Source organism: Diadema antillarum, unplaced genomic scaffold (assembly GCF_040938485.1).
Source record: "Diadema antillarum isolate AM-2024a unplaced genomic scaffold, OU_Dant_1.0 scf00000026, whole genome shotgun sequence".
In the NCBI taxonomy this organism is placed as follows: Eukaryota; Metazoa; Echinodermata; class Echinoidea; order Diadematoida; family Diadematidae; genus Diadema; species Diadema antillarum.
The window spans coordinates 565,364-853,721 of record NW_027270915.1 but is presented as its reverse complement, the minus strand read 5'-3'; the positions used below and the strand labels follow the sequence as shown (position 1 = coordinate 853,721).

The following is a 288,358-nucleotide window of genomic DNA, read 5'->3' as shown; positions in this document are numbered from 1 at the left end:
ATTTGCTCAGTTCTAACGTATTCCATAAAACGGGACCAGTATGACGTAACGAATATTTATATTTATCGGTTAAAAAACGCCATCGATTAAAATGATGTAAGGTAAGGGCATTAACAGCAAATGTTCACTCTGTGTAAAATTTGGTTCTTCTGTTAGGAATAACAAATGAATCTTTGCTTTTGAAATAAGGTTCCTCTCTGGTTTGTAGATTTGAAGTAGCTTTCTTAAAATAGTGTGGAGCAAAGATATAGAAACATATTCAAATGTTAGTAGCAATATCTTATATTGAATCTGATTTTTGACTGGAAGCCAGGGTAAGCTTCTTCTGTTGAAATTTGTTACAGTGTAATAGAATAAGACTTTGTCACATACAAGTGTGTATGCCTCTATGAAGTGAATTAATGGTAACCCTTGATTGTACACACCAAATTACAATGAATTGTTTGGAGGCTATCTCAATATATTTTGTGGTCCTGCAAATACTAACAAAATGCTACAGTAAACTTTGTGTGAGCTGAAGTCCTTGGATCTGGAGAAAGTGTTTTTGACTCATATGACATTCAATATCTTGTTCATGCCATAATTAGATAAATATGTACGTGTGTGTCACTGTTTTGAATGCATGCTTCCATTTCGTTTTCCTGATGCTTTAATTTTGTCAATATATTTTCTACACCTGCATTGGATGCATTGATCGGTCATTTTATAGAAATACTACAGTTTTATCTATAAACAGCATGTAATTGCATCATGGCACCCATACACACAAACACAAACACAAACACAAACACAAACACAAACACGCACACACACACAGTGGCTCCGTTAGCTTCAAATTGGAACTAACTGGTCACACATAGTTGGCACAGATACACCAGGTATGTTATATAATGTGTAGAAATCAATGAGTATTGTTGGAGTTGTGCGCTCAACGTAGTGTGACGTATGTTTGCATCGTGCTATTTTGCGAAAAGCCTGGCCACTTGATTCATACAGTCAAGTTCTTATGTACTTCAAGAGAAAGTTTACGATACTGGACTTTTCTTTTAACTCAGCAACTTCAAAGAAATTTTGTGCATGAATTCATGAGATATGAATCTCATATTCTATGCAACTTCCTCAATAAATATTCCAGAGACTCGTACAGTGAACAAAATTGCTGTAAATCATTCCTTTCCAAACATCATCAACAAGCTTTGGAGTTCATGATCCCCCTCATATAGCGATTGCATCATCCAGGCTATTGTTTTATTTTCATCTATTTTTACATCTACTGGTATTTCAGTAATGCTCGATGATATTTTACAGTGTCATTTCTGTTATGTCCTGTGTAAGTTAATCATGTGTGATGTGTTGTAATTCATGTGTAAAATACTTTGTACGCTTTGAAAAAGGTGTTATAATACAAAAGCCATAATAATGAAATGTACTAAGAACAAAAATAAGTACTTTTTTCTTCCTTCCAGCATAGTAATTTAGGGGTCATGAACTTTGACCCCTGCAGAGTTTACTGTAGTCTATATGTGGTGATTTTTAAAGACCTACTGAAGAAAATTAAAGAGCATTGAAGAGATTCTAATCAAGACTGCCAAATTCAAAGGACAACTCATTTTCTATACATGTCTATCAGAATATTTTCAGATTAAAAAAATATATATATATTATAGTATATAAGTGATGTATGATTCTGTATTGAAAGGTCAGCAGACCTACTTTATACCCTTTTATATATCAAGGGACTAATTTCATCTTGCCAATTTTTTTTTTTCATAAGCATGCATTTTGAATCCATCTTAACTTTACTATATGTTACAAAATCAGCAAAAAGGCCATCAGAAGAAAAATTGCAGCTGCAAAAGTAGTTCTTATTCCTTGAATGTCATTATGTGATATGAATTGAAACAGAGTGATATAATTGAGAAATATTTATTGATTGACTGCATTCAACTTGACATTTGTGACAGCCACGATGCCAAATATATGATCTGATGAATAGATTCATCTGCTCTATTTGTATATGAAATAAAGGAATAAAGAATATTATAATCATCATTTCCGTTACAATTGTTGTATATAATACATGTATGTAGTGCAATGTCAGTTTTGAAAATGATGCACTGTGTAACATAATGGCATTCAAATACACATTCAGGCGTATTATATATACCCTGTATATATATATATATATATATATATATGTATATATGCGTAATAGACACATACATGTGCAGAAAGAGAGAGAGAATGATAACAGAAGAAGAGATAGAAATAAGCCTACAAACACATGCATACTTTGATGAATATACATGTAGATGGATCTTAATACAATATATACAAAAATACATCTATGATTGATTGGCAATGCTTAAGTGAACTATGTTTGCTGTCTTCGATATAACCTAATCTAATTATTAGCATATTTTTTTTAAATGACAATGATAATGTGAATAACAAATGAACTTAACCAGTGGCAGATCCAGAAGAGGGCTTACGGATCTGTGCCCCCCCCCCCCCATTTTCGTTAAAACAAAAGAAATAAAAAGAAAAATGAAGGAGGCAGCGTGCACCCCCTTTTTATTTATTGGTAAAGGTGCCCCTCCCCCCCCCCCCCCCCCCATGGAATTCCCGGATCAGCCCCTGACTATGAGAACCTAAGCGTATCAGGAAGGTGGGTTCTCTTTCCACCTCCTTAAAAGTTTTTTTTTTCTGTTTTTTTTTTTTTCTGTTAAAATGCGGGTCGAGGGAGCCGAGATGCACCTCTTTCCACAACACGAACTCAAAAACCTCAGCGGGTTTAGTTCGTGAAAATCGCACCACTTCGAATGATCATGCCACCCTGAAGATCGCGATATGACCCCTCCCAGGTACCCTGGGGTTCTGCGCATGCAGCTGCAGCAGGCTATGCTGGGGATCTGATTGCGCCGACTCATATCTGTACGTACGTACGCTCCTAATCCTCCACTCGCGCACAGCGCAGTTCAGGTGCGGGCGCTCTAGCTAGCTACAGGTGTATCTATCTAACGTTAGTGTTCGCTGGTACATCTTTCGGCTACGTATCACTCAAATTTGACATTTTACGTTTTCAAATACATTGCAAGTAATTTAGGATCACCAACATTCTCAAAAGATGGGCTGGAAAACACCTATTGTCATTTTAATCCTGGCGGTCGTGTGCGGCTATTTGATTTCATTTGTGCTCTTTCCAAGCCTGCTCACTGAACCCCCCGATGTTGGCAGCGGGTGGTGGGGTCGTGGTCTGCCCGAAGTGGCGGGGAAGGAACAAGACACGTCCGTTCGTCCGTTTCGTATCAACGTGTCTGATGAAGTATTGGCAGATCTGAAGGAGCGACTGGAAAAAACACGATTTGTCGATCGGCTTGAGGACTCGGCCTTCCATTATGGCTTCAATTCAGACTTCATGAAGCAGGTGCAGAGATATTGGCTCGAGAAATACAGGTGAGAAGCATTGTGGTCGGTGGGCGTGGCCCATTCCCCAGAGTCCAGACGATCTGCTATAGCTAGGTGGGGAGCAAACCTTTTAACATTAATAACAATTCCTTTCACATGGTCCCATTCTCACTTCAAAGTCTGATCCATGGCCCCTGACAATGCTGTGCTGTTGATTACCTAATGACAATAAGAAGTCAGATATAAGATAAGAACATCCCCTCATGCTCAGGCTCAGGTAAATCTTTAAAATGAAAGAAAAAAAATGCACTTGCACACACACATGAAAGAGTGTGGATGAAACTTTGCTTGTTTTCTTTAAGGTGCTTCTCATCAAGCTTGAATTGTTTATGGGTCTGAGAACAAAAATATGAGGACTTGTTGATAATATGAATATATAATGTGAATGAAGAATCCTAACCCTACCATAGTAATATAAGTAATTTTGATAATTCATCTAACAAGTGAAATACAGAGATGCATGTTAAAATTATATACACTTTTGCTTTATAATAATGATATTGAAAACAGATTGTTGATGCTATTGAATTAGGACCTACATATGGCAATTTTAATACAACTTCTCAGTGGTTCTAATGACATTTTGAAAATCAATTATCCAGCATCCCATCAAAACAAGCAAAGAACATGATGTGCATGCCATTATGATGTTGTCTGCCAGTTGATAGAGTATTTCAGTTGTGATACCATCTAAAGAAATGTAAAACAAAACAAGCAACCTAACAAATACTCCTCTCACATCCACTGAAAAGGTTCTGTGCCAGCACTAGCATTCTGTCTTGTTGCAGAATAAATGTCAGAAGTTCTGCCTGCGGGATGGTGCAGTGTCAACGACTCAATGATTTTCAAGTGTAACATACAATTACAATACATCTATTGATTTTAGTTGTATGTTTGTTTTTTAGATGTGCACACCTTATACTTAGTTCTTTTTATACTAGGGATTAATCATTTTGTGATATGTTGAAACAGATAAGAATCTTCATCAGGTTAAGAAAGTCTTTCATGTAAATTCACTAAACATTTTTGAATTTTTGATTCTTATTTTTGACTCTTCCCTTAGCTGGCGAGATGCTGAGAGAACGTTAAATCAGTATGACCAGTTCTTGACCAACATAGAGGGCATCGATGTACACTTCCTCCATGTGAAGCCTAAACTGAAGCCTGGACAGAAGGCTAAACCCCTCATCATTGTCCATGGCTGGCCTGGATCAGTCTACGAGTTCTACAAGGTAAAATCTTTGAAGGCTTCCGTGGCAGTTGAACATTGGTGGTAGAAGGCTTAACGGTGCACCGCATTTTCTTTCTTGGGTTTACATATGTGGCCCTGAAAAGGCCACATACATACCCACAAAGTATCCTACTTAACCGTCCACTTTCATTAGCTCACATTGTTGCCTTTGGGAGTAATATGAAGTATATGCATACAATATTGAAAAACCAGAAATTTTGGTGGGCATGAAACTTCCGCAAATTTTGCAAGGAGCCAAGATTCACAAAATGCACACAAAAGTGTTTCTCTGCGCCCAATATGCATTGAATGGCAGTGGCAATTTGCAAAAGTTTCCTATCGCGAAAAAGGCCGTTGGCTCCATTTCATAAAGGTTTCATGCCCCGAATGTATCTGTATAGTTTTACATTATCCGTGAAATGTGTTTGAATTGTGAGTAATGTATTGTTTTCTTGTGAATGGATTGCATTCAAGGCTGGATATCAGCATTTGTGATGTATGTTTTGATGATTTGTTAATTAACAATAATGTTCTTTATTTTCTGACATTTGATTTGACATACAGTACACATTTTGTGCAACCATCCCATTTTTGTCAAAGATATGACTTTTGCCTTCCAAATTTCTTTACCCTGCACATCAGTATTTTTCCCTTTTACTTTTTTCACTGCAGATGTTGACTGCCCTGAGTTATCATACCTACATCCCTACTTCCTTTTTGTTTTTCAGATTCTACCTATGCTGACGGACCCCCTGAGCCATGGTGGGACGGCTGATGACATCTTTGAGGTTATCTGCCCAAGCATCCCTGGATACGGTTTCTCTGAAGCCCCCCACAAACAAGGTGTGGTCTATTGCTCAGGGATACCAACTTCTGTCCAATCAGATTGAAGCTACAGCTGGCACCAAATCAGAAGCAGTGGAAGAGCCACTCAGCCTTATGACTGTGCCTATCAGATCCAGACAGCTTGAATGATGATAGTGAAGATGGTGGAAAAGTTATAAATAGTGATAGGATATTGTTTGTGATGATGATGATGATGATGATAATAATGATAATAAAAATAATAATAATGATAATAACAGCAACAATAGTGCTACTACTTCTACTACTACTACTAATGATAATAATTATAATAAAAATGATAACAATGGTTATGGTGATGATAATAAACTAAGATAATCAATAATTATAATGATGATTAATGATAATCTCATAATTCCATCCAAAGAACAATAAATTGAGATTTCATTGTAAACATCATTTTTCATGGAGGATATTTTCCAGCAGTTACTCTTTTTCACCTCTAATTTTTTCAGGCATATTTGGCCTTGACTGTTGTCTTTTTCTAAGGGTAAGGATGAAGGGTTTTACTTCTTCTTTTTTTCAGTCAGTGTATGTGTCTCTGTAAAGACTCCATTACTGTAAAACCAAACAATTTTGTGTGCATTTCAATTTTTTGAAAGCCAAGTTTCGCAAAATTAAAGGCAGGGGAATGTTCTAGCCTCCACTACATGCATTTAATGCCAGTGGCAGTTCAAGAAAATTTCATGCCAAAAAAAAAAAAGACCAGTGGCTCTAATTTGTGAAACTTTCATACCACATTTTTTTTCTTTCCAGTAACCCTTTCTGTGTCAGAGTCTTTGGAGAGTGTGTATAATGCACTTAGGTTTTCTGTGCTAGTCGGCACTTCAGTCATACAAAAGATGAAGATTGGACAATGGGGCGGTGAGTTGGCTCAGTCGGTAGCGCGTCTGCCTCACGATCACTCGGCCCGGGTTCGAACCCGAGTCTGGACTGAGCAATGTTGTGTGTAAACATACCGTCCCCTCTAGCGAGAGGCAAAACACTCTGTCCCTCGGATAGGACATAAAATGGAGGTCCCGTGTATGAGAGAGTCACAGCTCATGCACGTAAAAGATCCCGCTTCATTCATTCATCGCAAAGAGCAGGGTGTCTAACCCGGTGAAGTGGTCCCACCCCACATCCAACTGGACCCCATGGAAGACCAGCTTAGTGTAGCTGAATATGGGCTATCCAGCCATCTTCACAGATGGAAAATGAACAACAACAACAACAACAACAATTAGAATCCAGAAAATCTCGCTGTAATTTTCAAAATGTACTGTAAAATTAGATATATTTGTGACATGGTTTTTTTCTCAAATTGGAGCCGCCAGCCTTTTTCATGGCATGATATTTTTGTGCATTGCCAGTGGCATTCAATGCATATAATATAAATAAGAACTTTTGAGTGTATTTTAATTTTGCAAATCTTGGTTCTCGCAAAATGCACGAAATCAATGCACACAAAAAATTCTGGTTTCACAGCAGATAGTAAAACTTTAAATCATAAAGATTACCTAGAATAAACCCGACAGCGTCACAATGAAATTGATGGACACATTTTGTTTTATCCTTCTGACAGGTTTTACGGTGTCCCAGGCAGCACGGGTCTTCCACAAGCTCATGACGCGTCTCGGTTTTGAGAAGTACTACGTCCAAGGCGGAGACTGGGGAGCAGCGATTACATATAACATGGCCCTCATATTCCCTGGGTTGGTTTTCTTCAGCATAATTATCAATCTATCCTTTTTGATTGTGTTCAATTATACCTAACAGCAGAGGTACTTCAACTGGCCAGAAAACAACCATGAAAATTGACGTACTGTGCAAGTGAATATTTTTGTGCAAGTAATTCTATGCACTGGGCTAGTTAAGACAAATTTTGCATGGTTATAATTACACGGAATTAAGACATTTCATATGGTTACGTATAACTAGCAAATGTATGCACATGCTTTTTTTTTTTTTCGTGGTAGCGTCAGGTTGCAAGAAATGCATCAAAATATCAACGCCATGAAAATTTCCATTTTTACTTAAAGTACCCTTAAAAGAAAAATACCGGATATGTTCATATGTAAGCAGAAATTTATGTGCATTTTACACGATCTAAACCTAGGACAAAAACTAATTTATCTTACATGTTGTATGACATATTAATTGTATAGATTTGATTTTGAGGTAGTTACATTGTATGGGTATAACTGCTACATGTTATGTGTAGATTTCTTCATGTTCGCTATACCTGTAGCATGCATAAATTTGCACAAGTAATATGGACCCCTTACCTTTTACCATAGTATGTACTGCCAAGGCCCTTAATTGTCGTGGCAGAGGTGAGCTCTATGAAATGCTCTCCCAATTTTTGTAGCTTTTCACAAAATTATAAAGATATGAATCGTATATTCATCTATTGAGCATGAAAAATCCCTCTTACAAAATAAGCAGTTTGATATTCCGTATATTAAGACTGATATTTTGATAATCCGAACAAGAATGTTTGTTTTGATTTGATAGATATGTAAGCTTGTAGCTGCTCAATTTAATGTGTGATAACATAATTGTACAATGAACTCCCATTATAGCCAAGCCCTCAGGACCAGCAGTTCTCTTTTGATATAACAAAGTATAACCGAACAAATAAGAGCGAATAATGTTGTGGCCTGAATTTTTACTTCTTTATAACCGGAATTTTGTTATAACTGTGTTCGTTATAACAGGAGTACACTGTACACTGAGTCCTCTGTCTGTAAATCTCTTGTTGTGTATTAAATAGAAATGTGAAAGGGATCCACACCAACATGGCAGTCACGATGAGCATGAAGAGTGTGGTCTATCCGTTTATCGCCGGCTACTTTCCGTCTCTTCTGATGCCCAATAAAGAGGAACAGGACCGCTTTTTGCCTGCCAGTCAAATGTGGTTGTTTCTACTACAGGAGACGGGATACATGCACATCCAGGCCACTAAACCAGACACTGTTGGTTGGTAGTAAAAAATAAAAAAGAAATAGAAAAAAAAAAGAAGTAGGAAAACCTATAATAATTATGGTACTAACAATAACAATAAGGATAATAATAATGATAATGATGATGAAAGTAATGATTATAATAATAATTATAATAATAATAGTAATGATAATGATAATGATGATGATGGTAATAATAATAATAATAATGATAATGATAATGATTATAACAATTATAATGATGATAATGATAATACTACTAATGATAATAATGACAATGATATTAATAATGATAATAATAATGATAATGATAATAATAATAATAATAATAATAATAATAATAATAATAATAATAATAATGATAATTGTATTCAGTCCTTCCATGACATCATAATTTTGACCTCCAGAATTTCGCCGTCAGATCAGGTTCTTGCGGTCAGAAAAGGGTCTCAAAGCACCATCTGTCCATCGTTCCAGAGATATGTTCATGTTCTGAAACTTCATTATTCATATTTCCAGAAACTTGAGCTTTCGCAAATTGTATAATTCACTTAATTTATGAAAATTAAGCTTTTTTTCGCATGATGACTCCTTTAAAGGAGACTTCTGGATGATTTTCAAATTCTTAAATTTGAACAACTATAAATTAGTTGTACTGAGGACAAAGTGTCCGAATTTATGATAATTGGGGTGCAGACTAAGAATATTTTCAAAATTTATAACAAATTGCAATGAACAAGGATGATGACATGGCAGGTTCACCATAAGAATGTATGAGGCAGAACAAAAGAAGAAGGCATGCTTAGATTATACATAGGTGAACTCGCAAGCAAGCGGTATTGTAATGGAATTACACTGAGATTACATTTTGAAATATGTGAGCCTGCTATGTCATCATCCTTGTTCAGTGTAAGTTGTTTAGGGTTTTTCAAAGTATTGTTTCAATAAATTCCATAAATCCATACATGGAGCTGTTGATTTATGTGCTACATGATGTGAAATTATGAAAATCGTCTGGAATGTCCCTTTAAGCTTTGAGAATGTTGTTGCTTTCCGCATGTAATGATTCTGCCGTTTGTATTAGAGCTATCTTGAAAAGCAGGTTGAAATTTCTGTTGTAACATTCCAGCACTGTAAGTCCTCTTCATCAGTGTAAAGGTGTCAAGACAAGATCATTAAAAGTGTTTGTTGATTGTTCAAGTTTTTTTCTTTTCATAGCCCAAGGAATGATATGATAGGACCTTAAGAGCTAAGTGGTCTCTCAAACTACACTTGTAGAGTGATGAAAGTTTAGTTTTCTCTCAAACTCACTTGTAATGTTTTGATTGACTACAATATTTGATATATATGACAATATTTCTTCCACTCAATATTTCTGTCAATTTCACGGTTACTGCCCACAGGTCAAGGTGTTACTGATTCTCCCGTCGGTCTAGCTGCATACATCATGGAAAAATTCTCAACTTGGACGGACCCAGCGTGGCGAGACCTGCCGGACGGCGGACTGACCAAGGTCTGGACGCTGGATGAGCTCTTGACCAACGTGATGATCTACTGGGTCAATGGGAACATTGCATCCTCCATGCGCCTCTACAAAGAGGAAATCGGCGGCAACTCGAAGCAGTACGAACTCACGTGAGTACATTTGTGTTGCAAGGGTCAAAGTTAAACCATGGACATTGCCTGCAATGCCTACCGTGGCGCTTGGTTCACAGAAGTGGTCTTCTGTGCTTGCATTTTTTTCTTTTCAAATTCATTAGTTAAACTCATTGGCACAAATGAGTGATGAAGTTTCTGAGTGCACCTACTATTAAGTTGTCTAGTTTTGGCACTGAAAGTCCCCATGGACTTTCAAACCTTCCAACAATGTCTATTTTTTTACGCTCACACTGCAGTTTCTTTTTTTTCCCCTCCCTCTTTTTTTTTTTTTTTTGAGGGGGGCGGAGTCAAATTCCTTCCTCATTCCATGCATGTTTCAAATGTTTCCACCATCACATTTCCTTGTGTGAAGTGTGATATATCATCTTTCCTATCTCTTTTCTAAATGTGTGTAGCATTGATTGTACTTGTTTATATCATATAATAAGGTATATTGAGATTGTCCAATGTTGCATAAAGCCATAGCTTTATTTAAAAAATCTCTCTACAGTAAGAAACCCGACAACAAGATAAGCACATTTGTGAGAGAAAGTTGGCCTTTAAGCTGCATACCATAGAGACCTTACCTGGACAACATCAGGACAATGTCTGGAGAACAAAATTTTTCATCTTGGGCAATAAAACTGTAGGAAAGAGGGAGGGGTACCATCTTAACCCATTGAGGACGGTTTGATTTTGCTACAACACGCATTTCCCATAGACGCTTGCCCGAGTATACTCGGGACTTGTCCTCAACGGGTTAACAGACACACATACCAAAAACCTTTGAACTCTGGGTAGGTTTCCATAACAGTACACCAATCATGTGTGAAGGGGGTGTGTCCACTCTTGACAAACCCTGGATGGGATATTATACTGGCCAAGCCCAGTGTGTGTGTGTGTGTTCCTTATCCCGACCCCGTAGATCATTGGCTACGATCCAAACGCTTGAAAGGAGCAGTGTCAAGTATGTCATTTTGTCTGGACTATTGGGAATGCGTGTTCCGCGTATCAGTACAATGTTAACAGAAGGATTGTCAGGACATTGTCACGGTAGCATCAGGGTAATGTTGGGGTAAGTACCCTGGCTGGTTTGTGTAGAATTTGTCAAAAGTTACCGTGACAATGTCTGAGAAACTTTTTGCATGGAAAGCCTTAACAGGTAGGGTATATAAGATTTGTCGCAGTAACAGTGGTTTAAAAGGCTCTGTTCAAATGAGGCTTTGGAGAGAGTCAAAAATGAAGTTCATTAATTCAATAACATAAAAAAGTAAAAGAAGAGGAATATCTCTTGATTTTCCAAACTGTCCATTTTTCATATGTGTTTGTTTGTGTAGTTGGGTGTGAGTGTTTTGTGTATTTAGGTGTATGTAGTTGTGTGCATATGTATGTAATATGCTTTATAGACCGACACTTAACGCTGCCCATCCATTGTCTTCCTCTGGTGTTTATCTATAGGCATGCCAACATGGTTCCCTTTGGCCATGCTGTTTTCCCCCACGACCTCGGCATGGCTCCTGAGTGGTCCTTACGGGAGTACAACCCCAACCTCATCAGCTACACCTTGATGCCGCGGGGAGGCCACTTCGCTGCCTTCGAGGAGCCGCGGATGCTCGCTGACGATGTCCGACAGTTTGTGCGAAAGGTTGAGGCACTCTGAAAGAATTAAGACAGCCCATTCCCAAAGTAGTGGGGAATTGGAGTAGTTGATTATGAGATGTTTGATCGCAAGAAACTTTCTGAGACCTGTAGGGTTTAACGTGTGGGGATCAGCACATTCCCAAAGTAGTGGGGAACTGAAGTAATTATCATGAGATGTTTGATCGCCAGAAACTTTCTGGGACCTGTAGGTTTAATGTGTGTGGGATCAGGTGTAGTTTGCTAATTTTTTCTCCCTTTTTTCTTTTAATATTTAGAAAAGAACGACTATTCACAGACAGATATAGCTCTAATCTTTGACTTACCCATTGAGGAGGAGTCCCGAGTATACTAGGGCAGGTGTCTAAGGGAAATGCGTGTTGTAGCAAAATCAAACCATCCTCAACGAGTTAAAAAGGTCTTCCTAAACTAGTTGTCTTTTCAAAGACATTGCTGTTCATGTTGCCAGTCTTATTTTCAGATGGTAGAATATCTCATTCATAATTGTGTCCATCACACATAATTATACTTTTATCATCATGTTTACAGCACTATTAGATAAACTGTTGAGCTTCTCTATACTGACCGTAAACAGGAAATTACATTCCAGACAACACCTGTGATTCAAATTATTGACCTGCCAAATCAAATGGCCAGCTCTCAATCCGTGCAAGAGATAGGCTGAGATATCCAAAAACAAAGTAAAACAAAGTGATCCTAATAAAAGGTGGATACCATCTTTTATTGGGAATGCTTTGTTTTGGAGATCTCAGCAATTTCAAAACCAATTTTCATCAAATAAACTTTGAATGCCTTTAGAGAAGTATGGTCTTTAACATTTCACAGCGTGGTTTGCAGGTATCTCACAAAAAGTTAAAAGGTGAATCCTCACCTCAACCTATAAGATACCATCCCTTTAATCTCCATCCGGAAATGAAAATGCTATCAAATCACATCATTGCCATTACTAGTATTCTCATCACTTATCATCATCATCATCATCATTATCATCATCATCATCATCGTCGTCGTCGTCATCATTATCATTGTCATCATTTCAATCACCTAATGGTAATAGTGTCAGCAGTGGCATCACTGGAATGAAATCCATTTTGTAAAGTGTGATTTTGTCTTAAATTGTTGAATCTGCCGAATATATATTTTTGGTGGAAAATTGAGTAAATAGATTATATCCATTTCTGGTTGATTTCCTTTTGTTTACATTTGAATATATTTTTGAATACATTCTCATGTATATGTAGGTTTGTGATTTGAATCATAAAGTGCAATCTGTAATTGATTTAAACTGCCAGTTCTGCCGTAGTGTTATACATTTAGGTGTAGTATGATAGAGGTTTTAGCAAATATTCACAATTGCAGAAATGCTTTAAAAGTTGCTCTTCTCTCTCTCTCTCTCTCTCTCTCTCTCTCTCTCAGCAAAATTCAAATACATGTACATTGTATTTTCAATCTTTTTGTTTGACTTGTTGTCTCATACGTGATTGTGTATGATTTGAATATCTTAGAGTATTTTCAGTCTTTAAAGTCTACAGTACGTAACAATCCAAGAAGAAAAGAATACAGTATTTGTGATTGACAATACAACCTTTCAAGCTTCAATGTGTGATAAAATTTGATCTAATTGCATTTACTAAAACAGCTGGCAGTTTTCACAGCTTGTTATGTTGACATCAGTGGTACTAAATTTAGATGTACAGTCTTCTTTATTGCAAGATTTATATATATTCATCACAATTCTTTTTTTTTTTTTATTGATAAACGAGGTAAAATGTATGTAATACAGAACCATGACATATTGATTGATCAAAAGCTTTGCGGTATGACTTATCATTGCTTTCAATTCAATTCAATTCAATTCAATTCAAATGATTGCTTTAATAGCAAAGTAAAAATTGTTTAATGTTTGATTTAAAACAATATCATCTGTTAGCTTTTCTTGAAAAGAAAAATTAATTGTATTTGTTATTGCATGGTTAATGGTTTGTTGATACCAGTGAGCCTTCCAAGAAGTTATATCATCATCCGAACTATGAGATTTTGTATATACATGTAATTGCATAGATATGAAATATGATTGGTGTACTAGCATTTACTAGCCAGCAGGGTAAATTTTGATCAATAGAAACAAATTGTGTCTTCCAAATAATGAGACTTTGCATCTCAGTGGAGGAAACATTGTTTTGCCCCGATGTTGTCAAAGTTTTAAAAGGTTTGTTCCGTAAGTTCTGAACATGCAGTCAGAGTTTGATTTGGTTTGAAGAGCAGTCTAAAAGGAAAGTTCTTGTACACATTTCATCACTGTGTCATGTTTATACAAGGAAAATTAATGCTTTGTAAGTCAAAGAGAATAAGTTGTGGCTTATGCAATATTTGACTCGTGTGATGTAACAAACACACACTTTCCATTTCAAAGTCCAAAAATTTCTTTCACCTTATTCAGAATTGTGGCCTTTGACATTTTGGAGAATTGACTGATACATGTAAACATGCCACTGAATAATGGAATTGACACCTTTGCTTTATAATTATCAAGGAGAGATAATGCATTTTCTTTTGTGTGAATATTCTTCCATTACATCAAATTTGCTTTATAGGTGAAATACAGGAAATATATTTCAATGTTTTGGTACAGTCTAACCTGTCTATAATGGTTGCCAAAGGGAGACGAAAAACTGGTCATTACAGACAGGTGGCTGCTGTAGACAGGTTTATTAATCATTAACAATCTTTTTCTCTCAGAGGAAATTGTTTTTAGTGATCATATATGGCAGGTGGCTGCTGTAGACAGGTGGTCGCTAAGACAGGTTTGACTTCTTCTTCTCCCGGTAAAGTTCTGCCCTCAAATGGTCGAGGGTGAACACACTGTATCAGTATAGTGAGAAATGTTGTGGAAATGTACTTATTTGTAGATGTTTGATTAAAGAATCCCATATTAAGTTTAGTTAGTTGCATCTCTTGCTGTAAGTCTGTTTGTTACCCTTTCCATGCCAGGGACTTTGGACAGTATATACAATACTTTAAGATTTTTTGTGCCAATCATTACTCACAGGACACAAAGGGTTAAGGGGCCAATTTACAATGTACAATTTTCCTGTTGAGAATCATGTAACCGTGTAATTTGTCTCACAGTACAGAGAAATTTGTTTAAGTGCCTGATTATTGGAATTGATGTTCTTCTTACCAAATAAATGTTAATTTTTCAATAAGTTTTACACCTCTCATTGTGTGTGTGCTTGTGAATAGAAATAACTTGATAGCGAGATACGTAAGAAAGGATTTCAAGATTGGTAATTGTAAATATTAAAAATCTCATTTGGAATGCATTTAAAGACCAAATTTAGAAATGAAATCTTCGGACAATATTGTGTGCTGAGTAAATACAAGCATACACGAGGGCAAGATGAAATTGCTGTGTCATTATTTGTGCTCAAGGTACAGCGAAAAGCAAACAGAGCCTTCAACCAAATACACAAAATCTATTCTTAAATATCTTTGACATAATCTTTTTGTGAAAGAACTGGAGTCCTGCAGCCATATTTGGAAATGCCACTGAGCTTTATTCATTTCGTGTGTTTTTCCAGCGCTCTAAAGATGCATGATATGCAATGATAGCCATGCTTGCCTCATACAGTTGTACTAACAATCTTGGACCAAAAATACAGATTGTAAAAGTGAGCTCAAAGCATTGTGGAGATTTGTGGGGAGGCTGTTCAAAGCAGAAAGTAATCATGTTAGATGCAGTGACTGCCGATGCACATCCTGGGTCCCATTTCATGAAACTTAATTGTTATCAGTAAAGGGGGGGGGGGGGGGGGGGGGGGAGTGGGGCGAGCGGATTAACAACTTTGATTTGTAGTTGTTGTTTTTTCCAATCACCAAGGTCTTGATCACCATGTGAACCAAATCAAGATCAAGACCTTTCATTCATAATAATATTGCACCTTGCTCAAGGAACTTTTTTTTTCTTTTGGATTCATGTAAATGTACTCCTGGTCATAATCTGTCATAGTAAATTGTTGGCTGTAAGCTTATATATCGTTTTGCTGATGAGCAGTTGTTTCCTGTGAACCACACTGCAATTACCAATGACTCATTAAATGCCATCATTACTGTAAATGATGGCCTATGCCTTGAGCAAGGATTGGAATAATGAAATGCAAGATAACGAAATAAGAAAATGATAACCTAATCACAAATTATTTTGACCTGCACATATTACCATAAGCGTTTAGGAAAAAAGAAAAAAGATTGTAGAATCTAGGTGTAGAGGTCACAATCAGACTCGTACGTGCAGACAATGTGGGACAAGTTCATATCTCACCAACAGCAAACAAAAGAAAGGTTGCACAACCTTTTTGTGTGTATTTCTCAGTGCATTTCATATGAAACGATTGCACGTTCATTCAGTCGCAGTCACATCGCAAGCAGACAATGGAACACAAACAGGAGGCTAGTCCTCCATTCGACCTTTGACCACGTTATTCACACAAAGCTAGCGCACAAATTTATTCTTTGGTCCTTTATAGGAAAACGACAAGCTGTTTACACTGTCAGCAAGAAGTGGGTAGACACGTGTAAAATTTGTTCGTCTTTCAAAGGAGACACACAGCCAAAGAAAAGGAATGCAAATAGCCAAACGTTTGTTGTTCTTTTATCAAGAGTAAATGATCATCTTTTATTTCATTGGTATCTCACTGGGTCAGATTTCATACACCACGTACACCCTGTACACCATCACATTTCAAAGTTAAAGAACTGTAATGGTTTGCATTGCATAGTCATAGAACTGACTCATATTGATCATTCTAAATTGTCGAATACAGACATTATTTTTTTCAAAGAGGTTTCCAGTTTAACAAGACATATCCACGCTGCAGAGTCAGAAATCTTGATCATATATAAAACCTAAAGTTTACCCCTTGTCATCTGCAGTGACATATAGTTATTACGATAAGCTCATAGCAACATCCAGTCAATGATGATAATTATGTCATTCTGACATTTTATTCGTACATAGACCTATCTTGATAGTGCCAACAAAATATTCAAGCCTGCTGTATAATTGGGTGTTGGTATTTTTTCATATATTTGGACATGATACCTTATACAGCTCAGTCAAAAAAGTTTAAAAGTGCGTGCCCCCTCTTTATTTTTTTTTTTTGTTGTTTTTTTAAATGGGGATGGGGGGGGGGGGGGGCTCGTGCATACGCCTCCTTTGACTTTGTAAAGGCTTCTCCCCTTAACGGAATTCCTGGATCCGCCCCCGTAGCGTCTTCTTCAAGTAGGGTTCATGTGTTTCTGCATACACTGCATGCATATTGCGTGCATAAAGGTGGTAGATTTTTTATGTATCAATGAATGTAAAATAGTATGCAGTAAAGGCGTTGTACATGATGTATGTTTGTGTGTCTGTGTGTGTGTGCGTTTAGTGTGCAAAAGTGTGGGTAGGTGCATGCGTTCATGGATGTGTGTCAAAACAACGTGCTGTACTTGCTAACTATGAATACATCTCCAAGAAGTTATACTGTTCATTCCTCTAAAAGCAAAAAAAAAAAAATGCATTTATATTTCAAAATCACGCAAGAATATCACATTCAGGGTAAAATAACAACAACATTTCAGTTTGCCGACAAGAGTATAAATCAATTTCAGGTAGTACGCGAGAAAACTACAGTGGCAGTAAAATTTAGTCTCTAACCTCTCTCACTTTCTGAGACACTAAAATCATATCAAAAGGAGGCATTTATGATAGCATAAGTCAATAATGATAATAATAATGATAGTAGTAATAATAATAATAATAATAATTATTATTATTATTATTATCGTTATTATTACTATCATTAATATCAATTATTATTATCAATATTATTATTGTTGTTATCATTATTATTACTATTATCATTCTTATTATTAATATTATTATTATCATATTGTTATTAATGATAATATCATTATTATCATTATTGTTATTATTATTATCATTATTATTACTATTATCATTATTATCATTATTAATATTATTATTATCATATCATCATTGTTATTAATGATAATATCATTATTATCATATTAAGGTGTTAAGCCTACATCAAAGCGTATAATGAGCTTCTCTATGCGCTGCAAAATTAAGATACAAAATTTAAAAAACAAATGACAAACAAGTATAACAATCAACATAATAATAGATACAATATTCAACAAAGGGACATTAAATCTTTATCTTAATCCAGGAAGACGGAACAGGTGGGTTTTACGAATGGATTTGTAATTTGCAAAATGGGGTGCACGTCGAATGTTTTGTGGGACGTTATTCCGATCATAGGTCCAAATGGTGGAAGTAGTCATCAGAGAGAGGATAGGTTTCCACATCAGTCTATAGATACCCGTTCTTGCGCAAAGGGGATGTGGTTATAGTCCTATGCAAGTGATTGGCGAGCGGTACGTGTATCATTCTGTTTAGACTATTGGTCATGCGTGTTGAAAAGGAATGTCACCGCGAGAGCGTCTTAGAACTGTTGTCGGGGTAATATCGGGGTAGTGTCGGGTATAACGTCAGGATAATGTCCGGGTATTAAAATACCGTAGCTGGCTAGGGTAAAAATTGGGGGAAAGAATTAACGCGACAACGTCCGGCAAACTGTTTACGGGGATCATTGAAAAAAAAAAAAAGATTGCCCGGACGCTGTCGAGGTAACTCTTGTTTGAAAGGCTATAATAAACAAGGGGCTTTAGACAAAAAACAAAAAATCACGTGTAAAGCGTTGCATTATCTCAAGCCAGATATTCATGTGTACAAATGAAATTGGTCAGAAATTGGTAAGAACTATAATAGACGGATTGCTACTCATAATCATCCATTCCTTAATCAAAGTTAGAGGGCTTCCACCTTCCGGACGAATTCCCGGACATCCTTCGCAAGCAGGTCGGGCACCTGGAAGGCGGGAAAGTGGCCCCCTTTGGGTAGGTAGGTGAAGTGAATGAGTCCTCGGTGGAATGGCTTCATCAGCCATGCAGCCGACCCAAAGAAATCCTGTGGAGTGACAGTTTGCCCGTAAGGGACACGAGTAGAATGCCTGCGACGGGGAGACAAATTAAGCGATAAGAGGGTGGGGTCAATCTCTGCTCGTACCTGAGAATCTCATGGTGTCAAGACTTTATACACTGTAAAAACATCGGTGTTAGATTTAACACCATGGGTGTTAAATTCAACACCGATCAAGTGTTAATAGAGGACCACACCCAGAGGTGTAGAAAATGCACTGTGGTGGTGTTGAAAAGTGTTCACCTGACACTTCGTGGTGTTAATTTGACACTGTACCTGGTGGTATTTTGACACTGTACTGGTGTTAATTCAAAAATGACACCACATGGTGTTGATTTGATATTTGTTGGTGTTAATATCAATGGTTTAACACCCGTCCAGCTTCAATAAGAGACCACACCAGCTGGTGTTACTGTGGTGTAAATTTATATTCACATTTTTTCAAAAATCTAGTATTTTAATGTAAAATTCTTGATCGTCTTGTTTAAATTAAAAATCAACAAGAAGTGCAGTTACTAAGAAACTCTTCAAAAAACAGTTTTATATTGGAAATGACACAAGGAGGTGTTAATTTAACACCATAAATGAGCACCGAAAACTTAACACCAGCTCGGTGTTCACTATTGAACACCGGACTTTTTGCAGTGTATCTTATTTGTCAGACTATTCACATGGTATTACGAGGACTACACATATCTGCTTTTATCAGTCTCCTATCCAACAACAAGCCTTCTTTCAAAAAGTAGAACACTCTTTTCCATCGGTGGGATTTTTCTTCTTTTTTGTTGCCATGACAATTAGTGTGCACTGTTTCCTTCTTTTTTGTTTTTGCTGTAATATCATTCGTGCACACATTACATTGTATTCAATTGTCCTCATCAGTTGAATGAAAGTCAAATCGACACATGTGCCGCTTTGAATCATTTTTTTTGGGGGGGTGTTGTTTATGGAAATACACTATTGAATTGAATTGAATGGAATAGAATTGAACCCAAAAATTGGAAAAGTTTAGATGTCAAAATTATGATTTTGGTTAGGTCCTTATGTACGCAGCAAAGTCAAAACACAGTATTAAAGTATGCGGAAACAAAATATGAATGTATAAAAAGAAACGAGGATACATATGCTTGCAAATCAAATATTGATACTAAAAAGGGCCTAATGCAGACAAATATGCGTAGGGCAAAATTTTATCAAAGAGATTTATCATAATCCATTACAACAAAAAGACATGTCTGTAAAAAAAAATGCAGACTTACGTATTTATGTAGTTAGTGTTGAATTGTGATATGTCTTCTTTGAACATTCGCAGCGTATACCCAATACTGTTGTTGACCCAATAGATCATCACATTGGTCAAGAGTTCGTCCAGCGTCCAGTCCTTGGTCAGTCCGCCATCAGGCAGGTCGCGCCAATTTCTGTTGGTCCAGCCGGAGAATTTTTCCAGGAGGTGCGACGCCATACCCAGCGGAGAATCTTGGAGAGCCGCAGCTGCAGGGATGAAGAAAGTCCGTCACAGGATCAAGAATGAAATTCACAATGATGATAACGGTAGATGATAGGAATATCATATGTCACTTACAATCACAATAACTTACAACAGTCAGTTTGTTTGTTTGTTTGTTTGTTGGTTGGTTTGTGTTTTTGTGTTTTTGTTTCATTTTCCATCTAAGATGATGGCTGGAGAGCCGACATTCATCTACCATCTGCGCTATGATGATGATATGATGTATGTTATTTTGTAAGCACTGTGAATCAACTTGTAGTTTGTACGAGGGTTTTAAAATGTAATTTCTGTGTTCTACTCGTGTCTATTCTATTCTATATATTCTCTTCTATTCTATACAATAACTATCTTATTCTATTCTATTTTATTCTATTCTATTCTTTTCTATTCAATTCCATTTCGCTCCACTCTATTCCATTCCATTCTATTCTATTCTATTCCATTCTATTCCACTTTTTTCCATTCCATTCCGTTCCGTTTCATTTCATTCCATCCCATACTATTCTATTCTATTCCATTGCATTCCATTCTATTTTATTCCATTCCATTCCATTCTATTCTATTCCATTCCATTCTATTCTATTCCATTCCATTCTAATCTATTCTATTCTATTCTATTCCATTCCATTCCATTCCATTCAATTCAATTCTATTCCATTCCATTCTATTCTATTCCATTCCATTCCATTCTATTCTATTCCATTCTATTCCATGCCGTTCCGTTTCATGCCATTCTATTCTATTCTATTCCATTCCATTCCATTCCATTCTATTCCATTCCATTCAACTCAATTCTATTCCATTCCATTCTATTCCATTCTATTTAATATTGTGCTATATATGTGTGATCTCCTACAAAGAACTCTGGCAAGACAAAAGTTTCTTATTGGGTGAGGATGGCTTAAAAGTGGACGTGGCCTCACCGCTGGAGTCTGGTTTTGTTGCATGCTGGTAGAGGAAGCCCGCCTCCTCGAGGAAGAAGAGAAGACGTTCTCCGGGAGGAAGGAGCGACTTCTGCTCCCTCTCATCGGGGAGGAAGAAAGACGGCCAGAGATTGGCTACAAATGGGTAGACCAACGCCATCCCACTCACCTGGAGGACATCGTTGCTATGGAGACCTTTGACATGGCTGCAAATAGGACACAGAGGGCGTGAATCTTGCGGTGATGGTGCTTAGAATAATCTCGCTCAGTGATATACATATTTTTTTTGCTATCTGAAGTATTATGAAGATATAAAGATGAGTGAAGCATGAATATAGTTTTTAATCTTAGACTCTAACATCAACTGCAAATTTGAATAGGATATACGAGTATGTTATAGGCCTATTACATGATATATGATGTATATGTATGTATATATATATATATATATATATATTGTAACGAAATTCGGTGGAACCGATTCGATTTAACCGTTTCGATTATAATTTGTTATGATCGATTGTGCCTATAGCATAGAAAGGGGGCACGATTGGAACGTTTGGCAAATGCTGTAATGTGGTAGTGCATTATTATGAGTTTTAATATTTATTATTAGATATGTGGTTACTTGTTTATCATGGACAAGTTTGGATTATCTTAATACCAACTCCGGTTTAGACCGATGATACATGCCGAATTGTAGTAACCATGTACAAGAGATACTGTTAAAACGTATAGTCATTGTACGAATTTTGTAACCACGCCAACATTTTAAATAATTTGAACGACTACTGCAGGTATTTTCCGAGTCGCTTACGGCCGTGCGGGATTGCCTCCGTACTCCGCGATAGGAGGAGAGGCATATAAAGTGGTCGTTGTGTGACATAGTCCGCAACAAGTAGCCCGTGTATGATACATTTCCAATGTGTTGTTCATGTTCACTTCATTACGTAATAAACTGTACATGCGCTCCTGAATTGGTGACTGCACTGTGTCTTCTTGAAAGTTCTACCACAATACAACAATTTGGAGAGTGGTGGTACATGTTCCAGATGTTCCTGAGAAGACCAACTAGTAAGCCGTTGGATTTCGGGTATATCGGTAATGTGACTTGTCGCATAGTCCGTACCCAATCCAAGTTCCAGCCGTCGCCGTTGGATTTCGGGTATATTGGTAATGTGACTTGTCGCATAGTCCGTGCCCAATCCAAGTTCCAGTCGTCGCCGATGGACTTCGGGAATAGTGGTAATGTGACTTGTCGCATATGCCCTGTGCCCAATCCAAGTTCCAGTCGTCGCCTGAGGAAGTTGGTAACGGTGCTATAATATAGCACTTTACCCCGTGCCATCAACGATACCTGTGCCACCATATGGTTGTGAAAGGTGTTCCACGTTAGCGTGACTGAATTGGTAGCAACACTTGGTAGCAGAACTTGGTAGCAAGAGTTGGTAGTAAAAGTTGGTAACAAAATAAGTGTACCAATTTGACATCCGCTACAAAGTGACGCTTTGGAGTGACATAACTTTAAGTGATGCTGAACTTGTATGTGTGCCGCTTGTGTTGGTGAGCTGCTTCTGACACAACATAATACATGGTAGCATAAAGACTAGTAGTTTTAATAATTTAAAGGGATCGTTGTAAACTGCAACAAAACGAACCCCGCCTACTCGGCCATCCTGACACGGCTCGCGGAGACATTTGTACAAACAGTCAAATACACTCACGACGAGAAGGCGGGTTCGTCACAATATATATATATAGAAATATATATCGCTCATATGAAGATTTTCCAATAGTTGGTTTTTAAAACATGCAAAATCCACATTATGCTCTAGACAATATCTTATGCGTAATATTGAACAGCTTAATTGACCTCTGACTTTTTTTTTAATTATATATCTGAACCTCCGTTATGGTATATACTTATATAACTATATTGCCCAGCAATACATTGTATTAAGGAATATCACATTTTATTCGGTCGAACCATGATCAAAAAGCAACTTCAGTGATGGACAATCAAGAAAATGCCAACCCTGTGTCTCTGGAATATGTGACTGAGAGTACAAAAACAACAAACAAAAGCAAAACTGTAAGGAATCAGTTACCTTGGAAACATAACTGCCATATTAATAGCAACAACTGCTCCCCAGTCGCCTCCTTGGAGGTAATATTCCTTGAACCCAAGACGCATCATCAACTTGTCAAACATGCGAGCTGCATCTACAGATGTAAATCCTGTCGAAAGAGAAATCAATGATGTAATCGCATCATAAATTACAGTCTCTTAAAATGTCAAAGATATTTGATTTTTGAAGTTGTCAAATGCGTTACAGTGATATTTCACGCATCGACGTTAACAACAGTATATAGCGCATTGAAAACGTTGTCCAGCTTTAGGCCTTTATGTTTCTCACTTCATTAACATATCCTTATCTCAAGAGTAAAAACAGTCGTATTAAGACACCGCAGGACAACAGTCGGGTATAACTGTTTTTACTCTTGATATCTATTTATTACACACCGATGCAGAACTTTCATAATTTGATAATATGTATGTATATATATATATATATATATATATATATATATATATATACATGTATATGTATATATACGATTGTATGCCTCTGGGGTAAATACACATGTAATATGACCTTTCCAGATAAGACAACAAGGCTTATAAAACATTATGTAAAAACTGTTGGTACATTAGGTTTTCTATTAGAGAGAGAGAGATATCAAAAGTTGGTTTTGATGATTGAATATACACAGTTGCTGTGTGTAAAGAAGGTTCATAACAGACCCGCAGAGATATATCACGACATTCATAAATATTTCACACATGTTTGAATATGATATACAAACATAATACACATAACTGTTGCAAAACAAGTGAAACGAACAAACACATACCCTTCTTATGCGGAGGTTCTGAGAATCCAAATCCAGGAATACTAGGACATATGACTTCAAATATGTCATCAGCTGAACCTCCGTGGTTGAGTGGGTCTGACATCATTGGAATCATCTATATATGATTGTACCAATGAATAGATTATGATAGATACGTAAGAATATGTAAAGACGCGTGTTAACATAATAATCAAATGTTTCTATATCAGGTACATATTGGAATACCACATTTATAGAGATAGTAGATACACAAAAACATAAACACAAAGTGCATGCGTATTATGTTTATATACAATTATGTATTATCTTATACATGTACATAAATATATATATATATATATATATATATATATATATACATATATATATATACATATATATACATAAATACATATATATATACATATATATATATATATATATGTGTGTGTTATATAATGTTATACAGGCCTATATATACATACTGTATGTGTGTGTGTCCAAAGTATATTTGTATGTATATTGCAAGTATATACAGATATGAACGTGCATACAATAAAAGTAATTCCTATTTAACTCTGTGTTGTTGGGTTTCTTCCCCCCCCCCCCCACCTCTCTCTCTCTCTCTCTCTTACTCTTTGAATTTTTCCTATCACTGTGTCCAATCCAGACAAACTGCATTTGTTTGCCCCGAGGCCTCGGACTCATTGAACTCAACTTTGCCAATTATCTGGGTCTTTGAGTGTTTTCAGAAAGACAAAAAGGTAACCTTGACTTTATCAATACAAAGTTTGAAGGTCTCATACCAGTAATCTATACTCTCCCCCCCCCCCCCCCCACCACCACCACCCTTAAAGGGGATGGCTCGTAACTGATCAGTGGGAATTATGCTGGGGGTGATTGTTCCAATCCTTGTGGGATTCGTATAAGAGTACATTATATATTTATTGTGTGAAAATTATTTGCTTCAGAATGGTTTCATATTCAAGTAATGTGCAGTTTAATGTTTCCAGGTTAGCATGTCTGTACAGTGACGGGGCATTAAACTGCACATTACTTGAATATGAAACCATTCTGAAGCGAACAATTTTCACACAACAATATTTACTGTATAGGCCTACTGTACTCTTAAATGAATCCCACAATGATTGGAACAATCATCCCCTAGCATTCTCACTGATTCCCATTGATCAGTATACTAGCCATCCCCTTTAAGAAAAAGAAAAAGAAAAAGAAATTTTATGGGGATACAAACTATGGGTTTTGCCAAAGGTGCTGTAAAAAACTGGGGACGGATCATAGAGCTGTTGTGGTTGATGAAAATATCTTGAAAAAATCATTCCCCCCCCCCCCTCCCCGACACACACACACACACACACACACACACACCACGGAATAGATCTTGGTAAATACTTTCCTTCAAATATCATAGGATTATGTTTAGAATTAAAATAAGTGCATTAGACAAAATGTATTCAATTCCATTTAACTCAATCCAATTCTATTATTTGTCTTTCCATCAATGAAAAGAAATGCCTACATTATACATGGTGATACAGTTAAAAAGGTATAAACAAACTTCGATTAGTTAAAGAAAAATAAAGATATAAAAGAAAAGGAGATAAAGTTACCTTGTTAAATTCGTAGAAGGAACCCGGCCATCCGTGGATCATCATCATAGGCTTAGCCTTCTGTCCAGGCGCTAGCTTGGGCTTAGAGTGGATGAAATGTACATCAATGCCTTCGATGTTTGTCAGGAAGTGGTCAAACTTATTTAGTTTTTTCTCGGCATCTCCCCAGCTGAGAAAGAAAGAGCAAACAAACACAATTCATAAAAAGTGAAGCATATGAAATATGAAAGAGCCCAACTTTCCTCACATATTCATTTTCAAATTGCATGCACACACCTACATCACCTCCCTGCACACACACACACACACAAATACAACAGGGTCTATAATCACACATAACATTATAAAAGGTATATGTTTTATATGTATTAAAACAATCATAATTATCAAATATAGACATGACAGACAAATACATGGAATGCATTTATTTTGTTCATTAGTATCACAGCTATTACCTATCAGATCACTAAAAGTATGAAATATAGTAGCACAAAAGTAGTAGTAGTAGTAGTAGTCGTCGTCGTCGTAATTATTTAGTACTTCTGCTTCCGTTTCTCATGCTACTTATCAAAATCACATTTAATATTATAGATGAGATACAATACTTACACCTGTTTTGCTAACTCGATAATTAAATGCGCCAGGACACATTCTTTTTGGAATTAGCTGTAGGTTTATTTTCCATTGTTTGAAGGTTAGACAATTAAAGGGGAAGGCTAGTAACTGATCAGTGAGAATCAGTGGAAATGCTGGGAGATGATTGTTCCAACCCTTATGGGATTCATTCTAGAGTTCATTGTATATCTATTGTTGTGTGAAGATGATTTGCTTCAGAACGGTCTCATATTCAAGTAATGTGCAGATTAATGCTCCGTCACTGACCAGGGACGCTAACCTGGAAGCATTAAACTGCACATTACTTGAATATGAGACCATTCTGAAGCAAATCATTTTCACACAACAATAGATATACAATGAACTATTGAATGAATCCCATAAGGATTGGAACAATCATCTCCCAGCATTTCCACTGATTCTCACTGATCAGTTACTAGCCTTCCCCTTTAAAATTAACGAAATGAGAATGAATTACTATCGACATAAAGATATATAAGGTGAGATATAAGGAGTGACTTTCAGTGAAGAATACAAAATACTGATACAAGAATAAAAATACCAAATTAAGTGTGCGAAGCTATATTCTTTGCTGAGGTATGTTTGTGTGTGTGCATAATTACCTGTACTTTTTGAGCCAATGCTGCCGCACTTGTTTCATGTAAGCCGGGTTAGAACCATAGCGAAACGTCGTTTCATATTTGGCGTCAATAAATCTTGTATTCTCCAATCGCCTATTCAGATCTGAGAGAATTTCATCAGACACGTTCAGGCGGAACGGACGCACGGACGTGTCCTGCTTGCTCCCGGAGACTTCGGGGCCAGGACCCCACCACCCGTTCCCAGCATCGGGGGTTTCGCTGATCAAATTCGGGATCAACATACGAGAGATTCCGTACCACATAAGGATGGCGAACAGGAGGATGACTGCTGGCGTTTTCCAACCCATTTTGAACTAGAAATGGACAAGTTCACCGCGAAAACAAAACAGAAGACTTATAAGCTAACGTGACAACTAACTGTGTAGTTTTGTTATGCTATTGATAAGCTACTGCGCCTGATTCACGTAGCAACAGCAGCAGCACGACTCTCTTGAATTATATATTGTAATCAGGTGGAAGGTAGGCGGGGCTTATTCTGCAACATGTGCCTTTTCTACTAACAATGTATACGAGGCGGGGCTAAAAGACTGCGTTGACTGGTTTACGCTATGATGAAAGAGTGACCGCAATATTGACCAGACGGAGTGACTCAGAAAAATAAGAACCATCTATTGGTTTATCAGCAGTGACCTTTTAGAAATTCCATTGACCAATGAGAAATATTTTGTGACCATGATGTCATATCATTCTAGTATTGCGTCTAAATGTAATACTCTTAATAGCAGCGTCTTGAAAAAAGAACAGATTTATAAAGAATGAATGGACGAACGAATGGAAACAAAGTCAGATAAATGAGCATGAATGAAAGATAAATGACCTGATGAATTAATGAATGAAAACAAAACAGTGAATACTCAAATGGATTAGTATAAATAAGCAAATAAATGAATAGATCAATCTATCAATACAATGCATGAGAAAGAGAAAGAAAAATATTCAACAGTAATTATGACTGTAAAGGTTTTTGTTTGGGGATCAAGTCTGAGTGCAAATGACAAATCATCTGATTGTCATTGTTATCATTAACCTTTTTCGCTCCACTTTACCTGGGCCTCTTTCTCTATTGTAAAACGTGTTTATGTCTATTTTTGACACCCTTTGCGACTGGTCAGAATGATTATGAACGTGCAATATGTATAAAACTTGCAACACTTTGTACCTTAACAGGTTATCTTGCCCCTATCTAACAAGTAAACGCGGCATTTCAGCTTCCTAATTTGAAGTTTTGTTTAGGACCTGTTAGATTTACATTAATTGGTTCGTTAAACATTAAAGGGTGTGTACAGTTCTGGTCGTGGTGAGGATTTAGCTTTTAACGTTTTGCGAGGTGTTCAGAAACCACTCTATGAGATGTCAAAGAGCATGCAGTTCTAAGGGGTATCAAAAGTTTATTCGATAAAAATCGGTTTTGAAATGGCTGAGATATCCAAAAACAAGGTGAAAGAAAGAGATCCTAATAAAGTTGTGGCATGTCGCCTTTTGTTATTAGCACTTTTTTGGATATCTCATCCATTTGAAAATCAATTTTCATCAAATAAACGTTGAATCCTTCATAAAATTACATGCTCTTTCATATTTCATAAGAGGCTTTTCATTATCTCACTTTGGAATGTTCAAAACATGAATCCCCACCTCAACCAGTACTGCTACAGTCCCTTTAAACTCATTTCCATCGCTTTATTTACTTCTTAATGTCATTTTCTGCAAGGTATGCGTTGTTTGTTTTATAATAATTATACTTTCATTCTTACAAACATTTGTACTTTACTTTAATAGCTTTAAATCATGATCATCACAGGCACAACTGCACCTGGGAAAGTTAAGCATCAGGATGAATAGGTATACTTACCCATAGCTAGTGAACTTACGGCCTTGAGAATCCTTTGTTTCTGCATAATGCGTGTGAGTTATGTGAAAGTGATATGTCTTTTAGTGTGCGTCAATGTCTTATGTCTTGACATTGGACACGATGTGTGTGTGTGTGTGTGTGTGTGTGTGTGTGTGTCAAAACAACTTCATAACTTTGTCAATTATGTAGGAAGCACTGGTTAGTCCTCTAAAAGGTGAAAGCATTCATACTATAGCACGCACACACACATGAACACTATGCACACACACACACACACACACACACACACACATACAAACTTATGAACAGGATCATAATATTCAAAATGACAAATATTTCAGCTTCTGAGAAAAGAAAAATCCATTCCAGATAGCACATGTATACATTACAGTGGCAGTCAAAACTAGTCCGCACGCGTTCTCTCACTTTCTATATAGACAAAAACTTCATTATTTTCAAAAGGAGGCAATTTTTATATCAGTAACAGTTATATCCTCTGATGAACTCTGAATACTTTCCGAATACTTCTCAATTTCATTCATTCATTCATTCATTCGTTCGTTCATTCATTCCCTAAGTCAGTCAGTCATTCATTCATTTATTTTATTTACATTCCAAGGCATAATGACACTTATAAAATTCCAATTTAAGTATAATCATGAATAGTACAATTCAGAGTGAAATTATCATAAAAGGCTCCAGGAAGAATGTTGTTACAAAAATTGAACATAAATATTACACTCTCAAGAGAAATAAATTCTCGAACTGGTAGAGTTTCATCTCAAAAGATAAAGGTTTGGTGGGGGCTAGAATTCGTTATCAGACGACTACATAAAGGTGAACCCGCAGTTGAGTTACAAGCTATGCTTTTGCGGTTCCTCGATTTTTCACATCTTATTGAAAAAAGTTTTTTTATCTAGATCTTGTATGCTGACACACTTTCTAGTCATGATCCACCGTACCATTATTATTTTTTGTATCTTGTTTGTTTGTCCTCTCTGTAGTCATCATTGTATTACATCACTATAAAATGAAATATGAAAATAGATGTATTTTAACTCGCTCCACTGAGTCTCGAGGGTACAATGTATTAAGACCGGTGCAGCTTCAGTAATTCAATAATAAAAAAAGATACTACGTTTCTGTAATTTTCGTTGCAGAGAAGCCCCAAACAACATTGAAAATTCTACACTGCAATATAGTTCGTGAGGTGAAACAAAGGAACAAGGACAACAATTTTAGGCAATAAGGGCTTCGTGTACAACTATATAGCATTCCCGAACCAGTGTAATGTTAAGGAAAATCGGTGCAGCAGACAATGATTGCAATATTTGTTCATGTTAGCCACCAAATAACCATGATATTATAACGTAACGACAGATGCTTCATCTTGCTGATGTGCTATATTACCAATAATTCATACATCGCCAATACCAAAACGGGCGCGCATATAGATAGGCAAATTGCATAATATGTTTATTGTTGTTGTTGTTGTTGTTGTTCTGTTGTTCATAAAACATCATAAAACAAAGTTCAAAATAATAAATTAACAATATACTGAGAATTAACATAGTGTATATCGAGACAGCAGATAAAGCATTTACATATGCTCAGTAAAGAAAAGTGCCTTCTTTCCTTGAATACTAAATCCAGGAATTAAGAAGAAATATGGGAAAAATAACAAAAGACAAAATTAGCAGAACATGGTATTACTAAAAAAGAAAGAAAGGACAGACTAATTTCTACTCTTGATTGCCCATTCAGGCCCGTAGCCAGGGGGGGGGGGGGGGGGGGGTGCGTCGGGTGCGTACGCACCCCCCAAAATTCTGAAAGGTCCACTTTTTCATAATAACGGTTTTTAGCAATTCTCAAGATAACAATCCAAATAAATATAAAGACACATTATATGCTACGTAAATGTGGAAGAGTACGTTTAACAATGTTAAAAATAATTGTACGAAACCCTTTTGTTGTATGAACCATCGGATCGCCCCCATGCACACAAACACAAATATTATGTATCAATTTGTGCGAGCTATTACATATTGAAAACTTTCGGTCATCTGCGAAGCCGCGCTTCCGCGCGAACGCTACAACACGTAAAACGGGTCAAAAATCGACGCATTTTTCCACAAAATCTGCCATAACTTTTGAACTGTTTAAGAAGCAAACTTGGGGCGCCCGGATTCTGAAAGTGGACACTTAAGGATTATTTATGTGTGTATATCTTTATTGTAACATTTGTAGCAGTGACGCAAATTAGATCAGAAAAGTACCTTATGAGTAGAATTGTCTATGGCGAACAGTCCAAATTTGACGAATTTGAGCTATTTTGCCGTCTTGCAATTCTTCCAGACGGGATATCTCGAGAACGGAAGATCGCACAAACTTGGGGCGCACGGTTTCAGAAAGTAGAGGTTCTGCCCATTTTTGTGACATAAGAATCTTGTCCATTGGTTGAGCAGTCCTGACGCAAATTTGCCGTAAAGCTAGACCAAGGAGGTACCCTCCTTGGCTAGACTACCCATTCACAATTGCTGTCATAGGGAACGTGTACAATCCATACAGAACTATCACGTGGCGAGACTACCAACGAAAATTTGAGCCGTTGACCTTCACTGTCTGCCGTTGTCAGCAGTGTGAATTCCTGTGATTTCAAGCTTTTGTTTCTCGCCAAATATCATTTTCAACGCAATATCCAGATACAGTTGTATGTGAGACATTATCTAGATACGTAGCAGCCTTATTGACAACATAACTGTTAAGTTTGGGAGCAAAAACGACCAAATACATTCCACATTCCAATTCTCATTTTTCGATGATGGCTGTAGTCGGACTGGTGCATTTCCTTCGGAGGTGGTTAGTTGCAACGGTCACCTTGCCACCTGCTGTCTGCAATCGGGCGCTTATATACACGTGTTGTACACAGGTAATCAACTGAAATAATGTTGTAAAGGAATGATAAGGTCATAGACTATATCATTTCAACTGTAGATTTAACCCGATTGCACTCATGCATATCCATTACAACTTTGACGTTGATAACGAGAGGGTGGTGAAATTGTTCGCCAGAAAGCATCCCAGAAGACTGGAACTTCAAACAATGCTTAAAGACTAGAAAAAGACTAAGCGAAGATCACACTGCACAAGTGCACATTCAAAGGACCTGCAAATGCTCCCCTCTAACTCCTGTTATGTAATCATCATTTTCTATTTTGGATGATTACTTGCCTGTCTCAATATATTGTTGATTATTAGTTAGGTATACATTTTCTCATGTTGTGACAGTTCGATTGGTTCTCATTTTGAAGTGAGCCAAAACCTAAGAACATTCTCACTTATAATTTCCAAAGAGTATTATGCAGGCACGCAAACTCAATTTAGTTGTATTTCATCTAAATGTAATGGGTAAGAGGGTATGAGAGAGAATGCTGAGCTATGAAGTAAAATGGTAAAGTAAAAAGTTTGTCAGATAGTATTACAAAAGCCTGAATATTGCAAGAGCTCCGGAGTAAAAACAGTCAGGGAAAAACCCTATGTATGATAACATTGTGAGATCGTTAGACTGCATTGTGACGCGTCGTTATTTAATCTACATTCTTTATTCATATTTTTCATAAAAAACACAGGTAATGAGCCGGATTGGGTTAAAATTCTCACTTACAGCTTTGCAGAAGTCTGAGTCAACAGTATCACACAGTACTTCAAGACGTATTAGTACAAACGATTTCTTGAGCCTGCACCGTTTCAGGATCTGTTCTGGATACGGCGGTAGAAACTCATTCTTTTTTGTTGTTTATTTTATCATTATTTACTAATCTCTTTTCTAACTTACAGGTAGCGGATTTCTTTGCAGGCCAAATTCGGAAATGTAGTGTTGATTATTACTTATACATTTCTACATTTCATACAGTTCTATTGGTTCTCATTTTAAAGTGAGCCAAAACCTAAGAACATTTTCACTTATAATTTCCAAAGAGTATTATGCAGGCACGCAAACTCATTTTAGTTGTATTTCATTTAAATGTAATGGGTAAGAGGGTATGAGAGAGAATGGAAAGTGCTGAGCTATGAAGTAAAATGGTAAAGTAAAAAGTTTGTCAGATAGTATTACAAAAGAAACTCATTCTTTTTTGTTTGTTTATTTTATCATTATTTACTTATCTCTCTTCTAACTTAAAGGTAGTGGATCTCTTTGCAGCCCAAATTCGAAAATGCCTACAGACAGCTAGTAACCAAATATGCTACTATAATTTAATAAATAAGAAATAACCATTCCAGTATGTATCTTAGTGTGCACAGTAAGACAGATCAAATCAAATAGGAAAACATCTGAGCACTAAGCCTGAGGTCTAAATTTGCACTCAACTTCTTCCAATGGCTAACGGATGTTTAATTTTTGAATTTCACTGACCTCCAAATTTCAAAAAGAAAACCTTCTTAGCATGATGGTTAATATGACATTTGACTGATATTGGAGATGTTTGCGAATCGGATCTACTACCTTTGATATTATTAAATCTAAAATGATTATTTGAAAGTTCGGAAATGCTGGAAATATCCTACCACAAGGAGGCAAAATATAAATGGTTCACATTTACAATTCATTTTGTTTTAAAAATTTTCTTATTTATTTTCGTTTTTGACAAACTCGCATACCAACGGCTGATATACTGTATAGTAAAGTGAATGTTTCATCTTCCAAACAGCATCCAATGGGATGGAAAACTCCGACTGAAAGGTGGACACCGTGACCATACTCGCTAAAGAAAACGCGTAATAGGGGTCGTTTTTTCTCACGGATTAGATGGAAGTGTGATGTACGAGCGTATATAATCAAAGGGTATCAAAAAGGCCGAAATTTGGGAAAATGGTATATTGTTCAATCATGATGAAGTACTTCTTTAGGGTGCAGGAAACATTTAAGGAATACTTGTTTTTAAGGCCCGAAAAAATCATATGATCATTACTCGTTTAGGGGCCATTTTGAAAGTCCATGTATGAGCATGGTGTCCACCTTTTAATTGTCGCTACCCCTCCCGGGACAGTATCAAAGGACCGTTTTGTTAATTAACGCAATCCCCCCTTCCTTTAAAAATCCTGGCTTCAGGCCTGCTAACGCGGGTATACAATAGAAAAAATAAAAGTTAAAACAACACCAGGAAAATCACTATTCTCAATTTTGCGGCGCGCTACGCGCGCAGAGTCTCGAACACAATTAAACTTTGCAACTTCCTGGCAAAATGAGTTTTTACTATTTCCTAGATGAAATACCGTAACGCGATTGCATGCAACAGACAAAAATACAAATTTCCTCGAGACTTTAAAACGTCATTAAAACAGTCAAAATTCACAATTTGCGGCGCGCTTCGCGCGCAAATTCTTATACAACTTTTGTAGTTCGGTCGTCCAAAGAATATATATATATATATATATATATATATATATATATAATTGTGTGTGTGTGTGTGTGTGTGTGTGTGTGTGTGTCATCATTGGTATTGGTACCGAAGGTCCGTTTTTTTAGTGACCGCACCCCCCCTTGAAAAATCCTGGCTACGGGCCTGCCATTGCCCTCTTGCCCGCCACAGGGGTTGCGGGAGAGGGGGCAAGGAATAGATGTACCCCCCCCCCCCTCACCCCTATCTTTCCCTCATTCAGATCTAGAGGGCTTCCACCTTCCGAACGAACTCCCGCACATCCTTCGCCAGCAGCTCGGGCACCTGGAAGGCGGGAAAGTGGCCCCCTTTGGGCAGGTAGGTGAAATGAATGAGTCCAGGGTGGAACGGCTTCATCAGCCATTCAGCCGACCCGAGGAAGTCCTCGGGCGCAACGGTATGCCCGTATGGAACGCTAGTGGAATGCCTGTGACGGGATGGCCAAGTCATAATTCAATTCAATTCATTGGTTTATACATCTCATTTTCTGATAAAACAATACAACTGTATTGAATTTTACGATACAGAACAAAAAGATAATCAATCATTTTGCATAAATATCTGTGAAAATGAAAAAAAAAAGAGAACTCGAATAAAGCCAAAAAATGCCTTGTAAAGTAAGCCCCCTTATGTACGAGTATTCACAAAATAATTGATTTTTAAGGTACAAAGTGTAGACATGGACAGAAAACCAACAAAAAAAGAAACATAACAAAACAAAACAAAACAAAACAAAAACATAAGACAAATTATATGATATATTGACTATGTGTGATTTGCTAGAAGGTGTTGTCAATCAAGGATGTGGGCCCACTAACAAATCTTTGGAATAACGTACCGTCGGAATATCGAACTGTATTAAACCGCCTGTTAATACAGTTCGATGTTCCGACGGTTCGTTATTCCAAAGGTTTGTTAAGCCTAAAATGAAATGAGGTTCATTATTCCGTCGATTTATTAACCCGAAAATGAAATAACGTCCGTTCATACGACGATTCGTTAATCCGAAAATGAAATAGGGTTCGTAATTCCGAAGATTCGTTGGTGGATATACGAGACTTATTTTATTTTCTATTTGATAAACTTCAAAATAACGAACCTTCGGAATGACGCCACAAATACTAAACAAACAATCTTTTGTTTTCGGCTTAACGCACATGTCGTAGGCTATATCAGGGAATTTGTAATTCTCGAATAGAACGAACCTTTAGAATAACGAAGCTTGTTTGATTTTCGGATAAACAAACATCTTTTGTACTTTATTTTCTCATAAGCATACAGAATTTAATGGTGTAAGATGCATTTTGTGCTCTTCTCGCTTCGGTTCTGCATATCAATGCATACTTTTCAAAAAGGGCAATATTTGCATTTTTTCTGAATATCTTCATGCTATTATCCAAATTCCCCCAAACGATAATCTGCATTTCTCCTTTACATGGTTGGAAAGAGCTTGCTTCCAAAAGGCGCTATATCCATCATTTTTCAATGGATTTAGCGCCTTTTGGTTGCAAGCTCTTCAATTATTCTGATCACATATATTTTGATACTCCTAGCCATCTAAGAATAGACAGGAAACAGAATACTTACGTATTTATGTAGTTACTACTGAATTGTAACACGTCCTCTTTCAACATTCGCAGCGTATTTCCAATACTGTTGTTGACCCAGTAGATCATCACATTGGTCAAGAGTTCGTCCAGTGTCCATTCCTTGGTCAGTCCGCCATCGGGCAGGTCCCGCCAATTTCTGTTGGACCATCCGGAATATTTTTCCAGGATGTACGACGCCAGCCCCATGGGAGAATCTTGGAGAGCCGCAGCTGTAGGGAATGAGGAATAAACTCACAGGAATGAAACCAGCAATAAGTGATAACCTCTGGGGGGCGTTTCATCAACGAGTTCGTCGGAGGTTTTCACCGACAAATTTGCAATCAGCCAATCAGACGCAAGGATTTCAGTAGCTTTTCAAATTTGTCGGTGAAAACCTCCGACGAACTCGTTGATGAAACACCCCCCTGATCTATCTCCAGTGGTGTTACTGCTGATTTTTTTTTTTTAATTCACTGTTCCAGGATTATCTTTGGCTACAGGACGGTCACATGGTTTAAAAGACGAGATTCCAATGACGTCATCAAGCCATGCGCGAGGGCAAGCGCGTATGAAAGCGTTCAATCTCACGTTTATGATAGGCAGGTGGGTATCCGGTGGTATGCGGTATACGCGTATCGCGCGCTATGTAATGAGCAATGCGCTTGATAGGCCCTACACAAGTGTTAGTTTTGCTCCTCAAACAACGCGTCATTTGACGTCACGGAACCTCGTCATTAAGGCTTGAAAGTGAAGAGGACTCACCGACGGAGTCCGGTTTTGTTGCATGCTGGTAGAAGACGCCGGACTCCTCAAGGACGAAGAGGAGGCGTTCTCCCGGAGGAAGTAAGGCCTTCTGCTCCCTCTCGTCGGGGAGGAAGAAAGACGGCCAGATATTGGCTACAAATGGGTAGACCAACGCCATCCCACTCACCTGGAGGACATCGTTGTTATGGAGACCTTTGACATGGCTGTAAATATGACACAGAGGGCGTGAATCACGTAACATTTGTGATGATCTTTACAGAAAAATCGAGCTTCTTGATTTACTTTGATATTCAATACGGTATGGATACACGTATCTGTATGTATGAATGACCTTGTATATGACCTTTAACCTGTTAACCTTAACTCTGACCATGCTGCAATCAATATACATAATTATATACAGGCCCTATACTGTATGTATGTATGATTACTTTATTATGGAGACGCACGACCTTTGGGAGGCAATTTGTGTCTCCATAACGTTTTCAACGACTTCATATCCCACTCAATCGCATGCTTCACTACTGAAGCTGCTTATCTACAAAGTTTCTCCCTAACGCTTGATCCAGTATACTCATAGCATGGTCACTAGAAAATTTCCAACAGTTTTGCAAAATATTTAAGGAAAAGTAAGTAAAATCAATATCACATATCGAAAAACATTTACAGCTGTCTTAGAAAGACGACCCCTGACCTTTGATAACTGTAGAACTGGTCTACCTCAATATGGAATATTATAACTTCATTGAAATGCCATGTCATACTTTTTGTGTAGTGATAAAATGATAAATAGATGATTGCAATAAAGTAACGTCACTTCGATGATGGGTAATCAAGCAAATGTTAATCTTGGCTCTCTGGGATATGACATGTGACCACGAAGGCAAAACGGAGAAAAAAGAGAAAAAATTCAGAAACCGTGTAAAATTAGTTACCTAGGAAACATAACGGCCATGTTGATACCAATCATCATTCCCATGTCGCCTCCCTGGAGATAATACTCCTTGAACCCAAGACGCATCATCAACTTGTCAAAGATGCGAGCTGCATCTACAGATGTAAATCCTGTCAAAAAAAAAAAAAAATTCATCAGAAATTAGGCGGTCTGAGGCACAGTAACTATTTCATCTATTCTAAGAAGCTGTCCAACTCGTCACCATAGTATATTTCATGGATACCTATTGAAAGAAAGATGCAATTCATCAGAAATAAAGCAGAGGGAGGCAGAGTATAAATATTTCATATATCCTAAGTGTCCAACTCGTCACCATGATATATTTCATTGATATAACCTTGGAATTATACAGCAGTACACGGGTCTATATTAAACACTTGGCAGAAGAATGTTTCACATTTCACTGATATCCTATCAATATATAAAGAAGAACATTATTGAATGACCTGCGCAGATATAAAGTTTTTGGACTTATTGGTTATCCCACAAGAGAGAGAGAGAGAGAGAGAGAGAGAGAGAGATATTGTCACGGATTTGTTTTCATCGTTCAAAGAAAAAATCCAGTCAAAATATAAGTTAGTCTGATAAGAGTAAAATATTACGAGTTCAACGGTATCATTTTGATCGAAATCCCCTTTAATACTTAGTATATACAGTACTATTCAAACATTCATGCCATTCACAAACATCACACATTCGTTATACAAGTCATGTTTACAAAATGTACATATTATGAAGATATACACCTCTGGAGATATCTACATGTATTATGTTTGTGCGCATAATAGACCTATTGTTTCATAGTATGAATGTGTATACAGGCCTATTCATATAACATGCAAAGTTCTTTTTCCCAGTAGAATTATACATGCAACCCGTTCAGCATACTCAGCTATTATAATATGAAATACGCATAGATATTCGTAATGTGTATATTTCTGTATGTATAGATAGACAGAAAGAGATAACACAACGTTTACAAACAGAGGGACAAAGGGATTGAGCAAAAACAAACAGAGAAACAAACCAACAAAAAACAAAAAACCGAAATGACTCAATACCAAAAGATAGAAATCTTACGAATGTGATCATGCAGGCAAACTCACTGCTATAATAATGGATTATATATAGATTATTTGGAGTCATGTAAATATATACAAACTACACTTTGATAGTTAAGTTTATGTCCAATCCTTATGCCCATATCTCATCTACAAACAAATACTATTCGTAATTTGTGCTTGCAATAGCTCATGAAGTGCCACTTTTTGCAGTAAATTTATCTTCTTCTTTTTTTCAATTTTGTCCAAAAAAAAGAGAAAAAACGGGAATAATAGTTATTCAGAATTTAAATCTCTTCATTCAAAATTGATTGAAAATACCTTGCTTATGCGGCGGTTCCGAGAAACCATACCCTGGAATACTGGGACATATGACTTCAAATACGTCCTCAGCCGAGCCTCCGTGGTTGAGTGGGTCTGACAACATAGGGATAATCTGTGAATATATAGGAAATAAGAAAAAGAAAAAAAACTGAAATGAATATTATATACATACATTTTATGGAGAGTAAAAAGAAATATCATGTAACCATATGTATATAATAATCCACATGTTTGCCAAGAGGAAAGCAGATGATAAATTTGTTGCTGATTAATCATTTTCACTTTATTTTGGGCGAAAAGAAAAACATTTACTGCTGTTCTCTTGACAATAAATGTGTAAACACCAGTACGTGGATTCTCCCCCCCCTCTCTCTCTCTAAAAAAAAAAAGATAATAAAAAATCATATGAATATATATATATATATACATATATAAATATATATGTATATATATACACATATATAATTATATATATATATATATATATATATATCGAGTGAAAATGTTTAATTTCACTCATATTCGAGTGACCTCAGGGATCACTCCAAACAATGTTCATTTTCACTGACATGACTGATTTTCGAGTGACATCAGAGATCATTCCAAAATCTTCGAGTGATCCCTTAAGTCACTCCAAATTAGAACGAAAATAAAACCTTTCCAGAGAAAGCTCAATATTTTGGTGCCTGACAATAAATATTCTTAAAGTTATGATTGAGATATCCTTTACTTTCTTATTTTCTTCTTGTAGTCTCTCACCTAGTTTAATCTCAGATATCTCTCTTTTTTCAATGATCCGTTACTATATTCTACTTTGCTAGCCATACATACTTTATTGCCATGCAAGGCATTCCAATGTATTCCACAATATTTTCTTGACCTTTAATCGCAAATATCTCTATTTGACAAATATGGACTTATCGGTTTTTGCAAACAAACTCTTCATATATATATATATATATATAAAGAGTTTTATCGTAAAACGAGTTAACTCCTTGTTGAGACATTTGTGATTAAAGCTGCTAATAAACAAAGAAAATACAGAATATTTTTAATCTTTACTAGAATAGTCCTTGTTAAGCTACATGTGAGATATTACTGGAAAGGTTGAATTTTGCTCTATCTGATAAATGGACTTGGGCCGACTTTGCAATGTTTTGAAATGACGAATAGCTCATTTTGCAATAAAAATCTTCATGTTTAAACATTCATACGAGTCAATAAGTGTATCATGCTTAACCACGTATATAATTATGTACACATACATTTTGCATGTATCTTACATTTGACATTTTCTTATCGCTGAGTCTAGCCCAGACAAACAACAAAATGTTTACCTATAGAGTCATTAGACTCACTGAACTCGATCTTTGCTCACTATAGAGATCTTGAGTATTTCCAAACATTAAAACGAAACAAAGCACACACAAAAATTAAAAGCTTTAACTACAGACAATTTTTATATCATGACGGTTCCAGTATAAAAGAAATGTTAGGGGTTGTTTGCACAGTTGTAAAATGTTTAAGTTAATAAAGAAACAAAGGGCAAAAGTAATCAAAGCTTTGAAAACTATTTTGTGTAATATCTTCTACCATTTTACTCAACAAGGCAGATAGCGTACAAAAGCAAAAGGTGCGTGAAACTTCACATAATCATGCTTGACATGAAACTGTAATTGACAACATACACACAACGCTTATGAAAGAAGATTATACATGTGTAATCATAATATTCAAATTTATGAAATTCTTCCGTCGAGGTGTTTTCATTGCAACTGATTGACAAATTGCTCTACATCGACATAAATAAGCATAGAATTGATCAGTGTTTTAGCAAGAGCCATAATAAACAAATCATGGATGTACTTACTCGAGCAGGATGTAGGGCATTTTGTCAATCAGTTGCTATAATCATATAATATACATGAAATATACACCTGTCGGGTTCTATTCAACTTTGAGACATGTTTGCCCCCCCCCCCACAAAAAAAAGAATGAAGATTTTGCAACGTATGTCAGTGATTTTTATGAAATGTGTACGTGACAAAGCATTATATATATATATATATATATATATATATATATATATATATATGGTGTGTATGTGTGTGTGTGTTTGTGTGTGTGTGTGCGTAAGATATAGTCTCTAGTGGACTCGTTGTTTAAAGAAATGGCATATCGTTTTGGTTGAGAAGGGAATCGAGGTTTTAAATTTTTGTGAGCTAAATAGAAACCACTTAGGTGAATAGCTTACACTTCAACGAGGAATCCAAAGTTTATTTGATGAAAATCGGTTTTGAAATGGTCAAGCTATCCATAGGTAGGACCCACCTTTGGATCATGACCATTTTGCTTTGCTTTGTCTTTGGATATCTCGGCTATTACAAAACCGCTATCTCTCAAATATACTTTGAATTCATGTTTGAATTGTACGCTTTTTAATATTTCATTATGGTTTCTAGTTCTCTAGTTAAAACATGAATCTCCATCTCAGCCAAAGCAAAACTAGTTATGGTACGATGTGGATAAAGAGTTCTCTAGACACATCGAAAAGTTGTATTTGATAGTTTCGACGACGGGCTGTCATCTTTCTCAAACGATGGCTAATTATCTCATGTAAATTCAACTTTAGGATGTGTGTATTATAGCGAACTCTGTATCTATATTTATCAACCATCCTTGTGACCTTATTTCGCAATATGGTATGATCCCCTTTAAACGAAAGGGGTGTGTCACATTTCAACCGATACACTGAAAGCATTGCAAGGTCTGGATTCGCAGAGATAACACATTGTAGATAATGTTTCTTCTTACTAAGATTATGGAAACCGATCGAGTCAAGTGCGAGACATTGCCCTATACGAATCGTACGTGTATTCAACACCAAATGAATTGACTTAAAAATCACCTTGTTAAAATCATAGAAGGAGCTCGGCCATCCGTGGATCATCATGATAGGTTTAGCCTTCTGTCCAGGCGCTAGTTTGGGCTTGGAGTGGATGAAATGTACATCAATGCCTTCGATGTTGGTCAGGAAGTGGTCAAACTTGTTTAGTTTCTTCTCGGCATCTCGCCAGCTGAGGAGTGACAAAAATACCAACACCCACACAACACACACACACAAGACGAAATATCAGAAAGCAGTGCAACACATTAAGACATGTTCAACATTACTTACATAATTTGTCTTCAAAATGCACATATAGCAAGTATACACACACACTATTATAAACCCTATAATGATATTTTTCTTTATCCGGTCCTGTATGTAGTTTTTTCATACACATGTATATTCATGTGCTTAATATCCTTATACAGAGGTATAATTGGTTTTATCAATTTCATTCTAATGAATTATCATCGTCACTACCATGGTCATAATCATAAATACAAATATCTCTTTTGCTAACCTACCAACTTTCCTCTAAATATGTCCTATACTTTTGTACGAGATGTCAATTAAAAAAGAATAATAATAAAACATGTTTTCCTGTATTCATTGTTTATAGTTTCTATTCCTTCTTTTAAAGCCATGTTGCTCACACAAGTGAGGCTATATTATGTTTCGTATTTATGTTTCAAGAAAATGGTATTCCAGATTGGCATGCTTTTTATTCATAGAACATCTTTACAAGAGAATCATATCATAGCAAAATTGCGTTATGTTAGTTAGGACCCTATATTCGTTGTTGGTATAATCTTTGTGCTTAGTTACCTGTACTTTTTGAGCCAATACTGTTGAACTTCCTTCATATAGGCCGGATTAGAACCATAGCGGAACGTCGTTTCATATTTGGCGTCAATAAACCGTGTATTCTTCAATCGCCTATTCAGATCTGAGAGAATATCATTAGACACGGTAAGGCGGAACGGACGTACGGACGTGTCCTGCTTGCTCCCGGGGACTTCGGGGCCAGGACCCCACCATCCGCTCCCAGCATCGGGGGTTTCGCTGATCAAATTCGGGTTTAATAAACAAGAGATTCCATACCAGACGAGGATCGCGACTAGGAGAATGACGGCTGGTGTTTTCCAACCCATTTTCAACAAGAAGAATAGTCAAGTTCACTTTGATTAACGCACGAAAGAAGGCTTTCAAGCTCACACGACAGCTACAATAACTTTGCGCTTCTGTTTTCCTAATGCAGCGTACTGTACAAGCACCTCACTGGCACAAGGTCATAGAGGTAACAACTATCATATTACTGCCGGAATATTTATTTCATGTATATTATCGTTCTCGTGCTGATGGGTAGGCGGGGCTTATTATTTGACAAGCCTATCCAGAATCGAGAGGCATGCCTTGACAAAAGATGGCGTAAGTCAAATTCCGTCTTATCTATCCTAATCTGGAGAAAGCGTATCAATGATCATGATATTATATGCGTATTTCTTGATACTAATGAGTGCTCAACATGCGGGAAAACTTAATTCAAGAAAAGTCTATGTGATTAGATTTTATGATTTTTTTTTCTTGTATACGGAATATATTACAACCTTGCAGTCGCCAATATGCATCATACTAGGCTTCCTGCCATTGTTTTTATAATTTTCATCGTTATATTTTTACTGGCGTTACATGATTTACACAATGGTAAGAACCTGAAATCTAAAAAATAAAAAAAAGCAAAAAAAAACACAACACCCTGAATTTATTATACGAATGATCTAGCAGTGACCCTTGTCATCTGTTTGAAGTTTCCTTTGACCAGGAGGACTGATTGGTATATGACACCTCCCTGATTTGTCCAATGAGGTCACTGGAGGTGTGTATAGCAGTGGTCACTATTATGCAATATTAAATGGGTTAGTCAAATACCGGTTAGTGATTGGCTAAACGCAGTCTCGTGATGGAGGCATATTGGTTATGTTCGCCCATGGGCAGAATGTTTTTGTAATGTTCTCCCATTGGAAGACATTTTCACGTAACAAATGACAAACGATACCAAACGATTGAACAATCATATTTTTCACGCAATCGATAGGATAAATTTGCCAATTCCATACAATGTGAAAAAAACAAAAACAAAACAGAGATGGTTAACTTTATGTTTTTGGCAAAACAAAAAGGGTAAAAAAAAAATGGTGGGCGCGTGCGCCCCTTTTAAAGGACAAGTTCACCTTCATAGACATGTGGGTTGAGTGAATGCAGCAATATTTGTAGAACACATCAATGAGAGTTTGAGGAAAATCGAACAATCCGTTCAAAAGTTATGAATTTTTGAAGTTTCTGCTCAGTCACAGCTGGATGAGAAGACTACTATAGCTTGTGATGTCATATGAGTACAACTACATAAAGAAAGTATAAAGAAAATTCAAGATATTCTCACTTTTCTCACATAGTAAAAGAAAACTCGACTTCTCCCTTTCAGAAGTCAGGGGAAATAATATTACCCCTAACATAATTCAGTAACATGTCGAAGATATGAAGAGTTTGTTTGCAAAAACCGATAAGTCTATATTTGCCAAATGGAGATACACGTACTGTATTTGCGATTAAAGGTCCAGAAAAAATAAAGAGAATAATAACAAAATTTTTGCTTCTTTTGACCATAACTTCAAAAATATACCTCTATGATATAGTGACCAATATCATTTAAAAGGTATTATTTTGTACTATATGACAGAGATCGTACTTCAAAATCTTCAAAAATGGACTTATCGGTTTTTGCAAACAAACCCTTCACATGTGCACTTTATTCAAAAAGTCAAGTTTTGTGAAATTCTCGTTTTATTTTCCTTATATTGTTATTCCTGTGAATTTAAGACTTAATTTTGCGATTAAGTTGTAGACAAGAAAATAACACAACGTATATACCTGTACTATATGTAATTTTTTTTCACGTTATTTTTCTTGTTATGTGAGGTATCACTGGAAATGTTTTATTTTATTCATTTTTTTGAATGGTGGTTGCCCGTTTTGCGATTAGAGTCTTCGATGGAAAAGTAATTATTTTAGAATATGGTCGATAAAAGGATTAAACACAATCTAGTGGAGGGTGTTACACATCAACACTGAACTTAATAAGGCAGGCTTCATTGTTCTTTATCACTTGTAATTATTGAAATGTACACTTGTCTATCGAGAGATGTACGTATGTAACACAAGGTTTCCATTGCGGTTTCCATTCGCTTGATTAATTTTGAGGAACCTTCCGACACAATGGCTGGATCAAGTCATTTTATCGTCTTATTTGGCATTATAGGACTTGCCCATGCGGCATATTCGGCGGCTCAACGTAAGGAATACGTCGCTTTATGGTTGATTTTGACAGAATATTATGTTCTGATAGCTCAGTTATCGAAATTTCCTACCAGTTCTAAATCTGTGGCGGACGTTTGCCTGTAGTCCGTCGTATAGAGATTTATGTTGTGTGCGCAATGCATTACAGTCAGCAGTATGACATTGACAACATCATTGTAATTTGTATGAAAATGAGTTTGTGCATGTTTGGAGGTCATTTGACAAACAGGTGCGAAAGTACAGTACACTAGCCGTATGCCGTATGAATGAAATCATTGACTGTTGTACTGTATTGTATATCCGGCGGGGATTACCGATTAGATCTAGACTCTAGACGCTCTAGACCCTCAATGGCCTCATTAATAATGTTGCATTTTTACAAGAATTGTGCCTTTTTATAAAAGTGAACAAGTTTACAACAAGCAAGCATGCATGCATGACCGTATGACCAAGGTCATGTCAGGGAATACAAAAGATTGTCTATAGTTATTAATATTACTATTATTGCTTGCACTTTGCCGTGAATATGTTGATTTAGTATTCTGAATCTGATTGTGCATCTATATGCTGGACAGTGACAGTGGTTTCGTAATTGAACAAGCCAAAAGCAAAACATTTTCTACTGTTTCTAGAACTGTCATTATTAATAGATCTATAGTGATTAGTAATTTATGGCTTCGAAATATACACATGCTGGTGGATGCATACAAATGTGTACAATACAAAAGATAGTTTTGTAATAACACAATTTCGGTTTGGTAAGAGAAATATTAGCAAAAAAAATGTTCACCAGAAGTCCACAATCTCAGGCCTTTTTACCACTGAATACCAGGTCATGAATGATACTACGATGTACAATATGCCACATAAATTTTCATTGGTAATTTTTTATACACCTAATTTCTAAACACTTTTGATCTGTTGATCTCAAAATATTCCAAAAACAATTCATCATCCCAGCAAATTGCATCAGCAAGGTTGGTTAATCTCTTGATGGACACTTTGATGTAGTGCAAGCAAATTCCAAAGATATCTGTAAAAGATTAATTTATAGCCCTTCTTCTATATTTTGGCTTTAATCCGTTAAAGACAGACTGATTTTGCTGCAACACACATTTCCCATAGACTCCTGCCTGAGTATACTCGGGACTCGTCCCCTGATCAACGGGTTAAGCATCTTCCCGACAGCAAGATTGATGTAGGCCTACGTACAGGGAATTTACTTTGAATTAAATGAGATGATGTACATGTAGTTGCTAGAAGAGTAGACAGTCATATATGGCATTACCAGTTTTGCATTTCTTTTCTTCAGATCGATCCTACCTGCGACTGACGGAACAAGAATTTACCAGGTTGCCAACAGATGTAAGTTTAAAGGCACAATTTACCATTTGCAGAAGAAACCAAAAACCCAGCATTGGTGCTTTAAAATAGTTCTCAAATGTGAGTTCGGGATAGAAACAACCACTGTGAAAATATGAATAGGTATAATCAATGTTAAGTATTGTTAGACACACAAAATGTGAACAATAGTTGAAATAAAAATGTTTCCACACTAAACTGTCTACAGTTATGGTTTGAGGAGAAAAATAGTGATATAATCTTCTTATATATAGTGATATAATCTTCTTATGTTTTAGGCTGAATCTTCTTATATTTTAGGCTTTTATATGGTAGGATGTTTTGTGATACAACAGACCTACAAATACGATATGCATCAAATGTGATATCTTAAACATTTTTTAAATCACTGCTCCCAGAGGTAAATTTGACCTTTAAGCTGTCACATTGGTGAACCAAATTATAAAGGTTGTCTAGCAGAGGTTGAATAGCAATTTAGAGTCTGGAACTAGCACTGTGGAGATAATGCTAGAAGTCTGGTCCGCTGTTGTTAGTTTAATGTACACATACTCTGGAAAGTGCATTTGTCCTATTTTCGAAAAGTCAAGACAATCCTGAAAATATATACCGGTACTGTAAAACATGATATATTCGCGGCATAGAATTTTCGTGAATTGGAGCCGACGGCCTCTTTGTGGCATGAAATTTTCGCAAATTGCCACAGACATGCAACTCATACAGTGTAGACAAGAACTTTCGCATGCATTTTATTTTCGAGAATCTTGGCGCTCGCGAAATTCGTGAAATTAAATGCATGCGAACATTCCTCGTTTTACAGTACATTTCTCTTTAGTAGCAGTACTTAATAATACACTGTAGTTGATGAAACTTGATTAGTGCTAATTGGTTCGAACATTTTTTGTATCTCTGTATGCCCTGTAGGTGCTCAAACATGTATCTTTTTTTTAATGATTTTCCTTGAGAAAGAAGCAGAACACAAGGCAGATGATTCAAATTAAGATCACGGGAACTTTGATACAAAAAAATGAGTACGTAATTATCAATACATCAACGTTAGTAATACACGCGTAATGTACATTTTGGTTACAGGAAACATCTGATTTTTAACACTCCTCCCCCTCTCTTGCAGATTTTTGTCCAGTGTATTGTTAGTCTGCTCATCACTTGCTACGGAGTCATCAACGTTGCAGGAAAGTTTAGAGAAATACGAGCCACAGTGGAATTAGAAACAAAGTGAGTAGAAACTTGTCATTTACCAGACATGGTCCTTTTTATGTTGTATGTCATAACTCATTTTTGTAACATGTAGGTGCTACAGGGCTGTACACTAACCCATTTTTTCTACTGGTCATATATAATGTATTTCTGTGTGTAAATGATATATTTCCAATTTCATATTCTCATGACAATGTTTTAATGTTTTTTTACTTCCATATTCTTAAATAGCGAATTTGTATCATTCACTTGTCTGACTTTTACAAAAAGTCACGATGAATACCCACTCGAAAGATACAAGGTTATATAAATGTGTTCCACATTTCTTTCGTAGGTATTTGATGTTTTGATACAGTAGAAGGTTGAGATCCATTTTTAAGATGTATCTGTTTTTCTGCCTCCTGATTCATCCAGGTCCATGGACACACTGGGAAACCGGCCATCCTTTTTCACCTTCTCACACCGTGGACAGGTCTTGCATCGAAGTCCGGCGGGCAACCAGCATGGCTGACCGCCACAGTCCCTTTGCCATTTCTCATTGACCCATATGAAACAGGACTCTCCAATGTGAGATCCTCCACAGATGATAAACTTTTCACTCCAGCCCCAATAAAAGACTTTACGGGCTACCCAACAAATCAGTGGAGGATTGCTACCCAAGTTTGTCTATTGATACATTGTATGTCATAACCAAATTTGTGCAGACCCGTGCATGTGCTGGAGGTACATTGTACAGTGAATGTATTTTGTGTATTGAAACCAGTGCCAGGGAGACAAATGGTACTGTTACATAACTGTAAATGAATGTGAATAAATGCCAAGGGGGGTGGGGGGGGGGGGGGGGGGGGGGGCAATTGCCCTGATACTGTGTGTCCATCGAGGTGACTAAAATGCAAGGGGCTGATGGGGATTTCCCATTATCTCCTTCGTTAGAGATAGGATAGATTTCATGATGGAATTGAGTGAAATAAGAGACACCTTTGTGGTTTGGAAAGCACACAACACGCCATCCAGTGCTTCAGATTATTGTGAGCCCATTTTTTTTTTCTTTTAGCCGAGGTTGACAAAGTGCATCAGTGGCGGATCCAGAGGGGGTGCACTGGTTGCGCGCCCCCTCTTTATTATTTTTTTTAAACAAGAGAAATAAAGGAATTCCTGAATCCCCCCCCCCCCCCTTTTGTGAGGTGGGCACAAAAAGTACTGTACTGGCTTAAGATCTGTGTTTTGGGCTTGTTTTCTCACACTTTTGGATTGGGCGGAATGTACTAGTCATTTGTGATCCATGGTACACATGTATGTATTTGTGGGTGTTAAAAAAGGGATGAAGAATTTATAGCAAGTTGTCATTCATACACCTAGGTATTCTTTACAGGTTTGCCTCATAGCTGTCAAGCGTAGTCAACTAGCCAAACACAAGTTTTCTGCTGGGTTCTCAGTTTCATGTGAGTGGGTAGGTTTAATTGGTTGTTTATTTCTGTCTTTGTTTTTGCTTTTTTAGGGGAGGGGGAAGTGTGTACATGTCAGGTTGTCATCAGAACTGTAGAAACTGTTATTTTTAGGTACAGATATTTTCTTGGATGGGGAGGTCACAGACATTTTTGCAAACTGTTTTTGCGATTTTACGCCTAGGCTGTCGTAAGTGCACAAAGATACTACGTGTAGTATGGGTACATAGCCTAGCGTGTGGCGATATTTTTGCATGTTGGTAAATTCGCGGCCCATCAGTGATTCCTGAAATTTGCGAAAATTAAACCCTCATGAAAATAACAGCTTTTACAGTGTTATGATTAAAGTTTTTGTCTCCTTTTTTTTCCCTTTTCAGTTTTTCAGAACAGTTCAGCGTAGCTGGATTTGTTCAGACTTGAATGTTAAAAAGAGTTCAGCTAAAGTGCAATTTCAAAGTTCAGTTGGAGCTAGCAGAGCTTCATCTCAATCAAATATTGAATTGTATGTCACTCAAAGTCAGCTCAAATAAAGTTGACCTGCTTGTGTACTGTAGAAATAAATTTTTGATGGATACCACACAGTCATTATGTCTTTATCATTCATTATCGTTTAGTTATCATTTTAATTTTCATTGACAGAGAGCAAGACTAAAGTGTAAGGGGACATTGAATGAGACAATGTTCTAGTGTGTGGCAATGGAGTTCAGTGAGTCTTCTGAAATGTGGCTTGTTAGCGCACGATCACTAAATACATGTAGTTTGTCGGAAGAAAGCTAGGGTTCTTCATGTCACTAAGCAACAAAGTCATCATCAGCATCATCATCACCATCACCATCACTGTCATAATTGTCATCATCGTCATCATCATCATCTTAGTTGTCATCATCGTCATCATCATCATCTTTGTTGTCATCATCATCGTCGTGTCTTCAGGAAGGCTGCTTCATAGGGAAGGCCCAAAATGTGCAAAAGGCGCTTTGTTTCCATGTTTTTATACATGTAGTCTTTAGAATGACAAGGGTACAAAAATATGATGACTATACAATGTAATTCTCTGGCAGGTACAGGAGTATAATAAGCTGCAATTGAAATTTCGTGCATCTACTACAGATAACAACCTCGTCTTTTCCAAAGGCGGCTTGCAATGGACTCGCATACTAATGCACGGCGGGCGGTGGACTCGCGCGCACACAACGACCGGATGAGAGAGAGTTACTCTCGCAGGCTCGCCGGTCGCGTGCTGTGTGTGTATGTGCTGAAATTAAAGGGAGCTGCCTTTGCAAAAGGCTAATAACAACCAAGTGTGGGTAACACTGCAACTCCATTGGTAGACCTTGACATATTGTAATGCTAATGCAGTCACCTCTGCATATCTAAAGACTATTAAATACGTACTATGCTGTTTTATAATCAATTGGCCTAGTCTGAATTTCCAGTAAAAGTCTCAACAATTGGATTCTCAGAATCAGTTATCAAGACTGACAAGATTTCATTATCATGGACAAAGACCATGAAGGAAACAGAGATAGTTTTACCCCCAAAAAAGTCATCCCATACTTGCTAAACTTTGTTGTATCAACATTTGTTGTACAATGTGTATAATGTATTGGAGTTGCAACTGATTGACAAATTGCCCTACATCGACGTAAATAAGCACTGAATTAATCAGTGTTTTAGTAGTAGCCATGATAAAAAATCATGGGCGTACATACTCGAGCAGGATTCGAACCCACGACCTCCTGATCACCGTATTGGAGTTTTGGAGTATTGGAGTATTGGAGTTCTTCTGTACAGCTGTACATAATTATTTTATCAGCCACAACATTTTGGTGGCAGACTTGGGGCCAGTTAAATCGGCATGTGACACAGATCGCGATATAAACTGATGTCTGTATGAATGTGTGTGTGTGTGTAGGTATGTACATAATATGTATACAAGTGTAGATATGTGTTTGAATTGCATATATGCAGTTGTTTTGTGTACTGAAAGACTGCACATATCTGCTCAGAATTGATGGTGGTACTTATTCTTGTAAAGAGACTGTTTCGAAGGGGATAAAACAAGCACATCATGGTATCTTGCTCACACAAGCCACATCAAAAGCAGCTCTGATATCATACACGAGATTAAAGACAAGGCAGAACAAGCACACAGCTAAAAACGTTCATCTTCATTTCATGTAAAATACTTTATTACACCAAATGTGCTATTGCCAATGACATCAACACTACCACTTCTAAAACATCATTTAAATAGGCTAACAAAAAGCATTTTTAAAGCAAAAGGTTGTTCATCTTAATTTCATCTTCATAACAATAGTCATTCAACAGTGTAATACTTCTTTTTTTCTCCTTTTACAGTAAAACCATCAAAACATCCAAGAATGTGGTGCCATCAGTATTTGTCATGATCAGGGTGTACCTTCATAATAACATCAAAAAATGGTGAAGCATTGACAAGAGACTAGTGATACTATTTACACAATGAAAAAAAAAAAAAAAAAAAAAAAAAAAGATTTCAAAAAAGTTCTGACATTTTGCAGGCTGGCAAATTCAAGGATCTCCAGCATGTGTATCAAAGTTTTATGTACATGGAAAAAGCTTGATGTATCTAGAAGAGAAAAGATGAGTCTACAAGTATGGCCTGCTGTCGAAGTGGTGTAAAAATTATGACTTCTAAAGTTTGTTTTAATTTGCTCTCGACACTTTTGACCAAGAATGATTTCACCACACAAGCTGGCATTAGAGGTAACACAAGCTTATTACAATATTCATTGAAAACAAACAAACAACTTGGTTGGCAGAGAATGCAAAAAGGGTCCGGCTGGACAGTGTTTGATCAATGCACAGATTTAAAAGAGAAAAACCAAATAAAACCACTGAGAATGTCTGTGTAAGTTTTCACATTTGGGACCACATCTGACTTTTGAGTTCCAAGAAAATGCATTTTATCATACATAAATTTTCATCAAATGCTTTAATAGGAATTAAAAAAAAAAAGATTGGGCAGGATTATGGTGGTGAAATTCTGAGAAGCATGAATGATGTGGGGGTAAAAGATTACTCGAACATGCGCTTTTCTAGCTGAGCACAAGTGACAGTACCTATTACGTTTCTGGTCCACCACAATGCACAGAACAACATTTGATTTTGAAAATACAGCAGTGAACTATGTGTATGCAATGGGAGATTTATGCCACATACTTTTGAGGACAAACCTGGAAAGTCTGTACCCCTATCCCATGAACAAACAAATATAAACATAAAATCTATTGAAACCAGAAAACTTCTGTAGGTCACACCTAATCCCACCAACAGCTTGTGCTGTATAAAAGTAGTGCAGAACATGGAAGTCCTGATCCATCTCTGCGATGAAGAAAGGCTTCCAGTTTCTTGGCTGAATTCCCTTTTACATAAAATACGAAAAACCCAGAGTCTACCTGTACACTGTTCCAGTCGTAGCTGGCTGGTGGATATGACGACCTTCCATTCGTGCTTGGAGTGACCAGACCCTTTAATACCTAGATATGTATCGTGCTAGTCAGATGACAAAAAAATCTATGCACACACCTCATACCCGATGTGTGAAAATGTTTATGTATCATCTGACGTGGATAATTCTTGTTTTGCATTTAGGATTGGAAACAGCACAAAACATGAGGAATGGAAATTAAGAAGAAAAAAAAAATGACAGGATTTTATTTTCCTATGAAATCTTTATCAATTACCAACACATTTCATGGAGAGTGATCATAATCACATATATAAAACTGAGATGAATACATGCCCTTATTAGGTTTGCAAAACCACCAGTTACACAAATATTCAAATAAGAAAATGATTAATGAAATTCTCAATTCTAATAACACTTCGAATCTTCTTTACAAGCCAGCGCAGCAAAATAGTGGGTGGGCTTTTCCCAGTTTGTAATCACCACACCTTACTTCTACAAAATAAGCCTAGATTTCTACCTGGTTTTTTTTTCATGCGAGTCTCTCACAACGGGAAAGAAATGTTGAGCTTTTGAGGATAGATTAGATGGTTGCTTTGGACACATTCACTCAGAACAGAAAGCAGGAATGGCTCGATTGGTGCCAAAGAAATCAGATGTCTCCACCGAGAAGAGACACAGGGCTACCAACATTCACAGATCAAAGTTTAGGAGGCTCCCAAGGAGCCAGCAGGAAAAAACAACAACAACAACAACTTATGTGTCACATGCATCTCAAGAGGCCAAATCTCAAATCAGGGACGTTCTATCTCAAGTCGGGTCAGTAAGATAGACCAAATTATTCAAGGAGTTTCCTACAGAATCAGGAACACTTTGAGGTTTGGGGGATGGGGGAGGGTGATTTAAAACAGATGAGGCACATTTTCTCTCAAAGCCAATGGTGCTGCCTGAATGTACAAAGTATACTAAACTATATATACATACTGTATACGCTGCTATTTTTGCATACATTATTTTTTTTTTTTTCAGATGAGGTCATAGACATTTTCGCAAGATGTTTTTTTCACGAATTGACGCCGACCTTTACGTTCATGTTCTATTAACAAAGTGTATGAGGACATTTCCGTGTGCTGTTAAATTCGCGATCCAACTACGATTCACAAAAAATGAAACCCTCGCTACAATAACAGCTTTATATACAGTACTTTATTCTTGCTTCTAGGGTTGGGAAATAGTGATGAAGTACCATGACTCAATATGCCTTGCTCTGCACAAGGATGGACAAAAGTAAAAAGAAGGAAAGTTTGCCTCGTCATGTCTCACCAAAACCACGTTCATTATATCCACACATCTTCAACAAGAAAAAAGTCAGCTTTAGTCTGGGATGATCACGGAAACATAGAAGGAATCAAAATTACTTGAAGCAATGCCTACATGTAATATTCTAAAAATGTTGCACGATTATAAAACCATGGACATTGTGAGTCTTGCATAATTCATCGCACACATGCTGCCTTGCTGTTTGCAAATAAATCATTGTCAGAAATTTCATATTTTCAAATGGTTATCCTGCTAAAGAATGGGCCACCAATAGGACATCCATTAATAATATTTTTAAACAAATAAAAAGCTGTAAAGTTAAAAAAAAAATCACACCCTTGCCACTCACAAACGAAGCCCAGCTACATTTGCCGAACTCACAAGGTAAAATATATACAACTGGACTTTTTCTTTTATGGTAACAATGCATTACCGTATATAGGCACAAGGTCCCAACAAAGAAAGCCACCCTCAAACCATATCTCAACGATAACAATTGCTGCCAAAAAAAAGAACAATTTCACAAATATTGAAACTTTACCATATCATCATTTTGTGCGTGTGTGTACGTGCGGAAAGTCTTGAGCGACTCTGTCGCAATGTTTCTGCCTAAATTTTTGAAGTATACACGATCCGCAATTTTGTCAAAATAGGACAGTTATGAGTATAAACGCACGCAACAAATGCTAATCAAAATATATTCGCATCTATATCACTTTACCGGAGCTTTAATTAAATTTTCTTTCCTCCTCTGCATGCTTCACTTAGGCTCAGCTATGATTGGTTTTGACCACACGGCACATTTTTTGGACTACTCAGGAAAGTCTCATCCCGGCTTATTTTGCCTCATTGAAGCATAAAAGCCACCATAGGGAAACACTCTTATTGCATGCTGTAGGAAGAGTCTGTCATTAAAGAGGAGTAATTGACCACATACTTGGACTTTTAAAAAAATTGCTTACTTCGGATCCTTACAGTAAGTTCATAAATGAACATTCAACTGGAGCCAGCATTCCTTATATCGACAGCTGTGGATGTGTTACCTGACACGATGAAGCTTCTGTGATACAGCACAATAAATTTGGCAGGTGCTTTGGAGTTGACTTGTCTATAAACGTTGAGGACAAGCTACAACATACCAACCTAACCTTTAAATATTCCAAGATGCATTTCTATTTGGATTGGTTGTCAAAAACAAAGAGAGAGAGGAAAAGAAAAAGGGGGGAAAAACTCCAAAATTTGCTAGACAACTGTGCAAACTATCCACACCAACAGTAGAGTGTTAAGAGACACAACAAAGAAGCAATGTCTGGCAAATTTTTACACTTCATTTGAAGCCAGTACAAGCTTTCTCCTGCCAGATGTTTTAGTTAGTTCCACGACAGAAACACACAGTATACCTGTACACCAAAGATGACGCTTAATCACGCAGCAGCATGTGCCACGCACCTGCCGAAAAAAAACAAATTCTCCCTTAAGCTGTTATAAGTCAAGATGTTCTTCATAATTTCTACAAAAACTGTAGGCATCGAAACTGCGCAAGTCATCTGATAAACTGAAATTATCATCCAAAAATATGTTTATTATACAGACATATATAGATCATACATGTGATGAATTTAGTGAATAACGTCTTCGTTCTAGACCCATGATAAATCTGGTTCAATTTAATGCATTTGTGATAAGATTCGCTACCCTCAAAGAAAACACTCTCAAGTAGTAGAGCTGATACTCGCGGCAGATTTTAGATAAGACATTTTGAAGCAGCCATTCTTAATGTGATAGAGTGAACATAGATATATCACGCGGACATAGAATGATCTCTTTTGGTAAAACGAGCGGTGTTTGAAGAACCCTACTCCTCCCTAGAGACGACCTTAATCTGCCGTCTGCTCAATGCCGTTGTGATCATGGTCTCCCTTGTCTCCGGGGGAGCGGGAGCGGGAGCGGGAACGGTTGTAGCGGGGGCTCCTCGAGCGGGAACGGTCGCGGGAACGGTCACGGTCCCGGGAGTGGGAGCGGGAGTGGGAACGTGAGCGGCTCCTGTGAATCAAACAGATTTCGAGGACCATGTCAATCATCTCGTTCTAATCTCTGCTACGAACCACGGATTATGTATTCAATAAAACTGTGGTAGGCGTTAATCATTGGCTTGTTTTATCTCAAAATATCACACGAGCCTATATTAATGCAACTGCGACGGCAACATCAGACCTTCCCAACCTTACTGACTGACAAATATGCATGATTTGGCTAAAAATAAAGAAAGAAAGAGCAGTTCCCCTTGCCGTGTGCTGTAAAATTATCAAGACAATTAGGGAACTCCTATTGAAACAAGAGCGGGTATGGTCGAAATTCGAAACGGTTGGGAGGTCTGGAAACTAGAACTTGAAGAACTTGGATTTTCAAATAACTATTGGTTGCTTTTCAGGAAGTAATGTACCTTTCAGCACCTGAAATTGAGTATCACTGCCACATTTATTAAAGGGACATTCCAGACAATTTTCATAATTTCACATCATGAGATATAAATTGACAACCCCATGTATAGATTTGTGGAATTTATTGTGGTCCTTGAGCAGAGAAACAATACTTTGAAAAACCTTAAACAAATTACACTGAACAAGGATGATGACATATGAGGTTCACATATTTCAGAAATGTAGCAGTGTAATTTCATTACAATACCGCTTGCTTGCGAGTTCATCTGTGTATAATCTATGCATGCCTTCTTCTTTTGTTCTGCTTCCTTGAGCCCCAACTCATGCATTCTTATGGTGACTCTGCCCTGTCATCATCCTAGTTCATTGCAATTTGTTCTAAATTGTGAAAATATTCTTATTCTTCATCCCAATTATCACAAATTCTGAAACTCTGTCCTCAGTATAACTAATTTATAGTTGTTCAAATGTAAAAAAATCTGAAAATCATCCGGAGGTCTCCTTTAAAACCCTTCTTCAGGATGTGTGTGTGTGTGTGTGTGCATGTCAGATTTGGTTAGAAACTGAAATTAGTGGCATGTTGATGTGAAGGTAATAATCCTTGAAGTATATAAATAAAAATCACACATTAACGTTCTTGTTCACAAAGATTTGACGTTTATGACGTGTGAATTATTTCATTCTTGTTGTCAAAGTGACCACTGGTATGTTGACAAGAATATATGTGACCCGCTATAACAAAGGGATCCTGAAGTTGCTGACGGGCGAGCCAAGTATGGCCCAGAAAAATGCTATTTTCAGGCCTTTCCTTTGATCATTTAGCTTCGAAATTTCGGCAGATGATAGAAGATACATTAGACTACAAAATTATGTTAAAAACAGAAATCCGAACGTTTTGACAGATTCTGGTGATCTGACTTCAAACTTGATTTTCTCGGCTCACCCATCAGTGACTTTAGGATCCTTTTGTTGTAATGGGTCAAATATATTATCAAAACTGTGTTTGAGGCAGTGTGTGAAAATGTGTGTCTTGGCTTGGTTCATATCATCTCTGTATTACTTTTCTCTGCCATTTAAATTTAACAAATGGATGATCACATTTGTCCAACCACATGCAAAATTGTTTGATAACCACTGCTTCCTTTTATTGCCTAAAAATGAATATAGTACTGCTGGAGACACCAAGGCCCATAATTTTAACTACACTGTAGAAACTTCAGGAATTTGGCAGAGTACATTTGTTTTGACCAAAAATAAAAGAAAAAGAAGAGGAGAAATGAGGCTAGTAGTCATGTGGTGGATTTGATGCTGTGGAAGGATCCTAAAGTGACCATACAAAGCAGAGTGTCATGATGTCACAGTTGAGTCATTGTTGGCATTTTGAGCATTATTTCTTTTCTTGACTGACGATGGACTTTGAAGTGATGATACACACCTGTACCGTCGGGGAGCTGGTGATCGACGACGAGGCGACCTGCTACGGGATCGATAGCGCTTCGGTGACCTGGGAAGGGTGGAAACAAGTACAGAGGGCAAAATAAGAACAGAGGGCAACAAACTATTCATGGCAAAGAGAGCGGACCTTTCAACACCTTTCATATCGATTGAAATTTCCAGTTAATACAACAGTGAATGAATAACTACCAGTAATGCATAAATTGAGGAGTAAAATAAAAGTGCAATGGCAAATGCTATACTCATGATGACATGAAGAAATGCCACCAGAAAGACTTCAGTATTAAAATGCATGTCAGCTAAAAATATTGTTTTGTCCATGAGGAAAGAATGGGTCTGGGCAACCCTGCAAAAAGAAGACTACATGTCCATAAAGTGAGACCACTTCAGTTCCAAGTTTAGCTGATTGATATGGCAATGAAGAAATCAACCACATTCATGTGAACACTCCCTCCTCAAATACTAGTATACCCTGTTTTAAAATTGCCATGTGTGAAGCGGGTTGTGAAAATGCCTTTGTAGACATACCTGCTTCTACTTCGGCTATAGCTGTACCTACAGAAGTGAAATGAGAACAGAGGGAAAAATGTTAATGTTGCGGATCTCAACATTCTACCAAAAGTTCTCTACATGCCCATGAATGTGTGTATGCAGCGACAAAACACAGAACGTCTGTTGAGCACGCACACAGTCAAATTGAGTGGGCATTATAATCAGGTGTAACTCAAGTTGGACAAAGTCCTAGACTCATGCATGCCACAAGTACTGTACGGACAACCGTGGGGTTTCCTATACTGTATACGCCGTTATTTTCGCGAGGGTTTTATTTTCGCTAATTTCGCGAGCTTCGGGCTGATCGCGAAATTAAAGACACGCGAAAATATTACCCCGTCATACATTATGTGCAAATTGATGACAAAATGCATCCAACGCTGGCTGGACCAGAACGCGACTGTTACATCGGCCAGTACGTACACATACTATATAGAAGTACGTACGCTACGGTGCGACCGATTGTGGAAGTGCAGTACGATGCTACATGTGCATTAAAATCTCTGTGCTACGTTACCCTACGCGAAAGAACACCGGCTCGACGTGGTTGGGTACACGGATGAGGCCTAGGGATGCATGTAGCCCGACCAGACGCCGTGTGCGCAGGGCCGTGCAGACGCCATGCGCAGCAGTGTAGCTAGCGCGACACTTGTGTACAGCGACAGGGCCGTGTATATAGGATGCATGTAAAACTTTCGCTAGCGCTTGCGCAGCTCTGAAACTTTGTCGTCTATTTGTTGCAACATTTGGTAGGTACTAGCTTAGTACTTGTGAATGCCGTAATTGTTTCATTTTTAAAATCTCCTACTGTGTCTTTCCTATTTTCATGTTTGGGAGTCACAATGCAAATGGAAAAACGTTACGAGTACGTTGGCAAGTGTTTGAACGTGTTTCTCGGGCTTGGCAGTAGACCCTACTATCAATCGCGAATTTAACAACACGCGAAAATGCCACTGATACCATGATTCGCGAAAATATCTGTACGCGAAAATATTGGCGTATACAGTATTTTGGAGGCTGACTACAGGTGAATACTTTGATGATTAAATCATCAATATTTAGATTACAGACATGCACAATAGCCTCTATTTAACGTATGATGTATCAAATGTGTAGGCGCACGATAGAGTATACAAAATGTACGTTGTAGTTCACTGTGTAAAATCAGACACGAAAATACAGTGGTAGCACGATCTTTCCTTATTGCACTTTATGAAAGATGATTTGCACAAATAATCTTTTTGCCAGTCAAGCAGTTATCCTGAGCAATTAATTCCAATTATTATTAAAGTTAAAGACAATTACAAGCCAAGTCCCCATTGTGGTTATATTGAAGTGAACATTAACATTATCACCACTGTCTTTATTAAATAACAAGGATTATGATAATTACTCAACACATTGTCAAATATTTCATAAATCAGTCATCTTTTTGAGACTTTAAAGAAACATTTTCGACATAATAATCAACTGACTATATTTAAGTAAGTTTGCAGTTTTTTGTTACAAAGTTTACTAGCAAGCAAGCAACTTGGCTATACTTTCTGTCCAGAAAAAGAGAAAAGAAACAACATCAAACAACCAACATTCATTGCATGAACTGCAAAAAACTGCAAAACTGTATCATCGTTTTTATTAAAAAAACTGTGTACTAGACATTATTGAACAAGCACTGTCTGCTATTAAAAAGCAACCTTTCTGCCTTTGGAAGCTGGGAGAAGAAAGGAGCCAACAGGTGTTGGGCTGGGATGAGAGAGTTGCTTAAAGCCGATTGGTTGGGGCTTGTTGATTCTGAGAGCTGATTGGCTGGGGACTGGCTGATAGTGAATGCTGATTGGCTGAGACAGATGGTGGTGTAGATTCCCCCAAGGGGATGGTTGGGGCGCTGGAGAAGCCTGAAGGCTGAGTCAAGCTGTTGAGACTTTGAGCTCGACTAGATTGGGGGGAGGGTGAGTTGACTTTTGGGGATGGATTTTTGTCTGTTGTAGAAGTTGTTGTTGGTGGTGGAGGTGTTGGTGTAGGGAGCAAGAGCCTCCATCAAAGACTTTAGAAGGCAGAGAGGCTAGGTTGTGTTGGTTGTGAGCCAGAGGACCCAGAGCTCTGATTGGGCGGATGGGATCATGTGATCGGTGGTGAAGAATCGTGGTGATGGTGTAGGTTGATGATGGTGGTGAGTAGGCTTTTGCAAAGTCTCCTGAAACAATGGCAGCAGAAACACTGTGATCAAGACGGTACACTTTACGACACACTCCTCCCTCCTCCGTGCTTTCACATCACTTTCCACATATAAAAACAAATTATGATCATACACTGTTTTCACTCTCACATATACACACTGAAAAACAAAGACCTCTTTCCTCATTGTTCTCACAAATATTGTCATCTATAGAATCAATGCGAGAACATCTAAAAGTTGCATCAAAAGCCCCAAAACGCAGATGACCAACTTAAAACAATTCAGACCTTTCTCAGTGTAAAGAGTGTCTTAATTGGTTTGAGGTTAATTGTGAAAACATTTGCACAAGAACTGCATGGCTTTACATCAGAGTGCTGTCAATCTTATTCATGGGACAATTTAATTGCATTTTAGAGTAAAAAGCTCATCAGTATTGGAAATTCAACTGAATTTGGTGTTAAACTTTTTATCTCAATACAAGAATATTTTACCTCCGCTACGAAGACTGTACAACGTGTAGCATTGAAAGCTGAAAATTCCGGAGGTAAATATCTTGTATTGAGATTTAAAAAAAAACACCAATTAACACCAATTAACACCATTTTCAGTTGAATAATTGCATTTGGTAATAATAAATTAGAAAAAATGACATCTAATGAGAATGAAATCCAATGTAATATCCTGCTTTCCACAAGCTTGGGACAGGGAGAAAAAATGAAATATTGATTTATAACAACACAGAGCAAACAAAAGGTGTTATAATAAAGTTAATCATTTTCCCACTGGCTTGTTAAACAAATAAAACCAATCACATAAAAAAAACCAATCATACCATGTCTGTAACAATCTAGCCCTACATCACCTTCACTCACAGTCATCATGGCTAGTCTACTACTACAACTTTACGTGATACTGTACGTGATATCTTTTGTCTTATTTTCATGAAACTTCTTGGAACCATTCTACTTGTCTGACTTCAATCTATTCAATGAAAGTTGACTTTAATGCCCCATCATATCACTTCAAATCTGGGCAATATTTAGCAAGCCGTGCTGCCATACGGGTATCAAATCCTTACAGCATTCTGTACTGAGAGCGGGGAACATGTATATTACATCCTGGCGGAAAGATATTACATCTAATAACTTGTATGTATTCAACAGCTGTTCGCAGCTTAATTTTTCACTTATTAACAGGCTTATGGATATTTGAGTAGGTGCTGTAGGGTACAGTACAAGCAGTGTACGTGTAGGTGTTATGATAGGGTAGATTTCAGGAAATTAATATCTGTTACGGAAATATAAGCTCTGTTATGTAGCTCTATGGGCACCATACAGGATAACAGCCAGGTTTGTTTTCACAGGAAAACATTGAGGTACAATGTACATCCTATGTACATCATTTTAAAACTGTCATGCTGCATAGACATGAAACATGGGACAAAAGTCCAGGGCATATTGAGGCCTTCTTGAAAAAAGAAACATCCAAACCTGGTGACAAACCTTTGTATCTCAAATGTTGGTACAAATCACTTTTTTTTTCTTTTTTCTTTTTTTTTTTTTGGGGGGGGGGGGGGGGGGAGGGATTTAATTATCAGATAATCAGTCAAGTGATGTCCTGTCTAAATCCTAGCTAAATTTGTATCTTTCATGTACTCCCAAATGAAGCCATCAGGGCATGTCGGAGGAAATGTGATCCCATTTGTTATAATGCCAGGGCTGCCATGTCTTTTTGGCTCTCCTGAACAAGTCATTTTTTAGATATGACGTTTTGCCGCTTCAACAGCAGTTTATCAATGCACACTTGTGAATACAAAGGCAAGGTACAATTTTACTAGTACAAAGTACAAAGTTCTACGTGTACATGTCTATATGGTCAGTTTTACAGTAAAGGGTGTAACTTTGATGTGGCAAGGGTCAAAAATTAAAGTTGTGTTTCCATTTTTATTTTTGCCTTTATTTTATATAGGAATGTCTATATTTTCAATATTTTGTCATTCCAGAGCTTAATTCTTAGGCTAAATATGAAAAATGAAGTGACTATTATGGAATTTTAGATAAATTTAGGTAAAAACAACAAGAATGTTTTGGTCACCCACAGCAACCAAATGGAGATAAATGGTGGATGTAATGCAACTTTTCATTTGCTGTGAACATATATTTGAAATATCAAAACACTTTTCCCCCAACAGATATTCGCTCTTGCAATTATTTGGATGTGAACTTCAAATTCCAAGGTAAAAATGGTACCTGACAAACTATTTTTAAGTTAAAAGAATGTTCTAGAAGCAAGAGCCACTCTAAACATAGGCCTAAATTATCTCTTGGTAGCAAACATTTATCAACCCAAATCCCAAAGAAATTCGATTATTTTTGACAAAGTTGAAATTTTCAGACTTGTGAGTTTCGGAGGCTTCAGTTAACAAACTAGTGTGTTTCGGAGGCTTCAAAACTGCTAACACAAAGTTCTAGTCCTGTATTCACTTAAAATAATAAAACTATAGTAAGCAACTATCACTACATGCTAGAATAACAACAGGGCATCAATAAAATGTGAATAACAGTATACAGATGTACATTTTATAGCAGTGCATAATGTTTACCCTTCATACAAATTGTACTTAATATTATAAGGAAATTGGCTTCCACAAAAGTGAATAACAAACTGTGTTCACTTTGAGCAATGCTCAGTTCGAATTTATGACACTACATGAGGCAATATGATTCTAAAGGAAACTGCAACAGTAGCAATAAAAGTACACTGATTAGGAACATCATTTTTTTTTTTTTTTTTTTTGCGGCTTAAAGTTAGCAGCAACGCATGTTTCGGAGGCTTCATCATGACTGTTAACATGCAAAAATAGTCCATTTTAAGGTGATATGAAGTACATTAATGCAGCTGATTGTTTCCAAATAACTAACAGTGTTGTAACATGTAAAATAGTATTTATTTGTATGCAGAAAAAAGACTTTCCAACATATATGTTAAGAGACAAAGAAAATTATTTTAAATCTTTATGCTCAATAGTATACATACACTGTATTTGCATATCCATGACTTTGGCAATGCAGAACATGATTAGGCTACACACATGTACAGCTGTATGCATTTGTCAAACTTTTCATCATAATGCAGTAAGAATTACTTTCAATGAGTTAGAACTGTAGCTATAGACTTAATGCAAAGATTATGTTTGCTTGCTTTATAAGTGCAGTTTGTGGGATGTATATTGACATAAACCACCCATCATAATAGTTTTATATACATGTGAAATCAATTTCAACTGTTGATGAGAAAGGGATAGAAAATAGACTATGTGATGGCATGACGGTTAGATTACAACATAGCATTGTAAAATATAGAAAGGGGGAAAAAAGGCTTATAAACATTCTTTTGCATATGGACCATGCCTGATATCCCCTACTATAGCTATCAAATGCAGTGATCATGGTCATAGAACAGCAATCTTAAACACCGATCAGCCATTCCATGTAAGGGTCATCATCAAACTGTCATCATCAAAATGGAGTTGGAATTATAATCAATATATTGGTGATATTATCATGGAGCTCAATAGAAATTGAAATGGTCAAGATCCCATTCATCTTTTTGAATCGCCTGTTGAAAAGATAAATGTACCCCTACCCTACCCATGACTGTGTATGAATTTGAATTAAAAAAAAAATGTTGACCAAATGTATAGTTCCCTATAATATATGATAGTTAGAATTTTACTTTCTTTTTCTGTGGTATACAAGTCACCCCTGTTTCATATCATTTTGTTTTGTTTTTTTTATTCTTCAAAGGCTTCTTTTTTTATAGTTATTTTATAAAATTCCAGTTTGTGTGACTCCTGTGACAGCTAGGAGGCCTGCTTTTGAAGGTACGCATTGAGAAATTGCTAACAGAACTTTTACTGTTTCTAAAAATGACAACCTTTTTAGCAAAAAATTAAAAAGCAGCAAATGTGTTTAAATATTTAAGTTTGTTAGAAACCCACAAGTTTGTTTTAAATAGTATATAAACCCACAGACTACAGTTTTAACCCTTTGAATTTCAAAATAGTTAGGGGCTTGTAACTTTTTCCAGAAAAGCCAGGACTAAACAGATTACTGTATACGCTATATATTTCGCGGGGGTTTTATTTTCGCGAATTTCGCGAGTCGGGAGCTATTCGCGAAATTAACAACACGCGAAATTAACAACACGCGAAAATATTACCTTCCAAAATGAATCCCTTGCCTTGATGATACGAACATTTCAGTACTAGTATACCATCTCACGGCTTACCGAACAGAGGCATACTGGCTAAGCTTGTTGACGTACATGGCATGTCCACATCTACTTACGAATATTGTAGAGAGCCAATCCATTATCGCAAGGGGACTTGTCAGGAACCTAGCGCGATGGACTTAGCCACTTCAAAAATGTTGAATTCTAACTTACTAGTTCGCAGAGTTTGGTAAGTTTTTTTCATGCAGTGTATAACTAGTATTATTCTTATTTGCTAGTAAGTCAAAAATTCACACTTTCTTTGCCACTTCATATTTTCTCTAGTCCCCCAATCGCGAATTTAACCACTCGCGAAAATGTGTGACAGCGGCAATTCGCGAAAATTATAGCGTATGCAGTATAAAGATTTCAATCATTTCAATATTGTTCTTCATGAACATAACTTCTCCAGTCACCCACCCATGTAAACTACATGTACCCCATGGCAACAGGCTATTTATAAGTAGAGGTATGTCATTTATAAACAATCCTATCCCAACCATTACTGTCCATGTACTGCACTGAGAACTACATCCGCAAACATGTCATAGAGTCTCACACATGTATGCGAAGAGATGTTTCGTAACACAAGTTACATTCTGTTTAATCAAAAATAGTCAAGTGGTCACTGCCAGCATGATAAAGTATGGAAAATAGGGTATAGTATCAAGATTGTGTTGCACCTAGCATGCATCAAATCTGACATACAGATTGACATGAAAACCTGTCTGAATGAAGTAATCAAATGTCAAAATTCCAAAACAGTACCCTGTGATCCAAGTCACACCACAGAAATGATAATCTGCAAGATGTTACATGTAGCTATTTTCAAATCCAATCACAAATTTATTGATTAATTACTTTCCTCCAAATAAGTATTGGAAATGAAAGCCAAAGAACTTGTTAAGAAATGGAAAGCTGAAAAAGTCAAGATTTTAGTATGGCAAAAACAAATGCCATGTGAGTAACAATGGAATGGATTTGTCAATGGGTTATAAATGGACATGTAAAAGATTGTGTTTCGAAACTATTACACTCAGATGATAGTGAGTCGAAAGTGTAAAAATCCAAAAAGTATTTCCCACCATTTGCTCTTGATCATGCATAAAAGATACAACCTTAAATTCAAAAGTAATATATTTCTTTGTGCAAATAGTTAAGTGTATGCTTCCCTCTTGAATAACCATCTATTAAAGTCCTTGAATCTTCAGGACAGGAATAGTGTTCAGTTCTTTAAAAAATAGTGTATTTAACACTAAATAATCAAGTAATTGTTTGGTCTTCATTAACAAAGTCTAACCAGTCAAAAGAGTGATGCAAATATGGTCACAACACTTCAACTTCTCTCAAGAGTAAAAATGAGTTATCCAACTTACGAACATTGATGTATCCACAACTACTTGCTTTGTTGCACTACTGTTGCATGATGTGGGCATGCACGCAAGCTGGAAGTCACTTTCATTACTCACAATATCTAGCCTGTTCCATTGTTTCAAAAGGAAACCTACAATATAAATGCTTTTCATACATTTAAACAACTATCTACACCTTGCTTGAGGAATCATTAAGTCTCATTCAGTCCAAACAGTTGTTTGATTGACTTAGAATTACAAAATTGTAATCAAAACATTCCATTTACATGCTGTTAACATGAAATGAAGCCTCCGAAACATCTGGAAAATTAATTTGGTATGCCGTATGTTTTTATGAAAATCATGTATGTTATGTAGAAAGTGATGGGTAAATTGTGTCTTTTTTGGTTGAGATACACTGTTTAAACATATTTGTGGGGCAACATCCTCATCTGCTAATATCTTATTGCTGAGTGAAAAGGTGAGTTATGTGTGACACGTCTGCACTGTTTAAGAAAAATAGGTAAATTGTATAGTAAATCTATATTGGTGAGTGAACAAAGCAGCCAGAAAACTGAATGTGATTAAATATCTTTAGATATGTCATAACCGATCATTGGGTGGGTGAACAATAAATCTAATTTGATTTTGTCCAGAGAAAATCACAAAAATGCAGTGTTAACATCCTTTTGAAGCCTCCGAAACCACTTTTTCTCTATAAAGTGTATTAGCTCAAAAAATTATTGCAGTATCATAATGTTTTTATTATTTTTGTTGTCTGTCCATCTCTGTTGATGATTTCATGGCATAATTTGGGGCAGACACTCAAAGAATTTATCAGAAATGTCAAATTAGATTTTTTGCTGTTTCGGAGGCTTCAATGCGTCTCGGAGGCTTCACGTGTTAACGGAAAATTTGTATTGTCTCCTATTTTCAGAGAGTTTGGCGGATCTTAACTATTTTTGGTCTATTAGGTTAGGGCCCTTTATCCTACATTTTGACATATAGATTAGGTTGCTTCTGTTATCTATATTCATATTATTTGACTAAACACTTTGTTTCGGAGGCTTCAAAACTGCTAACGGAAATTTCACTTGATGGAATAAAATTATCGCAAAATTTCAAATAGCCCTAGAATCAAGTAAACTTTGATGTAAGTCTAAAGTTTAGCTGTGCCTTACTATTTTCAGCATAAAAGAAAGTAACCAAAACACATCCACTGATCATCACTGTCCATCAAAGTTTGTAAACAATTGTTAACGGAAAATGAAGCCTCCGAAACCTCAAATTTGAAGTCATAGTATTCTAAAATAAAGGGCCAGATACAAACCAAACTAATTTGGTCATTTCAATTGACCATACAACTATGCTTTTAACATAAAAAAATAGATCTCTGCAGTTGCTGTAGAAAATTATTAACATTTCAAAAATGTTATATAAATTTCAATGCAACAAAATAGTCATTTTTAGGGTACATATATGACTGTCAAAACAAAACGCATCAATACCTGGACCTGATTATGCTACCCAAGGTGGCTACTCATAAGGTGACTCACATGGGAAAAAATCTTTGAGATCTGTAAATCTATGCGTTCAGGGTGGGCCAAAAGGCTAAAAATTGAAAGTTACACCCTTTACCGTAAAACTGACCATATATGCTGTGTATAATGACATTGTCCCACCGATGCATCGCGGTGGGCCTCACCATACGCGCATAATAAGCGAGGTCATGATATTTTGATTGATTGTCAGACATATTGGATTCTTGGCGCTCTACCACGGCTGAGTCAGATCAATTTAGGGAACTAATAATCATGCAGGAAGAGGTTCATCAATATGACAAAGGAGAGAACCTCCAATATTTTATCATACAGCATCTACATTGTACACTGCATGCACAAAGAAATCACTGTGATAGTCACTAAAGGGATTGTATAGTTTTGGTTCAGACCTACATTGTAAATTCTATGTTTCTAGGATTGTTTTGGTAAGATACATGTAATACAATTGTATGAAACCTCTTCGAATATGAAATATGAAAAACAATTCATTTCAAGAGGGATTTGACATTACATTGATTTGATGAAAATTGGTTTTGTAATGGCTGAGATATCCAAAACAGAGCAATCCTTATAAAAAAGGGGGGACCCACCGCTTATTACGATTGCTTTGTTTTACTGTTTTTGGATGTCTCAGCCATTCCAAAACCGATTTTCATCTAATAAACTTTAAATTTGTCTCAGAATGGTATGTTCTGTATAATTTCATAAGTGGTTTCTTGGTATCTCACAAAAAGTTAACTTTATGCATAATTCTCATCTCCACCAACACTACATTGTATACCATCCCTTTAAAGTACATGAATGAAGTGTACATTCATGTGCCTAATCAAATTGTTGGCACAGAGTGACATGCCAGAATGTATTGCATGTATGCCCTAATAAAGTGACAATTCAAATTTATTTTTGCCACAAATAATGATGGCAATAGATGATATCAATCCCTATTTTCATTCTGTAAAATACCCCAGGACAGACAATATAAAGTATTAAAAAAAGAAATAATTTCTACTGCAAAACATGCACATACACAATAGCCCCAACCCAAAAACATAAAAACAAAACTTGTAAGACTGGATTTCCCCTTTAATAGATTTTAATCCAAATATCTCCTTCCTATTGTGGCAGGATCTCCCTTTCTGAACACCAAATGCACTCATATTTCCTTTCACTGCTGAGCCAGGGCTGTAAAAAACACTGCGTTGTTCAAATAATAGATTTCGTCACAGACTCAACCTGGCTCCACTAAAATTCAATTTCTATAATCACTTGTGTGATCAAGATTCCAGTTCAGCTCTGCAGTGAGTAACTTGCATGACACTATAAAAAGAAGAACAAGCCGTGGAATATGTTCCTTCTGCAAGTTACAATGCCATTTCTTTCCCTTTAAAAAAAAAAAATTGTTGACCTTTACATTGTACATGTGAGAGTGTCAGGATGTTTTTTGTTGTTTGCCTTTTTTTTTTTTTTTTTTGGGGGGGGGGGGGGGGGGGGGGGGGGCAACAGCAATTAAAAAACAAAGAATCTTTTTTCAAGGACAATCTTCTACATGACTAGGCCTGCATGTTGTATACAGCACACCCAATCCAGCACAGGCTTACAACCACACTAAAGATGCAGTCTACATGTACATGTAGCATGACATTCAAAGATTATTTTGACCTTCAAAGTTCATGGCATTGACAAGCTTATTTCAATTTTTTCCACTGTACAAGCTTCTTTTGATTGATTTCCAATGTGAGCATTTGTATTCAACTGCATACAACATGTGTACCCCACAGTGGGCATGCCTACATGTACCTACAGTGCAGTTCTGTAGGTCCACCAGGTTTTACACAAGTTTTGATAAAGAAAAATTTGATTTGCTACAATGTATCATGATTCTGCATCGTTGTGGGTGGTGAGAGAGTCTGGGTAACAGCTGACAATGGGCAGCATGCCACTGCCCAATGCACTGCATGTACAAACAAAAACCAAATTGGCCAGACTCTTTCGGATATAGGCCTACACCACTGGTTTTGGTCAAAAACCCTAATTGGGAAGTTTGCAGAAAATTTGATAATATTCTAAGGTCACATTTTTCTTTTATGAGGTCACAACTATTTGATCAAGCTTCACTATAGATCATATTTAGGAGTAGCGATCCCAGACCAATTTCACATTTTAACATGACAAACTCTCATCTTCTTAATTTCTCTCCTTTAGGCACTTAATAGGAACTGAAGTATCGGTTTCCTATACATGATGGTCTGACACTTGAAACACAGCCAGCATTTTCAATCTGAAAAATGGAGTGCAATACTGTACAGGTACATCTACTACAGTACAACACAGCTTTACTGTACAGCCTCAGTAAAGACATAAGTTCCAGTCGGGTAAAATGTACTGCATCTGCTAGATACACTGTATGAGGAGTTCTTCGTGAAAAAAAAAAAAAAAAAAAAAAAAAAACAGTACAGTTAGATACACATACAATGTACAGTGTACACAGAAGTACATACATGTAAACACACAGAGGTACACACGAGTGTACGTGGTCAAACACACACACAAACATAGAAAATTATGATACAAATGTACATAAACACACACACACATATCTGTAATACGAATAATGACACATACTCTCACACACAAAATGTACATTGAACACTATGCAAACAATACTGTAAAAGTGGATATTTTCGCACGACTAATTTTTCGCGCTTGGCCGGGCAAGAAGAGTTTCGCATGTTTTTGATTCCGCGCAATCAAGACATCACGCACAGGAACATATGGCAAGCAAAAATATTCGCGTGCTTTTATTTTCGCACTAGTTTCTGATTGCGCGAAATCTGCGAAAATTTCAACACCGTGAAAATTTCCACTTTTACAGTACATGATAAATGTAAATGGATGCAAATTTGTGTACTGTAATCTAAATCATGGATCAGCATATCAAGTTGTACACAGCCCCCACACAAACCCAGGCCCATCATCAGTTGGTAGCCAAAGCATTCTATCCATGTAAATTTACACATGTACACATGAGTGTCAGCTACATTGTTTGTATGACTGTAACACACAAAACTGGGGGGTAGGGGGATCCGGTATAAACAAAGAAAGGAATACGAAGGTGTCATCACTTTGGGCCCCCTACTTGTTTTAACCCGAAAGGTACATTGTGAGCTGAAGAAACACGGAAGTGGAAGGAGAGAGATATTAAAAAGCTGGAAACCTTTTTTTTTTCTACCTTGTTTAAAATAGCTCATGAAACCCGGATGTGCTACCCCCCCCCCCCCCCCCACTTTTGAAAACACTCCGCCAGCCCCGTAACATACACATGATGGTACAGTATGTAACACACACACATTACATTGTATACACACACATTGTACAACTGTCCAGTACAGCTTGTATATGTGCAGAGACTCCAACTCTCCTGCTTTCGACGGGAGATCTCCCGCCGGAAGCCCATTTTTGTAAAATCTCCCGTTCTCCCGTTTGAGATTTAATTTGTCCCGCTCTGGCTGTGTGTCTCCCGTTGGAAAGGATTTGCTCCTTTAATATGGCCATCATGTGTATGTTGAAAAATAAGCCTCAGATAGCATGAGAGAGCATCTAAAATCCCTAGAGCTGAACCCCGGCCGCGAGGAACTTCGCGCTTCGGGCACATCAACTTGGAGTCTCCCGTTTGCTAGGGGTTTCAGGCGGGAGAATCTCCAGATCAGAAGGTGCTTGAGGGTGGAGTCTCTGTATGTGTATAAACTCATCATTCTCTTTTTAGCTCTCTCTCCTCTCTTTTTTCTTTCACTTCTGTCAAGGATCTTTCTTTGCTCAATTCATGGCACACTGCAAAATTGCAAATGCAATAAGAATAGAACAAGAAGATGCCCTGGTATCCATGTGTTGACAGTATGTACATGTACATCACCTCACGTCACATCTTTTTCTAGACATTACTGCAGGGTCCTGACCCATCTCCTCCCCCTCCCCCCCCCCCCCCCCCCTTAAAAAACAGACAGGAATAATACTAGAAAAATAGATTTAAGACACACTTAATGGTGCATAGTCCCGGTGGGTGAGAGGGCACTGTTGGATGATACTGCCAATCACCGCTAGCATTGATGCAAAGATTGCCGAAGTTGAGTTGCTCACCAAGAGTTAAGCGCGCAGGTGTTGCTAGGTAACATCGCCTTTGTTGTCTTCTCTGCGCGCCACGCAGTCTTTAGTAATGCCAGGAAGCGTGCGTATGTGCTTCTTAGTACTTTGACATCACAAAAGAAGTTTGCTAAAGCTGCCATCCCCCTCAGCCGAATCATGAGCAGAACTGTGATCGGACCACTGACTACAGTGAATCGGACTTCTTCGGACTCGGGGAAATAGGCCAAAGCGTATTATTAGCGCTAAAGAGGAGTCGATAGCGTAGGTCTCTATACAACAGGAAACTTGCGCCATGTGCCCGCGTACGCATTTGACTAAACCACCGGGACCATGTGCCTTTAACATACACGACACTGTAGTAACATCCTTCAAATCTTGTCTTACAGTGCAGAATTTCAGGATTTTTACAACAACAGTTTATGATATCAAACACAGATCATGTAAAAAAGCATACTGTGTGCCTCAAACATTCCAACGCATAGTACAGCACGTTCAACCATGTATTAGAGCATTTTATGTCTTTCTAAAAAATGCATAATCTATACATTTTTAATGTTCTCTTTAATCATCATTAGTCATTTGTATTGAAAGTTGGGCTGGGGATAATCAAAATTAAGTACAAGACTGAAAATGAAAAGGGATACTAACACCTTCTCTTGTCTGGCTCGAATATTACAAATATCAGGCAATTTCACAACATTATTTCATATCATAAATTCTTTAGATTATTATTTTTTTTTTGGGGGGGGGAGGGGGTCCTACATGTAGCTGATTTTTCAAACATAAAATTACTCAAATAAAATTTAAAAAATAATCTAAATTTATATGTAGGTCCTATAAAACTCAAAACAATTTGATCCTTGCAAAACAAACTCGCTTTTCATTGATACACTGTAGCTCTAATTGAATACAGTATATCCGTATTTACCCAGACATACGGTAGGTATGCTGCAAATGATCCCTTCCAAGCAAGATTTTTATTATAATGATGGTGACTCTCTTATAAATAAAGACACGTTTTGAATCATTATTTAGGAGTATCAATGTGATAAAGCTGAAAGCCTGTCAATGGCTGCATATGGTAGTCAAGTTTGCTAGACAAAACAGTCACTGTGTTTCATAACTCCCTGGCCCCATTTCACAAAAGATGTTAGGATAGCAACTCTTGCTAGAATGGCAACTTCCCGTTATTGGCGTAGTAACAGCCATTCAGGAAGCTGGATTATTGTCTTTTTTTTTAATCATTATCATTATTATCGTTGTTACCATAGCTCAGCACAAGTTTCCATCATAGCAACTCTGCATGAAATGGGGCCCTGGTGTGTCATAACTACTTCTTGAGAGTCTGGCACAGCATATTTTTAGCATCAATCTCCTTTCATGATCCTACTTTATGTTTAAACACTGAATTGCAATAATTCTGATTGCTACAGTGGCAGCAAAAAGAGTGTTTATAGTGCTCATATCAACGGCTTTTTGCCACGGAGAGGCAATATATTCTTGGATGGCTCAGTGTTGATCTTTTTTTTTAATATATTACACAAATGACCAAAGGAGTAATCAAGAGGTAGCAACGTTATCAGTCTAGTGTGGAAGACTGTGGGGAAACAATGTTTGATTCGTTCCATACCTCGATCGTCCGTATCTTCCACCGCTGTATCGCGGCGCGACGTCGCGATCTCGTTCACGTCCACGGCTCGGCCGTCTGGACTTCCCGCTGGACATCTCTACTCGGACACGCCGGCCGCAAAGATACCTGAAGGAAAGCATTTGACTCTCAAAGTTTACTTTGGCACATACAATGTACAATCATATATAACCTTATACTGACATAACAAAAATGGGGTGAATGCTTTGTCCTGCGGTACAAATACAATGAGGTGGGTCTCAGGACCTTCAAACTTTATTGTATGCCATACTTTAAAACATGCACAAGATCCTATACCTCATCTCTTGAGTACAATGTACAACCATGTAGTGTAACTTGGAAATGCTTTATAAAGGATTCTTGGTGGGGTATACTTGTATACAATGGAGTTGAGGCCAAGTTACAGATGTATTAAACATTGTTCTTCTTTTTAATGCTACATGTACAAGTTGTACATGTACAGTACTAGCATAAAATTATAAAACGAAGACAGTTACTTTGTATTTGTGTAATGGCACATGGATTATGACTTTATCCACCTTCAGGAATATCATCAGTCTGAATGTCGTGTTCTCCTAGAGTCAGTACTTATCTATGAACAGAACAGATACTGTATGTCCCACTATGAAGCAAGCACAAGTAATATGCTGCCACACTGCAAGATGATCCATAATGGCCCTTTGAGAGGGCTAGAACAGCACCTAAAATTGCTCAATTTCCGAGTACATGTGTAGGTCAAATGGCATATCAAAGAGCAATGCACTATAAAAGAACGCTGCAGACCACAAATTTGGAATGCGATCCAAAAGCATTCACTGGCCTGTTGCCAATTTAACGATTACTAAGATGCATAATTGCCCCTTCCGCTAAGCCAGGCCGACTCTTGTACATGATAAAACATAATTTGGTATTTCCTAATTGCCGTCATACATTGTACATTGTATGTCTGTAGTTCTGCGGTATAACAAGTCATTGTACACATGCAGTAGCCATGGCAAATGATGACAAACACAACATAAACTTGTTACTGTTTTGAGGTCTCACAGGGGAGAAATCTGCTTAAATCTAATGTTTTTCTGTTTCGGTAATTTCTTGAAAGATCAGATTACTTCACATGCTTCTAAAAATGGATTACGACTGAACAATGCCTCTGGCGGCACCTCGTGGCTGAGGTATAAAAATGCCCAAGCAGCTAAATGTCGATCCAGTGAAATTGCCAAGGCATCTTTTTGAATATCTACAAGATGAATATAATTATGTTCCCATAACAAACCATATCCTAAATGCAGAGACTCCAACTCTCCCGTTTTCGACGGGAGATCTCCTGCCAAAAACCCATTTTTGCAAGATCTCCCGTTCTCCCGTTTGAGATTTAATTTCTCCCGCCCTGGCTCTTTGTCTCCCGTTGGAAAGGATTTCTTATATATTTCTATCAAATGTTGAAAAAATAAGCCTTAGATAGCACCAGAGAGCATCTAGGACCCTGGGAATTTCCCGCTTCGCACACATCAACTTTGAGTCTCCCGTTTGCTAGGGGTTTCAGGCGGGAGAATCTCCAGATCAGAAGGTACAGTCTGTACTTTGGGTTGGAGTCTCTGTAAATGGAATTTCTATGCTTGACTTTACTTTTTAAACTTCTTAAAGTTTACAGGGCTCGACACTAACTTTTTTTTCCTCTGGTGGCCATTAAAATCTTTGAATTTTAAATTTTGAAGGCCTGAAATGAAGGAAAATTATCTTTTTTAAAAAATAATTTTGAATATTAGCTGCCCAATCAGGCCACCAAATGATAGCCTTTTTTTTTCAGTTTGGAGGCCTGACATCAGATTTTAGTTGCCCTGTGGTCAATAAAGGAGAAGAAAGGCTGGGTGCAAATATTTTTAGGAAATATCAAAACATGTACAGAAGGACATGTACACCTCATTTGCATATAAAAGATGTATCAAAAGCTGTCGAAATTGGTCAAACACAAAAAAAATAATCACATCAATGGGTCCACATTGATAAAAATACAATTTTGCATTATTTGTACGCGCCAGATCTCAATTTCTGTACAGTAAAGGCAAAAAACAAAAACAAAAACAAACACACACACACACACACACACAAACAAACAAACACAAAAATGTTTCACTGTGAACCTCTGCAGACAGAATTCAAGATGAACGCCCACTGTGAAATTGTATACAGTGGACTCAGAAGTCCTGGGGACCTTTATTTCGTTATATCAAAATTTTGTGTAATCAAACAAATCAACAATTAAAAAAAAAATACAGCTGGTAATGCTACGGCCTAAATTTTGATTTCGTTGTAACTGGAATTTCGTTATAACCGGGTTTGTTACAACGGGAGTGCACTGTACTGACACCGATTGTACCAAAAAAGAAGAAAGAGAGAGAGAGAGAGAGACAGAGACGAGAATTAGTCTCCTCCATATAAATTCTTTGTTACTCACTTTCCATCGAGTCCTCTGACCGAATCATGTGCATCGCGGCTATCGACAAACTCCACAAAGGCGAAGCCCGGCGGGTTCCGCGCTATCCAGACGTTGCTGATCTGGCCGTAGTAGCTGAACGCCCTCTCAATCTCGTGTTTGGCAGCGCCGCTTCCCAGGTCGCCGACGTAGACCTTGCAGTCGAGGGGGCCATGATCTCGATAGTGGGAGGACATCTTGCCCTTTTCGCCCCGGGTACCAAAGTTGTATCCGTCCAGTTTTCGGATGAAATGAGACACACGCCTCCTTACGATTCTGTGAAGCTGTTGGCGACACAACAAGAACTAGTGACATGAATGGCTGTCTCAGAATCTTTTATCGATAATGAGGGAAAAGTCTCCTGTGTATTTTGCTGTAACATGAAGAAGTGCCTGTGGGGCCAACTAATAATTTTGGCAGTAGTCCAGGAATAGAGGACCTTTTTTTTTTTTTTTTTTTGTCTAGACTTCCTGTACACCCCCTTCAACAAACTATTTGTACATGTACTACAATTTGTACAACATCTCTGGCACATGTAGTGGCAATTCAAAAAAAAAAAAAAGTACACACACACACACACACACACAAACATGCTGGTAATACAACTCTAACTTGGCACGTATGTAGTTTCAATCATAACTGTATCAAACCAATACAATTTACAATATGAAGTCATACACTAGGACAATGCCAAAAATGACATGACATTGACATTTCTAATTAAACATCATTTATTAGCAAATACCTACTGTAATCTACAACACATTCAAAACACCGACAAAGTTATTCATATCAAATACTTAATTGAAATCTACGTAGTAGTCAATCACATATCAAAAGGGAAAAAAATGTTTTTTTCTATTTTTTTTTTAACCTGATTTTGTATGAAGATCTTTTTTAAAGAAGGAGGGAGTTGTTTTTAATGTGTGTGTTCATATCGGATACGGGTAAACAATTTTAGACAACATTAGATTAGAGTAACTGTAGAATTGTATCCCAAAACCCAACTGTGCACTACATATTGTGTAGTCACATTTTCTTCTGGATCTGGATCAGAACGCTGCCGGACCAGGGCCAGGGCCCTGTTTTATGAAGAGATAAAATTGATTATGTAGTTGACTTCAACTATAAGTCTACATACATGGCAGCCTGCGTGGTAACGAAATGTAAAATTGATGTTATCTTTTGATAAAACGGGGCCCAGGAGGTACATGTATAGTGCAGCGGGGAGAGAGCGCACGAGACTAATAAGTTGTAGGGAAGGTGTTTTTTGTGTGTGTTTTGTTTTGTTTTGTTTTTTACTGCTGGAGATGGGCTGTCAATTACTCATGCTGGGAGGTTCTTGTCATTTTTTGTGCTTGGCTGGGTATTGAAGATAAAGTTCACATGTTTTATTGATTCCATGGAATCAAAACATGAACTTCTGTTCTGAACGTACGTGTAGCAAGCAAAAGTATTCCCATGCTCTTACTTTAAAATAGGTTCAAGAATGTAGCCAATATTTACACTAGCAGTGTGCACTCAATCAGTTGTTACAAGTGCGTCGCCCGCTACTACATACGCGCTGTCAATCCTGTAAACAACTTCTTGTTCGGGCTGCCAGCCGGCCTTTCTTGTGCATAACATGTGGCGTACGTACAGACTGTATACTCTACGTACTTACTAGTATACACTGTATGTGCGGGATTTCCGAGTGCGACATGCGTACATGTTTGGGACGAACATCTTCCGACATCTTGACTTTTGAGCGAGTGCTACATGTAGCTGACTGGTATTGACCCACGAAGGTACATGAAAAATGCTGTTAGTTTTCGACCCATTTTACAAATCAAATAAAACACCTTAAGCTCGTGATGTTTAATAGTGGAGATGCAGCTCACTCTCGGGTATTTACAATGTAGTGCAACATGCACGAGGCGAAGCTGAGTGCATGTTTCACAATTGTAAATACCCTCGAGTGCGCTACATCTCCACTAACGCACTCTCACCTGTGTATTATTTGTATATTATCGCACTGGTTTCTGGTTCCGCAAAATGCGCAAAAATTTCAACACCATGAAAATTGTCACTTGCACTTGCAGCACACCAAAGCCATCACTTCAAATTGCAAAAGAATCTACAATTTGTACACTGCACTTTGCTTTGCGCGAAGTTTGCGGTCACTAAATCTACTCACCTTGCAATTGCGAAAAGAAACAAAAAAAGTAAATTTATGATAAAGATGCTGAATGGTTAATTTCATCAGGGGGTGTTTCATCAATTTCCAACAGTCAGTCTCTGACAATTTCAGTAAAATCCTTGGTTTTGATTGGATGAGATGCTCTTGTCACCGACTGTTTCTATGCTTTAAATTTCATCACAAGTGTGCCAATAGTATGGTACAACTTTATTTTCGCACTGGTTTCTGGTTCCGCTAAATGTGAATAAAATTTCAACTGCATGAAAATTTTCACTTTTATACAAAATCTGTAACGGTAGTATTCAATGGTAAACCCAGGCCATAGATCCATACACTTGTACCTTCAATTGCAAAAGAAGCTACATGTACATGTACTACATTGTACATGTGTACACTGCACTTGGGCATCATCGCGAAATAGGTCCACACTCCATTCACTGCCGTTCATATCATCATAGCTGGGGACTTCTTTCATTCAACCTCCATACCATGGACTTTGCACTAGTGCTAGTGGAGACGCACATGCAGAACGAGAGGGGACCGATATCACGATTTGGCCGCACTTCACTTGGCTTTGCTGTCACTAATGTAAATTTTTATATCTACTCACCTCGCAATTGCAAAAAGAGCAAAAAAGTAAATTTATGATTAAGATGCTGAACAGCTAATTTCATCAGAAGTGTGCCAAAGCAATGGTACAACTTTACAGTAGGTCAAGGATGACCCCCCTCCCCCCCCCCCCCCAGAAAGATTTCCGAGTCTCTTTCTGAAGTGAAAGCAACGAACGAGAACCTAAAAATTCAAACAAATGAAGCAGATCAGTGACTAAAGTCTGGAGTGCAAGCTGTTGAAAGCAAGGTGAATATCCAAGCTTTTTTTTGATCTTTTTTTACAGAGAAATCAATTTTATTCTTTTAATCTAGAACCTATTCTACCTGGACAGACAAGAAGATGGCAGTAGCACTGCAGCAGCAGCAGCAGCGCCGCGTTCGACGTGCATGCAGACTGTACATGTACAGTGTATGAAGCACGTCACACATTCTCACACACACAGCGACCTTCACGACTGGCTATCTCGTACCACGCAGACACACACGCCATATATCAACGACTGAATGCTGCCTCGATCACTCAACACAAATGCGCAAGTTATTTCAAATTACGTGCATCTAAACAGATATCAGATACACAAAGTGATGTAAATAGCTCTAGATATTGATATCGCTATATCAATCACTCGAAGGCTTGGAGGAATATTGATAAAAACGTCTGAACTTACATTGTTTCTGGGACTTCGTGCCAATCTTTAGGCAACGGACGCTCGATTGATCGATCGATCGGCGGATAAAGAAAAATGCCCCGCAAGGACGCCCTCTCCGACTATACGGTCGTGTGTTATGGCATGCATGCTGCAGCTGCCAGTGGTAGGGTGTTCAAAAAAGGGTTCCCTCAAAAAAGTAGTAGAAGAAGAAGGAAAAAAAAAAGGAACCGAACTTTATGTTTCAGTTGAATGGTTATGAAGAGTAGACTTATTAGTGTAAATCCAGAAAAAAAAAAGAATCAGATACTGTAGTAGAAAATTCAACAAAATAGGACATGCGTCATAAACATCTTCACGGAACAGTGAAAATGATTTCAAAATCAGAAATCAGTGAGCATGGTGAGGTGCTATACTGAAGATTTCCTTGCAAAAACCGATAAGTCCAGTTTTGAAGATTTTGAAGTACGGTCTCTGTCATAAAGTACAATATAATACCTTTTAAATGATATTTTGGTCACTACATGTAAAGGTACATTTTTGAATTTATGGTCAAAAGAAGCAAAACATGTTTTATTATTCTCTTTATTTTTCTTGACCTTTAATCGCAAATATCTCCATTTTGCAAATATTATGGACTTATCGGTTTTTGCCAACAAACTCTTCATTTGTAAGATTCCATTCTGGTAAACCATGAAATCAGACGGTTATGTTCAGTAGGGTTAATATAGTAAATCTTTATCTGCATCAATGAAAAAATCAGAATGTAGTCATATGACGCGATGATAGTGATAATCGCCTCATTTAGTTTCCACAGATATAAGGGCTTTTTACACTTGTAAATTTTTGCTTAGCCCCGGACCAACGGTGGGGCTAAGGGGGGGGGGGGGGGGGGCCCTTAGCCCCACCGTTGGTACGGGACTATCCTTAGCCCACTTTCTGTTTACACTCGTTTTTGCCAAAGTGGGCTAGCCCCACCGATAGTACGGTACGATCTGGCCCTGCAAAATAGCAGGGGTTAGCACCGCAATTGCGGTGCCAAGCAAGTGAGTGTAAACAGAACGAAAAAATAATCCTGGGCTAAGCGACGGAGACGAAGTCCGACCCTCACTGACCAATCAGAAACGAGGTAATCAAGTGCTGCCGGTGCGTGCGTGTACGTGTACAGTACACAGCGTAATTATGAATATTCATGTGGTTTGGAAAGTCTGGGGCTAAGAAATACGAGAGTAAAAAGGTCAGTTTTCTCCTTAGCCCCGGACAAGAGATAGTACGGGACTAATTGGCGAGTGTAAAAAGCTGAAAAAAAATTGGTACGGGACTAACGATAGCAGGCCCGTAGCCAGGATTTTTCAAGGGGGGGGGGGGGTGCGGTCACTAAAAAAACGGACCTTCGGTACCAATATGACGTTTTAAAGTCTCGAGGAAATTTGGTCTGTTGCATGCAATCGCGTTACGGTATTTCATCTAGGAAATAGTAAAAACTCATTTTGCCAGGAAGTTGCAAAGTTTAATTGTGTGAGAATAGTGATTTTCCTGGTGTTGTTTTAACTTTTATTCTTTCTATTGTATACCCGCGTTAGCAGGCCTGAAGCCAGGATTTTTAAAGGAAGGGGGGATTGCGTTAATTAAAAACGGTCCTTTGATACTGTCCCGGAGGGGTAGCGACAATTAAAAGGTGGACACCATGCTCATACATGGACTTTCAAAATGGCCCCTAAACGAGTAATGATCATATGATTTTTCGGGCCTTAAAAACAAGTATTCCTTAAATGTTTCCTGCACCCTAAAGAAGTACTTCATCATGATTGAACAATATACCATTTTCCCAAATTTCGGCCTTTTTGATACCCTTTGATTAAATACGCTCGTACATCACACTTTCCATCTAATCCGTGAGAAAAAACGACCCCTATTACGCGTTTTCTTTAGCGAGTATAGTCACGGTGTCCACCTTTCAGTTGGAGTTTTCCATCCCATTGGATGCTGTTTGGAAGATGAAACATTCACTTTACTATACAGTATATCAGCCGTTGGTATGCGAGTTTGTCAAAAACGAAAATAAATAAGAAAATTTTTAAAACAAAATGAATTGTAAATGTGAACCATTCATATTTTGCCTCCTTGTGGTAGGATATTTCCAGCATTTCCGAACTTTCAAATAATCATTTTAGATTTAATAATATTAAAGGTAGTAGATCCGATTCGCAAACATCTCCAATATCAGTCAAATGTCATATTAACCATCATGCTAAGAAGGTTTTCTTTGTGAAATTTGGAGGTCAGTGATATTCAAAATTAAACATCCGTTAGCCATTGGAAGAAGTTGAGTGCAAATTCAGACCTCAGGCTTAGTGCTCAGATGTTTTCCTATTTGATTTGATCTGTCTTACTGTGCACACTAAGATACATACTGGAATGGTTATTTCTTATTTATTAAATTATAGTAGCATATTTGGTTACTAGCTGTCTCTAGGCATTTTCGAATTTGGGCTGCAAAGAGATCCACTACCTTTAAGTTAGAAGAGAGATAAGTAAATAATGATAAAATAAACAAACAAAAAAGAATGAGTTTCTTTTGTAATACTATCTGACAAACTTTTTACTTTACCATTTTACTTCATAGCTCAGCACTTTCCATTCTCTCTCATACCCTCTTAGCCATTACATTTAAATGAAATACAACTAAAATGAGTTTGCGTGCCTGCATAATACTCTTTGGCAATTATAAGTGAGAATGTTCTTAGGTTTTGGCTCACTTTAAAATGAGAACCAATAGAACTGTCACAACATGAGAAAATGTATAAGTAATAATCAACAGTACATTTCCGAATTTGGCCTGCAAAGAAATCCGCTACCTGTAAGTTAGAAAAGAGATTAGTAAATAATGATAAAATAAACAACAAAAAAGAATGAGATTCTACCGCCGTATCCAGAACAGAGCCTGAAACGGTGCAGGCTCAAGAAATCGTTTGTATACTAATTAAATATGCTCAAATTCGTCAAATTTGGACTGTTCGCCATAGACAATTCTACTCATAAGGTACTTTTCTGATCTAATTTGCGTCACTGCTACAAATGTTACAATAAAGATATATACACATAAATAATCCCTAAAGTGTCCACTTTCAGAATCCGGGCGCCCCAAGTTTGCTTCTTAAACAGTTTAAAAGTTATGGCAGATTTTGTGGAAAAATGCGTCAATTTTTGACCCGTTTTACGTGTTGTAGCGTTCGCGCGGAAGCGCGGCTTCGCAGATGACCGAAAGTTTTCAATATGTAATAGCTCGCACAAATTGTATATAACGTTTGTGTTTGTGTGCATGGGGACGATCCGATGGTTCATACAACAAAAGCGTTTCGTACAATTATTTTTAACATTGTTAAACGTACTCTTCCACATTTACGTAGCATATAATGTGTCTTTATATTTATTTGGATTGTTATCTTGAGAATTGCTAAAAACTGTTATTATGAAAAAGTGGACCTTTCAGAATTTGGGGGGGGGGGGGGGGGGGTGCGTACGCACCCGACGCACGCACCCCCCCCCCCCCCCCCCCCCCCTGACGGGCCTGGATAGTCCTGGGTCAGAGAAAGTCCGGGGTTAAGAAACACAAGTGTAAAAAGCCCTATAGTCGGGACTGCACGCATATTACTGAAAACATGTAAAATGATTGATCAATTGACTTTATTCATTTTATCGTCTCGAAGTCAGCATGGGAGTCCTCCATTCGCTCTATGTTCTCCGCCGGAGTTCTGGCATGTTCCTTTCGTTGAGCACCGTTCTTAATCCGTATAGCTTATGATTGAACCGCGCGCGTGAAATATTCTGTATAAAACTCGTGGATTATCAAGAGCGCACAACGCACACGTCCTCACAGATCGATTTCCATTTGTAATGAAATTCAAACCCCTTATCCCAGGCCTGTATGCATCTCTGATTATTTGACGGGTTTGTTCGCAAAAACCGATAAGTCCCTATTTGCCAAATGGAGATATTTGCGATTGAAGGTCAAGAAAAATAAAGAGAATAACAAAAGAATTTTTGCTTCTTTTGACCATAACTTAAAAAATGTACCTTTATATAGTGACCAATATATAATTTAAAAGGTATTATTTTGTACTTTACGACAGAGACCGTACTTCAAAATCTTCAAAAATGGACTTATCGGTTTTTGCAAACAAACTCTTCATTTTTATCTACCCCTTTATTACTGCCAACTTGAACACAGAGCAAACTTTTATTTCATTTTCACTGCAAATGCCCCACCGCCAATATGTTGGATGTTCTTATACTCTTTTCAAGTTTTGGTAACCGTGCTGAGAAGCCGGTAGACATTTGAGTAGGTTTTATAACTAAGTATGGGGAAGGAAAAACGAGGTATATATTCCCATATGTCAGGCCTATACAGAGCATGAAATCTATGTCGGGTACAATGACATTGTCGTCATGATGCATCTCTGCATGCAGCTTAAGGGATAGTGCAGTATATATTGGTGGAGATGAAAATTTGGCTTTGCTTATTTTCATTTGAGTTTTTGAAGAGATTGTTAAGTTTTCTACTCAGGACTGGCAGGCCTATACCTCCTCGTATTGGACCCTTTTTACAGAGAAACGATGAATTATCATAAATCAGCGGTGAATCCGGCCAGCGGAATTTCCATGCTTTTTTTTTCTTTCATTTCACTAGCCACTCCTGGGTTTCATCAGCTGACAAGAAAAAAAAAATAAAAAATAAGGTTTCAGCACAGTTTTCTGGTGCCATTTTTACTTTATTTTCTTGGCCTGATTTGATCTCATTTCAGTTGCTATTAGTTCCTTTGATTTTAGTGTTTTACATCTGTTTGTAGCTTCATCAATATTCATTATCCGTTCTCTTATGTAATTTCTGAGGGCCCCATAATGTACAAGCTTTACTTTTCAGTCGGACCCTCCATTTCCATTCCCATCATCTTATTTACTTCGTATACTATGCATTGAAATCTATGATGTTATACTTAAAAAAAAACCGCAAACAGAAAGAAACTGAACAGAAATGAGGAGCATTGAGAATTACCGTAAGGGTTCAACGAATTTCTTGGACAAACACTATACTAAGTTTTTCTGTAGCTCAGTCGGCAGAGCACCAGGCTAGCAATCAGGAGATTTTGGGTTCGAATCCCGGTGGAATCCCACTTTCTTTGCTCATTTTTCCACTAATGTGAAAAATACAGTTACTCTCTAAAAAAAATCGAGTGAAAATTTTCACTCTAAAAAGAGTGAATATAAAAAAAGAGTGAATTTCGAGTGAAATTGAAGTGAATTTTGAGTGAAAATGCTCATTTTCACTCATTTTGGAGTGACGTCAGGGATCACTCCAAAATCTTCGAGTGATCCCTGACGTCACTCCAAAATGAGTGAAATGAGCATTTTCACTCAAAATTCACTCCAATTTCACTCGAAATTCACTCTTTTTTGTATTCACTCTTTTTAGAGTGAAAATTTTCACTCGATTTTTTTTAGAAAGTATGTTTTTCTTCATTAATTTTGTTACTCACAATCATATGTATTTTGTTAAATTTACGTTTTTGCAATGATTAGGAATAGTGATAGCTAGTTCTACTTATACATTGTACTGCATTGTAGGGTATATAACTTTTCTCTGTTTAATTCAATATTTCTATATAAATACAACGACTTGAGAGTAGGGAAAATGTGCCGAAATGCCTCACTATTGGTGCCGAGTTTGCTATGGTGGAGTCTGAATGTCTGGGGGTTGACTTGTTTGGTCCCTACAATTCAATCGAAAGAAACGCGCGCAATGCTAGCGCTATGCATATGTATATGCGCGCGAATTTTCGTTTCAGAAAATGGTCGCCGTTGTAGTAGAAGTGGCAAAGATAAAATACAGACTGGCAGCGGAACTGTGACTAAAAAGGTACTTTCTCATCACAAATTTATCTTGAATCTTGCTGTATCAGATGTGAGTGTTATTCTTAAGTATTTTAGAATAAATTCAGTATCTTTTAAGGCGTTTTAGTAGTGGCAAATGTCTTCGAATTTGATATTGCGAATTAACGTCGTTGGTCGTTGCACAGCACACAACACACAGTTCGAGTTCGTTGGTAGATGAAGTGTACGATACCCACCCGGAACTTTCGGCGTGCGGGTGCGGGTACGGTAGCCATACTACTGGGTGCACTGCCCGCGATCTAACACGCTAGAACAGGTAACGTTAGACCTGTACCTGTCTACGTGCAGATTCAAGTAGATTCAAATTCAAATAGATCTAGACCACACATTTAAGACGTCTAGACCTATTCCATTCAGATCAGATCAGTGGCCCAAACGGGTTTGTATGACTATGATGTGCACAATTTTGTAATTTTGATAAATGTCCTTTTTTCTTTCTTTCTTTGATATCCAGACCAGCCAAGAACGCGCAAGATGGAAGCGGAGAGGTTCTCCAGCTTGCTCCAACCCATTCGGGATCTAACCAAGAACTGGGAGGTTGATATTGCCTCACATCTTGTGGATTATATGTCTGAGGTGAGGCATCCTACCCCTCCCCCCCCCCCCCCATTTCTCTTCCTATTTGCATTAATTAGAAATGAAGATTGATCACATTTTCACTCAATATATTATCATCATTGACATCAATATAAACAATTGATTCGGATCATGGGCCAAGTCCCCATCATTTTGCAAACTGTTGAATACTGAAGAAAACTTCACAACTCTTGATGTCTTCTTTCCATATAGAGTTTGCTATAAAAATCCCCTGACGTAGGATTCAGATGCATGTAACGTAAAATTACACATTCAGGTATCCCTGATCACACTTTGGGATTGATCTCCCAAATTTTGACAGATGAATGATCCTGCCAGCCCTGCCTTGCAGCATATCACTTTCTCTGTCAAAATATTGTACCAAGTATGCTTAGCTCTCTTTTGTATCGTCATGTAGGGTAGCCATTTTGTTTTGTTTCCATTTTCATAATGCGTCTTCCTATCTTGTTAACTCTACTATCTTTGGTTAAAAGCATTGTAAGTCTTGACCTTTGGCTTCTTTTATGTTCCTTCCCCGTCAGATGGAGAGTATCGTCATCAGCTTTGATGGTGGCAACACCACGATGAACTTTGCGGAAGCCGCCCTCCTCATTCAGGGCTCGGCCTGTGTCTACAGTAAGAAGGTGGAGTACCTCTATGCCCTGGTTTACCAGACCTTAGATCTTCTTGCCAGCAACAAGTAAGTAGAGTCTCCTACTCTTGCTCTCATCTGAAGATACGACAGTCAAACCTGTCTGTGGCAGCCACCCGAGGGAGACGAAAAAAGCGGCCCTGTCTGTAGCGGCCAGCTGTCTACAGCGGCTGGAGACAGCTCTAGGCATTACATGGCTTTTGGGGAGAATTGTGTGTAGTGCTTGCATTTTTGTAGGTGGTCACTATAGACCGTGGTCGCTAAAGACAGGTTTGACTGTACGTCTTCATCTGTTTTCATAACTGTAAATACAGACATTTTTGCGGTGCTTTAATGTTTGCATATTTCGCGCTACTATTGTCTAACATGACTTCTAATTAAACCCAAGAAAATATCTTGACAATCTTCTCTGCATATTGTGAATGGATTGACAATTGCGCAGCGCGAATTCAACAACCTGCGAATACGTTTTTTGAACCGCTCAGCACGAAAATTTAATCACACGAAAATATAGATGTTTACAGTATTTTAGCCATTTCCAACCCCCCTCCTACTCCTGCTTTCCATCCCCTCTGTGCTCTCATCATATTTTACTTCTTGTTTCTCTCTTTCTCCTTCATGTCCTCCTCCATTTCCTTCATCTTCTCCATTTCCTGTCTCGTCTTGTTATACCCCCGCCAAACGAAGTTTGAAGGGGGTACTGTAAAATGAGAAATTTTCGCGTGCATTTTAATTTCGCGAATTTCGCGAGCGCCAAAATTCGCGAAATTAAAATGTACGCGAAAGTTTTTGTCTGCACTACATGCATTGAACGCCAGTGGCAATTCGCGAAAATTTCATGCCGCGAAAAAGGCTGTCAGCTCCAATTCGCGAAAATTTCATGCCACGAATATATCATGTTTTACAGTATATAGGAATCAGCGGACGGTTGGGCGGTCGGGCGGTCGGTCGGGCGGTTGGTCGGGCGGTCGGGCGGTCGGTCGGTCGGGCGGTCGGTCCGTTGCAAATCTTGCGTCGCGAACTTCTTCCTCAGTTTTCAACCGATTCCCATAAAACTTGGCACAGATGTGTGCCTTGGGTTGTAGATGTGCAAGACGTATTTTTTGACAGTACCCAAAAGTACGTTGCCATGGTAACGGCATATTATGGGCAAAAATGGATACAAATCTTGCATCGCGAACTCTTCCCACAGTTTTTGATCAATTTTTATGAAATTAGGTACAGATGTTCATCTGAATATGTTAATGTGCAAGACACATATTTCCGCAGTGGCAAAAAGTGCGTTGCCATGGTAACGGCATGTTATTGGTAAAATATAGGGCAAAATGCTTCATGGCAAAACTGCTTCATCAGTGTTCTTCCAATTCTCATGGAATTCATATTGAATGTTTGTCTTAGGATATAGGTCAGCATGACACATTTCTTGACAGTGACAAAAAGTATGTTGCCATGGTAACAGCTCACATATTATGAGCCAAAATGATGGAAAATTTTGTGTTGCAAACTACTTCCTCAGTTTTTGCCCAATTTCCATGAAACTTGGTACAGATGTGTGCCTTTGGTTGTAGATGTGCAAGACGCATTTTTTGACAGTACCCGAAAGTACGTTGCCATGGTAACGGCATATTAATGGCAGAAGATCAAGGAAAGATCTTGCGGATTTAACTACTTCCTCAGTTTTTTGACCAAAGCTTATGAAATGTGGCACACACCTTGATCTTGGTGGGAAGATGTGGAAGACATATTTTTCGGACGTGTCGGAAGCTGCGTTGCCATGGTAACGGCATATAAATGGCAGAAGATCAAGGAAAGATCTTGCGGATTGAACTACTTCCTCTGTATTCGACTGAAGCTCATGAAATGTGGCGCACACATTGGTCTTGGTGGGAAGATGTGCAAGACATATTTTTTGGACGTGTCGGAAGCTGCGTTGCCATGGTAACGGCATATTAATGGCGGAAGATCAAGGAAAGATCTTGTGGATTGAACTACTTCCTCAGTTTTTGACAAAAGCTTATGAAATGTGGCACACACAATAGTCTTGGTGGGAAGATGTGCAAGACATATTTTTCGGACGTGTCGGAAGCTGCATTGCCATGGTAACGGCATTTAAATGGCAGAAGATCAAGGAAAGATCATTCCTTGGGTAAGACTGTCGTCACGGGGCGGGGGTATTAATCACCTTCAGTGATATTTCTAGTTTCATTTCATTTCTACTTTCACCTCTTCATCTCATCTTCTCTCCTCTTCTGTATGTCGCCTTTCCCCCTCCTCCTCCTTCACCTCTTACTCCCTTATCATCATCATCTTTTACTCTTTTTCACCTCAGTTCAATCCATTTTATACTTCTGGGTCAATCCATGTCAAATCATCCAGTGCTTGTCACCCGACCCCCTCCGATTTTCTTTAAAATCGCACCAAATGTTCCCCAAAGTGTCTGACGGAAAATCCCAAAATATTTTGCCCGAAGGTCAATTGGTTGCTAAGATACAGCCTCACATAGCAACCAATGCACGTTCCAAAATACTAGTTAAAAGAAAATTATGCTTTTTTGATTGATTGTGGTAGCATAGATATTTATGTAAAAGTGTTCATTATCTGGAAATTGAGAGAACTTTATAGTCTTTGCAAGAAAAAGTGACTGTGACGCGAAATTGACTTTTCGTTAACGTGCACGAGGTCACCGAAAATGGTGTTAAATGTTAATTTTGAAAATTTCAATGCATATTTAGAGGCTAATATCTTCCACATTTCATCACCTCAGGTTCTAAGATATTATGCTGTTGAAGGCTTTGACTTGCTCAGTAATTTTGAAAAAAATCTGCGGATTTGTGCTCTCCGTCTTTACGGAGAGTGCCCTCAAAGTTGACAAAAATGTAAAATGAGTCAAATTCAAGGTCACGGATCACCCTTCGTCCCACCTAGGAATGGCATCAATTTTTGTGTATTGATAGACATTTACCTATATTATCTTGGGTTACCAAAGAAATTTTGCTACCGAAATGTTAAATGGTAAATTTACCCCACTGAAAATGGTCGTAAACGGCCAAATTTCCATGTAATATCACATATTGGGTTTAGAGGACATTTCAAATGTCCATGCTTTCAAGATGAAAAGTCGTAGCCCTGTGATATTTGCTGTAGGGGTAGTCTGTAATACATATTTTAGTAATATATACCACAAAACACTTTTATTACATAATAATGACCTTGAAATTTAATCCAAAATTTGATAAAAACAATAAGTCGCTCTATTTTCCTCATTGCACTGCATGTAATATGTGTTTTGAATGACTTTTCACAAAGCAATATTTCAAGAATTATGAAAGATGACACCCTACCATATTAAGGTTCTAAACTATTTGTGCTCTTCTTTCAGATTTAGTGTCAATTTGATCATGAATGTTATATCCTTGACCTTGAAGTGCTTCTAAAAATAGCTGTAAATTTGTTAACTACAAATTACACGCACAACAGGTGTTTTATGGCATAACATACTAGTAATTCTTTCACAAACACAAAAGCTTTTTATAGTGTAAATGTTATATACTGGAATTAATCTATACGTGCTTGCAAAATATGTTACAATTAATTACTTTGTTGTGACAATGACCCTCAATTTCAATCACAAAATGGGACAGTAATATTCAGAGATTTCGTGTGCATTTAGTATGGAAAACAGTGCTTTGTGGTAAAAGTCATAAAAACTTTGCCATTTTTACTATCTATCACTTTGATTGATTAATTCTATTCAAATTAAGGTAGAAAAAGTGGGCTGTGACAATTTCAAATTTTAAAAAAAAATGCTGTAGAAAAGTAAAAAAAAACAAAGAAATACATAACAAATTTACCAAAAACAAGAAAATATATAGGAATGGAAATGATGTTTGAATTGTCATAAGTTACAGAACAAATCCCCCCAAAAAGACGACTCTCAGTGCTTTTAATTTGCTTTTCACAGGCTAGAATAAGAATCTTATGTGTTGGGCGCAATGTCCATAATATCAACTATTATTATGTACTTACAGTGTAATACAGGTCTTTATGGGCAGGAATAGACATTTCTCCTGATTTTGAAGGTCATAAATTCAGGGTCATTGTCAGAACAAAGTAATTAATCGAACATATCTTGCAAGAACCTATACATTTATTCCAGTATATAACATTTACACCATAAAAACTTTTGTGTTTGTGAAAGAATCACTAGTATGTTATACCATAAAACACCTGTTGTGCGTGTAATTTGTAGTTAACAAATTTACAGCTTTTTTTTAGAAGCACTTCAAGGTCAAGGGTATAACATTCATGATCAAATTGACACTAAATCTAAAAGAAGAGGACAAATAGTTTAGAACCTTAATATGGTAGGCTGTCATCTTTCATAATTCTTGAAATATTGCTCTGTGAAAAGTCATTCAAAACACATATTACATGCAGTGCAATGAGGAAAATAGAGCGACTTATTGTTTTTATCAAATTTTGGATTAAATTTCAAGGTCATAATTATGTAATAAAAGTGTTTTGTGGTATATATTACTAAAATATGTATTACAGACTACCCCTACAGCAAATATCACAGGGCTACGGCTTTCCATCTTGAAAGCATTGACATTTGAAATGTCCTCTAAACCCAATATGTGATCTTACATGGAAATTTGGCTGTTTACGACCATTTTCAGTGGGGTAAATTTACCATTTAACATTTCGGTAGCAAAATTTCTTTGTTACCCAAGATAATATAGGTAAATGTCTATCAATACACAAAAATTGATGCTTTTCCTAGGTGGGACGAAGGGTGATCCGTGACCTTGAATTTGACACATTTTTCATTTTTGTCAACTTTGAGAGCACTCTCCGTAAAAATGGAGAGCACGAATCCGCTGATTTTTTTCAAAATTACTGAGCAAGTCAAAGCCTTCAACAGCATAATATCTTAGAACCTGAGGTGATGAAATGTGGAAGATATTAGCCGCTAAATATGCATTGAAATTTTCAAAATTAACATTTAACACCATTTTCGGTGACCTCGTGCACGTTAACAAAAAGTCATTTTCGCATCACAGTCACTTTTTTCTTGCAAAGACTAAAAAGTTCTCTCAATTTCCAGATAATGAACACTTTTGCATAAATATCTATGATACCACAATCAATCAAAAATGCATAATTTTCTTTTAACTAATATTTTGGAATGCGCATTGGTTGCTACAATGTATGTGAGGCTGTATCTTAGCAACCAATTGACCTTGGGGCAAAATATTTTGGGATTTTCCGTCAGACACTTTGGGGAACATTTGGTGCGATTTTAAAGAAAATCGAAGGGGGTCGGGTGACAACTTTTCTGAAAATTGGATGATTTGACGTGGATTGACCCTTCTCCCTTTAATCAGAATTGTTCTCTCCATTTCTGTTTATATACTTTTAATGATACGATTTGTAAGGTGTTTGTTGACTGCTTTGTCAAATCTAAAGTTTTCTATTAAGATGTTTCCCTATTTCAATGAGTGCACATATGCAGTAGAGCCAGTGATGTATCTTGAAAGATGTACAATACTGTAAAACGAGGAATTTTCGCGTGCATTTTAATTTCGCGAATTTCGCGAGCGCCAAAATTCGCGAAATCAAAATGCACGCGAAAGCTTTTGTCTACACTACATGCATTGAATGCCAGTAGCAATTCGTGAAAATTTCATGCCACGAAAAAGGCTGTCGGCTCCAATTCGCGAAAATTTCATGCTGCGAATATATGCATGTTTTACAGTAGTCATAGTGTATCGTTTGATGATATTATCTGAATTCTTCTCTGCATTTCTGTTCTCATATTTCCTTTTTACGATAGAGTTTGTTTGGTGTTTCTCCACTGCTTCGTTCAAATCTAAAGTTTACTGCAGGTGTCTGTTAAGATGTTCCCCTATTTCAATGAGTGGGACTGTGCAGTAGACCTGTCATATCTTTCATATCTTACAAGATGTATCATTGGATTAAAAAACCTCACTCAGATTTTTTCCTTCCGCTTTTCACTGTCAAACAGGAAGATGCAGCAGGCCTGCTCGGTTGACGCCGAAGGAAGAGACCATGATGCATCACAAGCTTACAAGAAAAATGAGATTGAGGTAAGGGGAAAGAAAGATGTGTGGACTGTCATGTCTACCGTATGCCGAACCTAGCATTTTTTTTTTTTTTCATATTGGGACTTGTACAACAATTTTGAATGTGGTTGAATTTTTGATTGAGAATCACAAAGTTTCACTTCTCGAGAGTAAAAATTAGTAATTTTCCACCTTAGATTATGCAACTTACTGTACTTGTTTTAAAAGGGAAGCAATATGTTCGTGAGTGGTTAACTTTGGAATATCCCAGGGAAATGTATCTGTCCAGACGCCCAAGCCGACCAGACAGATGCCGGGCGGGCCATGCGATCCGCTTCGACTTCCGTACAGCTGCGACAGGGTCTACTGTTTTTGAGTGTTAACTGTGTGTTAATGTAATTCTTGAATCTTGGGACATGTCCTCATCAGATCTCTTGGAAGCTATCGTATTCCATATAAATGTATCTTTGTAACTGACAGATCTGATCAGAATGGAATAGACGTCTAAATGTGTTGTCTAGATCTGTTTGAATTTGAATTTACTTGAATTTGCGCGTAGACAGATCTTCCTGTCTATGTGCAACACAGAAGGTAGTTTGTGTAGCAGTGGTGTCAAATGCGTAGCAGAGTGCGATGCCATTCCGGGAAACATGACAATCATTCCCTGTATCAGGTGGCTAGCAGAATTCACAGAAATAAAAAGCATTCCATGGTATACCAAACGTACCTCATTTCAACATTGCGTAATCCATATGACCACTAACAATATTTGCTTGATGCTGCACCCAAATGTCCATTTTATCAACAGTTCCTTTCCCTGGATGACCTGCCCATTGCTAAGAACATTGACCTCAAGGAGGAGAATGACCACAACCACAATCTTACCGGTCATCTCCTGGCCCAGACGCCGCTCTCCCTGCTGAAAGTTGAGGGCGCCGACCGCGGAATACCCCTGACAAAGTAAGCCGAGTACAGATATGCATAGCATGCAGTCACACTGATTCATACTCCAGCTCCATGCATGTACTGTACAGGCGAGCTGTTTCTTTTCATCCCTACTGTACTGGAAGTGATGTATATCTGTGTGATCATGAGAATGTTGTCAGTTATAAAGGGGGATTAACTATTAAAGTGGGAATGCAAAAGCTTGCTAAGTTCAAGCCAGGTGCCTGGGGGCTTAAAGGGTAAATCAACCCATTGAAGATGCCTCAAATATGTGACCTGCTATAATAACAGGATCCGAAAGTTGAGGGAGGTTGATTTTCTGAAAATGACATCGACATTATTCCCTTACTCTTCTGCTTTTATTTCATCGTATATATAACAGGACTCATAAAAGTACTCGGCTGCGAAGATATTAATGATTTTATAAAACCATGTTGAGTGGTCTAGGAAATCAGCGATTCAAGAAAACAGCCTTCAAAGTTTTCTTTCCAACTCAGTCACGGGGAGGTAAGACAGTTTTCACCTCTCGACAATAGAAGGTTGGCGCTCATAGCAACGTTTAATTCTGTTTTAAAAAAAATTGGTGGAGATGACAGGGATATGATTGATTTGTATCCTTTACATGTCTATGCAGCCGTAAGGGGGAGACGATTGGCTTCAAGGGTGACTTCCGCATCAACAGTTCCATGTTTCACTCATCGAGGGCGCTGCTCATCGACCCGTCTCACCTGTCCCTGCTGGAGGAGTCGTTGATGCGTCACCCAACCTCCACTCCAGCCAACCTCCTCCTCCAGAAAGGTGAGTCGGCCAGTTGACCCACCAAATCATGGAGGAATATTTTCTACATAAATTAAATGAATTATTAATTAATCAAATCATTGAATTGGCAACTCTGAAATTCTCTCCATACCTTGAAGATGAATATAAGGAACTGGTAAAATCCACAAAAATGTTCCTTATAGAAAAGGAAATATGTGACCCTGCACCTCAAAACAAACAAAAAGTCGCCAGACATGAATTTTTAGTTAAGACCATATTCTGAAAGAGCAGACTTTAAGCTTTAAAATGATGTATAACTCAAATCAAATGGACTCTCCTAACCTATCTTAATATTGGAAAGAAAGCACAAACTCAGGAAAAGTGTGAACTGAGAAAAGAGGCTCTGAAGTACAGTGTCTATTCAAGCGCTTAATCCTTACCAAACCGTGCTGGCTGTGTGATGAATGGGACAAAAAACAGGAAGTAAACCACCAGAGTAACAACTATGAAGGGATTATCAGATTAAACTGAAATTAGGCATGCCTCATTAACACATTCTGTCCATACTCAATGCCAACTTTCAAAGCAGTAGCACTATCCCTTCAAAAGTTATTATAGAGTTGAAAGTGAAGAGTGTGGACAAGGTTTTTCAGAAATGAAAAAGGGATTCTAAAGACACACCTAATCACACTATTCTACCAAAAATGTTTGAGATAAACTGCTAAAAAAACACACTTTCCTGCCCGTTTTATGATACCAAATTTTAGCATAATGTAAAAGAAGACCCGCTCTTTCAGGAAATATGAAAAAGTCAAGTTCGGCTAGGTTGACCCATTTCACTTATTTTCAGTCCTCACGCAAAATCAGTGTGTGCGACTTTATGTTCGTTTTGAGGTGCACGGTCACATATACAAACATTTTCCTCTTAGACAGCCAAAGTCTTTTTTATCAAAGCGAATTGCCAATTTAAGAATCACTTATAGATTTAGCTGTCACTATGCTTTTAAAAATTCTTTAGTAAAACAGAAACAGTTTTATATAAACAACAGAGACTCAAGTGAAGGGTGTATATTATTTTGCCTGAAAGCAAGTAATTAATGGCCATCCCAAAATTTCATGTTTTTCCCAGGTGCACAAGACCCACCCGATGATAATCTGATCCCAGATATTCCAGATGATGTGCACAACAGTCCCCCAAGACATGATGTCAGTGGTAAGTCACAGACACTGAGGAGTATGCTGTAATGACAATTACAAAATGGGCTTTAGAATCTCTGCAATCTGATTGGTCAATTGTCATGCATTGATTTTTACTGATCCATACTGAGCCATGCGTCCGGTAAAATCCGAACACATAGCCATGCGTAACGTAAAATCAGAACGCATGACTTGAGTCTTATACAGTGTAGTAGGTATACCGGATGCATGATGGGGAAAATGATTGTATTTCACGAATTTACGCGCCCATTTTATAACACATATGATGCACAGGTCTATTTCGTGGATGAGTGAGAATTGGATGCTCTTGTTTAACTTTTGAACAGTCTAAAACCCACTGGCTGTGTTCGTGGGTATAAACAGTTCCAAAGTATAAAACTTGTGCATTCAATACTCACTGATCCATTCTGTCCTCTGCATCATTTGTATAATATCCAGTTTAAAAAGGTCGTAACTAATGAACCCATTCATTCCTGCGGTAGTTTTATAGATTATTATTCTCTTGCAGGCAATGACATTGAAATGGATGTTCCCCTGGATGAAACGTTTGAGGAGCAGCAGCCGATGAAGGTAATGAGTTCTGTTCATCATTTGCAGCAAATGTAGCCAAGAAGATTAAGGGGAAAGGTTGAAAGGGATGAAAGTCAAACTGGCCTTGTGCTTCAGATCTCTGTGGATTACAGAGATGTCAACTGTAACTTTTTTGTTCAATATTATTAACCATATTTTTCCCCAAAAAATACTGCAGGTCTCATGGAAATTGCTGTTTTTCCAGAATTATTATTATTATACCTTTTTGTTGCAGGAAAGTTAAAAATGCTGTTTTCTGCCAAAATTTTATTTTTTTTTCTCAAGTCTATACACATTTTGCTTTTTCCATGTATCAAAATCACCTGAAAATTTTGGTTTCTGATTTTTTCAACAAACCTCTGCAGGGTGTCTCTAAAAAAAGTAAACCCAACTTCAACGGCAAATTTTCAGAAAACTATAAAATATTTACACATTATTTTTTCATGGTTACATAGTCCAATAAGTCCTCTGTCCAATGATACCACGTAGGTTATGTAACTCTCATGCATGACTGAGCATGATTCAACTTAGTGAATGGGTGTGAAATCATCACTGTGGCAAGTTCCGTGATCAGCATACTTTCTCACATTGTACCAGATGGCTCTTTGTGTTGGAGGCTGCCTGTCGGGGAACTGCACCCGAAAAGCCTCTTGAACTTCCATGCAACTTCTTGTTTCCTGGTATCGAGTTGCCAGGAATACTCTCTGCTCAATTGTCAACTGTACCATGTTTGGAAAGCATGTGAAGTGTGCCTGTGTCAGGAACAACCTTTGCTGACAAAAATTTAACTTCAAATATGCCCTGAATGCATGACAATAGCAAGAAATAACTTGCCACAGTGATGATTTCACACCCATTCACTAAGTTGAATCATGCTCAGTCATGCATGAGAGTTACATAACCTATGTGGTATCATTAGATAGAAGACTTATTGAACTATCTAACCATGAAAAAATAATGTGCTAATATTTTATAGTTTTCTGAAAATTTGCTGTTGAAGTTGGGTTTACTTTTTTTAGAGACACACTGTATAGGATCATCCCTGAGTGCTGTGTATGATGGTAGCATCCTGGGGATTTACTTTTTATGCCTCCGCCACGAAGTGGTGCCGGAGGCATTATGTTTTCGGGTTGTCCGTCCGTCCGTCCGTCCGTCCTTCCGTCCGTCCATCTTTCCGTCCGTCCGTAATGAATTTTGTGGACAAGGTAACTATCAAAACCTGTTGGGGTATCCTAATGAAACTTGGCATGTATGTGTATTAGGGGGTGAAGTTTTGCCTATCAACTTTTGGGTGCACGTGCTCAAGGTCAAAGGTCAAAAGGTCAAGGTCAAATACATAAAATTTCACTATTTCCACCATATCTATGCAATGCCTCAAGATATTTTCTTGAAACTTAGTGTATACATGTATTACCCAATTTAGATTCTTTGGTGAAAGTTTGGGTCGTGAGGTCAAAGGTCAAAAGGTCGAGTAAAAGTATTAAAACTTCTTTTTTTTCTCTGTAAATTGGAAAATTGTTCAAGGTATCTTCATGGAACATAGTATATACATGTACTGACTGGCAGTGATTATCTAGAGAATGTAGGGTTCATGGGGTCAAAGGTCAGGGGTCAAAGGTCAAGTGCAACACTTCAAAATTTTACTATTTCCCTCATGTTCATGCAATGCCAGCAGGATTATTTTTTTTTTTACACTTGGTGTATGCATGTGTAACCTAATAGAAATTCTCTGGAGAGTTTTTTTTTCTTTTTCTTTTTTTTTGCCTCAAAGGTCAAAGGGTCAAAGATCAAGTGAAAGTGCTGAACTAACTTTTTCCTCCATATCTCGGAAGTGGCTCAATTTATCGTGAACCTTACTGCATATTTATGCATGTTCTACCTGAAAGTGATTATCTTATGAATTTTAGGGTCAAAGGCCAGATGACCATGGTAACAATTTACTATTTAGTACAGAAATTGCACTTTTTCTCCATACCGGTACCATGAAAATTACTCGATGCATAAATGTATGAATGGGTCAAAGTCAAGTTACAGTCCTTAAATCCCCAAATACATGCTCTCCTATTCATCCAATGAAACCAAGGTCAAGGAAGGTGAACATTCCACACATTTGTGACAAACTTGTCATTTCAATATTTTGCCAGTTTTGTGAAAATGTAATCACACATTGTCCACATGTACTATCTAGACCTATTAGGAGAATCATGCATTATGGCGGAGGCATACCAGTCGCCATAGCGACATTTCTAGTTTTTTTTTACCTTGAGCACTTTATTCTCTTATAGATTTAAAGAAACAGTGCAATTATGAAATTACCATGTTGGGGGCGGAAGTGCAATTATGGCCAATCTCCCCATCTCAATCGCTTGAGCTTGACAATTTGAACACAAGTACCCCTTCCTTGCTCTTATCAAAAATGACTCCCTCCACCAAAAAGAAGAAGAAAAAGAAGAAGAAGAAACAAATTAAAACAAAGACTTAACAGCAAGAATCAAAACATGATTTTCACATGCAGATTCACCACCCAGTTGGCAGCCCCAGAGTATTTTGTATGCTGTTTGATAGAAAGTTGGCTGTCATGGCTTATGATATTCAAACTGCACTCTGTTCTCTCTCTCTCTTTTTTTTATGTAAAGACATCATGGGTAGATAAACATTGTTATTATCCTTGTTATCTCATACAAACAGTGCTGTATCTGGTCAATGCTATATTAATCACATCTTTCTATGCACAAACTCTTCTCACAAATTTTTACTCCACAAATTTTCAGACTGAAGAACGTCGGGAGCTGAGACCGCGACTGGGCGTTCCCGCCAAACCTCCAAAGAAGTTTGTTGACCCCTGGGAGCCCCTGGACCCACATGACGCCAAGGGACCTGCTCCCAAGCCGTATAAGAAAGGTGAGATGAGGGCGGGGCACAACAAGTCTGTAATGTGCTTGCCTGCCCAGGGCAAGCTATTCTTGAAGTTGAACAAATAGCCATCAACATTTTCTCTTATTTCCTTTTATTCTGACAACTAAAAAGACTACAGGTTAGAAATTTAAATTTCACAAGGGCTTGCTTTATCATTTGAGAAATCCCTGAATTATCCAACACTTTTGCAATGATAAATTTGAATAATTTGTTACCTGCTAAAACGACAAAACAATAACCCCACACAAAACAGCAACATAACTACTCTTTCTCTGGAGAGTGTGACCAATTCGAATTGTGACAATTACTGTAGTAAAGGATAAATGATACATTGCTATGAGCATGCCATCTAGAGGGTACAGTTGAATATTTAGTTATTATAAGGCAACAAGCAAGCCCTAAATGGATTATTCATTGTTACAAATAAAGAGCTGTAATGGTGTGTAAAATGCCCCCGATGTGATGTGAAATGTACCTCCAACAGGCAAGTGCTTCAAGCTGCCTCCATCGTTGGAGAAGAATGCTGGGAAGGGTCGCAAGCGGAAGAAGCAGCCCGTCCCGCAGAAAGCCGACCTGACGCCTCTCATCCAGTTTATCAACAAAGCATGTGAGTTTTGTTTCTCAATTCGAATGAGATCATCGTCAGTAACCCTTTTCTGAACTCTCAATGATTTAAACAATTTTTAAGCAAGACTTTCTTTAAAGGGATCGTATAGTCTTGGTTGAGACCTAATTTCAGGTTTCTAACATTTTTTGGTGAGATGATAGGAAACCTCTTATGAAGTATGAAAGAGCATGTACTTCTATGAGGAATTCAACATTTATTTGATGAAAATTGGTTTTGAAATGGCTGAGGTATCCAAAAAAAGAGCAATTCTAATATAGTGTGGGACCCACACTTTATTATGATCGCTTTGTTTTACTTTGCTTTTGGATGTTTCAGTCATTCCAAACCCGATTTTCATAAATAAACTTTGAATTCCTCTTAAATTGGGATGCTCTGTACTATAACATAAGTTTTTTTCTTGGTATCTCACAAAAAGTTAAAAGCCCAATTCTCATCTCCACCAATACAGTACCATCCCTTTAAAGTAGTGTAATTGATTCAGATCTAAATACTTAAAAAAACAATCTGTCCCTGTGACATACCTCCGTGAATTCTGCTTTATGTATTTATTTCACACTCTTGACTTTCTTGCGACGTATTGACAAATTGCTCTTCATCAGCGTAAATAAGCACTTGGCTTCCACCCAGAACCCACTGCACTGGCTGATTGTGTGGAAGCACGATAGTCTAGTGGATATGACGCCTGTCAAGCAAGGAGATCATGGGTTCAAGTACCATACAAATATGAATTCCTGTGATTTTTATCGTGACTATTATTCTGAACAGTGAATAATTGGTGCTTTTTATGTTGATTCAGAGCAATTTGTCAATTAGTTGCAATAAACACAACTCGATGCAGAAATTATTAATTTGAATAGACATGGCTTATTGCTAAGTCCAGGCAAGCCATCACCCAAGCATTAGCAACCTCGTCAAAGAAAAATATCAGACTAATTTGTTTCCCTGTTAATAATCCTCTGTGATGTAATTGTAATATTATTGATGGAGACTTCCTGTAATGGAAGAAAAATTTGAGTAAAGAAAATGATTCGCTGGTATAACACTTGCAACCTTTCACACCACGAATGCCTCAAGTGGAGAGTGTGTTTCTTTCTATTGACAGACTTCTCGCATACCTCCAAGTTGCCTAGCAACCCGCTGAAGCTTCCCTACCACCCAGAGTTTGAGCACATGTATTACAATGAGTACAAGAGGCAGCTGGATGTGAGCAGACGAGAAAAGAAACAGCTGGTAAGTTTGCTTCTTTTTGTTTGATTTGTTCTTCCACCTGAGAAGATGGAATATGAGCCCATATTTCAACTGCATAGTTGGTTTTCGATAGGGTCCAGGGCCCCATTTCATAAAAGGTTGATACGATGTCAGCTCTTGCTGGAATGGCAATTGTCATGGTAACGACAAGAATCCAGCTTCCTGATTGGCTGTTACAACTGGAAGTTGCCATTCCAGCAAGAGTTGCCATCCTAACATCTTTTATGAAATGGGGCCCAGTTGGATGTACAGTTGAACCTCTCGTATCCGGACAAGTCGGGACCGGGGCTCATCCGGATAAGGGATTTGGCCGGATATGGGAGACTCAATGCTTTATACATGTACATATACATACACATGTACTGATGTAGCCCATTGTAGTACCACATGTAGTAATGTGTATACTGCAGCCTTTTCATTGTTACACTCAGTAACAGACCTCAAAATAGAGGTTCGTGTTTGCAAGAATGCAATCATTTTCTGTTATAAATTCTTGGGATGATTTATCTAAATAATTATTAAGAATTGTATCAAGTATATGTAATTCATGTATGTTTGTGTAGGAGAACTCAAGGAGTTGGGAATCTTCCTTCCTCCCGTAATTATTAAAAAAAAAAAAGAAAATCACGGCGAGATTGCGTCCGTATAATAGAGAGATCCGGATGAAGGGAGGCCGGATATTAGAGGTTCAACTGTATATACCAAGGGCGATGCACATCACCGGTTTATGCACCTTGCTCTTTACTCTGAATGAATGAAATGGGATGTTTTACGTGCATGAGTTGTGACTCTCTCACATACAGACCTCTATTCTATGTCTTATCCAAGGGACAGATTGTTTTACCTCTTACTAGAGGAGACAACAGGATTTCAAACAACATGGCTAAGCTAGACTCAAGAATCGAACCCAGGTTCTGCGAATCTGAAGCCAGACACACTTCCGCCCGAGCCATTTTTTGTTTTGATATTAATCCTTCCTCAATAAAAAAGGCACTCCCTTTGTGCAGAACAATTACATCAAACCTACTTTGATGAACTTTTAGGATGATCTACGTGTAGGTACACTGAGTTTGCAGCACTGCATGGACTATGGTTTCATCTTAATCCAGCCTTTCCCTAAAATGTATTCACCAGAGCAATAATAAAAAAAAAAAAAGATTAGCTGTTGGATGTCAGTATTTGTGATGAGGAGTTTCTCGTAAAACTTAATTGATTCTCAGTTTGAATTACTTATGGCTGAAATATATCCATAGGAGAAAAGTTGGCAATAAAATGTAAAATGGGAAGAGCATAAAAGCAGTTCAGTTCTGTCATTTCTCAGGCTCAGCTATCAATATAACAGAATGTGATCTGGCGCCCTCATTTGTTTTGACAACTGCCATTCCATATGATGGCAAAATACGAAAAAAAAAGAAAGAAACAAGGCATTTGAGCTGTTGGCTTGGTGACTTCAATGTAGCCATTAATTATGCACACCTCCTTGTGCAACCGGTCCCAGGTATGACTACAAACGAGATCTCGATGGTAGATAGCTTATCCAGTCTGGTCAACCAGACTAAATGCAAAACGTGAAGAGAGACTTGTTTCACAGCTCATACAAGTCACTCTTCCAACTCTGAACGGGATCTGGGTAACAAGTGTACGATAACATGCTTACAGTGGCACAAGATGGCTACTGTAAAAGTGAATATTTTCGCGCGACTAATTTTTCGTGCTTGGCCATGTAAGAAGAGTTTCGCGTGTTTTTAAGTCCATGGAATCGAGACAGCAACAACTGGAACATATGGCATGCAAAAATATTTGTGTGCTTTTGTTTTTGCGCTAGCTTGCGGTTGCGCGAAATGTGCAAAAATTTTAGCACCGCGAAAATTTCCACTTTCACAGTACTGCCTCCCCACGGAAGAAAGCAGTAACTGCATATCCGCTGAGCCGAGATAAATGCGATTTTGTGTTTTTTGCAGATTCTTTAAAAACACAGAAACATTCGAAAATGATTTTGTGGTATGATGATGCACCATACCTAGTTGTCTAACAAAACCTAGGAAAAACTTGTGTTTCCGTTATTTTCTAAATGTTATTTAGGAAAATGTAGTTACTGCGGTGACTCACCCTTGATTCTGGGTAGTTTCCCCACGGAAAAAAGCAGTAACTGCACTCGGTCTACAGATGGCCAGGAGTCTGCTGTTTTCCCCATGGAAAAAAGCAGTAACTGCACATGTCACATGCCCATAGTGAGGAATTGTTACCACCACCAGCTTATAAAGTTCTTCTACTTTCTGGTTAGTCTAGATCTATCAGATCTAGGACCTAATGTTAGACCTACATGTAGACTCAGTCTTGTTGCTTCTACTCTATCTAGGAATAAATGGTATTTTGTGTAACACAACAGTAAGGTAATTGAAGTGAATGGTCGGGTACGCGGTAGACCTAGCGTTAGATGATCTAGACTAGACCTCTAGTGTATTAATACTAGGTCTAGTGCTCATCTCCATTCAAAATTTCTACTCATATTTTCAGCTCACCTTGATTTTCTGGTTCCTCTGCAATTCATGATAGATTTGCAGGCATGCCTGGACTGCAGAAAATTTTCAGTCACTGTGTGACTGCATGGTTGGCACTGTCACTCAGACTATACTGTACTGAGTGCAAGTGTGATGACTAGACTGTGATGTGATGAATTCTGCAGTTACTGCTGCAGTGTGACATGTTGTAGGCGTGCTGCAAAATTTATGCGCGCATGCAATACGCGTATTCTGCACTCTGAGTGCGCTCAGTATGTTAGCTTTGCTAGTCTCCTGAAAGAAACTTTTTTTCTACAACTTGTCATAATGATTCCCTGCGGGCAGAGTCAAGTTACTGGTGAAACAATCTTTTTATATCTACTCCCCTAAATTAATGAAGAAACTGCTGTTTATGTTGTTTTAGAAAATTGATAGAATTTGAAAAAAAAAAAAAGTATTAGGAAAAAAATGTACAGGCAGGACTACAGAGTCTGAATTATTAGACTATCATTGTTAGTTACTGCTTTCTTCCGTAGGTTTTGTTGGTTACTGCTTTCTTACGTGGGGAAACTTGAAAAGTTGAATCGACTGGATGCAATTACTGCTTTTTGCAAAAGTGAAAAATTGCATTTTTGGTCAATCTTATTTTTTTTTTCAAAACTGACTTATTCACATTTAAGAGCATTGGGTAAACTATTAATTTTTCCAAAAAAGTACAAATTCATAAAAATGTCAGTTACTGCTTTTTTTCGTGGGGGGCAGAGTATCCTTAAAGGCACATGGTCCCGGTGGTTTAGTCAAATGCGTACGCGGGCGCACGGCGCAAGTTTCCTATAGAAACCTACGCTATCGACTCCTCTGTATAGCGCTTACGCTGTGACCCATTTCCCCAAGTCCGAAGAAGTCCGATCCACTCTAGTCAGTGGTCCGATCACAGTTCGGCTCATGATTCGGCTGAGGGGGATATGACGGCTTTAGCAAACTTCTTTTGTGATGTCATAATAAGAAGCACATATGCACGCACCCTGGCATTACTGCAGACTGCGTGATGCGCAGAGAAGACAACAAAGGCAACGTTACTTAGCAATACCTATGCGCTTTACTCTTGATGACAGCTCAACTTCGGCAATCTTTGTATCAATGCTAGCGGTGATCGGCAGTATCATCAACAGCACCCTCTACACTACCGGGACTATGCACCTTTAAGTGATTGCGACCAGTAAAACTCAACACACGTCTCTCGTCCAAGGAGATTACAGAGATTTCTGAACCCATTATGTAAAGAAGAATGATTCGAAATTATAACTCTTCATTGATGATGTGATGCTGTTGTTGCTTTCTTCTCTCCAGGCGCAGCAAGGTAGGTTTGAGGAGCTGGCCCGGAAAGAGAAGGAGGATGAGGAGGCTGCAGCGCTGGAGGACGCGGAAGGCATTGCCGACGACTTCGGCCTCGGGGACGGAATCGGGGGCGACTTCGACGATGATGTAGGCTACGATCCCATGGATGGAGGGCCCATTGCTGAAGGTATGTGAGTTAGTGAAGGTTTGGATATATGCCATAAAGAGTTTGGGAGTATGATAGTTAGATGACGAGTGGATATGCTATTAAAGAATAGTTTGCAAGTATGTGAGTTAGGAGAGGGGTAGATCATCCTAAGAAGAGTTCGTAACAGCATGCAGCAACAAATGATTGATTGTGAAGAAAAAAAGGAAGAAAAGAGCTATGAAAAATGTTTTAACCCTAATCAGGCTGGGGGGGGGGGGTTAATTCACATAAAAATTCTTATCTTCACTTAGAATGGCCGAAATTAATTTATTTTAGCATAATTATGCTTCGAAAAATGTCTGTGACAAATTTTGGCCAAAAAACAAACAAAAACAAAAGCTCAAAAAACAAGGAAATACATAAGAAATTCAAAAAACAATAAAATACATAAGAAATTAATTTCGATACAGATTTTTTTTTATCCTATGTCTCAGAAGAATGATACAAGAAACATTTTTAAAAAGAAATTAGCTTAATTGGAGCATTAATAAGTGATTTAGAGCCCAAAACTAATTGTATGCATAAATTACAATAATTAATTAATATAAAATATAAGAATAATTTTTCGGAGAAAGCAACCATACATTTTGATAGAATATATCGCGGGCGTTGCGTGTGCTGATTTTCGGCGCGATCGCACATTCCATAGGCGAGATCTGAAGGGGGGCGGAATCCCCCCCCCCCCCCAGATATAGCATAGCCAAAAAAGCCCAGCCTGATTAGGGTGAATGCAAATGAAATTACAAAGAAGATATGCCTTGAGGTACTACTCACAACCCACCACACACTACATGATGAGAATGGTCGCATACCTGGAGAGGCGAGCTGGGTGATACGACCAGTCGCATGGCCCAACATTGCACACAATATGATCAGACTACACAGCTGGGCTTACAACCTTTCTGGCTTCACCACACTATACTCTAGTGTAGTGTGATTGGCTGCAAGTCCATGACCGGTCGTGAAAGTTTGACCTGTCAAATCTCTACAACTGAGGGGTGTTTCATAAAGCTGTTCGTAAAGTTACGAATGACTTACGAGCGACTGGTAATCAGTTCTTGTAAGCACTGAATTATGGAAATTTTAAGTATAGCACATCAAAGCTGATCACCAGTCGCACGTTTCGCGCAATATCTTCGCAACGCGATAAGCTCCCGCCGCGTTGTTTCATGACTTTTTTCTTTCAAGTATCGCGCAACTTTTGAGACCCAAATTGTTGTGCCCGCGCGTACCGTTTTGACGCGATGCCCGTTCGAAAAAAAATTTGTCAACCCCAAAATTGCTCCAAAACGTGATTTTGTGTACAAATCCAATGCAAATTGTGTTTTTTCAATTAATTCACATAAAAATTCTTATCTTCACTTAGAATGGCCGAAATTAATTTATTTTAGCATAATTATGCTTCGAAAAATGTCTGTGACAAATTTTGGCCAAAAAACAAACAAAAACAAAAGCTCAAAAAACAATGAAATACATAAGAAATTCAAAAAACAATAAAATACATAAATTAATTTCGATACAGATTTTTTTTTATCCTATGTCTCAGAAGAATGATACAAGAAACATTTTTAAAAAGAAATTAGCTTAATTGGAGCATTAATAAGTGATTTAGAGCCCAAAACTAATTGTATGCATAAATTACAATAATTAATTAATATAAAATATAAGAATAATTTTTCGGAGAAAGCAACCATACATTTTGATAGAATACATCGCGGGCGTTGCGTGTGCCGATTTTCGGCGCGATCGCACATTCCATAGGCGAGATCTGAAGGGGGGCGGAATCCCCCCCCCCCCCCCCCCCCCAGATATAGCATAGCCAAAAAAGCCCAGCCTGATTAGGGTGAATGCAAATGAAATTACAAAGAAGATATGCCTTGAGGTACTACTCACAACCCACCACACACTACATGATGAGAACGGTCGCATACCTGGAGAGGCGAGCTGGGTGATACGACCAGTCGCATGGCCCAACATTGCACACAATATGATCAGACTACACAGCTGGGCTTACAACCTTTCTGGCTTCACCACACTATAATCTAGTGTAGTGTGATTGGCTGCAAGTCCATGACCGGTCGTGAAAGTTTGACCTGTCAAATCTCTACAACTGAGGGGTGTTTCATAAAGCTGTTCGTAAAGTTACGAATGACTTACGAGCGACTGGTAATCAGTTCTTGTAAGCACTGAATTATGGAAATTTTAAGTATAGCACATCAAAGCTGATCACCAGTCGCACGTAAGTCGTTTGTAACTTTACAAACAGCTTTATGAAACAGCCCCCCCCCCCCCCCCCCCCCCGGGTCTTCAGGTCGTATGATTAGTGAATTGTGGCAAAGTTGTGTAGTGTTTGGTGGCCTTTAGGGAATTTTAGAAGATCTAGTGTGGCTTAGTGGATAGGACTATAGATCTTTAATTGCAGCAGTATCGTTGCGAATGTGTCAATATTTTGCATACTGTTGGAAAGGCCATTCTTTTTCCAATAGAATAACACCAAGCTCTTTAATTGCAGTTAATGCGTTACGATTTTAGGCCCATTTTTGTCAACCCTTGCAACCTAATGACAATGACACCGTCCGCCCCACATTCCGCACATTGCGAACGCTACTGGTTCTACGGTAAGCCAAATTCTCACTGGTTTCGGTATCTCTGAGAGTGCAAAATGATCACATTTTGAAAATTGCAAGGGTTGACAAAAATGGTCCTAAAACCATAATGCATTAACCAAAATTAAAGAACTTGGTGTTTTTCTTTTGGAAAAAGAATGGCCTTTCCAATAGTATACAAAATAATGACATATTACAAACAATATTGCTAAAATTAAAAATCTTAGGTGTTCCGTTCTTTTTGGGCCACCCTGTATAGCAAGCAAATTCCAAAAGTAACATGAGTTTTGACCCATTCCCAGAACTATGTTTTGCCTTCATATTTTCAAGTGACAAAAACTTTTGATCTTTTCAGACCGATTTCTTGGTGGTAGTCAAGATGAAGTCGTGACCAGTTACGAGGAGTTGGTCAGAAAACATGTGGTAAGGGTCTTTTTTTATCACCTTTTATGTCATGCACTTCTACAGGAAAGGTGGTAGTCAGTTTGAAAAGAAGGAATAAAACTTTCCTAGCACAACAGTAAAAATTTGATCCAAACTGGTTGAAAAATAAGGAACTTATGACAGAAGTTTTGCTAATAAACAGTTCTTGAACAGTCAATATGAATATACAAATGGTGAAGTGATGATATTCCCTCACAACTTTCCATTTTACAGTTAAACTTGCCTAAGTCGACCTTGCATAAAGTCAAATAATTGCCTCTTAAAGTCGAAGGTCTTTTCAATCAATTTTAATCCCTCATAAGTCAAATTTTCTCTAAGTCAAGGCTAGTTCTTCAGTCCAAATAGATTGGACTTTGGCGAGGTTGGCTGTAGTTTGTACATAAAAGTGTGAAATTTCCAGTTTTTCATCCATACGCAATTAAGCTCCAATCTCAAATCCTGACAGATCAATTTGATCGAATTTTCACTGTTGTACTCTTTTTGATTTTAATCGTTCCTATTAGACTGACATATAACTGGACTGAAATTCCCCTTTAATAGCTTAAAGATGCTCTCAGCATCAAATGTGATTGTTGCATCTTGTTTTGAGACATACATATGATAGTATTATGTTACCTGACTGATATTTTTATAACAGGAAATATATCTTGTATCATTTATCTGTTGCTTTCTGTGGTAACAAGGCAGATGTCTGACCGTGTTAGTGGTATCTGTGGTATAGATGTCATGTAGAAGACAGGATCAAATGATTGCTAGCTGGTTGTGAAACTAATAAATCAACAAGAGACAATGGAAATTAAATCGTCGGCCCTTGTTCGCATTTAGTTCTGGAATATCATACTTCACTCAAGTCGATCTCATTAATTCTGTTGTATGGCCATGCTTAGGGCTGTATACTCTTCCCAAGTTGTTTAATTTTGTCGGCATTAAGTCATTCCTCTGCCTGCCCCTCCAAAAAACAAAAGAAACTATGGTAAGGTTAGATTGACCAGCCACTTGGGCACAAGACTGCGGTCTCAGACAAGGGTCAATCGTATACCGTAGCTTAGGGACAAGGAGGCATGTTTGATGTATGTTTTGAGCAGTTTGAGGACATCTCTGCTAATTGGGGATGCAAGCCTGCAGCATTTATGTGCCAATCACTAAACATTGCTTGGTTAAAGAGATAGTATAGTTTTGGTTAAGATGTGGCTTTGGGTTGCCAGCATTTTTGAGAGAGATAATAAAGAAAGATTTTTATGAAATATATTTATATTGTAAATTAAAAATATGAAAGAGCATAATTTTCAATCTATTTCAAAACCGATTTTCATAAAATAAAATTTTAATTCCTCTTAAAATTGTGTGCCCTTTGACATTTCATGATGTGGTTTCCAAGTAGCTTGCAAAAAATTTAAAGCTGAATCCTCATCTCAACCAATACTATGCCATCCCTTTAAGGTTGAATTACAAACTGTTTCCCCTCCACATTAGCCTTTGTGAGAGCCTTAGATCAAAACAGTGAATCAAAATCCCAAATTTTTGTCGCATCCAAATTTTGAAAATTTCACATATTTTTTTTTGTAAGGATCTGCAAAAAATACCTTACTTTCAAATTCATCACATTCTTCTGTCGAGTTTTTATTGCAACAGATTGACAAATTGCCCTATATCAAGTTTACGTCGATGTGGGGCAATTTGTCAATCAGTCTCAATAAATGTTCTTTGTTGTAGAAAAGATCAGTGTGGCACTTTGACAATCTTAAAGTGGGGTGCAGGCTACTGTAAGAATGGAAATTTGCGCATTAGGAATTTCGCGCTTGGTCGGGTAAGATAAATTTCACATTTTTTTGTTTCCATTGAGTAAAAACATATGAATACATACTGTACAGCAAGCAAAACAGTTTGCTTGCTTATATTTTGCTGCTAGTTTTGTATCTTGCAACGTATGCAAAAAAGTCCACTATTTTTGACTAATCATTCCTCACATCACAGGAGGCATACCTGGCCAGTGCATCAGAGTACGCCCAGATGACAGAGTTGTCCAAGCGTGTCCAGCAATGGGAGGACCGGATAGCACCCATACTCACCAGAGAGGTATCAGAAACGTCTCACAAATGTCTGGCATCAATTTTCATACTTTTTTGTTATACCCCCGCCAAACGAAGTTTGAAGGGGGTATATAGGAATCAGCGGACGGTCGGGCGGTCGGGCGGTCGGGCGGTCGGGCGGTCGGGCGGTCGGGCGGTCGGTCCGTTGCAAATCTTGCGTCGCGAACTACTTCCTCAGTTTTCAACCGATTCCCATAAAACTTGGCACAGATGTGTGCCTTGGGTTGTAGATGTGCAAGACGTATTTTTTGACAGTACCCAAAAGTACGTTGCCATGGTAACGGCATATTATGGGCAAAAATGGGTACAAATCTTGCGTCGCGAACTCCTCCCACAGTTTTTGATCAATTTTTATGAAATTAGGTACAGATGTTCATCTGAATATGTTAATGTGCAAGACACATATTTCCGCAGTGGCAAAAAGTGCGTTGCCATGGTAACGGCATGTTATTGGTAAAATAAAGGGCAAAATGCTTCATGGCAAAACTGCTTCATCAGTGTTCTTCCAATTCTCATGGAATTCATATTGAATGTTTGTCTTAGGATATAGGTCAGCATGACACATTTCTTGACAGTGACAAAAAGTATGTTGCCATGGTAACAGCTCACATATTATGAGCCAAAATGATGGAAAATTTTGTGTTGCAAACTACTTCCTCAGTTTTTGCCCAATTTCCATGAAACTTGGTACAGATGTGTGCCTTTGGTTGTAGATGTGCAAGACGCATTTTTTGACAGTACCCGAAAGTACGTTGCCATGGTAACGGCATATTAATGGCAGAAGATCAAGGAAAGATCTTGCGGATTGAACTACTTCCTCAGTTTTTTGACCAAAGCTTATGAAATGTGGCACACACCTTGATCTTGGTGGGAAGATGTGGAAGACATATTTTTCGGACGTGTCGGAAGCTGCGTTGCCATGGTAATGGCATATAAATGGCAGAAGATCAAGGAAAGATCTTGCGGATTGAACTACTTCCTCTGTATTCGACTGAAGCTCATGAAATGTGGCACACACATTGGTCTTGGTGGGAAGATGTGCAAGACATATTTTTTGGACGTGTCGGAAGCTGCGTTGCCATGGTAACGGCATATTAATGGCGGAAGATCAAGGAAAGATCTTGTGGATTGAACTACTTCCTCAGTTTTTGACAAAAGCTTATGAAATGTGGCACACACAATAGTCTTGGTGGGAAGATGTGCAAGACATATTTTTTGGACGTGTCGGAAGCTGCGTTGCCATGGTAACGGCATTTAAATGGCAGAAGATCAAGGAAAGATCATTCCTTGGGTAAGACTGTCGTCACGGGGCGGGGGTATTAATCACCTTCAGTGATATTTCTAGTTTTGTTGGTAATAATGCTCTGTTTGTGACATTCACAGAGAAAAGTGTTAACGTGTGTTCTTTGAAAAAAAAAATGCAATGAGTTTTATGGCTTGCTGAAATTCAAAGGTTCTGAAGTTGTCTAATTTTGAGGTAAAATAATTCTTGAATCCGCAAATTTTCATGAAGTTTACATAATGAAGGGCACGGCACACTGCAGCACAGAAGATATTCAAACAGGGCACAAAAGGGGACATAGAAAAATGTCATATTTGTCGTTATTTCTGAAAGATTAAGAAACAGTTCCATTTTAAAGGCACTTGTTGATGTTGTGCAAGTTTATATCCAAGATACAAATTTTATTTTGGTTTAATAGGCTCTTGTTATGCTACTTATAGAAGTGTGTAGGTATATGCAGGGCTCGACACTAACGGTGGCCCGGTGGCCCGGGGCCACCAAAAATGAAAGTCGGACCACCAAATTTCCAAAAAGGGCAAATTTGGTGGCCCGCCTCGGGCCATCAAAATTTTTTGAAAAGTATGTCAATAAATTCGTAACTTTTTGCGCCGGAAATTAGCAGTTAAATTTGTTTAAAGGATGGATGAAAAGGACTGAATGAGTGCCTGAGAGTGAGTGTTGCAAGTTTGTTGAAGTTTATTTATGAGTAGATAATTATGTCCAACTTCTAATTCTTACTATGATAAAACTTAAATATTTGACTCATTTAAAAAAAAAAGACTTTTAATGTTTTTTATTGTTGTTTTTTTCGGGACACCAAATTTTTCTCTCGGGCCACCAAAAATTTGAAATTTAGGATTTTGGTGGCCCCATCAGACCACGAAAACAAAAAAGTTAGTGTCGAGCCATGGTACAGTGTATATGGGATACATATATTTGTGTTGTAGTGGTATATTGAAATGCTCATCACTTCTGCCAATGACCTGTTACAACTGTTTGTGTGAAATATAGAATCTGGGGGGTGTTTCATAAAGCTGTTCTTAAAGTTACAAACGACTTAAGAATGACTGGTGATCAGTTCTTGTGTTGAATTATTGAATTTCTGATATTTAACCCTAACTAGGCCGGGGGGGCCTCCGAGGCCCCCCCCTCGACGTTCCGCGCGATGCATCGCTAACGCGAAAAGCTATCGCCACGACGTTTCATGACTTTTTTCTTTTGAGTCTCCCGCATCTTTTGACACCAAATTTGCGATACCCGGGTGTGCGGTTCCAAAGTTGCGCATAAATATGTACGTGCATGTCAGACCAAAAATTGCTCAAAAACGTGAATTTGTGTACAATTTCAATGCAAAATGAGCTTACAGGCAAATTTCATAAAAGCATGATTATTTGGGGGTTCATTGATTAAAATCAATTAATAGCATATTTTCTTGTTCAGAACAATGTCGCGGACAAGTTTCATCGAAAAAACAATGAAAACAAAAAGTCGAAAAAACAAAGAAATACATAAGAAATTCAAAAAACAATAAAATACTTAAGAAATTTTTTCTGATGCCGCAATTTTTTTCTCTTATATTTGCTCAGGACACTAAAAAGAATATTTACACAAAAAATGTGCCCATTTTGAGCTTTACTTAGTGATTTATACCAAATTGTCTGATTTCATGCATCGTTATGCAGAAATTAGCATAATTTAGCATTGATGATAATTTTTTTAAAATTTAACTTCGTGGTACAGTAGATTACGTCATAGGCAATATGTGTGCCAATTTTCGTCGCGATCGCGCGGTCGACGGTCGAGACCCCCCCCCCCCCCCCCCCCCCCCCCCCCCCCGGCTCTATGATCTACCTAAATACCCCGGCCTAGTTAGGGTTAAGTATAGCACTTCAGAACTGATCACCAGTCATTCTTAAGTTGTTCGTAACATTTAAAACAGCTTTATGAAACACCTCCAACCTCAAATTCAATTTCACTGCAGCCAGACCAGCCTACTACTATCCCCATTATAGCCTTCAAACTTCAGGTACTTCTTCTGACCTATTGACCTCTCCCACCCTCTTGACCCTTCTGACCTTTGACCTCTCCCACCCTTTTGACCCTTCTGGGCCCCGTCTTATAAAGCCTTCAAATCAATCACAAGTCCCCAAATCAATCGCAACTTGCATTGCAGCTCTCACAAAACTAGTGATTGATTTCTATCACAAGTCTTTATAAGACAGACTCTTGACCCTTTTGACTGTATTGACTCTTCTGATACCCTTCTTACCTTTAATTTTGACCCTTGTGTCAAATCTGACCCTTCTCACCCCCTCAACCCTTCTGATCTTCTTGATCCATCTCACCCTCTTAATCCTTTGACCCTTTTGACCCATCTGAACCTACCCTCTTGACCCTTCTACAATCTTTTTGACTCAACTGACCACTGCTCTCTCCTTGGTATCCATTGCACATTGTTTTTAATGTTCATATTACAAAGTATACTGTTAAAATAAGAAATAAAAATGTTTTGAGATTGCAGCCACCTAGTAATTATGAACAGTCATGGATGTGCAGTAGATTGTAAGGAACTTAGAAAATCAAGATCTTGCAATCAAGATATAGAGGTTTTTTTCACTCTCCCAAACTATGTCCCTGGACTTCGTAGGAAAAGTTTGCCTTCTTCGACATCAATGAGTATGGTGGCTTTGTCCTTGACAAACTGAGCCAGCTGGAGAAGAAGCAGGGAAAGACGAAGCCCAAAGAGCAGCTGACGCCCTTTGCTCGCGTGGTGGAAGACAAACAGATCCATGAAGTCAGCCGGTACTTCCTGGCGACCCTGCAACTGGTGAGTATGGTAGCTGTAAAGTCACAACATTCGGCAATGTGTATCTTTGTTCAGCAAAGAACCTTGCCTTTCCTATCACCGTGTTGTCATAGGGAATATGCTGTTACCTCATCCATATACAGGGAATCACGTTATCACGAGGATCATACGGTCCGCCCAATTTACCTCGTCATATCCGGTCCAACTTCTGTGAGAGAGCATGGTATGTGAAACCAAATTTAGCTTCCAAATACAGGGGAGTCCCAGTGTCCCAATTGCCAGTTTACTCTTTATGCCATAGATTTTAGCGAGTCATTTAAAAAAAAAAAACAATTCAGGGTTTCCCAACAATTTCTAAAATATGTACTACTGCTATCACACCTCCTTCTTTCATGTACTGTATAGCGTTACATGTATGCGTACAAGTCACATTTATGTTTGGGTCAGTGTTAATATTTTTGTATGTTGTTGACTTCTACCCAATTAACACATTTCTTTCGATAAATTCATTTACTGGTGTAATAACCTTTAACATTTGCACTGCTTCCTCTGTCACCTCTACAGGCCAACAATTACAACGTGGAGGTGACAAGCAAAGGAACAGGGGACGTCGGAATGGACACCATGTCACTCAAACTTCTCAGCATGAAACAGCACCACGAAAACATGGCTGAGTATAGAGCGCCCTCTGTTGAGAACAAGGCTCATTGAAGCTCTCCTTGTGAGCCGGAAGTGACGTTCTGGTTTATACTAGCCTCCTACGTGTGGTCTTGGTAAAATATAAAAACTCAAAGTGACAGCTGGAGGCAACAGCGCCCTCTAGTGACGGACAGAGTGTATTGCCTAGAACTTTCGATGCTCATTGAATTGAAAGTCTCGTCGTTGATTAGAAATGTGACTTTGTGGATCCAGCTCCTTGCATATGTGACCCGCTACAACAAAATGATCCTAAAGTCGGGCGAGGTCGATTATTTGAAAATTGCATGACACAATTCCCTAATCTTTCTGCTTTAAAATGATATATAACACGTCTCATAAAAATATCGGCTGCGGAGATATCAATGTTTAAAAGAGAGCATGTCAAGACGTCTGGGAAATCACTGTTTCGAGAAAAGCGCCCTAAAAGTTCTCCTTGCGACGCAATTACAATCAAGAGACACGCAAGTCAGTATTCACCTCCGGACAATAGAAGTTAAGCCCTAGCAACCCCCGAAATGCTCATTCAAACACAGCGTCGGCGGTTTCCTCACCGACCAATCAGTGACCAGGATGTCAGGAGAAGCGGCTAGGCATAGCGCAACCCGCCCGCACGCACCAGTCGACTGGGCAGTGTGCGAGCTTCACGCTTCGGTTAGCGGCAAGCAGCAAACTGACCAATGGGATCACTCTGATCGTTGTTAGGGGCGGAGCCTATGTGTGGTGCTCAATCCAAATGTTTGAACCAGTTTCTGCTTCGTTGAAACGCCAAAAAACATGGCCCAGAAAAACGCTATTTTTATGCCTCCGCAACGAAGTGGCCGGAGGCATTATGTTTTCGGGTCGTCCGTCCGTCCGTCCGTCCGTCCGTCCGTACGTCCGTACGTCCGTACGTCCGTACGTCCGTCCGTACGTCCGTCCGTACGTCCGTCCGTCCCGTTTTGTTTTTGTCGATATCTCAAGAACCGTGTGGTGGTTTTACATCAAACTTGGTATGAGGGTATATCCTTGGGGGATAATACTTTGTGTGGATTTTAGGGTCACAGGGTCAAAGGTCAAAGGTCACAGGTTATTTTGTGAAAAAAAAATTGAAATTTCATGTTTTTCTCCATATCTCGCAAATGGTTCAAGGTATCTTCATGGAACTTAGTATATATGCTTGTACTGATGGGCAGTGATTATCTAGGGAAGTTGGGGTCGTGGGTCAAAGGTCAGGGGGTCAAAGGTCAAGGTCAACTCCTCAAAATATCACTACTTTCCTTAGAATGCAATATGCCTGAAGGTTTTTTTTTAAAACTTGATGTATGGCATGTATTACCCAATATATATTTTATGGGAAGTTTCTTGCCAAAAGGTCAAAGGTCAAAAGGTCAAAGGTCAAGTGAAAGTGCTAAATTGCACTTTTTCCTCCATATCTCGAAAGTAACTCCAGGTATCATCATGAAACTTACATATTTATGCATGTTCAACCTAACAGTGATTCTCTTTGGAACTGTGAGGTCAAAGGTCAAAGGCCAGGTTTAGATAATGCTATTTTCCCATTTGATACTGAAATTATACTTTTCCTCAATACCTTGAAAATTACTCAATGCATAAACTTATAAAAGGGTCAAAAGTCAAGTAAAAATCATCAGTTCCCCAAATACCTGCACTCTGACATTTTAATCATTCATCCAATTGAACCTAGTTCTAGGAAAGTGAACATTCAGCACATTTGTGTCAAACCTGTCCTTTTAATATTTTGCCAATTGTGTGAAACTGTCATCACACATTGTCAAGACATTGTACTATAGACCTATTAGGAGAACCATGCATTATGGCGGAGGCATATCAGTAGCCGTAGCGATATATCTAGTTTGGTCTTTCCTTTCATCATTTTGCTTCAAAATTTCGAAAGATGATAGAAGACATGTCAGACTCTAATAATATGTCAAATTCAGAAAATCGTAAGTTTTGACCAATTTTGATGCTCTAACTTCAAACTCGATTTTCACGGCTTCGACCGTGCGCGACTTTAGGACCATTTTGTTGTAGCGGGTCACATATTATCGTGACCAGTTTTATATCAAATTTGCTCAGGGTTATGCAACGTCAAAGAAAGAAGCAATGTGCACAGAGTCCCCAGGGCAAAACAAAATCCACTGAAATGCTGGTCGTAAATGTGGGAACCAATACACTTGTGCCAGCTCATGGAATTATTCTTAGGCAGTTCACCGCACATTGCAATCTATTGCAGTTTCAGTGTTAAATTCCTATGATGCCCCACTAACTTTAAGGTATTACTTTGACCTGGTTAGCAGAAAACAGCTGTTGCAAAACAACGCATAGTGACGTTGATGCATATTAATGTTTTTGTTGGAAAGAGAAGGAATACCTTTCATGCAGACGATTCAAAGCCTATCCGATTACCCTATAAAGAGAGTTCAGCTGTATTTTGGTGCCCACATGTTTATTCCAGGACTCTTGTTATTGCTTTACCCTCAATCAATTGCATTCAGAGACTCCAACTCTCCCGCTTTCGACGGGAGATCTCCCGCCGAAAGCCCACTTTTGCAACATCTCCCGTTCTCCCGCTTGAAATGTAATTTCTCCCACCCTGGCTCTGTGTCTCCCGTTTGAAATGATTTCTTACTTTTTGTCTTCGTATGTTGAAAAACAAGCCTTAGATAGCACGAGAGAGCATCAAAAACCGTAATTATTAGAGCTTCCAGGGCCCAAGCGGGCCCTGGACCCCGGCCACAAGGAACTTTGCGCTTGTGATATGCGCTCTTCGCACATCAAATTGGAGTCTCCTGTCTGCTAGGGGTTTCAGGTGGGAGAATCTCCAGATCAGAAGGTGCTTAGGGTTGGAGTCTCTGTGCTTTCTGCAGGGAAGGTTACACATATCTCAACAGAAACAGTGAAATGAAGCTGTAGTGCAGGGAATAATTTTCCGGGTATCGCATCGCAATAAGCTATGCATTTTTCCACCACTGCTACACAAACTAACTTTTGTGTAGCAGTTTTCTTCCATAGAAGTGTACAGGATATCATTGAAGATATTTTTCATCAGCTGAAATTGCTAATCAAATTTGAGTTTGAAAATTATTCCCTGTAGTGGCATTTAAATCATCTACCACAAACTTAATTTTTAAGATGTCTTTGTGGATGAACCAGTGGGAGAGGTGTCCGTTCATGACATCACTACATGACTTTTATTTGCACATGCTGTTGCGACCAGTGTTGCTTCTCTGAAGATACATAACATGTTCAAATTTCACAAGTGTCTTATTTTGTGTTGAAACTTCCACAATTCTGTTCATAGCAGTCCACCAGATATTAAAGGCACCTTGATATTGGTGGGGAAAATGTATTTAAAGTCTTTAAAAATCACCAAAGGAGGTCACCTATGCACTAAGGTAGGGCTCCACACTAACTTTTATTTTTGGTGGCCCAAAGGCAAATATCCGACCTTTTTTGGTGGCCCGATCAGGCCACCAAATTCTTCATTTCTGAAATTTTGGTAGCCCGACGTGCGTTTTTGGTGGCCCCGGGCCACCAGGCCACTGTTGGTGTCGAGCCCTGACTATGGGAAGTGTTATTGATTGTATCTATGTGGTCTTCCAACCCTGTACATAGATGTATAATAGAGAACTATCACCAACATGTTTTTTTTTTCTTTCTTTTTTACATTGTAAATATTGCATACAATGTGCATTTGGGATGTGCTGTGGTTAAGTTGTAATTGTCCGAGTCTGCCTTTTGTATCTCTCATAGAGTGGAAGCAAAAAGGAAGCCAGGGGCCCGTTGCATAAAAGTTGCTATTATGTTTACTTTGCCATCCAATGGTAACGTCCATGGAATTCTTGATTTTGATTGGCTGTTGAGTATTGTTACCATGGTAGTTACCATTGGATGGCAAAATTACCATAATTGTAACTTTTATGCAACAGGCCCCAGAAGTTAAAGATGCGAACAGTCTGAACATATCTAGGGATGGACTTGTTTCGGTCATTATGCCTCCGCCACGAAGTGGTGTCGGAGGCATTATTTGTATTCTAGAATGAGTAATCCTGATGTTTATGCAATACATGATGCAGCAGCCTTGCTTCGGTCGAATCCAAAGGAATTGTAGGAAATCATTCACCTACAACAATTCGTCTGTTGAGAATGAGAAGGGCGTTAAGTTGTCTCAAACACTATGGGTTTTGTTAGAACTTAACGCCCTTATCATTCTCAACCGACGAATTATTTACTAACACAATAGAATCAACACATCTTCATATTCATCCAGTGGTAAAATCTTTTGGCTTGTGCGAGGTCGACTTAAGTGAGGTTGACTGTATTGGAGAGGAGATATTCCAGAGTATCAAGAGGGTTTTAAAGTGTTTCCATGGCATTTCAGTAGCAAGTGGCAAAATGGGTGCTGACATTTCTGGACAGTTTTGTAACTCCCACTGAAACTGAAACATGTACTGTATACACTGTTATTGTCGCGTACAGATATTTTCGCGAATGACAAGGCCATAGGCATTTTCGCAAGATGTTGTTTTTGCCAATTGACGCCGACGCTTAAGTTAATGCACTATTAACAGGGCGCATGGAGACATTTTCGCGTATTGCTAAATTCGCGATCCAACTGTGATTCGCGAAATTCATGAAAATTAAACCCTCGTGAAAATAACAGCTTATACAGTATTCTGTATAGTAAATTATCATAATTACATGTAGGGATATTTCCGTATATGAATGTAGACTATACATTCAAAATATAATGTATATACCAGAAATGACAGTGCAGGAATGGCGAGTTATAACGAGGCTGCTTATAACGAGGCTCCTCTTTTAACAAGGTGACTTTGTATGGCCTACCCGATTTCCCATTATTGTACAGTGGAAATTCGATATAACGAGATGGTCGGGACCGAGTCATTTTCCTCGTTATAGCCGATATCTCGTTATATCGGTAGGCATAAAAGAAGGCATAACATAAAGACATTAATTTGCACATGCGGGACTACCCATCATATTTCAATCAGTACTGATAACTTGATATTGTGTGTGAGGGAATTACTCACCTTTATGGGTAAAAAGATGTTTTTCGCCAAGGAAATCCAATATCAAGAATGTGTTTCTTATTAATTGTAGATGTTTGAATTTGTAAATTTATATAGCTTGCGATTGTATCAAGATCGTCTGTGGATTGGTATGTGGTTATCGTATAGGTGTGTGTTGTGTGGAAAGCTTGAATATGGTCTGCACAATGCTGTGTGTGTATGTGACATAATATTATTCTGTATGTACATTATGACTGTGTGTGTATGAAGATGGGGAATTCCCTACGTAGAAGGCCAATCACAGCATCAGATTGCCTCACACCTGCTAAACGTCATGATGATGTCATGTATACATATGGCCGTCCCACCACATTTTCTGCATGTATCAGTGTGCGCGCACACACACACTTACACGTACCACATGCAGTGCTAGCTGGAGTGCACTGAAGAAAATGATTATGTGTGTACAAGACAGTTTTTGGCGCATCAAGCTTTACAATCTCGGAAGATGATAGCACAGGCGAAGTAAAGCTTTACCGAAGGCATTTTGCTTTACCTCGCTATAGCAGGTTTGATTGACTATGTTTTTCTTTGTTTGGAAGTCACAAAATGTATCTCGTTATAGCAGTTATTTCGTTATAGCCGATCTCGCTATAAGAGTAGCATTTTACATAGACTTGTGTGGAAGGAAATTTGGGACCGGGAAAATTTCCTCGTTATAACCGATATCTCGTTATAGCAGTGTTCGTTATACCGAGTTTCCCCTGTATTTAGTTGGTCTCTTATGATATGTTTACAATAAGGAAAAATTGGTCATCCCCTCACCATCATAATACAGTGCTCACTGCTTAATTGGAAGGAGTTGGAGACAAGTTTTTTTTCCCGTTTAAGCGATGCTCCCGCTTAAGCGGTGGAAATAGCGTGAAAAATTTGTTACCTCAAGTTTTGTTGCATTTAAGTGGGGTTCAAGCTAAAGCGGTTCCCGAATAACGGGTGAGCACTGTAACAGGGCTCCCTGTGTTGCAGTTTGATCTACCAAGACATGTATCATGGATGCAGACTTGCTGCTGGGAATTTCCTTTCTAGAGAGAGTGAAGATGCCAAGAAGACAGATCAGTGAAATTTTCTGAAGGTCGCAAAGAAAGTTCTGGGCCCCGTTGCAAGAAAGTTGAAATCAATTGCAAATAATTGCTAATTTTGAAACAACCATTCTGATTGGCTCAGGGTCTGCCCTATTAAGAAGACATGCATGCAACAATGATTTTGACTGGCCAGTGACAATCAGTTGCAAGTTGCGTTTAAACGCAAGTTTGTAGCAACGGGGCACTGGACATGCTACCACATAATGCCAGCAGCTTAATTATCTCTTATAGTGTCAGAAGCATAACAGTTATGAGTGAGCAGTCTGTATAATTTTGGTTTTGTGACTCAATTGAATTGTAGCCTGCTCAAACTGCATTTAAATCTGTATGTGCAGTTACTGTACAAACAAACAAACTGACATAGTGCTAAAACTGACAGAATGATGAAATTAAAGGAGAGATCAATAAAACATGGAATTCATTCTGATTATGGCATCCTTTTTCCACCCATGAAATCTTCCCTTTACTAGAATCTGCTTCAATGCATGCACAGATGATGGGCTTTCTATGATGTCCACAAGTTGTGCTATAAATGTGACACGCAGTTCAGCAGGCCAGCAATTAAGCTTCACTTGTGTGAGGACTGTAACTCACAATTACTTTAATGTCCATCACAGTTACATAATTCTGTTATGTTCTGCTTCACTAAGTAGAAAAAATCGTAGTGCATGCATCATACTCTTACAAGGATGTATGCCAGATGTATTTATTGTGAAATACACGTGTTGCCGATTGATGGATGAAAATTACAAAAAATAAAAGTTATAACAGCATATAACAATGTCTAGTGAAAAATCCTAAAATCTGTGTACAAGTTGTATTCCTTTTCAATATCTGTGTCACTCATTTGCTGCCTTCTGTAATGTCATATGATATATCCTGTTTCACAGCTCACCTCCTGTGCATTTTAACCACCTGCACACACACACACACACACACACACTTTTTGTTTTATAATATTCTTTATTTGAGTTTCATTCAATGTCAAATCCATATTAACAATAAAATTAATACATCCACCAACAAAAAAAAGCAGCTGTATTCTTCTGTATTCTTCTGTATTCTTCACACACACACACACACACACACACACACACACACACACACACACACACACACACACATTCTTTTCCGGGTCACATGACTAGTCTGTGTATGTCAGATATCTGCATTAGTAGGTTGGATTACCTCCCCCAAGTAGGTGAAACCTGTGGCTGGCTGTGGTTATTTTGGTTTCAGTATGTTTGTATGTCTGTCTGTCTGTCTGTTTGTCTGTTTGTCTGTTTGTGTACAAGATAACTTGAGAGCAGATAACAATTTTTTACAAAATTTGCAAGTTGTGTATAGGAGAGGTAAGAAAAAAACTGATGAAATTTGGGGGTCATGAGGTCAAAGGTCATATTTTGTATAATGGTAATAAAAGACATTTGTAAAATAAGCTTACCAATAACTCAACAAAGGATGATTGAACTGTTAAAAAACTTGCATGTTTTGTTCATAATGAAGTGAAAAAAAATGATTAAATTTTAGGCCGGGTCATGAGGTCAAAGGTCAAATGCCATTGGGATCATAAGGACATATTGAAAACAATCTTCTACCAATAACGTGATGATGGGTGGCGAATCTAGGAGGCACACTGGGCGCCCCCCTTAATTTTTCTGAAAATAAAAGAAATGAATAAATATAAAAAATAAGAAAAAAATAAATATTTTGCTTGTCAGCTAAATAAACAGGATGTGACACCAGAAATATTTTTCTAGTCTTAAGACTTTTAAGAGTGACAATCAGTTTTATTATCCTGTAGTCACCATGCGCTGAAATCTAGATGCATTGATTTGTTAAAGTATCCAGAGGATTTGTATTTAACAAGAAGAAGCAAAATATAGCAAAGCAAAAATAGACTAATTAGAGCTGTGGTTATATCCCCCCCCCCTAAAAAAAAAAAAATGGGGGGGGGGGTGGAAGTTAAGTTGCCCTCATGGCCTTTTTTTATGTTACAGTTCTTTGATTCAAACTAGTACACTTATAGGACCACTGTAATCACACAGTTATATAACGAGGATTTTTTTTTATCTATATTCGCAACGAGAGTACACGATTCTATTAAGAGGGCGTCTTGCCCTATATTTCAAACTTTCTTATTCCCATGGTTTGTTATTCCGAAGGTTCGTTAATCCAAAAATGAATTGAGATTCGTTTTGCGGAAGGTTCGTTATTTTGAAAATGAGCAAAAACAAACAAACAAACAAACAAACAAACAAGTTTTGTTATTTCGAAGGTTCATCCGATAAGGTGACAATTTCAGAGAAAGTCGATCGCAATGAGACAGGTACAAAGTCATATTGCGAGGCTTACTCTGAAATTGCCACCTTTTCCCACATCCCCGGTATGGCAGTCGCTGATTAGCTTAACCTATTTTCCTTTTTTTTTGTGTAATCTCTTGTGACAGAATTCATTCATTATCACATGTTCGAAAATTAGCGGTTTGTTTGTTTGTTTGTTTGTTGTTTTCTTGGTCGTGTTTAGTCATGTGACTGGTGTACTTCTGAATCATTTGGAGAAAAGGAAAGGACAAAAAAATAATGCAGCCATGTCACTGCTAACCCCTCAATTGCTGTGAGATAAAATTCACTTGGGGCAACAATGCTTTTTAGGTAAGATGCTAGATGCAGTTTGGTAACGTGGTCTTTGTATTGTGGGCCTATACAGTTCGTTATTCCGATGGTTTGTTAATCCGAAAATGAATTAAGATTTGTTTTTCGGAAGGTTCGTTATTTTGAAAATGAGCACGCACACACACACACACACACAAGTTTTGTTATTCCAAAGGTTCATTAATTTGAAAACAAGATAAGGTTCGTCATTCCGAAAGTTCGTTATAATGCGCACTTTTTTCAGATTTACGAATCATCGGTAAAAAAACCCAAAACAAACAAAAACAAAAGCAAAAAAAAAAAAAAAAAAAAAACCTACGGTAAAAACGAACATCACCCGGGATATTATCCTGAGGCCCTATCTTGCAGTATGCAGAATACACATATCTGAGTGCAATAAGATGTCTATAATGATCAATGACAAACAATGTTGAAATCAGCAGAGTCATATTGGGTGCCTTTAATCAATAGGCCTGTACATTTATAACGATCCTAGACATTTGTGTTTCATACCAGCGGTTCGCCCAATGATCAGCTTTGCCCTAAATGAGATCTTTCCTCAATAAAGGGTAGAATAAGTGAGTGCCGAAATATTGTTTGAACACATAAGTGAATCTTCCATGAAAAAAATAACAATTCATGCGAAATCTACCTACAGTATTTCTAAAGAATTAGGTGCAATCCATTTGCAGTCATCGTTGGATTAGAAGGCTGCCACATCAATAGAACGAAAAAAGTATAAATAAAATATAAAGAGAATGTCATAATATTTCATAACATAATAAAAGAACATTTAACTTACCTTTTTTTTTCGAAGGTGGCGGGGGGTATATTACCATAAACATGTCATTATAAATAATTTGTATTTTTAATTAAAGAAAAAATAAACAATGCGAAATTTTCTGTATAATTGATATATTTTCGTAACACATAATTCGTAACTTTGGAATGGCGTCTCCAAATATCCTCGAAAACTTTATTGTGTTCTGCTAATGATATTTTTGCGTTCACTTAATTCACATATTATAGTATAGGCCTATAGAGGATATATTCCCCCTTTAAGGCAGATGAGTATTATGGACATCAATAATAGTTATTATTAATGGTAGTCATCGGCACAGCTGATGTCATATCTATGTAACGAGAGAGTATAATTATAAAAACGAAAGTCATTTTTTTTTTTGGGAGGGGGGAGGAAGAAGGGGATGAAGGGGGTGAGCTTACAAGTTCTTCAAGCAAAAAATGAACAAAGTCGTTGCAAATCCTCGGGAATAATATATATTATATCTTCGTCTCCATCAAGGAGCTGTTTTGATTAAAAGAGGTCTGTGACACTGAGTCTGTCATGTATAGGCCTGCTACAGCTGTATTACTAATCTTAAAACGCGACATCGCAAGGACAAAACGTGATATTGTAACTTCCACGCATCTTCCTTGATATCACCAACAGGTTCAGGCTATACAGATTATGTACTTGAATGCGCATTCATCAAAAGCATTCAGTTTTGTATAAGTTTTGAGAGCAATTAAGTTTGTCTGATAAACTAATAAGAAGAATTGATATGCACAAATGAAAACACACACACACACACATATATATATATATATATATACACACACACAAAGCAAAACTTACTACATTAGCCGTTCACACAAAAACAACTAACTTAAGATACGGGGATACGGCTCGATCCAATAAGGCAATACATAAGGCGAGAGTCGTCTTTCTTGAGCTATTCACTGTGGCAGCACAAGTATCAAATGTTTTCAACATGCTTAGGTAAAGTTCTTCATCATTCTGCCACTTCTTGGAAGTTATACAGCTAGCTTTGGAGAGCAAGGCATAGGCCACGAGCTACGGTCTGTCAATAAATCCTAAACCGCAGTCAATATTCAGATTCAGATAATTATTTTTGTTGGCACATACATAGGGATATCCACCCCATCTACATACATACATACATACATACATACATACATACATACCTACGTAGATAACCACACATATAAATAAATACGATTTTCACTATAGACATAATAATACAAGCATATAATTTGCTCTTTTATGCGAGTTTCCATGACTGATTATTGATAGAGGAAAATTACTTTCTTGATACAGTACCCAGCCCAACATCAACTCCTACATTTTTTATTGAATCTTCTTCCTCCTATAGGATGTATTTAGGTTTTGCTCGATTATCTGAAAAGAAACGTATCCTGTAATCGATGTCTCCAAATCAGAACGAAGCAAAACAACGGGACATGCTTATGCTGATGCGATTTCCCGTATCTTATTAAAGTGGTGTTTCTGTTTATCCGAGTCCCGAACAAACAATTACGACTGTGAAGATGCAATATGGTGTCGATTTTCATGACCTCGGTTTGAACTGTGTGGCTCATAGATGTAGGGCCTATATGATGTGAAAAGATCGACTTTCGCTCCTGGAACCCCCTTGGCTACTCACAGTGACAGTGATGTGCTCTTACAACAGCGAATTCTGGAGTAGGGGAATCCCCCAAACACTTTCGAGGTGCTTTGCGCTCACGCACACATTACACACACGCGACGATGCACACACGATAAGACCATACCACGGAGTGCACGCACCACGCACCTACCGTGCGTACCATGCCAATGCATACTGCATGCCTAGCCTGGCGCTAGCTGGCCTTAGCCTGCATGCTACATTCAACCCCAACCAGGAAGAAAAACACGAACGCCGTCCGATCCCACCATCCCCCAGCACCGTCAGAATAGAATACTCTGAGCTGAGCTACTCAAACAGCCGCGGCGCTGGTACAGTGTACAACCCGAACGAAACCAAAACCTTGAATGTGAATAGGAGTCACTCAGGGCAAGTCTGCACCCTTTTGTACAGTGTAGATTCTAGATACCACATATCAATCACAAGTCATTACCAGGATCTATCTGCACCACTCTATCATTATCAAACGTCATGTCTTGAGTTAGAATAGAAATCCTAGGCTATGATGCTGTAGAAACTCTACCCGGACGCGGTCACATGATTTGACTTTTTTCTCGAGTTCCGCTTTTCCTCTCTCGATGTGACGGGCTTTTCAACTCCTCCAAACAACGACCTGACATCGGTAAATTCTTACCCGGTTGGACACGTTTTTGATATGAAAAACTGAGCCTGAGTATCTAATATAGACCCTTATTTTGATTTCAAGATCCAGCAGGATGAAGACAACAATATGTCTGGGCGCACTGTTCGTCTTATTACCGATTCTGGTGGGAGCATATCCGAGTTCTGCTGACTGCCCAAGCGGAGGTAAGAAAATTTGTACATGTTTTATAATGATTTGGTCAAAACAAGGCTATCCTGGGTTTTAGGGGCTCAAATCTGAGTCGTGCAACAACAACAAAAAGTCAGCTGTCTTTAATGAGTGATCGTGAATGCATAGTGACAGTGGAGACTGATTATAGCTAGGCCATGGCATGGGTATCCACTAATCCAGGGTTGCAGATTATATGGCGACTTTCTATTATTGAATTAAATATTTTACATTTGTATTTGTATTGGAACTCCGGTCTCAATGGATGCATGGATGGGGATGGATGGTGATATTGGTAATAGGGTAATTCCATGGGGTTGGGACTGAAATTGTGACATACAAGTTGAAAATTCAAGTTGGGTAAATTGAAATTTCCTTTTTCCCCCTGATTTGTTACTCCCGTTCTTCAACTTATTCCACTAGAAATCTGTTTATTACTTGGCACACTTTCAGTCAGCATGGGTAAACAGATATGGCAGAATACCTATGTTACACGGACTTCATTTGTTGACATCCTTCATAATTTTGTGTTCTGAAATGATAACAATGAACACATCCACGGTTTTTTCATCCATAGCACATCAACATGTTATTTAACAGGCGCATGAGATCATTATTAGTAAGATTGTATGTTCTGATGTCAACTGCAAGCCACTTTTATTAACATGTTTTTTTCTACAAACCATAACAATTTCAATCAAAGGTTTAACTTTTTCTTCAAGAGTGACACAATGATAATATTCTTAAAAGCACCACAATTGAAGCAAGTGATTTGCATGGGTATTCAAGTGAAAACATGATTTTATTGTTATAATCAGGGGTTTTCAGACAACAACCTCGCCCACGGTGTACTACCTATGTTACACGGACAGTATGTCTTTGTAACATAGGTACACTACGACATATCAACTGATTTCCTTTATTATGGTGTGAGATGTTAAAACCTACACATATAGACTTTATGTATGTTCCCACAAATAACACTATTGTAACAGTTCTTTGGAATTATATCTACTGCACACCTGTGGAACAATACCTATGTTACACAGACTTCAATTCTTTGTAACTCTGGTATGAAAGAAGGCAGACTTAATCAGAAGAAGAAGAAGAAAGTGAAGCTTTACACAATTTGACCTAAAATACACTAACAACATCATCAACTAGTTGTCAACTAATTAAGAAAACTAATAAAGAGAAATCAGACAAGTCTTCTTGTCTTCTCCATGTTCTTTGTTTGAAATTAATTTCTGCTCTTTTGTCCAATGTCCATTTAGCCCTCGATTTTTATTTTTCTTCTGTCCATTTTCCCTCTGTGCAGTTTTCTTCTTGTCTAGTTTGTTACATATGCTCTTCTTGGGTGTTGCTTTGTCGGCTTCCTCTCTGTTTGGGGAGTGCTGTGGATGTGTCCTTTTCACTCTTTCATGTAGTTTAACACGTAGCGGTGGCAGAGGAGGAGCCATGGCAGATTCATCAACAAACTGAACAAAAGGTGTAAAGAGAAATAGAATAAAAAAATTAAAAGAAAATTTTTGTCAGGGTTGACTATATATTCCTGTTGATGTATCTGTGTGTTTATGAATGGAATTAAATAATTTTAACAATTTTGCTTACATTTCTACCTTGCTTGGCATACCCATTAGCTAGAGTTCCATGTGTACCTCCCACCAAAATTGAAAAAAAAAATGGGTTATGCTTAAAAAATGATGTAAATATTAATAATAATAATATAGCATGTAAAACATAGGAAAATATAATTTTCATACTCTAAAAACTTGTTTTCAGATGTAAGCTAGGAAGGGCAGGTCGCTGCCCCCAGTGTCCTAGCTAAGGTTAGGGCTAGGGTCAGGGTTACGGTTACGGTTATGGTCCTTAATAGACTCCCAAAATAATACTAGGCCCTATTTTGTATTCATCCCCCATCGAAATTGTCGCCCTCTTTTTGAATGATAGTGTAGAGCAATAATAGTCCAATTTTGATTGGGGTTCATAATTTTATTGAAGCCTTTCCTACCCACTACCCACCCAAACTGAAAAGGACACTGGCATTTTAGCTTTGAGACTTCACAGTGGGTGAACATGGAATGGAAATGGTGAATCCTTGTGAAATGTTAACAAGTTCATCAGAGCATCTAACAGGTCAGTGAAATCTTGGAAGGAAAACATTGACATTTTCGAAGTAAATCTGTTAAAGAGAAAGAATTTCACAGCTCCTAGTTCCCTCAATATCACCAGCAAAATAAGGCAAACTCTATTTCTCTAGTTCAGATGCAGTCTGGACATCTACGTTTTCCAACTAGTATATAGTGATTAATACTATTAACTCTAGCACGTCTACCTTGGTAGATACCTAATGACAAAAGGGTCCAAAAATTCACAATAATCGGGAGGTAAAACAATTTTATATTGCAGTGAAGATACACTGATATACTTTTGTATGGTTTTCTAAGAGAGGAATATATGCTCCTTTTGCAGAGACCGGCATGGACGGAAAATTTGCCAATCAAAATTATGAACATGAACCTGTAACAAATATCTCAGTATGTGGGACTACAGTATCATTGTCCACCGTATTTTTGGCCAGTTCAGAGGTTTAGATGTCGGTTTTTTTTCTCTAATAGAGTTACAGAATATGACAAATGTTATTATTTTCATAAAATAGCGTAAAAGCTTACCAATTGACATCAGAAACATTAAAACTCCTGTACCTACGTTACATGGACAACGGCAGAAAAACAGATCTTGCGCTGTCCAGGTAGGTGTATATTGGCTGTGAGTAGTTTTTCTGCCATTGGGGGAGGACTGCCAGTGACATGAATACGATTGCTGAAGTTAGTAGCTCTTCTTTTTATCGCGAGACGCGTCTTTCCTTACCTACGTTACACGAAGAGGCCGGACATCGCACTGAAGTACAGTGATATGTTCCGTATTTTCTCGTTTATTTGGAGGATTTTGATGCTAATTTTTAGATAAGAATACTCCTGAAATATAAATCTCATTATAGAAATAAAGTTTCTAATCATATTATGATTGGAAGTGTATGTAAAACCATGCTATACCTATGTTACAACAAAAATTGCCATGGACATCGTTTGTAACATAGGTATGAGGTTGCTTGAAGATGCTCTGGTGTTCTTATTTTGTTACAAATGTTTATGTGCCTTATAGTCTTTGTAGAAGTCACCTTGCCTCTCTTAATTATGATAGGCATAATGCTGAAAGGTTGTATATTCCTGTTTTACATTGCCATGAAAATGGCATATATTTATGTCACAACATAAACCACAAAAAACCATGGGACATCATCAGTGAAACAGTCATAGACAAAATACATTTGTACACAGGCTTGTTTTTTTTTCATCAAATAATTCTTCACACATTTCTCTCCAAGAATAACTGCAAACCACAGACATTTATTTGATACATTTTTCAGAATATGACTTTTATTCCCTACACAACATGAAAACCTAGAGAAGACCGAACCCCATGGAATGACCCAATAATGATCAATCCCCTTTTTGGTCATGCATCTTGGATAATTACTGTCCAGCGCCCCAATGCAGGGGACAACCAGACAGGGGGATATTGATGGCACATAGCAGAGATCAGTCACTGAGTCAGAGAGAGAGGGGCAGAGAGAAATTAGAAATTAATGGACAGAAAGATCCGTCTGTTCGGAGGAATCAATTATTTTTGTGTGACGTTATCGCTCTCCCTCATAAGGGATTCAGTGAAGCCAGACGCAGTCTCAGTGGAACATATCCTTGAGGACCAGATACAGACTGATCTTTTGCCATTTGGTCAAAGAAGTTGATTGCTTTGCACATGAAATTGAATCATCTTAGAATGCTGTGGAGAACTGCTATTTGAAAAGTAGATCTCCATCTTTGTTTAATAATACACATACATTTATTCTGTGACCGCTGGTAACAGTTTATGCACTCCACTCTCAATACTCCTTGCTCTCTGATTGTGAATGTAATGCCAATGCAATGGTCCTTGGTACAAAAGGAAGAGAATAATATCTTATTTGCAGTGATTGGGATGTAAATTTGAATATCGTGAAGAAGATGCACAAGATATCACCAGTTGGACCGTTCGGACTGGATGCAGTGTAGAGATTTTTGCAATGGAATATCAATGGATACTAGCTAGTTGTACTCGAGGTATGTACAATGTAGGTGACCGGCAAAGTGCAAATGCCTGGTGAAATGCTGAGATGTGATTGATGCTGCTGCATTGCAATTCACAAAGAGTGCTTTCCAGCCCAGCTCTCTCTTCATCTATAGCCACGATTCTCTTTGTAAATCTACAACTTACAAGAGTTGCCCTAGGATGACAAATCATTCCGCTCTGTTTTGTACAGCTTCCAGTCTGTCTATCAGTATCATGATCTAAGTGCTGGTGACCCCAAACTGCTGAACAGACAACTCCAGACTTCTGTGTAGGAATCTATGTCCCAACTGTTAAACAGACATTTTTGGGGCTGACACAATAGTTCAACAATAGAGTTCCTTAGTCCTGTTTCTAGTCCTAGGTACATGTATGATAACTAGGGATAAAGTTAAGACTGACTGGGGGATATATAAGGTTCGATCACACTGCTCAATTAGTATCAATTTTCATATTTCTCGCATATTCTAGAAGGTACAATCTGTACTACACTTGCCTGTTTTAGAAGGCAAGGGGTATTAAAGGGATGGTACAGTATTGGTGGAGATGAAAATTTGTCTTTTAACTTTTTGCGAGATACCAAGAAAACACTTTTGATATAGTACAGAGCATACCATTTAAAGAGGAATTCAAAGTTTATTTGATGAAAATCGGGTTTGGAATGACTGAAACATCCAAAAACAAAGTAAAACAAAGCGATCGTAATAAAGTGTGGGTCCCACACTTTATCAGAATCGCTCTTTTTTGGATATCTCAGCCATTTCAAAACCAATTTTCATCAAATAAACGTTGAATTCCTCATAGAATTACACGCTCTTTCATATTTCATAAGAGGTTTCTCATTATCTCACCAAAAAAATGTTAGAAACCTGAAATTAGGTCTCAACCGAAGCTATACAATCCCTTTAATGTTACTACTAACATTTATGTCAGTAACTAGTTGAAGGAATGTGTACTTTTTTTCTCAAAACATTAAGTTTTGTTGCATTTTCTTCATATTTTGCATACATCATTCTAAGCATGTGGCATCATAACATGTAGTCCTCAGCTCATCCAGCAGTGACTGCGCAGAAAGGTTAACCCGTTGAGGACGGACTGATTTTGCTACAACACGCATTTCCCAAAGACACCTGCCCAAGTATTTCACGACTCGTCTTCAACGGGTCAAAAATTCATAACTTTTGAATGGATTGTCCAGTTTCCCTCAAAATTTCACTGATGTATGTAATTTGCTGCAGTCACCCAATCCAACTAAATGCTTATTAAGGTGAACTTGTCCTTTTACCAGCTTGCCCAGTTTTTGTGAATATCAAAATTTGTTTGTGTCTTGCGATGTCCACCCAGACTACATTGTGGTCATGCCCAATGTATCGATGGAGCACAATGTGTCGACGGTTGCTCCGAACTTCACCTGCATTAACTTCACGTTGCCCGGAGGAGGGGGGATTCGCAAGAGCAAGGCGAACTACTCGTCCGTGCTGATGCAGTACCATGTGTGGGACTCCAATGTCACCGCATCCCTGGAGAAGTTCATGCAGAAAAGTTGGGTGGCGCAAGGTGACCACGTGGGCGTCGTGCGGCTACTGAGCAATACGGACAAGAACTTCATGGGATACGTAGGGTTAACACCCTTGGAGAACAAGACGGAGACTGCGACGGATGCCTTGATAATGTACACACCTCTGAATTACACAGGTTCGTTTGATTCCTCTATCCTCATTCATCTCTCTGGTACATTTAAAGGGCACTTGATGTATCTCCTGGGTGATGCTAGGAGAATAGTAATGATCAAAGTATATTGCTATCAAATAGTATCTCAGCAACAGATCAGAAAAAGTGTAGTTTTCATTATTTTAATTGTATCATGTTAGAACATGAAGATCTGTGTAATTCTTTCTATATATTCATTATACTAATAGAGACATGATATATTGTGACATACCAGAAAAACACATTTTACAGAGTACACATCTGGCAGAAGCATTGCATTAAATTAACTCGAAATGTTGAAATTTCTTATTAGTATTGTTTACAATTGGGAGCAGTGATTTAAAGATGTTAGAGTTATCACAGTTTGATGCATACAGCTGTATGTGTAGGTAAGTTGTATTTGTATAGCAAAACGTCCTACCATTTTAAAATTTTGCAATAAAGCCTAAAGTATTTAAGGAGATGTCACTATTTTTCTCAATAGACCATTTAACTGTAGGCAGTTTGATAGAAATAGTTTTATTTTTTGTTGTTGTTCACATTTTGTAAATTTAACAATTTCTTAACATTGATTGTACTGATAATAGTTTTATATTAATTTTGTTGTTTCTATCCCTGACATAATGTACATTTTGTAACTACTGTAAAACACAATATTTTCGTGGCATGAAATTTTCGCTAATTGGACCCCATGGCCTTTTTCGCGGCATGAAATTTTCATGAGTTGCCTGTAACATTCAATGCATATAGTGTCGACAAGAACTTTCGCGTGCATTTTAATTTCGCGAATCTCGGCTCTCACAAAATTTGTGAAATTAAAATGCCCACAAACATTCCTCATTTTACAGTATTTTGAAGCACTAAAGCTGGGTTTTTGTTTCATCTGCAAAATAATGGTAAATAATGCCTTTTAAATTATAGATCCATTGGGTGGGGAAATGTCCCCTTTAGTTCAATCCAGTTATATTCAATTTAATTCAATTCACTTTATTGATAATCATAAAAATAGAAATAGTGTAAAATGTGTCGGGGAGTTCACAAAGAAAGGAGACAAATGATCCCCTTTGTAGAGTTGGATACATAAGAATATAACATGCAAATGGGCAATTCCGCGGTTAGTAACGTTACATTTGAACAAATTCAGATATTTGTTTTTACTACTAAATTACCATTTATTCATTTCAAGTCAAAATTATGTCAAAAACATGTTCATCCTTCCCAGGTTTATGATACAGAAAAGAATGAATACAATCCATGAAATATTAGAATTGCTATGGCAACTTAAAGGGCAGGTTAGTAACGTTACGAAAAAAGGACATGACAAAAAAAATCAATGTCTTGTAACAAAAAGTGTGCAAAAATTCAAGTTACTTCAAACAAAGTGTTGCATTAATTTTAATTATTGCATCATGACAAATGTTCACACACATTTTTTGAGCAGTTCGACCACTTATTTTTTAGCTAGACCCCCAAAAGCATGGTTAGTAACGTTACGGTTAGTAACGTTACATTTGTCCAGAGTAATTCCGCAGGTCATTTCACCCTTTTGTAATTGACAAAATGTCACATGACTTCTGGAGTATTTAAATGTATTCATCTTTTACCCATTAGCAAAACTTTGAGGAAAAAATTTCAAAGGAACCCACTGTAATTTGCATTTAAGTAAATTTCAGCATCCCAAGTCCCACATGTACATTTTAAATGATGGTTTTAGATCTCGCGAAATCAATAAATACGAAAAATAAAATCTACTGAATTTGAAAGACCTTAATGATTGGTGAACATCCATGGCATTAGTTGGTACCTAAATTGAAGAATAAGATAAAGAGGCACATTTCTTTTATCCATGTCATGTCCACCTAACTGCGGAATTGCCCAAATGCAGATTCAGAGTTACATTCAGAGTACTTAATGACAGTTACAGATTACATAGACAAATAAAATGAAATGAAAGACATAAAAATATGCTAAGTGTACTACATTACACAAATCAAACAGATGGACAGAACAAAACTAACAAGGATGGACTGATACAATCCAATAGACTTTTAAGAGATATTTTTTATATCTAGACTTAAAAACACTTTGAGTGGATACATTCTTAAAAATTGAATCTAAATCATTCCAGAACTTAGCACCTTTATATAAGATAGAAGTTAAAACTGGACTATACTCATTGTATCTTTTCTTTGCCTGCAGTGCCAGTTCCAGGGGCTTGCAACCAAGAGTTCCAGCCAGAAACCGATCCCAACCTCCATGTGGTGTACCAGCCGGACTCCGTGCTGTTCAACGTTACCTTCTCCGAGGCCAACGTCGGATTCAGGCCGGGCGATCAGCCTGCGTGCGAGGGAAACGCCCCAAAGCACGACCAGCTGCGGTACGACTTCTACATCCGCTACCTACCGTGGGGCAGGTATTCGCGGGATTCCCTCTTCAGCGAACTGCAGAAAATGATGACCTCTCGGAGTATCAGAGAGCACGGAAGGAAAGTAAGTTGACCTTGACTGCATTGCCTCTGTGTCAGGCCCTACCTTTGACTGGAATTCACTAGCGTGAAAAACTACTTGAGCTGAGGTCATTATATTACAATTTACAGATCAACGAAAAAATTTTGATACGCAAGGCAGATATCTAGAAGATTGCATTCATTGGAATGTGATTTAGTTGTCTCAGTGCCATGACATTTGCTCCTGTGACTATTGCTCCCATTAAATATCTGTGTAATGCTAAGCTGAACATAAATTCTACCCACAAACATAACCCTAACCCTAGTCATCACATCAAACTACACCCTATCTTGCATGATGCGAGGATTAAAAAAAAAATCCTGCATGATGTTTGGTGACAGTAATCTCTAATCATTCTGTGATGTTTGCTAAAGGGATGAATGCAACATTTGGTACACTAACTTTTATCTCTGGTAACCCGTTCGGGCCACTGATATCTACATTTGTGTAAGATTCAAATTTTGCTTGTACCCCCCCCCCCCCCCCCCCCCAAGAAAAAACAGAAAAAAAATGAATTGGCCCAAAATTAAGGGTGAGGAGCACAATCAATTCTTAGGCTTAGTTGCACAATTGGGCCACCAAAAGATAATACTTTTGGAAATTTGGTTGCCCGATATAAATTGTTTAGTAGCCCTGGGCCATTGGGCATTAGCTATTTAAACATAGAGCCCTGCATACAGGCAACAAAGCTTTCCTCTTCCCGTCTCCCCTGCAGATTCACACGTTTGGCAAGCACGACAAGCCTGAACTGTGGCTGTCAACGTTCAACGGCCGCGGCGTGATCCTCAACATCGTCGTCTGGGACTCGATTAGCATGGCGGAGTCCGCCTACGTGCCGACCGTGACTTACGCTTGCAGGGACAAGATGGGCAGCTTGTGCGAAGGGAGAAGTAAGCAAAAATGTTCAACTCTACACACTGTCAAAACTGTCAGGGGTTGAAGTTCTTATAGATCACTTACGTCATCATTTCAACATCACTTTTATCATGTAAAACAAGGAATGTTCGCGTGCATCTTAATTTCGCGAAAGTCGTGAGCGCCAAGATTCGCACAATTTCTTGTCTACACATTATGCATTGAACACCAGTGGCAATTCACAAAATTTCATGCCACAAAAAAGGCCGTCAGCTCCAATCCGCAAAAATTTCGTGCCGCGAATAAATCATGTTTTACAGTAGTTTTACCATTATTTTATCATGAATTTATCACGATTTTTATCATTATTTCACCACCAATGTATGATTTTGCCATGATTTTATTATTATTTTCCTGTGTCCTATGTATTGTCATCAGCACTGTCTTCATTACAGACTCCTTTGGTGGTGTCATTGTCATCCTTTCGATCATAAATCTCACCAGCTCCGTCATCTTTGCCATTGCTATCATTAAGTCCAGTGTAATCATCACATTATCATTAACGACAATTGCTGCCATTACTCGTGAACTCTGAGATATCAATAACACTAGATGTACAGGCTTGGTTTCATTATCTTTGATAGAGGGAAAGTTTTTCCATAGATATAAAGTGATGTAGTGAATGTTGAAAGGTATGAAAGGGAAATACTCTACATATTTGAGGCATATTTATTATCTAAGCTCTCTGTTCAACAGTTACAGGTGTTGTTTAATTTGATTTGTCACCCTTACTTTGGGAAAAGTGCCATGGTAGGGTTTGGACCATTGATTTTCTTGTGCATCTACTAGACCACAATGCCTCCACATGTTCATGAGAAAATTAGAAATATACTTTGACACTGAAATAGTAACATTGAAGTCAATATAAAGATATAATGCAGCAACTTTAAATTCAGTGTTTATTAATTGTCCGTTCACTTCCATGCCAATTTTGTCACCTTCGACCTTTGACCTTTTGCAGTTGATCCTCTTCAGGCAGTGTTGTTTGCGCTCGGGATGATCGCTGGCGCTGCCGTTTGCTTTGTTGGCCATCGTTACTTCCTAGCAGGTACTGTTACAAGAAAAAAATTAATTGTTTGGTCGCTTGTCCACATGACTGAACTCTGGGCATTCCAATGTCTTTTCTTTTGGCCCTTCCTACATGTATAATGCTCTGGGCCCTTTGTATAGTCACAGTCACCTTTGAAAATTACGGTAGATGAGTTAAGTATTAGTGAATTACATGTTTGATATAGAATTTATGAAATTTACATCTTTGATTTAGCAATGTTGTAACTTGAAGTCATCTTCAGAGTCTGTTTGCTGTGGATATTCAATATCAATCACAATTTTAATACACAATGTCAAATTTGAAGATCTTCCATAGCACATCTATTGGTTCATACAGAATTGAATGATCACATATCTTTAGTATTGTATATCGTTACTTAGCAAAAAATTTGAGGTTCACATTTTATAGTCTCGTTTATAATCAACAAGATCTGATAGAAACACCGTAATTATATCAAGTTTTAGCAGCGCTGCAGCTCGTTGTAATCGTGTGTTCTGAATAATAATTGCCCTACTTTACAGCCCTCTGAGTTCAAATTCATTTTTGTCATTTCTGTCTCTTCACAGAGGTGTTCTTCTTTGGTTTCCTGCCGTTCACGCTGTTTTCATTCATGATTCTTGCGGCAAACACTTCACTGTCACAACCAGGTGAGTTCTGTGTTTCTTCCAGGAACAAACTGGCGCTGGTAGAAAAGGTTACCCTTTAAATATCTTTTAGATTAGATATTATTTTCACCCTTTGAGGACTGGTCCCATGTGTACTTGGGCAGATGTCTTTTGCCTCAGTCCAACAGGAAGGCCATAGTAACACAATGGGGGGGGGGGGGGGGGGGGGGGAGGAGGAGGAGGGGTTATCTCTATGCTTTGATTACTATTCAGACATCCCTGCCAATAGACAAAGAAAGTACTCTTGGTGTGTGTGCCAGTCAAGGAATGAAGCACATAAACCCTCTGCGTGCCACATTAATAGCCTGTTCATTGTTTATGTGTTTAATTTGTGTACATTCAACTCATCGGCACACAATGGGTTAAGGGTTAAAGCTTTGTCCATAGGGTGTCACTATTCAAGTGCATAATGTAGTAACCTTGTAGTTTGCATGCACAGCAGGATAATTACCCCCCTGAGGACAATTACCCCCCTCCTCGCTACAATATAAATACTGGTTAGTGATAGTGTTAGAGTAAAGATTAGGGTTAGGGTTACGTTGAGAGTTGGAATTTAGGTCAGGGTTAGGATTGGGATTAGCTTCAGAATTAGGGTTAGGGTCAGGGGAAGTGTCTGGGCTAATTGTCCTAGAACCTTACAGTGACACATATTACAAACAGGTGTGATGGGAACTCTGATGTGATCCATTCTCTCGCTGCAGTGATGCTGGTCCTGGCCCTGGTCTTCGGTGTGCCCGGAGGATGCATCTGGATGGCAATCTGGTGGCGCTTCGGCTACGTGCTTCCCGTCATGATGTGGATTTCCTTCACGTTGGGGTTCCTCTTCTCCGCCATCATCTTCTTCACTCCTTTCGGTGAGTTTCTCCGTTTTTCCTCGCCGTCACTTTTCTGTACTGCCATGACACCATTTTTTCTCTCTGTCTGCAATGTTATTTCACTTCAGAATAGTGTGACACAAACGTAGTACCCTTGTGGATCTTGCGTCTTTAATTCTTTGTTTTTCTTCTTCTTCTTTCTTTTTCTTCTCCTTTTTTCTTCTGCTTCTTCTTCTTGTATGTTTTCTCTTTTATCTTTCACTTCAATATGTCTCCATCATCTTAAAGAGAATAATTGTCACAGTTTGAATATTGATAATATGCAACTGTAAACAGTGAGCAGTGATAGTGATAACAACCTTGCCTGATTGTTTCTTTATATTACTTTGTATATTAAAGTTTTTGATGTACATGTATTTTACTTTTCTGTTGGTTTTCTTTCTCCTCTTCTTCTCCTTCTACTTCTTTTCTTCTTTTTATTTTTCTTCTTCTCCTCTTCTTGTGCTTCTTTTGTCCATTTTTTTCTTCTCCTTCATCTGTTCTTCCTTCCTTCATTCCTGCAAGCTGTTGATATGATGGTTACAGTGCCATGTTATGAAGGGATCATCTTTTTCATAGTTTGGCATATACACATAGACTTTATAAAGGGATCATACAGTTTTGGAAACCTCAGGTTTCTTACAATTTTAGGTGAGATAATGAGAAACCTCTTTTGCAATATGAAAGAGCGTAATTCCAAGAGGGATTCAACGTTTATTTGATGAAAATTGGTTTCGAAAATGGCTGACATATCCAAAACAGAGCAACCCCAATATAAGGTGAGTCCCACCTTTTATTAGGGTCGCTTTTTGTTACTTTTTTTTTTTTGATGTCTCTTCCATTCCAAACCCGATTTTCATCTAATAACCTTTGAATTGCTCTTAGAATGATATGCTCTGTGTTTATATTTCACAAGTGGTTTCTTGGTATCTTGCAAAAAGTGAAAAGCCCAATCCTCGTCTCCACAAATACTGTACCATCCCTTTAATATTGACCCCGCCTCTGCTATTCCCAGTTCCTTTGAATTTTTGCAATGTTTCATACAGCCTTGTACAAAGACTATCAATGCTGAAGATAAATTGTGTATTTATATGCATTGCTAAGTGCAGACATAGTACTGGTATGCAGTTGGTAGCCTAGTTTAGGATTGTTTCACTTTCAAACCAGCAGGAAAACTTCTTAAGTGTTATGTATCTGTAATGTACAGTCACTACTTTCAGGCCAGTTAATTTATCTGTCTGTCTGTCTGTCTATCTATCTATCTATCTATCTATCTATCTATCTATCTATCTATCTATCTATCTACACCTGTACCTATCTACCAATCTATCATTTGATAAAGATTTACCCTGATATATCTTTTTAATCATCTCTATATCCATCCATATGTCTTTCTATCTATCTATCTATCTATCTATCTATCTATCTATCTATCTATATGTATCTATCTATTTATTTATCTATTTATCTATCTATCTATTCATATATCTATCTATTTATCTATCTATCTATTCATATATCTATCTATCTATCTATCTATCTATCTATCTATCTATTCATCTATCTATCTATCTATCTATCTATTTATTAATCTATCTATCTATTTATCTATTCATCTATCTATCATCTATCTTTTGATGATCTACGTTTCTGTCTGCCTCATTTATTGATTCATCTCTTTATCTTCTTATCTGTTTACAACCTGTCACATGACAATCTTCATTAAAGACATAGCCCATGATTATTTCACATCACCTGAACTGTTTCTTATTGTGTTTTTTTTTTTCTCTCTTGTTTTCTTTCATGACAGGAAATCTCTCTGTGTGGTATAACTCGCTGGCCTACGGCATGGCATACATGTGTGGAGTCATGATAATTCCTGTCATATTCATCGTCTTCACTAAATTTGTGAGTTTGTGCCAGTGTGCAAAATGTGCTTTTAAGGTTTTCGCTTGCAATGCATTCCACTACCAATGTGTTTTAGGCGAAATTTTTGCATTGCTTGTCCAAGAATTGGAAATTTCTAAGTTTATGCAGGCATGCTAAATATTCTGATCTTTTTTTTTGAAAAAAAATTTATATTAGTTGTCAAGGAATAAGAAATTTGTGAGTTTATGTGAGTGTGCCAAATGCTCTTTAAAGATTTTTTTTTTTTAATTGCAATGTGTGTTTTTAATGCTCTCAATGATTTTGACAAAATGTTTATGTTGCTTGTCTAAGAAGAAGAATGCATGATCAGTCAAAGTTGATGTGTCAAATTGTAGATAAAATACTTAAGAAGTGGACATTTTTTTATGGGTAATATCATGTGCTAGGGTGGGTAAAATGAAGGACACATGTAGCGTGTCTTTTGATCCTGCAACTTCAAAGAGATAAAGTGTTACATATTATGATAAAAAATATTGCATCCTTCCATTTTCATGGTATATAGTTCATGTTGTGCAAAAAGTGAGGTTATTTTGTGAGGATTTGGCTACAGTTCAATTTCCTTGTCTTCCATTGTTCTGTTGTGACTCTAATGGAATGACTTGATCTAGACTTTGACCCTCATTGCTGCGGTGCAGCTTGTGGAACGTTTCCCATCCCACCAGTCTTAATATAGCTCTACATCCGCTCACTAACGTCACTCGCATAATTTGGAATTGGTGGGGAATGTAAGCTTTTGACAAGGACATTTATATTTGTTGTGTATAGGGAATGTAAGCTATTTACAAGGACATTGTAGTGTATAGGGAGTGTTTGCTATTGACAAGGACTAATAATTGTAGTGTATATTAAGGAATATATGCTATTTACAAGGACATTGTAGTGTATATTGAATGTACGCTATTGATAAGGACAAGTATTTGTAGTGTATAGGGAATGTATGCTATAGACAAGGATATGTTAGTTGATAGGGAATGTACACTGTTGACATGTCCATGTATGTACATTTGCAAAGTGAATGTTCGCTATTGACAAAGACATGGAATAGGGCATGTATTTCACTGACAAGAACATTATAGAGACAATGTAAATGTTCAGATTATTAGAAGGATACTTCTTACATGGCATTTTTTTTTCATGTGTTATAATCATTCTGTATGGATCAGATTGCAGCATATTTCCTGGTTAGCATTTTGTTTTCACTCTCTGCTTTACATTTTTATTACCTTACTTGCTAAAAATACACTCACAAGGAAACGGAATTTTTTTTTCCCCCCTGAATAGACAAGAGTTGACAATTGTCTCTAAATATATCTAATCTTTTTATTTGAATGAATGTAATTTTTAGCTCACCTGAGCCAAAGGCTCAAGTGAGCTATTGCGATCGCCCTTCGTCCGGCGTCCGTCGTGCGTCGTGCGTCGTCCGTCGTCCGTCGTCCGTCGTCCGTCGTCCGTCGTCCGTCGTGCGTCGTGCGTAAACTTTTTACATTTTCATCTTCTTCTTGAAAACCCCATGACCGATTTTCATCAAACTTGGCAGGTAGCATCCCTAGGGGGTTAGGAACTCAATTTGTTAAAATGGGCACCATGCCCCACCCAGGGGGCCCCCAGGGGGGCCCAAACCCCCCAAAATTAAGGAATCTGTAAAAATCTTCTTCTCTAGAACCAGAAGTGATAGAGCGAAGTTAATACTATGAGTTAGTACATTGATGACTGTAGTTTCAAGTTTGTTCATGGCAGAATCAGGGGTGCCCCCCTTGGGACTCAGGGGAGGGGGGTGGGGAAGGGTTCTAATGGGGCCTAAATTGTACATTTTCATCTTCTTCTTGAGAACTCCATGACCCATTTTCACCAAACTTGGCAGGTAGCATCCCTAGGGGGTTAGGAACTCCATTTATTAAAATGGGCACCATGACCCACCCAGGGGGCCCCCAGGGGGCCCAAACCCCCCAAAATTAAGGAATCCGCAAAAACCTTCTTCTCTAGAACCAGAAGTGATAGAGCTAGGTTAATACTATGAGTTAGCACATTGATGACTGTAGTTTCAAGTTTGTTCATGGCAGAATCAGGGGTGCCCCCCTTGGGACCCAGGGGGGGGGGGGGGGGGGTGGGGGTGAGGAGGGGTCCTAATGGGGCCTAAATTGTACATTTTTATCTTCTTCTTGAGAACCCCATGACCCATTTTCACCAAACTTGGCAGGTAGCATTCCTAGGGGGTTAGGATCTCAATTTGTTAAAATGGGCACCATGCCCCGCCCAGGGGGCCCCCAGGGGGCCCAAACCCCCCAAATGAAGGAATCTTTAAAAATCTTCTCTAGAATCAGAAGTTATAGAGCTGAGATAATACTATGAGTGAGTACATTAATGACTGTAGTTTCAAGTTTGTTCATAGGAGATCCAGGGGTGCCCCTCTTGGGGGTAGGGGGAGGGGGGTGGTTGGAAGGGTCCAAATGGGGGCCTGAATTGTACATTTTCATCTTCTTCCTGAAAACCTCATGATGGATTTTTGTCAAACTTGGCAGGTAGCATCCCTAGGTGGTCAGGATCTCAATTTATCAAACTGGGCACCATGCCCCACCCAGAGGGCCCCAGGGGGCCCCAATTCCCCCAAATTAAGGAATCTTGAAAAAATTGGGCCCTTATTGTACATTTTCATCTTCCACTTGAGAATGCCTCGTCAAATTTTGGTAGAGCTGTGAATAATTTAGATTAGTGACTGCGTGAAAGGTGAACTTGCGATACTCAGGTGAGCGCTAGACCCGCGGGTCTCTTGTTTGAAATGTGTACTCTCTTCTAAAACTCATTTGATGTTAAGCTAGTATGAATAGGCTTGCATGAATCTTTTGCTACTGATCACTGCTTCAGATGCCTTTGCCCATAAGTCATTTCATGGGAGCCTGGTAAAATTGCGAAACAAAATTGATTTTCTGATTGTATACTTGCCAGATTCTCTGGAATCCAATGAAATACTCAGTAATCTAAAATTGTCCCACCTTGAAATATTCACACAATAAAAACAAAACAAAACATAACAAAAAAAACTTGACTAGAGTGAGACAAAAGTTTGTAGAGAAAATACTTCATTCACAATAAGACAATCTAAAACACCAAAGCAAAATGCTGAATTTGCCTCATTGGTATACTATCACTATATGTGACCTTGCACCACAAAACCAACAAAAAATCGCCAGACATGGATTTTCAGTTAAGGGCAGATTCTGAAAGAGCAGACTCTAAGCTTTAAAATGATGTATAACTCAATACAAATGGACTCCCCTAACCTACCTAAATACTGGAAAGAAAGCGAACACTCTGGAAAAGTGTGAACTGAGAAAAGAGGCCCTGAAATACACAGTCTATTCAAGCGCTTAATCTTTACCAAGCTGTGCTGGCTGTGCCATGAAAGGGACAAAACACAGGATGTAAACCAGTGGAGCAACAACAATGAAGGGATTATCAGATTAAGCTGAAATTGAGCATGTTTTAGTAGTACATTCTGCCCATGGTTAATGCTAACTTTCAAAGCAGTAGCATTATCCTTTCAAAAGTTATTAGACTTGAAAGTGAAGAGTGTGCAAAGGATTTCAAGACATGAAACGCAGCCTCTTAGACAAGCCTGATCATTCTACTCTTCCCCCCAAAAGGGGTTGTAGAAAAACTGCTAAAAACACATTTTCCCATTCACGTTATGATACCAAACTGAAGAATAATGTAGGAGAAGGACAGCTCTTTCGGAAAATATGAAAATCTCGAGATTGACTTGGTTCAACCATTTTAGCTTTTTGAGTCCTCACTTAAAATCAAGGGGTGCGACTTGTTTGTTTTGTGATGCACGGTCACATATTTTAGTAGACTTTCAAAATTCTGACAAGAGGTAGTAAAGATGACAAGCTATTTGTTGTTGTTGTTTTTTTTTTGTCTTGAAGCCAATCACTTTACTTTGGTGCATTCACATGCCATGTTTGGGAGTGAGATTTATTTTGCGATCCCAATCGCACTCCTATCATGGGAACACACCTTTCACCGTTTTCCCACCTCCTTTGTCTTTAACCCGTTGAGGACAAGTCCCGAGTATGCTCGGACAGGCGTCTGTGAGAAATGCGTGTTGCAGCAAAATTAGTCCGTTCTCAACATGTTAAGATTTTATTCTTTGGCTTGATCAGGGCAGTGTGGTTATGGGTCATGTTTGAATATGAGATTGTCTCCCCACTTTGAAAAGGAAGAATGCTGGCTCGTCTGCCAGAAATTGTTGGAGATGAAGGAAGTACATCTAAAAATACAGGAAGCTTGTGTGATTTTGTTCTTTTTGCCTCCTTTTTTTTTTTGCATTCGTGAGCATTCTACTTTCAATTTGCTTGCGCTATACAATGTAGTATGACTATCCTTACATTACCAAAGAGATGATGTGTTATACCATGCATGCATGAGATTTGTAGGTAGACAGTCGGCTGCTTCCATTTCCTGGTGAAAGTGAAATTAGTCGAACCTTTTTAGATTGGAAACTGGACTCCCTCTTGAGGCCGGCGTATGGGCGTAATTGCCCATCAACGATGTGATAGGCGATATTCATAGACGGCTCGGACACAGATGCTCAAAAAAAGAAAAAAAAAGAAGGGGGAGATCCCAACAGGGAAAGTAGCACTCTTAGTAATCCACTCAGCATGTGACTCTCGCCATTTGCTGCATTAAAGGGAAAGTATCCTTGGGAAACTATTCATACAAAAATACAAATATAACTTGTATTTATGAGCAAAGGTTGGCCTAACTCGTAAAATATTTCGTAATCCACGTAGCACTCCACAAAAAGCGTGCACATCATAATCTTGTGAGCAGCCCAGTTCAAAGAAGAATACCGAGCAGTTAAACCTATTTCAGCCAACCTCCTAGATATTCTGCCCGTAGGATCCATTCCATAATCCATTTCAGTGCATTCTGCTGATGGACAATTCTATCCTTTCTATTTAACAGGCCTGTATTTTTTAGTGTACCACAGGTTAGGCGGATGAATGAAAAGTGATTTATTAAACTGAAAATCTATAAGATCTACTGATCAGTTCCCTATTTATATGGGTTTCATGTCTAATAGACTTTAATGGGATTTTGTCCCAAGGAATTGGAGGGGGTGGTGGGGAAAAGTAATAAGAAATGATGGCGGGGATGAAGAGAGAAAAATATTCACTTCTTTCAGACTGCTACAAAATCTACATCCCCAGGGAAACTAGAACATACTGAAAGGCATACAATGCTCAGAGAAATTAAAAGTTTATTTGATGAACATTGGTTTTGAAATGGCCCAAATATCCAAAAACATAGAGGTCCTAAAAGAAGGTGGGACCCACCTTTTATTAGGACCACTTTGTTTTACTTTGTTTTTGGTTATCTCTGCATTTTCAAAACCAATCTTAATAAAGTAAACTTTGAATTCTTCTTAGAATTGTATTCTCTTTCATATTTCATAAGTGGTGTTTAATTATCACAAAAAGTTAAATACTCAATCCCCCATCTCATCCAAAACTATATCTCTTTAAACGTACCGAAACTCAGAAGGAAGAAGAAGGAGGAATTCAAAGTAAACTTTGAATTCCTCTTAGAATTGTATACTCTTTTATATTTCTTGAGTGGTGTTTAATTATCACAAAAAGTTAGATACTCAATCCCCCATCTCATCCAAAACTATACCATCTCTTTAAAACGTACCGAAACTCAGAAGGAAAATTTATCCACCCACTTTGGAAATCCGTGTCAAACTGCTCCCTCTTAATGTACTTGATAAGAGTCATCACTTCTGAAGATGATGCAATGTTGTTTATTAAATGGTACTGCAGTATTTGCTTCAGCAATGCGTTTGGTTGAAATATCTTAGGTGCGTGGTACTCTTTCCTATCAGAGTCTCTGATATTGTGTAAATATGAAGCGATGAAAACCAAAATGAATATAAAATGAACACCTAATGCCTTCAAATTATTCAAAGGAGAATGAAACCCAAAGGAACGTGGGGATTGAGTGAATGCGGCAATATTAGTAAAAGACATTTTAGTAAAAGTTTGACTGTGGGACAGTATTTTCCAAAGTTTACTTTTTATGGTTTTGGTGCTACCAGTGCTGGATGATACGACTCCAATAATTTGTGGTGTAATGCATGGACAAAGGTATAAAGGAAATATTAAGGGAACTCCACAAAAATTCATTTTTCATGAAACTTACCTATTCTATCAACTTGATACTGACATATGGTAAGGGTAGAAATTATTCCCCCTGCTTTCTGAAAGTGGTGAGCCAAGTGCTCTTTCATTATGGTAGAAAAGTTTATCTTTGTGGAATTTTCTTTATATTGATCTTGAATATCATTTGTATCCCTGTCATACCATCATCCATTTGTGCATGAGTGCAAAGAAAATCTTATGTTTTGTCCTTTTCATAATTTTTTCCCCCTATTTTTTCTGATTGCAGCTAAGTATGCTGGCTTGTGCTGTGTGGGGCGGGTACCTCATCGTAGCTGCGCTGAGCTACTACTCGGGCGGAGTGCTCCAGTACATTCTTCTTAACATCATTCACAGATCGTTCATTCCGCACTACAGTGAAGCCTACATCGTGGTTCCTGTCAACCCACTTGGTTAGTGATATCTGAAAGTCGTGATAGTAACAAGAGTTTAAAGGTGCAACTTATTTCTGGTATGCCTGCAGAATTGTCAAATTTTGCTCCAAAATATACACATATGCCTAAGATATATGTGGAATAATGCTGTAATAACAAGATATTAATTGGGTAACGATGAAAATGCGAAATATTAACTAAAAAGGTATGCTGGAGTTGCACTTACCCGATCGGGGTCAGGCTAACTCGGACTCAGGGCAACTCGGCCTCGCTTTGACGGCGGGGCCGAGTTGTCCCTCTGGATTTTACGGCATTGTACTATGGGAGTGTTTCTCGTTCTGTCTGGTTGCAGTTATAGGCTGAGTTGATACAATGCACGCCTCAAAGAACCTCTTTGGCATGCATATAAAATAATGTGCACCTATGTATAAGATATGGGGATAACGAACTGCGTGTAATTTGTCTGAAATAGGGCCGAGTTGTCCCTGAGACCAAGTTAGCCTAGATACTTCTGGAATAAAAGTCGGTTTACTGACTCTTATTTTTTATCTCAAAATACTCCAAAACAACTCATCATCCCGGCAAATTGTGTCAGCCAGGTAAGTTTTGTGGTAGACTCTTTCGATATATTGCAAGAAAATATGTAATGGTGCAAGACGGGTTCTCAAACCCTTACCAGAACTATGTTTTCACTTTAAAACCGATCATATGGAAACTGATGTCACAAAAAAGGACCAGGTATCCCAAGACAAGTTATCCCAAGACAGGTTATCAATATCATCTATTTGTAACTATTCACACCATGAAGAATTGCAAGTCATAAACTGAATGATATCCTTTTACGCCCAGAGCACCCATCTTTGGCAAGCCAAAATTAGTTTGTCGTGCTACAGACCCAAAACTCTGCATAGCTGTAAATTGATTTGTTCTCAGTAACACGTTAAAATGAAGTGTACTTTTCCATGAAAACTTCAGATTTATGAAATTTTATTTCATGGTGTATACTGTGACCGGGGTAATAATAATCTGTAAAGCACATTGAAATTCTTAAGTCTGAAATGAGCTATATAAAAACTAGCTATTATTACTATCATTTTCTTGATAGCATTCTATTCATAAGGTAAAGGGGATGCTGATGTCAAAAGTATGCATTTTTTCATGTCAAGGCCAGAAAGGTGTAAGGTAAACTCTAATCTCTTTTCTTTTACCCTCCTTATTGTAGACATTGCCCTAATCGTCGTGTGGTTTATCCTGATTGTGGCGGGTGTCGCAGTCCAGCACCGCATCACCAGAGGGCGCCGTAACTTCCCCATCTGCCCCTACAAGGAGCGCAAGTATCTCCGCAACCATCGGCACACGCTCAGGGACCAGATTCGCTACGAGAGCAGCACGCCGCAGCCCTCGCGCCACCAGATGGCCGACCCCTCGGAGACCACCATGTCACACGCAGGCACAAGCGCAGATGCAGACGACACAAGTCCACTAGTCGTGAACGACTGAGACATCAGTCCAATTTTCCGTGCATCGGTAAAATGAATGGTCCGTTGTGTTTGTCAAACCAAAGATCCTACACACAACATAAGATGGTCAAGTCTCCGTCGAAAAGTGAAACGCTGCCGCTTGGAATTGTGGGATTTTTAAGGAGTGTGCTAACTAGCGTTGAGTGGGGAAAGTTTCCAGGTGAGCTGTGCTTTCCCAATATGTTTGTGTAGGACCAAGACAGGCTAAGACAAGAAAGAAGGAATTTTCTGTAAAGAATCATTAGTAAACCTAAGAATTGGTGGAGTGCTTTAAACTGCATCAATAGCTACACCAAACCAGCAGCAGATTTATCATTATTTCGATTTCCAAAAGACTGTGGCAGCGAGTTTTCGTCTCACCTCCCTGGTCACAGCGAGCGGTAGAGTCGCACACAGCTCGCTCAGCTCCGCTCGCAGGTCGCTACACTCGCAGTGACTGTGCAAGTCCACAAATTTTTGCGAGCTGCCTTTGCAAACGGCTAAAGCCTGTTCGATCTATACCTGCTCAACGCTAGCGGGCGGCAGCCACTTCCGTTTCACCAGCGGCCGCGTAAAATCGGGAGAGTTGATCATCTTATGGAGTGTAGGATCTTTGGTCAAACATCGCACCCAAACAGGATCTACCCGACACTGTGTTTTGCTACGACTAACATGTCCATTGCAAAACGTGACCAGTCAGAACCTGTTTGCCACCCCACCTTGATCTTTGATACTTTAAAATTTTATATTGCCTGCTGGCATAAGTGTTCAATCATCTCCCATCTATAACTGTGCTTTATATTTACCGGTGTTATGTACATTAGAATGAGTCAAAATATGATTTTAACAGACTGATTAACTAATGTAGCCAAATTTATGAGTGTTTTTGTCCCCTAGTCCTCGTTCTAGGGTGTTAACAACCAATTTCCGTATACATGTTTCTGATGAATACATTTCAGTGCTTGGAATCCTCCCTGCTTACATTGGTTGTTGCTGTAGTCGGGCATACGTCATGCAAGTTCTGGGTTTGTCAGGAACAATATCAAGTTTAAAGATATGTGTTAAATTTGAATGTGTTTGATAGTAAATCGGTCTATTGTGTCGCAGTACAATGTAGTTTGGGTTATTTGATTCCTGGATTGCTTGTGCAACTTAGTTGTAACTTTTATGGCCCCTTGCTTTTTTATACTGAGTCGAGTTCTGGGGGCCCCTTGCTTTTTTATACTGAGTCGAGTTCTGGGGGCATTTTATAGAGCATTTTGTCAGATGTTTCTTCTGACAAACTGTTTTAAGCTACCGGAAAGCTTGCATCTGATTGGCTTAGAGCAAATTTGTTTAAAAAAAAAGAAAGAATGTGACAAAGTGCTTCATGAAATGTCCCCTAAAGGTCCCCATCTATAACTGTGCTTTATATTTACCGGTGTTATGTACATTAGAATGAGTCAAAATATGATTTTAACAGACTGATTAACTAATGTAGCCAAATTTATGAGTGTTTTTGTCCCCTAGTCCTCGTTCTAGGGTGTTAACAACCAATTTCCGTATACATGTTTCTGATGAATACATTTCAGTGCTTGGAATCCTCCCTGCTTACATTGGTTGTTGCTGTAGTCGGGCATACGTCATGCAAGTTCTGGGTTTGTCAGGAACAATATCAAGTTTAAAGATATGTGTTAAATTTGAATGTGTTTGATAGTAAATCGGTCTATTGTGTCGCAGTACAATGTAGTTTGGGTTATTTGATTCCTGGATTGCTTGTGCAACTTAGTTGTAACTTTTATGGCCCCTTGCTTTTTTATACTGAGTCGAGTTCTGGGGGCCCCTTGCTTTTTTATACTGAGTCGAGTTCTGGGGGCATTTTATAGAGCATTTTGTCAGATGTTTCTTCTGACAAACTGTTTTAAGCTACCGGAAAGCTTGCATCTGATTGGCTTAGAGCAAATTTGTTTAAAAAAAAAGAAAGAATGTGACAAAGTGCTTCATGAAATGTCCCCTAAAGGTACGCGACAATTCTTAAACTCAATGTCAAATTCACAAAACATCATACGACTCGTGAAATTTGCAAAAATAAAAGTCCTGTGATATATACATACAGCTTGTACAGTATGATTGACCTTTTCATGGGTTGTGATCCATACTGCTCTGGAGTGTCAAAGCATTTAGCTATTGCTGTGTTTCACATTCATGTCATTGCTTGAGATAAATTGTAGCTTTAGCATAGAAAAAAAAAAACTCCATATAAACTGAGTTTGAAGAAAATAGTAATTGATGCTGTTCTTAGATTATTTGGTGCTATCTGTACAATACAGGTATTAATCATTTCAGGAACACAAGCTTAACCCTAAAAAGACTGGGCTATTTTGGTAGCTCGAAAGACTGGGGGGGGGGGGCCTAAAGGGCCCCCCCTTAAGATCTCGGCCGTGAATCGCGCGATCGCCGCGGAAATTTGCACAATGGTAGTGTGCGATGTAATCTACAAGATCGTATATTTAAATTTTCCAAAATAGTCTTCTTTTATTTTATTTTGATTAATTATGCTAATTTATGCGAGAAATCAGACCTTTTTGATCTAAATCAGTAAATAAAGCTCCAAAAGTGCTCATTTTTGGTCTGGATATTCTTTGTGGCATTCTTAGCAAATGTACTTGAAAAAAAATTTGGTATCAAAATTAATTTCTTATTCATTTTATTGTTTTATGAATTTCTTATGTATTTCTTTGTTTTTTCGACCTTTTGTTTTTGTTGTTTTTTTCAGCAAAATTTGTGGCAGACCCTTTTTGAAGCATAATACTACTAAAACAGATTGATTTTAGCCATTGAGAGTAAAAATAAGCATATCTATATGAACCATGTGATAAAACTTAATTTGTATTGACTTTGTACACAAAATCACATTTTTGAGCCATTTTCGGTCTCACGTGCATGTACAAAAAGTTATGTAACTTCAGAATCGTACCCCCGGGCGTCACAAATTTGGTGTCAAAATGTGCGGGAAACTCGAAAGAAAAAAGTCATAGAGCATCGCGGCGAGAGCATTGCGTATTGCTGAGTAATCGCGCGAAATGCCGAGGGGGGGGCCTTTTAGGCCCCCCCCCCCAGTCTTTTTAGGGTTAAGCCGTTGAGGAAAAGTCCTGAGTATACTCGGGCAGGTGTGTATGGGAAATATGTGTTGTAGCAAAATCAGTCCGTCCTCAACGGGTTAAAATCCTGTGAGCTTTGTATGTAATCATATTGCCGACAGGGCGCCTAAAGCGTCAAGTTTGTCATGCAGATGTGTAATTGCTTTAAGAAAAAAGAAAAAATGCTTGGATTCTTGAAGTCAAAGGCATTTAATCTAGACACCTTTGATAGACCACGTTAAAGGGATGGTACAGTATTGGTGGAGATAAGAATTGGGCTTTTAACTTTTTGTGAGATACCAAGAAAACACTTGATATAGTACAGAACATACCATTTTATGAGGAATTCAAAGTTTATTTGATGAAAATTGGGTTTGGAATGACTGAAACATCCAAAAACAAAGTAAAACAAAGCGATCGTAATAAAGTGTGGGTCCCACACTTTATTAGAATCGCTCTTTTTTGGATATCTCAGCCATTTCAAAACCAATTTTCATCCAATAGACGTTGAATTCCTCATAGAATTACATGCTCTTTGATATTTCATAAGAGGTTTCTCATTATCTCACCAAAAAATGTTAGAAACATGAAATTAGGTCTCAACCAAAACTATACGATCCCTTTAAGCTGAGTTGACACCATGTTCATGGTGGCCACAGCAGCCCCATTTGCCAGAAACATTTGCGCCGCGGGTAGATTAGACATCTGCATTTTTCCCCTTTGCATTCTAGTCTTGTTCGATCCAGTCCTGGCCCTGGTAAACATTTAGCTATCAGACACTGTTCTCATAGCGTCTGGTCAGGCTGGACTACTAATACTTTCAGTAGCGTCCAGCAGCGGACAGCCTCCTGGTTTTGTTGCAGGCTATTACATGCTGCCCTGTTTTGTTGCGTTCACTCCGTTTTATCGCTGCATACAAGATTCCTCATAAGCATCGGGACTGCCATTGCAAATTTTTTGACAGTTCAAAAATCTGACAAGGCTTCCGCGGCAATCACGGTTAGTCGCGTTTGCCTATCACATCTCACTGCGTTGTTTCAAGTCCATCCCGTTTTGTCCACGGTAGCCTGAAACGGGGCTGCCGTGGCTGCCGAGAACATGGTGTTACCGAAACTTCACACATCTTGCCATACAGTAGGTTGACTGTAAATTTATTACATTCCTATAAATTCATATAACAGCAACCCCAGGCCTTGCCAAATTCACCCCTTAATCCTTTGCTTTAAGTAGCAACAAAGACGGAATTCCATATGCGGAAGTAGAATTAGTGGAAGCAAGTGAAATTAAGTTTCCCTCACTGGGCAGTCCAGCCTTGGCCATTCTTGTATTAAAAAAGGATACTCATTACTGTATGTGGCAGTTTTTGTAGTATTCCAGCATTATTACTCTTTCCTTTGTACATTTGTACATAGCTATGCATGGTCGGTAGTATGGTTGTGTGCTCAAACTATATTATTACATTGGAAAGTGAACTACTCGTAGTTTTGTGTTTTCTAACTGGGGCTTATAGGTATAACTAAAAGAGCACCAAATGGTAGCACTTATGACATATTTTACCTAGTCTTAGACATCACAGACTCCAGTTTAGGGAAAATTATATTTAAAGGGAGACATGAACAAGGACAGCCATATTAGGCAAAATTATGATATCGTGTGTCCTTGTGGTAGTATGCAAACTCTATGTATACTGACTGATATGTTGCACATCGCAAAAAGCGCACATATACACGTAGTCTTCGCACAATGAGTTACCACTGAAAAATAAAAAGTACAACTATTTTACATGTAGTGGCATTTGTCAAATCTTGAATGGGTATACTCTGGTCGTAGGGTAAGATATGCTCGTACTAATGCTGTGCAATTAAAAGAAGATTACTGGTATAAACTGCAACATTCAACATATAATTATTATACTGCGCACAAGTCGGGCAGGCTTACCTTTCTGACACATGTCTTCCACTATAATATTTGCTCTCACAAATGTGTATGTTGATTATGCTACACAGTAAACAGAAAAAAAGAAAATTACACTAGATGGGCTAGTGTTAGTTGAACAAAGGAATATTAGTTTAGTATATTATAATTATGTGACTGCTTTGTTTTAACATCCAGCTTGCCACCAAAGGCTCCTTTCAGTTATTCTGAGTCAGATTTTGTCTCTGATGTGTGCGCGGAGACATTTGCATGTATATTTCGAAGTAAGTGCCTAACGTGGCTGAAGATGGCGTGTTTGATGACTGCAAGACGCGATGGTAGCAATCTGGCAGAGATGACGTTTCTGGATCTTTTACAGACCCCGTGCAAAGAATATCTCGTAGCCAGCTCCACATAGCAGTGCAGAGGTTCATTGTATGACATTTTTTGAGTAAATCTATTTCTTTTGAGATAATCTAATTCGATGCACTATCTTGGAAGCGACATGAAGGGTGCTGCAAATTAAATGTTTGTGTGTGTGTACTATTAAATGTCAAACAGTCTTGTGCATCTCATGTGAATGATGTGAGAAAATCATTCTGTGATGTAGTCCTACTTATGCAGATTTGCGGATTTGTATTTTCCAAATTTCATTGGTGTTGTTTGATAAACTATGACTTTGTTATTGGTTTGCCTTATTTCTTTGTTCATTTCATTATTTTATTTCCAATAAAATGCAATTACTGTACAATTGTAGTATATTTGCATAATCATAGTTATATCAATCAATGTCACATTATGTATAATTAAGGAAAATACTTAGAACAGAAATACACTGGGCTTACATGTAATATGTCTGTATATGAATTTACGTGTACAATTTTTATGTGTGTGTGAAGAAGAGCAAATATTTTCTCCATATGTTCCCACACTTCACATCAACTCCCCTTCACTTGCAAGTATAGCAGAAATGTTTGAAATAATAAATATTATGGTCAACTATGCATAGTTTGAATCTATCGAATAAGCTTTGACTTTATGAGATTGTAGCATTTGACTTAAGTACGCAATTGGAACTCTTATTATAGATTGAGAATTTATATCTGCTAGGGTGATATCTCAACACGAGTTAACGTCCAACTTGCTAAGTATTTATCGTTAGCATTATACATGTATACATTTCTTGGAAGATTGGAATGATAGAGCAAATGTTTAAGCACTGCACCATTATTGCCATTTTATTTTGATTTCTTTTTTTGTATGCGTAAACTGTTTATAAGTTATCCCTACAAATGTTCATTTGACTTTCATTAACTGAGCCACATAACAATATTTATGATTTTACTGAAATAACATGGCTTATGGTACATGTTAACGTTCTAGTAGTGAAGATCTATTTTTGTGAAATGTATTTTGTACTGGATGAAAAGACTAACTTTAATTTAATAAATCCTTGGAAAAATGAAACTCTGTAGCTCGAATCTTTGTGTGTATGTTTGGCTGTTAAAACTAACATCTGAACAAGGGCACACAAAGGAAACATCAAAACACAGGAGATATTGCTTTGAAGGACCATATAATTTCCACCTATACAGATATAATCATATTGGGGCTCATACCACACAATTTTACAAACCATTCACAAGCACTACACCTTCTTCAATCAAATGAGAAATTATTGATTCTCCATACACTGTAGTCATGGATTATGGCGAAAAAAGAAGAAATAAATACCAAGTGAAAATATCCAATGCATGTTCAAGCAGGTTTTAAAACACAGTCAGTTCAAACAGAGAAAACTGTAGATGTTTCAGTAGAATAAGATAAGATATAACGCTGTTGAAGTGGCAAAATCTATCTGAAAAATGTTGATTGTTCAGGAGAGTGAAGAGACATAGCAGCTAAAGCACTAACAAATGGGATTGCCTTTCCTTTGACATGCTGTGATGGATTCAGTTTGGGGGAAAGACAACTACGATTTGGACAAGAAATCACTTGTCTGATCATCTCACATAATCTAACAGAGTGATTTTCACCAAAATTTGAGCCACAAGGTCTTGTCACCCATGCAATAATGAGTCTCAAAACACATACTAGTAAAGACTACAAATGCAAATTGAATGAGGTGCTGATATCATGACCAACCATTCTCAATCTTGCTTAAAAATCTGCACTGAATTGGCCATTTCGGGATGAATTCAACAGACGAAAGTTTATAATTCACATCAAATTGTTTCTAGAGTTGTAATTATCTAGCCATGGCCACTTTGTATACTGTAGAGGTCAAGGTTGCTAGAGAAGTGACAAAAAGGATTGTTAAATTCTAATTCCAGTGGAAACTCAGTATAACAAGATCCTTGTGACTAAGAAAATTTGTTCTTTATATCAGATATCAGTGGCAGATCCAGGATGGAGCGCACCAGGCACGCTCCCCCCCCCCCTTATTTTTTGTTAGACCAAAGAAATAAAAAGAAAAAAATGGGGGGTGCATGCACCCCCCTCCCTTTAATTTTGTAAAGGCACCTGCTCTTTACGAAATTCCTGGATCCACCCATGGACATTTTGTTATATCAGTAAACAATGCAAAACAAAAGGAAATAAATTCATTGGGACCGGAGAAATAAGTTTGTTTGTCAGATCTCTTTATATCAAGATTCCACTTATGTACAAATGGGGCGAGTTTGTGAGGCAATGACATCATCAGTCTGTCTAATTTGCATATTTGATGGGAACCAATGTCACTATTTTGTGAAAAGATGCTGCACACAGAATTCCATCTCATCATTTTGTCTGATGTAATGAAAAGTCGATTGTTCTGTCGGTATAACTTGACCTTTATATGAACATGGATTTGAGTAGAGTGGAGTTTCCCTACAATGAAAAACAATCAAGATCAGAAACGCTTCATCACAAACCATGAGATACATTTACTAAAGATGAATTTTGTCTGTAACAAGTGCAGGATAAATGCATGTATCCTCTTTTGCCGCATTTATTCATAAGCCCCGTTTGACCTTACTGTGACGTCGCAACAACATCAGGAGAACTAAAATTCCTCGCCTCGGGGAATAAAACCGCAGGAGAGAGCGAGGGGTACCGTTTTAACACACACACTGAAACCTCTGGGTAGGTCTGGCTATTTAGAAGGATGGCATGAATTCTACTTCTTTCTCTTTGCTACAAATCTTTATGACTTACTTTTACTGAAAATACAGGGTAGATACTGTGTAGATACACTGGTTGACTTTCACAAATTAAATCTTACATTCAAGTGACAAAATCCAAAGCTCTCCCAATTTTTTGAATCATGATCTTCACTGACAATATTTACGACAGACATAGTAATGTAGCAGTGTCATTTATATACCAAATGTAGTATACATTCAGTTTATATGGATTCTGAAATTAGGGCCATCAATTTGCTGCTGATAATTCCTGAGCTTACTGCTTTGTGTTACAAATGTACATTACATAAAGAACAAGTTGGGTACAGACACAAAATTAACTGTGGGGGAAGAGTGGTTATGAAGCTTCACACATGCCACTCATTAATCCACACTACTTTCAGAATCCACAGTCCTGCACAACACAGACAAAACCCATTATAATACGTCACTCGGGACAGTGCAAATTTCTTTCTTTAAAAAAAAAATCTTGCTAAAACAAGACACTCAGAGGTCGCTACATAGGTACACGCTATGTACATTTCCAAGTACCATTGGTAAGGTACTGTAAACTATAACTGTTTAATGAACAAAAAAAATTGTCTCGTACAGGGGAAACTCGGTATAACGAACACTGCTATAACGAGATATCGGTTATTACGAGGAAATTTTCCCGGTCCCAAATTTCCTTCCACACAAGTCTATGTAAAATGCTACTCTTATAGCGAGATCGGCAATAACGAAATAACTGCTATAACGAGATAAATTTTGTGATTTCCAAACAAAGAAAAACAAAGCCAATCAAACCTGTTATAGCGAGGTAAAGCAAAATGTCTTCGGGTAAAGCTTTACTTCGCCTGTGCTATCATGTTCCGAGATTGTAAAGCTCGATGCGCCAAAAACTGTCTTGTACACACATATTTTCTTCAGTTCACTCTACAGCTAGCACCGCATGTTGTACGTGTATACATGTGTGTGTGTGTGCGCACACTGATACATGCAGAAAATGTGGTGGGACGGCCGTATACATGACATCATCATGACGTTTAGCAAGTGTGAGGCAATCTGATGCTGTGATTGGCTTTCTACGTAGGGAATTCCCCATCTTCACACACACGCAGTCATTATGTACATACAGAATGTGTCACACACAGCATTGTGCAGATCATATTCAAGCTTTCCACACAACACACACCCATACCATAACCACATACCAATCCACAGACGATCTTCACACAATCGCAAGCTATATAGATTTACAAATTCAAACATCTACAATTAAGAAAAACACATATCGGATTTCATTGGCAAAAAAACATCTTCTTACCCATAAAGGTGAGTAATTACCTCACACACATTACCAAGTTATCAGTATTGATTGAAAGATGATGGGTAGTCCAACATGTGCAAATTAATGTCTTTATGTTATGCTTTCTTTTATGCCTACTGATATAACGAGATATCGGCTATAACGAGGAAAACGACTCGGTCCTGACCATCTCGTTATATCGAGTTTCCACTGTATCATGGAATCTTAGGAGATTTGTTTCCAAACTTATCTCACTCTATCCAGTGAGTGTTATCATAGATATGTGCGTTCACAAATCTGTGAGGGACAAAAGCTCACAATGATAAAATCTTGTCATTTGCTCAAATGGGGTTCACCTTTACTATGCATTCGTTTTCTTTCTGACACACAAAAACATCATATCTCCAAACCACAGAGCTGCACTGATTGTGAAGTACTGATAAATGGCAATTTGCTATCAAGTCTGGATATAAAGGAAGTGAACTTCCTTTGCTTTCTGGATGGATGTCTAAACACCTATTAAAATGCACCTCTAAGCCTAATCTACCACCATTTTTATCAGAATCGATTCTTCTTTCTCTGAAATGCCTTTCACACAATAATGATTCCTGGATTTTACTATGGAACTGGTATCTTACCTGGAACAAATTCAATGTTATCCCCTGCTTCACAGTTTAAAGATAATAAAGAAATATGTGACACATACCATTCCACTATATTTCTTTTCTTCCTAATACCAATTACATATCACTGATGCAGCATACATATATCTCATTATGTTACTTTGAATACTATAGGTCACTCACTACTCTACTTCTAGTCCACTAAATCAACATGAAAACAAATATATCAATGCCCATAACTTGTGCAATTCATATATATGCTTTTTAGATACAACCTGCTGTGTACTAACCGTACATTACTGACTCCAAAGTTTAAGATATTCAACCCAAACCATCTCAGACATCCTAGAACTAGTCCAAATTTCTTCACGAAGACAAAATATATTTAATGTGTGGCTGAAAATTCAAATATAAATAATTGAACACAGGGGTAAAACATGAGTTTGTTTCATAATTTCTATTCTTATATAAGAGTGTGCTCTTCCTGTGCTCTGTAGATAGCCCCAGCTAAAAGAAACTTGTGACAGATATACACATAATGCCACACCATGAAAACGATTCCAAAGAGCGGTCCTTTGCCAGCATGGAAGTTCTCCTTGGATACTTTTGGCTAGTCTTGTGATGATGTGATACATCATGGAGTATCTGCACTGCGGTCCTCAAGAGTTCAACGCAGCTCAAATCTTTGTAGTCTCAGTTTTTTAGCGACACCGCCCCGTCGTCATTTTAAGGGAACGCCGTTCTTGTCCATTTGCAGGACGGAGGTGTCTCTCTCACTCTCGCTCTCGCTACTCGTTTCTTTCTCCGTGTCTCTGCTCCGCTCCCGGTCCCCCGCGTCGACGCTGCCCTCGCTGCTGTAGCACGGCAGGTGCCGGGCCTGCGTCTGGCGCGAGATCTGCAGGAGCTCCCGCAGGCCGCGGTTCTCCATCTGCAGCCGGGCGATGGCCTCGTCGATCTCGTTGTTGGAGTGCTCGTCGATGTCGATGGCCCGCTGCATGACGGCGGCCATCTCCAGCACCTTCTCGATGGAGGAGACGGAGGATTCCTGCCAAAGAATGAAACTCAAATTGATGAGGAGAACGTTCATCGTGAGGATGACGATACAGGAAAATCTCACTATAACTAGAAACTTGGAACCGCTGAATTTTCCTCATTATATCGGGTGTCTCGTTTCCTCGTTATTTTGGGTTTCTCATTATATCAGGGATAAAAACAAAAGAAAATTGAAAGGAACAGGATATGCAATATTACTTGATTATATCAAATATCATGCTATATCTTACCTTATTTCAGGGTTACTCTGTAGTACATGTAAGCAAGATGACAGACATAATGATGCTCTCTTGTGAAGAAGGTGAGGACTACGCAATCAGTGATAATGATGATAATGGAGATTGATTAAAGGGGCATTCCGGACGATTTTCATAATTTCACATCATGTAGTACGTAAGTAAATCAACAGCTCCATATGTAGATTTGTGGAATTTATTGTGGTCCTTGAGCAGAGAAAGCATACTTTGAAAAACCTTAAACAAATTACACTGAACAAGGATGATGACATAGGAGGCTCACATATTTCAGAAATGTGGCAGTGTAATTCCATTACAATACTGCTTGCTTGCAAGTTCACCTGTGTATAGTCTATGCATGCCTTCTTCTTTTGTTCTGCTTCCTTTAGCCCCAACTCATGCATTCTTATGGTGAGGCTGCCATGTCATCCTTTTTTATTGCAATTTGTTATAAATTTTGAAAACATTCTTACTCTTCATCCTAATCATTATAAATCCTAAAACTCTGTACTCAGTATGACTAATTCATAGTTGTTCAAATGTAGAAATCTGAAAATCATCCGGAGGTCTCCTTTAAACTTACATTGTATGATGTGATGAGGTAGCAATGATACACTGATGCAGTGGAGATGAAGCTGCTTGTGACCATGATGGAATGATGGTGAGAGTGATATTAAAGATGATGATAATGATAATGATGATAATGACCATAATCTTCTTCTTCTCTTTGCACGGCACAATGTGCCTGGATGATACCCTTTGCAGACTTCTTGCAAGTCACCTGGGGCAAACATTCAGGGTTGGCAACATTCGCCCGTTTTCTGGTGTGGGCCATGCATGTGGGGTGGACTGCTTTTTTACTGGGTCAGCACCCCATTCTGGATCTTCGCGAGGAAGTGAAGTGGGCTCATTTACTTCATGTGCCTGAGCAGGGGCGGATCAAAGGAATTCCTTAACTCTTAATGTGCCAGGCCCAAAACCCCTAACGTGCCAGAGGTTTTTATCTTACGTCAGAACGTTTCGAAACTGGACTGACAATGACATTTAAAACCGCCATATCTCTGAAACTATTGACTGTTTTGAATTGAGTTCTACACAACATATATCAAGAAATGTTTGTTCTTTCGTGTCATGTAGGCAGTTTGCCATAATATCTATCTAAACCTGAAATATTGCAGAAATAATTGATACATCAAAAAAACTATAAGAAATTTTTGTGTAGCATATGGAAAAACAGAGTCAGTCGTGGTTTTTCTTCAAAAGAACGCTCCCTTGACTCTGTGAGAATGTTTTAGAGCGACATCTCCTCTTTCAAATGATAACAAAATTGCCTCCTAGAATTGTATGATTCCAAAGATACTAGCAGTTTATTTTATCTTGGCATTTTCTCTTTCTGATTCAGTAATACATTCCCAAATCTGTGTCCATTAGTCCCAGATCCTGTATTGGAAACTAAAGTGATTGTCCCGGGCCCTTCAAGAGTGTCTTTTGTCCACTTGAGAAGGAAGAACCTACTAATCCTCCTTTTGTCTAACCACACCGCTGGGGGGGGTACTCTATTGAAATCGGCAGGCCTTTGTCCGCGTGCAATTACTTATAGGCTAGCGTGGGGACGATTAGTGACGTTCACCAAAACAAAAGGATGAAAGACTTGACCGACGAACCTAAGCTGACCCTCTTTAAGGGACAAAATCAAAGCAGCTTCCCGGAGGACAGCGTCCAAGCGGAACAATACGAGTGGAACCTCATAGACAATACACGCAGATTCAATAGCATACACACGTGTGGTGTACCAATTAGACTTTTGATCCATACACAGAGGATGCGCTCGCTGCAAATTTTCCCGACGCGAAAAAAATACATCTAGCTAAAAAATCATGTATTTACTCAAAATTTTCCAATGTAAGCATGCTCATATTTTTAGTGGAAACGATGGCTATACTAATTAGCTACCAGTACATATCATTGGCAGTTTCTTGGTGTAACGCATTACGGTACCATAAGAACTTAAATGATCAACGCTTTTCTCGCTCTTCTTAGTCGCCGATCGGCGACCATGGCACGTCAGGACTAAGGTCGCCATTCGGCGACCATGGCACGTTAAGAGTTAAAGGGGAGGCGCCTTTGCAAAATTAAAGGTGGGCGCACGCACCCCTCCCCCCATTTTTCTCTTCGTTTCTTTTGTTTTAACCAAAACTAAAGAGGGGGCGCACGCCTGGTGCGCCCCCCTCTAGATCCACCACTACCTGAGTTATGACTCCCTCACACATGGGAGCTATCTATGTCCCGTCCATCAGACAGAGTACTTTTGCTGCTGGACTGACCAAACTCTTGCACTTTGGTCAGTCCACGAAACATAGATTCACCACCGAGTCTAGAAACGGTATGAAACACAGTGTTCAACAGAATTTTAGGGCTGTTTTTATCTCTTCTCATCAATATCAGGACATTCAACTGAAAAACAACAAATGTTCAATGAACATTTATTATTTGTCAATCATATGTATACATTGATGCCAGTCCAGCATTACAACATGTATGTTCGCCCCAAAATTTATGTCATAGATCCTATACTATAATACTCGAAGTTGTTGTTGTTGTCGCGGCCTTATGTATTTCCTGTTTTATTTCGGCGTTGCTGGTTTCTCTATCTCCTCCCGAGCCGTCGGCTATGGGCAGTTGCGACCGGTGCCGTCGGCCGCAGGAGAGTATCCTACATCGAATGGCGCGGGTTTCGTCCCCTCTCCGCCTCCGTGTCGACGTCGAGGACGAAAAAGAAAAATTAATTAGCTACATGCATAATGCATTTTTGTGCGTGACGAAAGAGCCGAGCGTTTCAATATTCACGGACCTGCGCTGGCCTCCAGCTTTCTCGATCTTCCATCTTTTAGCTTGCAGAGACACTGGGGGATACTAAAGATGATGGTGCAGCGAAATCTCTGACATCTTCCGGCGGACGCGCACGCACACACACAATGTACCTCGCAGAACTCTATACACACTCTACACTGTGTGTATATAGTTCTGTGATGTACCTTTGCCTCCGCCTGTTACGTGTACTGAATGTATTGACGATGGTTACACGAATCTGTGTGTGCGTGATATGGACTACAAGGGCATTTACGTACAGTTCGCCATTATTGGCGTCCCCAAATGAAAACAACGAACGGTGGTTATGTAATTGTATTTTGCACAACTGCAGAATACTATATGCAGCTCAGGTACGTCATAAAAGTAGTTTGCTCGCCGTTTGCTCTCAAGTCCGGTGTCATTGTACGCAGACTGTTTAGGACGCGGCTAAATATATTTGCCGATCGTACCCTTACATATCAGATTACACGCGCAGCTGTGTCCATTCGTTTCCACAGAGCTGCTGTAATCATACATATTCATAAGATGAGCGGACGTAGAGGAAAACCTCGCTTTGCCGACCGCCTATTTTTAAAATTGCAAGTGGAAATAGAATGTGTGGTTCTATGGTCTATCAAACCAAGTTTTGGTGACAAAAAAAAGAGGGAGCAAATGAAGACGAATGCAGTGATGTATATATTCTTCTTTCTACCATAACATGGGAAAAATATTAAAGAAAAAAAAATACGAGGTCGTGAGAACCTACTCCCACGGGTGCCTATTAAACCTGATGACTATGATCTCCCCCTCCCCAAATAATAACAATGATAATAATGATAATAATAATAATAACAATAATAATAATAATGATAAGGATAACGATAATAATGATATAATAATAACAATAATAGGAGCAATAATATAGGCCTAATATTAATTATGATAATGTACAATCTGAAGCAGATGTAGTTCTATATTAATATGATATATCAAGCCAAGTTTTGGTGATTAAAACAAAAAGGAGGGAGCAAAATTATGAAGACGAAAATATCTTATTTTTCTCTCATAACGTGGGGAAAAGAAACATGAAAAAAAAAAACACACAAAACAAACCGAGGCCTTGAGACCAGCCGTGGATTCCCGCGGGTGCCCGCGTGGATGCAAGAGCAGGGGGTAATCAAAGTCATAGTGTTAATACTCTTCCCGTTTCGACGGGAACAACCTGTGGGCAGAACTTTCGGGGAATCTCATTTGCGTTTTTGGTAATTTTTCCCTGAATGTTTTTGTTTTTTGCCCTGCGGAGGTGGAAATGTGTGTGTGCGTGAGGGGGGGGGGGGGAGGGGTGAGGGGCAACAAGACAACTGTTGGACTTCAACGGGTGCAAATAACCCCTCGAAACTCAAGTTCTATAATAAAAGCAAGTAGTGGCGGGAATGATCCCTACCAATGGACCGGATCGCCTGGCATATACTACAAAAATGTATTATAAAATTTCTGGGAAGGGTGGTCATTTAGAAGACAGCACAATTAACGAAAGAATGAGAAGACTTTTCTTTTTATTTCTTCAATAAAAATGTGCAAAATCGTATTATGAGAAAAAAAATAAAACCCCTCAGACCCGTGGATTTCCACGGGTGCTGCTAGTTATTATAGATTGCCTGTTTGAAGCAATTTCAGGACAAAGTTATCTCTCATTTCAGTTTACTAAAAGATCATCATTGTATTGGGGTAATGTACAGTGGACACAGAAAAAACCCAGACATCCCCGACATTAACCCTTTAATTTTGGAAACACCCATCTGTGTCTGAGAGCTTTCATATCTATACGTCATATAAAGTACAAACTGTAGGAGTTTTTTTTTTTCTTGAATTACTGAATGAATCCAAGGCAATGTCAAAAACACAGCGAGCAAAGCCCTCTCATATACTGCATAAGGTTGAGGTTCATACATACTGGTATTCATGAGCTTCTCACTAACATAACAGTACGCGAGATTTGATGCTGCCATACAATTATCAAATATTGGGACGATTGTATAAAAATATATCATATGATAACTTGCATCAGTGTGTCTGAGAGTGTTATCAGACACCAGCATTCCGCGACAAATCCTCACCTGTTCTAGCTCCGACTGCTTCTGGTTGGCAGTCATGTTGTCCCGGTCGGACCGGTTGGCCACAACGAGTCGCGAGACCTGGTCCCGGTAGCTGGTCATGATGAGGTCCAGCGCCGACTGGTGTTCCTTCAGGGCCACCATCAGTTCCTGGTTCTCCCTCTGCAGCTCCCGGATCTGCCGGTTCTCTTGCTGGATCCCGAGGATCAGGGCGGAGCGGGGACGGTGGTGGGCGATGTTGTTTATCTCCTCAATCTCCTCCTGGTACTGTGAGGAGAAACACAGTACCAGCAATAATACTTTACTTTACTTTACTTTTCTGGAACAATGGTGCAGGACAGAGCCTGTTCACTGATCAGGGATGGGTTATTTTCTGCTGCTTGCCCTCTCATAAATATGTACAGCCTGCACTGTTCTCATTCCAATAAAGTTATATCTTAAAGTGATATCATCCTAAAATTACGAAATATACTGTAAAACATGATATATTTGCGGCATGAAATTTTTGTGAATTGGAGCCGACAGCCTTTTTCGTGGCATGAAATTTTCGCGAATTGCCACTGGCTCAATGCATGCAGTGTAGACAAAAACTTTTGTGTGCATGTTAATTTGCGAATTTTGGCACTTCCGAAATTCGCGAAATTAAAATGCACGCGAAAATTCCTCGTTTTACAGTATGCATGGCTGGGACGGGTGTAAGCTGCTTGAGACCAAGGACCTCGGGTAATTACTCATAGTCAAATGCAACTTTCTTCCAGTGCTCATCAGGCTTATTCTTAAAGAAGTTCACAGTTCTGCACACAGAGATCGCATCTTCTCGAAGAAAATGCCACATACAGTTGAACCTCTCGTATCCGGACAAGTCGGGACCGGGGCTCATCCGGATAAGGGATTTGGCCAGATACGGGAGACTCAATGCTTTAGTACATACATACACATGTACTGATGAAGCAATGTGTATACTGCAACCTTTTCATTGTTACATTTGGGGATGTTTGGGGATGTTAAAATGTCTGAAGGTAAGCAATTTGGAAGGAAATTTGATGTAATGTATGTTAATCATGTTGGAAGTAACATGTAAGTCATGTGTGTTTGTGTAGGAGTTCTCAAGGAGTTGGGAATCCCCCTTTCCTCCCGTAATCATTTAAAAAAAAAAATCACGAGGAGATTGCGCCCATATAATAGAGAGATCCGGATAAAGGGAGGCCGGATAAGAGAGGTTCAACTGTCAACCACTATGTTAGCAGAAAAGTAATTCCTCACATCCAATCTAGCATACCATTTTCCAAGCTTCATTAAGTGACTACAAATTCTCCCACCACTGTTACGACACAACATGTCAAACTTTGTGTGATATTGATGGTGCAAGTATTTGTACACATCAATCATGCCACCTTTTTTTTTTGTCTGTAACTGGCAGATGGCAAGGGTACAGCCTGTAGGTGATGTAGACATCTAGAACAGGACAAATGTCTAATTCAATTCCTGGAATCATTTTAGTGGCCCTTCTTTTGAGCCTCCTTTGCCCTCCTAGCTTGAAAGGCAACCATACACCCTGATGACAATAACAAAAAAAAAAAAAAACAATTGTAGGGTTTTTATCTGTCTCAGGTCACTGACCTCTGCCACAGGGACCTGCCATTATGTCTGATCTACGCTGCCCACAAGGGTACATTTGAAAACCATGAAAGGCATCCATCAGTGAATTATGTGCATCGAAATGTTGAGTTCGAAGTTTGCAGTTCCACATGATACAGACTTGCAACAAGAAAGCTTAAAGGCATCATTTACCATTTGCAGATGAAATGAAAACCCAGCTTTAGTGCTTCAAAATAGTTCTAAAATGTGAGTTAGGGATAGAAACAACCAATGTAAAAATTTGAATCAGTGTAATCGATGTTACATGTAGGTATTGTAAAGTATACAAAATGTGAACAATAGTCATAATAAAAATGTTTTGAGAATAAACCCTCTACAGTTATGGTTTCTTGAGAAAGATAGTGATATCTCCTTATATTTTAGGCTTTGCCTTTCCTGCACATTTCTTGATGGTAGGATGCTTTATGATACATCTGACCTGCACATAAAGCATCAAATGTGAAATCTCTAACATTTTTTAAATCTCTGTCCCCAATGGTAAACAGTATCTTTAAAGCATCTTTTTTTTTTTTTTTTTTTTACAAATCAATTTTCTTTGAAAAGCTATACTGAACTCCTCTTCCAATAAAGCATCGTGAAACTATCAGAATGAAAACTGCAAACCTTTGCTTCATTTTAGCACGCTACACCATCAAGGAAATATCTCATGCACAAATGTGGAGGCGAGTCTTATACAACAACGGCTCAAAGATGAAATGTTTGCAACCACATAACAAAACATTCCTGATCACATTACAAATGCATGGGATTAGGACAATTCGGAGTTCTGTATGAGCAAGATTCCAAGTTTGGCCACCATTTTTTTTTTTTCTTTCTGCTCACCTCTTTCATGACAGCGATCTTTTTGTTCAGTGTGGTGGTCTCCTGAATAAGCACATCAGCGGCACTGTCATGTTCCTTGAGTCTGTCCACGAGACGTCTAGCATCGCACAAGACTTGATCTATCGACAGGGTCATCTTGCTTTTGGAGCGGGGTCCAAGTTCTGAAAAAAAAAGAAGAAAAAAAGGAGAATTGACGCACAAGTGTCACACTGCCATCTGGCAACATCTGTCCGTATTCAAAGCATTACTGACAGTAGATCTAGTTCCATAATTCCCCATACACTGTAGTTTGAAAGCTTGGTTCAGCTCTTCAACAGATGTTCCCTGGACCAGTCTAGCAAACCCTGTTCAACGTACAAATTATAATTTATCACTATCAGTATCACTCAGTACCGGTATGGCATCACATTGTCATGAACCTTACCATTAAAAGGGTCTGCCTTTGTCAGTGTTTGTCAGCAGAACATCATGCTGAAGCAAAGACTTAATTTTGAAGTTTTTATCATAGCTTTTTTTTTTACTTTTAGTTACGGCTCTCCTTTGGTCCTTGCTTGGCATAAGGAGGAGATTCTGTAAAGCCACATGTACACTCTTGTAGTCTCCTCAGAATATAACCCCGTTGAGGGGCGCTGTAACCAGTATTGGCAGTAACAGTATGTGTTGGGGTTGCTGTTGCGGTTACTCGGAATAGAGCCTAGCCCTAGAGGTCTACAGATCTATCCCTGATGACTAATTAACTGCGAACAGCCCGAATGCGAAGTCTATGACTATAACTGTGTGAAGGAGCGCCCCGGGGTTACTGACGACAAGAGGTGTCAAGACACAGACCGATCTTTCAGTGATCTTTATTTAGGCGAGCCTATTGATTGTAAATGTTAGTGTACATGTACATGTACATCCGAATGGGGCGCCAGACAACTCGCCCTCGAGACAAGTCGCCCCGAGGACAGGTCGCCCTCTTTTTTCGAGGGCGAAATGTCTCGGGTCCGAGGGCGAGTTGTCTTAAGTAGCGAAGGAATATACCCCGAATGATTGATTTAATCTCAGACAAAATAAAAGCTGCTTCAAAATAATTTTGCATTTATCTGCCTTAAAAGTTAAATATCAGAATGCACACAGTTTTGATTTTCTCCGATTAAAATTGTAGCGGTTTTCTACTATGTATCATATTGTCTGGCATTCTGGCTGTTGTAAATTACGCTGTCTGGCGACCCCAGTATTTTGTCAACATCCACGCGAACTTTCTTTGTGCACCGACACATGACAGGTGCGCACTACATTCTCCGCCTTTGTCATCGTGCCGAGGTACGCGTATTTCGCATTCCAACAGTAGTCGGATTTTCATAAACACACCCCTTGTTTTGCTGTCACGGAAACAACCTACCAATTAGTGGCGAGCTGTACACCTTCACCAGCCAATTACCACTCTCAAAGCTCCTGTCCGTGACACGTTTTCTCCGACCACGCTGTTTTACTTTCCATGCTTCCTCACTTCACGATTAGCTTTCATCCTGAGAGCACGTTTTAATCGTTGGAGTCACTCACGTCCGTATATCACGTCCGTATTTTACATTACTTTCCACGTCTTTTCACGTGGACGATACCTCGCGCCGTGGACTGTCACTTCTTACGGATTTATATACTCAATACGGAATATTACACTTCCTCGGATTTTATACCTCGCGATATTCGCTCCTTTTTGTATCGCGATTCGCCCTTTCTTCAGGCTACACTCCAACCTGGGGAACTTTACATCGCTACATTCAACGCGATCGGCACCTCGTTACATCGCTGCATTCAACGCGATCTGAACGCGATCGGCGCCTCGTTACATCGCTGCATTCAACGCGATTTGCATCCCATCACATCGCTGCTTCGGTCCTGCTAGCGTGCGGCCTGTGGTGTGCAAACTCTACCACAACCAGCAAGGGACCGCGCAGTTCTTCCATCCAGCGCCCCAGCGGTGGATCGACTCTACCCTCGCTTGTGCTAGCCGCGGCACTCGGAGGATACTCCACGCTGCCGCTGGATCTTTTGTACATATTTCTATGGGACACTGTCGTCTTCGGACACCCTAAGTGCATTCGGAGTTAGTCCATATTATTTCGGGAAGTGCAATACAACCTACAAGGACACTATACACCTCTTCTGGTGCCCTAGTGCATTCCACTACTGATACGGTCGCCTACCATTCCTGCTGGTGGTGCCTTCAGCTTCAAGTCCCGTTAGCCACTCGGTGAGTAATTGTCAGGTATTACATTATAGGCCCGCACCACAATACCTACAAAATCATTTTTAAAATGAAAATTATGGGTATAAGTTAACAGGAACACAATGCAGCCTACAATGCATGCCAGGCCAGCGGGAGAAAAAGAGGTGAGGGCGAGATCGTATCTTCTTCTTTTGCTGAATAAATGAAGACAGTGAAATATTAATCGAATTTAACCCTGTACTATCTATCATCATTAATCAATAATACAAACCTGAATCATAAATGAAGTCTAAGAGGTGCATTCAAAGTCGAAAAATTTACTGCAGTTTGCTGAGAAGAATCAGGGGGCGAGCACATATTGGGCATGGACGATTCGGCAATTCTAGCGATCTCAGGGCTGGGAAAATGCGATAACAAAATGCCATAATTTTCATTTTAAAAATGATTTTAATCAGAGAAAATAGAAACTGTGTGCAGTCTGAAATTTAATTTAGGCAGATATATGCAAAATCATTTTTAAGCAGCTTTTATTTTGTCTGAAATTAAATCAAACATTCGGGGTATATTCCTTCGCCACTTGAGACAACTCGCCCTTGGACCCAAGACAACTCGCCCTCGAAAATCGAGGGTGAGCTGTCTCCGGGGCGACCTGTCTCGAGGGCGAGTTGTCCTGGATCCATTTACAAATACAATACCTCCTTGGGGCTACTGCTACTGCTATGTTGCAAGTGCCCCATCAACAGAATACATGCACTTATTTGATTTAACATGTTAGATGTGCTTCGACTCTGCTACATCATTCAGGGGTATGCAGTGTCATGACATAGTTCATGAACGAGTAGCTACACGCAGCCGCTAGCCGCTGTAGGGACAGCGGCTGCACCTCCATTCCTTCGCAGACGTTGTCATTTTTCAGTGTGGTTGTGCGACTCTTTCATGAATATCTTTATTAATCGTGGAAAACTAAAATACAAGGAATTATCGTAATCTATGATAATCATTCAATAATCGGTATGCAATTTTTTGTTTAATTACGTCAAAAACTCACCGAAATCTGTGGCTGAAATCAGGTCTGTAAACGTCCTTATTGCTTCACTCCTCATCTGCGTGTTATTTGAATGGCATTCACTCTCGTATACTACAACGTACAACGTAGGTAGTCAGAGAGGTGCCCTCTAGCTCTCCGACTACCTACGTTGTACGTTATACGAGAGTGAATGCCATTCAAATAACACGCAGATGAGGAGTGAAGCAATAAGGACGTTTACAGACCTGATTTCAGCCACAGATTTCGGTGAGTTTTTGACGTAATTAAACAAAAAATCGCGTACCGATTATTGAATGATTATCATAGATTACGATAATTCCTTGTATTTTAGTTTTCCACGATTAATAAAGATATTCATGAAGGAGTCACACAACCACACTGAAAAATGACAATGTCTGCGAGGGAATAGAGGTGCAGCCGCGTCGCTTCGCGACAGCGTCTGCGTGTAGTTAATGAACGAGTAAATTGTGATTATAAAATTAGATATCTACTACAGTATGAGTAAGAAGTCCAGTAAATTTATTAGCCCGACCAGACGCCACAGCGACTGGGCTGTGTAAAGTTTAGACAGGTAGTTAGTGAATTTATCTACCGGTGAATCCAGATCTAACTGTTACTTAGTGTTAGATGATAGATCATGAAAGTTCTGAAACCCTAACATTTTAGCCTAGGCCCGGCCGTGTGTTTTTTTTAGACGGCACAGATTGGGGAAACTAAAAATTTATCGGGGACCCTATCCCTAAACCTAACCCTAATCCTAATCCTAATCCTAACCCTAACCATCAAACCCTAACCCTAACCCTAACCCCAACCCTAACCCTAACCCTAACCATAACCATAACCAAAAACCCTAACCCAACGTTTTTCCCATAGGTTTAACACGCGCCATGCCCCAATCTGTGCCGTCTTAAAAAAAAAAAAAAAACGCGGCCCGGCCCTAGTCTAGTCATGACAGTCAATACTGAATAACAGCAGCCTTGCAGTCACAACCGTCATAACTGCGCATACTCTTACAGACGGAACAGTACAGTGGATTTATAAATAGATTTAAATTTCTTTGATTACCCTATTTAAAGAGAAAGATGATCAAACCTTCTCGACGTGTACCGGCGTAATTTACAACCACTTCTGACAACCGAGCGAACCGCTGGCGCTGCGCTGCTGTCACTTAGTCAGTGTCGCAGGGGCTGACCACTGATTTATAGAATTCTAATGGTTTTCAGCAACCTATTTACGTCGAACGACCACGTTACGGTTAGATTTATAGAGTCAATAATTATAGAGTCAAAGTCTCGATAAGGATTCACGGCAGAAAAATCTCAACTCACGTGGTACAAAGTACTTCGAGCTAAGCTTAAGCAGAAGACCCGTCGCTGTCTCAGCTTCGAGAACGAATTCGCAGTGTAGTAATCGGTGCAATGCAATAATCTCACCGGCTGGCTGTGTACACGTCTATTGGATTCACAGCGTGTCATTGCTATGTGTTTAGCGACTCATAACGGAAGCGCATTTCTGTATGCCAATACACGCATATCTCCCTACAAAATGTAGAGGAACAAGACAGGGTTTATAGCTTGAATATGTAGGACTCCCTCTGCGACCAAATCGCAGCGAACTGATGCCCTTTTGTATCCACCGAACTAATGTTTTAGTTCAGTGGTTGTATCCAACTCTCGGGACTTTTTCTCCCCCGTTTCCAGGTGAATAAGATCGCATATTTATTGCTAGAATCAGGGGCGGATCCAGGAATTCCGTCAAAAAAAAAAAAAAAAAGGGGGGGGGGGAGGCGCAAAAAACATTTCTGGTGCCTCTTCCAGTTTAATCAGATGACAAGCAAAAATTGAAAGGGCGCCCGTGTCGTTTCTCCTGCCACTTCCGGGTTTCATCGGCTGCATAAGCAGCAGCAGCAACAACGACAACAACAAGAAAGAAAGGACCCTACAATCGAAAATACTGTACTATAAAAGGGAGGGCGCAAGCGCCCCTTTCATTTTTTAGTTGTAATTAAGATTGCATAATCATGATCAAGCAATTTTGATTATAGGCCCTAAGTGAAAGATGAATATGGTATTTTAATTATAACTAAAAGATAGGTGTAAATAGTAACTGTTGTTCTTTTTTTTCATCTTCACAATTACACCATTGTTAATCATCATGTCGTCGTATATAGACAACATCTAACTCAGTCCTTGTTCGAAAGTGTTATCGTTTGTTCGTTTGTTTGTTTGTTTTTTGTTTATTTGTTTGTTTGTTTGTTTTTGTATACTTATGAACCATATCTTGGATACTCAGACTCAGAGGTGCATATACCCAAGGAGAGTTAAACACCGATTGAACTCTGCTATGTGTGTGTGAAGTGTGTGTGTGTGGGGGGGGGGGGGGGGGAACGTCGAGTTGTGGGAAGCTGTTATAATGATGTTCCCGCAAAAAGTAGGTCATAATAGAGCCCTATACAATAGGCCTATATCTCAGCTCAAGTTATTTCACTTTGGAGCATAATCAAAAATTTTAATGACTCTTCAAATCTTTTTAAGAGAAGTGAAGACTTGATAATTTTTTTTAATAGTATAGGCCTACGATGCTGTGTTTTTTCATGAATGGAAAAAAAAAGAAGATAAATTTTCACAATTATCGCTAGAGGTCGGACCAGAAAAAAACAACTTGCTCATTGACATGAATAATACAGACGAGGATTTTCGTTCCCTTCACCCTATCACAATGTAGACAAAGGAGTATTTTAGTATTCGACTTTAACGCTGTTCTATATGTAGGTTCTAAGTCTGTCAGACTGGTTGAGAAAAGAGAAGATGTCAAGTATATCTATTATCTTGCGACTAAGTATGATTATTTCTAGACCTCTGTCGCAAAAAGATGTTTAAAGCCTGAGATTAAAAAAAAGAAAGAAAGAAAAGAAAGGTAGGCCTATATACGCGATGTGATATAGGGCAGATAGGTTCCTTATATTGATTGCAGTGTTGATCCAGGACCAGATATCGGTTAATATTTGTTTTACCTATAAGGAACAAGTTTCAACGTAGGTTAGAGTAGGGTGAAGTGGGACAAAATTGTGATTTTATGAATTTCCTCCTATAACTTTTCTAATATTCAAGAATGGGGCACTCGTGCCTCGGACCCACTCTGCTGATACTAGGCCACAATCGACCCATGCTGGGTTGTTACGTCATATTCGTACAAGTCTCATATTTGTGTTATTATTGATTAAAATGTTATTATTGATTAAAAAAAAACAACAACCCGAACTTCTGAATGAGGTGAATTGGGCCCACCCGCTGGGAGAATCTTGGTTGGGGTAAAGTGGGACAAACAGTAACTTCATACAATAGACAACATTACAAGCATGTGTGTATTTGTGTGTGTGTGTGTGTGTGTGTGTGTGTGTGTGTGCAATGTGCGTGTATGTGTCATGAGTAAATATTCACATATATGTGAATATTTACTCATGAAGAGTTTTATTGCAAAGGAGGCGTGAAGTTCTCGGCCCATTATATCCATTGGTCCATCAGAGAAAATTACAAATTCATAATGCACTGACATTAAAAAAAAAAAAAAAATAGGAAAATCATTCTGTCATAATTTATTATTTTTATCATAACTTTGATTAAGGGAGCAGTTGGACAGTGATGTCCCAGCTTACCCCAGCATCCTAAAAAAATTAAAATGGCGGCTAGCATCACAAATTGTGCACATTATATTTTTTGCACAATCTTTTAATGCAAATTATTGGAACTCATAAAACATACATACAGCGTGCTAAGTGCCTGCTAAAGCTGTACGATAAATTCAGAAAGCACTTCACACTGAATGCAAAAAAAAAGACAACCACAAAAGTGTCATAAAAATAACTGAAAATCAATTTAATTTTCCAGCAGAGTTGTTGCAGAGCTGTTATCATGTGATTGTACTCTGATGCAAAATGCCTGAAAAATGTATAGGGGATAATATCTGAAAGCTGATCACTTTTTTAGATGTAGGAGGTATATAGGTGTCCCAGTTCTTACTCTTCCCTAGCCTAATTTGATAAATTAATTGCATCATGTTCATATAAGGACAAGTTAAGGGGCAATAGCTAGGTGCCGTATAGGTCCTGCAACCCAGTATAATGCTCTGATTACGACTTCCATTTATCACTTAACCCCCAGTACTGCCCGCAGACATTGTGGAATTAGGGTTCCGACTCTCCTGAGGGTCACTTTGACTTCCCTCCGGAGTCCCACGCATGCACGGCAGGCGCCACGTTTTTAAAAGTGGCGGGGGGCACTTTATATTTTGATTTCTTAATTGTGCCACTTCCGGGTTTTATCATCTGACAAGCAAAATGGGAAACGTCAATCGCATATTTTTTAATGCCACTTCCGGGATTAAAAAAAGTAGGGTGGGGGGGGGGGGGGGAATGTGGTGACAACCTGTGTATTCCTATGTATAGCACAACAATGTGAGTGTGTGTGTGTGGGGGGGGGGGGGGGGAGGGGTGGAGGGTAGCCCCTCTCCCTCCACCCCCGGTTCGCCGGCCCTGCCACGCCCATCTCACCTTTCAGTAAGTTTGTCAGTTGGAAAGATATAAAAATTCTTGCAGGGAGATGCTCTTTGTAATTTCAATTTCCCGGGTTCATGCTGATGCGATTCACTTGAAACTTGTTTTCTGTTGCCCTGCACTGAATTGTAGGCCTAGTCTGTGCGCAGGTTAAAGGAATTATTTCTACTTATCAATAATTCTTCTATTTATTAATAATTCTTCTTAATTTATTCTTGTATTTACTATACCTATTCAACTTATCCATTCGTGCATTCCATTCATCCATTCATTCATTCATTCATTCATTCATTCATTCATTCATTCATCCATTCATTCGTGAATTCATTTATTCATTTATTCATTATTTCTTTCATTCATCATTTATTTTGTTCGTTTATTCTTATAATCATCAATTAATTTATTCGTATCATTAATTTTCATCTCCTTTTGTAAGTTTCGGCTCCAGTAACATTTGTGTAGGGCCTGGCTATAGCATTTGTCTTTCACTGGCACATTTTACTCACTACTAGTATTGTACTTCTTTTGTAGGTTTTTTTTCTTTAAGTTATTTCTCATGACGTCATACCATAACAAATGCGTTGCCCGATTGAAATATTTTGCTGGAACGCACTAATATGGACGGCAAGATTCTATGAGGATGAGATCTCTGATGTGTGAAATAATCCCACAGGGTTGAAGAAGAGAGGAAGGAGATCTCCAAAACTGTGTATTATTAAGTACTAGTATACAAAATGTGAGCGATCAACTTATACTGAACTTGTATTATATGTAAAACTTTGCGTAGCCGAGCACTAGCAATGTACAAGTACAATAGTTATTTACCCTGTTGTTTATATTCAGCTCAGTCTGTGACGTGCCGAAGTACCGACGACGACGGTCCTACACACACGTACGTTACACATGCAATGCACACAATGTCGTATGCACACAATGTCGTACACACACGTACATTAGCTCGTATTCACATAATATCGTCGTGATTGAGGTGATACATAAAATTGTGAGGTACGTATTCTCCGTGCGTTTTTAATGTAATATGACCTATACTTTTCTTCCAATTGTGGTGGGTATTTTAGTTAATCATCTGGCTACTACATCACAGCCAACGGAACGCATTGGGTAAGGTGTGTCCACCATTCACCAGATGCTTTAATTCCAGTGTACAGTATGGTGGCAGCGAAAGTTGTGCAGTAGGCAGGCAATAAAGCTTAGTCCCACTCGTAGACATCTGTGTACGTTGGATTTTAGATTATTTACATGGTGAACTGGCTGCGAGCTCACAAGTCATGACGCTGACGTTATCCTAGCTAGGGAGAGGGCGGGGAATTTATTACTTTCTTGTATCTTTTGATCTTGCGTAACTTTGACTTTGGTATCTTGTTTGTCAGATGATCACCCCAATAATATTTGAATATATTTGAATCCTTCGATATAAGTTTTAAAGTCTTTAAAGTTTTAAAGTCTTTAAAGAATCTACTTTTGTCCTTGAAGGACAGGACTGATGAATTTAAATTGAATTTCATTAGGGTCTAGGAATCTTGTCATCAAAATTGAGATTGTACACATGAGTCTGTAATTGAAAATAAGTTTCATTACAAGTTTGTTTAGTATGAAATTTGTTCGACCGTACGGCTGTAGCTAGCGGGTGACAAAATGATTACGTCATGTGTGTGCACGAAGCGGCGGCGCGGCGGAGGTTGAAGAGCGGCGGCGTAATGGCAATTTTGTGGTCAAAATCGTCAAATTTATTGTGGAAGGATAGAGGTCTACCGGTACTCTACATCTAACAACGAGTCAGCAAAGGTAACGCTTGTTATACACGAGAGAAGTAACGTTAGGTGTAATTCGATTTTGCTAAATTTAGGTAATTTAGAGCGAATAGTTCGCCTCATTTCACTCGGTAGTGTAGCCCAGTGAAGAATCGAACACCATTGCGCATAGTCCCATGCATACATTTTCGTTCTGTACGCGCAATGCCATAATAGAGGGTGGTCGGTTTCTGTGTACACGGTTGATGTGTTGGACATTTTTACTAGACCTATACTCATCCACTGTATGGAATATAGAGGAACAAAAGACACTTTTTCTCAATTTCTATTCCCTAATGGTGACGATTTCTGATGTCCAGCAATTTTCTCTTTATGCCAATTATGGTATGAACATTTTCCTCATTTTCTTTTTATGGGAAGTGACATTTGTAAAATTGATCATGCCTGTATGATATGTACATAGGTGATAGAAGAAGGCTAAAACCTGCAAGCCTCGGGTAGTGAAAGCGCCATGATGGGACGAGTGTTGGACAGTCAGCAGCCAGCTCCAGCCCAGGGTATTACGGAGAGAGAGGAAAGAGACCTCCGAAAATTCACCAAATTTCTTGCCCTCAAGGTATCTACAAATTATATTTTTGGTGGATAAGATCCATGCAATGACTAGCATATTATTGCATAACATGTCCATGATCATTATTACTGAACATAATGTATCAGGATTTTTAGCATGCCATATTTCTAAATTAGAAATGAAATCATATGATGAGCTCTCCTAAAGAAAGGCAAATTTTTCTTTGTGGCTATTACATGCACACATACTTAGGTGTTCAGCAAATGTCAATTTTTCATTGGATTCAATTGATTTCAAGCAATTGTATTGAAAAGTCAGGTTATAAATTGTAGGAAACAAAATATTTCAGTCTGACTGTTAGGTTGCATGACTTACATCAAATTTAGCTTTCAGAAGCATTGTTAGTACTTCGCGGACTTTGAGAGGAAGATTTGTAATTTCAAAACTGAAATTAGTGATCAATTCTAGAGACATGATGTAGACATATTGGTCATAAATTTGGACTGTTTTTTGGAATGAGTTCAACAGAGGCAGAATTGCATTTTGGAAGGTAGAATTCTGTGTGACAACTTGTAGGGTGCAACATTTTAAATCTAATTACGTTAAAAGAACTTGATTATTTCCATATGAACCACACAGGTAAAATAAATCACACTTAAACAGTGCCATAATTAAGCGCCAATTAGCCACTGCTCCCCAATCTAAAAATGTGCAGCTTCTGTAGTGTTGATTGAACAAATACCCAAAGCTGACCAGTCATTTTTTGCACACATATCTGTTATCACACCATCCCTCTGGCAGGCAATACAAGTCATAGTGCAGGCAAGGACGGGTGAGAAGATCGAGACCAGGTCAAAGTCCAACACAGATGGCACGGACTGGGTGAGTTCACACTCTTACAACCCTCCTGAGGATGTCATCCTGTTCTGGATAAGTAGTCACACGTGTGTCTTCCTCCTCTCTTCCTGTACCTATGGAAGTTGACAATGTTTTTGTCTTTCCTGACTTCATCCTACGCAGAATGAAGCAGTGTTTTAGTTAACTGCACACAGCACTATTGCTTCAGGACTGCACTGTCTAGTAGGGCTCTGCCCTAATGAGCCATAAAGTAACTCCATGTTAAAGCCATAATTTACCACTTGCAGGTGAAACAAAAACCCAGCATTAGTGCTTTAAAATAGTTTTACAATGTGAGTTAGGGATAGAAACAACCACTGTAAAAATTTGAATCCATATAATCGATGTGAGGTATTGTTAAATACACAAAATGTAAGCAGTGGTTGTGATAAAAATGTTTCCAGACTAAACCATATTTTCTTATATTTTAGGCTTTACTGTGAAAATCTTTAAATTTGGTAGGATGTTTTGTGATACAACAGACCCACACATATGCGTCAAATGTGATATCTTGAAAATTTTTTAAATCACCGCTCCCAATGGTAAACAGGACCTTTAAAGTATTGGGTCAGAACAGACAGTTCCTGATGTTTTGAGTCTGTCATTTTGATGAAATCTTGTCTGACTGAAAGAATCAACTGAAAGGAATCAATTAGTGACATTTTAGATTTGTTTATAAATGCAACAAAGTTTTTGTACATTTACATGTAGAAGCAAGATCTCATACCTTATTCTTTGTGCCTATTACAAGCTTTTTTTTAGTGACATGGAAACTCTTCAATTACAACTTTTGCAAAATCATTATTTTTGTACAAACTTTGTAGAATAATGCTATTTTCACTAGTCTTTTGATATTAGACCTTTTCATGCATTATTGTCGAGGAGACTAAGGGATTTCCTGCGGCGTCTGTCCGTCCGTCGTCCGTCCGTAACGCTACAAAAACTTGAATAACTCTCTACTGAGGACTTCAATTTCAGTCAAACTTAGAGGGGAGAGTAAATACAAAGTTACACATTTTACCAAACATGAAGGTCACCTCAAGGTCAAAGGTCACAGGCAAGGGTCAATGAACTTTAGGGCCCAATGTTAAGTTTTTACAGCACGTGTCAATTATGGCTCATAACTTTTGATGTATGTGTCCATTTGTGACCAAACTTGGATGGTAGATGTCCCTTGGGGAGTTGAAGGTCACCACAAGGTCAAAGGTCACAGACAGGGGTCAACAAACTTTTAGGGCCCAATGTTAAGTTTTTACGGCACGTTTTGATTATGGCTCAAAATTTTTTATCCACATGTCTGTTTTTGACTAAACTTGGATGGTAGATGTCCTTTAGGAGTTCAAGGTCACCACCAGGTCAAAGCTTACAGACAGGAATCAACAAACTTTAGGGCCCAATGTTAAGTTTTTACTGCCCGTTTTGATTATGGCTCAAAACTTTGATCCCTATGTCCATTTGTGACCAAACTTGGATGGTAGATGTCCCTTGGGGGGTTGAAGTGCATCACAAGGTCAAAGGTCACAGACGGGTCAACAAACTTTTAGGGCCCGATGTTACGTTTTTACAGCGCCTTTCGATTATGGCTCATAACTTTTGATCCGTATGTCCGTTTGTGACCAAACTTGGTTGGTAAATGACCCTTGGGGAGTTGGAGGTCACCACAAGGTCAAAGGTCATAGGCGGGGTCAATGAACTTCCGGGAGTTTATTAACATTATTTTCAAAAACATTAATTTCTTCTACGCGAATGGGCGAGACACATTTTGACACTTGCCTTGTATGTACTTTTTGTAGCTGTAATGTGTCAAGCTACATTCATTAGCATTTATTACAGTATTCACAAATTCTCCCAATCTTGGCATTGATGTACAATTTGCACAATCAGTCATTGTAGAAATAGTGCAACGGAGAATAGAATGATTAGGCCTACAAAATGTACATAATCTGTATTCATTGATACCTGGTTGTTAGACTTTTGTAGTCAGAAATTAGCAGTTAACCCAAGAGAAGAACCAATACTTTCTAGAGTCACCTGGCTCCCTCCTCCATTCCACAATAGTGCTTGAAATTGTGAGTCAAAAACCTTTTTGTGTGTGTGTTATGTTATAGTTCAATCTGGCTATCCCAGAGAAGGCGGCCGTCAAGACGCACGCCAAGAAGTTACTGGCCAGCGACATCCCCAGGGTGGGGCATCCACTCAATGTGGAGATTACCTTGGAGACTGCAGAGGTAAGATCCCAGTCAGTAGACCCTGGCACTGGTTGAAACCTCTTCCTTGAAGAAATCTACTCTGGGAACTTTGCTTTTGTACTTGTTGCTGCACAGTGTTTTGGCATGATTCTTATGATGAGGTCAATCTTCTTCATCAACATTGCTCTATGCATTTTCACCCGGATTTGACAGGACTTTCAAGGAATTAGTGTTATCTGCAGGTCTGTAGGCCTACAAGATGAATTCTGTTGAGTTGAGTTGAACTGACTTTAATAGAATGAGTTAAGTAGATAAAAGTTGAGTTGAGTTGAGTTGAGTTGAGTTGAGTTGAACTGTGTTGGTGTGGAGATAAGTTGAGTTGAAATAATGTGTGGAAATGAGTTGAGTTGTTGAGTTAACTTGCGTTAGCTGAAGTGAACTGAGTTGAGATAAGTTAAGTTGAAATGAGTTGAGTTGAGGTGAGTTACTTTGAAATGAGTTGAGTTGAGTGTAATTGAAATGAGATGAAATATGTTGAGTTTGAACATTTAGTTGAATCAAGCTGGTTCAGGTAGATTAATTTTGCTGTGAAGTATTGAATGAAGCAATGTTTATTCAAATACATGAAATTCTTCCATCAAGATGCTTTTATTGCAACTGAGTGAAAAATTTCCCTACATCGATGTTGATAAGCACTGAATTGATCAGTGTTTTAGTAGTAGCCATGATGAAAGAAATCATGGGCGTACATACTCGAGCTGGATTCGAAGAGATGACGCCTGTCTGGAGATCAGAAGCCATGTTTATTTGTTTTGTCTGCTTTTTCTCCTGTATGCCCCCCCCCCCCCATTTCTTCAGGGAGACAAGATGATACTTGAGACGTGGAGTTTGATAGTCAGTGATGCGTGTGACCCTAACACCAAGATCCATTACACCGTCTACAACCGCATGGGTCTGCTCCTCAAATCCCTGATCTGTATCGCCAGGGTGACGCCCGCCTACCGCATCTCGCGCCGGCAGGCCCTGGGCGATTACCGCGTCCTCTCTCGAGTCTTCTTCGGCGAGACCAAGCAGTCATATCTTGGTGAAAGTGAGTTTTTCCTCAGATTTTTATTTTTTTTTATCCAGCATATTTTATCATCAATGATGTGTGGTAATGATTTTAGAAATGCTAGGTGTGTAGACAAACTCCTCATTGTCTGAAAGAAAGAACAGAGCATTTTTATTTGGCTTGCTCATTCATATGATAACAGACAGTCAATTAGATTTTGAGGATGTTATGGCTGAAAACATGAGCAAGTACAAATCATTTAACCAATCAAAGATGACAAACAAGGCAATCTGATAAATGATGTCCTAAGGCTAGTATAGATGAAATACTAGTACATTGAACAGATACAGTATCACATGTTGGGGTTTATTTTTTACACCTAGGGTTGTCAAACATTGTAAATGTTGAACTTTCCTGTTGATGCTTACTCAATTCTATTTTATGTAGGTTCCAGTACCATCCAAATTGGCAGCGTGCCGACTCCCATGGGAACAATCTCCATGAATGTGGCATACAGGACAAAGTTGACGTTATCAGCGGGAAGGTAAGGATACTCACTTACTCAGGAGACAGTCTGGGTGTTTCAGCCAATTTTTGGATGCCCAAAATGCTCTGTAAACCCCTTCAGAATCCTTAGCAGTGAAATTTGTACATTGTCCCAAATAACCTTTTAAAGTTAAAATGTTCAACTTCATTTTTACGCCAAAGCAGGCAATGTCTGATCAAATTTGATCAGTCAGTATGGAAGCAGAGGATTATATTTCAGTCTTGGTCTCAATTAAAGCATTTGATTGATATGTTTATATGTCCATACACGTCTATATGTGATATGTTTGTGTTTTTCATTCCCAAGACAAATTTCGAGAAGTCGCGGAGGACCGATACCGGTCAAAGATGACCACTACAGCTCCAGTCCAGTTCGCAAGGGCCTTACCCCTGCCACACCAATCAAGCTTGTCACTGGGTGAGTCTATTCCCCTTTAGTAGTAAGGGATAGAGGGAATCTCCAATCTTATTTGTTTGATTTGACTTGAAGTGAAAAAGAGAAACTATTAAAGTCAAATAGGCAGAACAAGAATGAAACTTAATTAGAGACACAACAAAATAATAACATATTATGGAACGAAAATTGATAAAATGCACATGCAAAAAACAAAACAAAAACAACAAAAAGGAATGTTGCAGAATGTCAAAGTTGTTTGCATTTACACATAATTTAGTGTGTGGCACAGTCGTGTGTAAGTCGGTCAGGTGATGATCATGTCAAAACTTTTTCATCTGGTGTAAAGGACATTTATACAATTTTCCTTTTGATTGCATTATATCAGAAATAAAAGTAAAGCTTAGTGTGCGCAAGCTTTTGTCAGAGGCCTTCTTGTTGTAGTAATTGCCAAGAGAAGCTAGATGAGGTTGTCACGTTTGAAAGTATTAGGCTGCCAGGGACAGGCAAGCTTTTATATTTCATAAGAGTGTTCTCATTATCTCTCTCTCAAAAAAGTTGGAAACCCGAAGCCCCATCTCAACTGAAACTATAAAATCTCTTTAATTCTCTCTCTTTCTCCTTCTGACTTGGCCTGACCCCACAGCATCGAGGATTCCAGCGCCACTCTGGAAGGCTCCCAGGATTATGTGATCAGCTCCTTCTCGACCACGCCCCCGGACAACTACGCCTTCCCCGCCAGGAACGAACAGGCCACGCCCAGTCCTGTGAGGGGGCGGGGCTCGTCGGAAGACAGGGGCAAAACACCAAGGTGAGGGGTTCTTTGGTTATGGTGAGGTGAAGTACACTGATTGGTTGGATGTCAAAGATAAAAGTGATATTCTAAAGTTTAGAAATTTCTTTAAATGCTATCAGCACTATAGTTCCATGGTATTGCTTTTACACCTGTACTTGTAGATATCATCATTGTGACATTGTGCTGTTTTTGAAAAGGATACAAAACATAATTTTGGTTCAATATGTACAGAAGAATAAATTCCCTCCTTGAAGGATATGCCATATTGTGATATCTTTGAATATATTATTATTTTAATAAGTCACGAGGTTATTATGAGCTTCATAGAATAACACGAAATGCTAGCGCTAACATCCGATATGATATGCTGTAAAATGAAGAGATTTAAAGGAAGCGACATTAGAGATGTGTCCAGAGTCTCAAAACTTTCAGAAAGTATAGTGCTTTGTGGAAAAAGGATTCTCTGTGATATAAAACATCTGGATGATTACAGAAATCATTTGATGAGAGTATGATATGCAAATACAAGGGGAAAAGTGCATCATCAAGTATTCATTGAGGGGAGAGCAGTTGAATTTATGTTAGTAATTGGCATTGATACAGAAAGATGTTTGCTCTTTGCTTTCTGTATTTACCGACAACAAGGCTGCAGTGCTATGTAGTCTTCATCCTGATTTTGGCGACTGTGATAAAAAAAGAAAATTGTAGGTTTTTATTCTGATCAAATTTTCATTTAAACATACAGTATAGCTTCCTGTACATGAAGATTGATTGAAAGATTGATTAATACATTGGATGATTAACTGACCTAAAGACTGATAAATTTGTTGGATGTCACAAAGTTGCTCATTGGCACATTGCATAGTCCCATACAGGATTCCATGTGTTGGTTTAAGTAGGTCATTCGCCTGGGTTGGACAGACCTTGATTTAGGCCATACCCAGAATTTACTGCTTTATTTCTGCTAACAACAGTGTGGCCGTATTGGTGCCATATAGGCCATAGTATTTGCTGTAGCATGTTGCTTTACCTATTGAATAAGAACAAAGTAAATACAAATACATTGATGACTGAATTGGACTTATTTTTTCTTACTCTGAGTTAACCTAAAGCATATATCTTAAACGCACTTCATTTTTATGTCTTTCTTCTTGTATTTCTTGCTATTGTATAGCACCACCATTCCGGCAGCCTTTGACTCACCCAACAGACTGGGACCTTTCGCCAGCCCAAAGAATGTGGCTGAAGCTGTAAGTTCCATTCGCACCAGGCCCCACAAGTACAACAAAATAAAATTCATAGTCACATTTAGAGTAACTGGAGCCCATGGCTAGACGTATAGCAAAACAATTTTTCAATCACTTGGAATTTTTATGCCTCCGCCACGAAGTGATGCCGGAGGCATTATGTTTTCGGGTTGTCTGTCCGTCCGTCCGTAATGAATTTTGTGGACAGTGTAACTAAAAAACCTTTCGAGGTATACTAATGAAACTTGGCATGAATGTGTATCAGGGGGTGAAGTTTGCTTTCAACTTTTGGTTGCACTTGCTCAAGATCAAAGGTCAAGGGGTCAGGGTCAAATATATAAAATTTCACTATTTCCACCATATCTATGCAATGCCTGGAGATATTTTCTTGAAACTTAGTGTATACATGTATTACCAATTAAGATTCACTGGTGAAAGTTTGGGGTCATGAGGTCAAAGGTCAAAAGGTCAAGTTAAAATATTAAAACTTCACTTTTTTTCTCCGTACCTTGTAAATTGTTCAAGGTATCTTCATGGAACATAGTATATATACATGTACTGACAAATCTAGACAATTTAGGGTTCATGGGGTCAAAGGTCAGTGGTCAAAGGTCAAGGGCAACACATCAAAATGTTATTATTTCCATCATGTTTATGCAATGCCAGCAGGATTATTCTTTTTTACACTTGGTGTATGCATGTATAACCTAATAGAGATTCTCTGGAAAGTTTTGGGTTTTTTTTAATTGCCTCAAAGGTCAAAAGGTCAAAGATCAAGTGAAAGTGCTGAACTAACTTTTTCCTCCATATCTCGGAAGTGGCTCGTGTTATCTTGAAACTTACTACATATCTATGCATGTTCTGCCTGACAGTGATTATCTTATGAATTTTAGGGTCAAAGGCCAGATGAAAATGGTAACAATTCACTATTCAATACAGAAATAGCACTTTTTCTCCATACTCAGAAAATTACTCAATGCATAAACGTATGAATGGGTCAAAGTCAAGTTACAGTCCTTAAAAATCCCCAAATACATGCTCTCCTATTCATCCAATTAAACCTCGTTCAAGGAAGGTGAACATTCAGCACATTTGTGACAAACTTGTCATTTTAATATTTTGCCAATTTTGTGAAAATGTAATCACACATTGTCCACATGTACTATCTAGACCTATTAGGAGAATCATGCATTATGGCGGAGGCATACCAGTCGCCATAGCGACATTTCTAGTTATTCTTAGTATAGGGCTTCTCAGATGCAGCAGACTGTAGAGAGAAGCTCAGGTTGGAAAAGTTCATTTTCTTTCATTTCACTTGCGCTGAAACAGTCATTTGTTACAACTGATTGACAAATTGCCCTACATCGACGTAAATAAGCACTGAATTGATCAGTGTTTTAGTAGTAGCCATGATAAAAAATCATGGGCGTACATACTCGAGCAGGATTCGAACCCACGACCTCCTGATCACCGGACAGGCGTCATCTCCACTAGACCACCGAGCTTTCGCCCGACAGCAAGTGTTGGTTCTAATCCTTATAGCATGGAGCGGGTACAGCTTTTGTTATTCAAGTTTATGAAGTTCTTCCGTCGTGATGTTTCATTACAACTGATTGACAAATTGCCCTACATCGACGTAAATAAGCACTGAATTGATCAGTGTTTTAGTAGTAGCCATGATAAAAAATCATGGGCGTACATACTCGAGCAGGATTCGAACCCACGACCTCCTGATCACCGGACAGGCGTCATCTCCACTAGACCACCGAGCTTTCGCCCGACAGCAAGTGTTGGTTCTAATCCTTATAGCATGGAGCGGGTACAGCTTTTGTTATTCAAGTTTATGAAGTTCTTCCGTCGTGATGTTTCATTACAACTGATTGACAAATTGCCCTACATCGACGTAAATAAGTTTTTATACATTATGTATCGTGGGCAGAAATGGGCATGGATTGACTGTATTGCATAGATAGCATGTACTCTAAAGCAAGATGATGTTGATTTTGGTACGCTAGTCTATGTATAATGAGTATGTCTTTTATTTTTTGTAAGCATTATTTTACAACTATATGCCAAAGCAGCACAAATGGCAGATGTTTTCCCCATCAAGTTTTATTTTTATACATTTCCGTAATTTTCAAAAGTGTTTAATGCTGTCTTTGTCTATGTAGAGAACAAATGAGTACCAACAAAGCAAGTGAGTTGTCTCCCAATGTTTTATCTCTTGATGTTTCCGCACTTTTCTCTTCCTTCTCATCGCAGGAGAATCTAATCTCTGAGGACATCCCCTTTGGCTCTCTGTTGCAAGAAGTTGGGAGCAGCACGGCTGAAAAGTTTATCCTTGCGTCAGGAGAAGATGTAAGCTGACACCATAATGATCCATAGTCTACCGTAAAACAAGGAATGTTCGCATGCATCTTAATTTCACGAGAGCCAAGATTCGCAAAATAAAATGCTTACGAAAGTTCTTAGCTACATTATATGCATTTAATGTTTTATAGCTCCAATTCGCGAAAATTTCATGCCACGAATATTTCATGTTTTACGGTATTTGGTCCTCACGTCTCGCACTGCACATACACGCAAACTTGTGAACCTTTCAATCTACTGACAACTACGTACTTTAAAAAGTTCTTACTGAGAGTATTCTTGTTTGGAGCAAGATACAGCTGTATTATGATCATTGATTGTATTTTATAGGCAAGATATTGATTTTGATGCGTCATTGGGGTTGTGTCCAGCTCCTACATGACAAGAAATAAGACTTGCCAGTGTCAAGGCAATATTTAAATTTATGGGAAACTTCAGTATTGTTTGTTTGTTGTTGTTTGTTTATTTTACATTTTTTCAAAACTGCTATGAGGCTTCTCTGAAGTCAAAGACATTTGAAGAGTTTGTTTGCAAAAACCGATAAGTCCATATTTGCCAAATGGAGATATTTGCGATAAAAGGTCAGGAAAAATAAAGAGAATAATAAGAAAAATTTTGCTTCTTTTGACCATAACTTCAAACAAACTCTTCATTTTATGTTTAATACTTAGAGTGATGATTTTCCATGAAATATGCAGTGATATGCAGGAGTCTGTGAATTGTTTAACCATTTTAGAAGACTTTGTGTTTCTATGTGCATTGCTGTGTCCAGGTCACACCAAGTGACGTCGACCAGCCTGACTCTCAGAATCTCAACACGTCGCAGCAGTCCAACAAGTCTAGTCAGCCATCGGACAGTGATGACTTTGTCATGGTGGACTTGGTAATAGAGATGGTTGTAAATCAAATCCACCAACTTCCTACATGTAGAAAGAATGATCTGAAATCATCCATCACTTTCCCAAAAGCTCTTTGATCCCTGATGATGACTTTAGAGTGCAATTTGACACAAAGTTGGAGTTGGCTTTAATGAATAGTAAAACAGAATTGATGAACAAAATGGTAAAGGCTTCCTGATAATTAGACCGAAAAGAAGATAGTCATGGAACATTAGTGCTTCCATATGTTCACGAATTACAGTAGTAATTTTTGAGTCGGAAATGGTAATGACAGCACTACCTTCTGAGTTTCCCATGTAACTGTACAGAAATCTTTACTAAATTTCCTTTCCAGACATGATATAATGAGCTGTACCCTTTTCCTTCAAATTTCATTCTTGTAATACACCTCGTAACAATAACTACGTACGTGGAGAAAGAAGTAAAAGTTTCAATTGTTGAGTATTAGACTGGAATAAGGTTTTGACTGGCCTTTTGTTAAACCAACTTGAGAAACTTGACAAACCTTTCGTAAGGTATCAACAAGCACAGATGTAGATAAATATGTTCTGAAGAAGATTTTGTCATTTTCATGATATTTCTGTCATTTGATTTTTAAAATTGGAAGATATTCCATTTTACACTCATTTGCAGAATCCGGCGTTTGCCAAACATGACTCCAGCAGTGACCTTGTGGCGTTCTGCTGCCAGTTCCAGCAAGCCCCGCCCCTAGAGCTCTTTGATGATCAGCCAACCCTGGGGGAAACTTTGGTAAGTCTCTATTCCTAGGTATAACCACCCCCTGAAATGAAAAGGTTATCTTTAAAACACCAACACATTCTATTTTCTCCCCCAAAATTGTAATGTTGTATTACCCTCCTACAAATTGTAAACTTTCAGTGGTAGGCTGCACGTAACAACCACTTTGCCGTGCCAAATACCTCTGAAAAGGAATCATTAATATTTCCGTTGACATCTTCTCAAAAAGTACTGTATACGCCATATATTTCGCGAGTCTAAATTTTCGCGAATTGGGAATTCCCAACGATTTTGCGAGTGGTTAAATTCGCAGTCGTGGAGTCCTGTACTGAACGGAGAAATGTACACGTGTACATCACATCCGCATCGGGATCAGAGTCAATATTTTTGCATGTCTTTAATTCGCGAATAGCACCTGACTTGCAAAATTCACAAAATATTTGGTGTGTACAGTATCCAATGCCTTTCAGGGAATGCTACACAGTTCTAGATACAATCATCTTCATGTGAAAACATTTCAAACTGAGAGAAAATTATGTTCTGATTTCTGTTACCAACATGGTTAGTTGTTGCTATTAAAATCTCATAATTTACCAGAGGGTCCTGCCATTATCTTATCCTAGTGTTGCCAGATACCCATTTATACTTCGTAGAATTGATGAGGAAAAACGTCTTGTCCAAGGAGGTCAGTATTTAACGAGATTCAAACTCTGGACCTCTACTTTAAATTCAAGTGCCGCATGCACTATGCTACAGTGCCCCACAGTTGTTCTACTCTGTGTTTTAAATTTGAAAATGAATTAAACCAACCTTTACCTTACTTACCCAATAACTGTTTTTCAAATTGCATAATTGTGTAATATCTGTTCTCATTGTTTGTAGATCAACCTTCCCCAGCGGTTGGCTGAGTTCAAGGAGAACGAGTCCAAATTTGACGCGTTTGTCGCCGGGTTGCAGCGAGATGTGGAAGAGAGCAGCGACTGAAAGGGAAGATGAACCCTTTGTGTGTTTTTAGTGCTGATTGACACAGGAAACCCCATCACGCAGTACACACTGTCCAAAGTACCTGGCACATAAAGGGTTAACCGATTCCTGGATGTTGGAATGCGTGGATTGGAATTGTAGCTCCAGGAAACTAACTGAGACTCTTCTTGGCTTGAATGGAGGAAACCTTGCGAGTTTTGGAAATTGTTCTTCTTCAGCGCCAAGAACAGGAAGAATGGACCATGTGTGAGGTCATCGTCACTAGGGAAGAGTCTGACGATATATTGCAAAATTGCAATTTCATTGTTAATTTTGTATTTCATGTGATGTAGACTGCCAAGAGAGAAAATTGTGAAGCTCAGTCCTTTTCAAAGGTAACTGGTGAGCCCGAAGTGAAATAAGGTACATGTATCTTATTCAAATTCATGAAATTCTTGTATCGACGCAAGAATTTATGAATTTGAATAATTATGCAGTACCCACTGCATGCCATAATTAAGGATTAGAACCAGTGCTGGCTGTTGGGTAGAAGCTTGGTAATCTAGTGGATAAAATACTGTAAAAGTGGATATTTTCGCGCGACTAATTTTTCGCGCTTGGCCACGTAAGAAGAGTTCCGCGTGTTTTTAATTCCGCGGAATCAAGACATCAACAACTGGGACATATGGCACTCAAAAATATTCGCGTGCTTTTATTTTCGCGCTAGCTTGCAGTTGCGCGAAATGCACGAAAATTTCAACACTGCGAAAATTTCCACTTTTACATTACCTGTTCAGTGATCAGGGGGTCACAGGTTCGAATCCTGCCTGAGTATGTATGCCCATGATTTTGTTACCATGACTACTACTAAAACACTGATTAATTCGGTGCTTATTTACGAGGTACAACATGTTACAGTGAAAACTGCTAGAATTGTTTTGTTTGTTTCTTCAATGCAGGTCAACAAACAAGAAACATGAGACAAATACTTGGTTTTAGAGAGATTTTTGTTGTAGTGAGCAAGATCTGATTGGTCCACTGATTGCACTTGAATAGAGTTAAAGGGATGGTACAGTTTCGATTGACATGGTTCTTCAGGTTTCCAAAGTTTTTTGATGATAACTTTTTGAGATAATGAGAAACCTCATACGAAATATGGAAAAAAAAACCCATACAATTCTAAGAGGAATTCAGAGTTTATGTGATGAAAATTGGTTTAGAAGTGGCTGAGATATCCAAAACAAAGCAATCCTAATAAAAGGTGAGACCCACCTTTTATTAGGATCGCTTTGTTTTGCTTTGTTTGTGGATATCTCAGCCATTTCAAAACCGATTTTCATCAAATAAACCTATGAATTCTTGTTAAAATTGTATGCTCTTTCTCTAATATTTCATAAGAGATTTCTCTTTATCTCACACACACACACACAAAAATGGAAACCTGCTGCCCCATCTCAACCAAAACTACAGTATACTATCCCTTTAAACCAGATGATATAAGCCAAAGAAAGTCATTGATGTTTGTTTGTTTGTTTTTTTTTCTTAATCTATCATGATGTGACCTTTCTCATTACATACTTGTGTCAAATCTTCTCTCTGTGACATACTAAGCTAGGGTACTGTGCTTAGGTGTTTGTAGTGTTGAGAAACACTTTGATTGTGCATGGTTGATTTTTGGCTCATCTGAAATGTGATATATGCAGTTACTTTGCTAGTACTGTGGAACCTTGTTAAAGAGGTTAAAGGGCGTGTACAGTTCTGGTCGAGGTGAGAAGTTAGCTTTTTACGTTTTGCGAGATATTCAGAAACCACTCTATGAGATGTCGAAGAGCATGCAATTCTAAGGGGTATCAAAAGTTTATCTGATGAAAATCGGTTTTGAAATGGCTGAGATATCCAAAAACAAGATGAAACAAAGAGATCCTAATAAATTTGTGGCATGTCGCCTTTTATTATTATCACTTTTTGGGATATCTCAGCCATTTGAAAACCAATTTTCATCAAATAAATGTTGAATCCTTCTTAAAATTACATGCTGTTTCATATTTCATAAGAGGTTTCTCATTATCCCACTTAAGAATGTTCAAAACATGAATCCCCACCTCAACCAGTACTGTACAGTCCCTTTAAGCCCTATAAAACAAAACGTTGTTACGAGATAGTTTTGCAGGTCACAACTCTTTTTTTTTTCGTTTGTACCTGATATACCCTATAAACCTGATACAACATGGTAATTGTCATGGTTTTTTAGGTCCTTGTTACTGCAAGGTTCCCCCGTATTGAGATTGTCGTAATATTCTGATATACTGTATTTGTGAGATAGTTCTACAATCTTATTTCTTATCCTTGGTTTAGTTGCACTGCATTCTCAGTTTAATGCATCTTGTACTGACTTTTGAGCCTATCATTTCAATTAGCTGTTATGTGCAATGTTGGAAGTGTGAAGTGATGTAAGCTGTAATGCAGCGCACATGTTGCATAAATTATGTATCATAGCATGAAATATCATATGGCAATTGTATGTATATGATTAGTTTGATAATGTAATATAAGAGTATTAAGTTATTATGGCCATTTTTAGCACAATGATGAAGGTGAATGGGATGGACCAAGAGAGGGACATACACAAAAAAAAGGTAACATATTTTACCAATTTGAATGTACACTGTATGTGCCATGCACATACTTGTAACTTGTAAGCTACGAAAGTGTTTCACTGGCATTTGGATAACCCGACCCCTCCTAATTTGATCATTGTGTAAACCAACTCATTGAAACAGTCCCACATGAAGGCTGTTGTTATACACAGAGGATCTTTCATAATCTCTGTAAATGTTGATTTTGCCATGTTTTAGAGCGGCAACATACATTGTGTGTTTCTGCTCTAAAACGGGACAGTGTTGATCAGTGCAATGGTCGTATTCCAACCATTGCAATGATCAAAACAACCACTATTTTTAAATGTTCCAAATTGCTGCCATGTTACTAGAATAATTCAATTACATCTCATGTCACACCAGAGTAATGCATGTTGTAACATGGTCTGTGAGTACAATTTTTATATCAGCCACGGCACATATACCATCTTTTGTTGGAGGGCAGTGGGAACTCCATTGTGAAGACCAAGAAGAAATGTCTATATATGAAGAGTTTGTTTGCAAAAACCGATAAGTCCATATTTGCCAAATGAAGATATTTGCGATTAAAGGTCGAGAAAAATAAGAAAAATTTTGCTTCTTTTGACCATATTTTCACAAATGTCCCTTTATAACAATATATCATTTAAAAGTTGTCAGTTTGTACTTTATGACAGAGAACGTACTTCAAAATCTTCAAAAATGGACTTATCGGTTTTTGCGAACAAACACTTCATATATCTTGCGAGAGGATATGTACAAAGGGACAAGCTGAAAAGATATTGTGTATACAAGACTATGGTATAAAGATCATACACAAGGGATTCATTTTCTTTTGTTCTTAGGATCCATGTAAAAGTACTCTGTGATATGTCTAAGGGCTATTACAATACATGGTCAAGACTGACATGAATTTCTAGTTCTCTACTCTGTGGAGAGTATCTTTCATTTTGTCTTTTTCTTATCGTCATATTCTAAATATTTGCAGAGCATGAAAAATATACACCTTTTTTTTTTTTGGTTATGTATGCCCCTTTTCCTTGCCTATTCATAAATTTTTTGTAGCTTTGTGTTTAATTCGTATGTGACTCAAATAATGTGTGTATATTGCTGAAGCTGATTGTTACGTATTAATTGATGTGATTAAAAATCCTGGAATACCAATATGTCAACTGATTGACTTCATTCATGTGTTCTGCACGAGTTGAAACTACACTGTATTGTACATACTAGTGAGGAAACTACAGTTGACCAAAGCTAACAATAAACAAATATGCAAAGAAAAAAAAATCATAATCAATGAGAAAAATGATCTTGGTTACTGGTACTGTTATTCAAGATGCAGATTTTTACATTCACTCTCAACAGGAGACTAGGTTATGACAAATAAAGACAAACAGTGAAATAAGGAACATTTCCTACAAATGCAGATGATTACCATGATCATACTTTAATATTCATCTATTACTTTACAAATATACACGTACATGTTATACAAATATGCTCATGAGGACTGCATGTGCTCTGAATGATCTAAAACAAAACAATGTTTTACATAGTATACATAGTAAACATTGCTAAATATCAAATTTATTGGCAAGATTGGAACTTCCATAAAAGAACATCTGAGTTATTCGCATAGATGATGTGTGATTAAAAATCATTTGGACAACAGAAATCTTGCCACTTTTTTCACGTCTCCAATGCACAACTTTTTATTTATCTATTTTTTTGTAATACATGTACAGTGGACTCCCGTTATCTCGGGACTGACAGTTTTCTTTCAATATATCAAGATTTCTTTATAACTGAATAAATCAACAATAAAAAAAACCATACAGCTAATAATGCTGCCACCTGAATATTCATTTCGTTGTAACCGGAATTTCGTTATAACCATGTTCGTTATAACGGGAGTGCACTGTAGTTAAGGGAAGGGAGTTGGGTCTTTGAAAAAACGAAACTGGAGAGATACAGGTACATGTATAATGTACATTAGCAGACTGAGGCATATGAGTTCTGTAAGCTTAATATTTGGGCATTGGAATTATTTTACCCAAGTTAGGAAGTATGTACTTTCATGCCTATGAGCCAGCTACTACAGGGGCTCGACGTCTTACAAGTTTTGTTTGAAGAATGAGGGAGTGTGAGTAAAGGGGCACATCAGCTGCTCCCAGCAGTTTGAACCAGGGACCTCAAGATTGAGACACCATGGTTTAATCCACAGAACCACAATGACTCTGCTAGACAACAAGCAAAGGGATTTGTCTTCCATATTACCAAAACCCGACTTGACAAAGTTATTTAAGAGCAAAAGAAACACAAAATGGGAGGTGAGATGAGGTGAGATAGGAGATAATAGGACTAAGCTTTGGGTTTTAAATCCGGATTTCATTCCAAATTTTAGAATTGGGGATTTGGGACTAGGCTCAGGGTTTAGAGACCTTGAATCTGGATTTTGTTCAAGATTTTGAAATTGCAGATATATTGCAGGGCTAGGCTCAGGGTTTTAAGACCTGGACCTGATTTTGTTTGAGACTTTGGAATGGGAATATCAACAGTGGTACATGTAGATAAATGAGTACAAGAAATCAAATTGGTCAGCTGACAATGAACAAATAAAACCACCCCCTTCCTCAACAACAAAAAGACGCTGGAGGTAGATTGATTGTTTGAACTCTGCAAGTACAGGCCACTCCTGGTATAATGATGTCCTCGGGAGTGACAGTTTTTGTTTATTCAATGTATAGGAATTTCGTTGTGACTGAAGGTTATTTCGCACGATAGGTTTTCCTGAAAATAATTTTGGGAGCGGAATATTTACTTCGTTGTAACTAAATTTCATTATTACGGTGTTCGTTGTATTACAAAAGGAGCGCCCTGCACAGAACTTATATCTGGCATCTTTGGTAACCTACAAAGGTGAGCAGTTTTTGCCTTCAGTGCAGAAAACAGCTGAATACACTGTACGAGAGGCGTCAAATTCAGTGAATATCAAGAGTTTTTCTTTCTTTTTCTTTTTTTCATTCCGAAAAGGTAGGCCTTAGGCAAAACTGACTGCAATATGTAACTGTAGTCTCATTTCCAGAGGGACTTTAAATCTGGTCATCGAGTCTATTGAATGATTATCATCTCTTTGGAAACTCAATAGTCATATGTATTAAAACCAACAATGATCGGTTTCATCGTCAAGGTCAAATCAATGTCACAGCTCATGACCTTTTCACAAGGTGAAGGTCACCAGGGATGTTGTGGCCAGACATAAGTCTGTAGTACTTTGTTAACCCTGTCTCTGCCAGGGACTTTGGACAGTCTGTACAATGCTATGGGATTTTCTCTACCAATCAACACTCAAAGCATACAAAGGGGTTATGTGAAGGAGGGCTACTTTTGCTTGGAGTGCGTGAGGTCGACCGTCCGAGACATCCGGAAGATTTGGGGCAGCATGGCGCTGAGCTGGGAGAAGAGGTCTTCGGATATACCCTGGGGATGGAAGCAGAATTGTGTTGGTTTTTTTTTTAATCAAATGAAATTAAAAAAAATTATTATGGTAAGATAATGACTCCATGGCACCACATTATCTTCGGTAGAGTTCTCCCAAGAACCATTGGAGTCAGTTTCCGACTTCATGAGTCTGTCAGTATTAAAGTTGCAAAACTGAACATCTCCCAATGAAAATTCCAGTATACATGTATACATAGAAATAAAAATCAATCACAACTTGTGTATTTTAGGTACATTGTATTTTGAAAGTGGCAGTCTATTCTCAACATCTACGAGCTGCATACCTTCAATATATGGGATCTTTGGCACTCATCATAAACATAAAAAAAAAACCTTTCAATGGTATGTATTGCAAATACATGTTGACTCTTTGGTGTTGATTTATAAAACACTGATTATAACTCTGAATATGCTAATACATGTATTTCACTGTAACTGGGTTTTAGTTGGAAATAAAAAATAAATGAATGAAACGAATCTCTCATGAGGCCATATCAATAAGTGCCAAATATTCTATAATATTTTCTGCTATTTTTCTTCAGATTGCTTGGGTGTGCCTGAAAAAACCTTTCCAATTATTAAAACAAAATTGTTAATAACATCATCTGTTATCCAGTGCAAAAGTAATGCACAATGTTTTCTGTTTATTATCCAGGGTGCTCCTGCTACAACAAACAAGGTTATCACAAAATTTCATTATAAGTACAGCAAAGTACACATTTGTATCACCAACTCTCTGTTTCACGTGATGAGATTTCAACATAAAGAAAGAAAATTGCTAGTCCTGAGGAATGCGTTATAACGGGAGTTATCTGTATTACAGTGGACTCCCGTTATAATTAAGTCCTTAGGACCAGCAATTTTTTTTCGTTAAATCAAAATTTTATTACAAAAGAAAAAAAAAAAATAAAAGATATAAAGAGGATCCTGTTGCAGCCTGAATTTTAAGTTTGTTGTAACCGGAATTTGATTATAACCGTGTTCGTTATAACGGGAGTGCACTGTATATAATAGCAACATGTAGATAGGAAGAGACATACCTTTGGAACGACAAACTGAACGGTCCTAGACTCGTTCCCTCCCCAGGTAGCCATCTCCATCATAAATCCTTTCACGCACTTGAAGACCAGTTCGGCTCGCTTGGTGCACCATGGAATCGTCATCTCCTGCGCCATGGACAAACGATGGCGGAAGTGACAAGCATGACAGAAAAAGACGAAATAAAAAGCCTGCGATTAATTGTGGGCCACCCCTTCAAATGCAGTTTTCTAGTAATGCCAATATTTTTCAAACTAATTATAACTAGAACGATCACTCATTGTGATTAATATACCCCCACCAACAACTGAGGAAATTAGCTCAACCAGGATTTTGTTAACTTTTTAATGAAAAAAAAATTACCAAGGCAATGCACTGTCCAACAGTAAATAAATGTATTGCTCACTGTTAGTCAAATGTCCCACATCTCAAGTCAAGTGCTAAAAAACTGAGTGAGCAAGATAAATAAACTGACGATTTCTATGGTTTTTATTAAAAATTGTATAACCATGGCGCAACACAATGTTGGATATTAAGAAAAAAATGAAGTTTTGCACAACTATATATCATAGCAATCACATGTGCCAAATTTCAAGCCAAATGCTAACAGGATGAGGGGCTTAGTTGAACTCACAATATTAGTGTATCATTTTCATTCAAAATATACTGTTACCATGGCAACACATTTTCAACACTGACAAAAGAGTTTTTGCACATCTACGTAATGTAGAGGTAACATGTGCCAAATATGAAGCCAAAACGCTCTAAACATAGAAAGTTAGGATCTAATCGAAATGTTTGTATGATTTTCGTTCAAAATGCACTGTTACCATGGCAACACATTGTTCAACAATGATGAAATACAAAGTTTGCATATCTCTGTACTACAATGGTTGCATGTGCCAAATTTCAAGCCAAATGCTCAAAGACTGAGGGAGTTACCTGAATTCACAATATTTTTATATTGATTTTCATTCAAACTATGCTGTTACCATGGCAACACAATGATCAACAATGACGAAAGGTTAAGTTTGCACACCTACATACCATGGTGGTCAGGTGTGCCAAATTTCAAGCTAAATGCTCAAAGACTGAGGGAGTTGGCGGAATCCACATGCTTTTTGGTGAAAAAATGTTGTTACCATGGCAATGCATTGTTCAACAATAATGACAGATTAAGTTTGAACATCTATACGCTATAGTGGTCGCCTGTGCCAAATTTCAAGCCAAATGCTCAAAGACTGAGGGAGTTAACTGAATCCAAAATATTTGTGCATGATTTCATTCAAAATATACTGTTACCATGGCAACACATTGATCAACAATGACCAAAGACTATGTATGCTCATCTACATACTATAGTGGTCACATGTGCCAAATTTCAAGCTTAATGCTCAAAGACTGAGGTAGTTACCTGAATTCACAATATTTTTGTATGCATTTTAGTGAAAAGCTGCTGTTACCATGGCAACCCATTGTTCACCACTGACGAAAGATTAAGTTTGCACATCTATATGCTATAATGGTTGCGCGTGCCAAATTTCAAGCCAAATGCTCAAAGAGTGAGGGATTTAACTGAGTCCACGATATTTTTGTATGATTTTCATTCAAAATATGCCGTTACCATGGCAACGCATTGATCACCACTGACGAAAGATTACCTTTGCACATCTACGTACCACAGTGGTAATGTGTGCCAAATTTCTAGCTAAACGCTTGAAGACTAAAGAAAGTTAGCTGAATCCACAATTTTTTTGTATGTTTTTTGGTTTAAAAAAGCTGTTACCATGGCAACGCATTGTTCATCACTGACGAAACATTAAGTTTGCACATCTATATACTATAGTGGTCATGTGTGCCAAATTTCAAGTCAAATGCTCTAAGACTGAGGGAGTTAACTTAATCCACACTATTTTCATATGACTTTCATTCAAACTATGCTGTTACCATGGCAACACATTGATAAAAAATGACACAGTAGTAAGTATGCTCATCTACATACAATAGTGGTCACATGTGCCAATTTTTAAGCCAAATGCTTGAAAACTGAAGGAGTTAGGCTAATCCACACATTTTTGTATGATTGGTAAAAAAAAATTGTTGCCATGGCAACAGATTCATCACCACACACATCAAATGTGTTTTGCACAAATATACATTACATTGATCGCATATCCCAAATTCAAACTGAATTGCTACAAAACTAAGAGATTAGAGCAATCCACAACATTTTGTAAGATTTATATGAAAATCTTCCGTTGCCATGGCAACGCATTATGAAATAATCACGAAAAAGGTCTCTTGCACATCTGCCTGTGATAGTGGTCACACATGCCAAATTTGAAGTTGATTGCTCAAAAAATGAGAAAGTTGTTCGATCCATAAGTTTTTATGAAAATATGCCGTTGCCATGGCAACGCATTATGCGATACTAATAAAAAAGGTGTCTTGCACATCTACCTTTGATAGCAGTCACACATGCCAAATTTGGGGTCAATTGCTCAAAAAATGAGAGAGGAGTTCGATCCACAACATTTTGCTAGATTTTTAAAAAATTTGCCGTTGCCATGGCAACTCATTATGCAATACTAACGAAAAAGGTGTCTTGCACATCTCCCTTTGATAGCAGTCACACATGCTAAATTTGGGGATAATTGCTCAAAAAATGAGAGAGTAGTTCGATCCACAAGTTTTTATGAAAACATGCTGTTTCCATGGCAATGCATTATGCGATACTAACGAAAAAGGTGTCTTGCACATCTACCTTTGATAGCGGTCACACATGTCAAATTTGGGGTCAATTGCTCAAAAAATGAGAGAGGAGTTCGACCCACAAGATTTTGCAACGGACCGACCGCCTGACCGCCCGACCGCCCGACCGCCCGACCGCCCGACCTCCGGATGATTCCTATATACCCCCCCTACAAACTATGTGTGGGTGGGGGTATAAAAATTTAACAAAGAGGTTGGGCATTGATTGAAAATGAAAATAGTAGTAATCAGCTTTAATCAAAATAAACTTATAAATTAGAAAACATACAGCTGCTGATAGATGAAAAGTTGATGGCAAAGGAAGGGTTGGCAACCTTACGTAAATGGCACTGCGGTATGGTGAGGGTTGAATACATTGTAGGTGTAGTTTTGGCAGAAAAACAGTGAATTTACCTCTACTGAAATGGACATGGTAATGTTGGGACAACAAAACCTTGTATCTCAAATAGAGTTTATGTTCAGGAGAGCATAAAAAACACAGCAGCCAAAGCACCTTGACATGCCATGGTGGCTTCATGTGCCGGGTAAGAGAGCTAGGATTTGGACAGGACATCACTTGACTTCTTTTCTGATGATTTATTCAAAAAAGTGATTCTCAAATCAAAATTTGAGATACAAGCTTGTCATCCAATTGATGATGTGTAGCAATATGATCTGAAAAAAAAAAAAAGGTTTTCCTCATGAAATCCCCCACACCACACCACACTAAACCACACAACACACCACACCACACTACACCACATGACAGCACACCCCACCACACCATACTACACCACACTACACCACATGACAGCACACCCCACCACACCATACTACACCACACTACACCACATGACAGCACACCCCACCACACCATACTACACCACACTTCACCACACAACACCACACCATACCTCACACCACACCACACATCACCACACAACACACACCACACCACACCCACACCATACCACACCACACCACACCACACCACAAAACAAGGCAAAACAAAACAAAGCAGAAAAATGTTCTGCAAAAACAGCAGCAGATAAACATTTCTGTAGTGGTCACTGACCTCATACATCTCATACATGAGAAAGAGGGGCATGGTGATGGAGAGGATGTCAAACTGGACGGCGTACTTCAAGATGTTTCTTAGAGCCAGGATGCAAGGGTGCCGAGAGTTGATCTCGGCGGAGCGCAGGCTGTCGTCGGAGACGAGGTGGAAGATAACGTGGCACTGGGCCAGGTTCGAGTGTCGCGTCACGTAAAAATCACCTGCAGAGGAACAGACAGGGGGAATAGTGGGACAGTGTGACAAAAATTCGCAGTACGAAACCTTCATAGTACAGTAGGGCATGGAGACTAAAAATTAATCGTCATCAAGGTACATAAACAGGTTTTTGTAAAAGACATTTTCTGTATTTGTGTCTTGTGCTAGCACTTTCGCAGAAATAATAAAGAAAAATTATGACAATCAAGTGAAAATCTCATGATATGGAAGTTTCTGCCGATTTTTTTTTTTTTTTCTCACTTAGATATCATACTCTCATTGTGTCAATCAAAGGTCATGGTTTGGGATGATATGTAAAGCAAAGCTTTTTCATGCATACCTCATCAAATGCCATAATTTTAATTGACACTGTGATACTTGTGAAGTTGTTGTTGGTAGTTGTTGTTCTTACTATAGTGTTTCAATATTATATGCTCTCTTTCTATTACATGTAAGGAAGAATAACATGTGATGCATCATCAAAAAAAAGTCATACAACATAGGAAAATATTTTTTGTTTTGTTTTGGGCAGATATGAGCTCTTCAGATGATGTGTTTTTCATCAATCAATAATCTGCCATACGGTACTTCATTACAAAAAGAAGAAGAACATTAAAGGACAAGTTCACCTTCATAGACATAAGGATTGAGAGAATGTAGCAATATTAGTAGAACACATCATTGAAAGTTTGAGGAAAATCGGACAATCCGTTCAAAAGTTATGAATTTTTGAAGTTTTTGTGCAGTAACCGCTGGATGAGAAGACTACTGCAGTGTGTGAATAACTTAGATGTCACATGCATACAACAATATAAGGAAAATATAAAGAGAATTTCACAAAATTTCATCTTATGAAAAAAGTTCACATTCCCCCGACTCGTTACCGACAAATGTTATGGGTAATATTATTCCCCCTGCCTTAAGAAAGAGCCAAATCAAGTGCTCTTTTATTATGTGAAAAAAGTGAAAATATGTTGAATTTTCTTTATATTTTCTTTATACTGTTGTACGCATATGACTCACAAGCTGTAGTAGTCTCCTCATCCAGCGGTTCCAACACAAAAATTTTAAAAATTCATAACTTTTGCATCGATTGTCCAATTTTCCTCAAACTTTCACTGATGTGTTCTACTAATATTGTTGCATTCTCTCAATCCTTATGTTTATGAAGGTGAACTTGTCCTTTAATTACAATTGCAGGTCAGAAAAGTGTAAAAGATGTAAGAAATCAGCTTTCCATGCAAATGTTTCCTTTTATGATCCTCCACTTTATACACTTAGGTAACTTGATGATGTACCACATACATTGTATAAACCACAGTGTGGTGTATTGAGTCAAAGAACCCGCCAAAGTACTGAATGTATCATCTTGATATTACTTCAATAACATATCGTCGCTGGGGTGACAAGACCTTGTATCTGCAATTTTGGTGAAAATGACTCTTTTGCATTAACAGTCAGATAATCACTTAAAAGTGATGTCCTGTCCGAATCCTAGATGTCTTACCCCCAAAATGACGCCACTAGGGCATGTCAAAGGAATGTCTATCCCATTGGATACAGTGCTTTGGCTGCCATGTTTTTTTGACATTTTGTAGATACGAGGTCTTGTCGCCCCAGCGACGAGATCTGCCATCCCTGAGACGTAATAAATCTAAACAAAGAAAGAAAAACTATTTAAAAATCTAAACTTTCATAAATTTCATATACTTCACTATTAACAGATATTTCCAAACATTAGAACACACTGAAATTAACGCATTTTCTTTCAGTGAAAAAACTGAATATTCAGATTGAAACTGAACAGTTTTCAGGTATGCAATAACATCACAATCTTCAAGTAATTCTACAAATGCTGTGTCTACAATGTAGCTTTCCACTCTGAGAAGTGCTTCCGTTTCACATGATACCTGTCTTGAGATTGGTTGTCAGTTCTCCGTCTTCATGGAGGGAGGTCGGTCTGCTGCCGTCTGAACTACTGCTGGAGCTCAAATCTATGAGATGGAACGGGAACCACTCTTAAGAATGTCAGGTCATCAACATAGAGGGCGTGTGATGATTTGCAGTGTGGTACTATTCATCAACAATATGCACTTCAGGTTGAAGGGATCACATTTCCACAAACGATTGAGAAACAGTCTATCAACAGTGGCGGATCCAGACGGGGGCACACCGGGCGGGCACCCTCTCTTTATTTGTTATTAACCAAAAGAAATAACAAGAAAAAAATGAGGTGAAACCCGGAAGAGTAAAATAGAAATACTGTTTGCACCCCCCCCCCTTTACGGAATTCCTGGACACCCCCCCCCCCCCCCCCTCGATTAAGGAATGATTTGTATCAGTAATAAGAATGATTACTATTGGTATGGCACATGAGTGACTGTTTTTAACAGCGATAGTTTCATTACAGTTCGAGTTGTTTGGTTTGCTCGAATTCCCTTACAACAACGACAAAGGGGAGAAGTTGAAAATGAAAGGGGAACAAGTGCAAATAAGGCTACCAGTGATTTTAACCCGTTGAGGACGAGTCCCGAGTATACTCGGGCAGGGGTCTATGGGAAATGCATGTTGTAGCAAAATTAGCCTGTCCTCAATGGGTTAATAGGTTGCTTTGTATTTCTTTCATCACATCTTGTAGTAGAAAGCTCACACTCGGGCTTCCACCAATTTACCTCCATCGAGTTTCCTCTGCTCCTTGCGCCGGGCGTTGACCTTGAGGGCGCCCTGGTGAATGACCCTGAGCTGCGTCTCGAGGTCGGGGAAGTGGAAGTCGGTGGACTGCTGGCAAACTGTGGCAAAGTCTGGGGAAAGAGTCCAGTTTGAGAGGTCAAAGGTTACAATCATGATATTGATTCCTGCTGTAACATTATGTCCCCCCAAAAATATACAATGGGACCCTCTGCAATGATAACTTTTACAATATATAGTCACTCAATCCAAATACAATTTCAGGGTATTAAACTATAACTCATTGCCCACATCTTACAGAAAACCCCACTTGATTTGCTTCATAGGTCAAAGAGAATGAGGAATTTTAAAGAGCATGTCAGGAATCCCTTCCCTCCAAGTTCTGTCCTTTGTGTTTAGTTCCAAGCGCATCCAAGTGCTACACTTGGAAGTACCAGACTCATGGCATGCTTTGCAACAATCCACATTTCTCTGTGGGCACTTAACCTAAATTGAATAGGGTTTCCTGCAAAATAGAGCTAAGATGTTATATTTTAAGACCCTGTAGTAGCATTTGACAGTTAAATCATATTGTGTGTTATCAATGCAAGAATCTGATTGTATTTTTTGGGGGGACATACTGTATTTCTACGCTCAAAGTGTTCATGTACATTGAGAATAACAAACGGAGAGACCAAGGTACGACCCCCCAAAAATCATTACATGTGTTTTGTACTGCAGACATATTCATACCATCATGCTCTGGTACAAGGTAAACTGCTATCTACTGCATGGCGGCATAAATTTACAATGGTGCCATGTCATAGTGTTACTTACCGAGCGATGAAAGAAGTACATATAGGTACATGTATTGCCAAATATTAACATTAACCTCCTAAACTCGTCTTCAATAAACTGGAGTAAACAAAACTTAAAACTGGAGATTCTTCCGCATGGACCCCCTAGAAAACCCGAGACTCTGACTGCATGAACATGCACACAATATTATGCACACATACAGTAGATGAATATTATGAGGCGCCTCTTATGAAACCACCTTGGTGTTAAATCTTGGCCTTATCTGTTACCATTATATGTGACAAAACTAAGACTGGGCAGAAGAAAGCCACATTTTATGCTAGAGAAAAAGAGCATCTCAAGCGGAAGACACACAGTCAGATTTATTAAAGGTGCATGGTCCCGGTGGTTTAGTCGAATGCGTACGCGGGCGCACGGCGCAAGTTTCCTATAGAGACCTACGCTATCGACTCCTCTTTAGTGCTTACGCTTTGACCCATTTCCCACAGTCCGAAGAAGTCCGATCCACTGTAGTCAGTGGTCCGATCAGAGTTCGGCTCATGATTCAGCTGAGTGGGATGACAGCTTTAGCAAACTTCTTTTGTGATGTCATCATAACAAGCACATATGCACGCACTCTGGCATAACTAGACTGTGTGATGCGCAGAGAAGACAACGAAGGCAACGTTACCTAGCAACACCTACACGCTTTACTCTTGATGACAGCTCAACTTCGGCAATCTTCGTATCAATGCTAACGGTGATCGGCAGTATCATCAATAGCGCCCCGACACCCACCGGGACTATGCGCCTTTAGAGAAATTCAAACTCAAGCATGAGGGTGTAAGAATTTGAAATAATGGTCACAAAAAGCGAGAGAGTTGAAGTCTCTGGTAGGGGTACTACATCACCTCTCTTGATACCGGTGTAGGAGCTGATTCTGTCATCCACCATCAGAACGAGACCGGCCAGGTTGGTGGAGTAGAGGGATAGTGCTGTCTGGAGGCGCTGTGGTTGCGGCCTTAAAATACCTCTGATGAAAGGTAAGAATGGACATCAAATGAAACATACATAGAGAGCAAGAAAGGGGGTAACACAATCAAAATACCATCTGATCATATCATATATTTCATATTCTATGACTAGTGATAGTTATAAGATATTTGAGAAACAACAACAGCTTGCTATGACATTAATTTACTGGGATTCGATTGAACTTTTAAATGTATTTGTGTACAATACTCTCCCTTTAAATGTTTCATTGGTTTTTTTCATCCATCCATCAAAGCATCTTTTTATGTATTTATACTGCATTCTTAATGCTGTAATTCTTTGAGCAATTCAGTCTTTTATCTGCGAGCCATGAATACATAAAAAGAATACTATTCATCCGCACGTAAATTCATCTATGTATTTCTTCGTTCGTTCATTTATTTCCATCATTATGACATTGTGAGTGAAAGGTTTGCATTAAAAAACAAACAAACAAAAAACACATGGTATCAACTGCAATAGTGTTGGAATTATGAGAAGCATAAAAGAGGGCTCACTGAAAAAAAAAATTATCTAGACAAATATCATGATGTAAATACATGCAATCATTTATAATCATTTGGAATTAGGCTGAAACAACATAAATAAATATAACCCGTTCTATTTCAGAAATAGACTTTCTACATTAGTCTAAAAAATTAGACTGATTTTGCTAAAAATAGGTGCTCAAAAAATGGGAAAATCAGTCTACAAATGATCGAAATTTTAAATCTTAATCTGAAATTGTGGTGCAAGGTTCGGCATAAACAAAATGAAATTAACAAATCTATCCTTCATTTCTTTCAGAATTGCATCAGTCATAGCTGGATATGTCAATGTTGGTCTTCTGCCAAACCTGCTGAGCTGTCAAGGTTCGGTTTTAGACGAACCTGCCAAGCTGGCAAGGTTCGGCTCTAGACGAACTTGCCAAGCTGCTAAGGTTCGGCTTTTGACGAACCTGCCAAGCTGCTAAGGTTCGGCTTTTGACGAACCTGCCGAGCTGCCAGAGTTCGGCTTTTGACGAACCTGCAGAGCTGCCCAGATTCGGCTTTTGACAAACCTGCCGAGCTGCCAGGGTTCGGCTTTAGACGAACCTGCCGAGCTGCCCAGGTTCGGCTTTTGACGAACCTGCCGAGCTGCCAAGGTTCGGCTTTTGACGAACCTGCCGAGCTGCCAAGGTTCGGCTTTTGACGAACCTGCCAATCTGTATAGGTTCGGCTTTTGACGAACCTGCCGAGCTGGCAAGGTTCGGCTTTTGACGAACCTGCCGAGCTGCCAGGGTTCGGCTTTTGACGAACCTGCCGAGCTGCCCAGGTTCGGCTTTTACGAACCTGCCGAGCTGCCAGGGTTCGGCTTTTGACGAACCTGCCGAGCTGCCAAGGTTTGGCTTTTGACGAACCTGCCGAGCTGCCAAGGTTCGGCTTTTGACGAACCTGCCAATCTGTACAGGTTCGGCTTTTGACGAACCTGCCGAGCTGCCAGGGTTCGGCTTTTGACGAACCTGCCGAGCTGCCCAGGTTCGGCTTTTGACAAACCTGCCGAGCTGCCAGGGTTCGGCTTTTGACGAACCTGCCGAGCTGCCAAGGTTCGGCTTTTGACGAACCTGCCGAGCTGCCAAGGTTCGGCTTTTGACGAACCTGCCAATCTGTACAGGTTCGGCTTTTGACGAACCTGCTGAGCTGGCAAGGTTCGGCTTTTGACGAACCTGCCGAGCTGCCAAGGTTCTGCTTTTAACGAACCTGCCGAGCTGCCAAGGTTCGGCTTTTGACGAACCTGCCGAGCTGGCAAGGTTCGGCTTTTGACGAACCTGCCGAGCTGCCATGGTTCGGCTTTTGACGCACCTGCCGAGCTGCCAAGGTTCGGCTTTTGACGAACCTGCCGAGCTGCACAGGTTCGGCTTTTGACGAACCTGCTGAGCTGGCAAGGTTCGGCTTTTGACGAACCTGCCGAGCTGCCATGGTTCGGCTTTTGACGAACCTGCCAGCGGCTGCACAGGTTCGGCTTTTGACGAGCCTGCCGAGTTGCACAGCTTTTGACGAACCTGCCGAGCTGCCAGGGTTCGGCTTTTGACGAACCTGCCGAGCTCCCAAGGTTCGGCTTTTGACGAACCTGCAGAGCTGCCCAGGTTCCGCTTTTGACGAACCTGCCGAGCTGCCCAGGTTCGGCTTTTGACGAACCTGCCGAGCTGCCCAGGTTCGGCTTTTGACGAACCTGCCGAGCTGCCCAGGTTCGTCTTTTGATGAACCTGCCAAGCTCCCATGGTTCGTCTTTTGATGAACCTGCCCAGCTGCCCCGGGTTTAGCTTTTGATGAATGTGCTGAGCTGCTCAGGTTTGGCTTTTGACAAACTTGCCTAGATGCACAGGTTTGGATTTTGCTGAACCTTCCCAGCTTTGTGTGAGAGGTGTCGTCAGCAAAGAAAATGAAACAAAAATTATTGCGAAGAATTGTAATGTATAGTTTGCATAAAATGCGAATAGGTATTCTGAAATATTAACGTGGGATATGCTACACTTTTAATTGTTTGAAAGGAATCCTATACCAATATAGAAAAAAATATGAAATTGCATGTAATTTAATAGTTTTCAAATCAGAGAACAGCCATGCCTGTGATACATATACTATACTCACTTCATTTGTATGAATCAATTTGTATGATCAATTGTATAAAAGACTACTCAATTCAGCAAGAAATAGGCCAACTACATGCTCTATATTTCGATGTCTTTCAGAAATGGTCTTAATTAATCGCTGAAAAAAATGTTATTGATGGAGACATAAGGGCTCATAATATTGTCTTTCACACACAGACGCAGTCTACATGGCTGCATTAAGCATGCAGTGTAACTGAAGCTTCTAATATGTGGAGCAACATACACTAAATAAATAGACTTTTCAAATTTACCGTGTCAAGCGATAGGCACACTTCAATTGATTTCCAGTACAAAAAGAGTACTGAGAAAATTGAATCCATGATTGTTAAGAAAAGAAGAGTCTTGAACTGTATTTTTTTTTTTTAGTTTGTTTAAAGTGGCCTCAGAAAGTGGTGAAGTTATTCTCTGTGCATAACATTACTCAACACTGAAATAGAAAAAGGTACTCAAAAGTTTTTAGCCAAGTTAGGATAATTAACTCTTGCTTGCAGGTCCATATGCAGTATGCAGGGTCAAAAATTAACTGTGGCCCATTAGCCTGGTTTTAGGTTGATTAATTGTGGACCATCAATTTAAAAGAAAAAAGTTATCTATTGTCCCCAAAGCAAGCAACTATCATAGAAAATAGATTGTTTTGTTGGTCTTATTTTGGGCCAGTACTCATTTCCTTTTTGGCCACCAAAATTTCAGGCTAAACCATCTTAGACACCTGTTACACACAAACACACACACACATAGTCACACACACACAAACAAAAACACAAACAACAACAAAGAACACACAAAACAATTTATTTTGGGCTGCCCCCCCCCAAAAAAAACAACAACAACAAATAAACAAACAAACAAAAACAAAAACAAAACAAATATTATTGAATACATACATCTAGTTCAAATGTATTTAGAGCACCATTTCAACCCCCCCCCCCCCAAAAAAAAAAAGGGGGGGGGGCAGAAGAAATATACAAAAGGATACTTCTCTCCCTGGTACAGCTTGGCAGGCCAGTAAAATGTATTTATACACATATGAAAATATGGGACTGAGTGCAGTAATTTAGGCAAGCCTTTAGCTGATGTGATTCTACTTACAGAGTATCTAGCTTCCAAAACATATTATGTGACAAACAGTTTATTTACAAGCCAAGGAAATTTGAATCCCACACTGTTAACTTAAGTCTGTTAGCACTTTTTGTCCATACTTCATGTATAGCTTCCATGATCATTTGACACAAATGATGTCCACATCACATTGAGCCATTTCTACTAATGTTCCTGAGGAGCAGTGGTACTGCTGCTGCTAGCTGTAAGCACATTCATCTATGGCAATAGCAGAAGCATTCTCATCCAGTGCACATAGGAGTACATTACTAATTGTAATTGTATGTATCCATATGCCTGTTTATGTTGAATTTCACGGAGATGAATGCCATTCTGAATCCTGCAGAGTGCTGTTGAAGTCTTAGTGCTGTTGTTACTTCTGTCTGGTGACATGACCCTATAAGGAAGAAACAAAAATTAAAAAACTTAAACACAAACTCTTGGGACAGTATAACACACAGATAGTAAGGTGTTTCCTGTTTAGCAGCAGCACAGAGGTGTTTGTTTTCTGAAGCTTTGTTTGACTTTTCAAATCTCCTGTTTGGTGACCACACATGTACTTCTTAAACTGCCTACATTGTCCACACCTCTTTAGAGGGCCAAGTTTATGCAGAATTAGGATTAAATGCCTCTTGACTATTATATGGGGAGTATACGTGCTGTGATTGCATAGGAAGCACACCAGTAGTGTGAACTGTCTGACCTCACACTGGATTGTAAAAGGCTCATTATTACAGTCATGTAGTATAGCACTTATTTCATCCGATTGTATTGTCGATAGGGTACTTGAGCTAGCGATGATAGTATAAAATGCCAAGTATATTTTCAAATAATTGAGGATGAACCATTCCTGTCATCCCTAGCATGTACATTGTATGAACTATTCAGACAAATTTTCATAATAAATCTGTACTCTCATTTTCGAGGATGTAAAGATAGATTTTCACATACTTCAACACCTTTATCTATCTCCTCTCTTGAGTTATCTTCTTTGTTGCTCATATGAGGCCTCTTCAAATTTTACCTTCTTTCTGGAATCTTTATCAATGTACATTGTACTTGGTCATATATCATTTTCTATCTCTAAACTGCAGTGTGATTACTACATGATGATCAGGGCCTAGTCTATCTGTAAACGTTACCCTTCAAAGTACATTTAGAGACCCGTTAAGTCTTCTACTACATTTTTTTTTCTTTAAATGTTGTGTAAGTTTCAATGTACCTACAACTGTATATATCTTTTTACTTTATACTGTATAACAATGAATTGGGATATTTCATTTTCACACACCAGTCCATTGCTCTTTCTTATTGCCTTATTGAATTTAACATTGTTACATTTTGGAAGAAACAATACACATATTTTTCAGTATCAATATTGTCATTGTCTGCCTAAATTTTGCTCGACAACAATTTTGGTTCCTTTGATCTCAACAGAATAGAATTGCATCACATTTTTTGAATGGGAGGCAGGAAGTGCACATACATAAAGGTTTGCATATGACAAAGGGATGTCAAATGAGCTGACTGATTACTATTCCTTCCAAAATTGAACAGTATCATTATATTTTGAAATTGCTTTGTGTTTATTGCCAGATATTATAACCATCACAGTAATTGGGTATCTGTTGTTAAAAGGAATCTATACATTGTGATGTAGGCAATCAGCCATCGTATGGAGACAGGGATTAAATGCATTTCCTTTCAACATAGACTTATTTTTTAAAATAGTTGAAAGTACTTGCTGAATGTGATTACTACTAAAAACTACAAAGAATGGAACTGTCCGAGTGCAAGACCTCTTTTAAGACCAGTATGCATCATGCGGAATAGCAGTAATTACTTTACTAATGCCTACTTTTTGCTTTGATGCAAATGAAAAACTTACCTTTAACACCTAGGAATACTTTCAGCAGGATATTGATGGTAAGATTTGAATCATAGCTGTGATGTCCAATATCTAAAAGTCAAATTCTTTTGTTGTTCATGAAGGATAACACCAGTCACATGTGTCTTGAGGAGTTATGTATCATTGATACCCTGTAAAAAAAAAAGAAGACACATAGAAGGGAAAATATTCATTTCGTTTTTCATGCAAGAAACATTTTCTCAATTTGTGAACTAATTCTTGATATACCATGTATATGTCAGCAAATTTGGTTAACTAATTATTATAATAAAGTTGTTTGACACTTATAACAATCATGCATGTCATGAATATCAAGAAATGAACTTGGTTTCAAAAGTTTGTATGAAGCAAAAGTCTATAGAGTTTGTTGACAAGGCTGGTGACAGACTTTCTCAAAATGCTTCTCGTAGCTGCATGTATTTTACATGGATGTGACTGCTGAGTACTGTTTTTTAGGGCATTTAATCCTTATCATCATATATCTGTTGGGTGATCAGCTTGCAGATTTTATTTACAGAAGTGTTGTCGGCCCACTTTTATCAGCATAAAAATGGGTGTCTTTCCATCCTAAATGTGTGTCATGCAGTCACAATCCATGTTTAGCTGTATGAACATTCAAAACTTGTTTTAAGTCTGGTTGAAATATATCACATTAGGACCTTTATCAATAACATTGTTATAAAGAACAATGACTTGTCCAGCTCTAGCTAGCTGATAGTCAAGTTCAGTGTCCTGTTATCAACAACTGGCTAAGCAGTCCAATATACACTGAGAAGTATAAAAGCCCCAACCTGTTAAAGAACAAGTTCGGATCACCTTCATAGACATGTGGGTTGAGTGAATGCAGCAATATTAGTAGAAATTGAACAGTTCAATGAGAGTTTGAGGAAAGTCTAACAATCCGTTCAAAAGTTATCAATTTTTTAAGTTACTGCTTAGTCATAGCTGGATGAAAAGACTACATTAGCTTGTGATGTCACATGCGTACGATATAAAGAAAGTATAAAGAAAATTCAACATATTTTTACTTTTCTTGCATAACAAAAGAACACTTCACTTTTCTCTTTCAGAAGGCAGGGGGAATAATATTACCCTTATATCGGTGACAAGTCAAAGAAATGTGCACTTTACATATTCAAAAAGTAAAGTTTTGTGAAATTCTCTATTCATTTTGCTTATACATGTAGTATCATTCTACACATATGACATAATACACTATAGTAGTCTTCTCATCCAGCAGTGATTTTGAACGGAGTGTTGGATTTTCCCCATATTGTTGCAATCACTCAATCCACATGTATTAAAGGTTGACTTGTCTGTTAGGATCAAAGACACAAGCTGCAAGCTGCCTATCTGGTGTGATACCAACTCTTCTGGCCGCTAGCTTCCCAGAAAATGCAGTGGTTGGAGTTACCTGCTCAATCTTGTTTATGTACACACTGATCAGGGAGGTGGAAAATGCTCTCATGCCCTTCACTGGTGGTCAATGGAATGTGGCACAGGGAGGGAAGCAAACAAACAACAACCACCACAGGGCTGTGAACTCACTGGCTCCCTGGCCACAATCATACTTTCATGATATCCCCACTGCATGGTCTGCCAATACACTGAATATCAACTGCATGCAAAGATGCCAGCGTTTCTTACTGCATGGCTCTGAGTGAATTCTCCTACCAAGGTGGAACTGCAGTAGGAGGGGTGAGGAAGGGCCATAAGGCAGGAGTTTGCTCCCCCACGATACAGGTTAGGGAGCTTTTTACTTTAGGATTACAAATTGACAAATTGTGCCGTTAAAAGTAAAGGAGCTGGCTGATATGGTGTTTGAATTCGCATTTGGTGTTTTATTTTGCAACGCGCGATGCTCTCGCCGCGACATTTTATGACTTTTTTCTTTCAAATATCGCGCAACTTTTGAGACCAAATTTGTCACTCCCGGCCATACCGTTTTGAAGCCATGCCCCTTTTGAAAAAAATTTGTCGACCCAAAAATTGCTCAAAAACATGATTTTATGTACAAATCCAATGTAAATTGTGTTTTTGCAATTAATTCATTATATATAAAAATAGATATTTTTACTTTCAGTGGCTGATAATGATTCATTTTAGCTTGATTATGCTTTAAAAAGTTTCTGCGACAAATTTTGACGACAAAAAACAACTAAAACAAAAAGTAAAAAAACAAAGAAATACATAAGAAATTCTATGAACAATAAAATACATAAGAAAAATTACGAAGCTGAATTTTTTCTTCAATATTATTGTTGAGGATAATGAAAAAATATGTTTACCAAAAATTAGAAGTTTTGGAGCTTTACTTTTGGATTTATAGGCAAAAAATTATTTTTGCTTAAATAAGCATTAAGTTAATATAAAATACATAAATTAAAATTTGAAAAATCTAACTATACAATCTTTTAGATTATTGGCCTCTACCTAAGTGCAAATTTTCGCGAGGATCGCGCGATCCACGACCGTGATCTAAAGGGGGGGGGGGGGGGGGAGGCCAAAAAAGTTTGTCCCTCAAATAACCCAGTGGGATTAGGGTTAAACCCTAATCCTAGACACCAAGTGCATACTTTGAATGTACTTGTATATGCAATCACCCACTGACACAAAGCACTGCATCCTTTAATTGCACAAACTGCTTCTTAGAAAGTTAGTAGGTAGATAAACTATTAAAGATGATTGAAAAGGCTTCTTCAACTCAAAGAGATACCTATATTACCTCCTTGTTCTGCTACAAAGACCACATAAAACACAGAAAGGTGATTGGCCTTGACCACTGTCTTATCCCCAGTAGATAACCAGCCAGTAGGTATATTCATCACATCAGCTCAGTATCTTTTCTCTGTAACTGCCATTTCATCTACTTTTTCCCCTTATCATTCTGAGATACTTAGTTATTCTAAAGTCAAAGACAATCATTTGCAGGGAGATGTTAGACCCAAAATTGTGTACTTCTCCCCACTCCTCACTTCCCTCCTATACTATGTCCTTGCACTACCCTATGACCCACTGGTTTATTTGGAAAGCACTCAGTCCCCACTGACCTGTTCTACCCACTTCTATGTGCCCCTTTGTTTCAGGCTACTGACCAGCACATTCCATTGTGTTGACAACCACTACAGCAGAGCAGAGAGTTCATTGATAAAATCTCATAACCATATCAATTTAATTCCATTTCAATTTTTCTTATTGAAAATCAGACATAGTCAAAGTACAATTTGTAATGAATGACATAAAGCAAATGAATATGAGCCCCATGAAACAGAGCTTATGACCATGGTGCTGTAAGGATATCGTAGGAAGGGAGTGAGGAGTGGGGGAAAAATAGACAAGTTTCAATGCATAGATGTAATTTAATTAACTTAATTAGAATTGCTCTGTTATGGATATCTCAGCCATTTCAAAACCAATTTTCATCAAATAAATGTTGAATTCCTCATGGAATTACATGCTCTTTCATATTTCATAAGCGGTTTCTTATTATCTCACCAAAACATGTTAGACCCTGAAATTAGGTCTCAACCAAAACTATACGATCCCTTTAATATGCATGTGAATTGAGAGAAAGTAGCAATATTATAAGTACAATACATCAATGCACGTTTGATGAAAGTCTGACTACTGATCTGTTCAAAAGTTATGAGTTTGTGAAGTTTCAATGCTTCCATGGCAGGATAAGAAGACTAAAACATCTTGTGATGTCACGTATGTGCACAACAAAATAAAGAAAATATAAAGAAAAATCAACATACAATTGTATTTTTCACTTTGCAGCATTTTTTTGACAAGAACAATTGACTTGTCTCATTCAGAAGGCCGGGGAATGATATTACTCCAAACATACATCAGTACCAGTTAAGGGAATCCTTTGTACTTTCTTCTCAAAATGAAATTTTGTGGAATTCTCTTAATAGAAATGTTTTCTCATTACATATCATTCTATACATGTGACATCACAGACTGTAGTAATTTTCATCAGGCAGTGACTGTACAGAAATTTTTAAAAATTGCTAACAAATTGAACAGATTGTATGATTTTCCTCAAAACTATTATTGATTTTCCTCAAACTGTCAATGTGCTCTTCTGATAGCGCTCTATTTTCTCACATACTCCACTTGTCACATGAAGATGGCCTTGTTCTTTTATCTGATTTCAGACGTTTTACTCTAAACAAAACACTGTTCTTCAGATTTTGAAAGCATTGATATTTTTGCGGTACTAACATTATTTGTCTGCATTTTGGATTATTTGAATTTGTCCCACAAATGCTTTCACACCCCTTTTGGTACACATTATGCAGACTGTGCTACAAAAAGGGAAACCCAAACTGCAAGTTAATTCTCTGTGGAAAGGAAAAAAATTCATGAAATATGATGTTGCACATCAATATAAATTTCATATTATATTTGGGAAATAACATGGCATGGTATAAAAAGATGTAAACATCATGATGATGGAAGATGATGGACATAGACCTTGAGGGATTGTGATTATGTGACAGTTTTACCATCAAGCAGTAGATCGAGTTACCATTTACTGGTACACAGATGAAATGTATGATAGTTTCCTGAAATTCACTTACATTTGGCTTTCATTGTGCATCATCATTGCATTCTCAAGCTCTTTCCTTTTTGGTCTGGTTCATTTCCTTGTCTAGTGTCTTCTCCAGGACAATACATTTCTGGCATTTTGAAGAAATCTCCAGTCTGCATGAAATGAAAACTGATGAAGTTAGAATATCAATTACACCAAACTCTAAATCTGAAGTTTTTTATTCATGATCAAATCACCACTCCCATCAAAGTACTGCAGTGCACAAAATTACATGCATTAGAATATAGGGATATTAAAAAGCAAGTGTGCATAGGTTAACCAGAACACACATTCAAATCCCACCAGTAATTGAATGACAGCTACATGTACACTGTAGATGTTTCCAAATGTACCCCTTGATTAAGAAATTGAAAATTATATGTTTGAAAGACAAAATAAAATGACTTCACAGGTCTACAAAAACTTTCTGAAGCACTCTCAATTTATTTTATTATATTTTCAAGTGTCACTTAGAATATACAACCGAAATGCCTCACAACAGTCACAATTGTGTGGATGCCTGAATCATCAATTGTGATGTCATTAATTCATATAGCACCATATCTGAAAATAAGAAAGAATCCAATTGAACATTACATTTTCAATGATTTTATAGAGCTGCGATTAGCTAATACGAGGTAATGAGATATATCTGCATTTTTAATTGTGACACTATAAAGAATATGGATAGGTTTTCTATGTATCATGTATTCCCAAATAATTCATTAGCACTTGTTGAAAAATAAACATGTTGAGCCTTCTCTGTTGGTGCAAAAACTCCCCATGATTGGCAAGTATGTTTGCATAAAACTTACCTTTTTCACTCTCACTTGCCAGAAGAACTTGAACGATGATTTGTAGAATTCAGCTCGGCCAAGAGTAGGATCCAGTATTTCTGCCTTGCCACAAAGATACTGACTGTTATGTCTCTCTTGGTGCATATTCCATGAGGCAAGCGAATTTCATCTTTATGCGGCATGCAATCTCCTCTGTAGGAGTTGATCTTTCAGCATCATGTCTAATATGAGCTCATCAAAGCTCAGGTGAGATAAATCCATAATGTCAGAAGCTCCATTGGTATTTGTTCTTGTTGATAATTTTGAGGACAAAATGTTAGCACCATCTCCATCATCATCAATACTGAGCTGAGATATCAAGTTCATTGATATTTCCATCATTCGTCTCCATTGTAAGAAAATTAGAATCATAGTTGTCCAGAGGAACATGTGCAGCTGACGAATGTGATATCTAACCAGAGTACACAGCTGGTATGGATGGAGCATCAGTTCACTTTCTCAATGAAGGCTGAGAGGAATGCCATGGAGTTTCAACCACAGACTGCCCAAACATTGTTTGCTGACTGTGGTTAATTGGCAGACCACAAAGCACTTCTGTGAGAAACAAACCATCTAGGGCTCGGCACTTCCCCAAACCAGCAGAGCATTAGGGCTATACATTGTATCTCTTCCCCCTCCCTGGCTATATCAACAATCTGATCTTGGAGGCGCACAAGAGAGTTTTCATTGTCTCTGATAAGGAGATAATTTATTAGGATTGCCTGCTCAGTGTAGCTTATTGGCAAGGGCCTGTTTTATAAAGGTATAAAGGTATAACCTCATTGCATGGACTATCCAACCAAAGCCTTATACGAATTGCCCACCCTGACTCATATTATCTTGCACAAGGAGAAAAGGAGGTTAGTGTAGTGCACATGTTCCTACACCACAAGTGGAGGATACCATACATCAAGAATCATCAGTCATCTTCTCCATCAAACAGGTATAATGCATCTTAACTCTCTGTGATTCAATATGGCATACTACTTTATGATCTTGTATTACTTTTACATGGGCTGTGTTTATGCTCAATTTGCTATGTAGAATCAGTGTTTCGAAATACACTGTACTGATTCAAGATGCCATTCACAGGATTGAGTACCGATGTGCTCAGTCTTTTTGAGCTCCAGAAAGAGACGATACTGCAAATATGCTATGCTTATTGTTGAAATACTTTGAACTGTACTCTACTGAACTATTCAACTTGCATACCGTATGTGTTTTTCATATGTTTCATATGTTATAGTGCTGGAGCACATTCCTGAAGCTGAATATTAACTCTTTATGTGCCATGGTGGAAACCCCCTGTATGCCAAGTTATTCTGGGACACGAAGGTAGACAATGCTTTGAGAAAGAATTCTGTTTTTCCAATTTGTGTAACTTCTACAAATTTCAGCTGTTGAGCTTTGACATAATAGTGAGCAAAGTTTAGAGGAATGCCAAACTTTGCTTCGATATAAATTGTATGACAAATCTATTTTCAATTTTCTTTTGAATGACCAGTTTGCTACATTACTGTGAAGGCATGACTTTTGCACATGAAACCGTGACAGAAACTTAGAATGTACACACAAATCTATAGTTGGGAACACCGCTTGACAGTCAATCACCACATAGAATGCAAGCCGTATGTGAGAGGAACAAAAGCGCTAGAAACGCTTTCATTGTACCGCAGGACTAGCGATTTATCGATCGGTTTTGGCGGCTTTGTGTGTTGAGCAGAATATGCGAAGTTGGCACGCCGTCGACTGAGTCGGACGTGCGAACGTGGCACATAAAGAGTTAATAATGAAAACATTGTTTAGTCAAATGAGCAATTAATGTTCCTCAAATTTTTATCTTACCCTTTGTGGAATATTCTCCTTTTTTCTGCAGCATATTTTGTGACTCTGGCAATTGAAAATGTCACAATTAAGCTAGTGAATAAAAATTTTTTCATTTTCATGTTTGAATATCACGTTTTCACTGCAGTTTGGTCCCCAAATTGGTATGCATGAACCATGTAGCTTCTTGTGGTTTTCAGCGTACTGGATAATCAAAACAACACAAGAATGAACCTTTCAATGTGGCATGATAGAAGTGCATGTTTTTGCATTTCAACAATGAAAAAGCATTTCGCTGAAAACTGATTAAACTGAACTGCATTTAAGATGTATTTCTGCCTATTATTCACTGCAACTAACTGTTTCTAATCCCTATTTTTGTGATCTTCGCAAAGGGACATTGCAACAGATGAAAAATTTGGAGCCTGACAGGATCATTAACCCTAACTAGGCCGGGGGGGGGGGGCCTCCGAGGCTCCCCCCCCCCTCGACGTTTCGTGCGATGTATCGCTAACGCGAAAAGATTACGCCGCGACGTTTCATGACTTTTTTCTTTCAAGTCTCCCGCATCTTTTGACACCAAATTTGCGATGCCCGGGTGCGCGGTTCCGAAGTTGCGCATAAATATGTACGTGCATGTCAGACCAAAAATTGCTCAAAAATGTGAATTCGTGTACAATTTAAATGCAAACTGTGCTTACACGCAAATTTCGTAAAAGCATGATTATTTTGGGGTTTTACCGATTAAAATCAGTTAATAACATATTTTCTTGTTCGGAACAATGTCGCGAACAAGTTTCATCAAAAAAACAATGACAAACATAAATTTGAAAAAACATAGATATACATAAGAAATTCAAAAAACAATAAAATACTAAAGAAATTTTTTCCGATGGCACAATTTTTTCTCTTATATTTGCTCAGGACACTAAAAAGAATATTTACACAAAAAATGTGCCCATTTTGAGCTTTGTTTAGTGATTTATACCAAATTGTCTGATTTCATGCATCATTATGCATAAATTAGCATAAGTAAGTATAAATGATAATTTTTTAAAAATTTAACTTCATGGTACTTTAGATTACATCATAGGCAATGTGTGTGCGAATTTTCGTCGCGATCATGCAGTCAACGGCGAGGTCTGGGGGGGGGGGGGGGGCCTCCCCCCCCCCGGCAGCTCGGCAGGTTCGTCAAACGGCGAACCTGTACAGATTGGCAGGTTCGTCAAAAGCCGAACCTTGGCAGCTCGGCAGGTTCGTCAAAAGCCGAACCTGTACAGATTGGCAGGGTCGTCAAAAGCCGAACCTTGGCAGCTCGGCAGGTTCGTCAAAAGCCGAACCTTGGCAGCTCGGCAGGTTCGTCAAAAGCTGAACCCTGGCAGCTCGGCAGGTTTGTCAAAAGCCGAACCTGGGCAGCTCGACAGGTTCGTCAAAAGCCGAACCTTGCCAGCTCGGCAGGTTCGTCAAAAGCCGAACCTTGCCAGCTGGGCAGGTTTGTCAAAAGCCGAACCTGGGCAGCTGGGCAGGTTCGTCAAGAGACGAACCTTGGCAGCTCAGCAGGTTCGTCAAGAGCCGAACCTTGGCAGCTCGGCAGGTTTGTCAAAAGCCGAACCTTTGGAGCTCGGTAGGTTCGTCAAAAGCCGAACCTTGGCAGCCCAGCAGGTTCGTCAAAAGCCGAACCTGGGCAGCTGGGCAAGTTCGTCAAAAGCCGAACATGGACAGCCTGGCAGGTTCGTCAAAAGCCGAATCTTGCCAGCTTGGCAGGTTCGTCAAAAGCCGAACCTTGGCAGCTTGGCAGGTTCGTCAAAAGCCGAACCTTGCCACCTCGGCAGGTTCGTCAAAAGCCGAATCTTGCCAGCTTGGCAGGTTCGTCAAAAGCCGAACCTTGGCAGCTTGGCAGGTTCGTCAAAAGCCGAACCTTGCCACCTCGGCAGGTTCGTCAAAAGCCGAACCTGGAGAGCTTGGCAGGTTCGTCAAAAGCCGAACCTTGGCAGCCCGGCAGGTTCGTCAAAAGCCGAACCTGGGCAGCTGGGCAGGTTCATCAAAAGCCGAACCTGGGCAGCTGGGCACTTTCGTCAGGAGCCGAACCTTGGCAGCTCGGTAGGTTTGTCAAAAGCCGAATCTTGCCAACTCGGCAGGTTCGTCAAAAGCCGAACCTTGGCAGCCCGGCAGGTTCGTCAAAAGCCGAACCTTGGCAGCCGGGCAGGTTCGTCAAAAGCCGAACCTTGGCAGCCCGGCAGGTTCGTCAAAAGCCGAACCTGGGCAGCTGGGCAGGTTCGTCAAAAGCCGAACCTGGGTAGCCCGGCAGGTTCGTCAAAAGCCGAACCTTGGCAGCCCGGCAGGTTCGTCAAAAGCCGAACCTTGGCAGCCGGGCAGGTTCGTCAAAAGCCGAACCTTGGCAGCCCGGCAGGTTCGTCAAAAGCCGAACCTGGGCAGCTGGGCAGGTTCGTCAAAAGCCGAACCTGGGTAGCCCGGCAGGTTCGTCAAAAGCCGAACCTTGGCAGCTCGGCAGGTTCGTCAAAAGCCGAACCTTGCCAGCTCGGCAGGTTCGTCAAAAGCCGAACCTTGCCAGCTGGGCAGGTTTGTCAAAAGCCGAACCTGGGCAGCTGGGCAGGTTCGTCAAGAGACGAACCTTGGCAGCTCAGCAGGTTCGTCAAGAGCCGAACCTTGGCAGCTCGGCAGGTTTGTCAAAAGCCGAACCTTTGGAGCTCGGTAGGTTCGTCAAAAGCCGAACCTTGGCAGCCCAGCAGGTTCGTCAAAAGCCGAACCTGGGCAGCTGGGCAAGTTCGTCAAAAGCCGAACATGGACAGCCTGGCAGGTTCGTCAAAAGCCGAATCTTGCCAGCTTGGCAGGTTCGTCAAAAGCCGAACCTTGGCAGCTTGGTAGGTTCGTCAAAAGCCGAACCTTGCCACCTCGGCAGGTTCGTCAAAAGCCGAACCTGGAGAGCTCGGCAGGTTCGTCAAAAGCCGAACCTGGAGAGCTCGGCAGGTTCGTCAAAAGCCGAACCTTGGCAGACCGGCAGGTTCGTCAAAAGCCGAACCTTGGCAGCCCGGCAGGTTCGTCAAAAGCCGAACCTGGGCAGCTGGGCAGGTTCGTCAAAAGCCGAACCTGGGCAGCTGGGCACTTTCGTCAAGAGCCGAACCTTGGCAGCTCGGTAGGTTTGTCAAAAGCCGAATCTTGCCAACTCGGCAGGTTCGTCAAAAGCCGAACCTTGGCAGCCCGGCAGGTTCGTCAAAAGCCGAACCTTGGCAGCCCGGCAGGTTCGTCAAAAGCCGAACCTTGGCAGCCCGGCAGGTTCGTCAAAAGCCGAACCTGGGCAGCTGGGCAGGTTCGTCAAAAGCCGAACCTGGGTAGCCCGGCAGGTTCGTCAAAAGCCGAACCTTGGGAGCTCGGCAGGTTCGTCAAAAGCCGAACCTTGGCAGCCCGGCAGGTTCGTCAAAAGCCAAACCTTGCCAGCTCGGCAGGTTCGTCAAAAGCCGAACCTTGTCAGCTCGGCAGGTTCGTCAAAAGCCGAACCTGGGCAGCTCGGCAGGTTCGTCAAAAGCCGAACCTGGACAGCACGGCAGGTTCGTCAAAAGCCGAACCTTGCCAGCTCGACAGGTTCGTCAAAAGCCGAACCTGGGCAGCTCGGCAGGTTCGTCAAAAGCCGAACCTTGCCAGCTCAGCAGGTTTGGCAGAAGACCAACATTGACATATCCAGCTATGACTGATGCAATTCTGAAAAGATTGAAGGACAGGTTTGTTAATTCCATTTTGTTTATGCCAAACCTTGCACCACAATTTCAGCTTAACATTTAAAATTTTGATCATTTGTCGACTGTTTTTCCTATTTTTTGAGCACTTGCTTTTAGCAAAATCAGTCTAATTTTTTAGACTAATGTAGAAAGTCTATTTCTTGAATAGAACGGGTTATATATAGTCGCTGGGGTGACAAGACCTTGTATCTGCAAATTTGGTGAAAATGCCTTTTTTGGATTAGTGGTCAAATAATTACCTAAGTGATGTCCTGTCGGAATCCAAACTGTCTTACCCCAAAATTGGAGCCACCACGGCGTGTCAAAGGAAAGGCTATCTCATTCGCCATAGTGCTTTGGCCGCCATATTTTTTGGCTCTCCTGAACATTTGACATTTTGTAGATACGAGGTCTTGTCGCCCCAGCGACGATATATGAAATACTCCTTATCTACTTAGTGTCTATTCATCTCACCCCTCTCTGTTTGGTTTGTGTCTGCAGAGGTCCAGGACATCAACGCTCATCAGCCTCAGGTTGTGCATCGTCTTCATCTGGGCCCCTGCAGATTAATCGATTAGGGGGAACATTAAGCCTTTGGGTGCTAAGAGTACCGACTGGCACCCAAAGACCCATACCCTTGAACATATACAGTCCATAGCCCCTGGCATAAGAAGAGTTAACATTGTAAAGAGGATTAAAACTGTCAGACATTGCAGCAATGCAGCTTCTTATATGGCTTCCGCCAAGAAAGTATTAGTCATGAATAATCTTTCTTTTTCTTTTTTTTTTTGTTGCTGCTGTCAGTAAAATCACTGCAATCTACAATAGCTGTAAACATCTTTGGAAACAGGCCACAGAAAAAGATAGATAAAAAAGAAAGATGCTGCATTTTTTAACACCCATTTTTTTTTAAGGTCAAAGGTCAAGAAATAATGAAAATAACAACATGAATAGGGAGAAATGGATGTCTCCTCTAAAAAAATAGAAAACAAAAAAATAAAGACAAATATTGGTGATAGATAATTTTTTTCCCCCTAATTTATGATGAAGTCTACTCTGAGTGTCAAATGTGGACTGAACAAAAAGTGGAGGACTAATACACAGCTACCAAGGTGGGGGTGTGAACTCTCGTCTTTCATACTTACAGGATTGCAGTGAATTGCATTCACAGTGCGCTCCGATTATAACGATCATGGTTATCACAAGATTACGGTAGTTACAACAGAGTAAAAATTCAGGCCACAACGTTATCCACTCTAATTATTTTTACTGTTCATGTGTTCCGTTATAAGGAAATTTCGGTATCACGAAAGATAACTGCTGGTCCCGAGGACTTCGTTATAATGGGAGTCAACTGTCATTCGCTCATATGCACACCTGACCATATCAAATTTAAAGGACAAGTTCACCTTCATAGACACGCGGATTGAGTGAATGCAGCAATATTAGTAGAATACATCAGTAAGAGTTTGAGGAAAATTGGGCAACCCTTTCAAAAGTTATGAATTTTTGAAATTTCTGCTCAGTCATGGCTGGACGAGAAGACTACTTCAGCCTGTGATGTCATATGTGTACAACAATATGAAGAAAACATAAAGAAAATTCAACATATGTGACCCGCTACAACAAAATGATCCCAAAGTCGGGCGAGGTCGATTATTTGAAAATTGCATGACACAAGTCCCTAATCTTTCTGCTTTTGATTGATATATAACACGTCTTATAAAAATAATCGGCTGCGGAGATATCGATGTTTAAAAGAGAGCATGTCAAGACGTCTGGGAAATGACTGTTTCGAGAAAAGCGCCCTAAAAGTTCTCCTTGCGACACAATCACAATCAAGAGATACGCAAGTCAGTATTCACCTCCGGACAATATAAGTTAAGCCCTAGCAACCCCCGAAATGCTCATTCAAACACAGCGTCGGCGGTCTCCTCACCAACCAATCAGTGACCAGGATGTCAGGTGAAGCGGCTAGGCATAGCGCAACCCGCCCGCATGCACCAGTCGACTGGGCAGTGAGCGAGCTTCACGCTTCGGTTAGCGGCAAGCAGCAAACTGACCAATGAGATAACTCTGGTCGTTGTTAGGGGCGGAGCCTATGTGTGGCGCTCAATCCAAATGTTCGAACCAATTTCTGCTTCGTTGAAACGCCAAAAAAAAACATGGCGCAGAAAAATGCTATTTTTTGGTCTTTCCTTTCATCATTTTGCTTTAAAATTTCGACAGATGATAGAAGACATGTCAGACTCTAATAATATGTCAAATTCAGAAAATCGTAAGTTTTGACCAATTTTGATGCTCTAACTTCACACTCGATTTTCACAGCTTCCACCGTGCGCGACTTTAGGACCATTTTGTTGTAGCGGGTCACATATTTTCACTTTTCTCGCAAAATAAAAGAATGCTTGACTTGCCTCTTTCAGAAGGCAGGGGTAATAATATTACCCTTTAACATATATATCAGTGACAGGTTGAGGAAATGTGCACTTTTTCCAAAAAAAAATAAAATTTAATTCTCCTTATATTGTCCTTATATAGTTATACACATGTGACATCATACCCTGTGGTAGTCTGCTCATCCAGCAGTGACTGCACAGATAATGTAAAAATTAAAAACTTTTGAACGGATTGTCCGATTTTCCTCAAACTTTCACTAACATGTTCTAATAATATTGCTGCATTCACTACTTAATCCACATGCATACAGTGCATGAAGGTGAACTTGTCTTTTCACAATAAAGTGTGGTATAGTGCAGACCACAGCACATGGTGAAAGGCAACCACCATCATCAAAGAACATAGGAGTGAAAAAAAAAAAGAAGCCAAGTATGTGTCTTTGTTGTGAGTGTAAATTGATAGTAAAAACCATGAGTAAAAATTGGGAAGCATTAATTTAAGATCCACTTCCCCCCAGTATGTTTTTCCGCTGCTCAGCCAGAATACTTTATTGCACGAAAATAATGACATTCACAGTAGTCTCACATGAAAACCTCTGAGCTAGATTCTTTCGGACCTCCCCATCTTTCTGACTTAAAATAGGAACAATTTGGCTAAAAATAGGAAAGAAAGAGCAGTTCTCACGGGAATGTATAGTAAACTTTAATGTCAAGAAAAAAAGGAAACTCCAATTGAAACAAGAGCTGGGAATGGTCAAAGTTCATAATTTTTCCTCCAAATTCAGAATGGTTGGGAGGTCTGTTGTTTGTAATTCCTACAGTGAGATGGTCTTGGACAAAGACTAGCACTAACCAAGATGGATGGTGAAACTTTCCTCCATCTGAGGCTGTTCTGGAATCACTTCCTCTGCTTCCACCGGCATGGAGTCAGAGAGGGCTCGTATCCTCCGACTGACGGAATCGTCACAGTGATTTTGACACAGTGGAAGAAAAACATCGGAAGCCTTTGTGTTACAAACAATTATCATTATTATTATTATTATCATTACTTTTAATTAGAAGGGTAGAATGTATTTTAGTATTTCATCGCCTGTTTGCTTGTGTGAAGGTTAATATTCCTGGTAGTTAAATCAGCATCAAAACTTCAAAAGAATCACTCATATTTACAAAATAATCAAGTGGATTCATGAGACTTGAAATTTCATCATGAGTGGCTTGAAAGAGACACTTAAAATTTTCTCCTACAAGTTTGCAGTACTGCACTTCAAGCACAAATGCTTCTATAAAAAGTTCTACGTGGCTTTGGAAAAATAGGAAGATTTCCAAAAGTGTTTACATGTGTTGCAGTCTCAGAATAATATGGTGCACCAAGGGTTACAGCGCCGCACTCGAAGAGTTAAAGGGAACACAAACCCAAAGAGCAATGGGGGTTGAGTGAAAGCAGCAACATTAGCAGAACACATCAGTGAAAGTTTGAGGAAAATCGGACAATCAATGCAAAAGTTCTGAATCTTTGAAAGTTTTGGAGACTACTAGAGGTCATGCAGTGTGTGCGGACAATAATATAAAGAAAATATAAAGAAAGTTCCACAAAAATTAACTTTTCTAGCATAATGAAACAGCACTTGACTACCTGCTTTCAGAAAGCAGGGGGAATAATTGCAGCTACCCTTAACATATGTCAGTATCAAGTTGACGGAATGTGTAATTTTCATGAAAAATGAATTTTTGTGGAATTCCCTTTATATTTTCTTTATATTGCCATCCACACATGATGCCATAACCTCTAGTAGTCTTCTCATCCAGCGGTTCCAAAGCAAAACTTTAAAAATTCATAATTTTTGCATTGATTGTCCGATTTTCCTCAAACTTTCACTGATAAGTCCTACTAATATGTTGCTGCTTTCACTCAATCCACATTTCTCTTTGGGTTTGGGTTTCCTTTAACCCTTTTGAGGATGAGTCCCGAGTATACTCGGGTAAGCGTCTTTGGGAAATGCCTGTTGTAGCAAAATCAGTCCGTCAACAGGTTAAGAGAGATTTCCATTGGTAATATGTGTGCACCTGACAGGTCCCTCCATCCCGTTGGCCATGTCTTCGTGGAGACTCTTGATCCATTGGTGGAACTCTCCCCGCTGGGAATCCTGCAGGTTTCGCAGCTCGTTGTCCCACTTTGCCTCTTCTCTCTGTCCCAGAAAAATAATAAAAAAGACCAATTACATCCAAAAATGTCCTGCATCTGACACATAAAAGCAAATTACATTGGCGAGAGATTGTAATTGAATATTCATGAAATTTCACAAATTTCTATTCTGTACATACCTATTGATTTAGAACAGAGGTGAAAAAGGTTTGATGACAATGATGTTGTTATTTCAAGAGATGGGTAATCAATGTTTGGCTACTTTTTATCTTTTTATGCTTAGTCAATTACTGTACATAGTACTAGTAATGACTCAGGGAGGCTAACTTGTGAACAGCATTGTGGTTTTCTGATGGCTGAAAAGACCACATTTTAGACAAAAAGAGTATTTTTACTTTTTCTGTGAAAGAGATGTGTAGCAACATCATTTTAGAAAAACAATTATTTCCTGTCCATTCTGCAGTATTTTTGGCAAAGACCAGGAAAAAAAAAAACCCCCCCCCCACACACACAAAAGTAACTGACTGTACTCCTAATTGATTGAGACTGCCATTTTTTGTTGTATCAAAATTTATTATAAGCAAAGAGTATAAGTTTACAAAGATATAAACAAGATTACTCTGGGACCTGAATTTTGATTTTTGTTGTAACAAGAATGTTGTTATGACCGTGTTCGCAATAAAGGGAGTGCACTCTAGTTAGCACCGTCGATAACCTGAATAGCCATTCTAAAGTGTTCTACAAACCATGATTGATGTCCAGCATGCTTTATACCTGTGTGTTATCAAAGTGGATGGCAGCTAGTCGGTTCACATGGAGATCGTCATGGGTGATGTCAAGGTTCTTCACTGCTCTCTCCATTTCATCAGCTTGCCTTCAAAGGCATAATTTATCATTTGCAGATGAAACAAAAACCCAGCATTAGTGCTTTAAATAGTTTTTGAATTTGAGTTAGGGATAGAAACAACAGCTGTAAACATTTGAATTGCTAAAATTGATGTTAGGTTCTGTTGAATATGAGAACAATGTATTATAATAAAATTGCTTCCAGACTAAACCGTCTACAGACTTATGGTTTATTGAGAAAAATACAGATACCTCCTTATATTTTAGGCTTTATCGCGAAAATCTTTTATGATAGGATGTTTTGTGGTACAACAAACCTACACATACATGTATGCATTAAATGTCATATCCTGATTTAAAAAAAAAAAATCACTGTTCCCAAAGGTAAACAGGACCTAAAGATGGAAACGGACCAGAAATATGATAAGGAAGTCCTGTGATCTTCACTATGAACAATATTATCATTATCTTAGTCAGTCTTTATCACAGTCATCTTTATCAACTACATGTGCACCAAAAAAAAAGTTAGGTTTTGACTAGCGTTGGTCTGTTTGCTTTTATAACTGTTTGGGTTTTTTGGTGGTCTGTTAGTCAAATAACTCTACAAAGCTGTGAATGGATTTACATGAAAATACCATGAAAAGTTGAAAATAACACACAGGAACAGCGAGATGATTAGATTTTGACAGTGATCTAAATTGCTGATCCGGATTGTGGCCTGGGTTCACGACTGTTTTAAGCCTCTCCCTACGGGAACCTGGTAAGATTTTAGAGGTCATGATGGAACGGGTTAAAGGCGCATAGTCCTGGTAGTGTAGAGGGCGCTGTGATGATACTGCCGATCACCATTAGCATTGATACAAAGATTGCCGAAGTTGAGCTGTCATCAAGAGTAAAGCACGTAGGTGTTGCTAAGTAACGTTGCCTTCGTTGTCTTCTCTGGGCATCACGCAGTCTGTAGTATTGCCAGGGTGCGTGCATATGTGCTTCTTATCATGACATCACAAAAGAAGTTTGCTAAAGCTGTCATCCCTCTCAGCTGAATCATGAGCCAAACTGTGATCGGACCACTGACTGTAAGCGCTAAAGAGGAGTCGATAGCGTAGGTCTCTATAAGAAACTTGCACCGTGCGCCCGCGTACACATTTGACTTAAAACCACCGGGACTATGTGCCTTTAACAGGATCTGCGCATAGTGGTGCGACCTCAGTGACCTTATGGTTTTGGTGGGGGTTTGTGGTCTTTGACCGCTTCTAGTAAAATGCTTCTGGTCAATGTGATCACTCACTTATTCTGTAACCGTCTCAGTGCGGCGTCCCTCTGCCTGACGATATTCTCGACGTCCATGGAGTATGTGTGTTCCAGTTTGAAGACCGTCTCCAGTGCCGGGGAGTGGATTAGGCTGTGGTACTTCTCACCAAACACCGCCTCCTCCTTTGGCTTGCTGTTTGGTGCGTAGCTCACACATTCCTGAATAGCAGTCAAAGATTTAGAAAACACAAAACAAATCTCCACATAATGCACACAGCACCAGTATTGTAGGCCTACACATTGCATGCACATCAAAAACCTATGAAATTCCTCTAGAATTATAGAAACAGGCAAATTATCATTATTATAAAATCTATTTACACAATCCTCCATGCCCATACATGCCATACATACATGTGTATTTTGGAGCTGATTTCCATTCAAGCAATTGCTTAATATGGTGGTCTTGCACTCTGCATTACTCAAACTTGGCCAAGTTTCAAAGACCCTCAGACCATTGTAAAGCAAGAAATATATGAAGATGGCCAAATAAAAATCAGCCATTTTGATCAATTATTATCATTTTCTCTTTCTCCTGTGCAGGGCAGGGTAGTGCAGAATGGTGTGGTAGATGTATTGAGGGTTACATAAAAACATAATAACATTGTGAAACTAGAGAAGCACTCTGAGAGTACAGATCTCTGCAAAAGAAGCTAATTTCCACCAATAATCTTGTTCTTCCACAGAGATACAGATCAGTGATTTCCACCAAGAATGATGCTACGGTAAGTATCGTCTGAATTCCCGATAAAGAAGCCTTTTGTTACATCAACAACCCTCAGCTGAGCGGTGTGACTTGCAGTAGAGCACATGCTTGTAACGTATGAAAACCTCAAAAATGCATGTTTGAACCCCTAGGTTCATTGACCCTACATGTATCTGCCAAAATATTGAAAATCATTCATAAAATCCATAAAAGTCTCCAGATCAGCACCAAAATTTAATCATCTGTTCCTTGTGTCATTCTGAACCTTTGCACTGTAAGTTTCATCAAAATCCAGATATTACTTTATCGTGAGTTACTTTGCACACATGGACTACAAACAAACGGTAATGAAAACATAACCTCCTCCCTTGGCGGAGGTAATGACCCTCTTTGAAGGTCTGGCTGACCTGAGTGAAAGCCCGCGCCCACTTGTCTGCCATGTTGCCAATCTCCTCGTCTCCACTAGATTGCAGCAACTTGATGGCCGTTTCCCCGTTCTCATTGTGGAAGTCTTCCACCGCCTTGGCGACAAACTTTTCTAGTTCTCGCGTCAGCTCTGGAAATTGGATGAAATGTACAGTCCCAACAGACAAGGAATGAATTGTGGCACAACAGAATGTTCAATGATTCCCTTTGCTAAACTAAAAATCTAACAAAATTATCTTTTGCTACACTTTAGTGCTTGTCACAGCTTTAAATTCCTGGCATGATAAGATACCCGGTACTAAGCACATATGATGTTACATACCGTACTCTGTAAGTACAATAGAATATGGCAGCTCTATTTCTAGCATAGTCTTGGTTGCTACTGTAGTTGTCTCAATTGAAGAGGTTGGTGCAATATAGAGCTAACCCACACAATGTTCATTTTGAGATAATCGCTTTTGAAAGGAGCGGAAGTGACCCATGCAAGGTCAAATCACGAGAGCAGCATACGTGGAAATACATGTGTAAAATTTTATGTAGCAGACGACAAGCTTAATGTAACACACAAAATGCACGGTCGTACGTAAAATGCTACCACGGTACTTCCAGTTGAGCGTTCGCGGTAGTTCGTTGATTTTGTGAATCATCGCTCAATGTACTCCGAAAAATTCAACAATAAGGTCTGGATACCAACAAAACACCACATTCAACTCAACCATCAGCAAAATACAATGTAGGTTACCTAGGAGTCAGGACTAGGTGAGTGGTACAAATCATCTCACTTAATTACTGTTAAAATCAAACAAAATAAAAGACATCTTGTTATGTGATTTTGTCGTCAAAAGCGACAGTCGTTTACAACGTTTTTAAAAAACACTAGTATATGTCACTGTCAGACTACGTCAAAGTTGCGAAAATTTATACGTGAGGCCTCGCGGGGGGCCTCATGAGAAGGGGCAGTGCTCGTACGGGGGGCAGTCCTCGTGATGTGATCCATGAGCGGGTCCCCCCCCCCCCCTTTTTGTAGGGGTTTGTGATCGAAAAATATATAATTTTTTACTATGTCCTCTTGTGCATTTTTTTATTAAACCCAACTCAGGCACTACTTCCTGATCATATTTATGAAATAATTTAAAGGCTTCAATCATATCACCTCTCGCTCTGCGGTATGCTAAAGTTGAAAGTCCGAGGTGCCTCAATCTTTGATCATAAGATAAAGATCTTATTTCAGAAACTAATTTTGTGGCCCTCCGTTATATGTTTTTTTCAAATAAGGACTCCATACCGCATGGGTGTATTCTAAATGAGGTCATACCAAAGCTTTATATAACAATAAAAAATTATCTTTATTTAACAAGGGTGTTAGATGAACAAATGTGTATCTTATTAGATTCATAATTTCATTACTTTGTTTATTTGTTCCTGAAAATGTTGTTCAAACTTAAGTTTAGAATCAACTGTGACTCCTAGGTCCTTGCATGCATCCACGTGTGAAAGATGATGAACAGTGTTTTCAATATTCATAGTGTAATCATACCTGGTACATTATATTACCTTGGTTGCCGCCAACCGTGAGAACACAAATTTTTTTTGGATGAAACCTTTTTGGGATGAAACCATTTTGGGATTAAAGGAAAGGATTCGCAATGCCAAATGACTCGATTTTTGCTAACAATCGTCGATGCGGTATCTTGTCGAAGGCTTTAAATTTTAATGAAATCTAAATATCTAGATTATACTTTCTATGTTAAGTTGATTTTAGTCTATAATCTTTATCATAGACTAGTCTGGACCTAAAATTTAATTTTAATCAATAATTAACGTAAGAGCACAAAATTTCTAAAATCGCCTGCATATATGCAGGTAGGCCTACCTCGGTACCTGCGAATACGCTGGAACCTGCGATTTTGTCTCTACTGTCAGAAAATTTGGATCATACTTACCTAGCTAGTTCTTTAAAGTTTAGTGACACTCAGTGACAGTATGGTATGAACACACCCCCCCCCCCCCCACGTTTTTTTTTTTTATAAGACAGCACAGATTGGGGCATGGCGCATGTTAAACCTATGGGAAAAACGTTGGGTTAGGGTTTTTGGTTAGGGTTAGGATTAGGGTTAGGGTTGGGGTTAGGGTTAGGGTTTGATGGTTAGGGTTAGGATTAGGATTAGGGTTAGGTTTAGGGAACTTAATTGGACCACTCTGGAACAGCGCAGAGAAAATGACAGGCTAATTATGATGTACAAAATACACAATAATCTCACTCCTCTTTCAGCACGGGACAATATCATCAAACAGGCTACTCAGTTAACGAGAGCCTCGCAACCACACTCCTATCAGGTACCATATTCGAGAACTGAATCGCATCGCCATTCGTTCTTCCCAAGAACTGTAAGGAACTGGAATTCCCTGTCGTCAGAAATTGTTTCCCCAATCTGCGCCGTCTAAAAAAAAAAAAAAAACACGCCCCCCCCCCCCCCCCCCCCCCCCCATCATCGTACAAATGTAGATTCGTATTCGTGGACAGGCAAGTTTCCAACACAAAAATTAGGCCGTCGGACTATAATTACTTTTGTAAAATTTACACCCACATTTTATTTCGAAACTTACCATCTTCCACAAAGCAAGGTAAGGAGTGCGCGTTCATCAATCGACCAGCAAATTCTTCGCATGATATTGTCGGTGGAATTGAAATAGGCACAGCCAATTTAGTCAGATATTCCTTGGTTTTAAACGAAAATGTGAATTCCCTTTGAACGGAGTCCATCTTCCCCGCCTCTACAAGTCCTCAGCACAAACGAACACACACACACATACACATGACACCCACTGCGACATACACACACAAACACACACACACACACACACACGCATAAATACACACACATATACATTGTACATACACAGACACACACCCTTATAAACACGGAACCTGTTACAGCTACCAAACAAGTGACTTGATTTTAATCGATTACAATTATATTATGCTCGATCAATCTAACCGATTACCTCTAATGACATTTATGTTGAATTAGTGAAGAAAGTAAGTGATGATTCTTTGGTGATAGAAAAAGTGAGAAATTTATATTTTTGTGATTTTTCTAATAGAGATATAAAATGTATTTTTAGTAGGATAAGAAGTAGCACTTTGAGTTCTGTTTTGAGGGATTTTCAATATAGATTATTGCATGGAATAGTGTACACAAATCATCAATTATTTCAGTTTAAGTTCGTAAATGATAATTTATGTTCTTTTTGTCATAAAGAGGAAGAGACGTATAAACGTATATTTTATATTATTGTGATTTTGCTAGGAAAGTTTGGGGAAAATGTAGTATTTTTTGAATATGTTGATTTGCAACAGTTGAGTTGGGAAGAGATCTTTTTTGGTATAGAGCTACCAGATAAAAGAAAAGCTCAGTTAGTTAACCATGTTATAATTTTGGTGAAGAAATTCCTTTCTTTAGGAAGGATTGTTTAGATTCTCCCAACGGAATATTTCATTAAGAGGTCTACAGAGCAGGATAGGTTAGAAGAGGAAAAATTAGCATTTATACGGAATACGTTGTCAATACATTTACAAAAGTGGGAGAACTGGAAAAAGAATTAAGAATTTGTTTTGCGTTTATTTAATAGAGTAGGGTCTGCTGCACATCCACCAGGAAATGCCTTTTCCACGCACTCGTATAAAGTGTTATAATGTAAGTCAGGACACACAGGTTTCAGTTGCCTTTGAGGTTTTGTTGTGATGGGGGTTTTGGAAGGGGGATGGGGGATGGGGGATGGGGGATGGGGTGGGGTAGTAAGAGGGAGAATGGGCGGGGGTATAGAGTGGTGGGGGGGGGGGTTGCGAGGGGGGTTGTTTTGTTTTGTTTTTTTACAATAAACTTGAATCAATGGATATTGATATTTTAGGTTGGATTGAATGAAAGCTGAAAAGAAATTATTTTTTGGGTAAGTGATTCAGTTAATAGAATTTATTATGTAATGAAAGAATAAAATTGTTAAGAGATTGAGGAATTAGTAATGTAAACTAGAAAAGAAGAGATGTTTATATATGGATTGTGTATATGGATTGTGAAAAAAATGTACCAGAGTGTATTAAAACATGTTAAACTGATGTAAAGTGTTGGTATCAGTTTGTGTTCATTGATGTAAAGGATTATAAAATTGGTCCGGAGAATTTTGTATTATTTGTATATTTATTACGTTTCCATTGATGAAGAATAAAATATTCTTTAAAACAAAAAAGATTATGAAGTGTGGGTAAAAACGAAACGAATGAGAAGTAATGTTAGTAGTAGTTTATATAGTGGTAATGTCATGATATTTAATAATAAATATATACGATTGAATAGAAATTGTATATATGATGAAAATATGTATAAAAAGGGAGTTTATAGATTAAAACATATATTAGGAAATAATGGTGAATTGAATTGTGATAGATATTTTAGAGATTTAGGTTTAGGAGTTAAAGATATATATATATATATATATATATATATATTTTTTTTTTTTTTTTTGTTAAGATGTATCTATGAAAATATACCGATGGGTTGGAGGAGAAATATGAAAGAAAAAGAAAAAGATATTTTGGAAACTGATTTTATTATAGAAGGGAAAACAATTGCCATTAGCAATTTAAGATCAAAACAAATGTATTTGCAATTTCTTAAGGAAAAAGAAAGTGCAGTATTGATTTTTGATAGAATTAATCAAAATTATGGGTTTTCTGTCAGGGAGATACAAAATATATTTTTAAGGCCAAGAAAATGTACATTAAATAGCCGATTAAGAGAGTTTTCAGTTCATGGTATTGTTTATACAAATCACCATCTTTTCAGGTTTGGTTTTACTGCAAGTAACTTATGCTCTTTTTGTGAAAAAGAAGAAGAAACATACAAACACTTATTTTACATTTGTGAGCATATGAAATTACTCTGGGAGTTATGTGAAGAAATGATAGAGGATGTTGAATTCAAAAATGTACTTGAGAAGAAATTCTGTTTGGGTGGAAGGAGGATAATAGGAGAAAACATCAGTTGTTAAATCACATTTTAATCTTGGTTAAATGTTTGATTTTTAAAAGTAGAGAATATGGAAAGCCGCCTACATATCGTGAAATAAAGATAATATTTTAGAGGATAGATTTGAGGAAAAGAAATTAGCATCAATGAAGGGAACTTTAACCATTCATTTTAGTAAATAGGAAAATTTGAAAATATGTATGGAAGGACCATAGAGATGTATAGTATATATCTCTATGGGAAGGACCCGGAGCCAGATGTCCACGGGGAAGGGGGGAAGGGAGGGGAAGGGTAGTTGGGAGAGGGATGGGGGAGGGGGGAGGGGGAGGGGGGGGGGGGGTGATTAAAGGGAATATCGATTCCATTTGGTTGTATATCGATTTTATTTGGGTGCATATTGATGTGTTAAATAATTCTTTGTATGAAGCACCGTTACGCTGAAAGTACAGCTCCATTTAATATAAATATTCTTTTTTTTATGAATGGCTGTCATGTTAAAAGGACAGCTCCATTTGATTTTAATGAAAGCAAGTAAGTAGTGTCTGTTTTTTTTTTTCTCTCGGTGAATTGTATTTTCTTTACTAATGCACTGTTCCTGCTGAAAGTATAGCTTGGTTTGATTTCATTATAATTGTGTTTTGTTAAATCGTGGATTCTGTAATACATATGATTCGATTTATCATGAAATTGTATTGAATATGGAATCAATAAAAGATTATGGGAAAAAAAATTATACTCGTAATCCTATATCCGCAAAGAATATCATAAAGGTATTTGTGTGTGTGTGTGTGTGTGTGTGGCCATACTCTGTGTGTTCGTATGCTAGAATGTCTTGGTTTGGGATAATACGGTGTCTCCTGCTCCGTCTATCCCCAGTCCAACTAGCAATATTCGTTGAATGGATTCCTAAATTTCAATAAATCGATTAATATATTTATGACAGATGATGATTAACTGATGTTTTCTGTTTTAACCATAAACATGACTAGACAATAGTAAATTATATACATCTTTAAAAGAATACTAGATCACTTACGAGTTGCAACGTTTATGGTCATGAAGATGCTATCAGGAGAAACCTCTTCTACACCTTTAACCACTAACTAAAATAAATCACATAGCATTGAATTTTAAACATTCTATATGGACAATAATGTATGTGTGCCCAATTTAAAGTCATTAATATACACGTATGTACCTTTGCTATCTTTTGATGTCAATGTAAATATTGTAAACAATGCATTATATTGACATTATGATGAATAAAGTTAATGAAAAGAAAAAATCAACATGATTGCCCGGCCGAACTACGAGGTAGGGTGGAATAAGTGTAGAAGAGTATTACCCTATCCTCGATATTATATGTAAATATTTCGCTTTCTATATTCAGGTAATAATGTATTAAAGAGTGCATATTTTACAGGGGTGTGCCTCCGTGTGTAAGTATTTATGCGTGTTTGTGAGTGTGAGTATAATTTTATACCAAATTAGTATACATCATGTGATGATCTGGAAAATAAAAATATAGTCTGTTTAAAAGAATAATAATAGTAAAGATTCTACAGCCCTGGTGGGAAGCTACTTATTTCTGTTCATATTACAAATGAGCGTGATATAGAATGAAATTTAAATAAAGAATACAAAATAAAGTGCGTGTATCGTAGCGTGTATGTGTGTATGTGTGTGGTTATTCGTGTGTGAGTGCGAATGTGCTGGTTTGGGATAATGGCATTAATACTAGTAGTTAGTACTAGGTGGGGCAAAATTCATTGAATCGATTCCTCAATATCGATAGTTCAATAATTGAAATTTTCATAATAAATGATCATTGTTTTCTGCCTTAACGCTAAACATGACAAGATAAAAATTACAGGTTAAAATAAATAAAATAAACAGCATCATTAAAAGCAATGTTTCTGGTCACAAAAAGACATGAAATATCAAGAGAAGTCGCTCGTGCTTTTTTTAACCAGAGCCATAAAAAAAATTAAATATACTATTATTGTACATGTACACATTCACTTCGGAATCACTTACATGTATTAAAACTAAATCACACACTTTTTGAAACGCTTCTGTTCACGCGTACTCGTGACGGGGGCTATACGTCGATGAAAAGATAGAGAATAGGGAAACATGGATAGGAAAAACGACTCTCTTCCACAGTATTGAGATAGGTCGAGATCGCAGTGGCTGGTAGCGCAGAGGAGTCAGTAGCGCGACAAGGCGTTTTCACATCGGCCCGATGTTTCGAAATAGCGCGCTATTTTCTGACTTGAGAAATTAACCCGATCACGAAATAACGACTTTTTGATAATGTGAACGCAAATTGGCGCTCTGATTGTATCGCTCTGATCGAGAAAATTTCTTGAGTCCAACTCGGGAAATTTCTGAAATAGCGGGATAGTAGCCCGCTCTTTGATAATGTGAAAACGACTCGAGAAATTAGCGGGATGCATCCCATCCTGCCTAGCGTGTGTGACCCGATCGATCGAGGCAAACAGCACACAAATCATGAGGGATTTTTGAGAGGGCACACACATTACTGTTTGCACATACTCAGCTGTCGAATTAGCTCGAAAAAAATTCTCTTCGGGCTGATGTGAATTAGAAATGAAATAGCGCGCTAATTCGCAATCGCGAAAAATATCTCGAACTTGGATTTTTATCGGGCTGATGTGAACACGCCTATTTTGGTATCTCTCCGAGCTGCGAATGTTTTTGAGCGTGGCATATTCATGGAAATTTCAGGTTTCGTTGACAATTGTAATCGAATTCGTAATCAATTGCAATCAAATTCGCAAACAGTTTTTCTTGTCGCAAAACATGTTCAAAATTTCTGAATCATAATACTTACAGATTAAAGACGCATAGTTCAAGTCAAGTTCAAGTTGATTTCTTTCATTTCCAACAAACAAATAATCAGGAATACAATAGAATGTGTAAAGTTTGATCAATTTAATTATCTCGCAAATTACGAGATACGCATAATTCACAGCGCCATCTACGGAGACTGAAATTCGTGATGTCGCAATGAACGACTCGCCCTGTTTGCAACGAGAAAATCCAGGATTATCTTGAGAATCCTGAATCCTGGTAAATCCAAAGCGACAAATATAGGCACGGAGGTCAGTAATTTACTCCTTTCTAAAGTATTTGTTGAAAATATGTTTCTAAAGATGTATAAATTTGGCTATCATTAATTGTGCAATGTTACCGTAGTCAGTGACAGAATGTGTACCGCAGATTAATGCGTGTGTGCTTCGCTTGACCGAAGTACGCTTATGTACATTGTACATTACAGAAATTTAGGTTCAGTGTAAGAACACGATTATGCAACAAGCACTTGCAGTTTTGGTTGGTAAAACCTAGATAGTTGAAAGTTTCTTCTTCAATTGGAGAACACGTTTGTGTATGTATGAAAGTTGAATGTCAAATGAATCAGGCTTAAGGTCAAGCCAAAGTCACATACAGCTATTTGTTTAGATTGTACATGTCAATAAAGGCTGCCAAGTAAAACAGCACTGAAAGTACTGTAACTAAACTTGAGAAGAATTATGAAGGCTGTAATGAAGTTTGGTCTTCAAAGGCAATCTATGGTGCTGTTACAGGTTTATTTTATTTTTATAACATTTTCAGCTGCCAATGCTGAAACATTTGGTGCTACCCTTACTTGGCAACTCTGATTCTTAAATCATGAATATTCATCTATGTAAGAAGAGACAAGTAATATTGTCTTATTGGTATCTCGAGTGAAAGATTCATGATTTAGTATAAAGGATTACCATATGAAGGTTAATAAGAAACTTGTTCAAACAAAGGACGTAAAGGATTGCGACAGTTTAAAGGGCTCATTCAAGTCATACTGATATGAGTTAAATCCGGACAAGAAATTCCCATTCATTCACTAATATCGGTGTCACTGATAATGATAGTTTTTCTGAGAGAAAGCAAAGGTTTACTATGGAAACGATATAGCTAGAGTTGAGGTTCGAGTCAGATAAATGCAAACAAGACACACAAGTAAAGAGCCAGATGCTGAGTGTTAACTTATAAGATGCATTTATTGGTACAAACAGTGCCTTATCCTTCTATGCATACATTCATTTATGCCAGTATGTTAACACATGTATTAATTATATGCCTCTGTTTATATCATTCTCTGTCACAGTTTTCACGGAGTGAAATGGATTGGAGTGAGTTGCGACGAAAGACAAGATTAAATTACGACACTCCCGTAGAAACCCGAGTCCGAGTGATTTATCATTCTCGTACATTCTCGTATCGATCTCGTACAAGCAGGCACAGAATGTATATGGATCAGTACAAAAATGCGATGACCATAGTAACATGTAATAGAGACACAGGTAAATAACAACAAAGATACAAATATGTGTTATGTCATTATCGCAAAGGCAGAAGCAAAATTGTTGGAAATGGTGGAGACTGCTAAAAAGCAGAGCGTGTAGCTTCAGTCTCCTCATGACAAAAAACAACAACAACAAAAAACAAAAACAAAAATCTAATTGCCGAAAAAACAACAACAAAAGAGACAATTTCCCTAAGAGATATAAAAAGACAGGGTAATACACATATGCGTGCACACACAAGGAAGCACATTAACAAACATAATGCGGCTCTCTTGTAAGGAAGATTATTATGAGAGGATAGAAAGATGTGAGGAAGGTAGTAAGTCCGAGGTGGACAATAAAGGGGGGGGGGGAGGGAGGGGAGAAGTAAATGGTGGTAATAACCAGGGCACTAGAGGTACAGAAGCACGGGCGCGCTGAAGAGTATAGTAAAATTTAACCGCAGCAACAAAAATTTTGAAAATCAAACATAAAAAAGGAGCAAATGCATGTTGCATACGAAGTTTTTAAATAATTCTTTAACTTTAAGGAAAAAGTATTAGAACTTAAAACTTCTTTTTTTTTATTATTATTATCACGAGAATTCCAGAATTCTGCTCTAGAAAAAGAGAATAAAGATTTTGCAAAAACCGTCCTAGTCAAAGGCAAATGATATTCATGGGATTGACGGGTTAAATATGCATGAAGAGTTTCATTTTTTTTTTTAAACATGGAAAGAAACACAAAGGGGAGAGAATTTTTGGTGAATTTATACATGAATTATCCTCATTGCCAACGATATAAATTATTCATTGTCAAAATATTATTTTCGTGAAATGATAATTGACTTTTACATGATTCGTGACAAAAAATGATGCGAAGATCTTTTTTTTCTGTAATAATGATATTCTTTCTATATAAGTTAAAAAAAGTGTACCCCATGCGAGTATCCCATAATCTAAATAAGGTAGAATCAAGGTAGAGTATAACATAAGAAGTACATTTTTTGAAAGATAAATTCAAATTTGTTTATAACACCTATATTCCTTGAAATAACACAACGTATACAGAAGTAATATGCAAATCCCTGGTGAGCTTTTTTTTTTTTTTTTGGTTGCAAATTTAATTGACAGTTTGTTCGCTCTTATCCACTGAAGTAAATTCATTAATTCACTGTAAAGTATCAATAAATGATCAATCAGAATCAGATAATAACACAACACAATCCGCAAATAATAAAAAGTGAGGATGCTTGAAGAATTTGACATATCATTCGCATAATGAATAAATAAAAGGGGACCTAATAAGCTTCCTTGAGGAACATCACAGTTACCATTTTGCATAGTCGATGTGTGACCGTTGATAGATACAAATTGTTTTTGGTTAGTAAGGTAACTCCTGAAACACTCCAAGGCCTTTCCTCTGATACTGTAATGTTATAATCTGTGAAGTAGTATGTTGTGGCCTATGGTATCAAAGGCCTTGGAGAGGTCCAGGTATAGACTTCAGTAGTATGATGAAATTCATCAATAGCTTTTGAAACCTTATCAAGGAAGGTAAAGGATTGCATGAGATGTGCAATGCTTTTGCAAAACCCAACAATATAATTTATAATAATTTTTAAGAGGAAATTATCAATGCCGTCATATCCAGAACTTTTCTTTATTTTTTTTTAAAATTCTGAACTATATCTAATAATTCATTTTTATGCAAAGACATAAAAACATTGAGCTAGGATTGAGAACTTCTAAAACAGAGTCTTGAAAATTCAGAGGAGTATGTGGAATATTTTGGGCAAAATTTCTTGCTATTTGGGAAAAATACTGACTAGAAATATTCACTGTTGAGGAAAAATCATCAAGAAATATATCACGGCCACCATATTTGATTGATGTAATACGGGTTTGTCCTTATTTTTGTTGATAGCCATATTGATAACTTTCCAATTATTTTGAATACCATGTTTAAACACACTTATCTGATAAGTTATATATTTCCGTTTCTCATAACGTAATATTTGTGTGAGAACATTTTTATACAAAGCGTTCCTTTTCGTGAGATTGCTGGGTAAGTTTGATTCATGTAGATTGCTAATGTCGTTTAGATTTATAGGGACTCTAAAATTGTGATCTCCCAGCTTATTACGTAATAATGCATGTCCACGAGGTCAATGTATACGCGTACGATAAATGCGAAGGCTTTTCAAGGAGATGCGTTTTGTTGAATGGTGTAAGTGGGTGTGCCCTTAGTGTGGTGACTAACCTTCAACCTAAGTTACCCCTCCCTCGCTTACGCGAATCACTTCATCAACGCTTTCCACTTGAAGTTTGAAGTTTATTTGAAGAATTTCTAACGACCCCTTTCGGAGTATGAGAAATTTACAATGTCTTTGTAACGGTAAAATACAACCAACATGATGTTAACATATATATACATACATGTCTGAACAAATCTAATAATCATAAAATACATTGAAAACACGATGCAAAGGAATGCCTGACACAAAAAGGACATCAAGGTCATGAACACCCATATGTGTGTGTATATTTTAGCATACATAAAACATGTATTCATATAATTACGCATGTACACACATACAATAAAATTTCCAGGTCCAGAAGACCTCGCTGTATAAAGCTACCACTGTAGTTCTGTAGTGTACCAGTCGTGTAAAAAGAAAAGGTGGTGAGTTCTAGGGTTGTAGTAATTAGGATATAGATCTGTTACTAGCTTTCAAAATTCAGCTAATCATTTGACAGCTACAAAGATATCATTCCATTTTCAAAATACAACACTGGGCATATACAGTATACAGTATGGTAAGTGGAAAATGAGATCATGATTTTTTAGATAAATACCAAAAGTGAGGAATAAAGAGTTTATTGAATAGTTAATGCACCATTCCAAAATAGTTACAATGTAAAGACGTGCCATATCGTATAGAGATAGGAGAAGTACCACAACCCCAGAACAAAAATGAGCATGTTCCAATTAAACTTAGTTACCTAACTTGAGCAGGATAATTTTAACAAACTTGGCAAGATTGGACAATAATTTTACCTTTTTTGTATTGAGCAAGAGCGACATTTTTAAAGTGTTTGGACGGATTCGAAACTTAGAGGGAATATAAGCTAATTCCCTTTCCAAGTCAAAATGATGTACATTGAAACATATTAATAATGAAATTCATCACCAACTAGGTCCAAGTTGCAGAGGAGGGCCGCACTGCCTATCTGCTCTTGGAATACCCGTGTAACGGCCTTTAACTCAAGGGAGGCGGCTATTTCCACAACGATATTTACAGAGATTCCTCCATTTTACATAATCAAGTCGAATCAGATAAGGCTCCAAATGCATATGGTTCTTAAATATCCTATAATTTATACATTGACCATTTGTATTGACATCACTGTTTCAATTTTGAGTATCTTTGTCCTTCATTCGCAACTCCAAAGTTTTCTGAATCCATACAGTATTAACATGGCCTTTGTTCAACCAAATACTTCCTAGGCCACTGTTTTCTAGAATGGATTTAATTTTTGCAATCCATCTAGAGTGAAAGAAATTATCAACATCTTCATGCATTTTTATCAATAATCTATATAACATACATGATAATTTTGTTTGCTTGCCAGAGAGTAATCTACACCAGAAATTTAACATCCTCATGTCGACAGTGCTTGAAAGTTTGTACCTTCCTGTTTCTCCATAAACAATACTGCTTGCTGTTGATTTATTTACTCCCAGAATATTTCTCAGAAATTTCCTATGAAAAATATCTATTTGATTAATGTCCTCAAACCCCCACACTTCACTGCCAAACAATGCTATCGGGAGAATTAATTTATCAAATAATTCACACGCAATGTCAACAGACAAATTAAATTTCTTTATTTTACTGAGAACACTAAACACAGCTCTTTTTGCTTTACAAACTTGTTTAGAAATTGCTTTACTAAAACGGCCATTACAATTCATGGTCACCCCTAAGTAAACATAATCATCAACAATATCAAGAACTCTCTTTCCAAAAGTAAAAACAGGTTTATTTCTAATTTTCCCTCTAGAGAATACCATAATCTTAGTCTTAGTTGTGTTAACTGTAAGACGCCATGAATTGCAATATTCATACAACGCATTCAAAGCATTCTGAAGGTCATCTGGATTTTCAGCCATTACAATGGTGTCGTCTGCATATAACAATATGAACATTCGTAAATAAACCTCAATATCATCCAGTTTGTTCTTATTTGTTCAGCCACATAGTCCAGACCCTTATACCGACGACTCAAAAAATATTCAAGATCAGTAAGATAAATAGCAAAAAGAAGTGGGGATAAATATCTCCCTGGCGAACACCAATATTACAGTCAAAGAGCACCGACAGGACATTTTTTACCCTAACACAGGACTTTGCAGTATTATACTTTATATCACTGTCATAATGTTGCCATTTACACCATTTGCTATTAATTTAGACCATAAGGAGGACCTATCAACCAGGTCAAATGCCTTTTGATACTAGTCCACAAATGCACAATATAATCTTTTCCTCTTTGACAAATATAGTTCAAATTAAGGAGTGCAAAACAAAAACATGATCAATAGTCGAATGTCCGGATCGAAAACCGACTTGTTCGTCTCCTAATATACCCATGCTTTCAAGGTAGCAAGTAAGCCGAACATTGATGGCTGCTGTAAATAGCTTACCAATACAACTCAAAAGTGTTATACCGCGGTAATTGTTGGGGTCGTCTATAGAACCTTCATTCTTATAAATGGGGACAACAATGCCTGTAGCCCAGTTAGCAGGAACAAAACCAGTGTTTAAGACCAGATTAAATAATTTGACTACAGCACTTAGTACAATATCAGGACAATTTTTCAGAAACTCATTCAAAATATTATCAATACCATGTGCTTTACTCCTTTTCAATTTTCTCACTAAAGATCCAATTTCAATCTCAGTAAATGGAACGTTTATACCTTCATTTATAGAATGATTAATGCTTCGAGGATCAAATGAATCACACGCACAACCTGTATCTGAGCCGTGTCCTTCAAATTCTGGAGATTTTTGACCCAACGGGTCTTAAAATGATCTACAAAGGCTTCTTCAAGGCATACCCCACGTATATGTAGGATACAAGCGCATAAGCGCGCGCACACATTGGGCCGAATGCATAAGCGCTAGCAATTGCTTGTGCTAGCCTTTTACTCGAATCCGTATGCATAAAAACGAGCAATTGCTTGCGAGCAGAAGCTTTTGCTAGCAAGCACAAACAATTGCTTGCTGCCCTCAAGCAATTGCTTAGAGACCAGGCATTTGCTTAAAAACGTATGCATAAAAAATACCTTTTGCTAGCTCTTGCTAGCAATTGCTTAAGATTTTCCAAGCTCTGTAAAATGAGCTTGAGCTTTTGCTTAGCTGGGACGTTCCCTTTTAAGTATCATTTTCATATTCATGAAAGAAAAACCACACTTGTGAAGGAGTGGTATAAATCTACAAGAAATTATTCATAAGTAGAGTAAAAAAAAATTTTATTTCAACAACGGGAATGTCTAGTGGTTAGCACGCAAAATGTGATGAAAAAGAGGTAAGACGTCTGACTTCGGTGGAGAGCAAAGAGACCCGCTCCACAGCACGTGCGATCTGGAAGATCCGGGCTGCTGTAAAACAGTGATGGGAATCATGTGTGTGTATTCTTGTGTGTGTGCTTCTGTGTGTGCATTTATGAGTGTCATTTCATAGCTCTTCTGCTATGTCAGGAAATGTTTTCGCACACACATGCCCCTTCAAATACATTCCTTTGTTCTTGTGTTCGCACAGGCGTGACGTCCCTTTTGTTGAAAACGCAAGCAATTGCTTGTGCGGGTCAAGCAAAAGGTATAAGCACATGCAAAAGTTTATGCATATGGATTTAAGCATTTGCTTGAGCTAGACCTTTTACGAGACGAGCTTGTGCTTTTGCTTGAAGCAATTGCTTGCAAGCAATTGCTTGTTTTATGCATTCGGCCCATTACATCCTGTTAAATCACGGTTCTCCAAGCAATCGACCACACAACAAACATCTTGACTTGATTTTGATCGATTACAGTTATACACTGCGGTAAATTGACTTATTTGAAATATCTGTAATTCATCGGAGCACTGCTTGCTGAATGTATTTTTTAAAAACTTAATTCCATGGATTACAATCATGTAATGCTTGTATGTTTGGATTTCGCCCAATATGTATTTGGATTTCTCATGTTTTTGTTTTAAATACATAACAAATAATTTTTTTTTAAAAAATTACCGCTTTGACGAGCATAATTACTATCAAAGTGGAATTATATTATATTTATTATTCAATTCAATTCAAAGGTTTTATTTTCACTTCTTTCAACAGAATGTACAAAAAATATAGATTCGACATACGTTTGAAGGAATGATACATAGATAGCAAAGGATAACATTTGTCAATAATCATTACAAATTTAGGCATTTTTCATACAGACATATTTATACATTCTGCCAAAAAAAAAAGTGGAGGTACCCACTCAAAAGACTATGCTTGTACAACGTGGGCACCTCACAGAAAAAGAAAAAAAAAATTATAGTATGGTTGCCTTGATGTTTGCGCGTGTGTGTGTGTGTGTGTGTGTGAGGGTCATTTTGTATCAATTTACTATACATGGTTTGAGATGGAAAAAACAAATTGCCTGTTCACTTGATATGGTATATGAGTATACTACAGCCCTAGTGGGAAGAATACAGCTTATTTCTGTTCATGTTGAAAATGAGCGTGATATAGAGTGAATTTGAGTATCACAATTAAGTGTGTGTAGAATTATGTGCGCGTGTATGTGTGTTGGGTGTTGTGTGTGTGTGTGTGCGAATGTTTTGGGTTCGGGATACCTGTAATACTGCCAGGTGGCCATGGGGACGTGGACTAAAAACTGATTGAATCGATTCCTCTATATAAAATCGATTAAAATGTTCACTTCGAGTGATTCGATTAAAATTTCACTTCGAGTGATCATTTAATGATGTTTGCTGCTTCAATTCTTTACATAACAAGGCAATAATTAAACAAAAAGACAAAAAATAAACTACAGTATTGAACATAAGTCAAAAAACTAGTCAAGAAAAGACATGAAATGTCAAAGAGAAGTAGCTCATGTTTGTTTGTTTTTTTGTAACCAGATGCATACCAAATCAATATGTAATATATATTCTTATTCCACTCCTCATCTCCGATCCAGATCCAGCGGTATATGTCCACGGTATAAATCCACACTTTTTAGCCCGCTCTCCACTGCGCGTACTCGTGGTGAGGGCTACATTAATGATGAACAGGTAGTAGACAGCATGAAAGGCGTCTCACTAATGGTCCGTACAATCACGGCGTTGTCATAGAGGTAATCTGTGGTGTAACCCACACTTTTTATCCGCTTTCATCTATATACGCGTAGTGTGGGCCTATTACATGTGTAAAGATAGGGGACACGTACACGGAATATTGTCTAAGATGGCACCGTTGTGATAGGCATCATATAAGAACAAGCAGTGCGTTAAGTAGGTACAGTTGTATCTCGCTAAGCTGCTAATGTTTGCGAGTGTGGCAAATTCTAGAGAGTTTCAGAGTTCGTTGACAAGTGCAATCGAACTCGTTAAACAATATTCTTCCAAACAAATTCGCAAACAGTTTTGAACCGTGGTGAACAGTTTTTCTAGTCAAAGGACATGTTTAAAATATGTGAATCAAACTTCCAGATTACAGACACACAATAACTATGTGGATCAAAAACATGAGGTCACGAATACAGATTTAACTATTCACATTTTCCCTACAATTCCTCTCTTGAAGTTTGAAGTTTATGAAGTTTGAAGTTTTTATTAGCAACAAAATTTGAACATGAACATTTTCAATCATAATACAATTGTAAGTACATACATATATGGAAAAAAATACTTATCTATTACTCCTTTACAATAACATGATTAAATGATGACATTTGAGATTTAAATATGATACATGTAGCATAATTCTACAAAGTTGTTTTTGTTAACAAGGAAACCAAAAGTTAGCACAAGTGCTTGTCGAGATTGGTCACCTTGATCTTCATACTCAAAGCTAAACACAAAAGAAAAATTATTACATGGTTAGTCGAAATGGCTGTTAATATTTATACAATGTACATCATTCATTTTATAACATAGAAAACTAATTACTACTTCTTTTTTTGCATTTGAAATTGCAAATATTCTACCAAATGGTGCATCACCAAACGTGTAATTTGGATTTTGAGAATACATAAGCTCCCTCATGTGGGAGAGGGACATTCCCAAGTCCCACCCCACCCTCCTGAGCCCCCTTTGATCCTCCCCAAAACAGAGTGCACCATGAGACGAACAACGTATATCAAGAATTAGCATTTTTATATAACACGCTTTAAACAGTCAATTACTTTGTCCCCCCCCCGTATATTTTATCTTTGATTAAAAAATATTCTAAATATCATTCCACCGAAGTGCGCAGGCACCAAGAGTGTTGAATAAATGATTATTGCAATTTGAAAATCCAAAAACTCTGACGGGTTGGATGGGGCAGTAGGGTATCTGCGTGACATTTTTGTACCCCCCTTTTTTTTTTGTCCCAGCTCTAAGTAGTCATTTATTATAAGCTGAAAATAAAATAAAAAGTGTAAGTATGAGGACGTCACGAAGAGAAACTTTTAGTGTCATACGGAGGTACGATGAAATTCATATAAACAGTTTTTATCATATAAAAAATGTAATTAACACTGTATAAAGAAATATAAAGAAAATTCCACAAAAATTCTCTTATCTAGCATAATGAAAGAGCAATTGACTAACCGCTTTCAGAAAATAGGGGGAATAATTGTTACTCTTAACATAATCCATTATGTTAGTATCAAGTTGATATATACAATGTGTAATTTTCATGAAAAATGAATTGTGGAATCCCCTTTGTATTTTCTTTGTATTATTGTTGCCCACATTTTCATCAATCGACCAGCAAATTCTTCGCATGATGGTCGGTGAGATTGTTTACACACACAGTCACACACACAGTCACACACACACACACACACAAACACGCACACACACAAACACACACACACACACACACACACACACACACACACACACACACACACACACACACACAGTCACACACACACACACATGACTGTCACCAAGAAGGCGACTCTGATTACTATAGTGACGTCCAATTACAGACGTCACCGAACAAGGCGACAACCTGTTCGCCTGGAAGTCGCGACAAAGTCTTCCGTAACGTATTTAGTAGGCCGCCAATGGGTCTTTTGCAAAGACGTGTAAGAGAGCTCGTGGACAAATATTTTAGTCCTCGTGGCTTGGACACAACTAAGGAGAAGTCCTTACACCAGCTCTGAAACCAGATGAAAACGGAAAAACAATGATTCCCCGGAGAAATCGAACATATTCGATTCTCTCGCGACTCCCCCAAAGACGAGGCGAATCCCCAGAAGACGTCATGAATATGCTTGTCACGAATACGTCACCTGCCAGGGCCCCGTTTCATAAAACTTGTTATCAGTGACAAGTTGCAATACTTGTTACGTACAAGCTACAGAAATCCTTGCATCTGATTGGATGAGAGCAAATTTGTCACAGAAAAGTGGCAGTTGTCACTGATAATAAGTTTTTATGAAACGGGACTCAGGACGTCGTGGAGACGTCACGGAGACATCGCGGGGACGTCAGCCACAACCACTTCATGACCAACAAACCTAATACTCTCTTGAGTAACGCGTCTCTAGTCCCTTGTTTGAGATCTCATTACTAGTATCTAAAAACGCGCGCTCAGTTCCGATGTATATTGATGTGGTTGCAGAGCTTGAATAAAATCGTAAATTATCGAGGACTTCTCGTGTCTGTCCATAGCTGGAGGTGAAACACGCTTACGTAACCGATTGCTATGTTTCCGTGAAATTATTTCTGCACAATTAATAGGCCTACGACAAGGTCATTAAAATATGGAACGAATCTGTCATTAGTAATACCGTGTCCTCGTCTAAGCCACTGTGAATAAGCCAGATTTGACAGATCCACGTTCTGACCTTCAATGAATTCAGAAGACAAAGTCTCCCTATCTATTCCCCATCTCTTTTCCTCTCTCTCCCCCTCTCTCTCCCTCTCTCTGCCTCATTATTCCCTCTCTCTCCCTGTATCTCTACTCTCTAAAAAAAATCGAGTGAAAATATTCACTCTTAAAAGAGTGAATACAAAAAAGAGTAAATTTAGAGTGAAATTGGAGTGAATTTTGAGTGAAGATGTTCATTTTCACTCATTTTGGAGTGACCTCAGGGATCACTCGAAGATTTTGGAGTGATCCTTGACGTCACTCTAAAACGAGTGAAAATGAACATTTTCACTCAAAATTCACTCCATTTTCACTCTAAATTCACTCTTTTTTGTACTCACTCTTTTAAGAGTGAATATTTTCACTCGATTTTTTTAGAGAGTATAGATCGTATTATTGGTATCTAATCACCTTGCTTATGATATGATTATCGTAATTATCTCAATTTTTTACGTCCCTTGATCAACTTGCAAGTGACGTCTTTATTAACTATTAAGATTTTCAGCCATCAGTAAGAGGCAGTGTTCATTATCATGAATGGGTCAGTCTGCGGAAAGTCAGCAAGAAGTGTATTCATACCACACACACACACTACATTGTATTATATTTATGAACATGTATTATAATATAGGCTACTTTAAAAGAATGAAATGGTAAATCAAAATTTCATTGTTGTCACTTCTCAAACCTCTTGTTGAATATCAAATCTAACCACGTGATTGCCGTGGATGCCGTGTCAGATTTTTAAACTGTCAAAATAATTGCCACTGCAGTCCCGGTTTTAATGAGAAACAGTGTACATTTATATGCCGTAATAACACGGGGTGAATGCAACAAAACGTGACAGTACGCGATAAGCCGTATCAAAACTTGGAGGCGGTCCGTACTTAGACGCGACGAAATACTAGCCTAACCGGACGCCGTAAGAACTGCATCTGATAGCTACATGTTCACCGGAACGAGAATTGGAATGAAGAAGACTAAGCATACGGAGGGAAAAAAAAGACAGGAGAATATCTCATCTACCCAAGGCGCGCTACGTTTTGAGCAAACGGGCCGGCCGTGGCCGCCGGCAACATGGTGTAAACGACGCATAAAATGAAAAAAAAAAGTTGGAGGACTAGTAACAACATTTAGAATGTACATTTACCATGTCGTTTTTTAAAGTGTATAAAATGCATACATGCAGTATGTTTAGGCATATTATATCATATACATAGTTATGTAAGCTATTTTTACCGAATGCTTTTGTCATCTTTGGTATACAATGATATATTTGAGGCAATGAAGACAATGAAGTGTAATGTAATTACATTCAATTTCATGTTTATTACTCCATTATGGTTTGTAATGCTCAAAACGCCTTTTCCATTTTGTACAAACAGACAATAAAGCTGACTGGTCGAAAGCTTCTACCACCAGCCGGCATTGTGCGACATCTACTATTTTCATTGTATAATATATGGATTTTTTATTATGATCGTTTATGTGAATAACTCTATAAGTGTTTCAATAAAGATTGTTTGATTGATTGATATACACTATTACAAAACACTATGTTAACACTGACGTAAAACACCCCCGTCTTGTCTGTTTGTAAGTGAGTGATTTTACAAATTGACAAAATCGAGTTTAGTTCGTCATGTGTACACATAAACTCAAGAATGCAAATATTCACCCGCCATCGTAAGGCTCAGTTATGATATCCTCACTTGTACAATGGTCCTTATACTTGATTTGAGATCAGTGAAAAATGCTTTCACGCTTTCATGATTATAAGTCAACTTGCTTTGTCAAGACAAACATACATGTTTGCATTACAATCATCGTAGGCAGGCATAAACTCAAACGAATGTAAATTTATATGAAGAGAGAGAGAGAGAGAGAGAGAGAGAGAGAGAGAGAAGGAAGGGAAAGATTTCCTGTGTATGTGTTATATATGTAAATGGAATAATGAATGAGTGCATGAACAAGTATAATATACATGCATTTAAAAATACACGCTAACACACACATATTATGTTCAGGCACATTGAAGGTCGCAGATGTTTTTGTACATTATAATGATTAACCTTGATCATGTTGATACACAATATATGTATCTATTATGTTTTTCCTAAAGATTCAAGTACCTTGAAGAAGTATTAAACAGTGGTGAATATCACAATTATTTGATATCACAACATTATGCACACAGACACACGCATATATATATATATATATATATATATATATATAAAATATATACATATATACTTGTATGGATATAATGATGTATTATGTGTGTATGTGTGTGTGTGTGTGTGTGTGTGTGTTTTATGATTTACCCGTTATCATATTATGCATTATCATTTGACACTATGTTTAGAAACTGTGCTCTTTTATTATTATGCGCAAATCTGAGACTGTCAACAAGTTACGTAAATAAACGCAAACAAAGGGAATTTGACCAGAAATGAATATAACTTACAGTGGTAAAAATTGAGCAAAGGAAATGCGATTCCAGCAGGAATCCCGATGCAATCCCATGTAATTGCTCAACGCATAATCGCAACGAGCTTCTGATAAACATATAGACCGAGGGCCCAGAAGATTTATTCAGCTGAAAAGGGTCACACTTTTTAATGGTCTCATTGTATAAGGATGTGGCTAAGGGTCAATAAAATGAATTGCTGGCAAGTCACATCCTGTACCGTAAGCCTAGGGACCACAAAAAGGGACCCCGAAAAATGGATTTATTCAGCCGAAGGGGGTCACGGACAAAAGTTGGTGGATATTGTTCCTTTGGGTGTACTTATCATGAAAGCAGCAATGCCAGCTATTTTATCCTGTACGGGGCCCCAGACAGTAGCCCCAAAGGGCCCCACAAATATGGTGTTATTCAGCTGAAAAGGGTCACGGCTAATTTCTTTTGCAATGGAAGTAGTTCCCATCAGAGTTATCCAAAACACCAATGCCAGCTATTTTTTATCCTGTACGGGGCCCCAGACAGTAGCCCCAAAGTGCCCCACCCCCATAGGCCATACGTACAAACACACACAAACATTAACTTTATTCGTACAGCTGAGAAGAGTCACGGCTAATTTCTTTTGCAATGGAAGTAGTACCCATCAGAGATATCAAAAACACCAAAGCCAGCTATTTTATCCAGTACGGGGCCCCGGACAGTAGCCCCAAAGGAGCCCCCCCCCCCCCCCCCCCCCCCCCGGCACACACACACACACACATAGTTTCATTCAGCTAAAAAGGGTCACGGCTAATTTCTTTTGCAATGGAAGTAGTACCCATCAGAGATATCCAAAATACCAAAGCCAGTTATTTTATCCTGTACGGGGCCCCAGACAGTAGCCCCAAACACGGGTAATTTCTTTTGCGCTGGAAGAAGTACCTATCAGAGATATTCAACACACCAAGGCCAGTTATTCTATCCTGTACAGAGCCCCAGACAGTTAGCTCCACAGTGTCCCATCCATTATACATGTACTGTGAATCAGCTGAAAATGGTCTTACAAATTCTTTTGTAACGTAAATATCATGGCCTACTGAACAGAGATATCACAAACACCAAAGCAAGTCATCTTATCCTGTATACGGGGTCCTATAGGTTACAGTAGCAAAACACCCAAGAAATTTGCAAAGGAAGCATAGTTCTGTATAGTGCACAACCGAGATGACCATATTACGAAAACCAGTCATTTCATCCTGTACTGGGCCCAGTACAGTAGCCATAAAGTGCCCCTCCCCACATGATTATTATGACAACATTTAGCTGAAAAGAGTCATAGTTGTTTTTCTTTTACAATCGAAGTAGGCCTTAGTTTACATCAAAGATACCCAAAACATCAAAGCCAGTTAGGTTTTCCCAGCCAATTTCGCACTTTTGTCTGTTCATTTGATAGAAGGTTCGAATTCGTAAAATGGGTATTCAAATTGGCTGGTACCCTACGTTCATTCAAATTCACCTTGACTTGCCGAAAAGGGTATTTCAGTCATTACATTTCGCGAAAGACAGTCAAATTCCAAACGTGTTCATTCAAATTCAAATCATGCTATTTCTTTGTTTCAGATCATTTTAACGTGTCTTTCTATGTGTGTTTTCGTTTCATCTATAAATTACTGTTATAAAGCAGTAAAAGTATCATATTTCTTATCTAGTATAACTGGATTTGGTTGTTCTGTAACGCTCCTTCTCTTTCATTTATACATGTCATTATAGGCATATACGTGTACCAGTAATGCAGATTAACTTCATTTTTTTACAGTCATGACAGCACAATAGATACAGACGTATATCTCTAGAAAACATAGAAAGAATTATTAAAAAAAAAAAAAATTGAGGATCATAACCTTGACTTCCTGGATCTAGCCGACCGCTCGTAATAAAGCGCTCGTAACGGCCAGATAATTTGTGGCTTCTTACTTCTTCGGATTTAAAAAGCACGTTAAAAAAAAAAAAAAAAAACTGCTGTCAAAGTCTCTTAAACGAATACGAAAACATGAAATGTTATGATGCTTACAAAACAATAACTACGATGAAAGAAAATAAGGAAAGAGGTCAAGCATGAACATATCTGTTTAATAGACTGCAGAACATGTTAAATAAGAAGGCCAGAAATTGATTTGAATGAACGAGCGCAGCATGTGATCACGTGACTACATCATTATGAATTTATGAATGAACAGATAGTGGAATGGTGCTTGTCTTATATATGGATTTCAGTTGAAAAAGTGTTATTTAGAATAAGGTTAAAGGTAATGTGAATGTTTCAAAATGAATTTGAATGAAGAGATTATGACATTGAACTACCATGTCATCTAGGCGAAATTTTTGCTAAATTTAATTCAACATTAAAGAACTCGATTAAAAGAGGTGCGAAATTGGCCCGGATGCAGGGCCCTTGACAGGTATAGCCCCAAGGTATTCCCACCCCATATGAATTAAGTGTTTTTAGTTGAAAAGAGTTATGTATGCATATTTTCCTTGGCAGTGGAATTATCAGCTGAGATACGTAAAACACAAACCCATCCAGTTATTTTCATTCTTTAAGGGGCCCCCAGCCAGTAGCTGGAAATTGCTGCCGTATTATTTTATTCTAAGTGAAAAGAATCACTGCAATAATTTCTTGTGCAATGGAAGTACCTTGGTACTCAACGATGTATCAAAACACCGAAACCAGTTATATAGCTGTACGGGGCCCCACGAAGTGTTCCTAAAGTGTCCCCACATGTAATTCCACTATCAAGATCTGCATCCCGATCTATTCCATCTGTCAGATCGGGAGAGAGCGGCAAAATGGTACTGGGACCGGGAGCATCGTAGCAGCAGCGTTTGGGTGATGGGGTGGGATCTGGCAATTTTACAGATCGGGAAGAAATTTTGAACTGGTTCAAAATTTCTTCCCCATCTCCCCATCAAGATTGACCTATTTTGAATCGTAGCTCAAACGGGGAGAGAGCAGTGACAGTGTAAATACCGTAGGATGAGCGTAACAATTCCAGGTTTTTCTGAACGTAGTAACAGCGGCACAAGAACGGGAAGTAGTCTAAACTAGACACCGACGACATGGTCCCGCTGCTGCGCCGCTTTCTTGATCAAAGCACGACCTTCCCACTTTAACGACGCTCTCACTAAGTTCCCTACTCTCGTATAAAATCAAGGCCTGTTCCTACGACGCTTCATTCCTGCTTCGATAACGCTTTTGGCCGCTTTAGCTACGCTATTCCGACAATTTCCCAGACTCAATTATGCATGTCTTCCGCTCTCGCCGCTCTAAAATCGAACGTAGCCGATACGCTGGAAAATGTTTGCCAGAACAGCAGAACTGATGATGATGAGGAGGACGTTGTCGTTGTCGCGAAAATGAAGACGAAGGAGAGCATATTTAAAAAGAAGAAGAGATGCAAACAATAAAGAGAATAAAGCAAAACACTTTGGAGCTACTGTCTGGGGCCCCGTGAAGGATGAAATATCTGACTTTGGTATTTTGGATATCAGATGGGTACTACTTCCATTGCAAAGGAAATTAGCCGTGACCCTTTTTGGCTGAATGAAACCAATGTGTGTGTGTTTGTGTGTGTGTGTGTGTGTGTGTGTGTGTGTGTGTGTGTGTGTGTGTGTGTGTGTGTGTGTGTGTGTGTGTGTGTGTGTGTGTGTGTAGGGGCACTTTGGGGCTACTGTCTGGGGCCCCGTACAGGATAAAATAACTGGCTTTAGTGCTTTGGATATCTCTGATGAGTACTACTTCCGATTACAAAAGAAAGTAACCGTAACCATTGCAACACAGATATCAAAAACACCAAATTGCAACACAGCCAGGGAAACATGTGGTCTCCGGCATAAATTCTCTTTGCAGGATAAAACCGGTTGAGAGGTGCGATTCCTGGGAGAATCCGTGGTGATGTTGACACTTATTACAGGGGATAAGTGTGAAACTTGAACCTGTCTCCTTTTTTCTTCCCACCCCTCCCCCCCCCACACACGCACCTCTCTCTCTCTCTCTCTCTCTCTCTCTCTCATTACATGTGGAAAGTTTGCTATTTATATTTTATTTTGTATTTTCATCCAGTTACCATGATGTCCCTTTCCCAAATGCTGTGATTATCTCAGGGTCAGTTGTATGTACTACAAACTTCATTTTAACACTTCCAACAAACAAATAAATCACACAAAAGGTAGCAAAATGAGCATCTGTAACAATGACACCCTATGCAACCCCTCCCATCACTATAGCATACCAGCCGGTAATGCATTATTCTCTTCTTATTCTTTTTTTCATTTTTTGAAAAAAAAATGATAATTAAGGTCTATTCAGATATCCAGTGGAACGGATGAAACATCTGTGTGCTATTCTCATGGCTAGCTTTTTATGTGATATTTAATAATGCTATAACAAGTAAACCCACACAAATCATCATCAAAAACTGGGATACAGAATTGAAACAAAAATGATATGTATTTTAAGCAACAGCTGGCTGTCTGCTTATTACTATAATACATCATCTAACTGCGGAGGTACATATACACGTGTACCTCCTTGATCTAACACACCCTTTACAAGTCACTGTAAAGCTAGATATTTTCACAGTATGAAATTTTTGTGAATCGCCACTTGCACTCAATGCATATAATGTAGATATTAAAGAACTTTCGCATGGGTATTCTAATTTCCCAAAACTTGGCTGTCTCTAAATTCACGACATTAAAATGCACATGAACATTTCTATTTCTACAGTATTTAAAATACTTATCTTGGTTCTCTGACTGAAACATAGTTCCTTGTATGTAGTACCCCCTATAGACTTTGTTTAGTAAATAACTGGCATAGATTGTTTTTACATGACTTTGCATTAACAGGGTACATTCTGATGGTTTGCGTAAGAATAAACATTCCTATTCAATGAAAAAGGAAACATTTAGTTTTTGTTTGCACTTTTCACAAAAGTATTAGATTGTTTTCATTGATACAAAATTGTCATAAAATCATACATGATTTTATACATGAACTTTTTGAATGTGGTTACTTGAACAGTATTTTAGATATCAGAAAAAAAACTGCTGAAGAATTAAAAAAGCTATAATAGGTACGTTTTGAAGGACATTACGAATGTCTATCTGCATGTGTGTGTGTGTGTGTGTGTGTGTGTGTGTGTGTGTGTGTGTGTAGGGGCACTTTGAGGCTACTGTCTGGGGCCCCGTACAGGATAAAATAACCGGCTTTAGTGCTTTGGATATCTCTGATGAGTACTACTTCCGATTACAAAAGAAAGCAGCCGTATAACCCTTATCAGCTGAATAAAATCAATGTGTGTGTGTGTGGGGGGGGGGGGGGGGTGGAGAAGGGGGTAAGGGGGCAATTTGGGGCTACTGTCTGGGGCCCCGTGCAGGATAAAATATCTGGCTTTGGTATTTTGGATTTCTCTGATGGGTACTACTTCCATTGCAAAAGAAATTAGCCGTGACCCTTTTCAGCTGAATGAAACTCTTGTGTGAGTATGTGTGTGTGTGTGTGTGTGTGGGGGGGGGGGCACTTTGGGGCTACTGTCTGGGGCCCCGTACAGGATAAAATAGCTGGCTTTGGTGTTTTGTATATCTCTGATGGGTACTACTTCCATTGCAAAATAAATTAGCCGTGACCCTTTTCAGCTGAATAACACCATATTTGTGGGGCCCTTTGGGGCTACTGTCTGGGGCCCCGTACAGGATGAAATAGCTGGCATTGCTGTTTTCATGATAAGTACACCCAAAGGAACAATATCCACCAACTTTTGTCCGTGACCCCCTTCGGCTGAATAAATCCATTTTTCGGGGTCCCTTTTTGTGGCCCCTAGGCTTACGGTACAGGATGTGACTTGCCAGCAATTCATTTTATTGACCCTTAGCCACATCCTTATATGATGAGACCATCAAAAAGTGTGACCCTTTTCAGCTGAATAAATGCTCTGGGCCCCCGGTCTAGAAAGAAGCGAGCCCAGCCGAGTGCAACATCGCTCGCCACCATACAGCGAGAGAGGATTTTTCAAAGGCTAATACCGGTACATCACCAGTGCTGGACCAGTACTATTTTAAATTCAAGATTTACTTTTAAGTTATACAGATTTCAGATTTTGCTCTATTTTCAACCCTCTGTACAAAACTTTAATTTTGCACAGGGGTCAATGGTGTGTATGGGAGTATTTGGTTAACACCCAGACAATGGTCCTGAACAATGGCAAGGGTTTGAATGCTCTATTACATATTCATGAGGAATTACACTATCACAGCTAGTCTTTATTCATCCTGAGATGTTGTGTACCCAAGCACATGGAAACATGTGCTTATTCTTTCATTTGATGTGCATGCATTTTACCCTTCACCATGAATTTAGACTAGCAGTGCCCAGGGTAGTCCATCATAAATTATTGATAAAGCATTCATGAGAGGAAGAGTCCAGTAATCTAGTCAGCAGAGTTCTGAAAAAAGGTGGTATTCGTGGTTTACGTGATTGTTCAGAGTCATTGTAAGCACACACTCACATACACATCATTGCTCCTCGTGTAAAATTAATTTTGTTTAAAGGGTTCGAATTTGACCAGAATCTGAACTTAACTTTGAAATTAATTATGGATATATCAAAACTGATACATGCTCTCATATTCAAATCACATCTAACTAAATTGTACACTATTCAGCTATCACTCATATCAATGACAATGTTATCTGATGTGTAGTTTTCGAATTATTAAGGATCAAAAGTGGGAGATGTTTTTTGTAACACCTATAGTAGTTTTATTTGAAAAGTTATAGAAGGCCTCGTCTTTTCTCTCCCCACCCTCCCTCTCCCCCATCCTCTCTTAAAATAGCTTTTGCGTTGCGGCGATCACATATTATTAATGTATGTTCAAATTACCAAATTCACACACACACACACACACACACACACACACACATACACACATACACTGGTACAAACATTATGCACATACACACAAACATTGTTATCCAAAACACACATACAAGTACGGTTGTCGATCCGTTTTGAAGATGAAGGGGGAGGGATGGAAGCAGAAATTAGAGGATACTCGGTGTGTGCGTGGAAGCGGAGCGACTGAGAGAGGCTGAGGAGGAGGGTTTTCAGAATTCAAATTCAGCGATCTGATGCAAACTTTTGGTGAAATAATTGGATTTGTTCTATCAAAAAAGTAAGACAAATACTGATGGTAAACATTCAGGGGAATATGAAATGCTGTATCTGTAACCTCTACTACCGTGTGTGCACCAGCACTGTGTACTTAATAGTTTGTGGCGGTGAGAGCGTTGGAAGAGTTTGGGAAGGGGTAAGGGGTATTACACCTAAGTAATTTACCCTCCCATACACTGATAAACACCACAAAGCTTTTGCTTTTTTTTTTTTTACAAAGGAATCGAATTTTAATCCAATGAGGATTTTTCTGATGGGATGTTTGGATAATTTAGGCAAAGTATAAGAATACAAAACGCAAGGCATGCGGCGTGCGTGGAAACGCGCCAAACTTCATTTTACTCACAAGCCAATTAGTTAACATGTTCCACCTCCCAGTCCACTTTGCCCCAACCATGTATAATTCTTCCCAACATGCATCAATGTGACGTTGGCCAATATTTGCTAGCCCTGATATCACGATTTGTGGAAGCTTAAATTACTTTGTATTACTTTCTATGGAAATAAAATCATTTTGAACTGAATTGAATTGAATTGAAGTCCACGCATCGTTGTTCAAGTTCAAGTTTCAAGTTTATTTAACCAATTCATTAAACATTTGACATTTACCATGGTTTTCGAGATACTATTTCAGATACGCATGATAATTCGGCATAGAATATATAGTCATTAATTGTTGGTTTTGAGGTATTCAAAACAGATATTTTCCCTAAAGACACACATACAATTATTTATGTACACAGCTCTGATATCAAAAGATGGAGCATCCGTAGAGGTATCTTGGTGCATGAGCTTTAGATTCAAGACTGAATATATTTACGTTTAATGAGGGTGTTTCACTTTGCCCTGTGTTCCTCTTTGCCCCGGGTTCCCCTACATTACAGAGTTTTGTCGCGCATTTTGGCACTTGCCACAATATCAGGTTTTTCCCCTCCCCTTTTTTTCTCTCAGAGGTTCCTCCTTGCGCCCAATAGTCCATACTGTTTGTCACAATCATCCTGTATTATAGTCAGTAAAAATTCCAAAGCCTCTATGCGTCTCTGGCACCATTGAAATATTAGCCATATTTTTGTGCCTAAAGATTTAAAGGTTTTCGTCTCTACTAAAATCGCAAAATTTAAACCAACTTAACTCTGCTGACAAACGAATGCACATTACACTTCTCCAATCCCAGTTGAATATTACTGAACATTTCTTACTACATTCAGATTACAATGTAGGTGAGCCAGCAATGAACCCTGCAAGAAAACACACAACAGATTGAATGATAGCGAGATTATACCGTTTTCTTTACAAGTCATGCATAAATTCTAAACACTAATAATCAGTGGACAAGACATGTCAATCTCAATCATAATGTGATAGTGACGAAGAGAAGGTTACTGAGATAACCAAGAGCTTCTTGTCTTAATCCATGAGCATGCATTTGTGGTATTGAAGATATTATTCAAGACTCGAGTTGGATCTTTTTATACTTATGGGTATACTTATATACATACACATTTTGAAAAAAGTGGCAAAAGCACAGGTGAAATCATATGTACAATTGTAACACGCCGTTAACAAAACAACAGCAACAAGCAAACAAACAAAACAAACCAAAACAAAACTGAAACCCCAAAACAACATGATAATACACTTGTAATTAATAATCCAGTACTCATGTACGAATATCATAGTTAGGTAGACTGCTCTATGAATCATATTGATTATATATCTATACAATGGTCATGGACAATTGAATCTGTATGTGGCATGATCAAGATATGAGACGACTGTGAAGAATTAGTATAAGCAGACAAGATTCATAATAATAACAGACTATTACTTTCGACATGCAGCATCGCACATTATTTACTCCAGCCGGAATTTAGTAACTTCGCACTTTTTTCTCTTTTTTCTTTGCGGCCATAAAGCCATTTTGTATTTTTATTTGGCAAAATAGAATTATTAGTTATATCTTGTTTTCATAAGCTTCAGTATAATGTTAATACCAATCTTTTTCGTACGCGTATTGTCATAGCATGCGACCATTTTGGATGCCATTTTTTTTATATCCAAGTGATGTTTTATTTGGTCCTCATATAACACTCTTGAAGCAATCACAGATGAGAGATACATGACAAAGAATACATTTTGTTCAGTTTCTTAATATTATACATGCACATTAAGTAATTTTTTCTCTTAAGGTATTTTGTCTGTGTGGGTTTATAACGGAAAGGAATGTTAAAAGCTGACATAGTCGGAAGGTTGCCATTGACATGCAGAGTGGTAAGCGCATATACACAATCTAATTATTTGAAATCTATGCCATATCGACAGAGAGAGAGAGAAAAAAAAACAACAACATAAAAGTGCCATGGCGTAAACATTGAGTGAAAAATATCTACAGCTCGATTATACCGCTGAGTGGTTCCCATTTCCGGTTATGCACATTGATCTTTCCTTGTCTCTTTGCAATATAACACTCTTCACGATATGATTTTGATAACATAGCCTTAAAAGAGGACAAACAGGGAATAGTGTTGTTACTTCTGCTTGCATAAATACATCTTTTTCCTATAAGTAAAATATGGTTTACCAGTGTTTTGTTTATATCAATCTTACCTCCAATTAATACCGTCTTCACATTAAGGGATGACAAAATATCTATAATCGTAAGAAAAGATGTTATTTCCCTCCAAAATGTTTGTGACACCTTACAGTTCCACATAATAATAATTTCATTCTCAATACACCCATATGAACACAAAGGGGAATATACCAATTTCATTTTAAACAACTTATAGTTTAGTGATAATATATTTAGTATCTTGAACTGAAATTCTCTGCTTCTTGCATCAATTGACGCTTGCACTGTAAGTTTACGTGCTTTACCTATATCCTGCTCTGTCATATCAAAATTAGACTGCATTCTAAGAGTACTAACAGGCGTTTCATATTTGAATTCTACTAATAAATCATAGAAATGTCTGCTCTTTAATCGGGCACTCAGACGTAAGCGTTTCGGAAGAACGACAATGTCTTTTACGTCTTGGTGAAATTCTGCACCGACTGATAAAACCTGTAATTCTGTGTTCTTTTTAACAGCCGACCGAATACCTTGTAACCTCAGATAATCATTACTATCAATACCAAACTCCACTTGTAAAACACGAAAATCTTTAAGATAACCTTCAGGGGTTATAATTTGATGTAGCAGACATATACCCTTGTACCACATTCTTCTGTAAAAAATCATCTTTTTATCAATCTTAATATCGGTATTATTCCAAATTATCTGTGATCTGAAAGCTTGATTTTCCATTGGTATGGATATTGACAGCCATTTCTTCAAAAGAGATGAGTAAAATCTGGGTATATTTGGAGAGAAATTATGCACTTCATAATTGCAGTTAAAAATAAGAATTCCGCCATATTCATCTAAGTAATATTTCAGGACTTGTGTTGAAACCATGCTTGTGAATTTTCAGGTTTCATCCTATTTATCCAGGTCAACTGTTGTGCATCGATAAAAGATTGTACATCTAACATCTTCATACCGCCCTTGATCAATTCTTGTATCATCACACTACGTTTAATTCGATCTGGGCCATTCCACAAAAAGTCATAAAACACTCTTTCAAACAGAAATCATCAGCATAAAGTGACAATCTGAACTCTTTTGTCGTTAATTGTGATGCCGGCTAGATCTTGTGAGGAGCGCAAACGAATTGCTAATGTCTCTTATACAATGATAAACAAATAAGGGGACAAGGGATCGCCTTGTCTGACACCACGTGTTATCATGAAATAGCCAGTTGATGTCCCATTATTTAGTACACATCCTTCAATATTTGAATATAAAGTTTTCGTCCATCTAATGAAATACGGACCAAATCCAAAAGCGTCTAATGCATGGTACATAAACTCATAATCGATAGAATCAAATGCCTTGTGGAAGTCAATCGATACAATGAAACCATCTTTGTGTTCAGTATACGCAGAAAATGAAACATATCATGCACATGCGTATGGATTTCCCTTCCTTTGATGAATGCGTGCTGATCTGGGTGAATTATTTCATCTAACACTCGTTTAACCCTCGCAGCCAGTGCCTTAGAACATATTTTTGCATCTATATACATTTAGAAGTGAATATGGACGATAATTTTGTAAATCTCTTTTATTATTATTATTATTTTTTTTTCGACCAGGTAAAGAATATAGGATACGTATCATTAACATCACAAACATGAAACAAAAACCAGAATGAACATTACAAAGGATACACTGTACTGTACACGTTACACAATGTGAAAATGAAATGAATGGAGACTACATGAGGGTCGGGGCACACAAAAGTAAATACATTTACTATTGCCCGTAGGCATGTGAACCCACACATGTTGCCCCTAAGAAACTTTTAACAATCATTAAAAAATTGTCACTAAACCCCTGATCCCCACCCCTTAACTCCATAATCCTTATCAAACTTCAAAACATAAAAAACACTATACAATTCTAATATAATCATCCAACCCTTGACTTCATTTATAAATATATTCATACATTAATTTCAAAAACTGAAAAAAAAATACATCAACATAAATGTAGGAGATTCCTGGATTTCCACCCGACCCCCAACCCTAAGCCTCTAACCTCTTAGAACATAATCATCATTGTCGTCAGCATCTTTATTTGGTTTGAGTATCAGCGTAATAACGCTTTGCTTCTGACTAATCGACAGTTCCATTATTCTCATAAGAATAATTCAAAGAAGCTAAAAAAGTTTCTGAAATGGTATCCCAAACTGAACATAGAATTCCTTCGTGAGACCATCATTGCCTGGCGACTTTCCAGAGGGCATTAAACACAAAGCTTTGTAACACTCTTCTCGAGTAAGTTTACCTTCACAGGACAACATAGATTGCTTAAAGGGGATGGCTAGTAACTGATCAGTGGGAATCAGTGGGAATGCTGGAGGATGATTGTTCCAATCCTTGTGGGATTCATTTAAGAGTACATTATATATCTATTGTTGTGTGAAAATCATTTGCTTCAGAATGGTCTCATATCCAAGTAATGTGCTGTTTAATGTTTCCAGGTCATTGTGCTTGGTCAGTGACGGGGCATTAATCTGCACATTACTTGAATATGAGACCGTTCTGAAGCAAACAATTTTCACACAACAGTAGATATATAATGCACTCTTAAATGAATCCCACAAGGATTGGAACAATCATCCCTCAGCATTCCCACTGATTCCCACTGATCGGTTACTAGCCATCCCCTTTAAACAAACAAATAACACGAGTGTTTAAAAATTCACGCGCATTTTCATCATTCGTTTCATTTTGGATGCCATTGAGTTTTGGCTGATTTGACAAAATCGCTTTACTGACTTGTATACCTAAACATACGAATTATTGCTCTCACCCTGGGTTTAATCTCCAGTTTCCCCTCAGGATTGAATGTTTTATAATTTCTATTAAAAAAAAAATGTAAAGGAATTTACAAAGATGCAAGAGTCGCATCAACCAGGTTCGGCTTTAGCATCCTCGAAAGAGGATAAAACCTTCCATTTATATTATTTTAATGTGTTTCCAATTTTCGCCATTTTATAAAGAAAAATTCATATTGGAATCTCAAGTTTGGCAGCCATTTCGGAAGTCATCTTGAATAACTCAAAACCCGATAAAGAATGCAAAAGTTGTATCAGCCAAATTCGGTTTCAGCTCCGTCGAAATAGATTAAAACCATCATAAGTTTTCACTTCTTCTTTTTTTACCATTTAGGAAGAAATACATTTCAATGTCCGTTTTTGATGACCACTTTGGCAATGATCTTGAATATCTAAAAAGCCTCAAGGATTTAAAAGTTGTATTATGCAGATTCGGATTCAGCACCCTCGAGGTAGGCTAAAATCATCAAAAACATCCGGCAGACGGCAAACAAGGTTCAGCCTCTGGCGCCTATTGATATCATCTGCATGGTGGGCACTTTTAGTGAAATATTTGGACGACATTCAAAACTGTAATACTTCTTATAAAAGAAAAAAAAAATATCCTCTCCCCCAAGGGGGGGGGGGGGGTGATTATACGTTGCAACCCCCTCCCTGTCTACGCCCCTGACATGCACTTATAACTTATAGATTATAATAGGCTACACGGGCATAACGAAATATTGTGTCGTACAGTATATTGACACTATTGCCTTACGGTCGTTCCATCGTTAGATTATAATGTATCAACTGTATGAAGCAGGACTTGCTGTAAGAATCTCATCGTGAAATTGTGCAATTGATTTCTGTTCAATCAGTTAGCCATCCAATATTGTTGGGGTTATTTGCGTCCTGTTCTGAAAACGCATCATTCAAAGTTTGACTTCTTTTTGTTATATTTACGAACCAGACAATTATTATTATGATCGAAACATATAGGATACAATGTCATCTTGGAATATAGGTGGCATTTCCTATACTCACTTTTACGGATGGACTACATTCTGCTCTATGAACTTTATACCAAACCAGTCATTATGGGAGTCGAGCTAAATAGCTGTCTTGATTTTGGCTGTGGTTCTTCCGACCCACATTCCTCACGTCCGGCCATGTTCCTCAGTATCCATGTCATGATATCCTTCCGTCAATGCAATTGTCTCACCACGACCCAGAAAACATAGTTCGGTAATTTAAAGGGAATACACTGTACCCGTCCTGAGTTCTGATTTTGCTGTAGAACTGTCAACTTTCGCTCTAAAATGAACACCAAAATGCATATAAGTGTTTGAAATGACGCCTAGATATGCGATTTTGTAGTAAGGTAATATGGTACACGACGAAAATGCGAAATATCAGCTAAAATGTGAAATGTAACTGTCTCAAGGAATACCCGACCGATGATGTTTTCGGGTTGTCCGTCCATTCGTCCGTCCTTTCGTCCATCCGTCCGGAATCCTTTTGTGGACAGCGTAACTCAAAAAACCAAACAAACAAACAATTAAAAACAACGTAACTGAGGTATCGTAATGAAACTTGGCATGTATACTAGTATGAGTGGGTGAACTTGTTGTGCTTATCAACTTGGGTGCTCATGCTCAAGGTCACAGATCAAAGGTCAATGGTCAAGGTCGAATGCTCAAAATTTCACTATTTCCCCCCATATCTGTTCAATACCCGGAGGTATTTTCTTGAAGCTTAGTGTATACATTTACTACCTAATAACGATTCTCTAGAGAGAGTTTCAGGTCATCAGGCCAAAGATCAAAGATCAAAGGTCAAGTGAAAATGTTAAGATTTTGTATTTTTTTTCTCCATATCTCGGAAATGGTTCAAGGTATCTTCGCGGTACTTACTCTGACTGGTATTGATCATCAAGCGAATTTTGGGGTTATGTGGTCAAAAAAAATGTCAGGGGCCAAAGGTCAAGGTCAACTCCTCAAAATTTCACTTTTCCCCACATATTTATGCAATGCCTGCAGGATTATTCTTGAAACTAACATGTATTACCCGATAGGGCTTTCTGGGAAGTGTTTGTGTGTGCGTGCCAAAAGGTCAAAGGTCAAGGGAAAGTGCTAAATTTTGCTTCTTCCTCCATATCTCGGAAGTGGCTCAAGGTATCATCATGAACCTTAGTATATATTTATGTATGTTCTGCCTGACAATAAACTAAATAAAAATAAAAGGGTCAAAAGTAAAGTAAAATCCTTAAATCCCAAAATATCTGCTCTCTTATAGATAATATAGCCATTCCCCAATTTAACCTAGTTCAAGGAAAGTGAACAGTCGAAACATTTGTGACAAACATGTCATTTTGATATTTTGCCAATTACCGTATGTGAAACTGTCATCACACATTTTCAAGACGTGCTGTAGACCTATTGCTAGGAGAACCATGCCTTATGACGGAGCAGTTGCCATAGCAGTTTGTGATTTGATTGTTATGTATATATATATATATATATATATATAGTTCCAAACATTAATTGCATTTGCTCCGCGTATTGGCAGTACTATAGAAATAGCAATAATAATGTCACGATCAAGGAATGCATTATATGCCAATTGCCTTGATTTTGATTCAAAATCCGAATTTTCGGGGGCCTCCCCCTTCGATCGTCAGGGATGAAAGTGCTAATCATATATAAATTAAACCACTCGGCCACAGAGACGTCATAGCGGTTCAGGCAGACACAAGCTTGATTGTCCAACGGACCAACCGTTCAACTCTTTCTGGGCATGTTCCTATTATGTATATATATATATATATATATAAATCGATTTTCGGTAATCGACAAAGCGGACCACAGCAGCATCCACCGATGCAGCTTGTTGGAAAATACATTTGCTAGGGCACGATCGATCGTCATAACACCATCAACATCATCACATAGCCACAATTGACAGGGCACTTCTAAAATAAAAGTTGTATGTAATATACATCGATCGAAATCCTTCTGATCTCAAAACTTTTGGTCTCAGAATACTCCAGAACGACTTATCATCGCGTTAGCCAGACAAGTTTTGCCAGCATATTCCAAATGATGGAATATATGAATTTAGAGCCCCTCTAGGTTTTCTGAGAATTATGTTTTGGCTTTAAAGAGTCATATATCTATCATCACAAGCAAATGCTGTATATAATATTTTATTATGCGTAATGTGTAATATGATATACACTGTCAGTCAACTTTCTTTCATTTTTGAGCCTAGTTGTATTCACAGTTAATTGTTTTATTTTTCGGATGCAAGATTTTTAAAACCTTATTTTCTAACGTTACTATTGATCCTTAAGATTTCAACACATGTTAGGAGATACAAGTTAATGTTTCTATCTCGAATTGGCAATGTGTGTGTGTGTGTGTGTGTGTGTGCGTGTGTGTGTGTTTCTGTTTCCGAGAATGAATGATGACATCAGTTAATTCCATCTAAAGCTATACCTAATCTTTTGTTGTTGTTTTTTCTCGAACACAAGATATGCGGTAGAATTCTGAGGTGCCAATTTAATGCCAACAATGCCATAGTATCTGCAACAAAATTCCAGTGGGGTAAAAAAATAAAAATAAATCGCTCTTCATCCCTTCATCGCACTTTCGTCAAGGTCCATATTCAAATGGTGTCTTTGCAGGATTCATTTTGAGAGAAAATCATCTAAAACTTTTTATTGTTTACTCTGAGGTGGTTCTACTGTAACACCATCTCAGAAACTGTCCCACTTTAGTGACCGAGCTTTGCAATGGTGTGCTAATGCATGAAATCACAAAACAGTGAATTCGTAAGAATTAACCAACTTTTCTAATGCAAAAAGTGCCCAAGGTCAAATGTATTTTTTTAAAGAAAATTAGTATGCAACAGCGAAACAGAACTTGACTTTTTACTTTTTTTTCTTTCCTTATCCAGCTTGAAATTCCTGCAGTGAATCAGATCGATAGCGATTATCGAAACCAGATTACCAGTCCAGTGAAAACACACTTCACTATCGTGGACCCGAAGAAGACGTATCGATTGTGCAATCGACTAGATGTCGTTATCGACGCGAGGGATGGCAAAGGCAGGCCAGTACTATCGGGCGACGATTATTTCAGGGCGAGAATCTCCAACCCGCGTTTAAAGGCCAGTGCGTCGTCTGACGGATATGTCAAGTACATCGGACGTGGAAAGTATCAGGTATACAGGTTGACAATAACCGCCTTTTTCATTTGTCTATTATGTTTATCACCTTTATAGTAAAGTGGGATTTAAAAAAAAAAATCAATGCTTGCGGCATTTCAAATTTAAAGTTGGGACCCGGACTTTTGTTGGTACCTCGAGTAAACTGATTATAAAAAACAAAGCTCAAAAACTAAATTCTTATCAAAAGACGATCGACTTTGCGTATACAAAATGGCTGCCAAACCATCACTTTTTTTTTCTTTCTTGTAGGCTATTTGGGCCTACTTCTCGTACATTCTCGACAATGACAAAATAACACTAATGAGGTGGGGCTGCAGGAAAAAAAAAGCTACATGTAATACATTATTTTTCCACAAAATTCATTAACATGCAAATTACTGGCAAATCATGCAAATTAGGTTTGTCAGGCACAAGGCGAATTAGCATAATTATTGCCTATTTTATATATTTACATTGTTTCTGCTGTTAAGGGAACAAACTGATAATGGTGTGTTCATAGTTACCATGCAAATCGGTTACAAAGTCAACGAATTAGGAAGTGAATAAAACATATGCAAATCTGCATGCAAGTGAAGATACGTAAGAGGTTAAACTACATGATAGAGGTTTTGAGATATTTATGAGGTCCTCATGTATACTAGACATTGTTATCTTGCATTGACTGGTAAAATCATAGTATGAACGTCACACACACACACACACACACAAACCAAAACAAACAAACATGAATTCAATATGTATCATTTTAATCTATATGTACATATTATACTATTATATATTTATATAACGCCTGATGAGATCCTTGTCATTTGATTGGTCGTTTAACATTGATCATTCGGCCCATTTCACTATGACGTCATCATCCGTGTTACCGTGCAATTTTGGATCCATACGATTTGCTCCATTACACTCTTGCTGAGAGCCCGGCACACTACGCGTGTTAAACGCGTTTGCAGCAAAGATAGTAGAGATAGTGGTTGCACTGTGTGTATGCGACAGCGCGCCAGCGTAAAGCGCTCAGTGAGCACTCTCGCGATCTCAGTGTCTCTCTTGTTTACGAATTAATAAAACATCAAATAACAAGGATCTATTTTAGGCGTTATATAATACACATAATGTTTTTCGTTCGTGCAATGGACAAAATATTTCATTCGGTGAAAGATGTATATTTGATCCATTCAACTCTGCCGCGCCTCGTTGAATGGATCATTTCATCTTTCACGTCATGAAATATTCTGTCCATTGCACCCATACACATTCATCATTTGTATATTATATTATATCATATTATATTATATATATATATATATATATATATAGAGAGAGAGAGATAGAGAGAGGCATATATATATATATATATATATATATATATATATATATATGTATAATTATATTATATACATAATTATGACATCTATAACTGAATGTGCAATAGAATATACCAGATAAAAAACAGTCAATTCATTTGTCTTCATCGACATGAAGTCAGAAAAATTCTCGTAGGGGTGAAAAGCTATCTTTTTCGACCAAAATCCTGATTGTTTATTCTACTTTCCTACAAAAATCAAGGAAAGTTTAGTTGTCAGTTTACGACGATGGCGTATAGTCGTCGATGAGCAATAGCAATACGTGTATACAATATACGCTCCACTATGCACAATCCGTAAAGGCATAATATTTACCATTTGCATACAAGATGAAACAAAAACCCAGCATTAGTGCATTAAAATAGTACTAAAATGTGAGTCAGGGATAGAAATAACCACTGTAAAAATTTGAATCCGTATTATCGATGTTAAATATTGTTGAATACACAAAATGTGAACAATAGTTACAGTATGACAAGAATGTTTCCAGACTAAACCGTCTACAGTTATGGTTTATTGAGGAAAATACTGATATCTCCTTATATTTCAAGCTTTATTACGAAAAGTTGTGATACAACAGACCTACACATATATGCATCATGTGATATCTTGATTTTTGTTTAAACACTGCTCCCAAAGGTAAACAGGACCTTTAATTAAGGACTTTGTTGTTGTTCACCAAAAATACATTGTGAATTCAGTGAATGCATAAATTATAACTGGAACAATTTTTTAGTGAAATTTAAGGTAAATTTGACAATCTGCTCAAAAGTCATGAAGTTTTAACGTTTTGGCTAAGTCCATAAGAGAGAATGCCAACATATTTTCGTTGTTTTTTATTTCATAATAAAAGAGTATTTAACATCGCTTCCAAGGTATGTGAAATACCATTGCTCCTATGTTAGTAATAAGGAAAATGTACTTTTCATTTAAAAGTAAAATTTTGTGGCAGAATATTCTTCAAATTCACTTCAAACCGTTCAACTAGTCTAAAATCATGATTTGTTGCAATCGTCTAGCTTTTATGGCGCATCTTCATGGTGTTTAAAAAAAAACATCATAACATTTGAAGGGATTGTTCGTTTTTCTTTAAACTTCAATGTTGTAATCCTCTTACGTTTCTGCGTCCACCGAGTCCACAACAGGTCTAACCATGTGTGATGTACTTTTCCTCTAAGCCGTGGATGAATATTATTTGAAGAGCTTTGTTAGTGATCGCAGAATGAGTTAAGCGCCATTTTTTATCGTTTTAAAATAAGTCTAGCAGTAGGCCCTAGATGGAACAAAATGAACCCTTTCTAAAAATATATACACTGTACTTCACTTGTTACCCAACAAAGAGTATTCTTAAAGTTGTGAATAAAACGTCCCATTTTCTTGTTATTTTCTTTTTTTATTTAGCAGCTTTAATCGGCAATATCTTAAATTAACACAAGTGGAGTTTAGTCATTTTGCCATCGAAATCTTCATTTTGTATATAAATTGCGGATACAAACGAACCTCCTTTTGATAGGTTTATTGCCACATGGTCTACTATCAGATGGTTTAATTCCCAGTTCGTCTAACACCACTAAGGCTAAACTCATTTGGTCTTCTATCAATTTCGTCTAATGCCAGTTTGGTCTAATCCTCATTCCTTTATCTAATGCCCATCAGTCTGGCTAATTGTTTTGTCTAATAACCAGATCGATGGTCAAATTGCAATGTTGTCTTCTTGGATTTTCCCCCATTTCGTCTCATAAATCAGACGAAATGGGCAAAGCCCATCAGGAAGTAGACCAACGGGTATGGCTATAAGTGGCAATTTGACTATCCAATGGTCATTAGACTAACTGGTTGTAGACGAAACGGGATTAGCCATGTGTGTTGAGAAGTGGGAGTAGACCAAGTGATAGATCACCCTTTTAATACACGGCTGCAGGTGTCGTTCATGCTCCGGTGGCCAGGCGAGGTTTTTGTCGACGTCACCCTGGTACATCCCGCGGAGGCCGTCCAGATTCTGCGGAAAATTCGAGACGACTTCCCGTCCAGGTGCGGCTACAACGGCAAGTTCGTCCGTGTCGTGGGGGAGAAGACCATCACCAAATTCACCTTGTGCAACGTATTTCCTCCGGATCCGAACGTACGTTTCAGTTTCAGTTTCAGTTTCAGTTTGATTTTATTTGTCCACTTGTACAAATACACAGAAATACACAATGAAAATGACAAAATCGAGACTTATCTTACTCGTAACATAATGTAGACACAGAGGTACACACACACACACAAAAGGAAATGATTATTATTTCGAGGTACAAGTTGAGGAGACCATCATCAATAAGCAATGTGCTTTACTGAGCTGACGGCCTCGGACAACATGATACATAGGAAGAATCGAAGTTCTAATCGGAACTGAATGAGGAACGACAAAACAAAAACAAAAACAAAAACAAAAACTCTTCAACCTGTATCATTTTACATGTGCCGTGAATGGAATGCATTACGTTTAACGTAGGACTATAACAAGACGAAAACGATGGACATGCAGAGAACAGCTGGAGAAGAGGCTACAGTACATGAAATAGAAGGGAGAAAAAATTTAATGGTGATTAACAGTACTTGAATGAATGAAGCTGTCTTCGTATACAAAATCTGATACCTAAGAATTCTATATATTAAGCGTTTAAACTTTAATAGTAGAATCAGCAACAACAGTGGAGGTATTACTGGAATGCAGATTAACGAGTGGGATTATTATTTGAATAATACTTTGTTATAAAAGTGTTTTTCCTAAGACTGATTGAAAACTGCAGCGTAGAGAAACACTGCGTCTAATATCCTCAGTTAAAAGTCCAGTTTACCTTTGGGAGTAGTGATTTTGAAAATTTCAAGATATCTCATAATATATGATGCATATAGGTATAGGCAGTATCAGGTCTATTGTATGACAAAATGTCCTACCATATCAAATTTCGCAATATATAGCCTAAAATATAAGGAGATTATCAGCATTTTTCTTAATAAACCATAACTGTAGACGGTTTAGTCTGGAAACATTTCTGTTATAACTATTGTTCACACTTTGTGTATTTAACAATACTTAACATCGATTATACGGATTCAACTAATTTTTACAGTGGTTGTTTCTATCTCTAACTCATATTTCAGAACTATTTCAAAAGCAGTATTGCTGGGTTTTTGTTTCATCTGCAAATGGTAAATTACGCCTTTAATGAGTTCCAAACATTCGGGTCCATAATGTCTTACGGATTTTTGAGCTATATTGAGTTGAGCTTTTGCAATTACCTTACCATCAAAACAGTCAAAACTGGATTCGGCAAACTTTGTAAAGGAAGCCTTACTATATAATACATTCATATATATATATATATATATATATATATATGAGCAAAGAAAATGTGCATATATACATCATAATACATTTAATATATTAAACAAAATCCCACATTGTACTAATGGTAATAATTATGTGACGATACTTTTTTAGTCATTGGTATCAATTTACCAGATCATTTATGGGCTTAAAATAGCAGTTACAGTGAATCTTTCTCCTGAATATTGTCTTAATTGTTAGTTTGGGGGCACGAAAAACGATGCTAATCATTATATGTGACTCACTTCCATAATATAGAGATGTAGTGCTCCTTTAATTCCATGATTGATAACGTGATGTGGAAGAAAAAAAAATGCTGATTACAAGGTAGTATAAATGTCATAAATCACACTGTCGACATGAAGCATATGAAATTGGACTCAAAATTGTACATTAATTTTACGGTAAGAGAGTTCCCCAATTTCAAAGATGTATTCAACTATAAATAACTAAATTATAGTTCACGTGCACGATAGTGTTGGGAGATGCACAGGTCATGCACATAAGTGGTAGTTCCTTTTCTGTGTGTGCTCTTTAACCATGTTCCATGCAGAAAACAACGTGTGACTTCAGCAATCGTCGTCTGAACTCTCCCTGGTTTTGCACGTTGCCCGCCGATATGCAGTGCGCAGATTTCGCCTGGACGTGCACGAACAGTAAATGGGCGGAAAGCCGTCTCCTGCCGCTCGTGACGGAGAATGTTGCGTGGCTGTTTTCCTCTCTGTACGTGTACAGTATGCACAGTTGGGTGTCTTTCGTATTTTGATTTTCCTTGTCCTTTTTGTGAATAAAAACCAAAGTGTCAGTTGTGACCTTGCTTCACAAACCACCTAAAAGTCGCCAGACGTGGATTTTTGTTAGGGGCGGATTACGAAAAAGTAGACTCTATTAAGCTTTAAAATGACATAATATAGCCTATTTCAATACACAGGGACTTTCCGAACATATCTAAATAATGGAAAGTAAGTATACACTCTGGGAAAGTGAGTAGGCATAATATAGCCTATTTCAATACACAGGGACTTTCCGAACATATCTAAATAATGGAAAGTACACACAGAGAAATTACGGTTCTAATTTGCACCCTAGAGGGTGCATATCGTTGTAACACCAGCGGCTCCATTTAGGGTTCTATTTTGGGGGGTGCTTATTTAGCACCCTATATTTAACACCATATATGGTGCATATTTGCACCCCTCCATTGGGTTCCCTTTTGCACCCAATAGGGTTCATATCGTTGTAACACCAGCGGCTCCATTTAGGGTTCTATTTTGGGGGGTGCTTATTTAGCACCCTATATTTAACACCATATATGGTGCATATTTGCACCCCTCCATTGGGTTCCCTTTCTGCACCCCATAGGGTGAACAAAAAAATCAGGTGCAAATTTGCACCCTTTCTGGTTCATATCGTTGTAACACCAGCGGCTCCATTTAGGGTTCTATTTTGGGGGGTTCTTATTTAGCACCCTATATTCAACACCCTATAAGGTGCAAATATGGACCTCTATACAGGGTTCCCCTTCTGCACCTCATACCTGCACCCATTATGGTTCACACTGTTATTGTTGTAATTTTGCACCCTATGGGGTGATAAAGTCACCGCAATATAGGATGCAATACAATTTGCACACGTCTCTATTTAGGGTTACCTTTCTGCACCCCATATGGTGAAAATTATAACTTTTTTTTAAACCAAAATAATTATATACTGGATGCATTCACTGACTTCACAAACAATTACCTAAGGTAACACTCCAGACATGAAGCAAAATAGCATGCATAGATTTACACACAGTTTCTCAGTCAATTAAATCCACAATCTTTCGAAAACTGAAGTCAGAGACTTCAATTCAACAACAAATAGAACATAAACATGATGAATACAGTGCATACTTACATATAAATTATTAACATTTTATTATATGTCTCATGGAAGAGGGACAAGTTAACAGCGATTTTCTTTTTCATGGTTTACTTTAAAATGAACATCAAATATACATTGTACTTCTACAAATTCTCATACGAGATGCATATTTTGTCATAAAAAGGGCGATGTAAATAAAAAATGTATGAAATTTGGTCAGTACATTGAATAAGAAGAAAAATATTCGTTCTTTCCATCAAATGATTACTTTTTCTTCTTTTAAAGGAAGTTACCACATAGACAAAAAGCACCTATTCCTTTTATACAAAAAAATCCCTGAAGCTTGTGCAGAGTAATAGTAAACTATGTGACAAATATCTTTCACATTGTCCTTCTAGGATGGATCATAGATATGTACCTTGAATTTACCGGTACATCTTACGGTAATCAAAAGCACCTTTATGACGCTCTTAGACATTAACAGCGATATGTCAACTCTGATTTCTCGTACACGAGTTATTGCCAAAACAATGAAGGGTATGGCAAAGTTCTGTCATATATATTTGAAACGCACTACTTGTACTGACATATTCCATCCAATTCCAAGCTTGAGAGCTTGCGAATGTGCCCCATTATACAATTAGTATACTTCACATTTTGTTTTTCATATACAATTACACCAATGATAAGAAAGGTGAAAAAAGAATCAAAAAATGAAGAATGCACATCTAAATTTGGTTACTTTTTTATGCACACAGCTAAAGATATGTCCCAGTTATAAATCTCGGGCAGAATAGCACATCTGAAAACACTTTTCATTGCATCAAATTAACATTAACAATTCCACAGAAAATGTTACCTCAGAAAGGGAAAATAAGGTTAACCAATCAGTGGTATGACAAACTGGACATAAAGGGGAAGGAATATGTCTTCAGTGAGACAAGTTTAAAAACAATTTTTTTTTGATACATTGGGTTTTTTTTTCCAAGCGATGGAAACAAGAAGCACATTGTACTCAGTAGACCATAAATATAATTACACAATGTATGCAGTTTAGCCCCAACATTCAAAATATTGTAAAGAGCAGTCGATTTTTCACATTTATAAAGCAGGTGTTGGTATTGGCACCATCACAAGCATAATGATCAGGAGCAAAATATATTATTATTACTATTATCATCATTATTATTCCTATTATTATTATTATCATCACCATTATTATCATTATTACTATTACAATCAATATTTTACAGAGATTTATGATCATGCATGAGAAATACCTCAAGCGTTGATGTTACAGTCTCACAACTCTCCCAATCATTATGATTTTAATACTTAATTTTCACCAAACCTTACACAAATATATCAGCACTTTATACAACCTACTTAAAGAAAGCTTGAAATTATAATCATAGTTAGAGGGCAAGTCCACCTTCATATAGACCTACATGTGGATTGAGTGAATGCGCAGCAATAAGCCAGTCCGGAGATAGCTCATGTGCACATAGGTACAAATGACCTTTCATTTTTCTCAGTTGGTTAGGCACTTCACTCAATGCAAAGTGACATAATGCAGCAGCTTGCCCACCATAGCCACTTATGGAACTCATATTCAAACAAAGAATGAACCTAACCAGTGTAGATGAAGTGACCAGTATGGTTCGTCAATCAACACTTAGGGAATCATCTATTTTATTAAGTGCTGTCTTGAATATGTTAACAAACTTTTTTTGTGTGTTAACATTGCCAAATACCAGGCTTGCTGTCAAGTGGATGTACTGGCAGGCACCATTTATAAGGATTCCACGAATAATCCTAGCATTACACATGCTTATCTCAGTGAAATTAAAAAAACCAACCTGTCTCTCGGTACAAATAACCTTTTTCTGCACATGCTCAAACTGGTACCCCAAACTGGCTTATACTATTAAGGGCTTTTTACACTTGTAAATTTTTGCTTAGCCCCGGACTATCGGTGGGGCTAAGGGGGGGCCTTAGCCCCACCGTTGGTACGGGACTATCCTTAGCCCACTTTCTGTTTACACTCGTTTTTGCCAAAGTGGGCTAGCCCCACCGATAGTACGGTACTATCTGGCCCTGCAAAATAGCAGGGGTTAGCACCGCAATTGCGGTGCTAGCACCGCAATTGCGGTGCCAAGCAAGTGAGTGTAAACAGAACGAAAAAATAATCCTGGGCTAAGCGACGGAGACGAAGTCCGACCCTCACTGACCAATCAGAAACGAGGCAATCAAGTGCTGCCGGTGCGTGCGTGTACGTGTACAGTACACAGCGTAATTATGAATATTCATGTGGTTTGGAAAGTCCGGGGCTAAGAAATACGAGTGTAAAAAGGTCAGTTTTCTCCTTAGCCCCGGACAAGAGATAGTACGGGACTAATTGGCCAGTGTAAAAAGCTGAAAAAATTGGTACGGGACTAACGATAGTCCTGGGTCAGAGAAAGTCCGGGGTTAAGAAACACAAGTGTAAAAAGCCCTTTAGAACACATCAGAAAAAAATTGCAAAGCAGACATTCAGTTCAAATGTTAATAATCTTTAAATCATTTGTGCAGTCGCAGCAGAGTGAGAAGAGTTTATGATGTCACATGCGTAGAACAATTCAAGGAAAACCTAAAAAGAATTTCAATTTTTTTTTCTTTTAGGAAAAACATGCACATTTCCTTGACAAGTCACTGACGTATGTAAGGAATTGATAATAGTTTCTGCCTTCTTAAAGAGTGAAGTCCAGTGTTCTTTTATATGCAAAAAAAAAATAGATATGATATGTTGAGCTTTCTCAGGTTTTGGAACAAACTCTATTTTTCAATCCTTATATACATAAAGGGTTTGTGAGAAAATCATGCTTTTGTCAAGTGTCACAAAGCTACTCCACTTATGACATTGCATTGCCAGAGATTGCCCAAAATTGACATACATTGTGTGGCTGTCTACTACAAAAAAAAAAACAGCAGGCGACTTATTTTTTTTTTTTGTTCCCTACTTAAACAATCAATTCAAAGTGTGCATGTGTTGTTGAAGCACTGAGGCTATCGATGGTGAAGAAATAACTAAAATATGAACAATACAAACTAACCCCATTTAGTATGAAATATAATGGAAAGCATACTTTGAGTATTTCATATCCATTAGCAGATTCATATTTTCATCCATAATCCACCCTCCCCCCCCCCCAAAAAAAAAAAGAGATAAAAGTGAATAGAAGTCAAGTTCTTTTTAGACTGTGTTTAAATTTGTAATTTGCAAGTTCGTTCTCTTGTATTTTTCTATTATATATTTCTTTAGAGTATTCTTGTTAATATTCAAGGCCAGTGCATTCTAAGAAAGGGAATAACCTGACAACAGTTTAGAAGACAGAATAAATAGTTACTGTTATCTATGAAATTAGACATTTTCACATATATTTTGCAAAAAAAAAATGCTAATCTTCATTTCATGGAGTGGCTTTATTCTCACCCTTGGCTAAAAACAGGGAGGTGATTACTTTCTGGATTAAAATGGAAAGATGTTTCTAGAGCCGTGGTGTTTAGCAATTCTAATGGGGGGGGGGGGGGGGGGGGATTCAATGTGGCCCGTCTCAAATTTTATATGGTTTAAACATACATGACATATAGGAGTCTCATTATTATGCCTCCGCCCTGAATGGTGCCGGAGGCATATGTTTTCAGGTTGCCTGTCTGTCTCCCGGTCTGTACGGATGTATCTACGGAAAAATTGATGGGCTTTCATCAAACCTGGTTCAGGGATACTACATGATGCTGATGATCTTATTGGCTTTTGCACTATATCTGCTAAAAGTCAAAGAAAATTTGAAAATAACTTTTTTGCTACTTCTCTAGTCAGGGAAATCGGTGCACTCGTGTGTACTGGTTGGTTGGCGCATTCAGTTGGGTACAGCAAGGTTTCATCCTCTGCTTTCACAGGAAAGCCGACTCCCAACTTCTTGTTCTCGTAGTCAAGGTATATCTGCTCCTCTGCTTCAGCAACCTGCAGCATGGTCTTCATAGCTAATCTCATCTTACGCTGCATAAGTCGAAACTCCTCGAGCTCTAGTTTTTGATGCGTTTCTATAGCAGCTGCTTCAGCTGCCAAATAGTATGCCCTTCTGGCCATCACTCTCAGAAGAACTGGCATGGCTTCCACACTGACTCAACGAGGAACCAGGATTGACATCCTGAACATCTTCCATCTCCAGCTCTGGCATCCTATATGGCTCACCAGTCTCTCGAGGTTGACCTGCATCACTCATCCTGAAGACCATCATTGAACTTCATGCATAGTGAACTCGATGATAAATAATCAATCAAACACAGGTCCCTTTGGCCCAGTATGAGACCAAGCTAACACCATGCATCAGCATGGATCAGCAAGGTTCAACCTGTAATTGAATAAAACAAAGTTCAACATACAATCAATATTGGAATATCTACCTGCTAAAGTATGGGATCAAGTATTTGTACTTCTGAAGTGATTTACCGTTTACATACCTTGTTTGTGTGACTTATTTTATGTCATGTCTAGCACATGCAACTTCTCCAGTGGATATTATCTAAATTCACATATCGTGTATCATTGCTTATGCTCTGTGACTATGGCATTGCTAATTTATAACACACATTCTATTTTCATTGATAGACAACAAGGAGTCAAGGCCAACCTAAATTTTCTGACTTCAATCTTCATACATGTCTTAAATTCTCCTAAATGAACCAGGGACACTATTTTTCTTCATTAGGCACATCATACATGCCTACATCGTTCTTTCTGTCAACTTCACAGAAACCAATATCAAACTGAGCTTCAACTCGGCTCAAACGTAATAATTCCCATTAACGAAAATGATGCGACTATATCCGGTCACCTATTTACGTACGTACCTTGGTAACTGCGTCCAGCAGCCCCATACGCATAGCGTAATTACGCTATGCATATGGGGCTGTTGGTCGTAGTTAGTACCTTGGTTGAGGCTTTCCGTATTAACGTGCACTTTCGTTGACTCATTCGCTATGCTTTACTGTATGTATGATCGCACTTCTGACATGTTAGTACACATGTACCTCGATACAACTCTTTCGCATCAGTTTTCACCACTCAGCATTCTATGAGCATAATTCACACATATCATCGATTACTGTGAAATATTTTCAACGGAATTACAGTACACTCATCTACTCACAACGTTTGGCTCATCAAAAAGATTAATTCATCATCCAAACCTCACGGTCGTCTGTCCATTCCAAACGAGGAACGTCAGTAGTATGCACGTACGTATACCGCGCGACCTACGGCGTGGCGTGCGCATGCGATTTTAGCTTTGCCATTGACCAAGTGCTCAACGGTCCACGCGTGCACGCATAATACGTGTACTTGTACTCGTTTGCTTTCTCTCTATGATAACGTCATTGAAATGATATTCTTGATCCCGGTGCGAGAAGAAAAAACAAATGTTTAATTCAAGTAGTAATTTTTTTAGTACAGTATTACTGATGACACTGTCACTCTTTAACAACGTGTAGTTATATTTTCAAATAAAAATATACGATAATATCCAAAAATAGTGTGGCATTTTAAGCAAACACCATTCAACACCCACATGTCAGCTTTCGGGAAAGACTATGGAATGGTTCCAAATTCGAACCCTTAAGACTTGGCTCCCTTTAGGGTTCGGATTTGCACCTCTACATCCATCCCGAACCCTATAAGGTGCCACTTAGTTAGATTTGCTCGTAGGGTGCAAATAAGAACCCTAATAGAACCCTAATTTCTCTGTGTGTAAGTATACACTCTGGAAAAGTGAGTAGGCATATAAGACTAGCCTCTTTTCTCTATATTATTGAGAAAAGAGGCTTATAAGTTTAGGGTCTCGTCAAGTGTGTAATTTGCTGTGATTTGCTCTCTGCAAAGAATGGAACAAAAAATAAAGCAACCAGAATATACAAAGCTCCATGGCAACCACTATGAAGGGATAATCGAGCTAAACTGATAATGTGCACATCATTAAGTGCACTGTAGTTTCAGCATGACCGATATTAACTTACAAAGCAATGGCGTCATCCTTTCAAAAGTCACTATATTAGAGTTAAATGTGACAAGTTTTTGAAAGGTTTCTCGTGCTCCGAATCGTTAAAGCCTGAAAGACTGAAATGAAGTGTTCTATAGAAGAAAAAAAAATCCCATGTGTTTTATGAACCCAAATGTTAGAAATATAAAAAGAATTGCTCTTTCAGAAAAAAAAAATAAATAAAAATTGACTAGGTTTTCTCTTTTCATTTGTGTTTGTGTCCTCACAGAAAATCAGGCCTTGCGACTTTTTGTTGGTTTGGTGATGCACGATCACAATCTATTATGGTCATTGATATAAAAGACGGTGGTTTAACAATAAGCAACATGCTGAATGCGCGTTGAGCACTGGCTGGTGGAGGTAATTATAGTAAATGTATAGTGATCAGTAGTTTAAGCAGCCACGTTTTCACCTCCCTGGTTTTCTATGTGATAAGAATAGAGAGAGAGAGAAAAAAAAGGAAGATCCGTTTTCAGCCTTCCCCGTTTGACATCAGACCCTAATTACCATCATGGCTTTTAGAGACTATGATATTACCTTTCCGGATGATATCACTATTATAGGAAAATCATCGCCACTATAACATGACGCACTGTTCAATGCAGATATACTGGTATTGCATCCTGTTTCGATGTTTACAAGGATATTAATTGATTACTAGCTTGTAACCAAACCACTTTGGTCAATCTTTTGTTTCATCTTTTGTTCATCAAAAGTATATGCGCAGACGATACCATGGATACAGGGCCTCATACGCGCGTAAACCAAGAGAACTAAGGGCCCTGTCTCGTCACATACTGCCATTTAACGATTCCAGACGGTTTTCACACTACGGCAGATGTAAAGTTGTTTTTTTTTTCTGTTTTGTTTTGTCGGGTTGTTTGGTAGTTTTTTGTTTTGTTTGTTTGTTTTTTCTTTGCCGTGGACAGTTGATATCACAGTATGAGTAATGTCTAAATACTTCGGGGAAACGAGTCCTCGACGATCAAAATCATAACCGCGCCAGATGCAAATCGTGGTTTTATTTTGATCGTCTTTCCAGCCTTAGTTATCTAAATAGACCGCTTAGTATACCAGCTCACGTGCACTTTTCGGAAAATAACCTCTCTTCTTTTTTCCTCAGTTGGTTAGACACTTCAATCGTTTAAAGAGACTTAACGCATAATATTGCTTGCGTTTTCAAGAAAAGGGATGTACGTCACGCCTGTTCGAACACAAGAACAAAGTCGGGTGTGACAGCATGTATTTTAAAGGGCGTGTGTGTGCGGAAACATTTCCTGACACAGCAGAAGACACACACAGACGCACACACGCATCTATACACACACACACACACACACACACACACACACACACACACACACACACACACACGTACTGGCTGATTCCCATATGGCAAGCCGTTCGGGTCATTGCGTCAGGTCACTCCACGTACCTCGAAACACCTATGCGTGCCTGACCACACGTAACGCGTGGGTACACGTCACGTTACGTGTACCCGGTAGGCCCTATATGTAACGTGACGTGTACCCACGCGTTACGTGTGACGTGTACCCACGCGTTACGTGTGGTCAGGCTCGCGTAGGTGTTTCGAAGTACGTGTAGTGACCTGACGCAATGACCCGAACGGCTTGCCATATTCCCGTCACTGCTTCTGGTAGCCCTGATCTGCCAGATCGCATGTGGAGAGAGGTAGCTCCTAGCTCTCCACCGAAGTCAGACATCCTACATATTTTTCATCACATTTTGCGTACTAACCACTGGACATTCCCGTTGTCGAAACAAAAAAGTTTCTTACACTACTTAGGAGTAATTTCTTGTAGCTTAATACCACTCCTGCACAAGTGTTGTTGTTGTTGTTGTTGTTCATTTTCCATCCGTGAAGATGGCTGGATAGCCCATATTCAGCTACACTAAGCTGGTCTTCCATGGGGTCCAGTTGGATGTGGGGTGGGACCACTTCACCGGGTTAGACACCCTGCTCTTTGCGATGAATGAATGCAGCGGGATCTTTTACGTGCATGAGCTGTGACTCTCTCATACACGGGACCTCCATTTTATGTCCTATCCGAGGGACAGAGTGTTTTGCCTCTTGCTAGAGGGGACGGTATGTTTACACACAACACTGCTCAGTCCAGACTCGGGTTCGAACCCGGGCCGCGTGATCGTGAGGCAGACGCGCTACCGACTGAGCCAACTCACCGAAAGTGTGGTCTTTCTTTTATGAATATGAAAATGATACTAAAAAGGGAACGTCCCAGTTAAGCAAAACTCAAGCTCATTAATTACAGAGCTTGGAAAATCGAAAGCAATTGCTAGCAAGAACAAGCTAAATGTATGTTTTATGCATACGTTTTAAAGCAAATGCCTCGTCGCTAAGCAATTGCTCGCGGGCAGCAAGCAATTGTTTGTGCTTGCTAGCAAGAGCTTCTGCTCGCAAGCAATTGCTTGTTTTTATGCATACGGATTCGAGTAAAGGCTAGCACAAGCAATTGGTAGCGTTTATGCATCCGGCCCATTGTACGCAGTAACAAACTATTATAGTCACGTTCAGACGGTGATGATTAAAGGGGAAATCCAGTCCAAGTATCAGTCAATCTTATAAGAAATATAGTAAAATATCAAGAGTTCAACGGTAAAATTTTGATCGAAATTGGGTGAAAAACCAGGAATTATGACATTTTGAAGTTTCGCTATTTTTTCAGGAAACAGTTCTTGAACGGTCAATCAATAAATTATATGCAAACGGCAAAGTGAGCATGTCATTCCCTCACAACTTGCCCTATACTAGTAATTTGTACATATACAATTTTGAAATTTCCAGTTTTTCATTCAAATGCAATTATGCCCGAGGCTCCAATCCTGATACAACGTATATCTAACTGATCACATATTCTGAAGTTATTCAACCAGGAATGACATCGTGTTTCAGACTTCAATGACAGAAGCATTGAATTTTCGTCATTTTTGTACACGATCAATGGAAAATTGAGAGGTTATTACAATGGTCACCTCACTCATTTGCATATTCATATCCACTGTACAAGCACTGTTTTGCAGAAATTAGCAAAAATTCAATATTCCAAAACTTCTTTATTTTTCATTCGATATCAGCCAAATTTTTACCGTTTAATTTATAAGATTTTACTTCTTTTAATCAGACTAACTTATTTTTGGACTGGATTTCCCCCTGTACCACAAGGATAAGCTAACCTCGGACGAAATGACTGATTTCGTAACGAAATCACCGTGCGACACTTGCTCCCCCCCCCCCCCTTATAGAGTTTATCCTCGAGGTTAGATCACCCGTCTGAACGTATTGCCAAATACTAGGCTTTGAACACGTTGTTGCTGTCAAGTGGATGTGCTTAATCGTCACACCAAAGATGCTTAATATCTCCATGGATTCGAACAAATGTGCCCGTTTTGGCAAAATGACCTTCTTCTGCTCATGCGCATAGTCGAACTATATGAAATGGCTTGCTGCGACAACTTTACAAAACATGAAATATTTGCTCTAAAACATTACGATATCTAAACTGTTGCTTCTGTTGATCTGAACAATGCGTAAAACAGCGCACATATTGTACTCAAAAAGTTAAGCCACTTACAATTCGTATATAAATCATATTTTCACGGCCATTTATTTTGTGTCAATCAATTGTCCCTTTCCACAGGCAAAAGAAACCGATAAAGGCGAAAGGAACCAGTAAAGTGAAAGTCTCTGATAAACCTGCCGGTAAGAAACGATTTTTACCAAATAATTAGTGGCATGATAGTAAGGCCCATTGCAGAGCCATGCAACAATGATGTTTTTATCAATTGATTTTGAAAGACAAGTTTCATGCATTCATGGACTTTGCCGCAGCAATTTTTGATTTCAACTTTTGTTAGCAACTTTCCTTCCACTTGGCTTGCACTTGAAAAAAAAATGAAAATACTGCCAGTTCATCATGTTGTTGGCCAACTATTAACAACCTTCACCCCATATATTGCTAAGTTATCACAAGTTATTTTAGATGCGATAGATGGCGTTCGTTAGTTTATATTTCTTGATTTATGTTACTAATCAAAAGTTAGTTTAGGATTGTGTTCAGAACGACGGGATGTCGTTTGGGTCATTTAGGCATCTATGCGATCCTGAACAACATCATAACTGCCCGGCATGAAAATAATTGTGTAAAGTAAAAAAAAAAACAAACTCATAAATGTCGTTTCATGTCCGACTTTACTGAAACCATTCTGTTTGGATGTATCAAACGTGTACGGTCAACCTCGTGTCTAAGTCGAATCCAAACGGCCCTGGAAAAAAAAATCCTTCGACTCACGTTAATTTCAACTTAACCAATACAATTTAACACGTAAACTATGTCTATATCCATCTTGGGTCTGATTTTCCCCGACTTAGCAGTTTTTCAACATGTACAAGGTTAAATCAGACGAGGTTTACTGTACTTATTTTGGCATGATAAGGAGGATGATATCATTTATGATGCAATACCTCTGAATAATTGATATTTTAGCAGACCGTATATCACTATATGTTCTCATCTCCTGCGTAAAAATGCAGGGAACTCTAGTGCCAGCGGGTGTCTAAACCCTCAGCTGCCTCCTTGCCGGGTAGGATGGCGGTCAGGGAGCTCCTCGGCGGCTGCAGGTTACTTCATGGGCAGGCAGTGGTTTTCGAATGTCTGCCGCTTGCGCTCGTTTGACGCTGACAATGCTAATCGGTGTCTCCGAAATAAGGTCGTGTATTTTCACGGCGATTCCACTATGAGGCAGTACTACGAGTTCTTGATCGAAAAAATGCCCACTACGCTCAAGCCCAACCCACCGACAAAACAGTCGAATTGGAAAGTGGGTCCGTCGATGGCAGAAAGTCGCGCTTACAACTTCTCAATACACTATCGACATCACGGCTATCCAATACGCAACAACTGGACAAGAGCGTCGGAAGTTATGTACATCGCTGATGCTCTGGACAAATTAGTCGCCACGCCAGACACTGTCTTCGTGTTTACTATCTGGGCCCATCTCACCGCCACCAACTTGAGCTACTACGAGGATCGCGTAGTCGGAATTCGGCACGCGGTGGAGAGATTGCATGCGCGGAGTCCGCATACCCTCGTGCTCATCAAGACGGCAAATACGCGCTCTCACGGGAACGCAATGCAATCGTTCGTTTGGAGTGACTGGTACGCACGCGAGTTGGACATGAAACTGAGGGAGACGTTCCGGAACTACGACAAAGTCGCCTTCATTGACCAGTGGTCAATGGCACTTGGTTATTCCAGTTCTGACCATATCCATCCCGGTCCTGAAATCATAGAAGCAGGTGTTTCGACACTACTGTCCTATATGTGTCCAGTTGATTCGACGACAGGTATTAACGCAGGACAAACTTGGTAACGATGATTACTTGACACCCAGGTTCAAGATTGGTAAATCGTTTCATAAAGGGGCGTTTTACCTTTACTGATTTCGCAAATGTTTGAGCACAATGAAGCGCGTGTTATTGTCTCCAGTTTAAAAGTGTGGAAGAGACAGACGATAAAAAGTAGGGTCTGCTTTTTAAGGACATCAAGTCCACCTTCATATAGACATGTGGATTTAGTGATAGCAGCAATTCAATTAGTAGAACACATCAGTGAGAGTTTGATTACAATCGGACAGTCCGTACAAAAGTTATGAATCTTTGAAGTTTCTGCTCATTCGCTGCTGGATGAGAAACTTGTGAAGTCACATGCAGAACGCTATAAAGAAAATATAAAGAAAACTTAACATATTCTCACTTTTCTCGCATGATAAAAGAACACTTAATTGCCTCTTTCATAAGGCAGGGAGACGTAATGATTATTATCCTTAACATACTTCAGCGACAAGTCGAGGAATGTGCACTTTTTTCAAAAGATGAAATTTTGTGAAACTCTCTATATTTCCCTTGTATCGTTCTAAACATGTGACATCATACACCGTAGAGAGTAGTCTTCTCATCCAGACTTTAAAAACTTTAACTTTCGCTTTTTAATTCTCAACTTTTGAACAGATTGTCCGATTTCCCCCAAACTTTCACTGATGTGTTCTACTAATATTGCTGCATTCACTCAATCCACATGTTTTGAAAGTGGACTTGTCCTTTAAATGCACGAAAACAGAAGTCCAAGGATGAGCGACAGATTATATACATTTATGTACGAAGCATTATGGCTTGCGATGAGATCGTTTCGCGGCCCCTGTGACGAACATCCCCCACCCTCCAACAAGGAAGGAAGATAAGTTACATCATTCAGACTGTATCTTGCTTATAGGGAGGAGGATGAGGATGGAGTGATATCTAGCATCAGTGGCGGATCCAGAGGGGGCGCACCGGACTTTCTGAGTATAGAGAGCC

General features: G+C 38.3%; 11 protein-coding genes across 11 annotated transcripts; 6 read left to right on the top strand and 5 right to left on the bottom strand.

The window, feature by feature from the left end:
* Positions 1-3,003: 3,003 nt before the first annotated feature.
* On the top strand, positions 3,004-12,628 carry LOC139734350 (epoxide hydrolase 1-like). Its single transcript, XM_071645145.1, has 7 exons — positions 3,004-3,456; positions 4,532-4,700; positions 5,428-5,542; positions 7,128-7,257; positions 8,319-8,524; positions 9,912-10,143; positions 11,605-12,628. Exons 1-7 carry the CDS (start codon positions 3,128-3,130, stop codon positions 11,804-11,806), a joined length of 1,383 nt encoding a protein of 460 aa, XP_071501246.1. The 5' UTR covers positions 3,004-3,127; the 3' UTR covers positions 11,807-12,628.
* Positions 12,629-17,896: 5,268 nt separating this feature from the next.
* On the bottom strand, positions 17,897-27,465 carry LOC139734338 (epoxide hydrolase 1-like). Its single transcript, XM_071645134.1, has 7 exons — positions 27,045-27,465; positions 25,807-25,975; positions 24,197-24,311; positions 23,389-23,518; positions 21,281-21,486; positions 20,110-20,341; positions 17,897-18,881 (listed from the first exon to the last, which is right to left on the bottom strand). Exons 1-7 carry the CDS (start codon positions 27,368-27,370, stop codon positions 18,680-18,682), a joined length of 1,380 nt encoding a protein of 459 aa, XP_071501235.1. The 5' UTR covers positions 27,371-27,465; the 3' UTR covers positions 17,897-18,679.
* A 7,047-nt stretch (positions 27,466-34,512) lies between these two features.
* On the bottom strand, positions 34,513-43,243 carry LOC139734327 (epoxide hydrolase 1-like). The gene is made up of 7 exons (XM_071645123.1): positions 42,780-43,243; positions 41,973-42,141; positions 39,062-39,176; positions 37,660-37,789; positions 36,722-36,927; positions 35,958-36,189; positions 34,513-34,797 (listed from the first exon to the last, which is right to left on the bottom strand). The coding sequence occupies exons 1-7, from the start codon at positions 43,103-43,105 to the stop codon at positions 34,596-34,598; spliced, it is 1,380 nt and encodes a 459-aa protein (XP_071501224.1). The 5' UTR covers positions 43,106-43,243; the 3' UTR covers positions 34,513-34,595.
* A 1,953-nt stretch (positions 43,244-45,196) lies between these two features.
* On the top strand, positions 45,197-48,677 carry LOC139734317 (ER membrane protein complex subunit 5-like). The gene is made up of 4 exons (XM_071645113.1): positions 45,197-45,303; positions 46,621-46,673; positions 47,800-47,903; positions 48,300-48,677. The coding sequence occupies exons 1-4, from the start codon at positions 45,228-45,230 to the stop codon at positions 48,394-48,396; spliced, it is 330 nt and encodes a 109-aa protein (XP_071501214.1). The 5' UTR covers positions 45,197-45,227; the 3' UTR covers positions 48,397-48,677.
* Positions 48,678-55,838: 7,161 nt separating this feature from the next.
* LOC139734663 (serine/arginine-rich splicing factor 10-like) lies at positions 55,839-79,683 on the bottom strand. Its single transcript, XM_071645454.1, has 6 exons — positions 79,631-79,683; positions 76,155-76,456; positions 73,682-73,807; positions 58,526-58,552; positions 57,978-58,046; positions 55,839-56,144 (listed from the first exon to the last, which is right to left on the bottom strand). Exons 2-6 carry the CDS (start codon positions 76,367-76,369, stop codon positions 55,979-55,981), a joined length of 603 nt encoding a protein of 200 aa, XP_071501555.1. The 5' UTR covers positions 76,370-76,456; positions 79,631-79,683; the 3' UTR covers positions 55,839-55,978.
* Positions 79,684-85,387: 5,704 nt separating this feature from the next.
* Positions 85,388-115,310, top strand: LOC139734502 (condensin-2 complex subunit H2-like). Its single transcript, XM_071645286.1, has 16 exons — positions 85,388-85,571; positions 86,016-86,137; positions 86,680-86,837; positions 92,818-92,899; positions 93,684-93,835; positions 94,455-94,618; positions 95,709-95,792; positions 96,306-96,367; positions 99,139-99,268; positions 99,768-99,890; positions 101,014-101,141; positions 105,011-105,185; positions 108,168-108,235; positions 110,231-110,332; positions 114,276-114,455; positions 114,999-115,310. Exons 2-16 carry the CDS (start codon positions 86,036-86,038, stop codon positions 115,143-115,145), a joined length of 1,857 nt encoding a protein of 618 aa, XP_071501387.1. The 5' UTR covers positions 85,388-85,571; positions 86,016-86,035; the 3' UTR covers positions 115,146-115,310.
* Positions 115,311-126,733: 11,423 nt separating this feature from the next.
* Positions 126,734-150,532, top strand: LOC139734652 (transmembrane 7 superfamily member 3-like). Its single transcript, XM_071645443.1, has 10 exons — positions 126,734-127,255; positions 132,774-133,124; positions 135,339-135,628; positions 136,362-136,536; positions 137,523-137,609; positions 138,179-138,259; positions 138,979-139,131; positions 140,942-141,039; positions 147,508-147,670; positions 148,875-150,532. Exons 1-10 carry the CDS (start codon positions 127,165-127,167, stop codon positions 149,150-149,152), a joined length of 1,767 nt encoding a protein of 588 aa, XP_071501544.1. The 5' UTR covers positions 126,734-127,164; the 3' UTR covers positions 149,153-150,532.
* An 8,932-nt stretch (positions 150,533-159,464) lies between these two features.
* LOC139734306 (FGFR1 oncogene partner 2 homolog) lies at positions 159,465-172,692 on the bottom strand. The gene is made up of 4 exons (XM_071645104.1): positions 172,603-172,692; positions 168,015-168,175; positions 165,537-165,800; positions 159,465-160,325 (listed from the first exon to the last, which is right to left on the bottom strand). Exons 2-4 carry the CDS (start codon positions 168,147-168,149, stop codon positions 160,002-160,004), a joined length of 723 nt encoding a protein of 240 aa, XP_071501205.1. The 5' UTR covers positions 168,150-168,175; positions 172,603-172,692; the 3' UTR covers positions 159,465-160,001.
* A 4,107-nt stretch (positions 172,693-176,799) lies between these two features.
* On the top strand, positions 176,800-190,817 carry LOC139734296 (autophagy-related protein 13-like). The gene is made up of 13 exons (XM_071645094.1): positions 176,800-176,834; positions 178,062-178,214; positions 178,971-179,051; positions 181,175-181,294; positions 182,114-182,345; positions 182,754-182,850; positions 183,160-183,270; positions 183,893-184,057; positions 185,217-185,292; positions 187,552-187,647; positions 188,432-188,542; positions 189,192-189,308; positions 190,179-190,817. The coding sequence occupies exons 2-13, from the start codon at positions 178,110-178,112 to the stop codon at positions 190,278-190,280; spliced, it is 1,413 nt and encodes a 470-aa protein (XP_071501195.1). The 5' UTR covers positions 176,800-176,834; positions 178,062-178,109; the 3' UTR covers positions 190,281-190,817.
* Positions 190,818-196,156: 5,339 nt separating this feature from the next.
* Positions 196,157-233,207, bottom strand: LOC139734437 (FERRY endosomal RAB5 effector complex subunit 3-like). Its single transcript, XM_071645225.1, has 13 exons — positions 233,051-233,207; positions 230,425-230,573; positions 229,289-229,470; positions 227,929-228,028; positions 227,076-227,197; positions 225,865-225,962; positions 223,087-223,171; positions 205,838-205,959; positions 204,134-204,262; positions 203,372-203,455; positions 201,264-201,559; positions 197,440-197,565; positions 196,157-196,378 (listed from the first exon to the last, which is right to left on the bottom strand). Exons 1-13 carry the CDS (start codon positions 233,205-233,207, stop codon positions 196,280-196,282), a joined length of 1,749 nt encoding a protein of 582 aa, XP_071501326.1. The 3' UTR covers positions 196,157-196,279.
* Positions 233,208-236,760: 3,553 nt separating this feature from the next.
* On the top strand, positions 236,761-287,376 carry LOC139734426 (NXPE family member 3-like). The gene is made up of 6 exons (XM_071645215.1): positions 236,761-236,784; positions 269,012-269,278; positions 272,573-272,773; positions 274,578-274,747; positions 285,645-285,706; positions 286,538-287,376. The coding sequence occupies exons 1-6, from the start codon at positions 236,761-236,763 to the stop codon at positions 287,374-287,376; spliced, it is 1,563 nt and encodes a 520-aa protein (XP_071501316.1).
* The last annotated feature ends 982 nt before the right edge of the window (positions 287,377-288,358 follow it).

Bases quoted from the DNA above. Each gene is read 5' to 3' on its own strand.
- LOC139734350 (XM_071645145.1), top strand. From the start codon at position 3,128: ATGGGCTGGAAAACACCTATTGTCATTTTAATCCTGGCGGTCGTGTGC. The intron at 4,701-5,427 runs GTAAAATCTTTG...TTTGTTTTTCAG, and splicing joins CAGTCTACGAGTTCTACAAG to ATTCTACCTATGCTGACGGA. The intron at 5,543-7,127 runs GTGTGGTCTATT...TCCTTCTGACAG, and splicing joins TGAAGCCCCCCACAAACAAG to GTTTTACGGTGTCCCAGGCA.
- LOC139734338 (XM_071645134.1), bottom strand. From the start codon at position 27,370: ATGGGTTGGAAAACGCCAGCAGTCATCCTCCTGTTCGCCATCCTTATG. The intron at 21,487-23,388 runs GTAACTGATTCC...TCCTATTTGCAG, and splicing joins ATGGCAGTTATGTTTCCAAG to CCATGTCAAAGGTCTCCATA. The intron at 18,882-20,109 runs GTAAGTCTGCAT...TCCCCGTCGCAG, and splicing joins AACACTAACTACATAAATAC to GCATTCTACTCGTGTCCCTT.
- LOC139734327 (XM_071645123.1), bottom strand. From the start codon at position 43,105: ATGGGTTGGAAAACACCAGCCGTCATTCTCCTAGTCGCGATCCTCGTC. The intron at 36,928-37,659 runs GTAACTAATTTT...TCATATTTACAG, and splicing joins ATGGCCGTTATGTTTCCTAG to CCATGTCAAAGGTCTCCATA. The intron at 34,798-35,957 runs GTAAGTATTCTG...ATCCCGTCACAG, and splicing joins AGTAGTAACTACATAAATAC to GCATTCCACTAGCGTTCCAT.
- LOC139734317 (XM_071645113.1), top strand. From the start codon at position 45,228: ATGGCTGGATCAAGTCATTTTATCGTCTTATTTGGCATTATAGGACTT. The intron at 45,304-46,620 runs GTAAGGAATACG...TCTTTTCTTCAG, and splicing joins GGCATATTCGGCGGCTCAAC to ATCGATCCTACCTGCGACTG. The intron at 46,674-47,799 runs GTAAGTTTAAAG...CCTCTCTTGCAG, and splicing joins TTACCAGGTTGCCAACAGAT to ATTTTTGTCCAGTGTATTGT.
- LOC139734663 (XM_071645454.1), bottom strand. From the start codon at position 76,369: ATGTCCTCCCACTATCGAGATCATGGCCCCCTCGACTGCAAGGTCTAC. The intron at 58,553-73,681 runs GTATGGAACGAA...TCACTTCTGTAG, and splicing joins GGAAGATACGGACGATCGAG to GTACAGCTATAGCCGAAGTA. The intron at 58,047-58,525 runs GTATGTCTACAA...CACCCTTCCCAG, and splicing joins TATAGCCGAAGTAGAAGCAG to GTCACCGAAGCGCTATCGAT.
- LOC139734502 (XM_071645286.1), top strand. From the start codon at position 86,036: ATGGAAGCGGAGAGGTTCTCCAGCTTGCTCCAACCCATTCGGGATCTA. The intron at 95,793-96,305 runs GTAAGTCACAGA...ATTCTCTTGCAG, and splicing joins CCCAAGACATGATGTCAGTG to GCAATGACATTGAAATGGAT. The intron at 101,142-105,010 runs GTAAGTTTGCTT...TCTTCTCTCCAG, and splicing joins GACGAGAAAAGAAACAGCTG to GCGCAGCAAGGTAGGTTTGA.
- LOC139734652 (XM_071645443.1), top strand. From the start codon at position 127,165: ATGAAGACAACAATATGTCTGGGCGCACTGTTCGTCTTATTACCGATT. The intron at 133,125-135,338 runs GTTCGTTTGATT...CTTTGCCTGCAG, and splicing joins CACACCTCTGAATTACACAG to TGCCAGTTCCAGGGGCTTGC. The intron at 135,629-136,361 runs GTAAGTTGACCT...TCTCCCCTGCAG, and splicing joins TCAGAGAGCACGGAAGGAAA to ATTCACACGTTTGGCAAGCA.
- LOC139734306 (XM_071645104.1), bottom strand. From the start codon at position 168,149: ATGACCCTGTCGATAGATCAAGTCTTGTGCGATGCTAGACGTCTCGTG. The intron at 165,801-168,014 runs GTGAGCAGAAAG...TTCTCCTCACAG, and splicing joins AGATCGCTGTCATGAAAGAG to TACCAGGAGGAGATTGAGGA. The intron at 160,326-165,536 runs GTGAGGATTTGT...ATTCTTTGGCAG, and splicing joins AGCAGTCGGAGCTAGAACAG to GAATCCTCCGTCTCCTCCAT.
- LOC139734296 (XM_071645094.1), top strand. From the start codon at position 178,110: ATGATGGGACGAGTGTTGGACAGTCAGCAGCCAGCTCCAGCCCAGGGT. The intron at 179,052-181,174 runs GTGAGTTCACAC...GTTATGTTATAG, and splicing joins ACACAGATGGCACGGACTGG to TTCAATCTGGCTATCCCAGA. The intron at 181,295-182,113 runs GTAAGATCCCAG...CCATTTCTTCAG, and splicing joins TTACCTTGGAGACTGCAGAG to GGAGACAAGATGATACTTGA.
- LOC139734437 (XM_071645225.1), bottom strand. From the start codon at position 233,207: ATGGACTCCGTTCAAAGGGAATTCACATTTTCGTTTAAAACCAAGGAA. The intron at 197,566-201,263 runs GTCAGTGACCAC...TCCATGGCGCAG, and splicing joins TCATGTATGAGATGTATGAG to GAGATGACGATTCCATGGTG. The intron at 196,379-197,439 runs GTATGTCTCTTC...TTCCATCCCCAG, and splicing joins TTCAGTTTGTCGTTCCAAAG to GGTATATCCGAAGACCTCTT.
- LOC139734426 (XM_071645215.1), top strand. From the start codon at position 236,761: ATGATTGCCCGGCCGAACTACGAG. The intron at 269,279-272,572 runs GTATACAGGTTG...ACACGGCTGCAG, and splicing joins TCGGACGTGGAAAGTATCAG to GTGTCGTTCATGCTCCGGTG. The intron at 272,774-274,577 runs GTACGTTTCAGT...TGTTCCATGCAG, and splicing joins TATTTCCTCCGGATCCGAAC to AAAACAACGTGTGACTTCAG.